Consider the following 265,691-nt stretch of genomic DNA (forward strand, 5'->3'; position numbering starts at 1 on the left):
ATCGGAGCCATCAGTGAGTAATAACTTTGTAAAGCTATGTTCAATGTTAAATATTTTCTGAACATTATGATATGAAATGCTATGTTTTGTATGAATGAATGAATGATTGTCCAAGTTTTTGAAATGTATTTGTAGCATCCTCAGCAACATATGATATGCGTCTCTTTATGGGTCATCGGAATGCCTTACGACTGTCCCTTATGGGTCATCAGAATGCCTTCACGACCAACCTTTCATGGGTTATCGGATTTGTTAACGCTAATAGATGTCCCATGTACTATAATGTGAAATGTATGAACTTTGAATACGAATATGACTATGTATATGTGTGAAGCCCCTGAAATATGTATTCACTTTAAAACCCTAATGATTGAATTATTTTCTTAAAACCCCTCGGTTACTTGGATTAATTAGAATCTTGTCGGTTAGCATTACTATTTTTATTTTATCAAAACAGGAATTACCCTAGCTGGATTAGGTTCCCTAACCTAATTTAATTCTACATAAGTTACATGTATTTAACTCCAAACCCTCACTTTTTATTTAAAATCCAAAACTTACCCAAAAACTAGCACTTGTACCTTGCACCTTGAAGTACCATCAATCTTGTAAGATATATATATACACCTTGAAGAGTGTGCCCTAGGACCAAAACTAATAAAATAATAACTCCATCACACTCCCCCAAGGCCGGCCACCCTAGGAAGAAGAGAGGAGTCAAATTTCAAGATTTTTTATCATAATATTCTAGGAAAACCAAAACCTAGTACCCTAGGCCTAGGATGATGTTCCCTATACTAGTTACCTTTCAACTAAAAATCAACTAAATAATGCCTAATCCTATGATTTAGCACCTTAGTTACTCCTATCCCATTAGACTCCAAGCAAAATCCTAACCTTTCCATCCATTTTCAACTAGTGGGCTTTTAGAACATTTTACATCAAAATTGCCTATATATACCAACCTCCCCTAGCTTGGCAAAGCGCAAACACCACACCCACACACACACATTCGGCTAGAGAGAGGGAGGAGAGCAAGAGAGAGAAGTCTAGAAGAAGAAGAGGAAGAAAGAAGAGAGCTTTCTTGTGCAAAGCTTAGTAGGTAAGCCACAAACACAACCTTCTCTTTCATTTTTCTTTTTTTCAATACATGTTTCTAAAGGTTCTAAATAATGTTTTCAGAACTGATATTACTAAGTTCTTATGTTAAAAATGTTAAGGGTTGAGTATTGATTCCATCTCTCTTGTATTTTTCCCATTTTGGTCCAAAACCATCTTTTTTTTTTTGTACCAATCTCTTAACTTTGCAAAGGCACTCCTTCAAACAAATTTTCTGAGTTAAATATATGATAGTTAGCATATTTTATTCACAAAATAAATGAAACTTTCCCTTGGTAGAATCCTTTTTTCATAAATCTTCTTGTTTTGGGCAAAGTACCCTAGAATCTGTTTTTGCAGCCCACTTTCAGAAATTCTAGAAAAATGTATAAAATTATTCTGGACCTCTATTTTATGTCAAAACCTTCCTTAATGTGTTATCCTTCAACTAAAATTGGTTTCATCGAAAAACATTAAGCGGTTTTCAATAAAATCAAATTTTCGTAACGGTCGACGGATCTGGACAGAATCTGGACAGCGCTGGAGTGTTTTCTAAATAACTTATAATCTAGGAAAGCTATCCCATTTCTGAAATATGTCCTAGAAACTAGATTAAATTCTCTAAGAACCATAGGAAGGCCAAGTCTAGTGGAGGATCTAAAATAGACCTTTCATTTTAATCTTTATGCGATACTAAATCTGGAAATTTTGTTATGTGTGGATGTTTTATACCCTTGAGTTCATGAGATTGCTTATTAGCTTATGATCATATCTTGGCATGATATTATATGTATTGTGGTTATGTTATTTACCTTTCTCATCTTAAGAATGCATGCGTGCATGGATATTATTGTCTTATAAGTTGGACTAACCTTGATTTAAAACATTTAATTCAACGGGAAACCGAATTGGGAGGGTATTGGGTTTTTGAGCACTTGAGTAATGAAAAGATGAGAATATGTGATATATTGATTATTGGGATGCGTTCCCTATTTGAAAGTTAAAGTCTTGCGCAAGTGATTTTCGGAACCCTTGAACGGAGCGGTTGTATTCGGACCCTAGGTGGTTTGGTGTAAGGAGGGATTAGGGCAAGGCCCTATTTTACCGTCTCTTTTGAGGCCCTGCGGTTGGCGCTACGCGGTATATAACCGTTGGTAGGCATCCGAGATTAGTTCTGCAACAAAGCAGTAAAAGAGGGGGCATACCGAATAATCCGCATCCGATTCTTGTGGTTGGGAGGACGAAATCTCTTTGGGGGATTTCTAGTTTGCTAACCTAACTTAACCCTTTATTTATTTATTTGAGTATTATGCTTTATTACTTGATGTTATAATGGTGATTGTGTATTGGACTGGAAAAAAGGAGTAGGGTGTGTGTGTGTTTACTGGGCATTCAAAACTCACGGCGTATCATGCCAAGTGACGAAGCGGAACTCATAGCTGGAGACGACGAGCCCGAAACTTTCGAAGACTTTTGGCTATCCTAGAAAAATTAGAAGTTTCTTTTTGGATGTTTTGTAAAGACTCATTTGAAGACTTAAGCTTTCTTCTGGAATGTAATGTAATGGAACCATCTTTGAGTTATATATATTGTGATTGTTATGTATTTATATTCTATGTAAGAACCTTATCGTTGCTTATGAGACCTTGTGTCAATACCTTTTAAGATCTGTCAAAAGGGCAGTGCGCTGCCTAAGAAAGCTGGACTTAGAAGGGAGGCTAATTTGACTCCTCCGGTGATCTGGGATCTTACTTGGTTATTGACCATAGGACTCATTAGTGACTCTCCCTTGACAACAACCAATAGTGTAGAACTGGGGCATCATAATATGACTTTGTTTCTACTTTGACATCTGATTATGTACAAGACTCTATTTCTGTATGAACATCATTTAGTTAAACCCTTACTCTGTTATTATTCACTGGGTTTCCGCTCACTATTTATGTTATGTATATAGGTGTGTAGGCGCGTGACTAGGCCTAAATTGTTGCTTGGAGAGCTTGGGTCAACCAACCACCGTGCCTTCCAAGGAGGTTCCCTTTTGAGATCTGATCAAGTTTTTGAGAAACAAGTCTTTAGGACTTTTGTACCTTCTTATGTTTATGTTTTGTCAAAACATGTTCTAGAAATATTGTATATGTGGATTTGGTGACGTATGACTAATGTATATATATATATATATATAAACGTCACTCTTACATATTGAAGTTTTAAATTTCTGTTGCATGTATGTTTGCACAGCTTGAAAGACTATGAATATTTCTAGATTTGCTTCCGTAGCCCCTTATTATATGATATTCAGGTTAGAGGCCTTTGGTAATCCTAAGATTACTGGCCGGTTACGACTCTAAACCTACAGGGGTTGGTCTTGGTCGTGACATCAACCGACACACTTAATGAATATATTTTATATTACAATTTTGTTCTAAAATAAAATTACCAAATTAACCTTATCTTTATCATCCAAACCCCTAAATTTCTCATTCTAAACCTTATTGTCACTGGTCATAGTAATAAGCTTTTTCTCCAATCACTCAAACCATTCCCCCCATCTACGACAAATCTTTCCTACATCCGCTAATCCTTATTGTCATAATGTCCAACCCCCACAGCCCTCACCATTTCAATTTCCACCACCATAACCAGGTCATCTACTCTGAGAGCAAGAGAGAGAGAGAGAGAGAGAGAGAGAGAGAAAGTGAGGGTTGTGAAGGTCACGCCAATAGGTGAATGAATGGTTGGAGAAGGGCATTTCAAGAGAGGATGTCGTTGTTAGCGGCTGACGACTAGTGGCTATGGTGGTTTGGGAGTTAGGGTTTGAAATGGAAGATGAGGACATTTTTTAGATAAAAGGTCTACACTCAGTGAAAATTAAAAATTTTAAATTATTTAGTATGTGAACTGAGTGAGGATGTGCATAAAAAGGAATATGTATGTGGAAATAAAAGCTTCCAAATTCAAGGATGCAAAGTGTATACCCTATAAAAAAAGGGACACTTACCAATCTGTCTTATTAACTAAACTTATTTATTTATAGGTCCTAATTGATAAATTTATCACTGTAAATTTATTCATAAAAAAAGATAGACTGCTAAATTTGTCAATAGAACTTAATGAGTAATAAGTCACAAAGGTAAGACCTATTGGTAATTTACCCTAAAAAGGGATAATAGTAATGTATTGATTTATTTCCTCTCCTAATAACCTCTTTACTTTCAAAATAAGAGTTATCAAATAAATAGGTTTCTCTCAATTTCTTTTCATTTTATCTCATTTCTATCTGTGGGTGTTGATTTTTGACCACACAACCAAATAGGAAACTCAACAGGAGAGCATCAGCAGAATAGATTAAGCCCGAACAACCTGTCACAGAAATATATGAATCCGACGCTGGTTCGTCCACGCGGGGGCACTCCGACGATCAAGTCAGTAATTATCTCTCAAAGATAGCCAATTATGCTTAACTCACAAGAAAGAACTTACTGCTTACAGTACATCACACATACCTGAGACCCACGGGGGTGCCTTGCTTTTATAGCCAACACCGACTTGATCCCTGTAGAAGCCTAACCTCAATGGACTCAAGCTCAATATTCATCTTGGAATCCCAGGTAGATAGAGATAAACTTCCTAAGAGCTCTATCTTTATCTAAACCGAGATCCTCCCTAGTTCTAGGACTCTTGTCCCTTATCCACTTACCTCAGATTCCAGTATCTCCGTAGATAACCTTAGCCTAGCCGAGATCACCTCAGTATCAAGACCAGGCCACGTGGCACCTCAGCTAATGCTTCGGCGTCATCTTGGCCACGTGCTGTCAATCAAAAAACATGTCCCCACAACTGCCCCCTAGGTTCTATTACCTCGGCAACCTGAGGTGATGAAACCTACATTGCTTATTCATACATTATATCGGCCAAAATTCATTCTTTCCTTCGAGTGAGATGATGACTCGTCGGCTTCAAGTACCCAATACTTAGCTGTCCATTTTTATCAGGAATTAAGAACCAAGAACCAAATTCTTTAAGTATCTTAACTGAGATTATTCCTCTAGCCGAGGTTTTTGCTTCATTAAATTAAGAACTCCAAGAGTTTTATCTGCTCATGAGCTGCCACGCACGGTTTTCCCAACCGTTTCTGCCACACGCCCTTCTCTCATTAGTTCGTACTTGACACGCGCTATCAAGATGCGTCGCTTCTGGGCACGCCACCTGATAGACACGTCTTCCAAGGCACATAATTATGGTTTGCCGCCTTTTCGCAATTTTGACAAAATTTCTCCCTCTCTCTCCGTCTCTTCACTATTGCAAAAAATAATCTCCCTCGTTTCGTAAATTTTCTCTCTCTAAACTTCCACTCTCGAACCGCCATTACTGTTTCTCTAAAGCTCTGCAAGTATTTCATTCGTCTTCTCCAGCGAACTTTTTACCATCAAGCTTTAGACAATACCATCGTTGGACTCCGGCGAATTTCTTTCCAACCTCGTTTTCTCAGCTTTATTTGGTAAGTTCTCAATTTCTGTCTTTTCAAATCTCAGTCTTCCACTATTCTGAATATGTTTCTTTCATGAACTCGCCATATGCTCTTTTTACTGCATTGTTGTTTGTTGAATCTCGCACTCATTGTTGTATCATGAGTCGATTCCTTGAATCTACTTTATGTTTTGAAGTTTGACATTGTGCCTTTTGATTATCAATCACATTTGTAATTTGCGCGCACTGCCCCCACACACTCACTCATTGTTTTGCGGATTTGGGTTTATATATTTGTGATTCTTGAATTTTGCCTTTGAATCCTTCTTGGCCCTCAACTTCGTTCTGTTTCTGTTTGCTTTGTCAGTCTTTTAGATTCTTGCTCTTATTTTTTGTTTCAATCTTGATTTCTGAATTATATTTCTTGTCTGGTCTTCTTGTTCTGTTTCCAGATTCTGCCTTCGAATTTCTTGTTCACTTGCATAGACCATAGGCTTCGAATTTGCTTAGAAACCAAATACTTAGGAAAAACTAAACCAAAAACCCCTCTTAGAACTGAAAAAACCCTAGCTCCGATACCAATTTAGGGTATAGCTGAGGTATTTGAACCCATACCAAATATTCCTTTATGAAATTTTGCACCAATCTTTACTAAGCCGACATTATGGGAATGTTTAAATGGAGAGTAGACACCCCCGCCAAGCTGGAGTACTTTAGGCAAAAGTTTTCCATTCCAGCCGACGTCCATCTGAGGTTGGCTGGGAAGGATGACTCAAATATGCCTGGCCAAGATTACATGCCATTCTCAGTTGTCTCTATTGTTAAAGGAGCAGATTGGTTTCCCCTAGATATCCTCTTTAGGGAAATCCTCTACTATTATAAACTCAATCTCATGTAATTGGCCGTTAATTCATTTAGAATCATCAATGGTATTGTCGAACTGGCACGTCAGCAAAATGCCAGAATCAGACTCTCTGACATCCAATACTGCTACACCATGTGTAGCTTAAAAACACCCAAAGGTTACACCTACTACCTTAAGCCGAGATCTTCGCAATACAAGCTGATAGCCATATCCCAGATTCTAATAAAGGCGCGACAGATGACTACCTAATTGTCTCGGGCAATTAGAAGTTTGCGCTAGATGATGAACTCCACCTCTTCCCCCTGCGTCGTGAAGTTTTTAGGGATGACAAGGGTAAGGACCTAGTCCCCTCCCAAAGTCCCTCTGTCAGTAGCTTTACTTAACTATCTTTCAGTTTCTAATGTTTTCTTTTGTGTTTTTGCAGCCTTTCCTCAGCCCGAAAAAGGACTTCCGTCAATACTACGTGCCAAGCAAAGATCTGGTGCTCCTTTTTCGCTTGCCCATTGAAGTGCGCAAGGCCCCAGTCCTCCTCAATGTTATTCTGACTACAGGAGTCCACTGCCCGATGTCCCCAAAAAAAGCAAAACTCCACCTTCTTCATCTACTCCTCCAACAGTCTCATCTCCAAGGCCAGATCAGGCCTCCACCTCTGTCCCAGTTGACTAGCCATCCACTTCTGTCCCTTAGTTGATTCCTTCATCCCAAAGCCAACGCTGACGTCGAGCTCCTCTCTCCGCTCCTATAGGAAAAACTCCCAGCTGTCGACGCCGAGAATTTGAAGCATCAGCCTTTGACCAAGCCAATCCTCCCATAGCCCTTCCAACAATCTGTCTTGGTACCAAGGTCACTGTTGCCGCCACTGCCAAAGGGATGGGCCGTGCAAAAATCAGTCCAAACGACCTTCTTGCTGACATCCCAGGCATGGTGTCAGTCCACACCTCCTCTCCTTCCCAATTGCAGCAAACACCCAAGGCAAAGAAGGTTAAAAGGGTCAAGGCCAAGCCTAGGGCCACTGAGGTGGAGTCAGAAGACACAGTGCCAATTTCAAAATTAACTGAAGTATAGAAGTCAGTCGAGAAGAGGCCTGCCGAGGCCGAGGCATTCGACCAACCCCAACCCAAAAAGCCGAGGTCCGGCAGGTCTTCTGAGTCCTCTACATTCCGCGCTCTATCCGTCATGATTAGGGACCCACCTCTACTAGCCGAGGACAGTGCGCTCGGCAGTCTGGAAGTCAGTGCCGCTATTTTCATCGCCGTTCTACTCCCAGCCGACATCAATCGGATGACCGAGCTTTCGGAGTATGAAAACTATGCGATGATAATGCAGCATTGTGTCTTGGTAAGTCTCAACAATTGTAATTTTTTGATCTAATACTCTGGTTTTCATACTTAACGAATTTTCTTTGCATTCTTACAGGCTATCTAGCAGGGTCACTCCCTTGCAATCAAGACTGATGAGTTTAAGAGAGAGCTAACCCAAAAAATAAATGAGGCAGCAAAACTCCTTTCCTCGCTAAACAAAGCCGAGTCCCATATCCGAGGTCTTCTGGATTGGGCCAAGGCTATTGAGTCGGCCTTGAAGAAAGTCGAGGACCGCATCGAGGCAGCTGAAAATGTTGCTGAGGTTGCTCAAGCCTAGGCAAAAGAGGCGAAGGAGAAAGAGGCCCAGGCCCAAACCAAGCTGCAAATAGCGTTGGCTACGAAGGTGGCTGAAATTAAAGTGGCCGATGAGAAGGCCTACGCCAAGGGGGCAGCCGATGTCCGGGATAAATACAAGAAACAAGTCAAACAAGCATGCAACAGAGGTTACACCCTTGGTTGGATGGCTACTTTGAAGGAGCTTGCTATTCTTGACAACTAGCCCCTCAGAGACGAAAGCTAACTCATTTCCCCTATTTGTTGATGGAAGTTCAAACTGTTAAAAAGTAAGGGCATGAGTGGTGCTGTTATCACCAGATGGGCGAATGTTGAAATAGTTTATCCATTTGGGGTTCAAAGCCTCAAACAATAAAGCAGAATATGAGTTACTAATTATAGGGTTGAAGTTAGCAGCAGCAATGGAAGCCGACGAGGTGGTAGTCTTCTGTGACTCCCAACTTATTGTGAACTAGGCAACAGGTGAATATGCAGCCCGAGATGAAAGAATGATAGCCTATGTTAAAGAAGTTGTTAGACTACTAGCCTTATTTTAGGATTGCCGAGTACAACAGGTTAGCCAAGATGACAACAGCCATGCCGATGCCTTGGCTAACCTAGCTAGTGTAATGAAATCAGGGGAGGCAAGGACAATAATGGTTGATTATTTGTCAGGCCCAAGTGTGGAACAACTAATCACAGAATATGAAGCAATGTATGTAGAGATGGGTCCAAGTTGGACGGATGCAATAGTGATACTTCTTAAAGACGACAAGTTACTAGATGATCGCAAAAAAGCACACAATACCAGATTGAAGTCGGCAAGGTTTAGCTTAACAACAAAAGGACATCTCTACAGAAGGTCTTTTATTGGACCCTTTTTGAGGTGTGTGCATCCTTTCCAGGTTCAAGACTTCTTGTATGAAATACATGAAGGGTTATGTGGAAACCATGCTAGGGGCATATCACTTGCTCATAGGGCCATTACTTAGGGGTACTGATAACCCTACATACAGAAGGATGCTGAACCCTACGTCAGAAAGTGCGAGAAGTGTCAGAGGTTTGCATCTTTGATATATCAACCAGCAGCAGATTTGAACCCAATGTCCAACCCTTAGCCATTTGCCTAGTGGGGCATGGACCTTGTTAGACAACTGCCCGAAGTAACTAGGCAAAGGAAGTTTTTGCGGGTAGTAACTGATTATTTCACAAAGTGGGTAAAAGTTGAACCCCTTGCGAAAATTCGAGGTATTGATGTGAAGAACTTCATATGGAACAGCATCGTCACCAAGTTTGGGGTCCCAAGGGCAATAATAGCAAACAATGGTACACAGTTTGATAGTAAGCTAATCAAAAGCTTCTGTGCAAAGTACAAGATCAAGAACTACTACTCTACTCCGAGTTTTCCCTAGAGCAATGGACAAGCAGAAGCATCCAATAAGATTATCTTGAATAGAATCAAAAAGAGGCTGGAAGTAACAAAGGGAAAATGGGTGGAGGAGTTGCCTAATGTACTCTGGGCATATCGGACTATGCCGAGAAGATCAACTGGGGAGTCTCCATTTGCCATGGCTTATGGCACTAAAGCTGTTATCTCACTGGAAGTCGGCATTTCAAGGATCAGAACCCAGGGAAAGGAAAATGGTACTAATGAGGCATTTCTAGCCCGAGATCTAGACCTACTAGGGGAGAAAAGAAAGAGAGCAACAATTCGGCTGGGGGCATACCAGTAACAACTTGTTAGGGCTTACAACAAAAAGGTCAACCCAAGAAAGTTCAAAGTTGGAGACCTGGTACTAAGGAAGGTAGTCGGCAACAAGAAGGATCCTAGGCAGGGCAAGCTTGGCCCAAATTGGGAGGGGCCTTATAGAATCATCTCGGTCGCCGGCAATGGGACATATCGGCTTGAAGACAGTGATGGCAAAGAGTTGCCAAGACCCTAAAACACTTGCAACCTGAAGTTTTTTTATCATTAGATTTTTGTTTTTCGAAGTTTATGACATTAGCCGAAGTAATAATAAAATTTTAGTTTGATTTTTATGAATCTGAAATTTGTGTGATAAGACTGACCAGTCCTATGGCGATGTTTCTGAATAAAACATAACGAATAACTAAGACTTATTACATGGTAGAGTTGAATTATACTTGCATATAATAGAGTTAAACTACGTTGGCGATGTTTCTGAATGAAACATGGCGAATAACTTAGACTTATTATATGGCAGAGTTGAATTATACTTGTATATAATAGAGTCGAACTAAGTTGGCGATGTTTCTGAATGAAACATGACGAATAACTTAGACTTATTATATGGCAGAGTTGAATTATACTTGCATATAATAGAGTTGAACTAAGTTGAAAATGTTTCTGAATGAAACATAGCGAATAAACTTATCATGTGATAAAGTCGAATTGTACTTGCATATGATAGAGTTGAACTAAGATTTGCCATGTCGGCAGAGTTAACCTCCGAATGGAACTAAGTATGCTTTAATCGAATTAACAGAGAAACCCAGGTTGAACACATCAGCTGGTCTTTGTTCGATTCTGACTTCGGCGAAAGGCTATAAGTGCTTAATATGAACTTAAGTAGAACTTAGGTTCACATTAGAGGGCAGAGATGTGGAAAATGATGAATAAAAGTTAAAAGTTTAAGAGCTTGGGAAGACTTGTTGAAATTTTTTAAGAATTTACAAGCTACAATTGGCTTAAACACTTGTTGAACTTTCAGGAAAATTTACAAGTTGAAGTTAGCCGAGGTAATATTGAAAAAAGCATCCGAGATACATACTGGCCGGGATGACCAACCAGGTTATGGAGGTAAACAAGCAATGCTTGACTGAATAACACTTGTAAAAATATTTTGATATTTTTAAAGTATTAACCGAGGTAAGCCAATGGTTGGCCGAGGAAAACTGTCAAGGCTTATATTTGAGGTATAATATCCCGGAGTTATTATACAGTTAAGGTATACTTTGAAGAAATGCAAAAATATTCTAAGTATGAAAGCAATAAAATTGCATGGAAGAAAAGAAGGCATGCATTCAATACTTAGAAGAAAAAATAAGACTTGCATTCAGAAAAGAAACTTTTGTTCATGTACAAAAAGGCACTTTGGCCTGGCATAAGAGATTACTTGTTCATCTACAAAGACAAAAGGGGCACATCGGCCAAATATAAAGCTAACATTGTCCAAAACAAAAGATTACAGCTGTCCAAAAGTAAGAAGGAAAAGTACAAAAATGAGGAAAAACCAAAGTTCATGCATTTTCCACAGTCTGCCCTGCCTTGGCAATTGGCGATGTGTCAGCCTCGGCAGACAGCTAGGCAGACCTTTCAGCTTGGACCTCGACATCGATCTCACGCGATGTGTTATCTAAGCTCTTGTTGGTAGTCTCGACCTCGACCTCAGAAGTGGTCTTTTGAACCTCATCCTCCTCATCCTGAGTCAAGTCAAGGACTTGCTCATTCAGAGTTAGGGATTTGGCCCCAGTAAAACCTTCGCCACCGGTCTTGACCTCGGCTTCTTCGTCCCCCTTAGCCTCATCATCAGATTGGCTTGGAGAGAAAGGGAATTGCGCAACGAGTCGACTTTCGTCCCTAAGGGGCGAGTCGTCAAGAATAGCAAGCTCCTTTAAAGCAACCATCCAACCAAGGGTGTAACCCCTGTTGCATGCCTGTTTGACTTGTTTCTTGTATTCATCGTGGACATCGGCTGGCCCCTCGGCGTAGGCCTTTTCATCGACCGCTTTAATTTCATCTGCCTTTATAGCTAACGCTGTTTGGAGCTCGGTTTGGGCCTGGGCCTCTTTCTCCTTGGCCTCCTTTGCCTCGGCTTGAGCAACCTCAGCAACATTTTCAGCTGCCTCGGCGCGGTCCTTGACTTTCTTCAAGGCCGACTTAATAGCCTTGGCTTGATCTAGAAGACCTTGGATATAGGCCTTGGCTTTGTTTAGCGAGGAAAGGATTTTTGCTGCCTCCTTTGTTTTTTGGGTCAGCTCTTTCTTAAACTCATCGGTCTTGATTACAAGGGAGTGACCCTACTGGATAGCCTGCAAGAATGCAAAGAAAATTCATTAAGCATGAAAATCGGAGTATTAGATCAAAAAATTACAAGTGTTGAGACTTACCAAGACACAATATTGCATCATCATCACGTAGTTTTCATACTCCGAAAGCTCAACAATCCGATTGATGTCACCTGGGAGTAGAACGGCGGTGGAAATAGTTGCACCGACTTCCAGACTATCGAGCATACTGTCCCCGGCTAGCAGAGGTCTGTCCACAACCGTAACGGATGGAGTCCAGAGAGCATCGGCATAAAATCCAGAGTGCTCAGAAAACCCGCCGGACCTCGACTTTTTTTGGTTGAGGTCGGTCAGATGCCTCAACCTCGACAGGCCTCTTCTCAGCTGACTTCTCTATTTCAGCCAATTTTGAAATTGGCACTGTGTCTTCTAACTCTACCTTAGTGGCGCTAGGCATGACCTTGGCCCTTTTAACCCTCTTTGCCTTGGGTTTTTGCTGTGATTAGGAAGGAGAGGAGGTGTGGACTAACACCACGCCTGGGATGTCAGCAAGAAGGTCATCCAAAATGATCTTTGCATGGCCCATCTCTTTGGCAGTGGTGGCAACAATGACCTTGGTACCAAGACGGATTACTGGAAGGGCTATGAGAGAATTGGCTGGGTCAAAAGCTGATGCTTTAGATTCTTGGCATTGGCGGCTACGAGTTCTGCCTGTAGGAGCAAAGAGAGGAGCTCGGTGTCGGCGTTGGCGCTGAGATGGAGGAATCAACTGAGGCGCAGAAGTGGATGGCTGGTTAACTAGGTCGGAGGTGGAGGCTTGATCTAGCCTTGGAGATAAGGCTATTGCAGGAGTAGATGAAGAAGGTGGAGTTTTGGTTTTTTTTGGGACATCAAGTAGTGGACTCCTATACGTCAGAATAAAGTTGAGGAGGACTGGGGCCTTGTGCACTTCAATGGGCAAACGAAAAAGGCGCACTATATCCTTGCTTGGCACGTAGTATTGACGGAAGTCCTTTTCGGTCTGAGGAAGGGCTGCAAAAACACAAAAGAAAACATTAGAAACTGAAAAGATAGTTAAGTAAAGCTACAGACAGAGGGACTTTGGGAGGGGACTAGGTTCTTACCCTTGTCATCCCTAAAAACTTCACGGCGCAGGGGGAAGAGGTAGAGTTTATCATCCGGTGCAAACTCCCAATTGCCCGAGACAATTAGATAGTCATCTGCCGCGCCTTTATTAGAATATGGGATATCGACTATCAGCTTATATTGCGTAGATCTCAGCTTGAGGTAGTAGGTGTAACCTTTGGGCATTTTTAAACTACACATGGTGTAGCAGTATTGGATGTCAGAGAGTGTGATTCTAGCATTTTGCCGACGTGCCAGTTCGGCAATATCATTGATGATCCTAAAGGAATTAATGGCCAGTTGCATGGAATTGAGTTTAATAGTAGAGGATTTCCCTAAAGAGGATATCTAGAGAAAAACCTATCTCCTCCTTCAACAATAGAGACGACTGGGAATGTCACGTAATCTTGGCCAGGCATATTTGAGTCATCCTTCTTGGCTAACCTCAGATGGACGTCGGCTGGAATGGAAAACTCTTGCCTAAAGTACTCCAGCTTGGCGGGGGTGTCTACTCTCCACTTAAACATTCTCATAATGTTGGCTTAGTAAAGATTGGTGCAAAATTTCATAAAGGAATATTTGGTATGGGTTCAAATACCTCGGCTATACCCTAAATTGGTATCGGAGCTAGGGTTTTTTCAGATCTAAGAGGGGTTTTTGGTTCAGTTTTTCCTAAGTATTTGGTTTCTAAGCAAATCCGAAGCCTATGGTCTATGCAAATGAACAAGAAATTCGAAGGCAGAATCTGGAAACAGAATAAGAAGACCAGACATGAAATATAATTCAGAAATCAAGATTGAAACAAAAAACAAGAGCAAGAATCTGAAAGACTGACAAAGCAAACAGAAACAGAACGAAGTTGAGGGCCAAGAAGGATTCAAAGGCAAAATTCAAGAATCACAAATATAGAAACCCAAATCCACAAAACAGTGAGTGAGTGTGTGGGGGCAGTGCGCGCAAATCACAAATGTGATTGATAATCAAAAGGCACAATGACAAACTTCAAAACATAAAGCAGATTCAAGGAATCGACTCATGATACAACAATGAGTGCGAGATTCAATAAACAACAATGTAGTAAAAAGAGCATATGGCGAGTTCATGAAAAAAACATATTCAGAACAGTGGAAGACTGAGATTTGAAAAGACAGAAATTAAGAACTTACCAAATAAAGCCGAGAAAACGAGGCTAGAAAGAAATTCGCTGGAGTCCAACGATGGTATTGTCTAGAGCCTGATGGTAAAAAGTTCGCCGGAGAAGACGAATGAAATGGTTGCAGAGCTTTGGAGAAACAGTAATGGCGGTTCAAGAGTGGAAGTTTAGAGAGAGAAAATTTACGAAACGAGGGAGATTATTTTTTGCAAAAGTGAAGAGATGGAGAGAGAATGAAAAGTTTTGTCAAAATTGCGAAAAGGCAGCAAACCATAATGATGTGCCTTGGACGACGTGTCTATCAAGCGGTGTGCGCAGTAGTGACGCGTCTTGATAGCGCGTGTCAGGTACGAACTAATGAGAGAATGACGCGTGGCGAAAACGATTGGGAAAACCGTGCGTGACAGCTCATAAGCAAATAAAACTCTTGGAGTTCTTGATTTAATGAAGCAAAAACCTCGCCTAAAGGAATGATCTCAGTTAAGATACTTAAAGAACTTGGTTCTTGGTTCTTGATCCTTGATAAAAATGGACAGTTAAGAATTGGGTACTTAAAGCCGACGAGTCATCATCTCGGTTGAAGGAAATAATGAATTTTGGCCGACATAATGTATGAATAAGTAGTGTAAGTTCTATCACCTCAAGTTGCCGAGGTAATAGAACTTAGGGGGCAGTTTTGGGGACATATTTTTTAATTAACAGCACGTGACCAAGGTGACGCCGAAGCATCGGCCGAGGTGCCACGTGGCCTGGTCTTGATGCCAAAGTGATCTCGGCTAGGCCAAGGTTATCTGCGGAGATATCAGAATTCGAGGTAAGCAGATAAGGGATAAGAGTCCTAGAACTGTGGAGGATCTCGGTCTACATAAAGATAGAGCTCTTAAGAAGTTTATCCCTATCTAGATGGGAGTCTAAGATGAATATTGAGCCTGAGTCCATTGAGGTTAGACTTTTACAGGAATCAGGTCAGTGTTGGCTATAAAAGCAAGGCACTCCCGTGGGTTTCGAGCATGTGTGATATACTGTAAGTAGCAAGTTCTTTCTTGTGAGTTAAGCACAATTGGCTATCTTTGAGAGATAATTACTGACTTAATCATCGGAATGCCCCCAGGTGGACGAACCATTGCCGGATTCATATCTTTTTGTGGCAGGTTGTTCAAGCTTAATCTATTCTGTTGATGCTCCCTTGCTGAGTTTCCCTATTTGGTTGTGTGGTCAAAAATCAACGCTCACAATTTTTATTCACACTAGACGGGAAAAAAACATTTAAAAAAAGTAAATAAAAAAAAGGAAGAAGAAGAAAAAGAAAAAGGCAATATCTAAAAGATGGCTTCTCTTGGTAAATATAACTTACATTAAATTACAGGTTGTGCTATGCAAATTATAATATTTATGGGATTGATTTCCACAAGGGTCATAACTAAAAAAAAAAAAGAAAAAAGACTCATAATCAAACAACACATAATTTAAAACGAAATATTTTTTTAATCATAACTAAAATAATACCACAATGAGTTAGTTGGTAATTTGAATAGTTTGAACTAGGAAAATTATTGGAAAGATGATAGATATAGTAAGTGTGATTTATTTTATATAAATTTTAGTTTATATTTTTAAATATTTTGTTCAAAATTTATGGAACTGCCACTGCTTAATTAGAGTATGTATGACCATTCCAGTGTGTGCATACAATTATTTTATCCACAAGGCAACTCATTGTTCATGCCTTGCTTGTGAGTTTACTCTAGGTTTCGGAATACGTTTCAAGTACCGTATTGAACTTGTTCTTATCACCTCTTTTAAAATACGCAAAGAGTTATCAATTGCATGTGTTAGAAATTAGAACAAGATGGTTCAATAAAAGTGGGAACTTGATCTACAATGAAGCCACCTGTCAGTTAATGTGATATACAATAATCTCAAATACCCAAAAAAAAAACCCACAATATGAGACAATAAACCAATCAAATTAGCAGGTCAATGTTTGGGGCGTCAAACAATACAATTTATATCCTAAGAAAACAAAAGGACGAGAAAGAGAGACCGATAACATCAATATATATTCTAGATAGTATCTACACAACCACCAGGGTACGTTGTTGGAAGAAATTATCTGCTGTTCTTTATAGTTAGTTACACAACGCTTGTGATGTAACACAAATTTCAATCACAAAATCAAAGACTTGTCTATGATACTAGACATGTAAAAAAATTGTGATCGATTCTACAAATAAATTTCAGGTACTTAGAATTTTTGATTGGGAAATGTCCTGAGAGCACCAAACGTAATTTGCAAAACGATAATAAGCAAAACTGTCCCACGTAATGTTCGCCTAGTATATGCCTTGCACGTTGTATACCATAAAAATAGGATCGAGAGATTCCAGAGAGTCCCATGCTCCCATCTCCATCTACTTGTCCATACTGGGAATTCTGCATCAACTGCCTGCACACTTTCATACATCTTTTCATACATATATATTATCTAATTTAATAGTCATACACATAGTTATAGATAGCGACAGAGAGTCAATATATATAAGTATGCACACATGTGCCTTATGATGAACACCAACCCACAAATGGAGCTACACTTTTCTTTCAGATTTGTCTTCACTTTCTTTATTTTCTTTCAACCTTGTCTTTCTTCTTCTTCTTACTTTTCTTCTTCATCATCATCATCATCATCCTTGCTTCCAGTGATTATCAACTCTACCCATGAATTCAGAAACTATACTGCAATATCAGAGTTCCGGGTACTAAATAGAAGAGTTTTGGGTCAGTGTCCTGATCCAAACCCATATCTTCAAATAAATGTCAGTTCGAATTCTGACCTTTCTGACGATGAATTTGTTACGGTTACTGTCAGCGGAGTTTTGGTTCCAGGGGACAGTGATTGGGTTGCCATGATCTCACCTTCTACTTCTGAGTAAGAACAACACTAAGCTTTGTTAAATTGCTTTTATATTTCGTTTCCAATGTTTATGGTCCGTTTGTTTATTTGGTTTGTGTTGTGTTACACATGCAGTGTCTCAGACTGTCCTCTTAGCTCCCTTCAATATAAACAGACTGGTGATCTAAGTAGCCTTCCTCTTCTTTGCCATTATCCTGTTAAGGTGAGCACTATACCTATATGGGGATGAACCCAAAGATATGTATGTCCATGATAACATTAAAAAAATAATATATATAATTTTGACATCTCTGAAGTTCAAAAATCTGAACTTGACTGCTATGTTAGGATCCGTCCATCATGAGTCTTATTTTGATAATTTAAATCGTTCATTTTGTAAAGTCATTTGTATGTTTTGTTAATGAAAAAATATACTTATTCTATTCCGATAATTGTAATCATTTTATTTTATCGCATTTGTTTCCAAAAAACGGAACAACAAATATATTTTTAAAAATAAGCTATCTATTTTTTTTAGACAAATGCAATAAAATGAAAATATTATGATTATTGAATCGACTTATTTTTTTTCTCTAAGAATGATATATGTATAAAATCTTACAAAATAAACGATTCAAATTATCGAAACAAGACCCATAGTGAGCCCACAAGTTCTAACATAATCATCAAGTTCAAATTTTGAACATAAAATAATTCTCATACAAAATGACATGCCTTAATTTGAACCTTTTGCTTTGATTTACAAAATTGGCATTGTCATGTCATTTTTAGAGCGTTTTCTGTATATATCCATATTTATTTCTTCATTTATGCAAAACTTGAGATTTTTTCCCCCTACTTAAATACCAAACAAAAAAATCAAAGATGAACAGTGTTTTGACTTTTCTTCTAATGAACTCGGTCATCTAGAAAAATGTGAGAAATGTTAGCATGCAATGCGTAACACTGGATTCGGCGTGCAGATAGATTATTGTATAACAATGATTGTTTTGTAGTTAATATATAACATTTTTGTTACTGTTAAGAAGGCTGCACATCAAAACACTTTGGAGTTATAGTAAATAATTTTTTACACCAGTTCCCAAACAAAATTTTTGTGAAATGCTTTCTTTGAAATGAGCCCAATGCATCTTGATGAGTGTTTGTTTTTGTTTTTATTTTTATTTTCAAGTGATACACACACAAGCCTTTCAGATACGTTATTTCTTTTTGTACATAGTTTTCATTATAACTCAAACATGCAAATGGCAAATGCAGGCACAATACGTGAACAATGATCCAGATTATATTAGTTGCAAGAAGAAGGAATGCAAGGAACACAACAACAAGGGGGAATGTGTAGTGAGCACTTGCAGTGGCTCACTATCGTTTCACGTTATTAACATCCGAACCGACATTGAATTCGTCTTCTTTACTGCTGGATTCGACACACCATGCATTCTCAAAAGATCAGTCCCTTTGAAGTTTGCTAATCCAAAACAACCATTATATGGACATCTCTCCAGCATTGATTCAACCGCAACATCGGTAATATGTCTATATATATCTAAATATTACGTCTGCAATTCCAATAAATTTCTGCCAACTTTGTTGGAATTATTGTAGGTTGTTTTGTTTAATAGCTTGATTAAGGATATTCATTTGGATATGCTTTTTGACTACAAATTAATAAATCATTAGCTAAATACATTAATAACAGTCCGCTTCTTAATTGGGTGCTAGATTTTACTGTATATTTTAACTAATCATATTCGAATTCTCTAAACATCGAATTTTCAGCTGTTGATTTAATAGTATCGTACGTACATATATGTGTGGATGTGAGGGTCACCTTTAAACCATTTATTTTGTCGGTCACTTCATATATATCATAAAAAATAAAATAAAATAAGATCAATCCGATAATTGTAATCTATTTATTATATCACATTTGTCAGACACCCATGCTAAAAAAAAAAGAAGAGAAAATTAGTCTAAAGTTCCTCTTCTAATTTTAGTAATGGAAGAGATCCATAATATTATTTTATGATATCTAAAGTCCCTCAACCTCACAACAATGCATTACAGAGAAATTTGGCATAAGCTTGAAACCTTCACCTCCTTTATCATCATCTTCATCCCCACAATCTTTCCCACTCTCATTTGCACTTTACAATGACCCATTCTGATCAAACTCTTCATTCTTATCAGAACCATCCCTAATCAACTCACTTGAATCACCATCACCCAAACCCTTCTCATCATCTTGTCTCTCATGTTCACAAAAATCTTTCTCAACCTCAACAATCAGAGTTTTGTTTGAAACTTCAACATCACAGACGTCATCATCGTTCAAACCCTCACTAGAAACCCTAACCCCATTTTCATGATCTCGAACAGCAAACCTAGTTCGGACGCAGAGAGAGCTGGTTCGGAAGAGAAATGGGCATTAATCTGAGCTAGGGTTTTTGTTGTATCGATTTTCATATTTGGAAAACATTTTATTTCCAATTCCTCCTCAATTTTCCCGAGATTTTCGGAGTTCATAACTGTAAACAAACACACAAAAAACATAGAGAGGAAAGTGAAAAATCAATCAGAGACTGTTGCTAGGCTTTTTAGCTATCTGCATTATAAAAAGAAGAAGAGATGCATACATCTAAATTTATACACAGTACGTGATAGAATATATATATATATATATATATATATATATATATATATATATATATATATAAAACAAACCCAATTTTCTCTGAAGTAGAGCACTAGAAACCAGAGAATTTATCTGGACCAAATCAGAGAATTTCTCTAGACTAACCCAATTTTCTCTGCACAGCACTAGTTCAACCCAGAGAATTTCTCTGGACCAACCCAATTTTCTCTGAAGCAGAGCACTAGTTTAACTTAGAGAAAATTTAGTCCAAATTAAAGAATTTCTCTGGACCAACCCAATTTTCTCTGAAACAGAGCACTAGTCCTTATTGTTGTTCAGAGAAATTTGAAATTTTCTCTATGATGTGTCCAGAGAAATTTGGAATTTCTCTGTGATTTGTTTAGAGAAATTCTCTGGATCGAATTTTCTTTGGATCGAATTTTTTCTGGATTGATGTTGAGGGACCTTAGACATCATGAAAATATTGAGCGTCCTTTATGCTATAAAATCTTAACATCAGGGACCTTAAAAAAAATTCCCCAAAAAAAAAGAATGGTCTACTTTTAGAAAAATTGTTTTTCTATACAACCTATGATAACATTGTAACTAAGTTTTTAGTTTCTTACAAAAATATATATATATATATATATATATATATATATAATAATGTTTAAATTTATTTATAAAAGATACTGTTACTTATAATTAAAATTCTCAATTTCTCTCTCTTTCCTTGCAAAATTTACTTGTTAAATTAAATTCATACAAGAATATATATTAATTTTTTCAATAATTCTAAGAACACAGATGTATTTCACAAAATGAAACACACCATTTGTCTCACATTTGTATTATATTCTGTGGAACATATCTATGTTCTGCTCTAAATTTTTTCAATTCACTTTCCATAGCCCTTTCACTTTTCACCATTTCTTTCTTTCTAATAAAATAGAGCCTAATAAGTGTATTACAACCCTGTGGCATAGACAAAAGGATGGAAACGAGGGATTGTAAAATTAATTTGTTTTTTATTTTTATTTTTTATAACTCGATATTTGATACATTGAACCGATTAACCGGAGAGACCAACTCTACCGTTCACAAATTAACTTGTCTAATAAGACTGCAGTGGAGTTGACTTCCTTTAATTAAGAATAAGATTGAAAAGAGTCGGAAATATCACTAACAGTCACCTCAAGTGAATCATGAGCTTATCACGCAGAAGAAGAAAAGAATTGGAAGTGAGACCTTAGTGTAGATGTCAACCACTTGATTGACAATAGATAAACTTTTTTCTCAAACAAAATAGTAATCAACTTCGATGTGTTTAGTCTAAATATGAAATGAAAGACTGTCACGTGCTTCACTCTCATGCATCAACAAGTTGATTACTATTTTTGCAGATGAGACTAACATGGGTCAGTGGAGATAAGGAGCCTCAACAAGTTCAATATGGAGGAGGCAAATCACAAACATCACAAGTCACTACATTTTCGCCAGATAATATGTGCAGTGAGTTCCTCAATATTTCCTTAAAATCTTTTTTTCTTGCCACTTGGTCTTAATTTGTCTTTCTTTATTTCTTGTTGTTCACTTTAAAATGTCATGTCTTTGTCATAATTGTCTTAGTGTTCAATATTACTTACAACTATATAAATTTCGTGGTGAAGTAAAATAAAAAAATTGTTTTGGTGGTTCTTGTTTGGTTGTGGGAAATTGACAGGTTCATCAATTCTACCAAGTCCGGCCAAAGATTTTGGGTGGCATGACCCAGGATACATTCATTCAGCTGTGATGACAGGACTTAAGCCTTCAAGCACCTTCTCCTACAGATATGGAAGGTACGAAACAACAATTTTATTATTTTGCAATCCATATATAGTCCATACCCTACAAGAGTTTGGGTTAAAAAACTAACGACTGTTTCTAGATAGTAATCTTTTATGCAAGCTTGTTCTTGTTTACACATGTGGATGGAATTAACAATATGGATTGTGATCTCTCATTGTTATTATAAATAATGTAGTAATTCAGTTGGCTGGAGTGATCAAATCCAATTCACAACTCCAGCCGTTGGGGGATCGGATGAACTCAGATTTCTTGCATTTGGTGACATGGGCAAGGCACCTCGTGATGCTTCTGTTGAACACTACATTCAGGTAACAATAACATGCATACATAATTAAAGATGTATCATTCATGTACTTTATAAATCTAGTAGAAAAATCCATCATTAACAAGCTAGCTAGGTTCTGATTTTGTCTGTGGCACGACATGACATTACATGTATAGCCGGGATCACTCTCAGTGACAAAAGCCATGGCTAGTGAAGTAGCTTCAGGGAATGTGGATTCTATATTCCACATCGGAGACATAAGTTATGCCACGGGATTTCTAGTAGAATGGGACTTCTTCCTTCACCTTATCAGCCCAGTGGCTTCTCAAGTTTCATACATGACTGCAATTGGAAACCATGAGAGGTGTGTTGCCTTAATATTCTCATTACTATGTATGCACATATATATATGTACATATTCTTGAAATATTAATTCACTTTCTTTCATAATGTTAATTGCTTGCCTTAATTAATGGATGACATTTTTCAGGGATTATGTTGATTCTGGATCAGTATACACAACTCCAGACTCAGGTGGGGAATGTGGAGTTCCATATGAGACTTATTTTCCAATGCCAACCCCAGCAAAGGATAAGCCATGGTATTCTATAGAACAAGGTCCTGTACATTTCACTGTCATTTCAACAGAGCATGATTGGTCACAAAACTCCGAGCAGGTAAAATTCATTACAATATATATAATCCAATCCATACATACATACTCACCACTCATCATTCATCAGATCAGACCCAACCCATTACTGCTAGACTAATGATCTGCTTAATTTGTTCTTTACCGGTCTTGCAACAAAAAATAATTCCCAGATTTTTAACATTAAAATTTCGCCATCTTTCTTAATTTACAGTATGACTGGATGAATAAGGACATGGCATCAGTTGATCGATCAAAAACTCCTTGGATAATTTTTGCTGGGTAAGTGGTATCATTGTCATCTGCACTTGATCTAGGCATGCACAAATAGTGAAATAGTAATTCCATTATTGATATCCTAAGTAACTCATATCATTATTAATCTTTGGTTTGGGAAGCATCCTGAATCCAAGGACTCTACAACATGGACAAATGGAAGCAAAAAATGTACCAATTATATATATATATATATATATATATGTATGTATTTTCCTATTGATAATTGGATTGAAATGAAAATTTTTGAATTACAGGCACAGACCCATGTATTCTTCCTCTAGTGGCATTCTTCCAAGTGTTGACAACAATTTTGTTCAAGCTGTGGAGCCATTACTACTGGCCAACAAGGTTAGTAAATCCTCTTAAACCACTCAACTAATGAGCCCTTTCAACTGATTTCAATATATAAGTATATACATATTTTGTATATCATTTTTGTTTATGTACGTACCTATAGCATTACTCTTTGGAGGATTTACCTATATATTTGGAATCATGAATAATTAGGTTGATTTGGTGCTCTTTGGGCATGTTCACAACTATGAGAGAACCTGCGCTGTTTATCAAAATGAATGTAAGGCTATGCCTAAGAAAGATGGACATGGAATCGACACATATGATAATACCAACTACAGTGCCCCAGTTCAGGTAGTTATTGGAATGGCTGGCTTCAATTTGGACAAGTCTCCAGCTAGTGTAAGTTGATTACTTAACCCCCTCACTACACATATCTCTCTCTCTCTCTACACATTCATACAGAGGAGAGAGAAACAAATTATATTCTTAGTTATTGTAAGTTTATCCCTTGTGTCAATTATAATTCTAATCACATCAATTTTACTCCGTTGGCAGGCTGATAGCTGGAGCTTGGCAAGGATTTCTGAATTTGGATACGTAAGAGTACATGCCACAAGGCAAGATTTAACATTCGAGGTCAGTATTCTAGAAAATCTTCCCTCTATTATGTTATGTTTGGTTCTAAAAATTTGAATTTTAAATTTATCAAGGAAAAATAAAAAGTACTTGTACATATTTAATTTTTTTTTGTTACAAAACCTTTCTTCTTCTTTTTTATGGTTAGTGTATTCATTTTCTTCTCATTTTCCTATTTGAATTCATTTTTTTTTTCATATCTTTTTCCTATCACAAATCCAAAATTTTAAATAGCTTTGGATAAATACCAAATGAATAGGTAATTGATGTACATTTTTAACTCTTGAGTTTTACAGACAGAATTTCTAACAAGAATTCACTAGGAATGATATGTGGTAATGGTGTTAACTTATTACTATTCAAGACTGAAAATTATAGTTTCCATTTTTTGTTTAAAAGTTTTTAAATTAGTTATGATTAGATGGGTCACTAGTTTTATGCCTTTATCACCAAATGTATTTCTTAAATATCGAAAGTTTAAAAAATTGATAAATTTAGATTATAATTTTTCAGCTCTTAGACAAAAATTTGTGTACATATAGAGAGAGAATCATATAATTGGTTAGATTAAAATTGTCTCAATGTTCTGTATCATTTTTGCAGTATGTGAATGCAAATACAAGAAAAGTTGAAGATAGCTTCCGAATCACTAAAAGTTGAAGTACACCAGAGAGAGAGAGAGAGAGAGAGAGAGAGAGAGATAACATTTGTATATGTTGTATAATAATAAAAAATGAGAAAGCTATGGCAGAGTGAGTGTCTAGGCCAAGAGACGCTTTTGCATGGTTTGTATAATATGTACCTATGTTGTATCCAAAAATCAAAATTAAAAAATAAATTAATATATTGATATGGTTGTATAAATATGCTTCATAGGTTGCTATATGGATGCACCAACTTCATATAGTGACATTGCTCTCATTATTGAAATTGTTTGTCCACCTGATCCTTTTTATTGCTCAGAAATACTATTCAAATATTTTACTTAGAAATATAAATATGTGATTTAAATTCATTGTATGCATGCATAGACCCCTACAATACATCAATTCATCTCGACCTCGACCTCGACCACACTTTCACATTCAGAGTAAAAATTCTGTGGTGAACTTTAGGGTACCAATTATCTTTTATCTTTATCGCTCATTGCACACTATTCGTTAGTTAGTATGATTATGCATGAGCTTTGGTTAACTCAATGCATTCTACATTCTGGGTTCAACTCCAGTTGGATGTCGTTGTTCATAAAATACAGAATTCAGATTCGACAAGCAAGTGAAACATCCTTTGATCTCATAAAACCCTTCGATCTCAAAAAGTTATGTTCAAGGACAGCATCAGGTCTATAGAAACATCCATACAAAACTATGCACCAAGCATTTTGGGAAATTTTCTCCTGGATCACATTTCTTCAATTAGTCGAGGTGCTTCCCATTTTTGTTTCCAAAATCAGTTACCAGAATACCACATGACATTCTTTGGTTTCCAAGAAACAAGTACAGCTAAAAAAAAAGATCATATAGATTATACCAGAAAATGACAAACTCACAAAACCAGTCTACATGGATGAAGTCTCAGCTTCCCGTTTGGGCCGGTTACGAGTGCGAGGAACTGCAGGTTTTTCCTCCAAAGATAAACCATCATCACCATCGTCCTCTGCTGCTTCCATTATTGCTTCATTAATTGCCATCTAGTCCAATGAACAGATGCAAGTCAATCACAATACCATGAGCAAATAAATATTTGAAGAAAATAACATATTTGCTAACACCAAATTGTGATGCATTCTTCAAATTTTTGTAAATATTCCAATGACATCATCCTCCTCCTCATCAGCCAAGTAATGTGAGAAAGAACAAGTTCACAGAAACATGACGAGATGCTGTGATTAAAGAAACTGTGTTCTGTGAATCAACCAACAGTACACAAGGCACCATATCCAATATAATGGATTTAAAATATAAAAAAAAAACAGTCAACACCAAGTCAATCTGGTTAAGGACATCTCGAGTTGAAGTGTGCTAAATGATATTAGTGCTTCTCACTATAGTGTAAATAATCCCTGAAACATTAAATTATAATATTACCCACAGGATTAATGTCCATAACAAATCCAACAAAGGAATTAAACATTATATAGTGAACACAGAAATAGAACAGAGATCTTAACATACGGGCTTAAGACGCAAGATCTAAGACATGCATCCTAGACTCCTAGACTGTGCAATCGGAAAAAAAATGTCTTAAAGACTGGCGAAACAAACAACTGATTGAATCATTGAAAATTATTTACATTACTGATATAACGTAACAGGCATCCTTTTTAAGATTGATATGGATGGTTAAGCTAGTCGTGCAGCTGGTAGAGATATGAGTTGGGTTCTTTTCACTGTGGCTTCACAACACAAAATTCTGGAACTCCTTGCATGGGATATTGGAAACTTTCACAACGGTTTAGTGTCTATTTTTCTATGTTTGATTATGCAGTTATCCCAGGACCAAATTCCCTTGTTGATATTCTTAAGGGAGATCTTGAGAATCCGTGGATTATACTTTCTATGGCAGATTGCAGCATGCCTCCATAGCACATATGGAGTATTTGTCACCATTATCACAAAGCTAACAAGGTTGCAGGCATTTGGTTGACATGGTTGTGATCAGAGTTCAGAAAGAATTATTTTTCTTGTCTTGGTTACCCTATAAAAATAGGAGTCTTGACAGTATCAGCCTATCAGAGATCTTTATGAGATCAGAATGCTCATTTCCAGTCCAACTGTAAGGTAGCAGAGTCAAATTTTAGTCTAGGAAGGTACAGTGCTTTTCTAGTCTCTTTCACTCCAGTTTCTGTGGCCAAGATACTTATAACCCCCCACCCTGGTCAGCAATAGAAATGTCAACACCCAAAAGAGGAATCTAACATTTTGTAGCCAAGCTATTTTCAAGGGGGCTTGCAGTACCCTTTCATAGTATTTGAAGGCACAAATCTAGCCTTTAGCAGACACTAAAAGCTAAGAATGTAGATATAAATTATTTTCAGTAAGGATTAATTTTTTGGTTACTAATTCAGAACAGCCCAAAACAAAAATTTATAGAACCTCATTTCTTGATGTGCCAAAATGTTGTATGGACTGGAGACAATGAAATAGACAAATTTTGGACCCCTTAGACCATCCTTTAAAAATAAGAAAATGATAACAGTTCCATGCAGCATCCAGATGTGCTCATAGCCATACCAACCAGTGAAAATAACTCCAGAAAAAGGTTAGCAAATATATAATGCTAACTACAAAATTAAAAGGTAATTAAACTTAAACAAGTCCCATATATAATTAAGGGGTTATTTGGGAAGTGCTAGATTAGTACATCTTTTGACTTTTTACGAAAAAACGTGAAATATGGGTTAGGTTTGAAGTGATGTGGTAGAGAGGTGATGTGACTTAAATAAAATAATTGTGACCTAAATAGGATAATGTGCAAAAATAGCATGTACTATTTTAGCACATGCCAAACACCCACTAAGTTAAATTAACTACAATTGAAGTGACTATTACTTTGTCTTGGTTCGATTTCCATTACTTTGTTTCTACCTCTTTTCCCCAAATCCTAGGGTTGTATTCAGTGATGTGGTTGCAACCCTCAATTGATGTGGTGCCATATTGTGAGATGGTCTGGTTGTACTGGTGTCAGGTTTCCATGGATATGGAGTGGGGGTGTGGTCCACCATTGGTACTATTTTTTCGGATGAGAGCTGAATATTTTGGAGCCTGTTCATTGTCTCTCAATTGGAGTGTGTGATAGACTGTGGCCAATTCTGGTACAAATTTACTGAGTTCTTGGGGGTCTATTCTGACTGTGGCCATATTTAGTGTATTGATGCCAGACGCTTCGGATTCGCTTCACTTTCCTCCATTTTGGGTTTTTTGTTCTGGTCGTGGCCAATATTTGGCATGAGGCCCTTCAAAAGAGGTCCTTATCAAGGATGGCATTTAGAGGTGTAATGAGTTACACTATAGAGTTGTAAATACAAGTTGTCTGATGTGGGATGGCTTTGATGGATTTGTGGATGCAGATTTGTCTGGGTGATGAATCTGCTTAATTTTCTATTTTCTTGCTCAACTCCATTGTTTTAGCTATCTTAGCTTGTTTGGCTAATGGTGTGCTATTTTTCACCCAGCCTCTGGGGTTATGAGGTGTAGTGTTTCATTGAAGGATGTGGCTTAGGTGTTAGTAGCTAAAGGATTCCTTCAAGAATATTGAGTCGAACCCATTTAGAGATAGGGGAAACATTTGCCCCAGGTTGCTAAAATGACCACCATTTGTGACATTCTTGCCTTGGCTGCAATCAAAAAGTAGCCCTTATTTCAACTTGACGTGAAGAATGCCTTTGAACAACATAAGGGAAGGAGGGATCTGCAAGAATAAGTTTCCATTCAGCCTCCTCCAACTCCAGGCTTCTCTTGTGTAATATATGAGTTTTTATTTATTTATTATTATTATTATTATTATTATTATTATTATTATTATTATTACTATTTTTGTATAAAACTAACCGTCTATCTACCAAAAAAGAAAAAAAGGCACAAGATTTTATTATACTTGAGAAGAAGAAAAGAAAAGATTTTTATTACATAACTAATAACCAGAAGAACCGTGGTTCAACAGCATAGCGACACTCGTCAATTGACCATTAAATCAACCAAAGTATTCAAAATTTCTTTGAACCAGTTAACAAAAAAACCAAGTAGAACATTCTAATTGTTGAAACAAACACGCAAAAAAAGGGATATGAAATGGGTAGGAGGTGGAAGAAGAAGAAAAAGAATAAAAAACCTCCTGGAGGAAGTCACGGTCGAGCTTATCGGCGATTCGGGAGGCAGTGAAGACAGTGACGGCGAGGAGAGAGAGAGGGAGGACGAATGCAAAGATGTAGGTGCCAGTGCCGGGACCTGCTCGGGTCACCACAGACAAGCCTCTGATCGTCTTCCGAAGCGATATGGGTATGGAGGGAGAGTTGAGTACAAGTCGTCGGAGTGGGGTTGATGTTGATTTGGGGGTTCCAAAATGGAGAGTGGGGGTTGTGGTTGCTGAGTAGTTGCAGAGGATGATGCCCACACTCGCCATGGATGACCAATCTCCACCTTTTATTGTTTTTGTTGGCCCGGAAATATTTAGGCGAAATTATAAAATATATTCCGACGTCAATAAAATCTATCTTTTCATAACTTTTTATGAAAAAATTGGTGATAAATCTAATTTAAAGTGAATATATTTTTTTATTTGTCAGTGACAGGTTTACAATTTGTGAAATAATAATAAATTCAATTTAGAGAGAATTTGAAATGGGAATTGTTTTTAAGATTCTTAATAATAGTAATTTAAAGGATAAAGGATATTAAAAAAAAAAAGGAATGATGCTTAAAGTCTCTCAACTAATAGCGTGCGCTTTTTATTTATTTCTTGAACCAAAATACTCTTCACAATCAACGGAGAATCTGAACTAGATTCCGACAACTCAATTCCAGTCTTAACATTCAACTATCTTTACGAGCAAGAGAAGAACAGAATTAGAATTTCATAATCATCTTTACTATCGACATCAAGGTTTCGTTATCTTCTACGAAAATCTTTTTCATTCCTTCCTCACAAATTTCTCTAACCCGTTTTCACTGTTCATCATCATCTCAATTCATCTTCATCAAAGTGTATCTTTATCTCATGGCATATTGTTTGTAATTAGGGTTTCATCCTCACTCTGATAAGTTTTTCTCTGGAAACACAGTTAATTGCATTTTATATTAGTCTTCCATTAATTAGGGTTTCAATTTCGTAATAAAAGCTACATAAATTTGAAAAATATTTTTTCTCTGCGTTTTGAACTTATTCTTGAAGATTATTGTGTGATTTTGTCTGTAAATTTCTCTGACATTTTGCTTGATCTATATTTATTCTTTGAATTTTCTCTGGCATGTTTATTCCCCATTTGTTTCTGTTTGTTCCCCATTTTCTCTAGCATGGTTAATTTCTCTGTATTTCTCTGTGTAATTTTCAAGTTCAATTCATTCAAATTTCTCTGCTCTATAAATTTTTTTGGCATTTTAATTTTCTCTGAAATGTGTAATTTTCTCAGGTATTTTTATTTTCTGTACTTGCTAAATTTATGTTTATTTTTTGAATTTTCTCTGACTATATTTTACATCTATATATAATTTTACTCTCTTGTCTGTGTCTAAGTTTCTCTAGCATTTATAATTTTCTCTTGCCACATCACTTTTCTCCCTTGTGTGTGTCTGTCGTGTTTAATTTTCTCTAGTTGTGTCTATAAATTTCTCTGGCCTTTTAATATTATGTGGCTTGCTAGATTTATGTTTCTTTTTGGAAAATTTCTCTAGTATATTTATTTTGTTCAATTCTTGGTTTCTCTGTTCTGTAATTTTCTGTTGCTTTGTTTATTTTATCTTGCTAATTATGGAATGTAAATTTTCTCTGGCTTGCCATGTATAGTACTCTGACATTTAATTTTCAGTCTCTAATTTTCTCTAGCCACCTTAGTTTTCTCTCTTATGTGTGATTTTCTCTAGCATATTTAATTTTCTTTGGGATTTAATGTTGGCATCTTTATATTTTCATTGTCTATAAATAATGAAACACAAAAGTAGCAAAACACTAGAATCACCAAGAAAAAAACAAAAACTCCCTGAGTCTTATGATTTTAGACCAAAAAGCAGCAAAACACAACACACTCTTGTCAAAAAACAGAAGTCCAAGGTGATGAAGCAACAAGTATCAAGATGAATACCCCAACTTCAAAAGACTCAAGCTCAAGGGGGAAAAAACTTGTTAAACTCCAAAGAAAGAGAGCTAATTACAGCATTCAACACCAATCAAACATCTCATCTGTTGTCTCCTTTTTTCAAACACTTAAATTCAATTCCAACCAACTTGTAGAGCTTCAAAATGCCCCATTCTGGTATTTGATCCAAACTCTACCCACTGGAAGGATGGATCCAAAGAAGTCTAGGAAATCTAATGATGATGTAGTTGCAGTAATGCAACGTTACAATGAAAAAATGAAAGCATTCGCAATTGGTAAAAAGAACTTGACCTTTACAACTAATGGCATGACCTTGAGATTTGGTTTGGAATGTGGTAAAGGAGCCATGTTATTAAGATACTCAAAAAAACCAAAAACTGCATTCTTAAGGCAAAGATTCCCAAAGGACACAAGGCTCATTAGTCATATTCTTAAGAATGCCTTGGTCAAAGTAATGAAAGTCAAGTAACCAAATGACTTCAAAGATGCAGTAATCATTGTTACCTTGTACTTGTGTCTCACCTTATTTTTTGCAACAAGTGGGAATTCAATAGTGTGGGTTTTTATCAAATACATGAAATCACTTAAATCAATGAAGAAGTATGATTGGCCAGCAGCAATAATAACAACATTGATCGATTCTATAACAGCATTGCACAAAACTCCATAAAAGTTACGAGGTGTGTCATTGCAAAGCTGGTAAGTAGAATTTCCATTCAAATTTACAATTATGATACTTACAAATTTGTGTGTTTAGCAAAATTTAAATACTTCAATTTCCATCACAGTATTGGCTATGCAAATATCATTGACTGGAAAGACAGTAACACAACTGAATTCCCAAGATGTGCCAAGTGGAACCTGCAAAGCTTGACCAAACAATTACAGAAGACACCAATCCACTCTCTTGCATGTCGACAGGTTAGATTTCTATCGCCACTGAAGTCTCAATGAAATTCTAAAATTTCTCTAACCAATGGTTTGTTCTCCTCCTTGTTGCTTGATTGATTGAGATCAATTTTCTCTACGATGCAATATCTTATATAGAATAACTTATGTGCCTTGACTGATTGAGATCAATTTTGTCTGATATTTCAATTTATATTGCTTCTTTGATTACCACTGGTTTATTCCTGCCCTTGTAATAAATTCTCTCTGGAATCCAAATCTCTCTGACCACAATTATAGTAACATTAACTTATATGCCTTGATTGATTTTCTCTGATATCTAAATTATGTTGTTTGTTTTATAATTTTTTCTAGCCCATAAAATTATTTCTCCTTGTGTGTAATTTTTCCTGGCCCATAACTTATGTGTCTTGACTGATTGAAATCAATTTTCTCTGAAATTTCAATTTATGTTGCTTCTTTTATTACCACTAGTTTGTTTCTGCCCTTATAATGAATTTTCTTTGGAATCCAAATTTCTCTGACCACAATTATAGTAACATTAACTTATATGCCTTGATTGATTTTTTCTAATATCTAAATTACGTTGCTTGTTTCATAATTTTCTCTGACCCATAAAATTATTTCTCCTTGATTTATTTTCTCTGACCACTGGCATTTGGTTGATATTATTTGAATTTTTCTCTCAGTGAAATTTTAATATTTCTCTAATAAAAGAGCCTCCTATTACAAATAGATAACAAGGACCTAGTTAAAAACCCATCAGAGGAGTTTTGTCTTGGTAAAAAAAAGAAGAAATAAGCAAAAAAGACATCGGCCAAATTCAAGGAGACATTAGAACATTCATCTGAAGAAGAATGAGGGAATAAAGAAGGAGAAGGAAATGAAGAAGAACAAAAAGCAAGCAATGGAGAAGAAGATCAGACAAGTAGTGCAGAAGAGGAAGCTAGAGAATAAAATGAAAAAGTTGAAGACAAAGAAGAAAATGAACTGAAAGAATAAGAAGACAATGAAGAAGAAAATGAAGGCACTGAATCTAAAGAGGAAGAAGAAAATAATGAGAAAAGGGATGAAGAAGAAAATAATATGAGCCGATGAACTAACATCGTGATAGCATTTGTGGCTCAACAATGCATCAGCCTCAAGAATTTAAGGTATTAAAGGATGCTTAAATTGCTAATCTACATCAAAGACTAAAAACACTTTCTAACTCCAAAATAGAAGAAGAGAAAAATTGGAATCAATTACTCGAAGAAAAGGACATTGCAATAAGAACCTTGACATCAATTAACTCGGAACTTCAAGAAAGAGACAGCACGAACCAAACAAAACTAAGGATGTTGGAGATTCAAAAAGAAGATGATAAAAAAATAATTCAACAGTTGAGGCATTCAATTTCAGAGCTTGAAACTAAAATGCTAGATTGCATGAACAAATTCAAGAACTATCCACCCAACTAGCAACAAAACCTTACAAGTTCAACCCCAAGGTCAGTGAAAATCTTGAACCACAAAAAGTTATGTTCTTGTGTCAAAATAACTCAGAGAAATTTCTATTTACTAAAATTTTATGTCAATGGTAATTTTCTCTGAAATTTAAATTTCTCTGACCACATTAGTTTGGCCAGTTTGATTTCTGCTGCTTATTTTATTTTCTTTGTCTATTTGTTTCCATATGTGTGTAATTTTCTCTAGATTTTGTAACTTCTCTGGCCACATTGATTTTTGGGGCTTGTTTGATTTTCAGATGTAAGTGAAACAACAACTAATAACCCAACAAGAAAAAGTGACACACAAAAAACAACCAAAACAAAAGACAAAAGTCTATGGTAACTAGAAAATATTGAATCAAATAAATTTACATATTGAAATATCATCTGTTACTTTAGAGAAATTTAACTTTTACTGATATTTTTACTGTCTAAAGTGAAAAAAGATCTTACATCAATGATAAAGAATTTAAAGGCACAAGAAATGAAAGAAAAGCAAGATCCAGACTTTCAATATCCTAAAGTTGTGAAAATCAATAGAGGTTCAAAACAAGCTGCAAAGCCAATAGAACAAACCACCAAAGACAAAGAAGTACTTGATGCCGATGAGTATGTCTTTCCTCAACCAACAAGCATCAAAAAAATTTTGGTTTTTCCACAAAGTCTACAGTTGCAAAATTGGTAAAAGAACATGTCAAAGATATCTTGTAGCACATATCAAATGTGTCTGGACTAGAGTAAGTATAACAAATAAAATAGAAGATAACAAACAACAATTTACTAATTTATATAGCATTAGCAACTATTAAATCCCTTCTTTGTCATCTTATAGGGCTTTAATCTGGACAAGTGAGTTGAATCTCATTACTTTTGAAGATATCGAAAACCTAATAAAGGAAAACGAAATTGCCAACAATGTAAACCTTTCATCAAATTTCTCTGCAATGTTCCATCAACCTTTATAAACCAATGTTACAATTATAAATGATATTTTTCAGGTCATTGGGTTATGGAGAGATACTATTTGCTGACCAAAGGAAATGACAACAAGCAACTTCATTTTTTTTCCACATGCATGAGCTTGGTATGTTACTACTATTTTATTTGATTTTCTCTGAAATTTACTTACTATTTTCTCTTGTTAAGATACTTCTTGAAGCCAGTTGTGTCACCTGTCTAATTTTCTCTGACTAGTTATGTGCATTTAAAATTTCTTTGTGTGTATATTTCTGAAATTCCTGTCATTTCAATTTTCTCATAACTATTTTTTGATTTTCTTTGACTGCAAAACTTCATCAAGATGACAGAAAATCAAATTTTTCGAGTCTCATTGTTTGACAAGCATCTTGAAACCGCATGGAGAAACTACAGGTTCCTCTATTTTCCAATAAATAGCGGGGGCAATGAGAAGTCAATTGATGGAAATCACTATACCTTGCTTCTCTTGGATAAAAAAAAAAAAAAAAAAAAAATTTATGGAGGTACTACAACTTACTAAGGCCAAGGAGGGATGATGCACATGACAAATATCTCAAAGATGTAAAACAATTGGTAACGAGTGCAAATTTCTTTGATCCATGATAATGTTTATGTGATGATAATTTTCATAGAATCCCATTAATTTGTGTCTTTGTGTCATTGTGTGTAAATTTCTCTACTATTTAAAAATTAATTTTTTTGCAACAAGATTATGTGGAGAATTTTTTGAAAGCTTGCCTTGAAAGAGAGGCACAATGACAACCCTCTTTCAAATTAATAGACTCATAAAACACAAATTATGACTTTCAATATGTCGACAATGCTCCACAACAAGTCAGTGATTCGTAAGTTTCATACAACATCTATAAATAAGATAATCTAATTTGAATGTTTCTCAAAACTAACTATACCTATAATTTGTATACAGTGTGGATTGTGGCCTCTTTGTATGCTACATAATGAGACAACATATCAACCATGAACCTATTAGCTCGACATTGTCGATACAAGACGTAAGGTTGATGAAAGCAGAAATCATAGAGAGATTTGCTATCGAAATTGGCCGGTTATGGACAGAACCAATTCAAATACCACCAGAAGAAGAACCAAAAGTATAATAGTAAAAGCACACTAGTGAAATGAAGACAATACACATAATGTAATAAGGAATAACCCTTCAAATTATTATTTTTTCATACATTAAAAGAATGATGATGTTTGATATATATGTATATATCTTTTTTTTACTAATGTAAACTTCAAAATTTCATAGCTATCAATGGTTAAATACATATTTTTTTTATAATGCATGCTAAGTGGTGGTTGTTGACACAATCCGCATAGAGAAAATTATGTCTGAAGAAATTTCTCTGATTTGAAGTTACCAGAATTTCACAGAAAAATTTATCTCGTATCATGCCAAGAGTGTGGAAATGTGATCATGTAATTTGTAATGCATTGTGTTGGTACAAAATAATGCACAAAGTAATTCAACCCCATCAAATTCAAAAAACACAATGCACGTAGTAATTTTTTCTGTTATTGGCAAATTTCTCTGGATGAATTTGACTTTACAAAACACAATGCATAGAGTAATTTTCTCTACTAGTGGCAAATTTCTCTGGATTAATTCAATAGGTATTATAAACACATTGCCTATAGTATGTTTCAACAAACACAATGCACATAGCAATTTTCTCTGCTAAAAGAAAATTTCTCCAAATCAATTTGACTGGTATTATAAATGGCACTCCCAAAGTATGCTTCAAAAAACACGATACAAAAAGTAATTTCCCTGCTATTGGAAAATTTCTATGGATGAATTTGATTGGTATTATATACATATTGTCCAAAAGTACATTTCAAAAAACAAAATACACAAAGTAATTTTCTCTGCTAATGACAAATTTCTCTGGATTAATTTGAGTGGTATTATAAACATACTACCCAAAGTATGTTTCAAAAATACAAGTGCATTGATCCAGAAATTACAGAAAAAATTTCAGAGAAAATACTAAACACAACGCACAACAGAGATGTTATTTTTGTAATAAGATCCATATCCATACAAAATTTTCTCTGTTAACCAACATCGAAAAATGTAACATAAATTCCTCTAACATCCTCAAATGTATTATTCAATCAATAAAATGTATTATCCTCAACTATTTAACAAAGGTTCCTTGCATGTCCTCTTATTATGGCAACCAATACTCTCACATTGACTATACTTCATCACCCTTTTAAACTCTCCAACAGAAGCAATTCTGTTCTTCTTTGGCCACCCAGCTGGTCTCTTATTCAATGGTGGTAAAATCATAGCATCATCAATGCTGCACACAGGTTTTTCAACAGTTAGAACTAGGCCAATCGAAAACGAGTATGCTTGACGATATATATCAGCATGAAAAAATGGTTCAACAAATGAATTCAAATTCTTTCCACTTCTAAAAATTGCAGCAATAACATATTGACATGGATACCCATTTCTTTCCCATTTTCGACATGAACAAGTTCTCAACCCAAGATCAACCATAACCGAAGGAAAACAATGCATTTTAAACACATTATCAGACGATAAACTCACATTCTATGTCCTTCCATCCATGAAAGCCTTCTCGAACACACTATCCATACGAGGACATAGAACTTTATTCCATTTATTAGAAAACAACCTCTTATCAGACTGCATATTCATGATTTACAACCATATCATGTCTACAAAATTTGTTATTGGCAAATATCGAGCTTCTTGTATCTATGAATTGAATGACTCAACAACATTTGAATACATTTCACCATAATGTTTTCCCTCAAAATATGGATCACTCCAATTTTCATATAGTAAACTTCTCAAGAAAACATTCACAATGTCTCCCCTCTCACTTTTTAATTCATTTAACTTAAAATGAAATGATGTTATTGTTGGCGCATATGCACATTCTGAAAACTTGGACACAATTGTCTCCCTAACCAAATTTATGTTTCCAGATGATAACCTATCCCTCAAATTTTTCTTTAGATGTTCAAGACAAAATCCATGATAGCAATTAGGGAAAAACTTAGCAATTCCTTCCACTAAACCATAATGTCAATCTGATATGAAACTTATCATCCTCTCCGGTTCCAATAATTCACATAAATGTTCAAGGAACCAACACTAATTGTCTTTATTCTCAGCATCAACAACGACAAAAGTTATAGGAAAAAAACCTACAAAACAAATAGGAACAAACATATTAGATATACACATGCAGAAAAAATTAGAACAATAAACAACCAAAGAAATTTCATATGACGCTCCAATTTCTAGGCCATTAATAAATCAATTCAACCTCAAATTTAAAATTCTAACTAATTAATAACCTTAAAAATATAAAATTGTCTCCAAAATAATTACACAACAGTCTCCAAAATATAACTTATACAAATCTCTAAAAACAATATATAGTAGTGAGACAAAAAAATCTCTAACTCAATAATCCTTTAAATTCTTCAACTCCAACCGCCACTAAATTTGCTCCATACCTAAAAAATAAATTAATTCGGGAAGTATACAATACAACAGGAGTAAGAAAGCTCGGAAAATGAATAATTTCACAGGGATCCAATAATTACACAAACGATTCAATTTGAGATACCAAGCAATTTACCAAATTGCACAAACAAGTCAACTCAACATATGATAATTTATCCAGGACCAAATACCCGGTCCTACTCAGTATATGACTAGTGACCGCCTCACCCCCCTTACCCAAGCACAACCACCTATCCGAGCTATTGGTACAGAGCATATTGGCAAAGTCCACTCGATCCATGTACGGAGCATTTCCACATCATTTAGCCAGACAAATCAACATTTTTAACACAGAATAACTACACAAAGTTCATCAAATGACTAGACTAATCAAATGAATCAACAACGAATAATTCCACAGAATTTATCAAATTATCAAAATCATCAAGAGGATTAAAAATTGAAGGTGATTAAAATAACACTGTTTACAAAGAGATTTAAAGGAAACATATTGTATACCACCTGAATTACCTCAAATCAATCTCCTCCGTCACCAATACTCTAATCTCGATATTTCTCCATGGATCTCCAAAAATAACTCTGATCTTACTTTGATAAAATCTATAACTCTCATCTGCTATATTACCAAGGCGAAACAGAATTTCCAGATTCAAAACCACTTAAGATTAAAATTAAAAGGACCATTTCAGATTTTTGTCGATCCCGGCTTTCCTATGGTTCATAGATAATTTTATCTAGTTTTTAGAAAAAAATTTGAAAATGGAATAGCTATTCTAGATTTTTAGTTATTTTAGAAATACTCCAGCTTTGTCCAGATTCATCGACCGTTACGAAAATCAAATTTTCTTACAAACTGCTCACTCGTTTTCAATGAAACCAATTTTACTTGAAAGATAACTCTTTAAGAAAGATTTTGATGTAAAAATAAGGTCTAGAAGATTTTTCTAAATTTGTCTAGAAGTTTTGAAAGTTGGCTGTAAAATAGATTTTTCTGCACAGTTCTTGAAATAAGAAAGTTAGTGAGAAATGAGGTCCACTAGGGGAAATTTTCACTTCTTTTGTGATGAAAACATGTTAAATAATATGTATCAAATTCAAAATTTTAAGGTGAAGGTGTGCCTTTGGAAATTTTGACAGATTAATATGGAAAAAGGTAGTCTTATACCGATTAAGAGAAATACAAGAAGGGTAGAATTAAGGCTCAACTCCTTTCATTTTTAACACAAGAATACCATCAAAACTCATTTGAAATGAATGTTTAAAACTTTTAAGAGCATGTATTTGAAAGGAAAAATAAGAGCGAGTTGTGTTGTGGCTTACTTGAGGCTTGATTGAATTGCTAGCAAACTTTTTCTTCCTCTCCTCTCTTCACTCTCAGCTGAATATAGTGTGTATGTGTGTGTTCTTGCATGTAAAATGCTATGAGAGGGGTTGTTTTTGTAATGAATTTGGTGCAAAATGTGATAAATGCTCATTGGTTGGAATTGGATACGATAGTTTGGATTTAGTTTGAATTCAATGGAATAGTAGAGGATTAGCGGCCTTAATTAGGTTCCTAAACATGATCTAGTTAGGGTTTTCCTCCTAATCAAACCAACCTAGTTGCATATATATACATATATATATATATATATATATAAGTTTGTACCAAGTCAAAGATATTTTCCTTAAATCATGCAAAATTGTCTCAAAGTACACTCATAGAATCTATATAGGTTATGGTTGGCCATGAATGGTGATTTAAGGGACTTATTTTATTAATTTTTAGGTACAAATGTTGGAAATTGTAAAATATAATGTTTAAAAAAGGTTTTAGGGTACAAGTGTATATATAAATATATAATGGTACTTGTTTGGGGTCAAAATGTGATTTAATAAAAATGTGAGGGCTTGGGATCAATTAAAATATCTATTTCAAGTGTAGAGTTAATAAATTAGTGTTAGAAAAAAAATTTAGTTTGTATTATCTTGCTTTAAATTTAAAGGTGAATAATTGAATGAAAACTGTGAAAATCAGAAGTTAAGGTTTAGAGAGACTAATCTAAAATTTGAGAGTTAAATAATTAATATTAGAGTGTTAGAAATGATTTCTAAGTTAACGAGATCGATTAGGGTTTGTACGGGTTCATCCGTGATACTTTTTCAGCTCTTGGGTTTAATTAGGCAAATAAACAGAGAAGTAAGGGTTTTTATTATAATAACTCAAAATTTAGGAACCTAATAGGTTTTACTAAAGTTAGGAGTCTCACATTTCACACTACCAAAGTCTAAAGAAACTTCACACAATGACTAAATCTAGAGAAAATTCACTCAGTGACCAAATCCAAAGAAAATTCACACAATGCCAACATCCAGCGAAAATTCACACAATGACCAAATCCAAAGAAAATTCACACAGTGGCACATCCACAGAAAATTCAAACAGTGGCCACCTCCAGAAAAAATTCAAAGTGTCAAAGAAAATTCAGAAAACATAACCACAAAAATAGAAAACTCACTAAATTTCCACATGCATAGAAAATTCACATACTTAGAGAAAATTAAATATATTTACAATTACCTTCATTCTTATCTTTTCCCGTTGCAACAAGCATTACTCCTTTATATCGTCCTTTAAAAAATGTTCCATCAAGAAACAGCAATGACCGACAATATTTGAAACCATCAATGCATGCATGAAAAGTCATAAACACTCTTTTGAAACGCTTGTTATCTTCAAAATCTAACTCAAGACGACCATCTGGATTGTTCTTCCATGCCTCATCAAAATACCACCATAATTGATCAAATGACAAACAAGAATCCCCATATGTATTATCTTTTACTTTTTCAACCCCCAACCAACCACAATTATAACTAATTGAGACCCCATACTTGTCTTTCATTTCTTTGACAACATCCACTGGACGAGTTAAAAGTTTTGCACTTGCCTCTTCAAGTATCAGCCCAAAAACTAAGCTGGAAGTCATCCCACCATGTTTACTAGTACGAACCGCCACACCACACGTATGTTCATTGTTCAAAGTTCTTATGTAAAAGAACCCATTTGTTTTTTCAACTGATGCATGTACACGCCACATACATCCCCTTGATTCCTTATAGGCACATTCTACCGTAACCCTCAGCTCGTCATTTTTAACATAAGTAAACTGAAAACCAACCTCAATAGCATATTTGCACTAAACAGTACGGAACTTAACTACACTGCCCTCAAACTTCTGTCCAACACTTCTAATATTATTTCGCCAACTAGCTGATAATAACACCTTTTCTTAGTGAGAACAAAACTTAGAGAGCGAATTCCTTTCAATATCCATGAGTCTATCACATTCACCATGCACAACATCTACCCAATTAGACCTCACTTCATCCTCTTGATCCGAAGTACTACACCTAATAACTGAAACATCAACTATATCAATACCACGTGCACAAACAACCCTCAACATATTCAGAAAATCAATATTATTTCGAACCATACAATTCTGATGACCCACAATAGAATATGAAATATATATCGTCTCAAGGTTCAAAATTCTCCCATATTTTACACAAAATGCCAACCAATTCCTCAAAATTCAATTCGCATGAAACATTAATGATAATGGTATCATTCCCATATTTGCACAACAACAACAATGCACTGTCCATCCAAACTAAAAGAAAAAACACGAAAAATAACTTGTTCAATATAAAAACACTTAAAAAGAACAACATAAAAGTTTGGAGAACTTTGTAATAATTATAATTTTCTTTGGATTATAATAACAAGCTTATAATTTTCTCTGGACCCAAGTAAAAGTCTAGCGAAATTTACAAACTTATAATTCAGCTTCAAGGTAACAAAAATAAAATCACAGAGACAATTAATGAGTCCAGAGAAAACCACAGAAAAAATTAATACTAACTATTAAGCACAATCATAGACAAAAATCACACAAAAGATTTGTTATGAAATTATAATCTTCTCTATGATTTTCACTAGACTATAAGCTTACAATTTTCTTTGTGTGATTGTACAGTATTGGACTCGAATCAAAATCCAAAGAAATTTACAAACTTATATTCACCTTCAAGATAACAAAAACAAAATCATAAAGAAAATTAATGAGTCCATTGAACATCACAAAGAAAATTCATGAGTAAAGAGAAAATCACAGAGAAAATTAATGCTAACTATTAAACACAATCATTGACAAAAATCACAAAGAAGATCTGTTATGAAATTATAATCTTCTTTGTAATTTTTTGTGTGATTTTCGTTGGATTATAATAACAAACATACAATGAAAAGAGCAGAATAAATGAAAAGTGTAAATAAAAAAATAAAAATAAATAAATAAAAATAGAGCACAAAACTTATGAAAGTGTAGAAAAACAGAGTCGGTCTCCAAACACAGAGAACAAAACTTATTATTGATAAACATGTAACTGAGAATGAAAAATCAACTCAAAAAATAAAAATCAACTCCATCGTCAATAACAAAAAATGAAAAATCAACTTCAAAAAATAAAAAGCAACTACGTTAAGCTGGCTTTTCTCTTACATTGATCAAAACTGAAAACAAAAATCTAATTCATAATACACTAGAAAAACTTCTCTGAAATCGGAGTCCTTACATACATATCAAATGAAAAATAAAAAAAACTTACCTGAATCAACTTCATTGGAAATCAAATCAACATGACTTCAACTTCTACATGATCAACGAAAATCCACTTCCACATGACTACAAAATCAACTTTTACGCGATCAACAAAAATCAACTTCTACACAACTACAAAATCAACTTCTGCACGATCATTGAAAATCAACTTCTACACGACTACAAAATCCCTATAAAATCTCTAGGGATGTAATAATGGCTCGGCTCGGCCTATTCAGGTTCGAGCTCGAGCCGGCCCAAGTGGGCCTCACGGGCTTCCGCCTTTTTAGCGGGCCGGCCTAAGCCCAAGCCCACTCATAATAGGGCCGCGGGTCGGGCCTAGTCGGGCTTTTTTATTTTTTATATTAGGAATAAAAAATTTTAAAAAAAATTATACTAGTGTATTTTAGTTATGATTAATGAGATATTTTGTTTGGTTATGTAATGTTTCATAGTGATATTTAAATCTAATTATGTATGACTTATATTTTTTTAATTATGAACTTAAAATTAAAAAAGTATGTAATTATGTAATTTTTTTGTTTCGAAATGAATAATTTTATATATATGAAAATGAAACTTTCAATACTACAATATTAAATTATTTATATAATATTTATTGAATGAATAATTTTTATTTTAAAATAAAATAAAATATTACAAAAATTGATATTATTAAATAAATTAGGTGTAGATTACTGATGATGATAGAGCAATTGCATCATTATAGGTCAAGTACATCCCAACTAGGTTGGCACCTACTAGCCTATCAATTATTTGCATCATACTCCACCTTAATAATCTAATACAAAAAATAATAATAATAATAATAATGAAATGAAATAGTAAAAAATAAATTGTTTATCAATTATCGGAAGAGACAGACATTCAGTCGCATTGTCCGATGATATGTCATTCAAATCATTTTGAATTCGCTCATTTTCACTATAATTTTGTTTTCTTATAAGCGCATGCATATGATCTCTGGATATCATCAGTGCCTCAACCATTTCAGGTGAAAACCTGCTCCGGTAATCGCTCATCACCCGTCCACCAACACTAAAAGTTGTTACCGAAGCAACTGTAGAAATAGGAACGGTTAGTATATCACGGGCCATCTGTGAAACTATAGGGACATAGTTTCATTTTGTTTCTACCATTCCAAAATGTCAAAATCATCGGAATCATCCACTGATGGGTTTTCTAAATAACGTTGTAGTTCAGAACTACTTACACTTGTATGTTGAGATATTCTTCTACTTTTTATTACTGAAAAAATACTTAATCTTCTGTCTTGAAATAAGACTGCTAGTGTAGTGAGTGTAGGTATATTTACAGATGCAGCTGCCCTGTATTCTTCAAATAATCTGTTGCGTGTTTGCATAATAGGGGCAAACAATGTTTGATCAATGAAAAGGCACTCTAAAAATTCTTGTAAACTAATTTCTTTACATCTAGGATCAATTATTATGGTTAAACCTAATAGATGAAGCAAATGATCAAAATATTTATCAAAATTTTCTTTTATTGAAGTAATAATTGTTACATAATATTCAGTACCCATATATTTTACCAAAACTTTAATCATTTCTGTTAGCATATGTAAAACAAATGGTGAAGTATGAATATATATATATATATATACATAAGAAAATAATTTTGTTGAAGTATCGAAAACTTTTTAAAAAATTTATATACAAGGCTACTTGGCGCCAATTAAGTTCTGTGGGAGTCAGTATTCCTTCTATTGATGTTGTTGCAAAAAATAAATCTATTGTTCTTCTTTGTTTACAAACTCAGTTTTGGGCATATTTTAGTGGGTATTTGGTCATATTTTGGCATGTCATGAATCAGTTTTGGGCTGGTTTAGTGACCCCTTAAATGCTTCATACACTTGTAGTGTAAATCTCCTAAACTAGGTTCACATGCTTCATGCTTTGTCATGTCTTGTTAGCTTGTTTGGTTTACATTTCAGCATGTTTTTAGTAATGTTTTTCCATATCATGACCCTATCCATAGTTGGTTTGGTCATCTTTTGCATGCTCCATATAGGTGTAGAACAAATCTTGTTTACTAGCCTCTTGTGCATGATGTTTTGACTCATCATCCTAGCATATTTTGGCTTTACTCTAACATGATTTTATGCTTATTTTGAGCTATCCTAGGACTGTTTTAGGCTGCCATGACCATATCACTCATGCTTTGTATAGCTATAGTGTGAATGCTTAGGCTAGTTTTGGGTTTTGAGGCCCCTACCATGCATATCATGAGTGTTTGCATGCTTCGGAGTCATTTTGGAATCATTTAGCATGCCATTTCAGAGCTTGATATGTATGCCATATGTCCATGTTCATCTTCTTTTAAGTGTGCTTAAAAGTTGTCTCTTTGATGCTTAAGTGTTGGACCATGTTTGCATGCATGTTTGTATGTAAATTTGACCTCATTTCCATAGCATTTGCCACTGATTTTAGACATGGCTGAGGCTTGTCCATATTAGTTTAAGTCCACCTTTTGCATGTTGCTCAAATGTTGTTACATTGCTTCATGTTTGCATGCTTTTGTTGCACGATGTTTTGCATGCTCATTACTTGCATTGTTGACACATGCTTAGCCATATTGCATTTTGTTGCATTGCTTGAGCTATATGACATTTTGTTGCATGCTTAAGTTGTAATGAATTTGGCATGTATTCTCTCTTTTAGCCACTTAACATGTTGTTACATGTTTGTGTGTTGTCCATGTTGCATATTTGCTTTGCTTGCCCTTATGTTCATGGTGCATACTTAGCTTGCATGCCTAGGTTGCATTGCGTTTTGCATGCATGGCTTGCCTCTTGAAATCACCATGATTGAGGTTGGGCCTTATGTGTTTGTTTGGTATGCATTACATTTGACATCAAAATGCACAACTTGGCCTCTTAGGCCATCATGCATCAAAATGCATAATTGATGGCCCGAGGGTCGAGAGCCACGCTCTCTTGAGTCCATTGCATGATAGGGAGTGTGGCCATGCTCATATTTGCTTAAAAATTCCATGCCATACACTGCTTGCCCTCTGTTGCTGTCAACTGCAGGATTCTGCAGGAATAAATAGCCGACTGGCCATTTGTAGTGCCGACCGACCATCAGTGTCCAGCCGATGGCCCAATATTTAGCCGATGAGAATATTCCCATGGCCGGTTATCTTATTCCTTAGCCGGTGGCATTCCACAATGCTCAAGGAGCAGTTCAGAAGCAACCTCAGGATTTTCACAATTTTCAGAGGAGCAGGGCAGTGTAAACAGAGGCAACAGTGGCATGGTACCGGGTTTCCTGGCGAGGCAAATCGAGCATGCATCATCCCATCATTCCGAGGCGGGGCTGCGGCCACCTTCTTTCTGTAATTAATTTGTTGATTAATTAGAAGTTTTGTAATTAATTAGTTAGTTAGTCAGCTAGTTAATTAGTTAAATCTGTATTATTTATTCGGACCCTCCGAGTAAGGGCAATTGTGTATTAAGTGTGCGTGAGTGTGTGTATGTCTTCCAACCCCACGTCTTTCTTCCCTTTTATTTACTAGCTTTCGATGGTTAGTTTAGGGCATGTTTAATTTAGCATACCTTATGTTATGCATGCGTGCATCATTCATCAGTCTTGCACGCACCGGGCTCGGCACATCATGCTAACTGCATAGTATTTTCATTCCAACTTGAATACGTGTATCGAGTTGTCGCATTTCACATGTCATTCTTAGATTAGCCGAGCCCATTCTAGTTACATTCTGTATGTGTTGCATTAGCCATCTTAACATGAACTAGGATCATGCATTTGATTACTAACTAGTTTCTGTTTTGGCTTGGAGTACTAGGTAAGCTCTTACGCTTTAGTATCTTACATGTGTGTAAGTGTTGCCATATTAGCATGCTTACCATGAGGCTATATGCTTATGTGATATATCTGCCTGAATGCCTGTGGGTGAAGGTTGGATTGTTTGAGTTGGAACAACTCGTCGAAATCCATGTTTTAGCCTACTTGCAAGTAGCAAATTTCAAACCGATTTCCAAACAAACGGATATGCGATGCTTTGTCCCAATTCAGGCGACTTAGTCTATATTTGTCATGCTGTGCGCATCACATAGTAAATCTAGGCTAATAACTGGAATAAGAACGCATAATGTTTTCAAAACAAGATATCATGGTTAGTAGAGGTCGATCTTCGAATCGGGCGAGAGGGGGTGCTCATAGCTGACCTTCCCCAATCGTATCTAAGTTCCCGAGCCGAGGCAACTCTGGTGATGACGGACACGTGGCCTTAGGCAAACGAGTCAGGATTTCCTAAATTCCCCCAAAATAAAATATTTAGGTGGCGACTCTGTATCTGGCAAAGCAGTCCATGTTTGGCCCTTCTTTACAAAAATCAGTTTTCCAAAACGATTTGCCGGATTTGGACTCTTTGGTTCAAATTTAGAACCGTGACAATTTGAGAGTTCGAAATGTAGTAAGCCCATACGAACCGAACGGGACTTATCCTCCCGGGGAGTTCGGGGACGTCTACAATAGTGCCCACATTCCACTCCACTCCCACACTCCATTTCTCTCTCTTTCTCTCTTTCTCTTTCTCTTCTCCCTGTTGTTCTTGTGGCTAGGCTAGCCTAGGGGTGGTAGGTAAACTATTACACTATAGACCCCCCATTTTTTACGGCCCTTTCGACTTAGACGTTATCGCTTGCATACCCAATGATGAGTGCATATGCTTGTCAAGTGCTCGAAATCCTCAACGGAATGCCATAACTTTGAGCCTTTCAAACCTTGCACCCCTGTTGCCTTGTCTTTGAACCAAACCCAGAGATCTTCAAGCCTGCAACCTTTGGTGGCCTGCCAGCCATCACTCTTGGTTGCCAGCCACCAGTGATGGCCGGCCAGCCACCAATGTGTTTTGTAGATATTTTGTGACAGTTGTGCCAGGTGTTTGCACAGATGTATGCATCTGCTCCTACATGTATGACTGGATGTCTATGAGGAAAATTCATATTTTCTATATATAGATGACCTCCCTTTCATATTTAGAGGTTAGAAAAATTTTGGAGCAAAAATTTTCCTCTCTCTCTCTCTTACAAATTTCTCAACCTTTGCCTATACACTCTTGACCTGTGCCTATACACTCTTAACCAAACCTTTCCATCTTCAAGTTAAGGTACCTTTGAGCCTTTTGAGCTCTTGAGGGTGTGTGTGCTTTGCTTTATTACTTGAAATTGGATCTTATCTTCAAAAGGTATAAGGCTTTGCCTCTTTACTTGTTATATCTACTCTATTCCTTACTGTTTTCAAACTGTTTTTGGGTTGTAAAGCCTCTGTGTTTTGGGACTGAAACTTGGGTTTTAAGGCCAATAAAGGTTGAGGGGTAGTTCACCCTTCCTTACACCTTGTATTTAAGGCCTTTACCGTTGTGTTTCCCACATTTGCACTATCTTTTTTTGAGCTTTTAAAAACTAATTTTCAGAGCTATTTCAGTGGCCAAAATCATGTTTTGAAGTCCAAAATTGGAGGGGTTAGCCTCCCCTCCTTGTGTTTTACTTACTAGTCTAGCATACTCCATGTTTTAGCTTATTAATCTAGCCATTTTTATCTTCATTCCAACATGTTTCTTTCTAAGTGTTTGTTGCATTTGAGCTTTGCTTTGCATGCTTATAGTGTAATTGTCCTCATGAATTTGATGTTTTAGGCCTTAGACACCATCTTATTTGAGTTGATTATATTTATTTATGGTTTTTCCATACTTGTAATCACTCTTAATCATCTCTGCAACCTCTCTCATTTCTTGGCTTTTGTTTTGCTTTGAAAACGGTTTCAAACTACTTGTTTGTTTAAGCATGAGATTGAGATGTCATGCTTAATGATTTAATTCGTTTGGGGGTTCATTACCAACGGTATGATGTCACTTTCATGCCTAAAGCAACTCTTGGTTTGAGCCCTCTTTCCATTAGAGGATTTAAATTCACTTTTGGACTCAATTGGTTAAAGAATGGTTGGTAATTAAAATGAAGTAATAAAACTTAAACTAAAAATGGAACAAGATAATAATTTGGTTTTGGGTTCAATCGAGCGTTAATTGAACCCTTGAGTCTTGAGTTGTTTTATACTCCTTAGTGATGAAAACGGTTCAAGATTCATTGTCAACTACTTCCGTTGATCTTTTATGATAAGGAGGTGATTTTGAGAGTCTTATTTTATTGCATTCATTAAACTTGCACCCTTTGGTTCATAGGCCATCATGAAATGAAATTGCATTAATTGGTGGTTTGTGAATCAAACTTACTACTCCTTTGAGCTGTTCAAATGATAAGGAAGGGTAAGTTGTGCAAACACACCCCTAAGAATACACTGTCTTTGCTCTATTTGCTCTTTTTTGCAGCAAGGAAGCCCAGTTAGCAGTGGCTGGCAGGCTACCATCAGTAGATGGCAGGCCTTCTGCCGGCCACCAATGCAAAATCAAGCAGTGTCCTTTTGAAATAAAACAGAGTTGGTCTAGAGATGGAAATCAGTGCAAGTGTTCTACTGTGCAACAGAGGCATTCAGTAGCAGACACAGTGGTTTTTTCGGATGGAAACCGCATTCATGCATAAGTCCTCCATCGATCCTCGAGATCCGTATTGTAATACATTGGTGTTGTTAATTAGTTAGAATAACTAATTCGTCTCGTGTTGTAATTATTTTACTTAGCTAGAATTGTTAATTACTTTGGTTTGTAATAATTAGTTAAGTAGTTTAGCTATTTATTCTATTTGTTTTGTAATAGTTAATTAATTAATTTAGCTTTAATTAGTTAGCTAGTTTATTCATTCAGACCCTCTTGTGTGAGGGTGCAATGTCGTAATAATGTGTATGTCTTCCAACCCCACGTCTTTTTTCCTTTTATTTACTAGCTTATGATGGTTACTTTAAGGCATCATGTTTAATGTAGATGATTTGCATTCACTCGTATTGTATACACCGATGCTCGATTCATTATTCTAACTTGCATTATTAGTTATACGTTCTTTAAATACGTGCTTAGATCGCATGCTATCAAATTGATTCATATGCCATATCAGTAGCCGAGCCTATTAATTGTATATCGCATGTGTTGCATTAGTCATATTGCATAAGTTAGGATCATGCATTGTTCTAACTCTCTCATTTCTCTTTTAGCTTGGAGTACTATGTGAGTTTTTACTCGCTTTAGCATAATTGCATGAGTGTGATTGTTGCCATGTTTAGCATGCTTGCTATGAGGCTAATTACTTAAGTGCTGTAATTGTTTGAATGCCCGTGGATGAAAGCTAATTGCTTGAATTGTAATAATTTGAGTAATGTTCATATGCGATCACTTTTTCAAGTGGTACATATTCGAAACAATTTTCAAAACAAACATGAATTGAAATGTTCCAATTCTCGCAAATTAGTCTATACTTGTGTGCGTGCACATCACATAGTAATGCTAGCCTAATAAAGCGGAACAATATCATATAATGTAGATAAAATTCATATCATGATTAGTAGTGGGGGTGCTCAATTCATGACCTTCCCCTCTCGTACCTACGTTCCCGAGCCGAGACAATCTTGGTAATGGGTTTCCTAAATTTCTCCAAATAAAATATTTAGGTGACGACTCTGTATCTGGCAAAGCAGTCCATTTTTGGCAATTTGATTCAAAATTGATTTCCCAAAAGATTTTCCTAATTCGGACTCTTTAGTATTTATCTATTTCACATTGCACTTGTGAAATCAGATTGAAAACCGTGGGAGTCCGATACTGTAGGGCTTATTCGTCTTCTGAAAAAGGGTACGAAAAGCCAAGCTACATAAACTATTATAAACAAAGTGGTGGGTAACTATTATAATGGTGAACTATTATAAATTTTTAAAAAAAAAATTATTAATGTTATTTATTTAATTACATAAATTTTTATTTCAGTTCTTGTAATTCAATTACAGATAATTGTACAAATTATTAACTAATAACTATTATGTTATTTTGTTTTTGTTTTTGTTTTTTTATTTTATTTTTATTTTTACAAGATCAATCTTTTTTTTTTTTTTTTTTTTTTAACCGTTGCAAGTTGTTTTTTATTTTATTTTTCGAAATTTGACCATTGGTAGAGAAAGGGCCAGATTGGTGGGCTGGGTGCGGGCAAAAAAAAAATTTGGACGGGGCCGGGCCGGGCCAAAAATTGAAGGCCCAAGCCAGGCCAAAGGTACTGGACTAAGCTCGGGCTCGGGCCTAACCGGGCTGAAACAGGCCGGGCCCACCTCGGGCCTCAGGCAGGCATCGGGCCGCCTGCAGGCATAGGGCCATTTTTACACTCCTAAAAATCTCCACGAAAATCTGCATTATCAAAATCTCCATCGTCAAGTTCATCCCAATGTAATCTCCTACAAAAATAGCAACACAATCTTCAGTTTCCAAAATTGAAAACCACGTGTATTATAAAGAAAGATAAAATAGGTATTTTATAAACTAAAATAACATTAAGGGACCTTAAGCATCAAAAAATATTATTGTGGATCTCTTTTCATATTAAAAGTTAGACAGGGATCTTAGACTAATTTTCTCTTTAAAATATTAGATACACTGAATATTTTTTTGTTAGTGAAAAGTCCACGCTAAAATAGTTTGGTGATAAGTCATGTAGGACATTTTGTTTCTAATTTTATCCCTTAACTTTTTTTTATTTGTTTGATTTTTTGTTGACAAACTGTTCAAATTTTTCTCCCTATCTGTTCAAATTTTTTACCTTATCTGTTTATAATTTTTTAACCTTTTCCATTCAAATTTCCATTATTTGTTTAAATATTTATCCAAATAAAATTCTATCTGTCCAAATTTTTTTGTCTATCTGTTTAATTTTTCACCTTATTTGAATAGATCTGTTATCTTATATGTTGAAAATCAACTATAACAAATCTATTTAAAACAAATCTATTATATTTGTTCAAAATTTTATTATTTTCCTATATGTTCAAATCTCTCATCTCTCTCTCTTCTATCTGTTACAATCTGTTTCTTTTTGTTAAAATCATTCCACAAACAAATAACAGTTTATTTATATTCAAACATTCTCTCTATCTGTTCCTCTCTACTCATATTTTCTCTCTCTACCTGTTGAATTATTACATCTTTCTCCTCTCTCCTGTTGAATTGTTACACATCTCTTTTATCTTTCTATTGAATTTAATCTGATCAAATTTTATGATATGTTCATTTGAAGAGATCTATCCATTTTTTTAATATGTTGCAATATGTTTATTCTTCATCATCATTAAAAACAATATTTTTCTTCTTCATCAATAACAATCAAAAAAAAAAAAAAAAAAAATCATCATGTGTTACAAGAACTACAAATAAATAAATAAAATGAACAGATCGAGCCCCAACTTTGCTCATCTTTTTCTTCAAATCTTTTTCCTTTTGTTGCCTTGTATTAACCTAGATAAATAGAAACCACACCAAAACTGATCAACAGATAAAATACAAGAATAAATGAATAAATAAACAAGATAAAAAAAAAATTCAACAAAAAAATAATTGTTCTTCCTTCTCTTGGTCCTCATTCATTTCAAGTCTTCCGCCATCCTGTATACATTTGCAAGAAATAAGCAGATAATTAACAGACGTAGAATGTGTATCCAAAATCACATACTTCTTATAGACATAGACATATACATATATATATATATATTATTTCCCAAACATAAAAGCACAAACCATATATACACACAAAAAGTTTCAAGCTCTGCCGTTGATATTGGCTGCAACCACGCTGATTCTTTACCAGCAACATATTTGTGAGTCTAAGCCAATAGTAGATCTAGACAGAGATGGCGTAGGTCTCAATGGAGAAGCTATGGATCTCGATGGTTGACGGGGTAGATCCAAGCCAAAATGAACTCAATCTGACCAGATTTGTAAGGATAGCGATAATGGTTGTCATAACCCAAACTCGCCCCTATAGGTTTAGCGTCGTAACCGGCCAGTAATCCGAGATAACCAAAGGCCTTCCTGTACAAATCAAAATAATTGGGGCTAAAGGAAGCTTAATATAAAAATACATAACAAGTAGTCCAATAAGCTGTGATTGTATATAAAGTAATATAAGCACAAAACGTTAATTTACCCACCATATAGTATGCACATAACATCTTGTACAAAATCATCATTCATATATATATACACATATAAAAACTCAACATCAAGATCACTAACAAGACAACGGTCCTCTGGACCTAGCCTCAACTCAGAGGCACCAAAACTGTAAAAGGCTTCAGGCGGTGGCACGACTAATAGTGCTCATCTAGGCTTGATCTTCATGTTGCCCAACTATACATATATATATATACACAGTAAGCTAAAGCCCAGTGAATAATATTAGAGTAAAGAGGTTAGTGAACGAATTCCAAATATATCATATTTGTAAAATCAATCATATCACAATTTGTAGCTCGACTTTCTGCGTTTCTTTCGGAAGGCGAATAGCCCTAAAGTTCGGACTCCACTTGTGGTTCTGAATTTGATTTCACAATTGCAATGTGAAATAGTGAAAACACAAAAAGAGTCCAAATCCGACAATTCTTTTTGGAAAATCAATGTTTGAATTAAATGCAAAAAATGGACTATATTGCCAGATTACAGAGTCATCACCTAAATATTTTTGGGAAACTTAGGAAACCCTAGACTCATGCCAAAGGCCATTAGTCCGTCATCACCAAAATGTCTCAGCTCGGGAACTTAGGTACGAGAGGGGAAAGTCATGAATTGAGCACTCCACTCGCCAGATTAAAGATTGACCTCTACTAATCATGATGTATTTCTTATTTACATTATATGCTCTTGTTCCAATTTATTAGCTATTTTACTAGGTGATGCGCACACAAGGTATAGACTAGTTTGCAAGAATTGAAACATTTGATTTCATATTTGGTTTTGAAAAGAGTTTTGTGAATATGCCACTTGAAAAAAAGTGAGTTTAAAATGGACATTAATCAAATTATCCCAATTTTCGCATCTAGCCTTCATCCACAAGCATTCAAACAATTATATCATTTAAGCAATTAGCCTTATAGAATTCATGCTTTGGACATGGAAACACAAACATTCAACGCAAGATGCCAAAACATAAATGCTTACCTAGTAATCCGAGCCAAAAAAATGGTGAAAGAGTTAGCAAAAGATGCATGTTCCTAACTTATACGGTTATGGCTAATGCAACACACCCCCCATGCATTTTACAGGCTCGGCTATGAGCATGGCATATGATTTCATTCAAGACATGCGAGGGAGCACGTATTCAATAAATGAATTTGGACATTTGATATCGGGTTAGCATGATGAGCCGAACCTTACATGCATGCAAGACAAATGGATGCAAAACATTAGAATGCTAATGAAACATGATATTCTATACTAACCATCGAAAGCGAATAAATAAAAAGGAAGAAATACGTAGGGTTGGAAGACAAACACATTCAAGAGGGTGCGAATCAATGTCTGAAAGTCTGAATTAACTAACTATTACAAAAATGGGCAAATGAATAATAATTAACTTAACTAAGCTAATTAACTACTTTATTACAAGAATTTAGCTAGCTATACCAATTATCAATAAGCTATGGCTACAACAATACTAATTACAATAAGATTAATTTACAACTATGATAGTTATAATACTAATGAAACAACTAATCACATTCGACAAAGGCGTAAGTGAAGATGGATGAGGGTTGCATGCATAGTGCCTGATAACTACTCTGTCTGTCCAAGCCAACTCTGTTTCACCTTCAGCCACTGCCTCTATTTTCTGCAAAACTGCACTATTGGCCACGCACTGAGGGTTGGCCATGCATCAGTGATGGCTGGTCAGGTCTACAAATGGCCGGTTATGCCTTAATTTGGTGCAAAACTCTGTTTTTGTGTTCTGAGGTGAACCAGTGCAGACAGAGTGTTCTTAAGCTCTGTTTGTCCTATCTTTCCTTCTCTGTCATGAAGGGGGTCGAGAGAATGATGAAGTTGGTCCCAAAACCATCAACGAGCAAGTTGATTGCTTGATGATTCCAGATACAATTTGGACAAAAAAAACCAATGAATGCAATGAATAAGACCACCACACCCTCTTGTCATAGAGTGAGCTCAAAGAAGGAGATTGCAACGCTTCAAGAATCATCAAAATGCCATGAATTAGCATGTGACGACTCTTAACACAAGGAATTTGGCATAACGTCCGGCTAAGTTCAAGCGATCCTAACTATTTTCTTTATATGCGTTGTCCCAAGTTTTAAGCCAATTTTATGAAGCCTTGCCATTCTTCAGTTCATTTGTCCATGGTGATGTTAAAGTCCTTTAACCAAGAAGTAATGTCAAGCGAGAGGTTCTTCTAAAGCATGAGAGAGAGACTACACCGTTGGCAATAAATCTCCAAAAAGATTAAGTCATTACGTAGAAGTCTTTCTTATATATTTTGAGCAACCTCAATCAGTTGAAATCATTCTCAAGAATGAAAAAGATGGATGGTGGATTGATTGTTAAAATGAGACTTTTAGACATGGAAATAAATTGAAGAAAAGCTTAGAACAACATATAACATGTTATGTATGCAAACTTATGAGACAACAAATGAATTAAACAAAGCTTGGACTAATTAAACAACTTAGGACAACCCCCAAATAGCCCTTATTAGATGAAAAACAGAGGCTCAAAGTTAATGAAAAGAGCCTAAAAAGCTAAGCAACAAAGAGATGAATCAAGGCTAGCAAACAAGAACAAGGAGGTATGGCTAACCCTTCCACTTTTGAAACCTCAAAGCATGGTTTTTAGCATTTTTTAGACTCTAAAAATCAGTGTAGATATCAAAGAAAAAGAGTGTAAAAGAAAGGTTTGAGTGTAAATTCTCAAACCTTTTGGTCGCTTTTCAAACCTATATCTTTCTATAGGTAAAGATATAGAAAGAGTGTAAATTCTCTCTACTCTTTTGGTCGCTTTTCAAACCCAATCTTAAACACTTAGAATAGACTCAAAGCAACACAAAATAATAAGAATTAGGTAGGAAATGGAAGATATGAAGGCAAGAAGGAAGATAAAAAGCTTATTCCTTGCAAATTAGTTAGCTTTTGATTATGATCCAAGCTTAGTCTCAACCCACTCTCAAGCTTGAATTATGCTTCTCAAAGATCAATCAAGGCTCAAAGATGGTGAGACAAGGTTGTGTATGGTGTATGGAGATGACACAACGGAGCTAGGTTAGTTCAAAGGTTGCTTACCATGGAAGAAGGAGGAGAGAGGAGCTCTCAAGGTGTATATAGGCTTTCGAGATTTTGTTCAACCCTCAAAACAATAACATAGCTTCATTTTTATAGAATTTGAGCTCAAAAGGTGATAAATATCTTCAAAAATGGACATATGGCGGCCTCCCGCCCAAAACAGTGTTTCTCGTCACCAAGGCCCGGCCAGTCATTCATAGCCACGGCTGGCCATCACAGATGCATGGCCGAGGCTTGATACCCTCCCCTGTTTTTTTGGTTCAAACTCAGCTCAAGGTGGTAAAAGGTCCAAAAATGAGACTGAAAGGTTCAAACAAAGTAAATGTTGAAGATTTGAGGTTATTTCAAGAGCCTGACTGAATCCAAATCGTTATGAATTCAAAACACACAATTTAACTTTCATCATCGAGTATATCGAACCAAGTGCCTAAGTCTTACGGGCGGTCAAAATGGGGTGTCTACACAATTATTTTCATATCGAAACATAATAATGGTACATCCAACAGAACATATTATAACGTTTTCTAATTAGAGTAATTAGTTTTGGATACTGTAGACCGCCCGGAACTCCGCTCCGCGCACGAGGGCGCGAATTGTGGTTCTTAGCTACTACAGTTTGGACTTATGTCACAGTTCTGAATCTAATATCACAAAGTGCAATATAAGACTGATAAATCACCAAAGAGTCCAAATCCGACAAATCTTTTTGGAAAATCGATTTTAATCAAAAAGCGCCAAACATAGACTACTTTGCCAGATTTCAGAGTCGCCACCTAAATATTTTATTTTGGGAAAATTTAGGAAACCCTGACTCGTGCCTAAGGCCACATGTCTGTCATCACCAAAGTTGCCTCAGCTCGGGAACTTGGGTACGAGAGGGGAAGGTCCTGAAATAAGCACCCTCGCTCGCCCGATTAAAGATCGGCCTCTACTAACATGATATGTTATTTTTGAAAACACATGTGTTCTTATTCTGATTTATTAGCTAGCTTACTATGTGATGTGCACAGCATACAAGTATAGACCAGATCGCCTAAATTGGAACAAAACATCTCATGTTTGTTTTTTGAAAATGGTTTGAAGGTGCTACTTGTAAGTAGGTTGAGACGCGGATTTGTCACTCTCAAGTGGGCTTAGAAAACATGGTTTTGCCACCCTCAAGTGGGCTTAAAATGCACAGTTTGATGAATTGTTTCAATTCAAGCAATGAAGCCTTCATCCACAGGCATTCATGCAGTTAAACACATAAGCACATAGCCTCATGGCAAGCATGCTATCATGGCAGTCACTTACACACATGCAAGGATGCTAAAGCGTAAACACTCACAGTGTACTCCGAGCAAAAAAAGAAGCTAGTTAGTAATCATGCATGATCCTAGCTATGTCAACAATGCCTAATGCAACACATGCAAAATGCAATTAAGATAGGCTCGACTATTCTAAGATGTCATGTGAATGCAACTAGATAACACGTATTCAAATTGGTATTGAGATACAATGCAGTTTGTATGATGCGCCGAGCCCGGTGCATGCAAGACGAATGAATGAATGCAAACATGCTAGCATAAGGATGCTAATTGAAACATGCCATAAAACTAACCATCAAAAGTTGGTAAATAAAATGGAGAAATAAATGGGGTTGGAAGACATGCATCACACACACGCACGCTTATTACAACAGTTGTGCCCTCTCGACGGAGGGTCCGAATAAATCAACTAACTAGCTACGCTAAGCTAATTAATTACAAGTGAACTAATTAACTAATACTAGCTAATTAAATATTACAATCCAATTTAAAACAAATAGTTTATGCTAAGCTAATTAAAATATTACAAAACAAATCAAATGACCAGTTTACACGAACTAATCATAAATAATGAAATGGCCTCACGGGCAAGGAAGAGATGCATGCTCGGTCGGCTTCGCTCGGAAATCCACTACTGTGCCTCATGATGCCTCTGTTTGCACTTTTTTGTACTTCTGAAAATTGTGCCAATTTCCAATATGCTTCTAATCCACCTTAGGAACATGCTGAGCGGTGGTCGGCCAAGAGGAATGGCCATCGGCCAAAGTTAATGGTCATCGACCACTTTTGATAGCCGATCGGCAGCCTTTGATGGCCGATCGGCCACTGATTCCTGCAATTTTTCCTTTTTGCTGCAACAGAGCACAAACAGAGGCATAACAGTGTATTTGCAAGAGAATGTGTGTGCAACCACACTCCTTATCATGTCTCAAGCTCAAAGGAGTGTAGTGCTCGGTTCTTAAGCCACCAATCACGCATCTCAATGCATGATGACCAAAGAGCCAAGCTTGCACAATGCTCAATGAATGCACAAAACAAAGACACAAGTCCACTACCTTATCATGAGAGATCAAAGGCAATAGAGACCAAGAAACGCGACATGTTTCATCACTGTGAGTATGAAACGTCTCACATTTCTCGTGTTTGGATTAACGTCCGATCCAAACACATGCAATGCAACACACGTGCTTATCTTGCACAAGTTTTACTTGGTTCCATTCTTGTTTACGCATTTTAGCTTACCAATTAGTCCTTTAACTGGTTAAGTCCAAATGTGAAGGTCCTCTAATGGGAAAGATGGCCTCAGTCACAAGCACCTTAAGCATGGAAGAAGCCTCATGTTTTTGGCTAGTAGAAACCCTTAAGGGAGGATTAAAGCCATTGGGCATGAGAACCTCAATTCTATGCTCAAGCCAACAAGGGCTTAAGACCACTTTCAAGGCCAATGAAAGATTGAAGCATGGAGTGCAATGGCATAATTTTAGCACTGAAATGGCATGCAAAAGACACTAAATCATGCAAGACATGCATGCAAGACATGTTAAAGGCCAAAGGTATTGAAACTAGTGAAGTGTATTACACTAGAGGCATGCAATATCAAACTCAAATGGCCAACCCAACTCTGGACAGAGCTAAATCATGCTAAAACAGAGGCCTAGATATGCTGAAACTTAGGCACAAAAGGCAAGAAAATCATGCTCACGCAATGGCTTGCAAACAAGGCATAAAAGTGTAACTCTCAAGAGCACTTAAAGAGTGAAAAATATGGAAGTGTGACAACATTATATGCTCTGAAATAACATACCAAATGATGCCAAGACATGCAAATACCACGAGCCAAGCATGCAAGATACCTCAAAACTCAAAGCTAGTCAAGGCTATTGCACTATAAGCATGCACAACAAGCATCATACGACCAAGAAGGCTTAAAACAAGCCTAAAGCATGCCAAAACATTATCAAAAATGTGCTGGAATGGAGCCAATACATGCTAAAATAATAGGCTACAACATCAAGCATGCAAGGCTAACAAAGAGGATTTACATTACAAGTGCAACAAGCATGCAAGAGGTGACCAAGACAGCCAAAAATAGAGTTATGCCAGGTCTGAAAAGTCACAGAAAAGAGCCCAAACAAAGCCACAAAAAAGTAAAAACACATGCTCATTTGGTTGGCCATCAACACATGCTAACAAGACAAGAGGAGGGGGGACCACCTACTCCTATTTTGAGCCTCAAAACAAGTTTTCTACCACTGAAATTCCTTTGGAATTCAGTGGCTTTAAGGCCAAAAAGAAATTGTTTGAAAAGCTTGAAAGTTAGCTCAAAAGGCTATACAAGCCAAGGAGCAAAAGGGAGGAAACACCTCCTAGCCAAACAAGGCCTAAACCAATACTTTTAGGATTGAAAAATAAAGGAAAAACAGAGGTTTTTGTAGTTCAACACCACCCCAAAAACAACCCCAAAACAATGGAAAAAGGGTGGTGAAGCAAGTGTGCAAAACAAATACAAAATAGGAGAGTTATACCTGTAGACGTCCCCGAACGTCCTGGGAGGGAATCCCCCCTCCCCCGGTTCTGTTCATATGGGCTCACTACAGTTCGGACTCAAAAGTCACGGTCCTATATCTAATCTCGCAGAGTGCAATGCAAGACCGATGCATCATCAAAGAGTCCAAATCCGGCAAATCATTTTTTTGAAAACAGATTTTTTGAAAAAAGTGCCAAACATGGACTGCTTTGCCAGATACAGAGTCGCCACCTAAATATTTATTTTGGAAAATTTAGGAAACTCTAACTCGTTGCCTAAGGCCACGTGTCCATCATCACCAAAGTTGCCTCGGCTCGGGAACTTGGGTACGATTGGGGAAGGTCACTTCGTGAGCACCCCTACTCGCCCGATCAAAGATCGGCCTCTACTAACCATGATATCTAGTTTTGAAAACATTATGCGTTCTTATTCCGGTTATTAGCCTAGATTTACTACGTGATGCACGCAGCAAAACAAGTATAGACTAGATCGCCTAATTTGGAATAAAGCATTACATATCCGTTTGTTTGGAAATGTTTGAAGTTTGCTACTCGCAAGTAGGCTAAAATGCGGATTTCAATGAATTATCCCAATTCAAGTAATCCAACCTTCACCCAAAGGCATTCAGGCAGGTATATCACATAAGCATATAGTCACATGGTAAGCATGCTGTCATGCTAACATTCACACTCATGCGAGATGCTAAAGCATAAAGACTCACATTGTATTCCAAGCCAAAACAGAGAACTCGTTAGCAATCACGCATGATCCAAGTCCATGTTAAGTGCCTAATGTATCGCATACAGAATGCAGTCTAGAATAGGCTCGGCTAATCCTAGGGCGGCATGTGAAATGCAACAGATAACACGTATTCAAGTTAGATTTGAAATACTATACAGTTAGTATGATGTGCCGAGCCCGGTGCATGCAATACAGATGAATGAATGCACGCATGCATGCATAGCATAAGGTATGCTAACTGAAGTATGCCCTAAATCTAACCATCATAAGCGGGTAAATAAAAGGGAGAAAGAAATGGGGTTAGAAGACATGCACACACGCACCCACACTTATTACAAATTTGCCCTCACTCGGAGGGACCGAATAAATTATACAAGCCGCCTAATTAACTAGCTAACAAGCTACTTAATTATTACAGAACTAAATCGAATAACTAGCTACAACTAATTATTACACAACTTAATTAATTAACGAATCAATTAACTAATTAATGAATGACAACAAGCAGGTAGGGAAAGCAGTAAACGGTGCTATTCCAGCTCTGTTTGAAGAAGGGAGGCATGCATGCTCGCTTCGGTTCTTCGCCTCGAAACGCCTTCCGGTTGCTCTTTAGAGGCTCTGTTTGCAAGGTGTCTTCCAATGCTTGCTGCTGAACCTTACCAAAACACTGCAGGGGAAGTCACCAGTGGCCTATCGGCCATGGAAGGATCACTGCCGGCCAAAGGTGGTCCATTGCCGGCCAAGGGTGGCACACTGCCGACCATCAGTGGCAGGCTGCCGGCCACTGGTGTGCTGTGACACCAAACTGCAACGAAGCACAAAATAGAGAAAATTGAGGGTTTCCCAAGGATATGTACGCACTATGCCACCCCAAATCACCTCAAAACATCAAGGGAGAGGCCTAGTCGGATCCACGACCATCAATCACGCATCCCGATGCATGATGGCCAAAGATCCAACTTATGCCAATCAATATGAAAATGAATGCACAAATAAAGCAAGTAAAGCCTAGAACTCTATCATGAATCATCAAGAGCTTCAGCGACCGAGAATTGAGACACATTCCATCACTTGAAATATGATACGCCCCTCGTTCCTCGTGCTCAGATTAACACTTAATCCAAGCAATGCAACACATAAGCATGGCAAACATGCAACATGACCTAAATGTGCAAACATGCAACTAAACCAAGCATGCAACAAGCATATAAGCATGATGTGAGGTGATGACCTTGGACAACATGACAAAATGCAACATGAACATGTGAGCATGCAAGGAATGCAAAGCTAAACAAGTATGCGACAACATACGAAATGAAACAAGCATGCGACAACATGGTAAGATGGGCTTACACCAAAGATGGACGGCTCTCAACTAGGTCCAAATCAGTAGCCAAAGCGATGAATTACGCCAAACAACACACTCAAGCATGCGAAATACGAAAGGTTCATCAAAGGGGCCTAAAAGGGCAACTCTCAAAAGTGCCTAAGAAGTGACAAATGTGCAAGCGTAACAATACTATATGCACTGAAATGAGATGATAAACGATGCCAAATCATTTAAATAGCTCAAGGATAGCATGCACGAATCACCGAAACACAAAGCTTGCAAGGCCAATTACACTACAGCTATACAAAGCATGAAGGATATGACAAGGGCAATCCAAAACAGTCCTAGTTCATGCTGATATGAGACTAAAACATGCAAGGAAGTAAGCCAAAGCAAGCTAGCATACAATGCTAAAACATAGGACATGCAAGGCTACAAAAGAGGCAATGCACTGCACCTATGAGAACCAATCATGGCATGACTTGGACAACCAAAAACAGAGTTACATCATGGTATATTAGGACCCAAAATGTACTGAAATGATGAGCCAAAGGCTTAGGCTTAATGGCATGCACAAAAGCTCATTCTTGAGGCATAAAGCACAAGCTATACAAAGCATTCAAGGCATGTCAAATGCGAGTGAACAACAATATTTCATGGACTGAAATAGTATGTGGAATGAGGGCAAGGCATGCAAACATCACATGTATGGCATGGTAGGGGCCTCAAAACCTAAGACTAGCCTAAGCATTTACACTATAGCTATGAAAAGCATGAGTGATATGGACATGGCAGCCTAAAACAGTCCTAGAACACTTCAAAATAAACATAAAATCAATTTTGAGCAAAGTCAAAATATGCTAGTATGATGAGTCAAAACATCATGCACAAAGGGCTAGTAAACATGATTTGTTCTACACCTATGTGGAGCATGCAAACAAAGATCAAACCAACTATGGATAAGGTCATAACATGCCAAATGATGACCAAATACATGCTAGAATGTAAACCAAACAAGCTAAAATGACATGGCATGGCATGGAGCATATGAAGCTAGTTTAGGGGATTTACATTACAAGTGCATCATGTAAGCATGGAGTGACAAAACCAACCCAAGATAGGTTTATGGCATGGTAAAAAATCACCAAAAATGGACTGAAATGGACTCAACAAAAGCCAAGCACACATGTTACTTTGATGAGCTATGAATGGAATTACACTACACATACTAGATGCAAGCAAGACATGACCAAACCAGCCTTGGACAGGGCCAAGGCAGGTCCTAAAAGTCACAAAAATAAGCCTGGACCAAGCCTCAAAAAAGCATAGAAGGATGGTCCTTTGGAAGGCCAAAAATGCAAGCAAAAAGGAACACAAAGAGAGGGGACTACCCCCTCTGATTTAGGACCTCAAAACCACACCTCTACCACCAAAATCCCACTGGATTTCAGTGGTAGGAAGGCCAAACTAAGGCTAGCTCGGAGGCCTTAAGATATGGCTTAAAACAAAGCCAAACAAAGCATGCAAGGGAGCTACACACCCCAAACAGCAAAGTGACCTTAACCAAACTTAAAAAGGACTTAAATACAAGACTTTTTTCAGTTATAAGCAAAGCCTAAATCAAAATTCAAAGAGGGCTAAAGCAAGGTGTAAGAAAGTGAAAAAATGGGGGAAATGCTCACCCTTGAAGACCCTCTTCGAAACCAGCAATTTCAGGGGGTGGAAGCTTGCTTTCAGACCTCAAGAAGACCTTTCAAGAAGCTTGGTTCAATGGTGGTGGTGTATATCTATGTGTTGTAGTGTAAAAGTGCAAGGAAATCCCACTTCTAAGCACTAAACTCAAGCAATATAGAGAGAAAGAGAGGTTTTGCCCTTCCAAAACTCAGAACCTCTGGCAAAGAGGGAGCCCTCTTGCTATATAGAGGAATGTAAAGCCAAAGCTTCTTTAAGAAGCTTTACAAGGGCTTCATCCCTCCATATGTGTATGGAGGGGAGCAAACAAAAAACCAGCTGGCTCAAAAGATCTGGAGGAAAACCAGCTGAGACAGGAGGGGTGCCGGCCATCATCAATGGCCGAAAGTGGCTCACTGATGGCCGGCAGCGCTTCACCAGTGGCCGGCAGGATCAAAGCAATGGCCGGCAGTGCACCAAAAGGGTCACTCTGAAAGGACCTAGCCAAGGTCCAAAAATGGGGCCGAAAGGATACAAGGTCAGGGAAGCTCGAACCGGTGACGTTCTGCCGCGACAGTTGAGTACTCGGCGAGCAGTCGAACTAGTTGTTAGGTGTACCTGCAAGCATAACCAAGTCCCGAGGACGGTCAAAAATGGGGTGTCTACAATTGTCCCTCTTTGACAGAACTCAACAGTCACAAAGTGACGGAAGTGAGTGTCAAAGCCCAGAGATGACCCATTTTTGACAAGGCCGAAGACTCAGACAATCAGGCAATATAGGCATGCGGAAATGCGCCCGGAGGTTGGGGCATAGTGCAAATGATATGCAAGATGCAAGAGCATGACTTATAATCATGCAAAGAAAGCTGTAACGAAGCATAACAATGCAACAGTTTTAAGCAAGTAGAAACCAAGCTACATTACAATGCAGAAAGGATGTAAGAGAATTACTGTAATTCTCACTGTGAATACATTGTGCATGTGTGATAGATACACAAAGCAAACATGTGATACATATACAAAGTGAGCATGTGTGGTAGATACACAAAGCGGATGTAGTGTGATGGATGCACAAAAAAGGTGAACACCAAGTGTGATAGATACACTAAGTGAACAAGGTATGATAGATACACAAAGCGAGAGTGTGTGATTGATACACAAAGCGAATGTGGTGAGCATAGTGTGATGGACACAAAAAACGAATATGTGATAGATACACAAAGTGAGCATGTGATAGATACAGTAGCTGAGCGCGTGATAGATACACTAAGCGAGTGTGGTAAGTACTGTGTGATAGGTACAAAGCGAGTGTGTGATAAATACACTATATGAACAAAGTGTGATTGATACACTAAATGAATGAAGTGAGCAAAGTGTGATGGATACACAAAAGGCAAACATAAAGTGTGATAGATGCACTAAGCGAACAAGTGTGATGGATACACAATAGGTGAACACGAAGTGTTATCGATGCACTAAGTGAACAAGTGTGACGGATACACTAAAGGTGAACACAAAGTGTGATAGATGCACTTAGTGAACAAAGTATGATTGATATACTAAATGTGATCACGAAGTGTGATAGATGCACTTAGTGAACAAGTATGATTGATATACTAAATGTGAACACGAAGTGTGATAGATGCACTTAGTGAACAAGTATGATGGATATACTAAAGGTGTACACGAAGTGTGATAGATGCATTTAGTGAACAAGTATGATGGATATACTAAAGATGAACACGAAGTGTGATAGATGCACTTAGTGAACAAGTATGATTGATATACTAAATGTGAACACGAAGTGTGATAGATGCACTTAGTGAACAAAGTATGATAGATATACTAAAGGTGAACACGAAGTGTGATAGATGCACTTAGTGAACAGGTGTGATGGATACACAAAAGATAATGAAGTGAATATGTGCATGATAGATACACAAAATGAAGATGTGTGTGATAAATACAGAAAATGAGAATATGTGTGATAGATACACTAAGCGAAGAGAGTGTGATTGATACACTAAATAAATGAAGTGTGATTGATACACTAAACGAATGAAGAAAGTGTGATTGATACACGAAGGGTGAATGAGGTGTGATTGATACACTAAATAAATGAAGTGTGATTGATACACTAACTGAATGGAGTGTGATAGATACAGAAAATGAGAATGTATGCAATAGATACAGAAAATGAGAATGTGTGTGATAGATACACAAAATGAGAATGTGTGTGATAGATACACAATGAATAAAGTGTGAGAGTGTAATTGATACACTAAGTGAATGATTTTAAACGGAACTTCTTTGAATGAACCGTACATACAATATCGTGCATGAATGAGAAAGAAACTTGATAGGTACAATGCAATACAATGCATGATGTTTAAGGAACGCAATAAACAAGCATAGCGGCGCTTTAGAAAGCACCTCATGGGGTGAGTGGCGATGAACCGCTCTACTCTGATGGGGATCTCCCCTCGTGGTCTTCGAACACTTACCTTTCTTACAGTACAAAGGCTCTGAAATACTGACAAGGGTTCTTCACGTAGAACACTTTGGATGTTGCCTTTCTTCCTGATCATATTCACAACTTTTCCTATTCTCCAACGGGGTGACAAACTAGGTTAGTTCAGTATCCAGAATTGAGGTGCATACATGCTATCTCAACCTATGGGGCTTCCATACAGATTTCAAGCCGAGGACACGCCTCTGGGTATTTAAACCAGACTTTAGTCTCGGAAATCCCGAACCTTTGCGTTCTAGGCAATAGCCATTCGAACTCTAGTTTCCACCGTCGCAGTTGGTCTCTTAGGAACTCATTGCGAACACAGCCAAGATGCCTCTGGCAGGAAATGGTACTTAGGGAGAGCACTTTTGATCGCCATTCTGGCTTAAAGTAGACTTGATCTTGAGCTTGAGGTAGAGACACACTCATACTTCGGAGCATTGGCAAGACTTGAAGAGGTACACACATAATGCAATCTCGGAACTTACTGAAGTTGAAACAAACTCAGATACCCGACATTTTCCCTCTTTTCTTTTGCTTTGCAGTCTGCAACCCATATAGCTTCAGATAAGTCCTGGTTTTACTGTTCACACATGACCTGGGTTGAACCCTGTAGCTTTATGAAAGAACAAATTCTATTTTGCACAAATGTGGAGAATGGCACAGCACTCTGAGCATAAAACGATTTATTTCTAAAATTGAGAAAAGGGGTCTCAACCGAGTGTTGAGCCTACAATTAACCACAGCCAAAACGACTCAAAAACGGAAAACAAAGGTAGAACAGCCTAAACTCAACTCATCAAAGGATAAACAAGATAAAACAACCTAAACACATCTATTGACACTCAAACGACTCAAAACAAGAATTGAGACAAACGAAAACACATAAATACAACATTCAGCTATGTTACAAAAGTAAGAGACCTCTCGGTGCACGAGGAGCCAGTTTCTCCGAGTATTGTTTCCCACCCTTTCTCATTTGTGATTCTCATATCACTCAGCCCTCAGGCTCTGTTTTTCTCTCAAAACCCTTTTCCTCACTTTTTCTCTCAGCGCACATCTCTCTATTCTTCAATCTCTTATTTTTTTATCCCTCCCCTGGGTGGTTGATGGATAAATAAGAAATTGCGGGCTCTTGTCCCTAGCTTGCTACTAGATTCTTTTTGTTCCGCTCACAGCCAGTGAGTTCCTCCCATAGAGGGGTTGCAATGTGACCAGACGCGCAGCAGATCTACGATTGACATTGGTTGACGATGCTCCGCTGGGGAGTTTGGATGTGATTAGATCTGTTCGGATAAGGGAGTGGAATACCTTGCTCCATTCCAGTTCGTGCTTCGCACTTGGCTTGATACCTCGTTGTTTGAAGGATGTGAGAGCTTTCTGCCCTTTTGCCCTTTCTGTGGTGCCCTTTCTGGCGAACAAGTTGCCCTTCTTGGCTTCAGTGGTGCCCTTTCTGGCGAACAAGGTGCCCTTCTTGGCAAGTATGGTGCCCATTCTGGCAAATGCATTGTAAACGGGGAAAAGACAGAACACCTAACTCAACTGTGCCCCTAGTTCATCATTTTGACTAATTTTTTTGTTTTGGTTTTCTACTAAAGCAATTTTGACCGACATGAGAGTTAGATTAACATGCATGTTCGATTTTCTGATTTAAAATCATGCAAGTTAGGTTATAAGCACTGAAAATTTTCCTTTTTGGGTCCAAGAAGCGGTCCAGTTTTGGAAAATGGAATACTTTTCGAGAAAAATAGTCAACCTCAGCAAAAATTTACCCCTTGTTTGAACGACACCGCAGCGCATTGAATGGCAATGGAAAGTTGCCACTAGTTTGAATGGCACCGCAGCGCATTGTAATCAATCCTCAGAGTGACGAACATAACCAAATTCTCGGATACAGAGAAGACAAAGATGACCAGAACCATCACATGGACATAGTCAAATTCGAAGTGTTTGTGGCTGGACTTCAAGATGAACTTGCCTATGTATCCCAAACATGGGAATCAAGCCTTACGTAGTTCGGGGTAAGGTACACTCGTGTATTAACCCTCACCTTTTGCGCTCTAACTTTTGCCAAGGCCGCCCTTTGCGAGCTTTGTTCTTCTTTTCTTTTCAATTCTTTTCTTTTCTTTTTCTTTTTCATCTTTTTTCTTGCTCGAACTTTTACCTGGGTCGCCCTTCTGGGTTTTCGGCCCAGCGAGCCTCTCAAAGGGTAAAAGTGTAACAAGTCCAAGCCAAATGGTTTTAGGGTTTTAAAGCCATCCGTATCCAGGAGAGTGGCCGCTGTTCGCTGATGATGTAGGAGTCCATCCAATGGGGGCTGAATTTGGCCTTAGTGTTGTGGATAGGAACTCAGTTGTCTTTCAGCACAAACTTTCTTCTTTCCTCCCTTCTGGGATTTGGCCTTCCTGCCAGTCTTCATTGATTTGAAGAATGATCCATCTTCGGCTCTTCGAGCGCGTTTGATATTTTTTGCCCCTAGTTCGAGTGGTGCTTTTGATCTAGCTTTGCAAGCTTCTTTTGACGATGTATGACTTTCTTGATCTGACTTCCATGCCTCTTGTTCGAGGGCTGCTTCAAATCTGGCCACATGGGCTTCCTTTGATGGTTGACCATTGAACACTCTGAATTTAAGTCCAAGGTTTGAAAATGAGGGGTCGAGTCTCGAGGCTGAGAGCGATCCTAGGCTGCACAATCTCAAGAGCGATTCCACACAGGTCTTCGCAGGATGGCACAAAACATTTTTTTGAAATCTTTTAAGAAAGCGACCAATCGCTCGCGCTGAAGACAATGTAGAACTAATCTGGATCAAGCCAGGGTCCTTCTCAGTACTCACATTAACAAACATGATTTCATTCATTAAGGGCTTAGCATGCCTCTCTTTTTCTCAATTGATCAAATTTTTGCAAATCCCGAGGAATTCCTTCCTCTTCGTTTTCACTGCAGTGTTCAAAAAGTTTTGAAAAAAACTTAGGTCAATGCAATGACTTCAAGGCACAAGAGAGCAGGTGAAATGCACTGCTGCTTCATTCAAAGAAAAAATTTTGGCACAACTGGTGCAAAGCAGAAGCAAACACAAGGGTGTGGAAATCACTGCTGTTTCATTCAGATCTGTTGGCACAACTGGCTCCCTGGCAGAAACAGACTCAAAAGAAAACAAAAGGACAAACACAAAATAGTGATATCCAAAGTAACACCCCCGGAATCACCCGACTTCTGTACAACAGAACCGACTCGATACAATAAGACAGACCCTTAATAAAAAAGACTGACTCAAAACAAAGAGATAGACTCAAAACAAAACCACAGAACTAACTCAACACCCAAGTCAGAAGCTACAAGAACCAGCATTCGCAAATGCTCAAAACAGTGCGTGCCACACGCTACATCTGGAGTAAACTGAGTGCCGCCCGCAGGTGGTTCATCCCCTGATCACATATTCGCACTATCCCCCAAGTTCACTGATCCAGTGGTGATAGACTTTGCTGAGCTGGTGCGACGATGACCTTGTTGTCAAACAGATCCTGTACATCATGGCGTAGATGAAAGCAACTGTCAGTATCATGACCGGTTTGTTGATGGTAGGCGCAGTACTTAGTCTGGTCATGCTTTGGAGAGAGAGGATCAGGTAGAGGTCGTTATTCCAACGGTTTCAGATATCCTTTCTGGAGTAAGGCCTCTAGAGCCTTTGCTAAAGGCATATAAAGTAGGGTAAAAACCCTCTTGACTCGAGGTAGATATTTGGTTTTTTATAAGCTACTTCCGGACGCACCAGTGAACGGGGTAGCTGTTTTTGATGCGGTGGTGGTAACCATGCCCACTTTAGAAGATCTTGCAGTTGCATCACCACTGGTGGTCGCATTTGAACTGCAGGAAAACGTCTTCCTGGGTTGCTCTTTCTCATGGTCAAGAAGGCCCTGCTTCATAGCATCCTCGATCTGTACCCTCATCTCATGTAAATCTGAAAAGGTAGGGAAAGGGAGAACAATCATTTTCTGTATAAGCTTGGGCTGGAGATTACGCACAATCATCCGAATCTGATCTTTGTCAGTGGGCCTAGTGGTCATCATTGAGGCCTTAGCCCTCCACCAGGTTACGAAGTCAGAAAAACTCTCCTTAAGCTCTTGCCTAGTCGTCTTGAGATCACGGGTTGTGACCTCGATCTGTGTATTATAGGAATACTGAGTGTCAAAAGCCTCGGCCATCTCATCCCAATTCCTCTTAACATCGTCTTTTAATTTTGTGTACCAGATAGCGGCCACACCCAACAGGGTCCGGCCGAATAATGAAAGCTTTTGCAGTCTGGTGAGGCCTATTGGCCGTAGTATATCTGAGAACAACTGGAGATGCACCATGGGATCCCCAGATCCGTCAAAGCAATCGATATGTGGCATTTTAAAGCGGTCTGGCAGCGTTACGGCCGTATCGGTATACCCATCCTCAATGTCTAGGATGGACTTGACGCCCTGAGATTTCTTGAACAGCTTTTCAATCTTGCTCACCTTTAATGCTGTGTGATCCAACTCGGACTTAAAGGGAGAATCCGGCAGGTTGGTGGGTGTTTTGGATAATTGGGGTAGGATTGGGGACGGAGCCGGTCCTGTCGGAATGTCCGTATCTCCCTGGACATTTGGTGCCTCCTCGGGTGCTGGAACTCCTGGTGGGGGAGGGGCTTAGTGCGAAACAGATGCTCCGGTTTGCTGCTGTAGCCGGGTAATTAACTCTGCCTGTTGAGCCATGATTGCAGCCTGCTGTTTGGCAAATTCCATCTGGCGGGCAGCGTCTTGCTGCATGAGTTTCATACTTTCTTGGAGTTGACGCATCATTTCCTCCATCCCTGCCATACTGCCCTGATCTAGTTAAATAATAGGTGTATCTCCCTGAGGTAAAAGTAGATATCTCTACCCAACTGCGCACAGGTGAGATAGATAGTGACCACTGATCCGAAGACTGTTGCACTGATGATCTGTGCCTGACTGGCCTTTTTACCCTGCCTCTGGCAAAGGACTACGGATTGCCCTTGAACTGAATCTCTGGCCTGACAAAGTCTGTCAGCACAACTCCGATGAACCTCGAGGGATATTGGAGCCCTCTGAAGCTATGGTTCCCTGACTGCCCTAGCAAAAGAGAAAACATGCAGCATCTCAGCCCAATTTCGCCAAAACAGATATGAGCATAACAGGATGACTGTGCCCTCTACTGAATTCTGCCCCAAAATTCTGCCTGTAAACTTCTACCCTCAGGTAAAACTGATTCCCCAAATACTGATGCCCTCAGGCCTGATACCCAAACTTGCAAACTGATACATGCATTCTTGTAGAAACACACTCTAAAAGCACATAACAAGCAAGTGAGAGCCAAAACACCCCTATGTTGGGGTAGAGTTTCCCTGTCCTATTTCGTTAAGAGCTAGGGTTTCACTTCAAACAACCTATATCGGGTAAGCAACCTGTCCTAGTTTGGATTAGTCACTATGGATTCTGAATATGCACTAGGTTGAATGGTCAAAAGGGTGCCCCGGTGAAAATCGGAGTTTGTGTTCCGGTCGTGGCAGAGCCCGCAACCGGTCAGCCTTATGGCACGCTTCTCGAAGTGAGCCTCCGGCAAACCGTTCAGGAATAGCATACGGCAAACACGATGTCCTAGGCGCACCAATGCAAATGCAATGCAAAGAAACACATAAGTGTCATCAAAAAAAGATATCATGAGTTCGAGTCAAGTTCTCTAAATCCCCAGTAGAGTCGCCAGAAACTGTAGACGTCCCCGAATGTCCCGGGAAGGAATTCCCCCCCCCCGGTTCTATTCATATGGGCTCACTACAATTCGGACTCAAAAGTCACAGTCCTATATCTAATCTCGCAGAGTGCAATGCAAGACCGATGAATCATCAAAGAGTCCAAATCCGGCAAATTATTTTTTTGAAAACAAATTTTTTGAAAGAAGTGCCAAACATGGACTGCTTTACCAGATACAGAGTCGCTACCTAAATATTTATTTTAGGAAATTTAGGAAACCCTGACTCGTTGCCTAAGGCCACGTGTCCATCATCACCAAAGTTGCCTCGGCTCGGGAACTTGGGTACGATTGGGGAAGGTCACTTCGTGAGCACCCCCACTCGCCCGATCAAAGATCGGCCTCTACTAACCATGATATCTAGTTTTGAAAACATTATGCATTCTTATTCCGGTTATTAGCCTAGATTTACTACGTGATGCGCGCAGCAAAACAAGTATAGACTAGATCGCCTAATTTTGAATAAAGCATTACATATCCGTTTGTTTGGAAATGTTTGAAGTTTGCTACTCGCAAGTAGGCTAAAATGCGGATTTCAATGAATTATCCCAATTCAAGTAATCCAACCTTCACCCACAGGCATTCAGGCAGGTATATCACATAAGCATATAGTCACATGGTAAGCATGTTGTTATGCTAACATTCACACTCATGCGAGATGCTAAAGCATAAAGACTCACATTGTATTCCAAGCCAAAACAGAGAACTCGTTAGCAATCATGCATGATCCAAGTCCATGTTAAGTGCCTAATGTATCGCATACAGAATGCAGTCTAGAATAGGCTCAACTAATCCTAGGGCGGCATGTGAAATGCAACAGATAACACGTATTCAAGTTAGATTTGAAATACTATACAGTTAGTATGATGCGCCGAGCCCGGTGCATGCAATACAGATGAATGAATGCACGCATGCATGCATAGCATAAGGTATGCTAATTGAAGTATGCCCCAAATCTAACCATCATAAGCGGGTAAATAAAAGGGAGAAAGAAATGGGGTTAGAAGACATACACACACGCACCCACACTTATTACAAATTTGCCCTCACTCCGACCGAATAAATAATACAAGCCGCCTAATTAACTAGCTAACAAGCTACTTAATTATTACAGAACTAAATCGAATAACTAGCTACAACTAATTATTACACAACTTAATTAATTAACGAATCAATTAACTAATTAATGAATGACAACAAGCAGGTAGGGAAAGCAGTAAACGGTGCTATTCCAGCTCTGTTTGAAGAAGGGAGGCATGCATGCTCGCTTCGGTTCTTCGCCTCGAAACGCCTTCCGGTTGCTCTTTAGAGGCTCTGTTTGCAAGGTGTCTTCCAGCGCTTGCTGCTGAACCTTACCAAAACAGTATAGGGGAAGTCACCAGTGGCCTATCGGCCATGGAAGGATCACTGCCGGCCAAAGGTGGTCCATTGCCGGCCAAGGGTGGCACACTGCCGACCATCAGTGGCAGGCTGCCGGCCACTGGTGTGCTGTGACACCAAACTGCAACGAAGCACAAAATAGAGAAAATGGAGGGTTTCCCAAGGATATGTACGCACTATGCCACCCCAAATCACCTCAAAACATCAAGGGAGAGGCCTAGTCAGATCCACGACCATCAATCACGCATCCCGATGCATGATGGCCAAAGATCCAACTTATGCCAATCAATATGAAAATGAATGCACAAATAAAGCAAGTAAAGCCTAGAACTCTATCATGAATCATCAAGAGCTTCGGCGACTGAGAATTGAGACACGTTCCATCACTTGAAGTATGATATGCCCCTCGTTCCTCGTGCTCAAATTAACACTTAATCCAAGCAATGCAACACATAAGCATGGCAAACATGCAACATGACCTAAATGTGCAAACATGCAACTAAACCAAGCATGCAACAAGCATATAAGCATGATGTGAGGTGATGACCTTGGACAACATGACAAAATGCAACATGAACATGTGAGCATGCAAGGAATGCAAAGCTAAACAAGTATGCGACAACATATGAAATGAAACAAGCATGCGACAACATGGTAAGATGGGCTTACACCAAAGATGGACGGCTCTCAACTAGGTCCAAATCAGTAGCCAAAGCGATGAATTAAGCCAAACAACACACTCAAGCATGCGAAATGCGAAAGGTTCATCAAAGGGGCCTAAAAGGGCAACTCTCAAAAGTGCCTAAGAAGTGACAAATGTGCAAGCGTAACAATACTATATGCACTTAAATGAGATGATAAACGATGCCAAATCATTTAAATAGCTCAAGGATAGCATGCACGAATCACCGAAATACAAAGCTTGCAAGGCCAATTACACTACAGCTATACAAAGCATGAAGGATATGGCAAGGGCAACCCAAAACAGTCCTAGTTCATGCTGATATGAGACTAAAACATGCAAGGAAGTAAGCCAAAGCAAGCTAGCATACAATGCTAAAACATAGGACATGCAAGGCTACAAAAGAGGCAATGCACTGCACCTATGAGAACCAATCATGGCATGACTTGGACAACCAAAAACAGAGTTACATCATGGTATATTAGGACCCAAAATGTACTGAAATGATGAGCCAAAGGCTTAGGCTTAATGGCATGCACAAAAGCTCATTCTTGAGGCATAAAGCACAAGCTATACAAAGCATTCAAGGCATGTCAAATGCGAGTGAACAACAATATTTCATGGACTGAAATAGTATGTGGAATGAGGGCAAGGCATGCAAACATCACATGTATGGCATGGTAGGGGCCTCAAAACCTAAGACTAGCCTAAGCATTTACACTATAGCTATGAAAAGCATGAGTGATATGGACATGACAGCCTAAAACAGTCCTAGAACACTTCAAAATAAACATAAAATCAATTTTGAGCAAAGTCAAAATATGCTAGTATGATGAGTCAAAACATCATGCACAAAGGGCTAGTAAACATGATTTGTTCTACACCTATGTGGAGCATGCAAACAAAGATCAAACCAACTATGGATAGGGTCATAACATGCCAAATAATGACCAAATACATGCTAGAATTTAAACCAAACAAGCTAAAATGACATGGCATGGCATGGAGCATATGAAGCTAGTTTAGGGGATTTACATTACAAGTGCATCATGTAAGCATGGAGTGACAAAACCAACCCAAGATAGGTTTATGGCATGGTATAAAATCACCAAAAATGGACTGAAATGGACTCAACAAAAGCCAAGCACACATGTTACTTTGATGAGCTATGAATGGAATTACACTACACATACTAGATGCAAGCAAGACATGACCAAACCAGCCTTGGACAGGGCCAAGGCAAGTCCTAAAAGTCACAAAAATAAGCCTGGACCAAGCCTAAAAAATGCATAGAGGGATGGTCCTTTGGAAGGCCAAAAATGCAAGCAAAGAGGAACACAAAGAGAGGGGACTACCCCCTCTGATTTAGGACCTCAAAACCACACCTCTACCACCAAAATCCCACTGGATTTCAGTGATAGGAAGGCCAAACTAAGGCTAGCTCGGAGGCCTCAAGATATGGCTTAAAACAAAGCCAAACAAAGCATGCAAGGGGGCTACACACCCCAAACAATAAAGTAACCTTAACCAAACTTAAAAAGGAATTAAATACAAGACTTTTTTCAGTTATAAGCAAAGCCTAAATCAAAATTCAAAGAGCTCTAAAGCAAGGTGTAAGAAAGTGCAAAAATTGGAGAAATGCTCACCCTTGAAGACCCTCTTCAAAACCAACAATTTCAGGGGGTGGAAGCTTGCTTTCAAACCTCAAGAAGACCTCCCAAGAAGCTTGGTTCAATGGTGGTGGTGTATATCTATGTGTTGTAGTGTAAAAGTGCAAGGAAATCCCACTTCTAAGCACTAAACTCAAGTAATATAGAGAGAAAGAGAGGTTTTGCCCTTCCAAAACTCAGAACCTTTGGCAAAGAGGGAGCCCTCTTGCTTATATAGAGGAATGTAAAGCCAAAGCTTCTTCAAGAAGCTTTACAAGGGCTTCATCCCTCCATACACGTGTATGGAGGGGAGTAAACAAAAAACCAGTTGGCTCAAAAGATCTGGAGGAAAATCAGCTGAGACAGGGGGGTGCCGGCCATCATCAATGGCCGAAAGTGGCTCACTAATGGCCGGTAGGGCTTCACCAGTGGCCGGCAGGATCAAAGCAATGGCTGGCAGTTCCATGCCATGGCCGGCAGTGCACCAAAAGGGTCACTCTGAAAGGACCTAGCCAAGGTCCAAAAATGGGGCAGAAAGGTTACAAGGTCCGGGAAGCTCGAACCGGTGACGTTCCGCCGCGACAGTCGAGTACTCGGCGAGCAGTCGAACTAGTTGTTGGGTATACCTGCAAGCACAACCATGTCCCGAGGACGGTCAAAAATGGGGTGTCTACAATACCTCTTGATGCACAGCAGACAACCAGCCTCTTTATTGGCTCAAATGACCTTCCAATAGCCCAAAAATAAGCTCCAAGGGACCTCAGAACATAGATATGTAACTTTGATGAAGGATGCCTAGGCAAACTAGTAGTATTTCTCTACTTCTATGCACTTCTATGCACTAAAGGGCAAAAGAGAGTGAATTCTAGAGAGAGAGGCAGAGATTAAGCTCTAAAAATTGTAGAGAGAGAGGGAGTTTAGTGAGAGAAGCTCTCAAACTTTTTCAAGAAGGTTCTCCTTTACAAAATGGGAGATATATCTTCATATATAGCAAAAGTAAGAGTTTTGGTCGAAAATATCTAATTTGGGACAGCTGGAAATAGCTAGAGGAGAAATATCTTCAAAAAATATGAATTTGGGTCACTCTTGGCCGATCGGCCATCTTTGGTGCCGATCTGCTCTTGTGATGGCCGATCTGTTACTTTTTTGGCCGACTGTGCACATTTGTGGCCGATAGGACATTCTGCTCTGCAGGTCCAACTTCAAACGAGAATAACTCCTTCATATGGACTCATTTTCAGGTCATTCTTGTGTCCAAATTGAAGCCCCAAAAGTAAGATTCATAATGGTGTTAGCCTTGCATCAAAATTCCAACTTTGCAAAAAGTTATGCCTGCTTTGGTGAAGCCGCTCAGTTTTGGTCCTACCCGAATTCATGCCAAACTTCAACCAACCATATCTCCCTCATCCGGACTCGGCTTTAGGAGATTCTTGAGTGAAAAATGAAGCCCCGGAAGTCTTATTTCTAACAGTGGTGGCCTCATAGCTTAAATCCAAGTGTATAGATAGATAGGCTTGATTTAGCGAGAACCGCTCGACTCTCTCTTAGCGATTCATATCCACCTTCTTCTTCAACTTGGTTTTTTCCCTCTCCTCTAATTTTCTTCAACTCCAAATGCCTAAACAAGGTGTTTTGAAAGATTTTCTGAAGATTTCATCTCTCTTTCATTCATTTTCACTTTGTCCTTGCTCGGTTTATCGAAAAGTGCAACATTTGACAAAATACGAGCCTCAGAACAACGTAGAAACCTCTTTTCAAAAATATTTTTAAAGAGAGGGTTTTAAAGTCTAAAAACCATTCAAAATATTTTTAGTCCAAAAATGGGGTGTGAGGTTAGGATTTGGCTCTCCTCTTGCCGAAGAAATTGAACCTTTGCCCTGCACACCTTTCACCACCAAGTAAACCATCAGTAGTGCCCAAGTCTTAAGGGCGGTCAAAAATGGGGTGTCTATAGATACCGATTAAACACATTGCTACTTTATCAAGTGGCTAACGAGATCTCGTAATCACATATATGTCATAGACCCGCATTAATATGCTATCCCCCATGACTTGGGACCATTTTTTGGATGCCATAATAGATTCAGAAATGAGACATTTGTTCACGAAAGCAAATATCATTCCAAAAACATGACTTATCCAATAGCATTTCAAATAAAATTCATATGAACATATCTTTACAGAAATGTTACTCACAGTGGGCTTCCAGAACCGGCTGCTCGGTCTCTGAGTCTTGACCTACAAACACAAATATTCATAACTCAACAATTTCTTAATCCATATTCGATTTATTTAGTCGATTCTTAAACCTATTCTACTTATTCGTTACTTGTCCATTTGGTTAGTTCAATTCATTCTTCATTTTATTCAATGCTCAAGATATGCATATGAATGTGAAAACCATGCAAATAGAGGCCCGAAAGATAGAAAAAAATGAAATAAAAACGAATCTAAGACCGTCCTGAAAACCGCACGTGCAGGAGCCCTGACCGCACCTGCAGAACCTTCACCGTGCGCCCGCACATGCAATTTTTTCAAAACACAGTTTGGAACAGAGGAAGTTGGGCCACACGTGTGGGGCCTTAGGCCGCACATACGGTCTAGGCAAGAAAGCAGTCCGAAAATCTATACAAGTTATGACACACATCTTTTTCAAAATCTAACTTTAAATCTGTGTATTCTAAAGCCCAAAATTCTTAAAAATATGTTGAAAGAGCAAGTTCTAACTTCAAACAAAACTCACGACTTTAAATCAAACCTCAAGTTCCCATGTAAAAACAAATCAACTCTTGAAGTGAAATATAACTTTAGAAACGTGCAAGTTTAGGCTCCAATTCTCCAAATTCATAGAGTTTCCTTCTCAAATCACAAGAATCATGCAAGAAAACAAATGTAAGTTCAAGAAATCCATGAGAACTTGCCATTCATGTTGCTAAATGAAACTAATTCTAACAATTAATCCCTTTTGAGTTTTTATGAGTTCACATCATCAATTTACACTCGTAAATCCCTAATTATACATGATTTCATCTTTCATTCAACTTAGATTCAAGAGATTAGGGACAGATTCTTACCTTAGATGGCCAATTTGGCGAAGATTTGGCTTAAATTCCCTTCTTTCTATCATTCTTCTTGTTCCTCTTGATTTCTCTAGAACTTTGTTGTTCTTTCTCTCTCTCAGAAGATATTTTGTTGAGCCTATGGCTTAACTAAGGCTCATATATATATATATATATATATAATATTTCATTAAATCCAATTAATTCATTCTAAATTGATTTTTTACAAAACTTCTCAGTAAGTCCTAAAAATCATGCTAATAACAAATATGTCCTCAGTTTTGGTTTCTGACACCTCAAAAACCTTCTATTTTCAATTTAAAGTCATAATTTCAATAGGTTTTTCTACAATCAACAGATATAAATTCAAATCATTCTATTTCACCATTAGACATGCAATTTCACAACAAACACATAATCAAGTAGCATATAAGCATGCAATTAAATGACTAATTAATCAGATGCATGTTCGAGTCATTACAGTGGGGGGAAGGATGGTGGTAGTGGTAGTGACATCGGAGATAAAGAAGAGAGAAAATAGAGGAAAAGATAGAGATTTTGGCGGCAGTGGACATGGTTGAAAGAGAGGGGACTGAGACACCATCGGACTCACCATCGATAGGGGAAAAGAGAAAGGACAATGAGGGAGAGAGAGCATGTGAGAGAGAAGTCGAATGCAGTGATGTCGACTATGAATCCGTTAGAGCAGAGGGTAGAGAAGACACCAAAGAAGGGATGAAACTTTGGAGTGGGGACGAGAAGAGAGAGGGGGTTAGAATTTAGAGATAAAGGGAGATAGAGTGACTGAATTTGTGATGTTGAATACCGTGTATATTGTGACACCCTAAATATTTAATTAATACCACAATCAATCATGATAATAATAACAATAATAATAATAACAGTGGTAGTAATAGTAGAATAAATAATTAATTTTATGATAATATGCGATAAAGTGTAATTTAACTTACATTAGGAGTTATTGTGCAATTATTCTATTGACTAGGGTCAATGTAGAATTAAGCTGATAGTTGTTGTAGATAAAGTTCGGATAAGCTCAAAAAAAAAAAAAACAACGGATAAGGGAGCCGTATGGATAAGTATGCAATTAAGTGAAATTAAGTGAAAGGCCACGTGGTTACTTGGGCAGCAAATGAATTGAATCAAAAGGGCTGGGAAGCACCTATAAAAAGGTGCCTTAGGTAAGAAATGAGGAGGCCAATGGTTATTTAAGTCTCCCAATATATGGGACTCCCCTGGTAGTACTTACCAAAAATAAATATTTTTATAATCATTGTCAAATAATTTCTAAAATTTAAACAATTATATCCAGGGATTTTCAATTTAAGCAAATGGAGTTCAGAAAAATAATTAACGTACTTGAAATCTAAATATAAGTTATAGAATATAATTCGTAAAACATAAATTATAGTAACTCAAAATATACGTAAAATATGTTATGGTAACTCAATGTATAATATAATTCACCTTTATATTAATCCCTTACTTTTACTTTTCTGTTCACCGAAACACCCTCCTTTACTGACTAACTACTCTTTTCTTGCTCCTCATTTCTTACTTGAGGCACCCTTTTGTGGCCCTCTGTTTGTCATGGATCCATTGACCTCTGTTCTGATTGTCACTTCAGTGACCTCTGTTCTGTTTTGTTTTGTTCTGTACCGTGGTTATGGTTATTTGCCTACATAATTTATAGATTTCAGTTTCTGCCACTTAAATAATTTGTTTATTCAAATTAATTATGTATTTCAGTTACCAAACTAACCTCTGTTTAGCCAAATAATTATCCATGGAAATTTTTGTACCCTCATGCTCGCTGTATAATATTTCTCACTTTACCATGTATTTATAGCTGTTAACCACTTTCAGGTAATGTGTCAGGACCAGTACATGGGGTAGGCACAAGACATTTTGTAATTATAATATAGCTCTGGTATTGCAATTGAATAGAAGTTCCAATGTATACGGTGTTGGTATACTTAAATACGGATTTGGGTACCCTTTTATTTTACTCTACTGCACTATTAATTTGTTATGACTTTAGTTATTGTCTTGTTGTGACGCCAAAGACAAAAATGGTATCAGAGAAATAGTTTATTTTTTTAAAAACAAATAAAAAATAATAATTAGAGCATAGGGCACACGTACAATTAAGAAGTAGGATAGGGGGAGATCAGTACCTAAATGTTCCACCTTATTAGTCCCTTTATTTATATTATAGTTGTGTGATTTTGTGTAGTTATACATAAATTGAGATCTGCTTTGTAAAGGTTTTTATTTTTGTCCCGCTTCAATCACTACTTTGCCAAAAGAAAAGAAGAGCTGAGGGGATGATTTTGTTGCTACTGAGCAATTGTCCAAAAGTTGGATCAATAATGTGATTAATGACGGGGCTCATAGTGCACTCGGGAAAACCTTAGTTGTAAGTTATGTCATGGATATAATTTATAAATTAATATAATAATTGACATAACCAGATAACCAATAATTACGATAATTGCCAAAGTTAATAAATTAAGATAATAGGAATCAATCATCTATGACTGATAATTGTTACTCATAGGAGTTAAATAAATTTTGATAAGTTAAGCACTAGTCTACCCATTAATAGGGGTCAAATAATTTATGTTATTATTTAGTTAAGATTGACATACGATCGAAATATGATAAAGTATTATCCAAGTTAAAAGAAACGATTTTGGAAAAAAGTCAACAAAAGAACTAGTACTACGCCCCCAAACAAGGTAAATATGGGCTTAACTAGTTCAAGCAATCAAGGTCCTGCTAACCCTAGAAGTGGCACTATTCCAAATTGCCCTACTTATGGGAAGACTTATTGGGGACGATGCCATTAAGACACGGGGAGCATGCTTTAAATGCGGATATATTGGTCACTTGCTAAGAGTTTGCCCAAAGTTTACCAATCCTATAGCAGACCCCTTTGAACTAGTCCCAAAACCCGTAGTACCTGAAGGAGTGAAAAAGGACCAAAAAGGCCAAGGAAGAGCTTTTGCCTTGGTGCCTGGAAACCCGGACCTTACTAAGAATGTTGTGTCAGGTACACTTTCTGTTTGTGGTCATTTAGCTTATGTCCTCATTGACTCTGGTTCAATTCATTCTGTTATTACACCGCACTTTGCTTCTAAGATAGCATCAACACCTGAACCCTTAGGATATATACTGTCTGTGTCATTTCCTTCTGGAAATTCTGCCCTTGGTATTGACATGTACAAATCTTACATGATATCTTTAAAAGATGAAACCTTATACATAGACCTGATTTCCCTCCACATTGGTAACTTTGATGTGATCTTGGGAATGGATTGGCTGGCTACTAATCACGTTTCTATTGATTGCAAAGACAAAAAAGGTTTCCCTTTGATTACTAGACCAACTAGAACTTGTCTGGAGTGTCCACCCCTCCATGTGTTATAACCTTCATGACAGCCCAACAACTTTTAAGCAAGGGTTGTTGTGGTTATATTTGTTATGCGATTTATACTCAACAAAAGGCCCCTCACACTTAATGAAATCGCTATGGTTAAAGAATTTCCAAATGCCTTTCTTGAAGACCTACCTAGTACCCCAATTGACCTGGAAATCGAATTCACTATTGAAACTCAACCTGGTACATGACTGATCAAAAGCTCCTTATTGCATGTCAATGACGAAATTGAAAGAATTGAAGACCTAACTCCAAGAACTACTGGACAAAGGCTTCATTCGACCAAGTACCTCGCCTTGGGGAGCTCCAGTATTGTTTGTAAAGGCAAAGGATGGTACCATGAGACTGTGTATTGATTATCGAGAATTAAACAAGGTCACCATCAAGAATCGGTACCCCTTGCCACGAATCGATGACTTGTTTGATTAACTTCAAGGCGCTCAAGTATTCTCGAAAATCGATTTGTGTTCCGGCTATCATCAACTAAAAGTCAAAACGATCAAAAAAGTTGTCTTCAGAAATGCTCCACAAATGCTCCAGCAGCCTTTATGGACCTCATGAATCAAGTGTTCAAACTCTATTTTTACGAGTTCGTCATTGTCTTCATCGACGACATTCTCGTATACTTCAAATCACCAAAGGATCATGAACACCACTTGCGAAGAGTTCTACAGACACTGCGTGATCACAAATTTTATGAAGAAACGTGAATTTTGAATCACTAGTGTACACTTCCTTGGTCACATCATTAACAAGAATGGCATTTCGGTTGGCCCCCAAAAACTTATAATAATCATGGATTAGCCACGACCTACTAACGTATCTAAGATTCGAAGCTTCTTAGGTCTAGTCGGCTATTACCAACGCTTCGTGCAAGATTTCTTGAAGATAGCATCACCTTTGACCCAGCTAACTCATAAAAACATACCCTTTGAATGCACTAACAAACAGGAACATTGCTTCCAAGAGTTAAAAAGTAGGCTTGTGTCAACTCCTAACCTAGCACTCCCTATGGGAACGGACATGTTTGTAATTTATAGCGATACCTCATACAATGGTTTGGGTTGCGTTTTTATGCAAAATGGAAAGTCATTTCATATACCTCATGTTAACTAAAGACTCACAAAATAACTACCTGACCCACGATTTGGAATTGGCTACAGCAAGTTTTGCCCTCAAACTCTGGCATCATTATCTCTACAGAGCAACCAGTGAGATTTACATCGATCACGAGAGTCTTAAATATCTGTTTACACAAAATGAACTGAATATGAGGCAACGACAATGTCTAGAATTTATGAAAGACTACGATACAGAAATCCATTCCCATCCAGGCAAAGCCAACATAGTAGCAGACGCATTGAGCTGAAAGATAACTAGAAGTTTGGCATGTACCCTCATTCCCTGCCAGATCAATATATGGCTCGCCAACATAATCATAGAACCCATATTGATAGAAGAAATTAGAACACGCCAATGTAAAGATAAACTTTTGAAGAAAAAGTATGAGGAGCAAAGAAGTATGTCCGATCCTGACTTCATTATAAGCAATGGGATACTAAAATTTCGAAATTGAATTTGCGTACTCGATATTCCGAAACTCAATAAGAAGATTTTGGTGGAAGCTCATAGCTCGAGGTTTGCAGCCCACCATAGTAATACAAAGATGTACCACAACTTGAAGGAACTCTACTGGTGGACAAGAATGAAAAGAGACACAGCAAGTCGTGTCTCCAAATGCCTGTATTGTTAATGGGTTAAAGTAAAACATCAAAGACCTGCAGAAATGCTGCAACCACCCCTTATTCCTGAATGGAAATGGAAACACGTTACTATAGACTTCGTGGTTAGGCTACCATAGTCAGTCTCGAATTATAGTAGACCGATTGATGAAGTCGACACATTTTCTACCAATCAAAATCACGTACTCCCTTAATAAGTTTGCCACTTTATACATCAAGGAAATTATTTGATTGCATGGTACCCCAGTTTCGATTATGTCTGACCGAGATCCTCGATTCGTGTCTCACTTTTGGAACAAACTGCAAGAGGCGTTAGAAACCACACTGAAGTTTAGTACCGCCTATCACCCGCAAATTTATGGATAATCCAAAAAAACAATCCAGACTTTGGAAGATATGTTACGTGTGTGTGTGTTAGACCTCAAGGGTACTTAGGATGAGCACCTACCTTTAGTGGAATTCGCATATAACAACAGTTACCAAGCAAACATTGGAACGCATGGAATGATGTATCGATCACCCCTGTGTTGGGTAGAAGTTGGAGACAGAAAGTTGTTGGGCCCTGAAATCGTGCAAATAGCGAGTGATAAAATTCAACTCGTCTAACAGCGAATTTGCACTGCCTAGGGCCGCCAGAAAAGCTATGCAGATACACAGAAACGGGACTTAGAATTTCAAATAGGAGAACAAGTGTTCCTAAAGATCTTACTAATAATAGGGGTTATTCGATTTAGGAAGCGAATAAAGTTAAACCCACGTTATATCAGGTCATTCGAGATACTAGAAAGGATTGGTCTTGTGACATATCGCATTACACTGCCACCTGAACTGTCCAGTATCCACAATGTGTTTCACATTTCAATGCTTTGATGGTATCTTCGAGATTTAGAGCATGTTGTTGATTATGAAGACCTGGAAGTTCAAGAAGATCTCTCTTATGAAGAACAATCAGTACAGATTTTCGATCATTGTGATCAAGTTCTCTGAAACAATACCATACCTCCGGTACAAGTCTTACGGTGGAATCATTGTGTCGAAGAAGCTACGTGGGAAACGGAGAATCTGATGCGAACCCGATATCCACACCTTTTCGAAAACTAAGGTACGATAAGTTTGAGGACAAACTTCTATTTAGGAGGGGAGAAATGTGACACCCTAAATATTTAATTAATACCACAATCAATTATGACAATAATAACAATAATAATAATAGTGGTAGTAATAGTAGAATAAAATAATTAATTTTATGTAATACATACAATTTATTCTCTCCTTTCTCTATATCAATATATTTTTTACATGGTATCAGAGCAGGTTTAGAACCTAGTATTTTTCGCTTCACCGGCGGGCGGCAACCTCACCTTAGCCGTCCGCCGGACCTCAATCTATTTCGCTTATTTTCTACACATACCTTCCACTCTCCACAGCCGTAACTCTGCAAGAAGAGATCTCTAAGCTCTCTCTCCTTTCTCTCGAGAGCTTGTTTTTACCGCTGCTGTACATTGGATTGATGCAAGAACACTATGTCAGGCAAGGAGGAAGATGTCAAAGAGCATGAAGGTGTGGATGAAGATGTCCCAGAGGACTCTGAAAAGGCCATGCCATCACCCCAACAGGAGGAGGAAGCTGTTAAGAGCAAGTATGGGCCCAAGAAACCACCACTTATTTGTAAGGACCATGAACGTACTTACTTTGACTCTGCTGATTGGGCTCTGGGGAAGCAAGGTGGAGAGAAGCCCAAAGGACCACTCAAGGCACTTCAACCTAAACTGCAGCCAACACAACAGCAAACCCGATACCGGAAATCGCCTTGTGGTCCGTCAGATGGTGAAGGAGAGAACACTCCATCAGAGGATGCAGCTGCAAATGAATGAGAGGCCACTGTTGGTCTTTTGATGTTGTGAGAACAAGTGGTTCGTATTCTAATATCTGAATAGGCGACCACTAAATTTCTGCACTCTCTTTCCACGCAGTTCCCAAACACATCCACTACCTCACCTTTATTTCCATTATTATAAATGACACCCACCAATTTGTCAACTTTCCCACCATTTCGTATGATGACAGGAGGAGACAGCACATGGAGGGGACACACACAGCAGCACATAGTCCAAACCCATTTTCTTTTCTTCTTTTCTTTCTTTATTTATTTCTTTCTTTTCATTCCTTTATTACATCTATACCCATATCCATCATCACCCTCTTTATTTATTTATTTCTTTTAATCACCTTTTGCACCCCACTTTCCTTTTATTTATTTTATTTTATCTTCCTTTTTTCGTAATCAAAAAAAAAAAAAAAAAAAAAAACATCCACCCACATGGCATGTCCCTCAACCTTTTGACAAGTTATTTTTCTTTTTCTTCTTATCCCCGTATTTATCATTTTCGTTTTTTCCTATATATATATATTAAAAATAAAAAAAAAACAAAAAAAACCAACAATACAGATTTGCACAACAACTTTGTTTTATTTATATTAGGGATCAACCCCGATCACAATTTTACACCAAAAAAAAAAAAAAAAAAAAAAAAAAAACAACAACAACAACAAACCAAAACACAACACCAAGACGGCCACCCACCCACCTCACTTCTTCGCCTATTCCGCCGGTCTTTTCTTCTTGCCTCCGTCCTGGGCGGCCATTGACGGTGTTGCCCCCGTGTTTCCCACTCCACTGGGCACGATCACTATTCCCTGCTCCTCCACTGCAGCATATGGCGGACCTCCGAATCGGAACATCACGGTGGCCTTCTCAGCTCCTTGTTTTCTGCCTTCAGCACACTTATCTCTGCTCGCGCATCCTTATACATGCGTTGGAGCAGAGCCAGCTGGGAGTTTAACTGTTGCATCTCATTTGTCCTGCTCTGCAGCCGGTGCGACAAGTTTGTGACCGCAGTCATGGTTTCCACACATGACTTCAGAGTATACTGATTGGCCTCAATATCAGTTTGCACCGCCATTTTATGCTCCACCGACCGCATCGGAAAGTTCAACGGAGCAAACACAGAGGTGTTTGGTTGAGGTTCACTGGCCACCGCACCAGTTCTCTCTCTTGTTGACTCATTGAGGTCGAGAAAGAGAGTGAGTAGACCACGGGATGAAGAGGCCATATTCTGGGTAGCTGAACGGGAAGAAGAGGCCATGTTTTTTGGGTTGCTGAGTGTTTCCGATAAGGGTTGGATACAGAGTATTTACAGATTGTTTCAGAATAACAAGTTCAGAGGTTTCAGTCTGGTTTGGTTTCCTCCGCCTCCGCATTGGTTTATATTGACACAGACGACGCGGCCGACATGCCGCTCTGTCGCTCACGTGCCTCGCCGCGTCTCCGGCTCACCTTTTGATGGCTCGACGCTTTCTGTCGGGCACGACTTTTGATGAAGTGGGCGCGCCTTTTGAGGGCGCAACTTTTGATGGCACGCCTTTTTATGGATTGGGCACGCCTTTTGATGGCACGCCTTTTGAAAGATTGGGCACACCTTTTGAGGGTGCGACTCCTTTATGGGTCCGACAAGACTCTGTAAACTGTCCCGACATTGATTCCGGTTAGCTCCTTCATGGGTCCGACAAGACTCAGTAAACTGTCCCGACATTGATTCCGGTTAGCCCCTTCATGGGTCCGACAAGACTCTGTAAACTGTCCCGACATTGATTCCGGTTAGTTTCTACAAGGGTCCAGCAAGACTCCGTAAACTGTCACAACATTGTCTGCTACAACGGTCCGACATGACCCCATAAACTGTCTTCTACATCGGTCTGACACCGCCATCCAGTGTCCTCTACACCGTTATGACACCACCATACAGTGTCCTCTACAACGTTATGACACCCCCATACAGTGTCATCTACAACGTTATGACACCACCATCCAGTGTCTTCACCAATGGTCTGACACGACCATACAGTGTCTCCTATCCTCTTTTATTTTTATGTATTTTCTTGTTTTGTTACTCTCTCCAAACTCAAGTTGGTTAGTTTCTATCCCCCTTGAGTTTGCGGGGGGCTGTTAAAATCTACCTACTCCACTAAACCTTCACCCACTTAAACCTACTCCACTAAACCTAACCCACTACACCACTACCACCTCACCTACTCCATTAAACCTAACCCACTACACCACTACCACCTCCACTTCACCTACTCCTTACCTACTACACACTCACCCTCTTCTATATATAGGAATCATGAATCATTGTAATGTACATCAATATATATCAATCAATAATACATACAATTTATTCTCTCCTTTCTCTATATCAATATATTTTTTACATGATGGTATGCGATAAAGTGTAATTTAACTTATATTAGGAGTTATTGTGCAATTATTCTATTAACTAGGGTCAATGTAAGCTCAAAGGGGGGGGGAGGGGAGGGGGAAATCAATGGATAAGGGAGCCATATGGATAAGCATGCAATTAAGTGACGAGCCACGTAGTTGCTTGGGCAGCAAATGATTTGAATCAAAAGGGCTGGGAAGCACCTATAAAAGAGTGCCTCGGGTAAGAAATGAGGAGCAAGGAAAGAGTAGTCAGTCAGTAAAGCAAGGTGTTTCGGTGAACGAAAAAGTAAAAGTAAGGGATTAATATAAAGGTGAGTTATGTTATACCTTAAGTTATCATAACATATTTTATATATGTTTTGAATTACCATAATTTATATTTTACAAATTATATTCTATAACTTATATTTAGATTTCAAGTACGTTCATTATTTTTCTGAACTCCATTTGCTTAAATTGAAAATCCATAGATATGATTGTTTAAATTTTAAAAATTATTTGACAATGATTATAAAAATATTTATTTTTGGAAAGTACCACCATGAGAGTCCCATGCCTTGGGGAACTTAAATAATCATTGGCCTTTGATTGGTCACTTTGTGACCCTCTGTTTGTCATGGATCCATTGACCTCTGTTCTGATTGTCACTCTAATAACCTCTGTTCTGTTCTGTTCTATTCTGTACTGTGGTTATGATTATTTATCTACATAATTTCTAGATTTCAGTTTCTGTCACTCAAATAATTTGTTTATTCAAATTAAGTTATGTATTTCAGTTACCAAACTAACTTCTGTTTAGCCAAATAATTATCCATAAAAATTTTTGTACCCTCATGCTCATTGTATAATATTTTTCACTCTGCCATGTGTTTATATGTGTTTACGGCTGTTAACCACTTTTAGGTAATGTATCAAGACCAGTACATAGGGTAGGCACAAAATATTTTGTAGTCATAGTACAACTTTGATATTGCAATTGAATAGAAGCTCCAATGTATACGATGTTGGTATACTTACATAAGGATTTGAATATCCTTTTATTTTACTCCGCTGCACTATTAATTTGCTATAACTTCAGTTATTGCCTTGTTGCGACGTCGAACATTGGATACCGAGTTTGGGTCATAACATATATGATATATATAGGGGTATTTTGGTCATTTTGTCTAAGTTTGTTTTTTTGGACAAAGTGTTTCAGTGCTTGAACCTTTGGTAAAAGAAAATTTAAATTTGAATTTATAGACCGAGTGCCCATTTTTTAATTACTTCTTTTTAATTTAAATTATTTAGCTATTTTTATTATGTAAAATTGCAAAAAAAGGGGGTGTGCTTGATTATTCGGACTGGATAAAGAGGGATTAGAATCCATCGGACTTAAATCCTAGGACTTTGAATCCCCAAAACTATTTAGTTAGACTAGATGTGTATCCCGTATTTGTTTTCTCATGGGAATAGATGTATGGAAATGACTATTTTTAGTGAATATAATGTTTGGTTGGAAGCACTAGATAGGATAAATGAATAAAAGACTATTTTATCATTTTTCAATTGTTTACTAAGTAATAGTAATATTAAACATATCTTTGATATTTTAATTAGTTTTAGCTAGATTAAATAAAAATTTATTTTATTTTATTTTTTACACAACTAAATAAATTTATTTTTTAAAAAATAAAATATCAATAAAAATATATGTTATTTTTTTAATTAAAATTTTAAATAAATTTATTTTAAAAATAAAATAATAAAATAATGAAATTAAATAAAACATCTATTAAAATTTAAATAATGAAATTAAATAAAATATAAGCAAAATTTTAACATAAAATATCAATAAAATATCTATAAAAAATTATTTAAAAAATAAATAAATAAAACATCAATAAAAAGTTAAATAAAATAATTTTATTTTTAAATTGAGACACTTCAATTTTATTAAATTTTACTAAATATAATATATAATTAAATAGTAGAGGGTTAAAATGGTAATTTTACCATCTAATCCCAATAGTAAATAATCCCATGAAAATTGTTTCACACCCTCCCCGAATAGTATAATACCACATATAGGGGATAAGGAGTCCGACCGGACTCCATGTCTGGCGGATTTAAAAAAAAAATCAGATAAAAATCTTCCTCCAAATTACAATCTGAACAATAAATAATTCCTCTAATCAAATGAACCTAAAAGGTGATATTTTAATCATTATACTTCGAGCTATTTGGTAAGGATGGAATTTATTACTACTATTTTTTTTTGACAAAAACCACCACCACCACTACAATTTCAAGTTTTTATTTTTATACAATTCAAAGCAGTTTTGAATATTTATTATAAATATATTTTAAATTTAAAAAATTTGGGAATGGTGTAAAAAGAAAATAGGTGTTAGGAGTTTTTTTTGTGCTGTAAGTAAAATTAGTTGCGATAAAATTGTTATATAAGCGTCCATCAATCTAATAATTTTGTCGCAACTGTTTATATATATATATACTTATTCTTAAAATTTTATAATAAAATAAATTATATTATTTAACTTTATCAATTTAAATACTATTTGTTTAACTTTATCAATTTAAATACTATTTTTTTGATTTCTTTTTAATATAAATCATATGTCTGTGTACGTTAATTAAAAACAACATTAAATGAAAATAATATTATAGGCATTTTATGCATATTTATTGAGCTTAATTATTAAAATATTATTATTATTATTTTGTAATTACTCCTTCTATTTCGATTCCGTCACGGGAGTATCTCAGTCTATTGCTCTTGGCGCCAAATTTCGTCGCTGCAGTCGGTGACTGATCTTCTCTCTTATCAAACCCTAGCTCTTGCTGCATCAGTGCATTGTAGAAATTGGAGTACACAGGAGCATCGCAGAGGCCTCAGATATCTATTCCCAAACCTAAACATCTTATCCGATGGTCGAGCCTCGCCCAAAACGCCCCAAAATCAGCAGGTTCGTAGGTTTCTTTCATGACTTTTTATACGAATCGCCTACAATTGCCTTTACGCTTTGAGTGTCCTTTGCTCTTCATGTTGTCATAACTGTTCAAAAATTAAGATTTACTAATTTGACTGTAATTTATTGGAGAGAACATCAACACAGTTTTTTTTTTTTTTTTTTCCAATTCCTTTTCGGGTTGCCGAGAAAACCAAGTACAAACAAAGGAAAACACAGTTAATAATGAAGTTTTTTGATTTTTGTGTGGCTACTTTAAAGAGAATATGAGTATTTCCTCAACAAATCCAATATTTTAGGTTTGGTTGTAGGGAACTTACGTGTACCCCATAGGGGGACTTACTATCCAATCGGTTCTACGATAATTAATCGTATTTTTCATCAAATATTATTAAAAATGTTACTAATTGTTAATTTTCAGCGACATTTGGAAATTTGTCATAAAAAAATGTCACTAATTATAAGTTTTAGCGATAGTTTTACAAAAATCGTCATAAAAAAGTCACTAACTTTAAATTTGTGGCAGCAATTTATAAAAATCGTGACAAAAAAAGTCAAGAATTGTCAATTTTTAGCGACATATGCAAAAAATTTATCACAAAAAATTATTTTTAATGACAATTTTACTAGAACTTATTTTTAATAGGATTTGGTGGGAATTAAGTTCAATTATTAAGACCTATTGGTAGTTTACCCTTTGTTTTATTGTCATAGTGAAAATGTATCAGATTTTAACATTTTTGAATGCATCTCTCAGCATCTGGGCTGTAGCTTTTTATCTTAATTTAATGTTTTTTTCTTTTTCTTTCTAGAGGGGAAGATGATTATATGCTAGGGAATATTGTTGAGATTGAGCTACATAATTTCATGACCTTCAATAAGTTGACATGCAAGCCGGGCTCACGGCTAAACCTCGTTGTTGGACCGAATGGGTCTGGTAAGAGCTCTCTCGTATGTGCCATTGCGCTTGGGCTTGGTGGTGAGCCTCAGGTTAGTGAGAACAAGAATAGTTACCGAGCTATGTACTTGTGTGTTTTGAACTATAACAGAAATGGCGACTTTTTATTTGTGCAGCTTCTTGGGAGGGCTTCAAGCATTGGAGCATTTGTGAAGCGTGGGGAAGAGCGTGGTTATATTAAGATTTCTCTGAGAGGGAACACTAAGGAGGAGCAACTTACCATTATGCGCAAAATAGATACACGTAACAAATCTGAGTGGCTATTTAATGGTATGTTATTTGTTATATGACTGTGAGTGACAATGAACCGTGCCTAAGTTGCTCATGAAAGGGTCTTTTGAATCATCATTGAGAATTTCTTGATCTGGTAAATGATGAATTTGGGACTTGGAGGATGCTATTCTCTTAATTTGTTTGCATTGCGAAGAGATTACGTGGTTGGTTTTTCTAAATGATATTATGTGGATGGTTTTTCTGAATGACGTTCTCATTTGGAAAATTTTGTTTTATTTGGTTTATATAGCTTGTCTAGAATCCAATGTGCAGAATACTAATTTACTGGTTTGGTTTGAAATGTTCAATGTCCGCTAAACCTAGTTATGATGCCTTAGTAGTTTGAGTTAATGCTTGCTTCATCTCTCTCTCTCTCTATATATATATATATGTATGTATATATATCTTTCTATCTATCTGTTGCATGAATTTAAGATGGGCATCTTTGCAGCTATGACATGTGATATTTTGGTTTCAGGCAAAGTGGTGACAAAAAAGGATGTAATTGAAGTAATTCAGCAATTCAATATCCAAGTTAACAATTTGACTCAAGTGAGTTCTTGGACACTTTCTATTCAATAGTCCAATTTTTACTACATATTGCACAGACATGTGATCAATGCATATCTTCAATTGCTTATCACCTGTGATAAATGCATGTCTTCAATTGCTCATCACACGTGATCAATGCATGTCTTCAATTGCTTATCAAAGATTTATGGCAGCAAATACTGTGGTCTATGGAAAACTTGTAGGTTTATGGCTTTATGATGCAGTACAGAGACTGTAGGCTTTGTGGGTTAGACTACTAATCAAAATGTGTGATTAATTGAAGAATATTTAGATAATTAGTAGTTCAAATTCTCAAATAGAAACTATTGAAGGGTTTGGAGCCTTAAAGTTAAAGGCCAATGGATAAGGAAAGGATTAGGGTTTACTAATTTGGGGTACTTACGTGTAGGTCCTAATAATTGGACTTATTGTCTAATAGGTTCTATGGGAAAAATTTGTCATAAAAAAAGTCGCTAATTATAAATTTTAGCGACAATTTATAAAAATCATGACGAAAAAAAGTTACTAATTGTCAATTTTTAGCGACATATATAAAAATTTGTCACAAAAAAAATTATTTTTAGCAACAATTTTACCAAGACTTGTTTTCAATAGGACTTGATGGGAATTAAGTCTAACTATTAGGACCTATTGGTAGTTTACCCTACTAATTTTTGGCTTTCTTATGAGAGGAAAAAAGGAAAGGAAGAAATAAGGGATGCTTCTGATTATATTTAAAATTTATTGTGGCAAAGGAGAAGAATTTAGGAGCCTTTCCAAGACTTGTTGAGTATTCACAACTTTTACGTTAACTTGGACATCCAAAACACTATTTTCAAATTTTCTGATAAGAGGTATAATGGATTGAAATATAATATAATTGTATAGGGTACTTGATTTTTCTCTTACTTCTATCAGGCCAAGAAACACAAATATGGATTTGGGATATGGACTTGGGATATGGACACAGACACATGCATGACATTTATCTAAAAATTAGGACATAAACATGTTGAACAAAATATATATACATGCATATATATTATTGTTGAGGATATAATATAAATAATAAAGTTTTTACTCTCTCTAATAGCTGAAGCTTTTAGATGAGTTAGTTAGCTATTCAATATGGTATAATAGCAGACAATAGATCACGTGTTTAAAACACTCGAGCATGTTTGGGTGTGAGTGAGGAGGCATGTTGAGGATATAATATAAATAATAAATTTGTCACTCTTGTAGTTTAAGCTTTTAGATGAATTGGTTGTCAACAATTCAATAACTATAAATCCATCTAAAACCAACATTATTTAAATCAAATTATAGATAAAGAACACACATATGAGAATAATATTATCAAGATATCAAAACGATAAAATGACTAAATAAAAATTCAAGAACTAAGCATCCATGGAATTTTTAATGTAATAATTATTCAAAATTCCATAATTGCACCATTTGACACATAAATTATAGTAAAAAGATTGTCCATTCAAGAATTTTCTAAAACTAAACTAAAAATCTACTCACAACCCAAAAAAAGATTGAAACAAATGTGTCAGACATTGATACGCGAGACTAAATCAAGTGTATGTGTTTTGTAGTTAGTATAATAAAGTTCTAGTCGATAATCATAGGTTGCAGTTGGAAGAAAACAAAGGTCATTAGATGTTATGGATGTGGGTATTATGTTGTTATTTGTGGTCATAAAATTCTATATGAACTCATTGCTGGATATATGTATTTGATTTATGAATTCAATTGGGGACTTCATCTTTGAACTCTTTCTTTTCTCTTTTCTTTATGTTCAGTTTTTACCACAAGACAGGGTTTGTGAATTTGCTAAGTTAACACCAATTCAACTTCTAGAAGAGACAGAAAAGGCTGTCGGTGATCCTCAACTTCCAGTCCTGCATCGTGCTCTTGTTGATGAAAGTGGTGAATGGAAGAAGCTTGAACGAGTGTGTTTCTAAAATCATTTTTTTAACATAGTTTTATACTCCTTCTGTCCCATATTGTTGGTCCTTTTATCCAATTTGGGATTTCCCAAAATGTTAGTCCTCTTTGAAATGCCAAAGAATAACATTTTACATTTTTGTAAGACTATCCCTTCTTAGTGTATGAATTTATTTAGAAAGTGGGTATAAAAGGGCAGTATGGGAAACCAATGGCTTTTGATTTGAACTTGGATGCATTAATTGCATGTCCCTTTAAAAATTGAACTCCCAAAAGGGATTAACCTCGTGGGACGGAGGGAGTATATATTATGTCAATAAAACTGTTTACTAACTTGTGAATACTTAATACCTTGTTCATTGTGCTTAGACCATCCAGCGAAACAGGGAATATTTGGATCAGCTAAAGGCACTTAATACTGAGCAAGAAAGAGATGTTGAGCGTGTTCGTCAAAGAGAAGAATACCTGGGAAAGGTTTTCCTTCAGTTTTTTTTGTCATTTAATTAATTTGAAGCAACAATTTTGTTTACTTTTCATCCAATTTGTAGGTTGAGTCTATGAAAAAGAAATTGCCATGGCTGAAGTATGATATGAAGAAGGCTCAATATATGGAAGCTAAAGAGCAGGAAAATGATGCTAAGAAGAAGTTGGATGAAGCTGCCAAAACTTTGAACGAAGCTAGGGAACCTATTGAGTATGTTGACTTCTTTAAGTGATCAAATATAATAAATCAATGTTAGTTGGTTCCAATTAGTAGAAGACAGGAAGATTATGATATTGGCATGTTAGGCACTGTGTGTATCGAGTCACGCGGTGCTGTAGCTAACATGTATCCTTCTTGAAGAGTATGTTCTCAAAATGAAACTCAAAGGAATTGATTTATAAGGGATATCATCGTATCAATTAGTCTAAAACAATGATTTTAAGGTAATCAGTTCTATAGTTGCACAAGTTTCTTGATTTGTTTGGGAACCTGTTACTATTGGTAATTTTTCCAATTGAGCACCCTTTCTATATATCTTCTTTTCTTTTTTTCCCCCATATCTCTTGTTGCTGTTGCTTTAGGTTGTGAGTTTGATTTGTATTACATAAATTGGGTGTAGGAAACAAAAGAAAGAGAAAGCAGCTCAAGATGCTAAATGCAAAAAAGTAAGAAGTCTATTGGATGACAATGCCAAGAAACGTATGCAACTTGTGGAAAAAGAAAACCATTTGGTATGTGCATATCATTGATTTTGTTTGTTATGCTTGTGTTTCTTGTACATTGTTGAATAATTTGTTACCTAAATTCAATTGCTTCCAATTTTCATTCACAAACTTACAGGGAGTGCAAGTTCGTGGTAAATATAATGAAATAGAAGAGTTGAAGAGACAAGAAGAGTCTCGTCAAGAAAGAATTGCAAGGGCAAAAGAGGAGCTTAATGCTGCAGAAGTGGAGCTAGCAAACTTGCCACCGTATGAGCCTCCTAAGGATGAACTTGTAAGTTACACTTTCTTCAAAGGATTCACTACTGACTTTGGGCCATGGCTGAGAAGTTGTGGGTGCAGTATCACAAATATACTTAAGTGGAAGGCTTGGAGAATAATTAATTCCTTGTGGAGCCATTGTCAAAGAGAATGTGGCTTCCTTAACCAGTTTTTGTTACTTTTAGTGCTAACATAGTAATATGATGTATTAAAATAAGTTTTGCCTATTTTTTTGCTGTTAGATGGCTTGATATACATTGTTGGGCCTATTTCCTAATAGTTTAGGCTTTTGGGAAAATTGATAACTTAACATGGTATCAGAGCTCGGGTTAAGAGAGATCTTGGGTTCAAGTCTCTCCGTTAGCATTTGGTAATATGTTCCCGTTTGGTTTCTTCCTCTCTATTTGGTTGTTTGCTTCTTCTTTTGTTTGTCTCTCCATGCACCCTCCCTTACTTGCAACCCCGTCTTGATACTAAAAAAAAAAGAAAGAAGTAAAAACCCCATAGGATTGGCCTGGTGGCAAAGTCTTGGGGGTGTGCTCACTCCAAGGTTCCGAGATTGAAACCTCTTAGGTGCTAACAATTTCTTGGGGCCATTGGATTGGGGGAAAATCCTTGAATTAACCGTGCTGCACTTATGGGAAACTCTTTACTGAGAGCTTGTGCACCCTTGGGGATTAGTTGGGTTTTGATCCGTATACCCCAGTGCCAATAAAAAAAAAGAGAAAAAAGGAAAAAAAAGAAGTAAGAAAGTAAAATTAATAACAATAAATAAATAATCAAGTAAACTTGCATGCATTGTGCCTGTTTGGCAGAAATTATTTACAGTTTATTTCAGCTTTCAACTTAATTTAAGCTATTTTGATGTGTTTGGTTTAGCTTATAGCTTATAGCTTATAGCTTTGTGGAAGTCAGAAATCAGCTTATTCTTTGAGTGGGGCAGGAGATGCTTTAAGAATAAGCTGGAAATCAGCTTAAGCTGAAAGTTATAAGCTATAAGCTGTTTAGGCATAAGCTATAAGTACTTTCCCACAGCTCTACCAAACAGGGCTAATATCTTTGACTAGTGTAAAAGGGAAAAGCACATAGACAAGTTCGTGTGGATAATATTTGTAAAACCTATTAAATTTTTTGAAATAAACTAGCTAATGGCTTATATTTATACCCAATTTTTAAAGATTAGTATTTTACATTATAAAATTATAGTGTAGTTTCTCAATATTCTTGTGTTTGTATGTAACTCACTACTAATAATTTTAAAATTATTTTTTTACAAACATATCCTAGCCGTACTCATATCCTACTTTTATAAGGTTTGTCGTATTGTCGCATCCGTATTGTATCATATCCGTGTCTTGTATCTGTATTTGTGCTTCCTAGTTGCTTATGCATCTATGATTGCGACACCTATCTTAAGGCGATTACTAGGGCCCGACCCACTTCTGACCAAAGTTAGCATGAGAGTATTGGGTGTCTTTTGAAGATCACTGGAGACAGCTTTGAGGTGAGGGGCTTGAGGCATAGGAGAGACATGCTCGGGTAGTGAGTCGCTCGACCTAGCCAAAGGTGCTGATTGTGTCATTACGAGTGGGGAATGCAATGTTCTAGAGTGGAGGGTTGAGCATATTTGGGTAAACGGGCTAGGAAGTGCCTTTGAAGGAGCGACTTGGACTGAGCCTAGTTGGGCTTTCAACCTCTCACCAAATCCTGGGCAAGGTTAACTTAAACTAGGCCACATTTTCAAATCCCTGATCTAGGCCCCAATCTGTAGTCCTAGAATAGGCTAGTCCCTCATGCTTTTATATAATTTTTTCATTTTTTTCTCAAAAAAATTTGGCCGACCCAATATCGGGACTTTGGTCAGCCCAATTAAGCTAGGCCTCAGGCTGGGTCTCTCTTCAAATGCCTCGGCCCAGGCCTTGCTTGAGGGGTATTGGTTTGGGCTTACTTGGCCCTAGGCCAGTCTAGGGTACATGCACAGGTTGGTTTAGGCTGACCCACTACACACATACACACAATACCAATGAGAAAAATCAGGAACTATGACCCTATGACTTATCTTTGTTACCTCTTCATGACCTGATAATTTATATTTATTAAATTTGAGTATCTTATTATTATAGTAATCTGGTGTTTTGGAAGAGACTGCAGTCCTCAAAGCAGTCTCTTCAATAATAATACTCAAAGGTAATCTTATTATTATAGTAAATTTGAGTATTATTATAGCAGTCTCTTCAAATGTTGTTCACTTGATGGTTGATATCTTTACCTGTCATTGAACTAATAATATCCAACAGGAAAGGTTAGGTGGTCAAATTCTGGAGCTGGAAGAGACTGCAGGGGAGAAGAGGCACCTGAAAGCAGAGAAGGAAAGGCTCCTAGCTCAAAACAAAGGAACCTTAAGGCAGTGCATTGATAGGTGAAATTTCATTTTTTTCATGTACCTTCCTGGAAGTAATAAATGCATCTCACAGAATGTCCATCATTAAACCTTCACAGATTGAGGGATATGGAGAATGCAAATAATAAACTTTTACAGGCGTTGCGGAATTCTGGTGCTGAAAAGATATTTGAGGCTTACCGCTGGGTGCAAGAACATCGCCATGAGTTTAATAAGGAGGTGTATGGCCCTGTGTTGCTTGAGGTACATATGTTATTCAGATGGTTATATTTTATTCATGAAATTAACATATGGGTTTTATCGTTTTCCTTTCTAAATTCTCTTGGGACCTCAATTTCAGGTTAAAGTCTCAAATCGAGTTCATGCAGACTACATAGAAGGTCATATCCCTTATTATATCTGGAAGGTATTCTCACAACCTATTGCATTCTTTAGCTTCTATGTACGTACATGTCCACCAAAGTGTCAGATTTTGGGGTATGATGTTGAAAGTTCAGGCTTTCAAAATTGGGGATTTAGTGCGAGGACATATACTTTGTAAAAATAGTACCAAAAGTTAAGTTTTTGTGCCTACTTCACTTTTCCTACCAAGTAGCAACCTGCATAGGCGCAACGAGAATTGGGCGGTGTACTTTTTTGACATATTAATAAGTGAAGGATTATGAATGTTTTTGTTGCTTCATTTGGACTCAGCACTTGCTTCCTTTGTCATGCGTGGTTCGTACCCTTTTTACTGAAAAATGACATTGATTATTGGCATTGAATTTGCACTAAAAAAATTACTATAAAAATCATGGTCATAGAGGCAAGGGCCAACAAATATTTCAACTCTGGCAATTAACATTTGTGTAACAGCATGGCACTAGATGTAATGTTGATTTATCGGATATGGTAGGATTTCTTTTGTTTAGAATGCCCTGCCTTGGTGATGTTTAATCATTGTCTCCACTCCCCCTCCCCCACTGACAACTAGGAGTGTAGGGGTTGAGTCTCTTTTTCTGTCACTCTTCTAACTTTTGCTGGGTTCATCTTTAAAGCTAAAGCTGTATGGGATTTTGTTGTTGGGAAAGTGTGAGATAAGGTTTGGTGTAATAATTGATGTATTATTGATTGATATGTTGATATTTATTACAATGATTCATGATTCCTATATATAGAAGAGGGTGAGTGTGTAGTAGGTGAGGAGTAGGTGAGGAGTAGGTGGAGTAGGTGAGTGTGTAGTAGGTGGTAGTGGTAGGTGTGTAGTAGGTGAATTTTAACAGCCCCCCACAAACTCAAGGGGGATAGAAACTAACCAACTTGAGTTTGGAGAGAGTTACAAAACAAGAAAATACATAAAAATAAAAGAGGATAGGTGACACTGTATGGTCGTGTCAGACCATTGGTGAAGACACTGGATGGTGGTGTCATAACGTTGTAGAGGACACTGTATGGAGGTGTCATAACGTTGTAGAGGACACTGTATGGTGGTGTCATAACGGTGTAGAGGACACTGGATGGCGGTGTCAGACCGATGTAGAAGACAGTTTATGGGGTCATGTCGGACCGTTGTAGCAGACAATGTTGTGACAGTTGTTGTGACAGTTTACAGAGTCTTGCTGGACCCTTGTAGAAACTAACCGGAATCAATGTCGGGACAGTTTACAGAGTCTTGTTGGACCCATGAAGGAGCTAACCGGAATCAATGTCGGGACAGTTTACAGAGTCTTGTCGGACCCATGAAGGAGCTAACCGGAATCAATGTCGGGACAATTTACAGAGTCTTGTCGGACCCCTTAAAAAGTCGCACCCTCAAAAGGTGCGCCCAATTTTTCAAAAGGCGTGCCCAAGCCATAAAAAGGCGTGCCCAATCCATAAAAAGGCGTGCCATCAAAAAGGCGTGCCATCAAAAGGCGCGCCCATGTTGTCGTTGAGCGCCGAGCGGCGCATGATGCGCGCGTCTGCCTCTTCGTCAGGGTCTTTATAAACTGAGGCGGAGGCTGTGCTTGAGGCAGAAGCGAAGACAAAAAAACCTTGTGAAAAAACTTCTGAAAAACTCTTCATTTTCTGAGAGAGATATTCGTTTTCTGAGAGATTGCCTCTAAGAGCTGCAAATCTTGAAACACTCTGTAACCAACCCTTCCGAACATTACCAGTCTGAAATTGCTATTTCGCTGAAACACTTAGCAACCCAAAACATGGCCTCTTCTTCCCGGTCAGCTACCCAGAATATGGCCTCTTCGTCCCGTGGTCTGCTCACTCTCTTTCCCGACCTCAACGAGTCAACAAGAGAGATAACTGGTGCAGGGGCCAGTGAACCTCAACCAAGCGCCCCAGGGTTTGCTCCGTTGAACTTTCCTATGCGGTCGGTGGAGCAAAAAATGGCAGTGCAAACTGATATTGAAGCCAATCAGTATACTTTGAAGTCATGTGTGGAGACCATGACGGCAGTCACAAACTTGTCGCACCGGCTGCAGAGTAGGACAAATGAGGTGCAGCAGTTAAACGCCCAACTGGCTCTGCTCCAACGCATGTATAAGGATGCGCGAGCAGAGATAAGTGTGCTAAAGGCGGAAAATAAGGAGCTGAAGCGGAAGGCTACCGTGATGTTCCGATTTGGAGGTCCTCCATATGCTGCAGTGGAGGAGCAGGGAGTAGTGATCGTGCCCAGTGGAGTGGGAAACAAGGAGGCAACACCGTCAAGGGCCGCCCAGGACGGAGGCAAGAAGAAAAGACCGGCGGAATAGGCGAAGAAGTGAGGTCGGTTGGTGGCCGGCTGCAGAAAAGAAAACAAAGTTGTTGTTGTTGTTGTTGTTGTTGTTGTTGTTTTGTTTTTTTTTTTTTTTTTTTTTTTTGTGTGTGTGTGTGTGTAAAATTGTGATCGGGGTGGATCCCTGAGATGAATAAAATATGGTTTGGTGTGCAAAGCTATATGGTATGAATGGAATTGGAAAAAGATTAAAAATAATGTGAAAGAAAAATAAAGAAAAAATAATAAAAATATATTTGAAATCAAAAATGAGAGATGGGGGAAATAAGGAAAGTGGTTTGGAGAAAATAAAAAAAAATAATGGAGTTGGAAATCAAACGGAGGAGAGATGATGATGTTTTTTTTTTTTTTTTTTTTAATATAATATAATAAAAAGAGATATATATATATATAATAAAGAAAGTGGGGAACAAGAGTGTAATGAAAAGAAAAAGTATAGGTTGGAGAAGCTGAACATCGTGGGTCACATGGGTGAGTAAAAGAAAAAAAATAAAGAAAGGAAAAGAGGGGGACAAAAGTTGGTGTCTGGGTGTGATGATAAATAAATAAGAAAAGAAAAGAAAGTGGAAAGAGAGTGTGAATGTGCTGGTGAGCTCAGCAGATAGAGAATAAGGACATTTCCAACTTGCTTTCAGATTCTCTCTCTCTCTCTCTCTCTCTCTCTCTCTCTGCTTTCATTTGCATTTTCAATAGCCACTGTTGAGGTTACACTGGCAGCAACAGAGAAAACAACGGCCAGAAATTGAAACAACTGAGTTGAGTAAGACCCAGCCAGAAGAGGCAGTGGCAGCACCACCTACCCCAGAGCTAGTGACTGAAAAACCAACTGAGGTGGCAGCAACAACAGAGGAGCCAGCAGCTGCACCGGCAGTTGAAGCCAAGATTAAGGAAGTTGTTGAGGAACCTGAAGTTGCTGCACAAGCTGGAAACCAAGGAAATGTTGTTGAATCTCAAGTTGTATTCGAGCTATGAAGTGTTGTTGAAGAATCTGCCATGAAAGAAGAAATCAAGGAAATTTGGGTTTGTCCGGCGGGCGGCCAAGGCGAGATTGCCGCCCGCCGGTGAAACGAAATTAGTAGGTTCTTAACCTTGCTCTGATACCATGTAATAATTGATGTATTATTGATTGATATGTTGATATTTATTACAATGATTCATGATTCCTATATATAGAAGAGGGTGAGTGTGTAGTAGGTGAGGAGTAGGTGAGGAGTAGGTGGAGAGTAGGTGGAGTAGGTGAGTGTGGAGTAGGTGGTAGTGGTAGGTGTGTAGTAGGTGAATTTTAACATTTGGTAGTACTTGTTGAAAAGTGGTAGAATTACTTTTGTTATAAGTACCCCCCCACTGATGTTTAATTATCAATTTGGGATATATTTTGTTTCCTGATTAAAGAAAAGGAATTGCGTACCAGGAATCATATGTTATTTTGCCAAGATCCTTAGTAAATAGGGTGGGTTGAGGTCGTTGGAAGAGAGGAATATTTATTAAGGAGAGTAGTAGTGAGGTCTACAAGGGTTTAATGTGGTTGACAGTGTTCATTGTGGGGGTACTTGTTGAGTTCCTTGTACTTTTGGTTGACATTAAAATCTTTAGCTTTTTGGCCAAATTTTTGTAAATTTATTGGGAGGTATGTGGGTTTTAAAATTTTTATTAAGTTTGTTTCCTTTTTCCACTACAACCTTGCATGACTTGTGCATTGAAAAATATTGATATTAGAAGTTGGTGATAGCAATCAAGATGGTTTGTTATTATATGTTAAATTCTTGTCATATGTTTTTTTTTTTTTTTTTTTTTTTTTTTTTTTTTTTTTGGGTTTGTTTTACTTAAATTGCAGTCTTTCATAACCCAAGATGCTGGTGATCGTGACTTCTTGGTCAAAAACCTTGGGTCATTAGATGTTCCGGTTATAAATCATGTAGGAGATGAAAGTCGTGTTGAAGAGCCCTTTCATGTGTCTGAGGAGGTATGTTTTGTTATTGCCCCACTGATGTTTACCATTTAGGCTTGTCTGACTATTAATCATGGTTTTGAATCTATTGTTTAAAGCAGATGCGTGCTCTTGGCATCTATTCTAGGCTGGACCAAGTGTTTGATGCGCCAAATGCTGTCAAAGAAGTTTTGATTGGCCAATTTGGGCTGGAAAATTCTGTACACTTTTTACACTTTATCGCTCTTCATCTATCAGTTTATTATTGTCTTTAATTTATTTTAGTTCTTGGGTGTACTTTATGAAGATAAACTTGCTTGTATGATTATTTTAGTTTTCTAATATCTTTGTATTTTACTCAGTATATTGGTTCCAAGGAAACTGATCAGAGGGCTGATGAGGTCCTTAGACTGGGAATTTTGGATTTTTGGACTCCAGAAAATCACTATCGATGGTCTAAGTCCCGTTATGGCGGGCATGTTTCAGCTATGGTAGAACCCACAGATCGTTCTCATCTTCTTTTGTGCAGTATGTTTCTGTAAACCTTCGCTTCTATTACATCAATATTTCATATGAAGTTTCTGTTGTAGAACTTCCAGTGTTTTTCAGATCAGGATATGGGGGAAATTGAGAGGCTTAGGTCCAGGAAAAAGGAACTGGATGAAACTATTACACTTTTAGATGACAATATGAAATCCCTTCAGACTGAGCTAAGACGTGCAGAGGATGAAGCAGCTAAACTTCACAGGCAGCGTGTAAGATACTTGTACCTTAGTTGGTGATAGTTGATACACTTTATGTTCTTGTGTGTGTGATGGAAGACAAGTGTGGAGAAGACTTCCACCAGCTATAATGCCAATATTAATGTATGAAACTGGTTGGTGGCTTTATTTAGGGCTGATTGTGTATATTTATATTTTGTGTGGCCAAAATGTTTGTAAGAATATAGTGATTTAGGGATTCTAATGGTGTAGTTAAGGATTCAGTTTTTGGGTCTTCAATAAAGTGATGAATGACAAAACTTGGGGTGCTTTTCCTGTGCTGTGAAAGTACCTATGAACAATTCTCTTCGCTGATTTTACTTATTTTGTATTCGCTAGTCTTATAATTGGAGGGATTTATTAGGCTTGTCCTAGTATCTTGGCACAAAACAGAGTAGGGGTAGAAGAAAACTCTAGTCATCACACCTAGATTCCCATATTGTCACACCTAATATCAAGGTTGCATCATACAATTGCGGAGAGGACCTTCAAAAGATTATATTGATGTGATTAGGGACATATATGAAGGGGTGGTGACCACTATTAGATCGCTTGCTGGAGAGACAAATGAATTTTCAATTACTGTAGGGTTACACTAAGGATCTACCTTAAGTCTTTATCTTTTTACTTTAGTTATAGATGAGTTGACGAGAAATATTCAAGATGATGTACCATGGTGTATTCTTTTTACAGATGATATCGTGTTAGTGGATGAAACTAGAGGAGTTAACACAAAATTGGAGATTTGGAGAGAACGCTTGAATCTAAAGGATTTCGGATAAGCAGAACTAAGACAGACTACATGGAGTGTAAATTTAGTAACAGTAACAATGAAAGCAGAGGAGAAGTGAAGATTGAAAACCAAGAACTATCTAAGAGTGAACGTCTTCGTTATTTAGGGTCGATTATCACAACGGCGAGGGAGATTGATACGGATGTGATCCATAGAATTAAGGCGGGGTGGCTTAAGTGGAGAACTGCGTCTGGGGTACTGTGTGATAAACAAGTATCCACTAGACTAAAAGGAAAGTTCTATAGAACGGCTATTAGACCATCGATGTTGTATGGGATAGAGTGCTGGGCAAGAAATAACATATCGATAAGATGAGTGTTGCTGAGATGAGGATGTTAAGGTGGATGTGTGGCAAGACTAGAAAAGACAGAATTAGGAATGAGTATATTTGAGAATGGATATAAGGAACACCAATAGAAGATAAGTTGAGAGAGAATAGATTGAGATGATTTGGTCATATTCAACGAGGACTAACAGAGGCAGTAGTGAAAAGATGCGATGAAGTGACGGTAGATAGAAGTGTTAGGGGACGGGGTAGACCTAGATTGACGTTGGCTAACGTAGTAAATAGAGATATGAATCTATTTAATTTGACTAACGAAATGGCTTTTGATAGAGCAGCATGGAGGACAAGGATTCATGTAGCCGACCTCATTTGATGGGACTTAAGGCTTGGCTTGGTTTGGTTTGGTATGGTTCATTAGTAGAATTGCATATCCTTATATAGACTTGAGGACCATATCCCACCCTACCAATGATTTGTGCTCAAAATTTGAAAGCTAAAAGATTTTAAATACAAACCCAATTAAAATCCACCACAAGAGACCTAATTTCATGACTTGATGTATGACTCATGGGAGACTGCTACATCCAATTACAAAAACTGAAATTAAGTAAATGCCCTTGATTTTTGAAACAATGGTAATGCATATTTAAAATCAAAGTAGCAGTTAATCAACTGAAAGAAGCTATTATACAAAATGCTAATTTGACATAAAACACAAATATGTTAGCTCCCAAGTGAGCTTCACATCATTTAATATATGGCAAATCAAGGCTTGGACTTTGAAGCATCTCATTGCTCTTTTTGAACTATGCAAGGGCACTCCCACCCACTCTTCGTCATATTGTCCAATTTTTGAACTTATTATTGCCTTTTACAATTTAAAAGTGGGTGCTCATTCCATTTGATAGGATTATTTATATAGCAGTTACCTATAGGAGAACCAATTGATGATGAACAATGTCATCTATTTTTTTCTTTTGAGCGTATAGCTGGTGGAAGTTCATCCACAACAACATCATGGGTTATGCTACCAGAAAACACTAATACCCTAATGAATTACGTATTGGTACGCACGTTCCAAAATATGGTACACTTACATTTTAAAACGGTAAATTTAGCGATCTGAAACGATTTCAAAAGTTTTTTTCCAATAAATTTCCTTAAATTTTCCTTAGGAGGAAAAAATTAAATATAATGAATTAAAATCTAAGGTAAGTTACGTTTTGGGGGACTTATGTATAAGTCCTAATAGGTAGACTTATGGTCCAATAGGTCCTATGATAATTAATGACGTTTTTCATCAAACACTGTTAAAAAACTTCACTTGTTAATTTTCTGTGATAGTTTGAAAATTTTGTCACAAAAAAATGTCACTAATTATAAGTTTTAGTGACAATATAAAAAAATTGTCGCAAAACAAAAAGGTCACTAATTTTTAACTTTCAACGACAGTTTGAAAATTTTGTCACAAAAAAGTCACTAATTGTAAGTTTTAACGATAATTTATAAAAGTTATGACACAAAAAAGTCAATAATTGTCATTTTTAGTGATATGCAAAAAATCGTCACAAAAAATTATTTTTAGCGTCAATTTTACTAGAACTTATTTTTAATAGGATTTGATGGGAATTAAATCCAACTATTAGGATTTATTGGTAGTTTACCCAAGTTTTGACAAGACAAAACATAAAAAGTGGGTCATAGTACTCATAGAAATGTTTTTCTACATGAAGAAGAAAAACTAAATTTTATTAGATGCCTAATGGTTAAAAGAAAATTACTTTGAAAGTACCTCAAATTCGCAAGTATAATATATATAAGTCTACCCCTATCGTCCCACATTTTAGAGCATGTGACATACCACATCCCCATTCCCATTCCTGTTCCTCGTATCGAAACGATTCACGTTCCAGGTAACATGGATCATGGGGCACAATGTCATCATGATCACAGTATAGACCGAGGCTATGTGTGGTGGCTAGGAAATTGAGAGCTAGAATGGGAATGTTATTTGTATACTACCCAATTCCCATGTTTGGGCACACTATTGTTAATGGGAGTCTTTTTTTATTTTTCTTTTCTTTTCTAACAATAAGATCCTCATTGAGAGTGGTTATTCATTCCTTTATAAGGGGTGGTAGTCAAATTCCTACTCTATGTGGGAGTACTTGAAACATCTAGTTGTTATATTTTTAAACATATACAATGTGTAACTAGTAGAATTGATTGAATGTAAAAAACCTTTATTATATAAAAACATACAACTAATAGCATATTTTCATATTATAATGAAATTATATCTTAATCATGATTATTAATGTAATTAATTATAATTGAAATAAGTAATTTTTTCTAGGACAAAACTCCTGTCTCATCCAAATATTTGATTAGATAATACTAGGAACCATATTATGAGCCATCCTATTCCTGCTAAAGATAATTAAATCCTGATCTTTCATTCATGACATTACTTATGCAAGCATTTTCTGGAAAGTCAAGTATGTGGGCCTTATAATGGATTTTCTTGAGAAGTGGGAACTTTGTATGACCAGTGTATATGAACATGATGTAATTTCAATCCATATTTCGTAGGAGGAGATTATAAGCATTGTACAACTTGAGAAAAGGAAACGGCGTGAAATGGAAAACCGTATTAGTAAGTATCTCCGAGATACTCTTTTTTTTTAATAAAAAAAATAAAAACCTTACACATGGTTTAAGATTTTCATATTAACCCTCCTGTTGCTGATTTTGCTAGATCAAAGAAAGATAAAATTGAAATCGATGGAGCGGGAGGATGACCTGGACACCATCATTGCAAAGCTAGTTGACCATGCTGCAAAACTAAATATTCAACGGTTCCAATGTGCAATTGAAATTAAGGTAAAAGTTTGTTTAGCTTTGAGTTTTAGCATTTTTGTTTCTATGCCATTGTGTTATGGTATTGATAATGTCTGGTATAGTTTTGACTATGATTAACTTATAATTTGCTAGTTGGTGTCTTAAAAAATTACTTATTTACTTCTTTTTTTCCTTTCCCCCTTTTTTACAGAATTTAATCGTTGAAGCTGTTTCTTTCAGAAGAAGCTTTGCTGAAAAAACTATGGCTTCCATAGAACTTGAAGCAAAGGTAGTCAATTAATTTATTTGGTCAATGCTGCCTGGTTATATTTTCTTCAAGCTTCATGACACTTTTCCTTATCTTGACACCTGCCCCAGAATAAATATAAATATTAAATTTAGCATATTGTACCGGATATGAATGTTATCATTTATCATATTTGCAAGAAATAATGTATAGAGAAAGAGAGAGAATAAATTGTATGTATTATTATTGATTGATATATTGATATCTATTACAATGATTCATGATTCCTATATATAGAAGAGAAGAAGGTAGTAGGTGAAGGTAGGTGAAGATGTAGTAGGTGATGGTAGTAGGTAGTGGTAGGTGTAGTAGGTGTGGTAGGTGAAGGTAAATTCTAACAGCCCCCCGCAAACTCAAGGAGGATAGAAACTAACCAACTTGAGTTTGAAGAGAGGAACAAAACAAGAAAATACATAAAAATAAAAAGAGGATAGGTGACACTGTATGGTCGTGTCAGACCATTGGTGAAGACACTGGATGGTGGTGTCATAACGTTGTAGAGGACACTGTATGGGGGTGTCATAACGGTGTAGAAGACAGTTTATGGGGTCATGTCGGACCGTTGGAGAAGACAGTTTATGGGGTCATGTCGGACCGTTGGATGCAGACAATGTTGTGACAGTTTACGGAGTCTTGCTGGACCCTTGTAGAAACTAACCGGAATCAATGTCGGGACAGTTTACAGAGTCTTGTCGGACCCTTGTAGAAACTAACCGGAATCTATGTCGGGACAGTTTATAGAGTCTTGTCGGACCCATAAAGGAGCTAACCGGAATCAATGTCGGGACAGTTTACAGAGTCTTGTCGGACCCTTAAAAAGTCGCACCCTCAAAAGGTGTGCCCAATTCATAAAAAGGCGTGCCATCAAAAGGCGTGCCATCAAAAGGCGTGTCCACTTTATCAAAAGATGTGCCATGAAAAGGCGTGCCAGTTTGTCGGGCGTCAAGAGGCGCGCGATGCGCGTGGCTGCCTTGGCTATATAACCAAGACGAAGGCAGAGGCTGAGGCAGAGAAAAACTGAGAGAAACCTCTGAAAAATCCTTCGTGTTGCTGAGAAAGAGAGTTCCTTGTGCTGAGAGAGATAGTCTGTAACACTTTGTTGCCCAGAAAATGGCCTCGTCTTCCCGTGGACTGCTCACCCTCTTTCCCGACCTCAACGAGTCAACAAGAGAGAGAACTGGAGCGGTGGCACTGGAACCTCAACCGAGTGCCCCGGAGTTTACTCCGCTGAACTTTCCGATGCGATCTGTGGAGCAAAGAATGGCAGTGCAGTCGGATGTGGAAGCCAATCAGTATACATTAAAGTCATGTGTGGAAACCATGACTGCGGTGACAAACTTGTCGAACCGGCTGCAGAGTAGGGCAAATGAGGTGCAGCAGTTAAACTCCCAGCTGGCTCTGCTCCAACGCATGTATAAGGATGCGCGAGCAGAGATAAGTGTGCTAAAGGCGGAAAATAAGGAGCTGAAGCGGAAGGCCACCGTGATGTTCCGATTTGGAGGTCCGCCGTATGCTGCAGTGGAGGAGTATGGGGGAGTGAACTTGCCCGGCGGCGTGGAAAACACGGAGGCCGGACGAGCACGGGACACCCAAGATAAAAGTAAGAAGAAGAGACCTGCAGCTGAGTAGAGAAGGGAAAAGAAAAATCCCACTGGAGGTGTGGTTGTTTTGTTGGTGTGTCTGTTTGTTTGTTTTTTTTTTTTTTTTTTTTTTTTTTGATGTAAAATGGTGAACGGGGTAAACCCCGACATGAATAAAAGGAGTGGTATGCAAGTCGTCTTCGTCTAAAGTTGTTTTGTGTTTTGTGTTTTTTTTTTTTTTTAATAAATAAATAAATAAATAAATAAAATAAAATAAAATAAAATAAAGAAATGGGGCAACGTGGGTGAGAGAAAAAGTAAAGAGAGAGAGAAAAGCTGTAAAGTGTTTGGTGACAGCTATCTTCTGTAGGTTCTGCTCATGGTATACTTTCTTTAATGCCTCGTGATAGCATTTCATTAGCTTCATCCAAGACAAACATTTTGATGTAAACAGGGCGAAGTGATTGTCTCCGCAACATGTCAAACACACGACCAGGAGTACCAACAACAACATGAACCCCACTGGAGAGAATGCGCTGATCTTCGCGCACACTAGTCCCTCCAACACAAGCATGAACCTTCACACTTTGCTGGGCAAGTTCAAGAGTGGGTGGAAGAACCAAAGCTTGGCACTCAACCAAGCTATAATCTAGCTGCTGCAGAATTCCAGAGCAGAATGTTGCGGTGTTTCCAGTTCCAGACTGTCTCGTCATATGAGGTGAAGAATTCTTCTCCATCAGCCTCACACATGACTACAGTTGCACAAATCTTTGTTGATTTTATCAGCGGAATAGGTTGAGGCCCGGCGGACGGCTAAGGTGAGGTTGCCGCCCGCCGGGGAAGCGAAAATACTAGGTTTTAAACCAGCTCTGAACCTAACCCACTACACCACTAAACCTAACCCACTACACCACTACCACCTCACCTACTCCACCAACTCCTTACCTACTACACACTCACCCTCTTCTATATATATCAATCATTGTAAACATCAAAAAAATCTATCAATAATATACATCAATTTATTTTAAAAAAAAATACACCATAAAAAAATAAAAATAAATAAAAATAAATAAAAATAAAAAAACACGGAGGCCGGACGAGCACGGGACACCCAAGATAAAAGTAAGAAGAAGAGACCTGCAGCTGAGTAGAGAAGGGAAAAGAAAAATCCCACTGGAGGTGTGGTTGTTTTGTTGGTGTGTCTGTTTGTTTGTTTTTTTTTTTTTTTTTTTTTTTTTTGATGTAAAATGGTGAACGGGGTAAACCCCGACATGAATAAAAGGAGTGGTATGCAAGTCGTCTTCGTCTAAAGTTGTTTTGTGTTTTGTGTTTTTTTTTTTTTTTAATAAATAAATAAATAAATAAATAAAATAAAATAAAATAAAATAAAGAAATGGGGCAACGTGGGTGAGAGAAAAAGTAAAGAGAGAGAGAAAAGCTGTAAAGTGTTTGGTGACAGCTATCTTCTGTAGGTTCTGCTCATGGTATACTTTCTTTAATGCCTCGTGATAGCATTTCATTAGCTTCATCCAAGACAAACATTTTGATGTAAACAGGGCGAAGTGATTGTCTCCGCAACATGTCAAACACACGACCAGGAGTACCAACAACAACATGAACCCCACTGGAGAGAATGCGCTGATCTTCGCGCACACTAGTCCCTCCAACACAAGCATGAACCTTCACACTTTGCTGGGCAAGTTCAAGAGTGGGTGGAAGAACCAAAGCTTGGCACTCAACCAAGCTATAATCTAGCTGCTGCAGAATTCCAGAGCAGAATGTTGCGGTGTTTCCAGTTCCAGACTGTCTCGTCATATGAGGTGAAGAATTCTTCTCCATCAGCCTCACACATGACTACAGTTGCACAAATCTTTGTTGATTTTATCAGCGGAATAGGTTGAGGCCCGGCGGACGGCTAAGGTGAGGTTGCCGCCCGCCGGGGAAGCGAAAATACTAGGTTTTAAACCAGCTCTGATACCATGCAAGAAATAATGTATAGAGAAAGAGAGAGAATAAATTGTATGTATTATTATTGATTGATATATTGATATCTATTACAATGATTCATGATTCCTATATATAGAAGAGAAGAAGGTAGTAGGTGAAGGTAGGTGAAGATGTAGTAGGTGATGGTAGTAGGTAGTGGTAGGTGTAGTAGGTGTGGTAGGTGAAGGTAAATTCTAACAATATTCGGCACGGTGAGGAAGATCTTTATCACATTTTTTCCGAGAAAACAAACACTGGTAGGGCTAGTGCTCCCATTACCTGCATAGAAACCTTTTCTGGATGCTATTCAGGTTGCTTCTTTGTGATAAGTTGAAGCTAACTGATCATAAATGTGTTCGTATGTAACTGCTGGTGATTGGCTTGTTTCCTTTTTCTTTTTAAACTTCGAACAAATGATTATATGTTAAACATGTGATGCTACACAGAAACCCCAACATAGTTGTGTTGATTAAACTACAAACACTTATTGGTACTCTTAGGTTGAATAGGAGGTACAGTACAGGTGGTTTCCGCTAGGTGGCCAGTGGGTTGGGTAGGGTTTAAACTGTTTAAATAATTATTAAAATATTACTTAATATTGGCTAATTAGACCAATAAAAACTTATAAAAGACCATTAATTGTCTAAGTTTAGACATGCTACCTACTTCTTATAACCCCATATAATTATTTGAATATTAATTAACTTGCCTTAGGCCCATAAAGCTTCACAAGTGGTCCAGTTAAAAAATCTTCGGAACCCACATAAGAGAGACCAATCTATTTTCTCTAGCAAAATTTCACTACTTTTTATACTTTTTTTTGTTTAATATAATATCATGCGTATCAAATCAAGTAAATATTTCTTGTTTATTGCAAGGTTTTTTAACATGTGGTTTACCAATTGTTTTTTAACGTGAGACTAGATTGAGTTTTTGGAGGGCCAGTACATGGGGCATTAAATTTTGAAGGCCAACGCTTGCACAAAGTGGGCAATCCAAAATTTTGAGGGATCAAAATTGAGTTTGGGTCTCCCATTACATAGGGATTTCGGACTAACCCTTATATAAAAGTGGGCCTCAAATTTTTGGAGGGGAAGGTTCCTTTTGAGTTCATCTCATTTGAGAGTCTCATCATATGCTGGTTTCTCTATTTTTCCAAATGCTGAAGTTTTGATCATTTTCTATTATAGGTTTGTTGACTAGAGTGGAAGTCTTATTTGTTTGTTGTTAAAGATCTTTTAACCATTAATAATTGGGCCTTGAATTTCTGTTTTGCAATTTTATTGTTTCTCCTCACATATCGATTTTATGGGTTGTATTTGAGGTGTTGGGTCTATCTTTTGTACTTTTTTGTTTTTGTTTTTGTTTTTGTTTTTGTTTTCGTTTTCGTTTTCTTTCTTTCTTTTCATTTGGTTAAGGGTTAGTACAATTTTTTTTTTTTTTTGCTAATAAAAAAAGGTCATCAGAATGGGATTCTTTTGTGGGTAGATGTCCATACATATGGGATACGTTTCAAGAATTTCAAGATAAATTTGAACCGGACTTTTCAAAGAGTTGTGATCAGTAAATCCAGAAAAAAAAATGACATGATATTATTGCATGCGCTAAGTGCTATTCATGGACATCAACAAGATTTTGTTTAGCTTTGAATTACAAAAGCTGAAACCTTGGACTGTAACAACTTACAAAGCCAATATGAAAGTCAAACGGATGATTGTACAGATGGCAATTCTGATTCATAACTGCCTATGTGACATATGACTTGTTACTACATTGGATATATGTTTTTTTTTTTAAGAATATGAATTCTTTGACCCAGCAATTCAAATACAGTTCAAAGATCTCCAACATTTTGCTTTTTGCTGATGCATAAAATTTTACACTGAGAAAACATTGAATTCATATGGTGGTAAAATTTCATTTTTGACATAAGTTACTGCACTGTCTTTTCAAATTTTAATTCAATGCTCCTCTCAAGGCTCATATTGACTATGTGAAAACTTTTTCTAATTTCTATATTGGGGTGTTGTTAAGTATTAGTGTGTAAGGGTAGTTATGTCATTTGTTCCTTTAGTCTTTTATTTTAAGTATGTGTAAGCCTAATATGTTTTAAAGTGTAAAAATAAACGCAGCAGCAGTTCTCTCTCTCTTTTTTTCTTCTCATTCTTGTCTTTCTTTTATGCAAATTTAACATGGTATCAGAGCTTCATCTTCATCCTTGAAGATTCTTCTCTTGTTCCTTGTTTCATTCGTTCTTCCCTATACACATCAAAAAAAATAAAATAAGATCCTTCATGATCGAAATTTGATGGGTTTTCACCCTAGATTTTTATTTTAATTTTCTTCTTAATTTTTCACCCTAAATATGCGGTGAACCATTGACACTGTACTGTGACAACAAAGCTGCCATTAGTATTGCTTACAATCCTGTTCAGCATGACAGAATAAAGTATATTGAGATCGACAGACATTTCATCAAGGAGAAATTGAATAAGGGTTTAATATGTATGCTTTTTGTGAAGTCTGAAGATCAATTTGGCTGATGCGTTTACTAAAGGTCTTAGTAGTAAGGTTTTCCATCCCATATGCTGCAAGTTGGGCATGAGAGATATCTTTGCACTAACTTGAGGGGGAGTGTTAAGTATTAGTAAGGGTAGTTATGTCATTTGTTCATTTATTCTTTTATTATAAGTATGTGTAACCCTAATATATGTTTTGAAGTGTGAAAATAAACTCAGCAGCAGTTCTCTCTCTCTCTTCTTCTTCTCATTCTTTATTTCTTTTATGCAATTCTAACAGGTGTCATGTGTATTCCTTTTAATTCTTTTGTTTGCTTGGTATGTCATTTATTTAAATGTTAGTATCAAATCATGATTTTGTGGCTCAGATTCGAGAAATGGAAGTCAATGTCAAACAGCAAGAAAAATTTGCCCTGCAAGCATCTTCGCATTTTGAATATTGTAAGTACATTTCAAATGTGATTCAGTTTCTGTCATTTCAAAACGTTTCCTATTTTGCTATGTAGTGGCTCATATTTTGTCTTGTTTTCTGTGTTCTCTCTTTTATAAGAAACAATTATGTATTATTAAAAACAAGGAAATTATTGATAACGGAATACATGGAAAGATGAGGAATCTTTGTAATGGAAATAATCTGACATGAAATAGTAGGCCCTCACTTTGCCAATCTGTATGTTTTCTTAATCTCAACCTGAGATCATGTCAAATCTAATTTCACATATGAACTTAACTAAATGTTGAGATGCAGAATAACATACCTTGGCTTTTGTCACAACACTATTTTTAGAGTATAAATTTTTTAGTCTTGTGATGACACTGAGTTCCAACACTTAGTCTCAGCCAATTTCCAACACACACCACACAATAAGTTAGAACAAGAGAGAAGGCAACACAAAATTTATAGGAATTTCCCAACTTTTATTATTGCACCAACAATACAAAGGAATGCCAATGGAGACTCTCAAAAACACTTGACTGAATTTTCGAGTTCCGTGGCCACGCCTTATATAGGCTTACAGTCAGTTACAAAATACAACCAGCAATACAAGGAAAGTTTGCCAAATGGCATGGCAGTTGACACCCCCAACTGTTTAGAGACTTAGGAAATAATCTGGAGATAACTGCCAGCAACTGCTCCTAACTTCCAGCCTTGTCTCCTGATTTTCAGCCTTGCTTTGTCTTTGCCCCAACAAGGTAACTGCCTCTAACAGACATGCATGTTTGCCAATAACTGCCTTGCAATCTGCCCCATCAAGCCAGCCACGAAATTGGTTGTATTGGCCACTAGACCAAGTCTTGTCCACTGATTGTGTTCAACCCCCAAGTATGCTACAACCCACATTGAGGTCATATTAATGCCTTGCATCTGTGCCATGCTACGCATACTTTGGTCAAGGGTTGAGTGCAGCTGCCACACAGCACTTATCATATTCCCACCTTGCTGTCTTGGCATGCCACCGTCATGTTATGGCCTTGGTTGGACATAGGCGCAAGGTGCCGCCAATGCCAACCACGCAGCTTTCAAGTAGAAGGTGCTAACAGCTATCAACCAGTACCTCAAAATCATAACCAACAACGACACTCCTGAAGAAGTTTTTTCATTGCTTTCCAAAGGAGTTGAACCTTATTTTTTGTAGATGAACCTTATAAAATATTATTGCCACAATGATCTATGAAGATACCTCTAATATTGAGGGGACCAAGGCTCTCTTGTAGTATCCTATTGCAGTTTTTTCATGGCCTAAATCTTTACAGGAGATGCAATATGCTAATATAAGGTATTATGAGTTGATTTTAATTTGCTTGATTAGGTAAGAAGGAGGTGGAGGATTGTCGACAACAGTTATCAGCAGTGAAGAGGCATGCAGAATCAGTTGCCATAATCACTCCAGAACTTGAACAGGCATTTCTTGAGGTTTGGTTATATGAGTCTTGACTTTGCGTTTGAATTCTGTCTTTGCGCTTGAAAACATCATGAAGAGCAATATATATATGCATGCATGTGTATATATTTATTTTGAGTGTGTTTCCGGGTCTGGTGCATTGGCACAAGTACAGTTGTCAAGAGTCAAGTAGTCAGCATAATTTATTTCCGATGTACCCAAAAAAAAAGTGGTCAGCATAATTCTCATTGTTGGATATAACAATTGACGGAAGCTATGTTTGTAAATATGGTTACATATTTAAATCCTATTGAGATAGATAGATGTATATGTACATCATTCTGAAGTGCAAATAACCTACAGCAAACAGCAGTGTAAAACGTTTAAAAAAACTAAATGCTTCCAAAATATTTTGGGTTTTAATGGGCTGGTTATTGTAGGAGTGCAATTAATGAGCCTGAATCTATGCATAACTGATTAGGCCTATGAAAAACTAAATCCTTAGAATTTCAAAGATCGTAAATATATCAAGAAATTATCATCTATGAAGACCTTTTTAAAATGTTTATATCATTTAGTTTCTCTTAAGTCAAACAATATCTATTTGTTTTTCCTCTTTTTATTATTACTATTATTATTATTTATTTTTATTTTTTTTTGTGTGTGCGCCGATAATGAATGGAATGAATGAATAATTGTTAAGTAGCATATGAAATTTCTGTGGACAAGTTGTGTCTGTGTCAGCCATAATTCGAACACCGACAATTGTTAGGGACTAGTTGGATGTCTCCACAATTAAAAACAAATTTTCATAATTTTGGACACTTGGTTGACACCTTCCAAATCCTCTGCCAACACTTGAGGAACATTCTCCTACATTGTTGTAAATAGGATAAAAACATCCTATAGTATCCAATCTTTACATAAATAGTAAAATAATAAGTAAAAAGAAAATTATGACATTTTATATTTGCCCCTACAATTCAAGCATTCAATATATATACTTCCCAATATATGATATGAACACAATTGGAAAGAAGAGAAAAATGATATAAGAAGAAAATAGAAGAATAATGTCATTGTGTATGTCTAGTTTCAACTTGTTCATTATTCAATTATTAATAAATTTTTTAAAAATCAATCCTAAGTGTGTCACATAGGGGTAACCCCTGGTTTAGTGGTTAAAATCTTTGCTTATTAACCTTGTGGTTGTGGGTTCAAGTTTGAGGACAACCACTTTGTGCAGTTACACCAAAGGTTACGTACGTATCCAATCTAATCCCTCCCAAAGACCCATTAATGGGTACTAATTGTGCTTTTTCTTTTTTCCTTTTTTCAATGCTAAGCATGTCATGTGTATGTGTATATATAAGCACATATGTACTTGAAAAATATTAATGTGCATATGCATTAGGCATTTTTATGTTGTCGGGTCTTCTTGTGCCCATGCTATCTTTTTCTAGAACTTACTATGTCAATATATTTGTGTCTTGTTGTGTTTGTGTTCTATGTATGTGTCTACACTACTTAGATTGGGTGTCTTGGGTTATATATATTTTCGCTACATTTATCTATATTAGGTGATTAGTTCCCCCAACAAAAGAGATTGCTTTGCATTTTATAAATTTTCTACTATACTTGTGTTTATACTCTAATTTCCCTTTAATATATATTTAGAGGCATTGAGAATTTTCATCTCCCCGTATTGAGGATCTATCGAGCATAGACAAATAAACAGGACACAAGTATGACATGCCCAGTCAGACATGTTGACACAACAAAATTTAGACAAGTATCATAGGGACATCTCTAGCATAAGGAGATAAGTCTAAGATTTCTAAATAAACTCATATATTCAATTATCATACAATACAATGTTTACATCTGATATATATAGCAATTCTAAATAGGAAAGAAGAATAAACCTAAATCAATCATAAATAGGAAACAATGTTAACATAATATATACTATACTAATAGTATTGTCACACCCTCGCTCAAACTCAAGGTGTTTGGGCAGAAAACACTGAGAGTTTGTCAAAAAAAAACTGAAACCGAGCAGTGATGCGAGTCTTGGTAAAGAAGTCAGCAAACTGCAGAGCCAAAGAGATAAAAGGAAGCGAGATAGAGTCAGACTGCAGATGCTGATGAACAAAGTGATACTCAATCTCAATGTGCTTGGTTTGCTCATGGAAGACAATGTTATGTGCAATCTGAATAGCACTACGGTTGTCAAAATAGAGGGAGGAGAAGACTGAGGAACGCCTAAGTTAGAGAGAAGACAACGAAGCCAGACAACTTCACACGATACTCAGCTTCGGCAGTAGAGCGAGCAATAACAGTTTGTTTCTTGCTTTTCCAAGAGATCAAGGAATCGCCAAGAAACATACAGAAACTAGACGTGGACTTACAATCAGTAACATCACCAGCTCAATCAGAATCAGCATAGGCTACCAAATCCAGAGAGGAAGCAGAGGACAATAGTAAACCCTGAAATATAGTACCTCAGAGATAGCGAAGAATCCTAACCAATGCAGCCCAATGTGGAGCAAGGAGCAGAGACAAACTGGCTAACCAAATGAACAACATAGGCAAGATCAGGACAAGTAATCGTCAGATAGACTAAGCAACCCGCGAGCTCTCGATATAAAGTAGGATCATCCAGAAGAACACTAGTAGTGGTGAGCTTTACATTAAGCTCAATGGGGTTATCAGAAAGTTTAGTGTCAATAAGACCGACACAATGAATAACCTCATTGGTATACTTGGCTTGAGAGAGAAAGTAGCTCTTGAGAGAATAAACTACCTCAATACTAAGAAAATACCACAATGGGCTTAGATCCTTCATTTCAAAGGTGCGGAAAAGATGCTGCTTGACCTCAGATATAGCAGAAGAGTCAGAATCAGTGATGATCATATCATCCACATACAGTAATAACGCAACAAATCCAGCAAAGGTGTGGAGAAGAAATAAAGAAAAGTCTTGGGCACAATAATGAAACCCAAGCTCAGTAACAGCAGTTTGAAAGCGATACCAAGCACGAGGAGATTGCTTCAAAACATATAGAGCACACTGAAAGCGACAAACCTGTCTAGAGGAATAGTGAAGGCCAGGGGGAGGACGCATGTAAACCTCCTTAGTGAGATGGCCATTAAGAAAAGCATTCTTAATATCCATCTAATAAATAGGTTAAGAACGAATAGCAGCGACAAAGATCAAAGTACGGACTCGTGTTTTAAAACGCATGCCTAGCGCTAAGCGAGGCGAGGTGCAAGGGCCGCGCTCAAAGTAGGCGAGCGAGGTGAGTTACGAGAAGTGCAAGAAGGCGCTGAGGCACTCGCCTTTCGATTAGGCTCAAGGCGCACTCTTTGTGCGCTTCGCCATCGACTGATCTGTTTTGTGTTTGTATACTAGCCATCAACTGATCTGAGCTTCGACATCGACTGGACTCGTCTCCTTCAGGTTCGTGTCTACCTCATCTCCTCTCTACTTCTTCTCTTTTGCTTCGTCTTCTCTTCTCTTCTCTTCTCTTCTCTTCTTTCATCGTCTTCTCTCTCGCTTTCTCTCGTGATTGTGATCTCTCTCTCTCTGATCGCGATCGTGATCTCTCTCTCTCTCTCTATCTCTATCTCTCTCTCGCTTTTGTCTCCCTCTTTTATCTTCTTGATTCATATATATAATATATTATATAATACCTATTATATAATATATAATATATAATATACTTATAGATAATATATAAAATATAATATATACTTATACATAGCAATAAAAAAAAATACACATGTATATAAAATAAAATAAAATAAAATAAATTAATTGAAACACATTATTTTATAAATATAATAAATAAATAAAATAATATATATATATTAAAAAAATTAATTATTTTTTTTCTTCTTCTCTTCTCTTTTTATTAAAAAAATTAATAACATACATATTAAATATTTACTTATGTTGAAAATTGTGCAATATTAATATTTTGCTCAACTTCTATAACTTGTGCCTTGTCTTGGTGAGGCGCGCTGAGGCGCGATAGGCTCCAGGTGACCTTGGCGCCTCGATGCGCCTAGAGCTTTTTAAAACACTGGTACAGATAGTAGTCATCTTGGCAATAGGAGCAAAGGTCTCTTCATAATCAATACCATACTCCTGTGAGAAACCTTTGGCAACTAGATGAGCTTTATAGTGCTCAAAAGAACCATCAGGATGATTCTTGACTTTGTAAACCCATTTGCAACCAACCAGATTCTTACCAGCAGGCAAAAAGACCAACTCCCAAATACAAGTTTTCTGCAAAGCAAACAACTCATACTACATAGCTTGAACCAAATAAAGATCCTGACAGGCCTCCTTGTAAGACCGAGGTTCTAAAAAAGAGTGAATAGCAGACACAAAAGTACGATAGGAAGCAGAAAAACATGTATTAGATCAACCCAACCTGTTTGGAGAATGACATGCTCAAGTAGGATATCGGTGTGCAGCAGGATCAGAGTCGTCAAAAGCAAGAGGATCAGCAACAAGGGCAGAGACAACCGGTGGAGAAGGAGCCTTGCGACGAGAATAAACCAAAAATGGAGGAGGAGAAGTAGCCAGAAGTGAAACATAAGGAGAAGATGGAACAAGCTCAGGAGGAACTGCGGAGATGTACTCATCAGATGGGATCTCAGAAGGAAATGGATCAATATGAACCAAATTCTTTTTGGAAATTGGGGTAGTGAGAGGAGGAAGCTGAAAGTGTGGTAGACGTTCGAGAAACGCAACATGGCGGTAAACATAAAGGCGATGTGAAAAAGGGTCATAACAGTGATAACCTTTTTGAGCGAGACTATAACCCAAAAAGACACACAAGACAGACTGGGCACTAAGTTTGGTTCTATCTTTACGAGGTAAAAGGACAAAACAAGCAGACCCAAACACACGAAGAAATGAGTAATTGGGAAGTTGAGAAAACAGAGGCTCATAAGGAGATCGACCAAAGAGAAGGGGAGTAGGCATACGATTGAGAAGGACAGCAGCAGTAAGAATTGCCTCACCCCAAAATGGAGCGAGAACAGAGGCAGAGAGAAGGAGAGACCTAGCTATCTCAAGAAGATGACGGTGTTTACGCTCAGCTCGATCATTTTAGGCAAGTGTGCCAGTACAGGAAGTTTTGTGGATGGTACCCAAATTCGCCAAATACTCACAAAACTCAGTTTTAAAATATTTCCCACCGAAGTCAGATCGTAATACTTTAATAGTAGACCTAAATTGTGTAGTGACCATAGACTGAAAAATACGGTATATCTGGTAGAAATCAGACTTATGAGTCGTAAGATAAATCCAAGTGTAACGGGTGCAATCATCAACAAATGAAACATAGTATGTAGAACCCCATTTAATGAGAACAGGAGAAGGATCACAGACATTAGTATGAACTAAAAAAAATGGTGTATTAGATATAGAAGCACTTTTACGGAAAGGTAAGGCTGTCATTTTGACAAGTTTACACCCCCTACACTTGGTAAGTTGACTAGGACAAACTTCACCCTATATACTTGACTGAGCTAATGATCGTAGGCGGTCAGCAGACAAATGCCATAATCTGGAATGTCACAAATAGAAAAGGCTTGACAGAGAATCTAACTGAAAAAAAAGAAAGACAGTCGAAGAGGTAGTCATAGGCAGATGCAAGCTCTTTACCACATAGAGGTCTTCAACTCTACGGCCAATCCCAATCTGTTGCTTGGACATCCAATCTTGCACAAAACAGATAGAAGAAAAAAAAGATAACATCAAGACCAGAGACATCAAGTTGACTAATAGATAATAAATTGGCAGATAGCTGAGGAACATATGAGATGGATGGAATAGAGACAACAGACATAGGAGACGGTATGACAGACCCAACGGATATAACAGGCGTACCAAACCTATTAGCAACATTAACAGTAATAGAAAAGGGAGGGGGAGTACAATTCTGAAGTAAGGAGAGATAAAGAGTTATATGATGAGAGGTACTAGAGTTAAAAAGCTAGACAGATGAAGAGATACCTGAAGAAGACCCAAGCAAACCTTAGTGAAGAGAGGAGACAACGGAGGCAGGCAAGAATGATTGAGAGGTAGACAAAAATGGTTGGGAGGTAGACAGTATATGCTGAAGTTGACCAATTGAAGCACTCAAAGAAGCCAAGTCAGGATTAAGAGCTGAAACAAGAGCAATATAAGTGGTGGGAGGCTGAAGAGTACTCTGAGGAGGAGCACAGAACTGAGTTTGAGACTGCTGAGAAGACGAGGCAAGCAGACGTCCCTTCTTGGGACAGTTGTTCTTCCAATGACCCCTCTGATGGTAGAAGACACATTCATCTGAAGTTAGTTGCCCTTTCTTGAGCTTTGCAAAAGGCTAAAGCAGATGAATATTCAACGCCATAATGAACCAAAACTAGAGAACCAATTGGGCGAAACAAAAAACTGATGGGTCTAAATGTAATATCCAGAACCTTGTGTGGTCCAAAAAAGAATAAGGGAGAACTATGATCAACCAAAGAAGAACCAGGGCACGAGACTTAGAACAAGAGGGAGAGAGATGTCGCGATGCAATGGGCCCCAACTCTGACAGATGCAACTGATGTTGCAAGTCCAGCAACAAATGAAGACGAAGTCGAAGAACAAATGTCGCATCTCCAACAGATGAAGTCGACCAGAGAAGTTTGAACCAGATGACCACACTAAGTAGGCGAACTAGAGAGGGTTGTGAATCGAAGGTGAGACGACGCGACGATTGGTCACGATGATGCAGTTGATAGGTCGCGATGCAAGGAAAGACGGGTCGCGACACTCAAGAGACCAATTTGCGACAGACAACATTACGATTCCGGCGAGAAAACATGATTCCGATGGTCACCCACAGGCCTTGAATCAGACACGTTTCAAGATCAGAAGAGTTGTAAAGAACCTGACGGGGCAGAGGGTGATCTGATGACTCGAACTTGATTGAATCTAAAGAGCAAAATCAGAGATGATTTCGAACCAGAGGGAACCTTCAAGTTGAAGGAAGAACGTCGAACCAATCAAAGGTAAGAACTACGGTTTCGGACACGACTTTGATACCATGTAAGATTTCTAAATAAACTCATATTCAATTGTCAAACAATACAATGTGTACATTTGATATATATAGTAATTCTATAACTAATCCTAAATAGGAAACAAGAATAAATCTAAACCAATCCTAAATAAGAAACAATATTCACATAATATATACTATGCTAATAGTATTCTCACAATAAGAAAAATACCTTGCCATGTCTCTCCACTTGTTTCATGTCTATCATAACCATTTCTGCTTCAGTTGTGGAAATTATTAGAGAAGCTCCAAAGAAACTTCATGTAGTGATGTACAGAAGTGGTGTTTCAAATATCACTTAGTTGGATGGGATGGCATGTGCTTTCTTTGAAGGTGGGGTGTTTGGTTAGAAGGGAATTAAGGCTGTTCAATCAAGCTTTATTGAGAAAGTTGTGGAGATATGCAAGCAAAAACGATTGTTCATGGAGGAAAGTGGTAGAAATGTGCAGATGAAGTTGTTAGTGAGGTAGGTGGCTGTCTTCAATGAAATTCAGGAGACATACATGTCGCCCAACAATTTGATATTCATCAGTTGTTCAGTATAACATATTCTAGTATTCATATTGGGGTTATTTGTTTGGTTATAGGTTTTTTTCTTTTCATATTCTTGGTTAGGATTAGTTGGAAGCCATTCTAGGAGTTTTGGAAAGTGATGTTGATGGAAAGTTTTAATTTTAGGAGTTTTTATTTTGCTACCAGATCCCCCTATTTAGGAAATTCACTATAAAATGAGATAAGAGTCCTTTCTTAGGTTGCAATCCAGCCTATGGAGCTGATTTTCAAAAAAGTCAATTGGAGCATTGAATGTTTACAAGGGAGGTTCGTTTCCGCCGTGGATGTCAGACCCCTCAAAGCAACCCATAGGAATAAAACCCTATTGGTGTAGGCGTATTGTAGGCAGGTAAGCACTAGATCTATTTGAATAGTTGTCAGATGTGTTGCTATGGAATCCGAAGATCATCTGAGGACAGCCTTCTTGAATAGCTGGGTATGGATTGCTTATCTAAGCTAGCCAATATTTAGGAAAAGAAGGCTGTTAGCCAAGTTTTGCGAAAATGACTCTTCCAGTGTCTTTAGGATCTGTCTTCCTGTTTTTCCTGCTTTGTCTTCAATGGTTATGTAGACTTGCAACAGCTTATGTATCACTCATTGTTTAGTCTTGTTTAAAAACTTCTTATTTTTCCATAATTAGTCTCTTGTGATTTCTATATTGAATGAGGCAATTTTTTGAAAGTTTCTTTGTCTTTACGGTTTCTGGTAGGAGTGGCAGCATTCCTTCAATTTATGAGTGTGGAACTCAGACTTGAATGTGGATGTCAATTAAGCCCTCATGGTGTAGGTTAAGCCTCTCTTTCTTTATATTATTATTTGGTGAATTTATGATAGTCTAAATTTGTTTGTAATACTCTGATAATCAAACCTGAATCTAATGCTTGGACTTCATACTTACAAATCTAACCCGATTAACTTGTTTAAAGATTGAAATCCACCATCTTTCCCCTGCTTTACAGCCCTAGAATACAAGAACTCTAAGCTGTATTGTGTCAACCTTTTGTGGGGTTATCCATCCCAAAAAAAAAAACCTTTTGTGGGTTAATGTTGTGGAAAGGTATCTGGAAGGGGTGGGACCATCGGAGTGGCCTTCATAATTCATTGATGGAAATGATTAGCTTGTGAGCATTGGAATTATTTTTAGTGAGGAGAGGCAGCCTTGAGCAATAGATTTCTGGCCCTTTGCAAGCTTGCTAGGAATTTAGAGCAATAGTGGCGGATTAAGTTTGGGAAGCACACCTTTTTGGTGTACGCAGTCGATGTTAGGAAGTGCAAGAGGATCCTTCTAGGTTGAAAGAGGATAGGAATGTTGTGTTAGTTTGTGTTCAGGGAATCCAGAACTTTGTGGGAAAAGAATTTGGAAAATGAAAATGCCTTCTAAAGTTTCCTTTTTGTTTGGTCGGTGACATTGGAGTCAATGCTGACGGTTGATAGCTTGGAACAACTAGAAAAATTGCTCCTGAGTGGTGTTGCATGTGTAAGGCATTTGAGCGACAAACCATCTTTTATGGCATTTTGTTGTGGCAAGGGACTTCTGTGTCTGCTTTGAGTACATTGGTTCATACCAGGAATGACTAGTGAGTTGCTTGGGAAATGGCAGAGAGTTTATGCTCTTATGCAAGTCATTCTAACTTGGAAATCCCAGCCTTTATTCTTTATTTGAAGTATCTATTTTTATTTTACTATATTTATTTCTATCTAGTTTTATTTATCAACAATTGATTTTGTCTAGATGAAGGTTCAAAAATCATTCTTCAGTGGTCAAGTTGCCTAGCTCTTTATTTTGGAACTTTATCATGTGTCTTCCTTGTCGACCTGTAGATGCCTACCACCATTGAGGAGTTGGAGGCTGCTATTCAAGATACTATTTCTCAAGCTAATTCTATTTTTCTTCTAAACCACAACATTCTAGAAGAATATGAAAGTCGTCAGAAAAAAGTAAATCCTACCTTCTTTTGTTATTTTCATCTGCTTATTCACATGATGTTTGACTCATAATTTGTTCGATTACCAGATAGAGGAACTTTCAAAGAAACAGGAATTAGATGAGAAGGAATGGAAAAGGCAATTTGATAAAATAAATGCTTTAAAGGTGAGGGAAATTTGCTGGCTTTCTTACCTGGCTAGTTTGATTTGGAGCTACTGCTGATACTTCCATTGCTTTTTAAACTCATATTTAAGGGTCTGTTTGCATGTATATTGAACCACCTCCCTGCAAGAAAAAGGGAAAAAATTAATAAATACTATGATATATTTTCTTTCTAGTATATGTGCCCATCCAGTCAGACCACCCCAAGAATATCTGATTTTAGCATTTCTGCAGGAAAGTTGGCTTCCAACATTGAGAAGCCTCGTTTTTCAGATAAATGAGACGTTTAGTCGTAATTTCCAAGAGATGGCCGTTGCAGGAGAAGTTTCATTGGGTACTTGTGCTAGTATCTTAAAAAATATTCTTATTTTTTGGTTTCATCACTTTCTATTTTAATTTGTTGCTTCTTTCAGATGAGCATGATATGGACTTCGATAAATATGGGATACTTATAAAAGTAAAGTTCAGGTAACTGCAATCTTTGAACCTTTTTTCAGTTTTTGTTAGTGAATTTGTTTCATTGTTTGAGGAATATTTGATCTTTTTGAGAAGTATGCCTTTCAACTGAACATGAGGGTGCAAAGCTCTCCATTGCAACCTGGACGCCATAGGTTTGAAACACGAAAATAGCCTCTTTGCATGTGAGGGTAAGGCCACTTACATCTGACTTTTCCTAGACTCCACAGTGGCGGAAGTCTCCCACAATGGGCTACCCTTATTGATGCAGGGAGACCCACCACTGCTCCCAAAAGCCGCAACTAGTGGGAGGAGACAAATCTATTCCTTTATCCTCTAGCCCAGGGTTCCAGTCAATTGGGGCAACACCCACTTCAACCCAGGGTGATGCTCTACACCTAGGATGTTCCTACATCACACACACACACACACACACACACACTGTAAGAGTTACGAATCTGTGACCTCTTTCTCTGATACACTTTGATGACCCAATACTGCTCATCAATCCCTTTAAAAGCATGATAAGCTAATCGAGGCAAATCAACTGGAGGTGGAGGTGGTAACTGTAAATTCAATGTATAAAGAGAGAAATACAGGGAAAATGAATTATGTATTGATTGATATATATTCTGTATTACAAATGAGGGGTTCCTTATATAGATGTAGGTGTAGGGAGTAGGTGGTGGTAGGTGAGTGTAGTAGGTGAGTGTAGTAGGTGAGTGTGTGGTAGGTGATGGTAAGTGTGTGGTAGGTGATGGTAAATTATACAATGTACATTAACAGCCCCCCTCAAACTCAAGGAGGATAGGTACTAGCCAACTTGAGTTTGGAGAGAGTAACAAAACAGAAAAATAAACTGATAAATAAAACAGGATAGGAGACACGGTATGGTCGTGTCAGACCGATGTAGCAGACAGTTTATGGGGTCATGTCGGACCGTTGTAGCAGACACTGTGTGGTCGTGTCAGACCGATGTAGAAGACAGTTTACGGGGTCATGTCGGACCGTTGTAGCAGGACAGTTTACGGGGTCATGTCGGACCGTTGTAGAAGACAGTTTACGGGGTCATGTCGGACCGATGTAGCAGACAGTTTACGGGGTCATGTCGGACCGATGTTTGTAGGTGTAGGGAGTAGGTGGTGGTAGGTGAGTGTAGTAGGTGAGTGTAGTAGGTGAGTGTGTGGTAGGTGATGGTAAGTGTGTGGTAGGTGATGGTAAATTATACAATGTACATTAACAGCCCCCCTCAAACTCAAGGAGGATAGGTACTAGCCAACTTGAGTTTGGAGAGAGTAACAAAACAGAAAAATAAACTGATAAATAAAACAGGATAGGAGACACGGTATGGTCGTGTCAGACCGATGTAGCAGACAGTTTATGGGGTCATGTCGGACCGTTGTAGCAGACACTGTGTGGTCGTGTCAGACCGATGTAGAAGACAGTTTACGGGGTCATGTCGGACCGTTGTAGCAGACAGTTTATGGGGTCATGTCGGACCGTTGTAGAAGACAGTTTACAGGGTCATGTCGGACCGTTGTAGCAGACACTGTGTGGTTGTGTCAGACCGATGTAGAAGACAGTTTATGGGGTCATGTCGGACCGTTGTAGCAGGACAGTTTACGGGGTCATGTCGGACCGTTGTAGAAGACAGTTTATGGGGTCATGTCGGACCGTTGTAGCAGGACAGTTTACGGGGTCATGTCGGACCGTTGTAGAAGACAGTTTACGGGGTCATGTCGGACCGATGTAGCAGACAGTTTACGGGGTCATGTCGGACCGATGTAGCAGACAGTTTACGGGGTCATGTCGGACCGATGTAGCAGACACTGTGTGGTCGTGTCAGACCGTTGTAGATGACAGTTTATGGGGTCATGTCGGACCGTTGTAGCAGAGGTTGTGGTGGTGCACCAAGGGGGCGACTTAGGGAGTGCGCCATGAGCGACTTATACATGATACTGTGTATAACCCCCCCTCAAACTCAAATAGGTGTAAAGAGAGAAACCTATTTGAGGTTGAAACAAAGGGATTGATAAAGCTGACCGGTGTAGAAGACACTGTATGAGTGTGTATATAGGCTGCCCAAAAAATATACATGGATGTAGATATCGAGCCCTCAAAAGTCGTGCCCTCAAAAGGTGTGCCCGCACCCTCAAAAGGCGTGCCATCAAAAGGCGTGCCTGATGCATCAAAAGGCGTGCCAGATATGATGGCGAGGCACGTGAGTGCTTTGGCTGGCGTGCCCGTTTGTCTGGCGTCAAGAGGCGCGCGATGCGCGTGGCTGCCTCTGTGTCATGGGCTTTATAAACCGAAGCGGAGGAGGCAGAAGCTGAGACAGAAAAACTGAGAGAAACCTCTGAAAAATTCTTCGTTTTGCTGAGAAAAAGAGGTCGTTTTGCTGAGAGAGATAGTCTGTAACACTCTGTTGCGAGAGAAAATGGCTTCGTCGTCCCGTGGTCTACTTACTCTCTTTCCCGACCTCAACGAGTCCACAAGAGAGATAGCAGGTGCGGTGTCCCGTGAACCTCAACCAAACACCACTGGGTTTGCTCCGTTGAACTTTCCGATGCAGTCGGTGGAGCAAAAAATGGCTGTGCAGTCGGATGTGGAGGCCAATCAGTATACTCTGAAGGCATGTGTGGAAAGCATGACGGCGGTCACAAACTTGTCGAACCGGCTGCAGAGTAGGACAAATGAGGTGCAGCATTTAAACTCCCAGCTGGCTCTGCTCCAACGCATGTATAAGGATGCGCGAGCAGAGATAAGCGTGCTAAGGGCAGAAAACAAGGAGCTGAAACGGAAGGCCACCGTGATGTTCCGTTTTGGAGGGCCGCCATATGCTGCAGTAGAGGAGTATGGGGGAGTGAACGTGCTCGGTGGACAAGGAAGCACTGAGGCAACACCGTCAAGGGCCGGCCAGGACGGAGGCAAGAAGAAGAGACCTGCAGTAGAGTAGAGAAGAAAAAATCCCGCTGTGGGTGTGGGTGTTTTGTTGTGGTTTGTGTGTGTGTGTTTTTTTTTTTTTTTTTTTTTTTTTTTTTTGTGTGTAAAATGGTGATCGGGGTGGATCCCTGAGAGGAATAAAAGATGGTTTTTTTTTTTTTTTTGTGTGTGTGTTTTTCATGTTATTTTTTTTTTTATTTTTTTTTTTTTAAATATAAAAATAGATATATATATAGATATATAAAATAAAGAAAAGTGGGAACAACATGAATTCTTCGGGGAATTGGAAAGTGAAAAAATGAGAGAGAGAAAGGGGGGAACATGATCAGGAGGATGATAAAAATAAAAAAAATGGGTTGTATATGTTGAAATAAAAAAGAGAGTGGGGGTGTGGGTGGTGCAGGCTCGTGGGTGATATATAAAAAAAAAAGAAAGAAAAGAAAGTAGAAGAGTGTGGGAATATAGTGATGAGGAAAAGTGAAACCAACCCATGTGGGGGGTGGTGTGTGAAGCACTTAATTAAAAAGAAGAGGGAGAGAGAGACAATGCCCGAGAGAGAGAACGTTCAAAGCAGTGGGGTGGGATGGCTTTCTTGATTTCACCGAGAGTGAATGGTGGCTTTGAGTGAGGGGCCCTGTGGGTGGGAATCTGCTGTTCATGTTTGGTTGCTGGGACAGGCATTCGTCCACCAGCACCCATTGTTGTTCAGCCAGTTGTGATCAGGAATGAAGATTGAAGCGAGCCTCTCTCTCTCTCTCTCCTTCTCTGTTATGTGTATGTGTTTCTGAGCTTCTGGTTGGCATTCTTGACAAGAAGCCCAAACTCTGTGGGGTCGACAGCATCGAGTCGGCGACGGGAAGGCGGAGAGAGAAGACGAAGGAGCGCTGACGAAGATCAGGGAACTCAAGGTTGACGCTGACGAAGATCCGACCGTCGGATCCTAAGCCGACGGCGCCGACGTGGTAGGCGGATATGTGCGGGTGTCGGAGGCGTCGCTGGCGGCCTCCGCCTTTGTTGGTGGTTCTTCTGGCGGTGACCGTGGACCCATCTCCGCCACTTCTGATCTGGGTTTGGTGTGTGTTTGCCAGTATACCGTGATGATAAAAGAGATCAGAATGTCTGGAACTCTATGGTGGTTCTGACTGAATCTCTATGCTGGAAGGTAGTGGCAAAAACTTTTGATTCATCTGGTATTGGGATGGTTATATATCAGAAACCTGTTTCATCTTCCAGTCTCTGGGCCAGATACTTTATCTGTTATCTTCGATAGAGGGCTGATTGGGTGTGAAGGAGTCACAGTAGCAGGTGGAGGAGGATCCAGGAGGTGGAAGCTAGTGAACCCACGTAACCCGCCTGGTCGAGAGCGAGTTCGGTGACTTGACTCATCGTTGAAATAACGAGGTCGCATCGAAACCCACATGTGAAGAGGTTGTCACATGGATCGAGAGTGAAGTCCCATGAGCTCAGACACGAACCGGGTCTGACTGAGTTAGGATCGAGTCCGTTCTTGAACTCTCTCAATGCCTCTGTGTCTTGCCAAAAAGTGATAGAATTGGCTTCGAAGAAGGAGTCTTTCGATATGGGTTGCTCAGAATAAAGGTGAATTGAGTGGATGAAGAGAAGAACAGTGTGTTAGAGAGAGAAGAGAGAATGGTGTCTATGTGTGGCTGTGTTGGGTTTGTCCGGCGGGCGGCCAAGGCGAGATTGCCGCCCGCCGGTGGAACGAAAATATTAAGTTCTTAACCTAGCTCTGATACCATGTAAATTCAATGTATAAAGAGAGAAATACAGGGAAAATGAATTATGTATTGATTGATATATATTCTGTATTACAAATGAGGGGTTCCTTATATAGATGTAGGTGTAGGGAGTAGGTGGTGGTAGGTGAGTGTAGTAGGTGAGTGTAGTAGGTGAGTGTGTGGTAGGTGATGGTAAGTGTGTGGTAGGTGATGGTAAATTATACAATGTACATTAACAGTAACAAATGGAAGCAGCAGTTGCCTTGATTAAATTTTTTTGAAACCCATAGTTTTAAGCATGATAAACTACAGTGAAATAAGTTTTATGGATTTTCTTTCCTCAAGTTGTAGTCTGCGCCCATCATTAATTATTTGGAAAGAAATGTAACTTGAATTGGTATGGAAATAAATCTCCCATTATATCAATTCAAATAGATTAGTTAAGGGTGTTAATGATAAGAAAAGAAAATCCATAAATCTCTCGTTGTTAATGATTAGATAAGAAACAAATCTCTCTCTCTCTCTATATATATATACCTTGACCTTTTCTTTTCACCTTTTTTTTTTCCTTCTTTTTTTTCCCTTTTTTTTTTTTACTCACTTCTATTTCTTTCATACACAAATTGGGTATTTGAAGTTTAAGCAACTTAGTAATTTAAACACTTGGTGTTGTTCAGTTGTTCCTATGCTCATGAAAGTTAAATTGAGTTTCATAGAAAAAGTATCTTCTAATTGAGCATCTTTACTTCTATATTTTTTTTGGGCTTTGCCTGATTGTTGTGTTATTCATACACAAATTGGGTATTTACATTTTTTACCCGCCAGATGTCTAGAGAGTTTAATGGTTCATTCCCGGGGGGGGGGGGGGGGGATGGGAATAAAATGTTGTTCTTTACTAAAATGTACTGCAATCTCTTCAGCTGTACAGTCAAATTATGCTCAAGATTATTCTGTCAGCTTGGTTTATGATTTTGTTTGGTTTCACACTGATCATCAGGCAAGCAGGACAACTTAAAGTACTCAGCGCCCACCATCAGTCTGGAGGGGTACTATACTAAACAGAATTATTTGGTTTGCCATCTTGCATTGTGACTGCTATTCTTACTGTACTTCGGAATTACCTTTTTCTAGGAGCGTTCAGTTTCAACCATTCTTTACCTTGTTTCCCTACAAGATCTAACAAACTGCCCCTTTAGGGTGGTTGATGAGATAAATCAAGGTCAGTTAGCATTTGCAATTGTCACAACTCCTTGTAATAATATACAGTGTGTAAGACCTTGTTTATTTTTATTTTTGTCAGGAATGGACCCCATAAATGAAAGAAAGATGTTTCAACAATTAGTCAGAGCTGCCAGCCAGCCCAATACACCACAGTAAGAACAAAAATTCAACAATTTTTGTGTTTTATTTAGGTTTCAAACTTTGTGCATCATTCAGTGGCTGACTCAACAAACTCAGAAGATAGAAAATTGCATTTGACAGTTAAAATCACAATCACCATCATCAATTAGAACAACAGCAACGACAACAATAATACCAGCAGTGGAAACCATAGTATTGTCCTCCATCATGATGATGATGATGATTTTTCCTTATTCATCTTTGCCATACACTTTTATAGTTTGTACAGTCAACTTCTGAATGATACTGAATAAAGAAGGGCATTCAAATCATTTTACCTGAGAAAAATAAATGTTGGGAATCTCCAAGCATTTTATTTAAGATGCTGCCCCTGTCTAATGTGAGTTAAAAAAACTATAGGGCCACATTTTTTTTGCACGTTTTCCAAATGCTAATTTGAACTGGATATTTTAGAACTATAGATGTATTGATGAGGGGTGCATAAGGGTTGCTTATGGGGAGATGGAGACACCCCATTTGAGATGTGGCAAATGTAATATGATGAAATATAAACAGGGATCCTACAACGATAAATAGAATCCCCATAAATATACCACTAGTTCAATCACCACTGATTTTGTATCCGGTTAAAATCTTGGCTAATTGATTGATGTGGGTAGCTCCAGTGGATAGATCCATAGATTATGGAACAAAAAGGATTGTTATCTACGGCTACAATTTTTCAGTGAATGATTGTCAGTAAGTTGACCATCAGTACGGTAATTTGGTTCAATGTGTAAAACTTCACAACAAAAGCTAAGAGCTATTGATGGTGCAACCCTTAATTGGCTAGAGGCTCATTATCCGCATTGGAAGCCTAGGGTGAAGTTTGGTCCATTGTATGGATTGAAGACCTGTTGGTCCAATAATTGTAATTTGTAGATTATTATTATTATTATTTGATTACGATTTAAATAGTTATTAGTAGGATATTTTTTGTTATGTTTCCAAATAATATTAAGGTTAGTTTCCTATTTTAGTTAGGGTTTTTTGTTTATAGATTTTGGGTTTTACTTTGTATTATTCATACTTTGATTTAATTAATACTATGAGATTTATGTTGTGGCTACTTTGTGTGTTCTTTCTTTTCCTATAAAGCACGGTGTAGAAAATTTAATATATAAAGAGAAATAGAGAATTGTATAGATATTGATTGTATTATTGATTGATTGAATGTTGTGTATTACACATGGTGAGTATGTTCTTTATATAGGAGATGTAGTAGGTGAAGTGGGTGGAGTAGGTGTAGTAGGTGGTGGAGTAGGTGAAGTGGGTGGAGTAGGTGTAATGGAGTAGGTGAAGTGGGTGAAGTAGGTGGTAGGTTTTAACAGCCCCCCGCAAACTCAAGGGGGATAGGAACTAACCAACTTGAGTTTGGAGAGAGTAACAAAACAAGAAAATACATAAAAATAAAAGAGGATAGGAGACACTGTATGGTCGTGTCAGACCGATGGTGAAGACACTGTATGGTGGTGTCATAACGTTGTAGAGGACACTGGATGATTGTGTCAGACCGATGTAGAAGACAGTTTATGGGGTCATGTCGGACCGTTGTAGCAGACAATGTTGTGACAGTTGTTGTGACAGTTTACGGAGTCTTGCTGGACCCTTGTAGAAACTAACCGGAATCAATGTCGGGACAGTTTACAGAGTCTTGTCGGACCCATAAAGGAGCTAACCGGAATCAATGTCGGGACAGTTTACAGAGTCTTGTCGGACCCCTGAAGGAGCTAACCGGAATCAATGTCGGGACAGTTTACAGAGTCTTGTCGGACCCATGAAGGAGCTAACCGGAATCAATGTCGGGACAGTTGACAGAGTCTTGTCGGACCCCTAAAAAGTCGCACCCTCAAAAGGTGTGCCCAATCTTTCAAAAGGCGTGCCATCAAAAGGCGTGCCCAATCCATAAAAAGGCGTGCCATCAAAAGACGTGCCATCAAAAGACGCGCCCATGTTGTCGTCGAGCGCCGAGCGGCGCATGATGCGCGTGCCTGCCTCTTTGTCAGGGTCTTTATAAACTGAGGCGGAGGCTGTGCTTGAGGCAGAAGCGAAGACAAAAAAACCTTGTGAAAAAACTTCTGAAAAACTCTTCATTTTCTGAGAGAGATATTCGTTTTCTGAGAGATTGTCTCTAAGAGCTGCAAATCTTGAAACACTCTGTAACACTCGGTTGCCCAGAAAATGGCCTCTTCGTCCCGTAGTCTGCTCACTCTCTTTCCAGACCTCAACGAGTCAACAAGAGAGATAACTGGTGCGGTGGCCCGTGAACCGCAACCAAACACCTCTGATTTTGCTCCGTTGAACTTTCCGATGCGGTCTGTGGAGCAAAAAATGGCAGTGCAAACTGATATTGAGGCCAATCAGTATACTTTGAAGTCATGTGTGGAGACCATGACGGCGGTCACAAACTTGTCGCACCGGCTGCAAAGTAGAACAAATGAGGTGCAGCAGCTAAACGCCCAACTGGCTCTGCTCCAACGCATGTATAAGGATGCGCGAGTAGAGATAAGTGTGCTAAAGGCGGAAAATAAGGAGCTGAAGCGGAAGGCCACCGTGATGTTCCGATTTGGAGGTCCGCCATATGCTGCAGTGGAGGAGCAGGGAGTAGTGATCGTGCCCAGTGGAGTGGGAAACACGGAGGCAGCACCGTCAAGGACTGCCCAGGACGGAGGCAAAAAGAAGAGACCTGCGACAGAGTAGAGAAGGGATAGAAAAATCTCGCCGGTGGGTGTGGTTGTTTGTGTATTTGATTTTTTTTTTTTTTTTGGGTGTGTTTTGTGGTGGAAAATGGTGATCGGGGTGAGCCCCGACATGAATAAAAGGAGTTTGGTGTGCAGTTCTTCTACTGCTGTGTTTTGTTTTTTTTTTTTTGTTGTTGTTGTTGTTGTTTTTTTTTTTTTTTTTTTTTTTTTTTGTTTGTTTTTTTTTTGTGGATAATGAAAAAAAAATAATAATAATAAAAAATAAATAAATAAAATAAAATAAAAGAAAGAAAGTGGAGCAACGTGGGTGAGGTGCAAAAGGTGAAGATTGACTGGGCAAAAGTGGACATGGTGGGAGCTTTAGGTAATATATAAACATATATATATATATATATATATTAAAAGAAAAGAAAGTTGAGTGGGGTTGGTGTTGGTGAAAGCAAAAATAAACATATATATATATATATTAAAAGAAAAGAAAGTTGAGTGATGTGGGGGTAATGAGTTTAGCATATGGATGTCCCGATCTTAGAGCCCTTGATTTGTGTGGATGTGGATGAATCTGTTTGTTTTTTTTTTTTTTTTTTTTTTTTTAATGAAAGAAGAAAGATAAAATAAAATAAATAAAAGGGATAGTGGAATGCGTAATAATGAGTCTGTGGTGTGGTGTGGATGGATGTCTCTTAAAATGGGTGTGTGTATGGCCCTCTCCCTCCCTAACCCGAGAGAGAGAGAATGAGGTGGCAGTGTGTGTGTTTGCAAGTTCCAACTTCTGCAATGCTCTGTGAGAGATAGAGAGAGAGGTTGATGCCGAGAGTGATTGGTTTGATGCCAGGAGAGAGTAAAAGAAATTGAGAGAGAGAGTAGATGTGCCAAGAGAGAGCCAGCCTCCCCTCATGCACACCACCGTGCTCGATGTCCCTTGTGTCTGTTTCGGTTGTCCAATTCGACCACTCACTATAGTGGAAATTATCTGACCTGTTTCTGGTCCATTTCCATTGACAAAAGTGCCTTCCATATCTTTATCATCATGGTTCTCGTCTCTGATTTTCATTTCATGCATCTCTTTGGGAAGTTCATTGTAACCAGATTTTTCAGCTCTACCAATAGAAGATGCATGGGATGAGCTTGCAGCAGTTTCCCTAGATGTGGAAGCCTTATTTTGCTGTACTTCAGCGGCACATCTCTCGAAGGATTGTGATTCAACAGTAACCTTCCGATCTACTTCTTGGTCAACCTTCATCCTCTTTATGCTAGAATCCCCAACAGGATCGGAAACAGAGGAGCGGCCGGAAGCGATGCTCTTGAGGCGACGCATGACATTCATTATGGTTTCTGAAACGAAACCCTAATTTTGTCTCTCTCCCTAAATTTCTTGATCAAGAGAAGAGAGAGAGAAAGAGAAAGCTATGGCTCTCCAATGTGTGAGTGTTGCTGCAAGAGGAAGAGGATGACACCGCAAGACCAGGCGTCGGCCTTTGCGCCGTCGAAGCCGCGGCAGCGGAGGACTTCCGGGGAGGTGTATGCCGGAGTTCCGCAGGTGGTTTGGAGCACTTGCGGTGGAGCTGGTTTTCCGGAGAGGCGGAGAGGCCAAAACAACGGAGATTTTCAAAACTCCGGCGGCGGTAATGAGAAGGTTCTGGGGCTTGTGACATGCATGCTGATCTCAAAACCAAGTATGCTGTGAGTGGGAGCATGGAACATGCAATACGACCCACTAGAGTTGAGGCACTCTCAACTTTCAGACGAAGGAGAGTGTAGAAAATTCCAGCGGGCAGCGAAGGCAAGGTTGCGGCCGGCTGCCCGCCGGTGAGAAAACAAAATACAGGCCTAAATCTTATTGCTCTGATACCATGTAGAAAATTTAATGTATAAAGAGAAATAGAGAATTATATAGATATTGATTGTATTATTGATTGATTGAATGTTGTGTATTACACATGGTGAGTATGTTCTTTATATAGGAGATGTAGTAGGTGAAGTGGGTGGAGTAGGTGTAGTAGGTGGTGGAGTAGGTGAAGTGGGTGGAGTAGGTGTAATGGAGTAGGTGAAGTGGGTGAAGTAGGTGGTAGGTTTTAACACACGGGTACTCCAAAAATGTTGGCGTACAACTACTGGGTACTTACCGAGTGCGGGTACGCATATTGGTACGGCTGTACGCGTATTGGGTATGCGGTATACGTACCAGCTATGCCATATACGGTTGGGTACGCGGTGGGTACTCAATGGGTGCGGGGTGGGTACTCCATGGGTACTCCACAATGGTTTGTTTGTTTTTTTTTCTCCAGAAGTTGGAATTTCATGCAAGTCTATGGCTTTATTTCTCCTTAATCATCTTCAAAAAATTTATGTAATTTGGAACCGCCAACTCTTTACACGGTTATTGAGTAACTTTGCCCTCTTCCACTTATTGTTGTATAATATTGCATTTGTATTGTTAAATATTGATTTATTTTGGCTTTTATGATTTCCCTTTATAGTTATTGTTTTGAACTTTGATTTGTAGGTGAGATGTTTAGCTATAAATTTTAAAAATAAATAAATTAATTAATATTTGACGTACCCTAGCCGTACCCTGTATCTTACTTTTTTTAGATTTTAGCATATCGGCGTATCCGTATCGTTCTTGTATCCGTACAGGCACCCGTGCTTCATAGCTCTTTTCCCATCACGTTCTACATCGATTTTGCATCAGAGCACACAGTGATCCATTGTCAACAACTTATTTTGTATCATCTCTCACCATCAACGATTCGAGCCTACCCATCTCGCCGAAATCATCCATCTTCAGTCCTCCTTCAGTTGCTGCGTAGTCATCCCCTCATTGGCACCATTGTTGATTGTGGTTGCTTTTGTCTATTGTCATCTACCAATTCAGGTTGATTCTCCGTCACCTTTATAGCCTTGTCGTCAACCATTGCAGCCTCCTTCGTCCATCATCTTCTCCAATTGGCCCTCCCTCGCTATTCTGATTTGTGAGCGTCAAAAAGCCTAGGGCTTTGACATTCTTCTCTTGTTAAGAAAACAAATCTGAGTTTAAGTGGTATAACTCTTAACCTGTTTCATTGTAATAAAAGTCATGCTTAGGCATGCTCCTAGTTGCAAAATGCAGCCAAGCACTAGCCCAGCACCTTCCGCGTGGCTAGGCGAGGCAACATAAAGAAGGCCGAGCTTGGTGTGCTTAAGGTTCGCGACTACTTAAGGCAAAGTTAGGCGGAAGGTGCTGTGCCTGAAGGGCTTGCTTGTTATATTTTGCATTGCTTTATTTTTGTTCAAATATCACCAGTGATTTAAGTTAGTATAAGGTGTAACTACCAGGGATTATAGCTCTCAATTATACAAGGCAATACAATGGGTATTCAGCCCCAAAAACCAGTGTTCTGTTTGGTTGTTTACATTGTGCGGTCAGTTTGGTCCATAGAAACAACAAACTGAGAAGTTTGGTTTGGTGTGAAAATCTGCCAAAATCCTAACCGAATCGAACCATGTTCATGTTAAGTTACTAATTTTCCCAAAAGCCTAAGCTGTTAGAAAATTGGCCCAACAACGTATATCAAGCTATCAATCACTCTCCCTCATGTGCAACCCCGTTTTGCACGTAGAGAAACAAACAGAGAACCAAACAGAAGGAGAAGCAGACAACTAAACGGAGAAGGAGAAATCAAACAGGGACCGAATACCAAATTTCAATAGAGAGACTTGAATCCAAGACCTCTTTCAACCAGAGCTTTGATACTATATTAAGTTACCAATTTTCTCAAAAGTCTAAGCTGTTAGGAAGTGGGCCCAACAATGTATATCAAGCTATCTAACACTTCACCCCTATTGCCAACCGCAGACATGGGGTGGCCTAGAATCCCAACTCCCGTGGGATGTCAAGTTGGCAAGCTCTATAATGATGAAGTACACGCCCTAGCACACACAAAGTGATGTTGGTCCTTTAAGCCCATTTAGCATGGATGAACAAGTAGACTGTACACATGGTCCTTGAAGTCGTGTTGGTCTATATGCTGATTTGTAAGGCACATGTAATCACTTGTGTCTATGACATACAGTAGGTTGGAAAGTATCTACAGAAACAAAAAATAGAAACTAACATATGTAAAAGATGCCTGATGGGGTTGACACAACTCATTTTATTGGTGTGTTTCATTGTCTTTTAGTACAATTTAGTAGATATCTGAGAATTTTGATTTTCTGTCTTCCCATCTTGTTTCGTGTTGGGGTCCCATCAAATTGAAACATTTTGGTTGTTTTGGTGGAAAAGAAACGCAATTTTGTTGCTTGGTTGACACTAGAGTCATGCTGTCTTTGCTTGTTCTTTTCCTACTTTCTCATTTTTCTAAAATGTTCTGCATGCTACTAGGTTTGATGGGTGATCTCCATATTGTTTTGGTGTTAAAAGGTTTGTTTGTTAAGCTTTCAAGTGCATAAACCTCTGAAGTAGTAAGAATTTTAATTCAATAGAGACTTGACATATTAACTGAATGCAAAATGTTGCATACATTTGTGTACCCTGTGGAAGGGATATTTGTTTTAGCCATTCTATCCTTCTTTTTAAAAGAATTGTGTTTGACTTCTCTTGCTTCAGATAAAAAAAGGCGGTAGTGCCTCTTTTTGTTCCCAAAATGTTAGAAATGACTCAAAACTGATATTTTTAGCACAATCTCTCAGGTGTTTCTTACTTACGCCAAAGCTGTTGCCAGACTTGGAATATAGGGAGGCATGTAGCATTTTGACCATAATGAATGGCCCTTGGATTGAGCAGCCTTCAAAAGGTTGAATACTATATTCCAAGACCAAACTAATCCTTTTATTCTTATTCTTATTATTATTTTATTTAATTGTTTATTTTTTTGATTGCTCTTCTGCTGTGCCAAATGCAGTGTGGAGTAGCGGAGACAACTGGGGTTCTGTTATGGGGTTATTGGGTGCAAGTCGTTGCTAAAAGATATCTATCTGTGTCTATATCTATCTCATCATGATTGCTATTGTTGAAGGATGCGGTGACATTCTTGGATAATCTATCAAAAGAGAGCTGTGTTTTGTAAATGCGTTCATGCTTGTTAATTTATCCCTTTTGCTCTTTGATATTTATGCTCTGTTTTAAAATACTTTTTAACCTCAATATTGTCTCAAGAAACGTCTATGTAGGAGTAAAACAAGCCAGTAGAGTAACCTTGGACTTTTTGTGTGTACCATGGAATGTTTTTTTATTTGGGTGATTCAATAGCAACTTTAGCCTTGCTGTGCTGAGTTTCACTGTTTAGTTGGAGATGATTGCCAGACTGCTAAATCTTGCTTTTAAAAAAATATAAAATAAATTCCCTTATTAGGATGTCCAGTTCATTATCAATGTTTTTAGGTCATAAAATTGTGTTTTTTTTTGTTTTTTTGTAGTTGTAACTCATAAGAATGTGTTGAGCACAGCGTTTCCTAATTTTAGTAGATGGAGATATATTAGTACTTGTTATTTTTTGTCAGTTAATGCAGGGGGAAAAATATGTTGTATGATCATATTTTTATATATTGGGTGTTTGAAAAGTGGATTTTTATGTAGGTTTTTTTAGTTGTAGGATATTATTGGATAAATTTTTTTGTGTTTGGGAAGATAGTTGGGGTTTTTTATAGTTGAATGTGATGTTTGTGAGAGAAAAAGTGAAATGATTATTGGGTTGGATTTGATATTTTGTTTGGATGTGTTTTTTTCTTATTTTGTAAAAAACTTGTCTTTTTGTGAAAAAAAAAAAACCAAGTTCTAAACTTTCCAAACACCACCGTACAATTATCTTGAGTTAATAGTCATTATTCACTTTTAGTAAAAAAAAAATTTGGCAAAAAGATAAATTCAATAAATATTAAGAAACAGAGAACAGTTGATACATCTTAAACTAGTGGGTTTGGCAAATGGTTATTTAATTAGCGTTTTTGTTGACTTTTTTTAAAATTGTGCTTATTTATTTATTTTTAGGTCTTATTAGAAAGGGAAAGAGAGGGAGAGAGAAGAAAAAGAAACTCACGAAAGATGATAAAATTAAAAAATAAAATGTGATTTTTTTTGCTTTTCTCAACTTTAATGATTCTTTTTATTTTATTTTATTTTTTGTACACATATTGGAGTTTTAAATTTTTTTTTTTTCTTTTTAGATTCTTCTACGTAATCTGAAAAGTAAAAACTTTTTTTTTGTGTATCAAAGGCAATTTTCAATGAAAAAAGGAAAAGAAAAAAACAAAAGGGAATGTGACTGGTCTTGCTGTTGCGAAGGGTGAGCTGGATGTGTAGCCGAACAGAACAAAATTTATTACGCTAGGATGGGATTGTTTGGTGTGTCTTAAATAAGTGTATTTTTTGTCTTATTGGACTAAAAAGTTGAGGAAAAAAATATGGATGTTTGAGTTAATTTTTTGACTTTTTATGAAAAAATGTGTATTAAAAAATTGTATAAATTAGTGTGTGGGAAAAATTAGGATAGAGAGTTGTGCAGCCGTATTTTTTGACTTTTAGTGAATAGTGATAATTTTTTAACTTTTTAAATAATTTTTTGACTTTTTAACTTTTTTTCAATTTGCCAAACTTGACCTAAGTAATCCATTGTCAAACAAAAAGTGAGTTTCTCCAAAAGATGAAACCTTTGACCTTTCTAAATGATACCACTTCTATCACTACACCTCCACACCCCCAAGACCCTCCTTCGTACAGTTCCACTACCGTTATCACCATTTCTCCCTCCATTCACCACTAACACAATCGTTGTTGCCGCCACTCCTCCACAACTACAATTGTTGTCGCCACTCCACCATCACTCCATTGCCACCACTATCATATTGGGAAAAAAAAATTGATGAAATAACCAATTTGATTAGGTTCATTTGATCAATCTGTATCCAATTAAATCCAAATACTTATTAATTGAGTGGGTCTAGATTAGATTATTTTAAATTCATAATCCTTTTTAATCCATCCAAATCAGTCTGTTTGCCACTTCTAATACTAGGCAATAAAATAAGCATTAATGATCCAATGGACCAACCCCATTTTAATCTCCCTGCTTCCTTTCAATTGTTCAAACAAAGATGTGCAGTCAATGTAAACATTAATATGAAATAGATTATTAACTAAGTGACATTTTGCTTAATATTAATATTGAATCCAATTCTTTGATTGGCACTCCAACTATTTTCCAACCGCCATGGTTTCGTCAACCACCTCCAATCCTTTTTCGCTCTCTAACATCGCTCCTTATCCTTTCTTCATCATTTTTCGTCATCACTAATCATTGCAAGTAAAAAGATAAAATCGTTGTAAAGGCTATGAGAATTGACTAGAGGGGAGTGGTAGAATGGATTAGCGGTGGTAGTTAAAGTTGGTAGTAAGAGGTGGATAAGTTAGGAAAATGAAAAAAAAGTTATGGTTTGGAAGGTTAATGATAGAATAAATTAAAACGTCATGGTAAAATATAATATAAAATCATCGTCTACTTTTGGCAACGGAGCCTTCTTACATCCTCTCATCGTTGCCACTTCTCAAAACTTATTGTCCCATTGCCTTCCCTCTCTAACTCCCCTTTATTCCTTGTTGCCCTCTTCCTTTACCCATCGCCTTACTGCCACCCCTTTCCTAACTCCCATTGTTCCTTGATGTCCCCCTTCTGAACCCCACCATGCCTACTACCACCTTCTCTCCAACTCCCTTTCCTTATACATCACTTCTTTCGTTAAACCCAAATGCCACATATCCATTACTAGTACTCATGACCTAGCTACCTCAATCCATCACCCCAACTCTCACCACAATGATCCTCTTTTCAGCCTTTCTTACCCTCATATCAGATCTATGGTTTTATATGACAAGGGAAGAACAAGAACAAAAATATAGTAGGAAAGAGTTTGGAAAAAATGAAGGGTAACAAGTGAAGAAGGTTAGAAAAACAACAAGAAGGGCTAAAAGAGATGAACACGATGACTAGATGGGTTTAATAGAGTAGTGACGATTGCTAAAGTTTGCATCAACTAAATATGATAGCCAATATTGATGTAATTTTTTTTGAGGAAGAAAATGATAATTATAATATCAATTGATATAACACATTTTTTTGTAAATAAAAAAATAGACATATCAAGTAATTATTTAATGGCTTTAGAGTAAATTTAAGTGATGTTTCACATTAATAATTGTCAATTTAAATTAGAAGTCACAATTCTGTCCCTACTTTACTCAAAATCCATTTCATTATTGGGTTATTTATTACTTTTAAAATTTTGCCTTTTTGAAAATTGGGAATAGCGACTTTTTAAATTAGTTGAAAAGCAGTGAATAGTTTCTCCAGCAAGCTGTTGCGTGGCATAATCTAATTGGTAGCATTGACGAAGATCAGCAACACCTGCTATAACAAAGTCCCCTACTCTAATAAAGAAAACGTAACTCTAATGAAGAAAACGTAAAAATGAAAGGGAACTGAAGTAACAGAAAAAGAGAGAAAGAGAGAAAGAGAAGACTCTTCTCTCACGTTCACATTCACATTCACGATCTGTCCATCTCTCTCATCCAATTCTTCCTCAATTTTCAACAACATCTCTCAACCCTAACCCTAATTCCTCATTTCTCCATTTCCCAGATCCCCAATTTCTCTCTATATATATCTGTGTTTGTATCTATAGGTTTTGGTGGTGGTGGTTATGGCGTGTGTGAAGGGGGTTAACAGATCGGCGTCGGTGGCGTTCGCGCCGGACGCCCCATACATGGCGGCGGGGACTATGGCCGGTGCGGTGGATTTATCCTTCAGTTCGTCGGCGAATCTCGAGATCTTCAAGCTCGATTTCCAGTCCGACGATCGTGAGCTCCCCGTTGTCGGCGAGTCCACGAGCTCCGAGCGATTCAACCGGGTCTCTTGGGGGCAGAATCCGTCCCCCTCGGAGGAGTTCTCTCTCGGTCTCATCGCGGGTGGTCTCGTCGACGGTAACATTGCGATTTGGAATCCTCTTTCTCTGATCCGGTACTGCCCTTGTCCTAATTGTGTTTCGATTCAATTTCTCTATTTCATTCTCAAATTTGAATTCTATTATGTAATGCAATTGAATTGAATTGTATCATAGTTTGAGGACTATACTTGCATTATGTCACTGGGACGTAAACAAAGTTCAAACTTGCCATTAAAATGAATCGCATCGATTGAATACTCTTTGGTAGGGTAATTGAATTATGTATTTTTTTTTTTGGGTTCAAGTGTCAAATTTTGTATCTTTTTGTATGCTACAATACATTAACAAAATGGGTCATTTAAATGTGGATAATTTGGGTTTCAAATATTGACGAGTATAGGGCCAGAGACATCTACACTTGTTGAAGTTTTTAATTAATTTATTATTATTATTTTTTAAAAGTTGATTGAAGAAAGGAACAATTTTTAGCATTTTCTGATTCATCTGTTTTGTATGGGAGAGATCCTGGCTATGTTCTTTTGACATGCAAACTGGTTACCATGATAAATTTATGAAATAAACTTCTGTGCTCAGGAATTTTGTCTTTGTATTTGGATGATGCCTTTTATTAGTTTACTTATCAAAACAAAAATGATGCCTTTTATTAAGATATCTATTTGAAATTGGTAGTTGCTGTTATGCTGTCCGGCTCCTTGTTAATAAATCCTCTTCTTTCAATTGGACTTTCCAAATAATTTCCAATAAAACGTAAAGATACGTGTGTCATTAACACGTATCGTCTGGTACCAAAATCGTTTGAAGGATGGACATTAAATTCATAATAATTTGTGTTAATATCAACTGAAGGTATATCAACAAAGAAGGGGAATGTGAATAACTTTTTCATTTTATGATAAAATGAAAAATAATATGGACAATGTAACAAATATATTGTTACACAATTTACAAGTGTACAAATTTTTAAGATGAATATTTAATAATTTTCCGGCAACCAAATCGGAGCAATCTTTCAATTTCTTTCAATTCTGATACACCGGAAGCATAATTCCGGTGAGTGATTCAAGGAGGGTGCTTTGAGGCGGGTTGACACATTGCCTGACGGCCTTAAGGCCCAACGTAGCCTATTAGGGCCTTGAATAAAGTAGGCCCAATAGAACATATTTGGGCTAAGCCCACATTAATTAACACGATGAATAAAATTAAATAAAATGACAAGTCATTAAATTATAATGATTATTTTATTCATAAATCTTCTAAAGAAGCTAGAGTACAGTGTGAACAGAGCAATCCAGTTGCGTACATTGAACTTAGACATATAGAGAGAATATCATTAATATGCTGACGCATATTATGATGTAAGCATTACATAAAGAGCATTAACATGTCGAACATGTAACATACATATCAGCTCTTAACAGAGACACTTTCTTGATGCTCTTCATAACAATAAACAATCGTCCACGATTGTTTAATTGACCTTTCTTCACATATTTACTAATCTTCCTAGGGTCTGTCCCCTGTTACAAAATATAGACCCTTGGATCACCCCTCCACGTGTTGATGATGTAAGGAAAGATGAAATGACACTCCACCTTAATATCTATATAAGGAGATATTGCTCTATTCCTCTCATTTCATCTGTTGTGCTCTCTCTCCCCTCTTGTTGACATCTCTCTCATTTCTCTGAAATATAATTTCCGGTCACCGGAAATGGATCACTGCGAAGATCTTCCTTATGATTTTCAAGTTGATATTAAGAGAAAATATTATCATTCTTATGTGAAGGATGCCTTTGAAGAAGAGATGAAAGTTATCAACAATATATGGAACGAAAAAGATGATATCGCTGTTAGCTACTGCGTTATGTCTGAAGTTGCTAAATGTCTGGTTTTGTTTGAAAAACAAAATATTAAGATCCAGATTATTATTGATCGAGAGGGAATGATTCAGTTTGCCCATGAATATATTTATATTCATTCATGGCACCTGGTTATGGCTCATAGAGTATCTTATGAAGATTACAGAGCTGCTCGTTCTGTTGGTGATCTTGCAGAAGGACGTTACTACATTTACAATGGTGAAGAATGGTGGTGTGTTTCGGATGCTGTCAAGATCCTTGATGAAGATGCTGTGACATTCTTTCTGAATTCTAATGGAGTCTATTGTTTTGATTACGAGACAGTAATAAAAAATGTTAAAGGTTAATCTCATATGTAATGCTTACATCATAATATGCGTCAGCATATTAATGATATTCTCCCTATGTCCAAGTTCAATGTACGCAACTGGGTTGCTTAGTTCAATTTGTACTCTAGCTTTTTTAGAAGCTCTATGAATAAAATAATCATTATAATTTAATGACTTGTCATTTTATTTAATTTTATTCATCGTGTTAATTAATGTGGGCTTAGCCCAAATATGTTCTCTTGGGCCTACTTTATTCAAGGCCCTAATAGGCTACGTTGGGCCTTAAGGCCGTCAGGCAATGTGTCATCCTTGCGCTTGGGGTTATGCTAACCGAGCCCAAAACATAAGAATAAAATAATATACAAAATTTTATAATTTGCACTTTGCCCCAGCTGAGGCGTTTTCATTATGGGACGGACCCTCACACACTAGTATTACATGGGTCTGTCCCCTGTTACAAAATATAGACCCTTGGATCACCCCTCCACGTGTTGATGATCCAAGGAAAGATGAAATGACACTCCACCTTAATATCTATATAAGGAGACACAGGAAGTGTGTGTTATCTTGCTCTGAAAATTTATTCAAATCTTTCAAGGAAGAAACTAAATAAGAGTTGCTATGTTGGGTTAGCAACGATATCTACTGGAAGTGCAACTGGTACTGTTGATGTTGCTATTGGTTATGATCTTTGATAATGCATTGCTTACATCATAATATGCGTCAGCATATTAATGATATTCTCCCTATGTCCAAGTTCAATTGCATTTTAAGGTTGACTAAAAATTTGAGTTAAACCTAAGGAGTGTGATATTGCAATTAAAAAAAATATATATTGGGTTTTGTAAAGTAGAACCGGATTTTAGTAAAAAAAAAAATAGTCTGAATACCCTCTGCTGCTCTATTTTCCAACTGGTGTTTTATCATCTTCTCTATTAGAAATTTATCGGTAGTTCTCTTATTTTTTTGAATCCTTGATTTATCTATTATAATTTCTTCCCCTTCAGCTCTAAGGCAAGTGAGAATGCTCTTGTTTCACAACTTTTGAGGCATAGAGGACCCGTAAGTTTCTACATTTTCCATTTTGTGATTGTTTCTTCTTTTCTTAGGCTTCTGATGATAGAATGACTTGGTTGCTTCTACATCGTATGTCTTTTTCAGGTTCGTGGTCTGGAATTTAATGCTCTTTCCCCTAACCATCTTGCTTCTGGGGCTGATGAAGGTGATATCTGTATATGGGATATAGCAAGTCCGGCAGAACCTACTCATTTTCCTCCTCTCAAGGCATGTACCGATTTCTTTGGCATGTATTGCACATGAACTTACATTCTTTGGCTCTGAACTGAATAAACATGTACAAAAGTAAAGCTTGTTTTGTCACTAATATTTATCATGATGCAAATTATATATTATACTGAGAAAGAAATTATCGGCCTTGAGTTCTTGTCACCAAATTCATATATATATATTTTTAAATCTCTGAATTTCCTCGAAGAACTAAGGGTTGTAATATTAAATAATTCTTTAAACTCAAAGAGAAATCTGTGTCTATCCTTCTCTCTCTGTTTCTCTCTCTCTCTCTCTCTCACACACACACACACACACACACACATGTGAACTCATGCTCGCCTTGTAGATTAGTAAGAAATAATAGCTTAGTTTGATGCTCTTTTTGAAATAAGGATGATGCTTTTGTTGGAAAGGGTCATGTAGGTCCTGAGAATAGTAACTCAGAAATAGTTTTTTGTGAGAAGAAACGAAGAAAATTCAGGGAATTCTACTTACAACTCGGGAATAATTCTCACCTATCGCTGTAAGTTAAAAAGTTCACACATTCTCAAAATTTTGACTCTGATGAATGGAAAGATTGCATTAGATTCATTGGGTCCTGGATTCTTCTAATTTTACAAGGAATGTGATGTCAAAATAGGAAACTGATTGATTTTTGATTAACTAGAATATTTTATATCTAATAAAGGTTATATGAGATCTAGTGTCATTTACTAATCTATGAGACAACCCATGGACCCATTCTGCAGTCTAGTTCACCAAAGTATCGACTCCTAAAATTGAATAAAATATAAACAAATCATTTCAACGGCTTTCTAACTTAAAATAAACATAAATTATGACTCAGATCAGCCCTAATTTTCATTAAAAATGCCATTAACATGTGCCAGTGCAAAATTATTGGTTTTTCTATTTTTTTTCTTCCCATGCTCTACATTGTATGGATTGGGTTGATATTTAATACATGGTTCACTTTGAGCTTCCAAATTCTAGGTTTGTTGAATATTTTTGATGTGATCAATATTTGAGACTGTTTCTGGTGGGAAAGGTGGGTTTGTGCTATGCAAGAATGTAAGGAAAATAGGGTTAAATGAGCCGATTTCTTTAATTTAGCTATATGATTAAGTATTGCCATCAGATTTAGGTTTTAATAATTTTTATTAGTTTCTAAAAAAAAAATTATTTAAGCTAATTTATTAGGGACGTAGCTGCCACTTGTGATTGAGATGGGTGCTTGTAAGCAACTTTTCACCATCATTTGATTAAGGTGGTTGCGTGTAAGTCACTTGTTACTTGCCATCAAGCTGTTCCATATAAGCCACTTACCACTTTGTTGTTATTGTATAGTTGCACTGCTACGTATCACTTTCTTGTTATTGTGTAGTTGCACTGCCACATATTACCTACACAATCTCCAACTTAGATAATGGATGTCTAAGTGGCAAGCCATCTTAGTGCTACTATATCTTTAAAATGAACCATTGGGGTTATGAGCCTAGTCAAAATGGAAGTAGATAAACCATCAAGTGTGGTAATTTGACCAAATAATGTGTTTGACACTTTAGCTTTGAGCCATGGCACTATGGAAACAAGTGAATGTGTAGGGCACCTCGAGGCATGGCCTAACACATCTCTCGGCTAGGCTAAGGCATCTCTGCTTGGCCACCCTAACTTGAGGCATTTCCATCACCACTATAGTTACCAGGGGCTTATACATCTACTTAATTTCTCTTCATACCCATCATACGAATTGAAGTCTTGTATCTTATTGAAAAATAATTGTAATTGTAGGTGTGGAGAGAAATTTAGTGAGTATTTAGCAACTTCTACAGTTACTCAGGTTGGGTGTGGGGACTAGGAAGATTTTTGCTCTTAAGCACTAGAGGTATGTGACTTAGAGGGTAAAGTTGAGGAACATCAAGGTCAATCGGCCCACCTTAGTCTTTGAGAGAGAAACCCTCCATGATGCAGCTCGTAGGTTACCTACCATTGTTGCTTCCATAATATGACCCCCAATGCTTGATCATGGGTAGTAGATGTAGTTGAGATACATCTATACCGTCAAACCAAGGAGGATGCACCACTTACTAGATATAAGTAGGGATGGCAATTTGAACCCGGCCCGACGGGGACCCGACCCCCCATCCTCGATTAGAGTGATTTTTTTCCGAAAAATACCCCCGACGGGCCAGGGCCAGGGACAGGGATCACTTTCACAGCCCCGTCTCCGGCCCCGTTTCTCCCCGAAACAAAATTATCATAATACCCCTCTATCTATTTATATTATATATATAACCCCCCTCCCTCTATTATACCTCTAATCTGTCTCTCTCTCTCTCTCTCTTCTCTTCGCTCACTCTCTCTCTTCTCTCCACAGACGCAGACGGCTCCTCCTCTCGTCGCCTCCTCCTCCTCCAGGCCACCACCGCCTCCTCCTCCTCCTCCTCCTCCAGGCCACTGTCGCCTCCTCCTCCGTCACCTCTCGCGGCCTCCTCCTCCATCGGCTCCTTCTCTGCCAGGCCACCGTCAGATCTGAGAAGATCTAAGAAGATCCCGATTAGAATGGGCAGAACTGATCGCCTCCTCCTCCCTCTGCCATGGCAGATCTGAGAAGATCCCGCCACTGCCACTGCCACTGCCACCGTCGGTTTCCTCCTTCCCGATCTGTCTCTATTTTTTTTTTTGATGCTATTGCCGTTGATGATGTCTTTGTTGATGAAAATGATGATGTTGTTGTTGATGATCGATGATGTTGTTGATGATGATAAGCTAAACAGAGAGAGAGAGAGTTACGAGGATTTTTCGGGGTCAGGGAAACCCGATCCCTGTTGGGGGGTGGGGGTGGGGGAGGGTGATGGGTTCCCTGCCGGGGATCGGGGTCGGGGACGGGGAATTCTGTAGCTTCGGGGATTGGGGACGGGGAGTGATCCCCGGCCCGGCCCGTTGCCATTCCTAGATATAAGTTGGTCTCCATAGTTTGATTTGATCACCTTTTATAAGGATGTTTCCAAGCATTTGTTAAGGTATCTTCAATCATCTTATCTTTCTCCTTCAAAAGTCGAGTCCTCCTTCATTACTATCCTCTGTCTTCCTAAGGTTACCTGGGCTCTCATCTCCAGTGCTCTCCCACCATCTTAGTGCTAGCTGTGTTCTTGGAAGATCCCATCTTGCCACCTCACCTATCCATAACTCTTAAGCGCATTACCATGAAGTAACCTTGCTACTTATGAAGCATCAACACATCCCCAGGGCCTGCATACGAGTGTCGGACACGCTGTGGACATGTGTTCGACACTGTCTTTAATGTGTCCCCTTTTTTTTTGAATTTTTCCAGTCAAACACGCCATGGACACGTCGTAACACTTTCTGGACATGCATGAGGTGGATCGAAGAAGCCCTAACTATTGGAGAGGAGACAGAGAAAGAGAGACGGAGAAAGAAAGAGAGAAAGAGATCGAGGGGGAGAAAGAAGCCCTAACCTGTTCAGAACAATCAAGAAGCCTGAGGTATTCTTCTTTGTCTTTTCTTCATCTTCTCTGTCACCTTCATCTTCTTTGTTGTTCTTCTTCTCCTCCTTTTTCTATTTCACTCTTCCTTTTCGTCTCCGTCTTTGCTGATTTTCTCTCTCCCTTTTCTGATTTCACTCTCTCCCCTCTTTTGTTTGTCTTTTTTTTTTTTTTTTTTGTTCTCTCTTTTTCCTAATTCACCCGTCTCTCTCTCTCTCTCTCCCCTATGTCTCTCTCCTCCTTTACTTTCCTAATTTCTCCCCTACCTTTTTTTCTTTTTTCTTTATCCTTATTTTTGTTAAACCTAAAATTCATAGAATAAATTATTTTTATTTAAAAAACTCATTTTTTATTAAAAAAATTTAAGAAATGTGTTTATTAATTTTATCATTATTGTAATTGTATAAGAATCAATGATTTCCTTTTTATTTTAGACATATAATAAATAAATAAAATTATATTAAACGTGTCCCCAACGTGTCGTGTCCCCCATTTTTTGAAAAATTGTGTGTCCGCGTGGCCGTGTCGTGTCCGTATTGTGTCCCGTGTCCGTGTTCGTGTCTGTGCATCATAGCTTGCTCCCTATATACACTGTTATGAATCCTCTCTTGAGTGGAATTTTCTGGAATTATAAAACTCAAAAAATACTAGGAAATCATTTTCCATATTTCATATGTTGGGAAATGGAGTGAATAGGTAGTCTTATTATATAATTGAAAAAGTTATATTCCCTATTGAATTGAAGTGACACGCCGTGACACTTTTCGGACGCGCGTGAGGTGAATCGAAGAAGCCTAATTGTTGGAGAGGAGATGGAGAAAGAGATCGAGGGATAGAAAGAAGCCCTGACCTATTTAGATCAATCAAAGAAGCCTAGGTATTCTTCTTTGTCTTCCCTCTTCTTCTTCTTCTTCTCCCTTTTTTGTTTCACTCTCCTTTTTCGTCTTCGTCTTCTCTGATTCTCTCTATCCTTTTTCTGATTTCACTCTCTCCCCCTTTTGTTTCTCTTTTTTTATTTTATTTTTGTTATCTCTTTTTCCTGATTCACTCGTCTCTCTCTCTCTCTCTCCTCCTTTATTTTCCTGATTTCTCCCCTCTTTTTTTTTCTTTTTTTTATCCTTATTTTTGTTAAACCTAAAATTCATAGAATAAATTATTTTTATTTAAAAAAACTCATTTTTTATTAAAAAAATTTAAGAAATGTGTTTATTAATTTATTATTATTGTAATTGTATAAGAATTAGTGATTTTCTTTTATTTTAGACATATAATAAATAAATAAAATTATATATATTAAACGTGTTCCCAGCATGTCCGTATCTCATTTTTTGAAAAATTGTGTGTCTATGGCGTGTCCCGTGTCTGTGTTCGTACATCATAGCTTGCTACCTATATACACTCTTATGAACTCTCTTGAGAGGAATTTTCTGGAATTATAAAACTTAAAAAATACTAAGAAATCATTTTTCAGATTTCATATGTTGGGAAATGGAGTGAATAGATAAGTCTTATTATATAATTGAAAAAGTTACATTCCCTATTGAATTGAAAGTTAGTCACAGGTCCGAATTCCAAACTTTTGTTGAGACCCATGTGTTTCATGTGTTTTGACAATAGACACGTGAGCCCCCAATAAGTGATTGGTTTTGAGAAGTTTTAAGATGTTAATAGGACATGTTTGGATGTGTGTCCAACATTGGGGTGTTAGACACTTTGGGGAGTGTTGGTGATTGACATGGACGCATCATCTTAGAAGTGTCCAAAGTGTACATGCTTCTTAGAATTTGAAGCCTTGTTTGGGGCTGGCTTGTTTAGGTGGCTTTTTAGTTTTTTTTTTTTGTTTTGGCTAAAAAAGCTAAACATTTTTGCTTCGCATTTAGCATGGGATTTGTTTAGGTGAAGAAGCTTGGGGTTTTTAGGTCATTTTGCTGATATTATCGTGATGTAATCTGGATTTACCATTTTGCACTCAAGTGTGAAAATATCACCATGCATATAAAAAATGGAAAAGAGGAAATCATAAACCATTGAAGGACACCCTCGTCATTTTGCAATGAAAAGCTGTAAAAGTCAAATCCTAGTAAAAAAAGTGGGTTAAAAATTCTTGCATGTTTTGGCCTTTCTAGGTTATGCCAAACAAGTAGGCCTTTTTAGCCCAAGCTTTTCACTTAGCTTTTTCAGAGGGCTAAAAAAGCCTGCCCCAAACTAGGCTTAATATTGCAGTGTCTATACCTTATCTGCTCCATTTTGACCTATATAGAAGTGTAGTGATACATCTGGTGTTCCATATTTCTTTTCTTTTCTCTTTTTATTTGTTTTCATCACAGCTTAGCTTCTAATACAGCCCTTGTACACTACTGTAGAAGGCACCTATATTTTGAAATCCTGTGAACATGTAAAATATGATCTAGGAGAACCTCTCTCTGAGTGCCTATATAAATCATGTACATGATTATTTGCGTGCATGTACAATTTCCCTGTTCCTGTCTCATCGTACAGGATCTACTCAAAGCAGTTGACTCAGTTTATGAGACCTTTATGCAGGGTAGTGGATCTGCTACTCAAGGTGAAATTTCATTTTTATCTTGGAACAGCAAGGTTCAACATATCTTAGCATCCACTTCATATAATGGGACAACTGGTGAGGAAAGAAACTATCTAATTATCATATTTAGTTACCTAATTTTTTATTTTCAGCTGGGAATGAAACATATTTTCTATGGTTTCAGTGATTTGGGACCTAAAGAAGCAAAAGCCAGTGATTAGGTAAATTGCTTCAATAATGTGAAGTTCGTTGGGCACTGTTGCACGACATAATAATAATGTAATAGCCTAAAATTTCTCTTTCTAGTGACTGACATGACCTTCCAATTGGCAGTTTTTCTGATTCCAATAGAAGGCGATGCTCTGTTTTGCAATGGCATCCTGATGTGGCCACTCAACTTATTGTCGCTTCAGATGATGATAGTTCACCTTCTTTGAGGGTAATGATTCTGCATGTTGATTTTTTCAGTTTATATATATATATTTTACTTCTAGGAGTAATATATGTTGTGTAAAATATGTTCTTGTAATTAACAGTGGTGTTTCCTTGCAGCTTTGGGATATGCGGAATATAATGACACCAGTGAGGGAGTTTGTGGGGCACACTAAAGGTACCTCATTGAAGTATCCACCAAATTGTTGCTGTATCTTGATGATTTGTTTTTTTCAATTTGGACTATCCTATTCTGTGTAGAAATTGAAGTCTTACTGATAATTACTCCTTTTGTGATTAGTGTTTGGGATGGTTTGAGATGATCTAAATAAGTGCACTTTTTGACTTTTTATGAAATATGGGTTGGGTTTGAAGTGATATGGTAGAGAGGTAACGTGACTTAAATAAGATGATGTGATTTAAATAGGACAGTGACTTTTTGGCTTTTTTAGAGTTCCCCAAACAAGGCCTTAGTGTTCTCTCATTTTCTCTGTCTGTCTATCTGGAAGACATGCAGACAATGAATGCTTCTTTGAAATCTGTGTTAGTCAAAAATACAGAAAGAGTTGAAGAGATTTCCCTGCTTAATTATTACAATTACACCTTAACTGAATTCTACTTTGAAATCTGCATTTTGTAACATAAACTTCTTACAAAACATTGTTAATATTTAGTTCTCTCTTGTTATTTAGGACCTTTACTGCACAAATCTCAGTGGTAGATGAAGCTTTTTAGACTTACAAAACTGAACTAGACTGGTAGATTGCCTGACAAGTTAAGTTAAGTCCTGCTGATTGGTCACAGGATAGTGGGGTGGAAATAATTCTTGGAACCAGTATCATGGTTATGGATTCTGTTTTGGTGAGTATTTCATTTTTTGCATTGAGGATATACCAGTGCATGTGCATTTTACTTTCCAAAAAGAATATATATATATAAAGTTAACAAAGAAAGCACTCACTAAACCAAACAACAACAAAAAAAGAAAAAAAGAAGAAGAAGCAAATATCAGAACTTCATTAATGTTCTACAAATCAGACTTTTGGAGTCATCAAAGGCTTAAAGAAGATGTTCGTGTTTATTGATTGGTTGCTATGTAATTTAGTTGGCACATAAATTCGTGTTCTACTGTAGTCCACACCCCATAGGAAATAAAAAGTATTTTGGATAATTTAGGCTGAATGCATCTAAATTGAGCTAGAGCTTTACCTAGCGTGCTGCATTTTCACCAGTACTGTTTTCTTTTTAGTCTTTCCTTGAATGGAATACATTTGATTTTCTTATTTGTTCAAGGTTCAATTTATACGCTTTTGATTTGGCTGTTTTATCTGTTGTTCCTGCATATCTTTCAATAGGTGTAATTGCGATGTCGTGGTGTCCCAGTGACAGCTCCTATTTGCTTACCTGTGCCAAAGATAATCGGACAATTTGCTGGGACATTGTATCTGGAGAGGTAGAGTAAGATGTTAATAGGTTGTTTTTTTCCTTTCTTTCTCCTCTCCCCCTATGGAAAATATGCAAATCGGCTTCAGCGTCTCTCCTTGTAGGGCCACTTTTATTTTGTATATATTCTATTTGTGTTTTGAACTTTTGAGTGGGTGGGCATTTTACTGTCTACCCTTCTTTTTTTTAGGACATGGTGACACTGCTATTGATGTTGAATTTTCTGCAGATTGTCTCTGAATTGCCTGCTGGAACCAACTGGAATTTTGATGTACACTGGTATCCAAAGATACCTGGGGTTATATCGGCATCTTCTTTTGATGGAAAAATTGGCATTTATAATATTGAGGTAAGTTCTTGTACTGGTTTGTTAATTGGTATTTGTACAAGAAATGGCTTTATATTCTTTTCATGACAAACATTGTGATAAATAAACAAAAAAATGAATTTGAGGGGATATTGGTTAACCTCTTTTTCATCATCACACTTTCTTTTACCCTCTTAATTCTACTTTTAATTCAACTTTTGATTTGAGTTGAGACAGTGATTCAGCAAGCTGGGCACTTTTAGAGTCAGAGGAACTCTTCACTCATTTTAGTTAGTGGTTTGTATCTGAATAATTACTTTTGGCCTAAAAGAAATGGAATTACTAGTTAAATAGTACTGAAATAGAATTGAGTGATGCATGATAATGCTGAATAGGGGTACACAGCTTTTTTTATGATGCTGTTAACTAGCTGTGTTATCATCTGGGTCCTTATATATATCTCATAGCCAAATTAAGTCAGAGAAATATATATTACACTATTTCGGCATAGGTCTCCTTTGATGCTGTTCAATTTGCATGGCAATCATGTCTTTAACGTAACACAGTTTTTTTGCCCTTTCTTCTATTTCAACTTTGGAGAACATATTTCTGTCTGGTTTGCCTGATGGTCAAGGAAATGATTTTGTTATATTTTTACAAATTAAACTCCATGGTAATGCTGAACTGGGGTTAATATTTTTTGTTGCAATGACGTAATATCTTCTGGGTTCTTTAGCCAAATTAAGACTGGAGAAATATGTATTCTATCATTTTTGCACAGATCTCCTTGGATGCTGTCCAAGTGCATGCATTATGATAGCATTCTCATTCGTCTTTAATGTAATTATCTTGTTTTTTGTGTTTGTTTGTGTGTGTGTGTGTGTGTCTCTCTCTCTCTCTCTCTCGTTTTCCCTACTTCAACTTTGGACCTCACATTCCTGTCTGTGTTGGTCTAATGGTCAAGGAAATAATGTCTATGTAATCCTGTTTAGAATTAACATTCCCTGTTTTCTCCCCTCCAGGGTTGTAGCCGATTTGGCATTGAGGAGGGTGATTTTGGTGCAGGTAATGTATTTGTAGATCTTGCGACTGTTGTAACTTGCAGTTATATTTGAAAGTTTTGGTGTTTAATCGCAGTTGTTAAGATTAGATGGTTTGCCTTCGGTCATATTTCTTGGCTATATTGGCGCAATCTATTTACTGTTTGGTTTTGTACTCCTGTATTATGTATATTAGAAAGGCAGGGTTTATTTGTTGACATATGCTGCATATAGTTGTATTTTGTTGCCCACATTTCTTTTTTATCAGTTGCCTTTTATTGAAGTGAGCAGTTAATATTTGTAAGAAGAGTTGTAAGTTGTTAATGTTAGCTAAAATTATTAGCTGTATGTGCTTGTAGGTGACAAGCTCTAGTTTTAGTACACAGTTTCATGTTCAAACATGGAGGCTTAGTTGAATTCTTTGGATCACGATTTCTTAGAGTTTTACTACTCAACTTTAAAGTACAATTTTCCATGACACATTTTTCCTTATTCTGGATTCATTGTTGCCATTTCAAGAAATAAGTTGTTCTTAAACAGGTTGGTAAGTACGGAAACCAATAAGGAAAACTAGACATGGCACAAACAATTTGGTCTTCCTTGGGTGACAAAATAAAAAGGGTAAACTACCAATAGATCCTAATAGTTGAACTTAATTTTCATGAAGTCCTATTGAAAATAAATCCTAATAAAATCGTCGCTAAAAATAATTTCTTGTGACGATTTTTTTGTATGTCGCTAAAAATTGATAATTAGTGACCTTTTTTTGTCATGATTTTTATAAATTGTCACTAAAACTTACGATTAGTGACATTTTTCTGTGACGAATTTTTCAAACTGTTGTTGAAAGTTGAAAATTAGTGACCTTTTTTTGTGATGAATTTTTTAAACTGCCTCTAAAAAGTATACTTAGTGACATTTTCTGTGACAATTTTCAAACTATCGCTGAAAGTTAATAATTAGTGACTTTTTAATAGTGTTTGATAAAAAATGCCGCCTATTGAACAATCGGGCTGCTGTTTTCCATCCTTAGTGAATGGTTTTCTGGTTTATTTTCGGTTTTTGTTTACTCACTTTTCATTGTTCGAGGACTCCTTGTTCTCTTTCCATTTTCTTGCTTATGCTTAATAATATTCTTCGCCACTTTTCAAAAAAAAAAAAAAAATCTTTACCTGAGATCTTTGAATATTGTCGAAGGGACATGATGACAGTACAAATAGAAAATTTGAAAATATAAGAAGCCCTTAAAGTTGTCTGATGAAGTAGTCATCTTGTCAATCATTGTCAATCACCCACGTCTTTTAGTTCCTCTTCTTTTTCGTTAGTTTTCAGTTGAAACTTCCCACTGTTTCTCTGTAATACCATGTTAATTGTGTTCTATGGTATTTTCTCCCCCCTCTTGATTTATCTTTGGTTATTTTCTCATAGTTTATCCATTCTGCGCAGCACCATTGAGAGCCCCAAAATGGTATAAACGGAAAGCCGGAGCATCTTTTGGTTTTGGAGGCAAGCTTGTTTCGTTTTTCTCTAATGATGCTTCAGCTGGAGCTTCGGAGGTATTCTTAATTGGTGGTTCTGTGCGACATGGTTCTTTTTCCACGATCTTATATCGTCATTACCTTCACTGTGTTCCAGGTTTATGTGCATGACTTAGTTACAGAACACAGTTTGGTGAGCCGCTCTTCTGAATTTGAAGCTGCAATACATAATGGGGAGAGATATTCACTAAGGCTTTTATGTGATAAAAAATCTGAAGAGTCCGAGTATGTTTTCAGTATGAAGGAAAGATTTTTTTTTTCTTTTTTCATTAATATTCTTAACTAATTTGTTACTTCAATCTTTGGCTTTCACTGAATTGTCTGGGCAGATCTGAAGATGACAGAGAAACATGGGGCTTCTTGAAGGTTATGTTTGAAGATGATGGGACAGCAAGGACGAAGTTGCTTACCCATCTTGGTTTCAGTCTACCTATTGAATCAAAAGACAAGGGGCAAGATGATCTCTCTCAGGATGTAAGTGCTATTGGTCTCGAAGAAAAAGTAGCAGATAAAGGAGGATATGTGGCGGATAAAGAAACCACCACCTTCCTGTCTGATAATGGGGAAGATTTCTTTAACAATCTTCCAAGTCCTAAAGCTGAAACACCTGTGTCTAATTCTGGGGATAACTTTACTGTTGGAGGCTCCGTTCCCAGCGTGGAAGAAATGACACAAGAAATGCATGTACCAGAGGAGAGTGTTGACCCCTCATTTGATGCATCATTTGATGATGATGTTCAACGTGCATTGGTTGTTGGGGACTACAAAGGGGCAGTTGCGCTTTGTATATCTGCAAATAAAATGGCTGATGCTCTAGTTATTGCTCATGTTGGTGGTGCTTCCTTGTGGGACAGCGCACGGGATCAATACCTTAAGACGAGCCATTCTCCTTACTTGAAGGTAGCCAAAACTTTGTGTTCTTTCCTCGGATGTTGTCAAATAATTGATCTATCTTTTCTCATATGTCATGGTATGATTGTACTCGCATGTAATGATTCCCAATCACCAGGGAATTATTGGATACTACATTGTATTTTAGGATTCTATTGATCATTTCATTTCACCATCAGGTTGTTTCTGCAATGGTCAACAATGATCTCATGAGCCTTGTGAACAGCAGGCCCCTGAAATCCTGGAAGGAGACACTTGCCCTACTTTGTACTGTAAGTGCCTCAATTTAGAAGGTTGAAAATATAGCTTATTTGATACTGCACTGTCATTTCAAATTCATCCGTAGATTAGTTCCAAAGTCACTTATTCTTGTATTAAACACAAGGAATGAAATTTTGAAGTGTCCATTTTTTTTGTTGGGTGTATTTTTTATAATTGCAATCCTAACTTTTTTTTAAGTGAGTCAAGAATCCCTCCCCTCCATATGGTTTTGATGGCAATGATGATCCCAAGATTTATTAATGGGAGAAATAAGAAGTGAATTGCAGCACTCGTTTTGATTGCACTGCATTTACTAAAATGTATTGTCATCCATGAACAGTTTGCACAGAGGGAGGAGTGGACTTTGCTCTGTGATACACTTGCTTCTAGGCTCATGGCTGTTGGTAATACACTAGCTGCGACTCTTTGTTATATATGTGCTGGAAATATTGACAAGGCAGTGGAAATTTGGTCACGCAGTCTGACAACAGATCATGAGGGGAAATCTTATGTCGACCTTCTTCAGGTAAGTATGCTACTTTTGAATGTTTATTCAAGAAATATGTTCTAGCTCGAGAGTTGACAATATTATCTTTTTATTTGTTAGGATTTAATGGAAAAGACTATAGTCCTTGCTTTGGCAACTGGGCAGAAGCAATTTAGTGCGTCTTTGTGCAAGCTTGTTGAGAAATATGCTGAAATATTAGCAAGTCAAGGGCTTTTAACTACAGCTATGGAGTACTTAAAACTAATGGGAACTGATGAATTGTCTCCTGAGCTTATGATCTTACGAGATTGTGTTTCACGGTCCACAGAAGTTGGTATGTGCTTTTGGCTTTGTATGTAGCAGTACTGTGTTGTGAGGCTTTTTTTCCTGTCTTGTCTGTTGCTGATGTTGTAATGTGAGCCTTTTTTCTTGGCACTGGGTACACTTGTTTATTTTAGGTCATTTCTTCTCCACATGCTTTGTCTAGAAAGAATTCTATAAACTGGAAGTTTGTCAAATTTTCTGATTACTGTGTAAAGCGTAATATCTATAGAGAAAAATTGAAAGCAACTTGCCTTTTTGCATATACCATGAAGATTTTGATTTGTGATCCCTAAAGTCTGTACTACAGAATATTCAAGCTAGTAATACAAGACATATTGATGCAATCCATAAGAGGCTCAAGGAAAAGCAAATTCAAAGATGCAAAGAGTTATGAATTTGGCTCACATTCAAGACTAAAACCCATGGGAACTTACATAATCTGATTTTGAGTCATTTTACGTCTTATTTATATTTTATGTGAGTTTTATGATGCATATGCTTCTATTAAAACTTGTTTTTTGTGATGTGCCGATGCTTGGCTTTACCTTGTTTAGATAGGTCTCTTGACCCTCCAAGGTGAAGTTTGTGTGTGCCTAAGGGGTTGGCTGAGCGGCAAAGACCTAAGGAGAAGATCCAAGGTCTTGAGTTCAAGTCTCCCAGGGGATCATTGGAGGTTTGCCCGAATGTTAACATTAGGGACTAGGGATTGGTTCTCGATTGTCCATATACGAGGTAAACTGGGCCAAGTTGGTTTGGGCTAGGCGTGAGATACCCTGGATTATAAAAATAAAAAATCCGACTTTCCATATTCATTCTACCTTCCACTGTATAAATGGGAATGCGTTTAAGGATGCTGCATAACAGAGGGTGGATATTAGGGCATGTTTTTGTAGGGCACACATACAGTTAAATAGCTTCATTTTGGTTTTCAAGTTTATGTCTGTAGGAAAGGTTATCTCTGCTCTTTTATGTATTATTTTTTCTGCATAAGATCAATTAATATGCCGCGGAATTAATAAAAAATATGATCAAGAAACATAGGCCTTGTTTGGTTTGTTTTTGAGAAACACATTTTGGAGAAAATTTTCTAAAATTATGTTTGGTTTAGTGATTTTGGAAAAAAATTTCCAAAATCACTTTCTATCTCCTATACATCAATTAATCACTTTTTCTCTCTCCTCTCTTCTTCTCAATCACTTTTTCTCTCGCGCACATCTACTCAACTAAAACAAAATATCAAATCATCCCAAACTCCCACACTCCAAAACTATTTCCAAAATATACAACCAAACAAACCAAAAAAATTTCTATACTCTTTCCCCAAGATTTTTTTTGAAATTTATCTCCCAAAACGAAACCAAACACACCCATATTCTTTCGATGGTGCTCTAGAGGGAATTTGTGAGTTGTCTTTCCCTTGGAAGTGATTTGAGTGTCCCAAGCAGTTTCTTAGGTGGCTTTCTTTCTATGGGCAGCAGCTCATGGAGAGGTTCTCACCTTAGACTACGTAATCCAGAGAATACATATTGTTGTCAATTGGTGTTATATGTGCAGTGCAAGCATGCCAGAAAGTGAAAAAGTATGTCTGCCTTCTACTTAACCATTGTGAGATGGTAAGAGAGCTTTGGTGATGTTTTAGCTAGCTATGTTTGGGGTTTATTAGCAGTTCCTGAGTAATATGACTAACCTTATTCATAGCTGGAGGGGAAAAGATTTTGGATGGCAAGGAAGGTGGGACATTTGGGCTAAGATTTGATGTGGATTATTTGGGGAGAGCACAGTAGAATATCTTTTCAATGAGTTGAGGATCCATTTTATAGATTGAAGAGTAGATTTTTACTCTTTGTATGGGTGGAATTCTGGGAGCAAATTTTGGATTTTGTGGTCTTGACGGTTGACATGTGAGAGTACCGGTCTTTTGGAATTTTTTTTTGTTTTTTGTTTTTTGTTTTTTTGTTTTAAGAAAAAGAAATCTCTTCTGGTGGGATGTATATGGTTGGGTCCTCCCTCTTGTGGTGCCTTCCTTAATGAACAATTTTTTTTTTAAATTTCATTATTTATCTTGTTTTTTTTCATTTATTATATGGTCATCTTGGAGGTTAAGATCAAACAGAAAAATGAAAAATACTAAACTAAAACATTAATGCTTTATTAGTCTCTTACTCAACAAAGAAAACCAGTTATAAACCTTGAAAAATCTACATATAAGTATCACAAATTGAAGCCAATATTTGGGATGTAAATTAATCTTCTCCTCTCCCCCTCATCTTCCCAATTCATAAGAGAACAAAAATTGATCCAAGCTTTCGGATGATTTGCAACTTGCAATTTAGATCTCACTAACAAGATTTATTTATTTGTCAAACAAGTAAATCTGTGTGAGAATGAAAAATCTAGTATCATTGCAGCTAGAAACACTGACAATAAAATTTGGTGGTGCTGAGTCTCATATCTTTGTATTTTTTTCAGGCATTAAAGAGCTTTGAGTTATGATTTAAGCTTAATTTTGTACTTTTTTCTTAGATCCTAGCTAAGATCTGGTTTTTAGAGGGTTTGGATAGGAGAAAACTCATGAAATTGGGCCTAGCACTCTCTTGGACCTAGCAGCAGTTACACAATGGTTGTGGGCTGTAGTTGCTACATCATAGTGGATTTTACTATTCATATAATTTTATCTTATCTTTTTGGGTGCATATTTCCATTTCTACTTCTAGTCTCCTTTATTACATAATTTACATTCATATATGATTTAGAAGATGGTTTATTGATTTCTGATGCTATTCCAAGTTGACTAGTTTTAAATTATGCTTCTTGGTTTAGGTACTCAATTTTTAATATGAAATAAGCTTTTCTACTACCTGTCCCAAACATGGGATGATATACCTTGCTACAACTTTAGTGTCAGCTGATGAATATGTGTCACTGTTGTGGCAGTGAAAGAAGTACCCAAGTCTATGGCTTTTGAAAACCCTCAATCACAAACTGGATCCTTATATGGTGCTGATCAATCCAGTTTTCGTGCAGTTGAGGCTTCTCCAAATTATTATCAGGTACTTAATCGTGTAGCTTTTCAACATGAGATGTATTTCTGTTGCAGCAGCCGTCTATCTATAGAATCTGCTGTTTTGCTTATAGTGATACTTTGTACTGGTTTTTCCTTTATTACATAGGAAGCACCATCACCACTGCAGCAGAGCACTCCAGGCATTCCTTATGGCGAAAATTACCAACAGTCATTTGATTCTTCATATGGGAGAGGAGGATATGGTGCTCCTGCCCCATATCAGCCAGCGCCCCAGCCTCAAATGTTTTTTCCATCCCAAGCACCTCAAGTTCCCCAGGTATTTACATCATTGGGTTCATTCCCACTAGGAAGTAATAATTGTTTCATACTAAATGAATCACACTTGTAATAATTGAGAATATTATTTGCTTGCTAGGCTGGTAGACGTTTGTTCTTTCATTATGTATATTGGTTGCCTAAAAGTGCTTGGTTTGGCTAGATCTTCCAGACAGAAATAGACTTTTCAATCTTATTGTCTGTTTAACTTCTCTAAATGATTTGTTTGAATTTCTGGCTTTTAGGATGGTTATGGCATGAACCTCACGTTCATCAGTTTCACTTGGATAATCAATTCTTGTTATTTGTTTATTTTTTTTGTTTGTATGTTTATTTAATTTACGGTATCTTCTGTCATTTATTACCAAGAATACTGTGCTGCAAACTCCCATTCAAATTGAGATTTCTTGTTCTTTCTTTCTTGTTCTTTTCTTTATTGTTTAAATTTCAGATGAACTTTGCTGCACCTCCTGTTACCACTCAACCTACAGTGAAACCCTTTGTTCCTGCAACCCCTCCTGCATTGAGAAATGCGGGGCAATACCAGCAGCCCACATTGGGTTCTCAGTTGTATCCGGTATGTGTCTTTTTTTTTGGGCTCCCTTATAAATTTATCTCATGAAATGTTTCAATGGGATAATATACCAAAATTTACTGTTCATATTTGTTTCAGGGGATTGGCAACCCTAATTATCAAGCTGGTCCTCCTGGAGGTGGTTCTCTTGGCCCTATTCCTTCTCAAGCTGGTCCAGTTCCTGGGCATAACATGCCCCAGGTTTTGGCTCCAACCGCAGTATCCAGGGGATTTATGCCAATTATGAATTCAGGAGTTCAAAATCCTGGGATGGGTCCAACCCAACCATCCAGTCCTACTCAGCCTGCACAAGTACAACCGGCCGTAACTCCTGCAGCTCCGCCACCTACAGCACAGACTGCTGATACTTCAAATGTACCTGGTAACCTTGTTTCTTTTCTTTTTTATTTTACATTGCATGGTTTTTCAATTATACTCTGGATTCACAGGTTTCAATTCCTTTTTTTTTTTTATCAGTTCTGTCAACATATGATGAGCTGTGAAACTTTTAGATGCCTAGTTTTCTTTCAAATCTGTGAAAGGGAAATGTTACAAACTATGGGTACATGCTAAAAGTATGAAATGAGAAACAACATAATTTCGAGAAAGGGAGACTTGCAACCTTTGTATTTAGGGGGGAAAAAGGAAAAATAATATTAAGATACTACCCCTTTATACAAATTACGAGTTGTGGATCATGACTTTGAAAGACTTTCACTTAGGTAACTAACTATAAGTTGCGAGTTGTAGAGAATGGTGCAACAAGGGATGGATTTATTGTTACGTGTGTTGAAATGGGATTGAAACACATGGTCTTGCTGCTCTTGTGAGTTGATGAAAAATATAGAAGAAACCTTCCTCTTCTGATGCTTGACATTGACGGAGGGGGTTCTAGGATGTAGAAAGAAGAAGAGAAGATGACAAAAGTATGTTATGTTCTGTGAAAGATGATATTGTAGTAACGTCAAGTAGCTGTGCTTGTTGTCTTTGTCCTGTCTCCAGAAAATTGTAACTGAATTGTATCCTCAGAAACTAAGGCAAGGACAAGGACCTTTCCGGTTGCTATTTTTATTTCTTAAAAGTCAATTGCATTATCCTATAAAGCACTAATACTTCAAAACAAGTGCCGTATCCATATCGGACACACGGACATTTCGGGGACACACAGACACTTCGGGGACATGTTTGAGACACATCACATGGTGTTTCCCCTTGTTTAATTAATTTATTTTCAAGGACATGTTGGGGACACTTTAGAGGACACGCTAAGGATATGCCAAGTTGTCTTTTCCCCCATTTTAGTTAGTGCTTTTGATGAATGTTGAATGTTTATTATTATTTTTCTTAGATTTAAATACTTAATAGATCATCCATAAAAAAAAAGATATAAATTATAAGTGTTAATTTAAAATTGTCTTAAAAAAAAAAAGAATTAGAGTTAGTTTTTGTTAATATTGATTGTTTGTGGATGTAATATTAATCTAGATAACAAATAAAAATATATGAAAACATATTTTATTGTCGTGTTTCCGCCGTGTCCGTGCCCCCATTTTTTTGAAATTGCCATGTCCCGTGTTTGCATCCGTGTTCGTGTCTACGTCTACATCCGTATTCGTGTCCGTGCTTCTTAGACATTATCCCTGAAAGATGTTAAAGATCTATGTGGACCATCCTCCATAGTTAAATTTCTGTAAATAGAGAACTGTTGATTGCCCTTGATTTATGTTCATATATACTGTTTTGATTGGGTTTGCATATCTTGATTTTTGAACATCGTTATTGTGCTGTACCTGTGTTTGTGTCAACCTTTTTTGTATTTATTATACAAATTTTACCTGCAGACACTTGTAACCCTTTAAAATAGCTAAAAGATCAAGTTTTGTTCAAAATCAGATCATCAAACGCAATTCCTGGTTTATCTTGCATGGGTCATTAAGTCCCTACTAAGGTTATGCCAGGTCAATTTGGAGTCATACCAGGATGCACTCTTTTCTAATTTCCATTTACAGTGTGAATTGTACAAGATTACTTTGAGTTGATTAGTTTTACCATGAATAAAGGTTGTTTGGCCCTGCTCATTGCACAGGTTCAAGCTGGAACTTGTATTCTTTTGATTGACAAAGCTCAAGAAGTCTGGTTGATTGTTTTGTAAAATTCTCAGGAATAACAAAATTCTTATGAAACCAAGTCTTATCTCCCACCTAAGTGCTAATCATGACTTTGTTAGCAGTATTAATTCTATGTTTAGGTTATTAATCCAGAAATTAAACTTTGGATGCAAATATGATGGTTGATCAATGTTGAGGGATATTTTCTTTTAAAAAGTAATCGATCTCTCTAAAATTTAGCCATTTTACATTGAAAGCGATACAAATTGGATTCGCTTTTACATTGTTTGGTTCTACTAGCAATGTGCATTCCAAAGTATATGGTATCAAATTAAACCAAATCAAACAAAGCCTTGTGTCCCAATTAAGTGTGATTTGTTACATGAATCTATTTTGTTATGTAAAGGGCTATATACTCAATTAAATTAAATAAATTCATCTTTTTCGTTTTCTTTTTTTTTCTTTTTTTCCTTTTAACTATCGTATCCTATGTCAGTTTAGGTCTTCTCCTCCACCTAATATTTCCATTTGTGGTGATCAGATCACTCTTGCTTATTGTTGCATCTATAGGTCTTTGTTGTACATTAACAAACTATCTTAACGTGCCATCTCTCAACTTATTTTAATCGGTGTTACTCTTTACCATCGTGAAATATATTCATTTTTATTTGTCTTTTCTAGTTTTGCCGCGCATCTATCCAAACAGTCTCATCTCAACTACACTCCTCTTATAAATGTTTTGTTTCTTAATTGTCCAATATCCTGTTCTGGTAAAGCATCGCTGGTCTTATAGCTATTCTATAAAAGTTTTTCTCTCAATTTTGTTGGTAGCTAAACCAGAAGAAAAAAAAATCTTTAAAGCCACAAAACCTTGAAGAGATTTTTTTTTTTCCCTTCAATGTTGAAGACATTCGTGTGGGTGTATGTGATCCCGTGGGCATGCCATGGTAATTTTAAGAAACTACCTTCGCTATCAATTGGTAGATACAGTCCCATATTTGAACCAACCCAATTCTAAAGTTTATGTATTCATTGAAATTTGAAGTAAATTGGGTTACAATCGTAATTCCTAAGTAAGAACTATAACTGAGTCTGAAATTTCATAGAAGCAGAGTCTTGGTAAAAAAAGTGTATAGCCGTAAATCCTTTAAACCTGGAACACAAATTGTGTGGGAATGGGAAGGTGGTATGGGTATACACGTGCTCTAAAATGTTGTACGGTAAAGTAGACGTGTATATATCAAGTGATTAGAATTTGAGGTACTTCTAGTGTTTCAAAAATCAGCTGCCATTGTTACGTAGTGGTATCACCACCTGTTTTGGTTGCTATAGCGTTGGGATTGAATTTCCAGCTTTCTTTGGCCCAACAGAGCGGAGATATAAGGTCTACCCCTGCATCCCATGATTGAGACCTCGGAGGCTGTATCGTGGGTGCTACAGAGTTAGATATGATATCTTGGTGAGTGTATCATGGCATGACCTAGGTAGTAGGTCTGAAGGCAGCTACTTTGTGCTATATGCAACATCTAGGATTTTAGGGTATCTAGCTTATTTCAGCTTTTAACTTAATTTAAGCTATTTTGGTAGGGCTTATTTCAGCTTTTAACTTAATTTAAGCTATTTTGATGTGTTTGGTTTAGCTTAATAACACAGCTTATAGTTTTTTGTAAGTCAAAAATCAACTTATTCTTTGAGTGGGGGAGAAGAAGCTTAATTTATAAGTCAAAAATCAGCTTATGTTCACAGTTCTAAGCTATAAGCTGTTAAGGTATAAGCTATAATCACTTTCCCACAGCTCTACCAAACGGGGCCATTATTGTATAGTAACATTTTTTATTTGAAAATCTTAATAGAAGTATTTCACAATTTGTATTTGTTACTCGAAGAAATATATTTTAAATTGCAAATCTTGGGCTGTGTTTGGTGGAGCTCTAAAATGTGCACCCGTTATTTTTTTATATTATAAATAAAAAATATTTTCGAAATTTTTTAAATTTTTTTGTAAGTTTGAATTTTGAGTTGTGTGTTTGGTTATGAATTGTAAGTTTTTGAATCAAATATCATATATCACATCAAAAATTTCAAACTCAATTCAGAACTTATAACCAAACAAATTTTTCACACTCAAATCATAATTCTAAAACTCACAAACTCAAAATACAATTATATTCTCACATCATAATTCCAAAACTCTACCAAACGCTACCTTGGTTTTTTTTTTTTGTTTTCAATAAATTTTTTTGCCTTAAAAGTTTGCTTTGGTAGTTATTATTATTATTTTTGTTTTCAAGTGCAAGCATTTTGTTTTGGTGATGCCTTAAAACTTGTTTGGAAGTCGCCCCATTTAACAAAATGAACCACTACTGCATTGCGGTTCATCTAATATAGCTTGCTTGTTTGTGAATTATGTGCTTCAGCCCAGCAAAGGCCTGTTATCACAACTTTGATGAGACTTTTTAATGAGACATCAGAAGCACTGGGAGGTTCACGTGCAAATCCAGCTAAGAAGCGGGAAATAGAAGACAATTCCAGGAAAATAGGCGCCTTATTTGCCAAACTTAACAGTGGGGACATATCTAAAAATGCTGCTGAAAAGCTTGTTCAGCTCTGCCAGGCTTTGGATAATGGTGATTTTAGTACTGCCCTCCAAATCCAGGTACAATTCTTATTGAGATTGGAATTTTACAGTGCACTTATTTCTTTTTATTTATTTATTTATTTTGGGTGCTAGAGAGTAATGAATTTCTTTTTGATCCTTTTTGGTTCTGCCTCGCTCAGGTGCAACTCACCACTAGTGACTGGGATGAGTGCAATTTCTGGCTTGCAACTCTCAAACGAATGATCAAGACTCGACAGAATGTGAGATGAATTGAAAGGGTAAATTCCACCTCACCCACCCAGCATCCAAACGCCAGTTTGCAATTCTTGAACTTGTGGTGATGTTGTTGGCCACTGATGCCTTTTGTCGTTGTACACAAGAACTCACAACTTCAGATATGTGATGGGCAGGTTTCTGGTTCTTCCATCTTTTTTGCTTCCGAATTTCATGCTGTTTTCAAAAAGCAGTTAGAGAAGATAGTTGTCGGACATTAATAGAAACTGCTGATTGTTTTTCAATTATATCTTGTAGTATTGAGAAATAGAGTTTGGGTTTTGATTTTTATATATGATTTAGTCAATTACAGTCCCCATCCAGTGAGCTGCTTTTGGTGATCAACTTCCGACTTTTTGTCCCCCCTAGGCTTTTGTGAGGCAACTGATTTGTACTTCTAATGAATGAATATTTAATAAGATCGATCAAATTCTAGTTTTGTTTATGATAATATTGTCGTCACATTTTCAAGCCATGCCACATGCTAGCATCTGTTTTCAATTTATGCAGGGTTTTTTCTTACAGCATAGGTAGGTAATGAAGGGTATGTCAGAAAACTGTTTTACAATTTGTATTTACATCCATCTCTTACATAAATTGACTAGCAAATATGGAAGGTGAGGACTATCTTCACGGTTATTAAAGTTGGACTTAGCATTTTCTTTTCTAATTGTAGGTTTTGTTTGGGATTGGCTTTTTTAGAAACTTTTTTATTTTTTTTAGAAATCTAAACAGGTGCAATTATTTAGTGTGAAAAAAATACTATATTATTTTTGTATTTTTAGTCGATCTCATTTGATTAGACTTGAGTCTTGGTTTGGTTATTACGTTTGTATTTTTGCATGGATCAAAACCTCTATCATAGCTTAAGTGAGTGAAGTGGTGAGATATTATGAAATAGAGGTGAGAATGTGTATGAGAGTCTCTGTATCTTTTCTCCTTTTGGTGTTTCGACTTTGGGAAAGAGATTTAAGGTTGGTTTGGTATAAATTAAATAATATAAAAAGTTAAAAAGTCACTATTTTATTTAAGTCACATCATCTTATTTAAATCACATCACCTCTCTAACACATCACATCAAACCTAACCTAAACCTAACCTATATAAGTCAATAAGTCAAAAAGTATACTTTTTTAGAACATTCCAAATCAACTCTTAGCTTCCGTTTGGGAAGTTGGTTTGTAGGCTATTTTGGCTAAAATAGTCACAAAAAACAAAAATAAATTTTTTAGTCAAATAAGATAAAATATCACATCAAATTCATAATCATTATATTATTGTTCTCACAAAAAAGTTAAAAAAATTACAAAAGTCAAAAATCTTTTCTAAATCAAATTTTTTAGTCTCAAGATAAAATATCCAAAGAAATAAAAAAGTCAACTCATTTCTTAAATAGAGGCTTCCATGATCGATCAAAAATTTCACAAATTTCACATGATGGCTGCTAAAGAAGTGCTTGTCAAACTATTGTTTCTTTTTTATTTAATCATATAACCCAATCTAAAAATTTGGAAAGTAAAAATTTCAATTTGGAACATATGGGACATGCATTTAATTTTCCATTAAAAAATAGAAATTTTCAATTTGTTAAACCAAATTAAAAAAAAAAAATGATGGTTTTTTTGTTTTTCTTTTTGTGTGCGCGCGCACTACCAAGGGTGTTTAGGATTTTTTGTGAACTAATCTCTTTTAAAAATTTTGAAACACGACCCACTTCAAGATAGGGACTAATTTTTTAAATAATTTGTTAATTTGTAAAGTGATTTTGTATAAAAATACAGTTCTTAAATATGCATTTGTAAGAACTCTTAAGAATATAATTCTCATCTTCATTATTACATCAAAATGTTGCAGAGAAAACTATCGTCTAGAAATTATTTAATAGAGAGATTTATATCCTATGTGAGTTGCCTTTTAAAGATATGATTGTTTGGATGGATTGAATAAGAAGGAATGGGTTGAATAAGAAGGGATTGTAATTTATTAAATTATTAATCATGGGATACATAGTCTTTAGATTATTTGGTTAAAAATGATGTGTATTATATATTTATTTAGTCATGTTATTAAATGTCAGAAGTGACAATTTTTAAAATTATTTTTTATTTTTATTTTCACGAAACCAATTTTTTATTTAAAAAAAAATTAAAATTAGTTTCTAAAAACTAAACCAAACATGCTTACCAAAAAAAAAAAAAAACTAAACCAAACATGTCCTAAATATTTGGAGGAAAAAATTATCTTTTTATTAGCTAATTTTGAGGAGAGCTTGTCCAGGGATTGTGTATCCCACCTCTCTCTCAGGATAGGATAGTCCCACATATGGGGAACTAACAGTCCAATCGAATTATTAATCCAACCTATAATTTTTCAACCAAACAACGGACTACTCGATATGGTGAACATGGATTTCATGTTTTGGACGAACTAGATAAAAATGAATTATAATCTATCGCACTATTAATCCTGAGATATATAATCCCTGGACTATTTTGTTAAACATGATGTATATCCATATTTGTTTTCTCATGGGATTAGATATCTGAAAATGACTATTCTATTGAATTCAATATTTGATTGGAATATTACGAAGAATGATAAATGCTGAATAGACTATTTTACCATTTTTAAATGTTTACTAAGTAATAGAAATACTAAATCTATCTTTAATATTTTAGATTTTTTTAGGCTAGATTAAATAAAAATTTGTTTTATTTGAATTTTTAAAAATTAAATAAATAAAATATCAATAAAAATTTATATTATTTTTAAAATAAGGGATCCTTCTATATATTTGTGTAAGAGTTGAAGGATAACCACAATTTGTTTAATAGTTAAAATTCTTAAGATTTGAAATTTCATAAAGATACTGTTTGGTTTCTATTTTCATAATTCACTTTTCAAAAAAATTCTACCTTTTCGTTTTCGTATTTTTTTATTTTTACTGAATATTTTTTAATATATTAAGTAATTTTTTTAAAAGTTCCTAAGATTTGAAATTCCATGAAGATAATGTTTGGTTTCCATTTCCAGAATTCACTTTTTAGAAAATTTTATTTTTTCATTTTTTGTATTTTGTTTTTTGTTTCACTAATTTTTTTAATATTTTAAGCAATTTTTAAATTTTTTAGATACATCTAACATAAATACACTTAAAAAGTATAATATTTGTGGTTTTTTTTATAAAAAAAATTCACTAAATATAAAAAATACAAAATAAATAAATAAATGAAGATTCAGCATGTTTTTCATATTTTAGTGTATTTATTAATTTTTAAAAATATTTTTCACAAATATTTTACTCTTTAGATACATCTAAGTAAGGTGCATATAAAAAAGTAAAAAAAAAATTATTTAAAATATTGAAAATATTCACTAAAAGCAAAAAAATACGAAAAATAAAAAACTTTAATTTTCAAAAAATTGAATTTAGAAAATTGAAACCAAACACACTGATTGGTACCATGAATTCTCTCTCTTACTGTAGACCAATTATATTTTGAAATGTGTTTCAAAATTTTAAAATTTAATAATTTTTTATTTGAAACTCCGTATTTTGTAAAATTTATATTTTTGAAATTGTCTCGTCAAGATCTATCAAATAAGATCATGATGAATATAAAATTTTGAAAAGAAAATAAATAAATAAATTTTCACTGAATTTTCTGACTAAAAGTCAAAAAAATTTCACTGAAATTGTTTAATTTTTGAAATTTCTCTAAAAAAACAAAATTACAAAAATTTCTTTGAATAATTTTAAAATTTGTGTGAGAGAAAATAAGTCATTTAAATTTTTTTTTAAATAATTTTGAAATTTCTCTGAACAATTTTATGAGTAAAACTTAAAATTGCAGTCACGTTCAAGTGATTTTAGAGCATTAATTTCTTAAAACTTGTGGCTATCATCGGAGTGTATATAATAATATTTTTTGTCATTTCTTTTTGTATAATGACTTGTCTGTAGGCGAAGTTTTTAGTCACAACGGTAGAAACAACCAACCAAGTTAAAGTTGGTTTGATGTGATGTGATGTGATGGGGTTTTGTTAACCGTTAAAATGCTAACCAAAGCAACAACCAACCGACCAGAGAGCCAAGCCCAGTCAAATGTCGGCGAGGCAACTATCAACCACATTCCGATCTTTGAAGCCCCATCATAACCCTAACCCTAACCCTAACCCCAACCCTAATCATGATCTTAGCTGTAAGCTATCAAAATCTTCTTCGTCATCATCATCATCATCATCATCATCGAAGAGTTCTCAATCCAAGGAGCACTCATGGTCCGTATACCTCATTCTTTCCACCAACATCCCCATCAAAACTTATGTTGGCGTCACCACCAATTTCTCTCGCCGGTATATACTCCTCTCTCCAGAAATCATTAAAATTGACTACTTTGAAATGTGAATTATACGCCAGATGAACATTCTTGTTCACTATTTCTCTGTCTTGATTTATAATGGAATGAATGCTCAAACTTATTATTTTAGTTTGTGCTTTCTCAAATTGATGGTAGGTGGGTAGATACGTTCATGAATAATATGAAACCAGAATATTATTTTAATTTATAATTACACAGTTATATCAAAAAATAATATGAATATTGTAAAAAACTTGGAATTAGGAAATGTGGTGGGGGGTCTCATTTGCTTTCTATGCATAATGTTCTAATTAATTCCTTTAAAATCAAGCTCTTCTCTGTGATTTATATTGTGTCCTATCCTAGCTTAGGGTGGAAAGAACATATCTGCCTATAGGGTGTTTGTGATTTGTCAACTAAGAATGTAGGATGTAGAAGTGAACAGTTTGCCCTGAAAGCACTATGGGGTGCAAGACTATGAGAAGTTGATATGTATTTTGTCAACTGAGTGTGTATAAGATATGTTAGAATTTGTTATTTATCTACAACACAAAAATAAAAGATGAATAATGCTATGGTGAGTAACCAAATTCCGGTACATACAATAGACAAATGCAGCGGTTTAAAGGGTCTCACCTTTCAGGTCTCGTGCCAATTTATTTGTGATATACATCAAATGATATCCAAAATTTGGTACACCTAATTTGATCCAACTGATTTATCAGATTAAATCCAAAATTAATAAACCAATTAAATGAACCAAATGTAATAGAAAGGGAGAGCAGCATGATATAATGTGGAAACCCTAACTCGGGAAAAAAACTATGGATGCAAACAACTCACTAGTAACCCAGATCAAAGACAAAGCTTTCCAAGATCCAACACACGCAGATCCTACTTTGTCTACCCTGAAGTAGTTTCATAGTCCAATTTGCATCCTCACCTGCCCAATGCCACTTGTATGTCTCCGGATCTCCACTAGCCGCACCAAACACATGAACACAGTCGTGCAAGCTTCACCAAGCTTGATTGATGCACGTGCCACTAAGTCTGTATGCGCAAGTCCTAGCAAATCTCTCAAGATTATGAAACAAGAATTCTAGACTATAAAGAAGCGCTCTAGAAATTCTATGTGCTCAATATGTTCTGAATGCCGTGGGGGTAACCCTAACACATTTCATATATACATTTAGAAATCCCAAGTGAGTAAGGAACCAAAAATCACAAGAATTCTAGTCCAGACATGTCACAAAGTTGCATATCAAAGAATATGTGTCTGAACAATATTCACACTGTTATGAAACAAGTGCTTCATTTGTCCAAATAGAAGGCATTGCATTCAAACGAAGCCGTGTTCGAACATTGAGCTCTCTAGAATCCAGTTACTTAAATAAAACTCACTCTTGTTCAAATGATGTGACCTTGCATTCCCCTGCAAGGCTTTGCTGTGACGTGCACATAACATATCTATCCAGAAGCATAGGGCCTAATAAACAAGTCTATGATTGAGTTCTAATGGTAATCCCATTAACAAATCTATAGCACATATTGTCTAAAACTAAATTAATTATGGTCGAGATCTCAACAAAACAAGCCCAATAAGAGTAATATAGATAAAACTCTCCATAGGATGCTAATGCAAAGCAAATGTATGAGTTATCAAAGCTTCAAGTTGAGTCTTCCAAGGAAAATCTTCACTACGGAACATTCTCATAACCCCATATAGCTCAAAAAAAGAAAAAAAGAATAACGGGTGTAACTAGACACGGTTCTTTGCATAACATTATTGAAGAAAGATGTTATAATGTTTAAGTGTGTAGGAAAATGAAACTAAGGATCAGACGGTCCATGCAGGATGGGAACAGATAATAAAACATCACTGATGCTCACTAAGAAGCATCATAAGAGAATCTTAATCTCAATGTTTTTGTTCCCCAGGAAAAAAAAAATGTTCATCTTTTTAAGTTATTATATAATTGGAAGAGATGTAATCCTCGTGATGTGTGATATAGCAGAATTTTACTAAAAGATGGTTATTCTTTTATAGCCTCAGACAACATAATGGTGAGCTGAAAGGTGGTGCAAAAGCTTCCTGTGCAGGAAGGCCATGGGTTTGTGCATGCATCATTCAAGGATTTAAGGATCAAAGTGAAGGTATTTATCTAGTTTAAAGATGTAGATGATGGATTAATAATCAATTCTGCAATGCTATTGGAAACTGCAAATTGTAAAAACTTACATATTAGCTAAAATTGTCTGAGATTTCAATGCCATATATTTAAGGATTTGATATCTACCTCTTTCTACTACCAATCTCCTTGATGTCTATAGAGCTCTCAATTACAGTATTCTTGCTACCTCTTGACATTCATGTTGTCATCGCTCCATTCATTCATTCAGTTGCTTTAACTAAAATTCAGTATATCTGGCAACTACCATGGTTGCCGGAGTTCTTGTTCTACAAGGCTGCTGGATGTCAGATGATCAAACCATTTTCTAGAACCAGTCTATTTCCTGTTTTCAGAATTTTTTTCCAACTATATTGAAGTCTTTGTTACTTTTACACACACACACACAAACATAAATTGATGTCTTTGTTAGTGCTGATGTACTGTTTGATTATATTCTCTTTACTGTTTGATTGTACTCTATGTTAGAACATTCTGTTAGTCTCTATGGAGATCATCCAATTGCCTGTAACATAGCAATATTTAGTTACTGTGCTTTTCTGTGTGGTATTAAATACAATGTATTGCCTTATGTGGCACAGTCTTTAGTTAAATTCATAGACTCTTGGACACTCGAAAACAATTTTGTTTCAGCATATTTTGCTTCTCTTGTTCTGCTACAGTTTCTTATCCAATACTTATCCAACAATTTCGCTGATTTTTCACCTACTAAAGTGACTGCTGAACCAACTGGTTTGAAGATGCTATTATAAGAGAGAATCATGAGACTTCACTTGGTGTTTGCTTTTCAATGTGGAGCTTTGTTGACGTGCTTGCATGGATATTTTTCTATACACTATCCGACCCTGCCATATAATAGTTGTTGAACTACCTCATCCTCCTAGCTTGAAAGCTTTGTAAATTTTGCACAAACAGAAACCAAAATCCCTGTTTGCACTTAAGGAACTCATACAATTGACTAGTGTGATGACACAGTGAAAGAGTGAGTCAAGATAATTTGAATAAAGCAATTGGCTTTTATCAAGAAACTTATATTTTGATGGTCATCGAGGTCATTGATATATTCTATTATAGCCAGTCACCAGGTGCTTTCAGTAATCATTTGGAGAACACTATCTCTGTTAGCAATTACAAAATTTCATACCATTGACCAGTCATGATAATATGAACAATGAAACAGTGACTCCACATAATTTGAATAAAGCCATTGATTTTTTTTATTTTTTTATTTATCAAAAACAAACTAATGTTTTCATGGTCAACTTATTTATGGAATTATCGTAGCTGACTAGGAAGCACGGATACAGATACGGGATACGGATACGATACGATACGGATACGGCGATACGACAAAATTTGAAAAACTAGGATACGGGTACGGCGGGGATACGTTCGTAAAAAATATTATTTTAACAATTTTTAGTAATGCAGTATGCATAAAAATAAAACCTAAAGCAAAAGACAACTTGATAAAGAAGAAAGATTCCTATAAAACTAAGAGTCTTCAAGGTCAATAGCTTCAACTTGTTCCCCTTCATCAGTGAATATCACAAGACCTTAGCTAAAGCCAAAAAATCATTCTTAAATAAAAATTTCAGCAAATAGACTTTTTTAAGTCATCAATGATAGCCTAGGAAGCACGGATACGGATATGGTGATATGGGGATGTGGATATGGCGATATGTCAAAACTTGAAAAAGTATGATACGGGTACAGCGGGGATACATTCGTAAAAAAAAAATTTATAATTTTAAAAAAATTTATAATTTATAATTTCAAACATTCATAAAACATCCAAAATTAAAAGCAAAAGCAAATACAAATTAAACATCATCTTTACATGCCAACATCAAAAAAAGAAAGAGAGCAGAGAGAAGAAACGTGAGAGAGTGAGAAAGCGAGAGAGAAGTGAGAGAGACAACAAGGATACATGAATTTGACAAATTCTATTACTTCAACTCTCACTATATTCCTTTTATCAAAGAACTAAACAAAATATTATAAGTAATATGTAACTTCGAGTATCCGATACTTCAAAATTAAGTATCCGATACTTCAAAATTAATAAAAAATTAATTAAGAAGTATCCGATACGTATCCGCGAGTATCCGAGGAGTATCGGTATCCGATAAGTATCCGATACGGATACGTCACCCTTTTTGAAGTATCCGTGCTTCATAGGTAGCTGAATATTGTCAGCTAACTGTTCTGAGAGTTTTGAAGCTACTGACAATCATATTTATCTATATTACTCTCAATGTATTTCCTGTCTGTTCCACCTTTGTTAGTTTGCTTATGACATATTTTTCTGTTATTGTAAGCTACTGTTTAAGCATGTATTTTGTTTCTTTTCGTCATCTCTTGCTGATGAAATGTATGCACTTTGCTATTTGAATATAAGACAGTCACTGATTAATGTTGTTTTTTTTTGAGGTTTTATTTTATCTAAGATATATTTTTTCATTCATATGCTGTTGCTTAGTCGATGGGGCAACTTATAACTCTCTTCCCTGTAACATAATCTATTGCAGCATGTGAGTTTGAATCAAAATGGAAAAGTTTTTCGCGGAAACTGCCCCGGAAAAGGAAAAATGACGATACGGGTAAACATCTTCTTCTGTTGCAACACAGGCAAGTAGCTCTAAATAGAGTCAAAGATTTAATCAATTGTAGTCACCTAGAAATTGACTGGCAATTGAGTCCTTCCTGATTCATAAATTCCATTTTCTTTATCTTTTTCTTTTTTTGCTTATTGTATTTGTATTATTCCTCGATGTGTTAAGCACTAGAGGCAATGGAAGTGATGTATAACTAGCCTTGAACCCATGCAATGCATGAATAAATATTGGAAAAAAAACTGTTAATAGAATTAATAATTATTATTGTATATCTTTGAACTATTACATAACATGTAAATTAAATATGGTTACAAATTAAATTTTGATTAATAGCCAAAATGTTGACACAAACTTTATTGGTGGCATTATGCTTTGTGTACCAGATTTAGGTTAATAGTGGAAAAATGACAATAGACGTAGTGTGCCATACTTGGGGGATTCTCAGAAATGATTCGTTGCCAGCGCCCAAACTTTCCCATCCCTAGCCAAATATGATTGCGCATATCCTTCAAGAGATCAAACAGTACACTTACTCCAGCAATACTAGCTAGGCCTTGTAAGATTTCTGATTGGGGTGTCCATTATAGGATTTCAACCAGATCATTGTTAAAAGGGCAAATTACACTAACAATCCCTATAATTTAGAGCTTGTGTCACTTTAGTTCCTAACTTTTCAATTATGACATATTTGATTCTGAATTTCGAATCTTGTTCCAAATAAGGACAATTGAACATACTATTGCTTAATGGAGTTTTCTTAAGTGTGCAAGTGCATACCATGTGCCACTTACACAAAAAGTGTAAGTGTAAGGTGTAAGTATAAGTATAAGGTGTAAGTGTAAGGTGTAAGTGTAAGGTGTAAGGTGTAAGTGGGTTGCACATGGTGTGCAACCTCAAAAAAGGTGTAAGTGTAAGGTTTAATTTTTTACAAAAAGGTGTAAGTGTAAGGTGTAAGTGTAAGGTATAAGGTGTAAGGTGTAAGTTGCACACCATAACCAAACCCTTGCTTAATTTCAAGGACAAAATCGTTAATTTGATAAAATATAAACTAATTTGATAAAAATAAATGTCAAAAAAATATTTTAAATTTTTAAAAATTATTTCTACCTACTAAAAATAAAATTATGTAAAATTGATAAAAATTACATGATTAATTTTTAAAAATTAATTTTACATGATCATCATCCAAATACATAATAAAAATTAATTTGGTAAAAAAAAATGTCTAAAAGATTTATTAATTTTATATAATTTTATTTTTAATAGGTAGAAATAATTTTTAAAAATTCAAAAATAATTTTTTGACATTTATTTTTGTCAAATTAATTTATATTTTATTAAATTGGCGATTTTGCCCTTGAAAAATTCAATAGTATTTTCAATTGTCCTTATTTAAAACAATATTCAAAATTCAGAATCAAATATGTCATAATTAAAAAATCAATGACCAAAATGATACAAGCTCTAAACTATATGGACCGTTAATATAATTCACTCTTATTAAAATAAGGTAGGGCTATGACAATATACTCGTGGTTATTGTACTTGCTCGAACTAACTTGATTTAATGTAATTTTTTAAAGTGACAAAATTGTCATGCGCAATAACATTTGCCCTGCCTTAGTCAAAGTAAAAAAATTAAGAGTAAATTATACTGACCTCTTCCAAAGTTTGTTATAATTCTGGAAATCTTCCTTTGGGATTTTTAAAATGACATTGACCTCCCTTTCCTTTCACTTTTATTTTTTATTTTTTTTTTTTTTATTTTTAAATCTCAGTTTCTCCCCTCTATTAGTTGACTAGTGAGGCTAACGGAAGGATAATTCTATTTACACAATAATTCTACCTTATTACACCATTTTTCTAATTACATCTCCCTTAAAAAATAATACCAAAACATCTTTTAAACACATAAATCTTGTATATTATTTATTTGTAATGATTATATATACATTTTAAATATAAAATTTTACTTTTTTTGCTTGTTTGTTGTTATATATATATATTCTGTAAGCTTGATATATTTGGATTTTTAGATTGATGGAGAGAGTGAGATGGGAAAAAGGGTGGCCATGCTTGGTGGAGAGAATGAATGGTTCTTAGGTGGTGTTGGTTGATGGATGAGAAAAGTAGTGGTGGTGGTGGTGGATAATGAAAAGAAAGATGAAATGGTGTGAAGAGAAATATGAAGGGAAGGTTTGAGGCTTTGTCTTTAACAGTAATTTTATAAAAGGATAAAATGGTGTAAAGAGAAATATGGAGGGAAGGTTTGGGAAAATTCTATTTCTACATACTAAGTTTTCTTACTTAACACACTTAATAAATTTTTTAAGAATCACAATTTTATCCTTAAGTGAAGTACCGACAAAATCCTAAATCTACTACACACCAACCACCTCTTTCCTCTCCAGCTGCAGGTGAACCAGTGAATCCTAACTTGGCGTTCTTTCCTTTGTAAGCATTGTTAAAACCCTCTCTCTCTCTCTCTCTCTTCAATTTTGAACTTTCTCTGTTATAACAAAATCTTAAACTGTTTACTTGCTTATACTATTTGCTATCGTGCTTTTTTTCAGTTCAGTTAATGTAATTTTTTTGATAAAAAAGGGCTTGTTAATTTGTAAAAAAGAAAGTAGAGAAAAGTGATATCAATATGTTGTATCAACACCCCTTTATTTATCAGTGGAACAGAGTAAGCAAAGGGGCTCTCTTGAATTTAATATGGATTTCAATTGGCTTTACACACATGGGTTGTGAAGTTCCTCAAAAGCTCGAGTCCTTCCAATCAGGGTTTTGGTGAAAAGTGATGGCAATGCAAAGATTTTTTACCAGGGCATGAAGGTGAACAAGGGTTTTTGTTTGAGTTGATTGAGAGACATTAATGGTTGGTCTGATCTGAGAGTTTAGAATTGGCTTTTGTATCTGGGTTTTCTCTTTATGTGGAAAGTAAGTTTGAGGAAGATGGGCATATTTTTTGAATTTTTGAAAATTAATAGTGTGCATTGAGCAAAAATAAGAAAGTCAAGATTGTGTTTGGTGTCTACTGAGTAAATGGTATATACTAAGAAAATTTGGGAGGTTGAAATAGAATTACCCGTAGGTTTGAGACTTGTCTTTAATAGTAATTTTACAAAAGGATAAAAATGTAATAAAAAAAATAGGGCAAACTTCACTTTACCCTTGTGGTTTGAGCCAGGTGCGGTTTATCCCCTGACATTCAAAAATCACCACATAACCCCCATGTGATTTATGGATCAAAATGCACATTAACTTCTGTTAACAGAAGTTATAAATTGACAATTATACCATTCTTCTCTCTCTCTCTCTCTCTCTCTCTCTCTCTCTTTTCTTCTTTCTCTATACCCACATTTTATACACACATATACATATATACATATGAAACTCACATTTTATTGTCCAAACTTTTTCTTCATCATATCTAGAAGTTGACCCACACGCCATGTATCACACCTCGACATGAAGCTACCATCTCCCTATTCTGGTGACCATGCCGGCTAACTCAAAGGCATGGATCCGCCAACGATGTCTAACACTTTTGTAGCACTCTGATACAAAAGTTGCACACAGAAGCACACAACCCAAACAACAGCGATAACAAGTAAAAACCATTGCCGATTCCACACCCAAAACACATAAAGCAAAAATTGATACCGGACCTGAACTAGCAAAAACTCAGGCTAGTGCCGAAGTAGCTAACAAACTCAAAATCTGAATTATGGTGTGATAAACATCATCAGACCTCTGCAACAACAATAAGGATAGTTGTGAAACCTTTCTTGTTTGAATTCATCTTGTTCCTTCGAAAGTAAAAAGCATATACGATACAAGGACTCCAAGAGGGATGGAGCTTATGGAAACAAATAAATCACCCCATTATGAGCTTGGTCTTTCATATAAAAACAAAAAAAAAAACCAAGCCATCTAACCTTCTCACAAAAGAGAAACAAAAAAAAAATGTGAGGGGAAAAGAAAAAGGAAAAAAATATGAGTAGTAGGGTGGGGAATGTGTACCCCATGAATGAAAGAATAGTTGTAACAAAATATGGTATGGTGGTGATGGTTTGGTGGTGGCTGATGTGCGAAGGTACTAATTTGGATGGAATTGAGGGTTATTTTTCCCAGACAAAACAATCATAGTTCGCTAAAATTATTCAAACCCAATTTTGAATCAGAAATTTAAAATTATATTCTTTGATTTACTGTGCATATATATATATATATATATATATATTCTTCACTATGTATATACATACATACATATATATATATATATATATATATATATATATATATCTTTGATTGTGAAACATCATAAAAAAAAATTAAAAAGAGAGAGAAAGAGAGAGAGAGAGAGAGAGAGAAAGAAGAAGATGAAGATGAAGATGAAGATGAAGATGAGGGTAAAGGAAGAGAAAGTTCACCGTTTATATACATATATACATTCATACATACATGCATACATATATATAGATATATATCTTTGGTTGGGAAACATTATAAAGAATAAAATAAAGAGAGAGAGAGAGAGAGAGAAGAAGAAGAAAAAGATGAAGATGAAGATGAGGGTGAAGGAAAAGAAAGTTCAACAATGGCATTCTTTGGTAAATTTGAAGATGTATAAAGGGCATTTTCATCCTAAAAGTATACATACTCTCTATATAGGTGTGTGACTCACACAGCCCGTTATCTTAGACAGAAAAACTAACGGTTTATTTTGGTCCATAAACCACATGGGAGTTATGTAGTGATTTCCGAATATCAGGGATAATCTGCACTCGGCCCAAATCACGGGGGTAAAGTGAAATTTGCCAAAAAATAAATTAAAATGAGAAGTGTAAGGAGCTAAAAGTGTTGTGCAAGTAGAATTTCCTCTATTTCCTTAAGGAATCTGTTGAGGTCAACAAGTAGGATTCATTTCCCATTTTGTCATTTATTTTGTGCAGAACTAATAATGCCCTCGATATCCACAAGTAAAAGGCTAAAATAGCCTTTAGGGATGGCAATTTGAAATTAACCCGACGGGGATCCCCGATCCCGACCTCGATTTGAGCGGTTTTTCCTCGAAAAATACCCCGACGGAGAGAAGACGGTATTTGAAAATCAATTCCCGATCTAAAGCTCTCATTTGGCTCCTGTCTAGTCGTCTCGAGATCACGAGTTGTGATCTCGATCTGTGTATTATAAGAGTATTGAGCCACGAAGGCCTCAGCCATCTCTTCCCAGTTCTTCTTAACGGAGTCTTCCAATTTTGCATACCAAATAGCCGCTACACCTGACAGGGTCCGGCCAAATAGGGAAAGCTTCTGCAATCTGGAGAGGCCCATCGGCCTTAAGATATCTGAAAACAGCCGTAGGTGCACCATGGGATCCCCAGACCCATCGAAACGGTCTATGTGCGGCACTTTAAATCGGTCCGGCAGAGTCACAGCCAAGTCGGTGAACCCATCCTCAATGTCCAGAATGGACTTCACACCCTGAGATTTCTTGAACAGCTTTTCAAGCTTGCTCACTTTTAGTGCCGTGGGGTCCACCTCGAACTCAAAGGAAGAATCCGGCAGGTTGGTCTGTGCTTTGAGTAGTTGGGGTAGGATCGAGGGCGGAGACGGCCCTGTTGGAACGTTCGTATCATCCTGGACGTGTATTGTCTCCCCAGGTATGGGAACTCTTGGTTGGGGAGGAACCTGGTGTGAAGCAGATGCTTCGGCTTGCTGCCGTAGCCTGGTAATTAACTCTGCCGGTTGGGCCATGACTTCGGCCTGTTGTTTGGCAAATTCTGCTTGACGAGCAGCGTCCTACTGCATGGTTTTCATACTTTCCTGGAGCTGACGCATTTTCTCTTCCATTCCTGTCATACTGCCTTGATCTAACTGAACCACCGGTATATCTGTCTCTGCAGTAGACTCGAAAATCTCAATCTGACTACTCAAGGACCACTGATCTGGCAACCGCGGTATCGATACACTGCGCCTTACTGACCTCCGTCTAGCAACCGGGGGTAAAGAATGGAACACTGGTTGTCCGTCTATTAGATCCTCAGATCGATGGAGTCTACGACCTTTAGTCCAGAGTGCTTGGGGAATATCTGCTTGGTCGGAAGCAATTGTGCTAAACTACCTAGCAAAAAGATAAATAAAGCATAATAAGGAAATAATGAATAGAAAAATGGACAACATAACAACTTAAATAAAGACAACACACAGTTGGCAAACATATGTTGAATGAACCGTTCTCAACCACTGATCACTGTTCCCAAATCACTGCCCCAAATCTGAATTTGATACCCGCGGATATAACTGATTCTTAAAACACTGATGCCCGCAGGCTTGATACCCAAATTTGCAGACTGATACATGCATTCCTGTAGAGACGCACTCTAAAAGCACATAGCAAGCAAGTGAGAGCCAAAACACCCCTATGGAGGGGTAGGGTTTCCCTGTCCTATTTTGTCAGGAGCTAGGGTTTCACTACGCACACAGCAGTTTCAAACAACCTATAATCGGGTAAGCAACCTATCCTAGTTTGGAATAGTCATTACGGATTCTGAATATACACTAGGTCGAATGGTCAAAAAAGGTGCCCCGGTAAAAATCGGGGTTTGTGTTCCCATCGTGGCGGAGCCCGTAATCGGTCAGCCTTATGGCACGCTTCTCAAAGCAAGCCTCTGACAAACCGTTCAGGAATAGCAGATGACAAACACGGTATCCTAGGCGCACCAATGTAAATGCAATGCAAAGAAACACATAAGTATAATAAAAACAAGATATCATGAGTTCGAGTCAAGTTCTCCAAACTCCCCAGTGGAGTCGCCAGAAACTGTAGACGCGCCCGAACGTCCTGGGAAAATCCCGTTTTGTTCATTAGGCTCACTACAGTTCGGACTCAAATGTCACAGTTCTGAATCTAATCTCGCAAAGTGCCATGCAAGACCGATAAATCACCAAAGAGTCCAAATCTGGCAAATCGTATTGAAAAACTGATTTTTAGAAAGAAGCGTCAAACATGGACTGCTTTTCCAGATATAGAGTCGCCACCTAAATGTTTTATTTTGGGGAATTTAGGAAACCCTGACTCGTGTCTAAGGCCACGTGTCCGTCATCACCAAAGTTGCCTCGGCTCGGGAACTTGGGTACGAGAGGGGAAGGTCATGCAATGAGCACCCCCGCTCGCCCGATCAAAGATCGGCCTTTACTAACATGATATCTTTTTTTTGAAAACACATGTGTTCTTATTCCAGTTATTTAACCTAGAATTACTATGTTATGCGCACAGCAAACAAGTATAGACTAGATCACCTAAATTGGAACAAAGCATTACATATCCGTTTGTTTGAACATGGTTTGAGGTTTGCTACTCGCAAGTAGGCTAAATCAAGGATTTCAATGAATTGTCCCAATTCAAGCAATCCAACCTTCACCCACAGGTATTCAGGCAGTTAATCACACAAGCAGTTAGCCTCATGACAAGCATGCTTTCATGGCAATGTTAACACACATGCAGTATGCTAAAGCGTAAACACTCACAGTGTACTCCGAGCCAAAACAGAGAACTAGTTAGAAATCATGCATGATCCTAGTTCATGTTAAGATGGCTAATGCAACACATGCGAAATGCAACTAAGATAGGCTCGGCTATTCTAAAATGGCATGTGAAATGCAACAGTTGATACATGTATTCAACTTGGTATTGAAATACAATGCAGTTAGTATGATGCGCCGAGCCCGGTGCATGCAAGACAGATGAATGAATGCAAACATGCGAAGCATAAGAATACTAATTGAAACATGCCCTAAAACTAACCATCGTAAGCTGGTAAATAAAAGGAAGAAAGAAATGAGGGCTGGAAGACATGCATCACACACACGCACACTCATTACAACAGTTGTGCCCTCTCCACGGAGGGTCCGAATAAATAATACAGAACTGACTAATTAATTAACTATTCTAGCTAATTAATTATTACACAACCAAATTGAAACAAATACATATTCTAAGCTAACAAAAGTACTGAAATGGCCTCGTGACGAGGGATGCATGCATGCTCGAATTGCCTCGCTCGGAAATCCATCGCGATGCCCCGATTTGCCTCTGTTTGCAACTGGTTCCAGAACACTGCACAAAGCTTCAGAATGCTGAAACTCCACCATGGGAACCTGTAGGGATGCTACCGACCAGTTATTGGCATTGGAGACCACCTGCGGACCACTTTTTATGCTGAAAACCATAAAAAGTGGTCGGCCAACCACTTTATCTGGTCGGCCGACCAGTTTTTGCTGCTGGTTTCTGGTTTGCTGCAACAGATAGCAAGAAAGGGGCATGGCAAAGTATTTGCAACACATGTATGCACAACCGCCCTCCCTATCATTACGTAAGCTCAAGGGAGTATGGTTCTCGACCCTCGGGCCACCAATCACGCATCTCGATGCATGATGGCCGAGGAGCCCAAGTTGTACAACTCAATATGAAATGAATGCACACACGAACACATAAAGCCTAAAACTCTATCATGTATAGTCAAGAGTGTCGGCGACCGAGAATTGAAGCACGTTTCATTACTTCGAGTATGAAACGCCCCTCGTTTTCCGTGTTTGGACTAACTCTTATTCCAAACACAATGCAACAAATAACATGTCATGGCATACACAATGCGGCTCAAGCATGCGAACATATAATGCAATGAAACAAGCATGTGAACAAGATGCAAGGGACAAGAATGAAAACATACAATGCAACATGAACAACCTAACAAGGCTAATGGCATGCTCAATGCACATGCATACATACTCAATGCAAGGCAACACAGGCATGCAATCAATGTGAACAACAACTAGCATACACAATGCAAATGGATGTGGCATACACAACGCGATGAGCCACATGGCATACACAATGCTCGACGGACTTAAACCGAAATGGACTGACCTCAATCATGCCCAAATCAGTAGCCATACATGCTAAGATAGAAACTCAAAATACTATACAAACATGCATGCATGTTGGCCCAAGCTCAAGGCACAAAATACAACTCTCCAAAGGCATATGCTCCAGCACTGAAATGGCATGCAAAATGACTTAGAATCATGCAAACAACCCATGTAATGCATGTTGAAAAGCTCAAGCGTCGAAGCTAGTGAAGTGTATTACAATAGAGGCATGCAAGACAATGCTCAAATGGCCAAACCAACCCCAAACAGACCTCATGCAGGCCAAAACAGTAGCAACGATGAGTTGAGATGATGGCTTGAAAGGCACGAAAATGAGGCTCATATAATGGCTCACAAATAGGGCATAAAGGCACAACCCTCAAGAGCACTTAAGGAGTGGAAAATATGGAAGTATAACAACCCTACATGCTCTGATATATCATTCTCAATGATGCCAAAACATGCAAATACCTCAAGTTAAGTATGCAAGAGGCCTCGAAATTCAAAGCTAGTCAAGGCTATTACACTACAAGCATGCATGACAAGCATCATTCGACCAAGAAGCCTCAAAACAGAGCTAGAACAACCCAAAATATGAACAAAAGCATGCTGGAGTATAGCCAAAATATGCTAGAATAATAAGCCAAAACATGATGCAAACAAAGCTAGTAAACAAGAATTGCACTACAAGCATATGAAGCATGCAAGAGGCTACCAAACCAGCCAAAAATAGAGTCATGACATGTCAAATAATGACCAAAAATCTACTGAAATGGAGCCAATACATGCTAGAAAGACATGCTACTTTGATGGGCCATAAATAGGATTACACTACACATATAAGAAGCAAACACAAGGTGACCAAACCAGCCATAGATAGAGCTAAGGCAGGCCCTAAAAGTCACAAAAAAAGTGCCTGAACCAAGCCTTGAAAGTATGAGGATGCATGCTCCTTTGATAGGCCAATAATGCAAGCAAACAAAATAAGAAGAGAGTGGATCACCCCCCTCTGATTTGAGGCCTCAAAATGACATGTCTACTACTGAAAATCCATTGGATTTCAATGGCTAAAAGGCCAAGCAAAGACCAACTCAAAGGCCTTAAGGTATGGCACAAAACAAGACTAAACAAGGCATGCAAGAGGGTAGAAGGCCCTCAACACCAAAAGGGCCTTAAACAAACATGCTAAGGACTGAAAAATAGAGCTTTTGTAGTTCAATGTTAAGCCAAGAGAAGCATGAAAATATGGCTAAGAGAGTGATCAAAACAAAGCTTAAAAGGGAGAAAAGAGGTTACCCTTGAAGCACTGCAATACCAGCAAATTTCTCAGCCAAGAACCAGCTTTTTAACCTCCAAAATGTCCTCCAAGAACCTCAGTTTAATGATGGGGGTGTATGGTTAAGAGTTGTGGTGCAAAAGTGAAGAACAACACACTCTTTAGGCACCAAATATAGAGATATAGAGGGAGTTATATACTTATGCCTTAGGAAAATTTTTGAACCTCTGGAATGGAGAGGGAGGCTCTCTCTTATAGAAAAACAAAAGTTAAAGCTTCTTAGAGAAGCTAAAACTTGGATGCAATCCCTCCATACACGTGTATGGAGGATACTGTCTGTGCCCTCCAGCTGGCACAGCTAGCATCCACACAGTCTGCCAAAATAGGGGGAAAGCTGCCGACCACTTTAAGTGGTCGGCCGACCACCACAAGTGGTCTCTCAGGAAAGAAAGTGGTCGGCAGTGGAAAATGGTGGTCTCCACACTGAAAGAAAGCTAATGGTGTGGTGGGAGACCAGAAAAAGGTGGCCCAAAGACTAAGAAAACCAGTTTCCCGACCAGAAAACTGGCTGGCGAGAAGAAAAGTGGTCTCAAAGGGGAAAAAGTGGTCTCCCACCCTCGTACCACCTTCCAAACAAGGAATATAAGATTTGTACAAAAAACAAACCAAAACGGATGCAAGACGAGAGTTCGGGAGGCAAAGCGCGTAGCCAGGAGCCTCGAAAACTAGCTGTCGAACACCAAAAGTGGTACACGACCACAAAAGTGGTCTCTCGGACCACAGTGTCCCTCTAGGGAGAGGAAGCAAGGTGTGGTTTGAAAACCAAGCCAAATGGAGAACGTTAAGCGGTCCTGAGACAAGGCGCACTGCCGAAGGCTCCAAAACCCGGAAACTAGTCTTCAAACGGGAAAAGTGGCCTACGATCACGAAAAGTAGTCTACGACCACGGAGATTTGGTCTACAAGACCTCTCCCTCCCTCCGGGAAGGGAAAAAAGGCTTTGGTCCGCAAATCGAGCTGAAGCACAAAGAGTTCGAAGACCCGGAGGCAAGGCTTTTAGCCAAAACTCCGAAGCTCGAAACGAGCACAACACGCACTATCACCGAGCGCTCAATCGATAACGTCTAAGTCTTAAGGTTGGTCAAAAATGGGGTGTCTACAATATATATATATATCTTTGGTTGGGAAACATTATAAAGAATAAAGTATAAAGAGAGAGAGGGGGAGAGAGAAAGAGAAGAAGAAGAAAAAGATGAAGATGAAGATGAGGGTGAAGGAAAAGAAAGTTCAACAATGGCATTCTTTGGTAAATTTGAAGATGTATAAAGGGCATTTTCGTCCTAAAAGTATACATACTCTCTATATAGGTGTGTGACTCACACAGCCCGTTATCTTAGACAGAAAAACTAACGGTTTATTTTGGTCCATAAACCACATGAGAGTTATGTAGTGCTTTCCGAATATCAGGGATAATCTGTACTCGGCCCAAATCACGGGGGTAAAGTGAAATTTGCCAAAAAACATATTAAAATGAGAAGTGTAAGGAGCTAAAAGTGTTGTGCAAGTAGAATTTCCTCTATTTCCTTAAGGAATCTGTTGAGGTCAACAAGTAGGATTCATTTCCCATTTTGTCATTTATTTTGTGCAGAGCTAATAATGCCCTCGATATCCACAAGTAAAAGGCTAAAATAGCCTTTAGGGATGGCAATTTGAAATCGACCCGACGGGGATCCCCGATCCCGACCCCGATTTGAGCGGTTTTTTCTCGAAAAATACCCCGACGGGGAGAAGACGGTATTTGAAAATCAATCCTCGATCTGTTTCGGGCTGGGAACGGTGATCAGTGTTCAAGCCCCAGCCCGGCCCTGTCCCCGTCCCCGGCCCCATCCCCGAAGTAAAATTACTTTTATACCCTTTATATATATATATATATATATATATATAATAAACCAAACCCCTTATATTATATGCATATATATATATATATATAATATATCTGTGTTGTGTGATATTTTATATCTCTCACTCTCTAACTCAGATATTTCTCTTTCTGACTCTCATCTCAACTCTCTCTTACACTCTCACTCTTATCTCTCTCGTTCTTCTCTCTGTGTTAACTCTCTCAACTCTCGTAGTCACCGACGGCGACATCACTACCACCGCTGGCCCCGACCCCTTATCTTTCTCCACTTCGTCTCTCTCTATTCCTCATGGCCGCCGCAGAAGGTCTGTCTCTCTATCACCACCACTGAACCCACCGCCACAGCCGCAGAGGTGTACTTAGATCTAACAGATATGTTCTCTCTCTCCCTCTCTCTGTGATCTGATCTGTGTGTAAGGATGTCAATATCTGTGTGTAAGGATGTCAATATCTGTGTGTGTGTGATCTGATCTGTGTATGTGTGTGTGTGTGTGTGTGTGTGTGAGAGAGAGAGAGAGAGAGAGATCTGATCTCTGTGGTGTACTCACATTGATTAATTTTTTTTAAAAAAATTTAAATCTGTATTTGTTGATGATGATGAAACATAGTGATATATATTGTTCTGTTGTTCTTGTGTTGAAGCTTGGGGATTTTTCGGGATCGGGAAACCCGATCCCCGTTAGGGGACGGGGACGGGGACGGGGACGGGGGGGTGATGGGTTCCTCCGCCGGGGATCAGGGGCAGGGGCGGGGGCGGGGACGGGGACAGGGACGGGGATTTTTCAGCCTTCGGGGATTGGGGACGGGGAGTGTAGTCCTCAGCCCCGCCCCGTTGCCATTCCTAATAGCCTTGCTACATTTTCAAACTAAATGCAGAAGCAAATAGAAAGTGAAAAATACGCGCACTATCAATGCCCCACACTTTGTCTGCATTAGAAGTCTGTTGTTGTGAAGTAGGGATGTAAGAAAAATTAAAAAAATCGGCTAAATCTATTGAATCCGATCAAACCGATTATATTTGGTCTGTTTTTTAACAAGAATTGGTTTGTGTTGTTTTTCAATTTGATTTTTTTCGGTTTTCAGTTCGGTATCGGTTTAAGCACCTTGTGCACCAATCTAAATCGAAACTGACCGCTTCAACATATATTGTATTTATAATATATATATATATATATATAATTTAATAATATAATGATATTAATGAGTATAATAAATTATTAATCTTATCATCTTTTATAACCTAAGTTTGTAAACTCTCATTATATATAATCTTAACTCTAACTTATTATTTTTGAAACCTTAGTATTTTTAGACTTTTTTTTGTTTTTATTGTTGTTAATTTAGGAATTGAAAAGTATGTATTAAATGGATAGATTGGATATGTTTGAAATAGTGGACAAATAACTAATTTAATATTTTTATATAGATTAATGATTATATTTAAAAGTGATTCAAGTTTGAAAAGTCCTAAACCGATTAAACTGCACTAAATTGAACCGTTTCAATTGATTCGATTTGGTGCGATTTGATGGGAGAAGCGATTTGTATCGGTGTTCAAAATAATAAAACCAACATTATTGATTCGGTGTAACATTTTACCTAAATACCGACCGTACCGAACCGATTACATCCCTATTGCGAAGGCAATCAAAGTCAAGCACCAATCCATTCATTCTTCACGGTGCGTTCACAGTTCAATTGGGGCATTTTCGTTTGTTCGCATGATCGAATATGTCGAACATGCCACACAGCTGCTAAATGAGACACACACACGATGAAGCCTTCATTGGTGATGTCTTCTCTCTTTCACTTATCTTATCCCAACAACAACACCAATACACCAATCTCCCACCACTAACCATCATTGTCCCCCCCATTCCCAACACCATTGTGCAACCAACTACCTCTTCCACCATTTCGATTATAGATTTTCTGCTCAAAAGATGAAGTTTAATTTGCAGAGAATAGCTTTTCGAGTGATGATGTTATCCTCCTGAGTTGCAGAAAAAAGCCTAATTTGTAGAGAATGTATTTTTACTTGCTTAACAATGTTTCATTGTGTGGAATGAGTTTTGAAAGGAAGGGAATATTAATATTATGATCTTTTAGGACAAAATTATAATTTTTTATGTATTCAAACAGAATGCAATTGAACTTATCCCCTTAAAAATGCATGAACGTTAAAATTATTATTAAAAAAAAAAAAATTGCATTAGCTTTTTTTGCAGAATTATGTTACGAGGAAATTTGAAAGAATAATGCTAGAGATCCCAAACAATTTATCAAACCTCTCATGAGAGTGGATCCACACATGTGGGTTTGTATGGATCCTACACTCATGTAAAAGATTTGGTAAAATATTTGATAGATTATTGAGGGTGTCTAGGATTTTTCAATTTGAAAACTATTTCCAGTTCATAAATCAATAATGGCATACGTCGTTATTGTGACGGTGAAACTTTTAATTTGACATGTAGTGTTCATAGATTAAATATTAAAGATGTTATTATATTTATCAAAGAACCAATTACTTTTCTAACATGTATAATTTATGCTAAGAATAAAATTATATTAAAAAAAAAAATCTAAACTAATGTAGATGATGGTTAAATATTGAAATAAACAAAAATAAATAGATACATTTGAATAGAATAGTGATGACAACATTATTGTTTTATATATATTTCTAACAAAAAAGAGCCTAGTTAACTGTTACGTTTAGTAAATATTTAAAGCAGATTAGTTTAATTATGTCAAAAGTGAAGCTAATTGTATGTTTTTTCAACCCTCACCGGAGGTATGGATAATTTACTCCAAAAATAAAAAAGGGAAGGGGTTAAAAAGACAGGGCTATGCCTGTGAGGGTAATTTTGATATTTAAATGTTAAATATGCTGACATCATAATTTTCTATTAATTGTTTAATAGTAAGATAATAAAAGAGTGGTCCATTAAGGTAAGTGTAATTTTAGGTACTAGAGGAAAGCTCCATATAGTTGTCACAAATTTTAAGGAAAATCAGCGCAATTCGTTAAAAAATAAAATGAAGATTATTGCTTATTAGCTGCATTCAAAATTGCTTTTCTAAATAGGAGAATTTTATAGCACAGTCCAAAAAAGATGTGCATCATATGTTCTAATTATAATTTTTATAATTTTTTATTATGATTTATTGTAGTATTAATTATAAGGGAAAATCGGTCTAAGGTCCCTATCCAACTTTTAGTAATGGATTAGGTCCACAATATGTTCTTTTGTAGTCTAAGGTCCCTTACCCCCGTACCCTTATATTACACCTGCACTCTCATAGCCAGAGAGGATAACCAAGTCAGGAACATAAAGGTCTGAATTTGATTCTCGTTGCTCGAAATCCCGAGAAACTCAAGGAGGTTTCGCAGTCGATCGGAGCCAAATTCGGGAAAATCCAAATCAAGACTGTGGTTGTTGATTTCTCTGGAGATTTGAACGAAGGGGTTAATCGGATTCGTGAAACCATTGAAGGTCTGGACGTTGGAGTTCTGATAAATAATGTTGGAGTTTCGTATCCTTATGCGAGGTTTTTCCATGAGGTGCCTACTCTCTCTCTCTATATCAAGAGACCCAACTTCTTCTTCTTCAAGCACAAAACAGAAGCTGAAGAACAAAGCTGAATAACAAAACATCCAGAGTTCCACGAAATCAGCTAGCTGGTGTGCCTACAGATTCAGCAAGTTCTTCCAGTAGTTCCTGTTGTTCCAGAGCAGCGCAAGACTGAAAGAACATCACAACTTTAAGATTTCTATTTTGCATTACACACACACAGACACACAGTCAACATCCATACACACGTGTACCCACAACATGATAAAAATTAAGATCCACATGTGTAACAACCCTCATACTGTTTACTGATTAGGGACTGATTGATTACCGATAATCACCGATTACTGTTAAACGAAACGGATAATGACTGATAACTGACTGATAATTGAACTGAGTGAATACTGAACTGACTGATTGAAATTGGAATCTGAATTAACTGAGTATATGTTAGTTAATTGCAAAGTTTGCCGTAATTACCTAAATGCCACTTAAGTGGCCCACTACTTGGCTCATCTCATTACACTCATACATAAACATTTCATCAGCCTTTCTCCTTGCTTTGCCGACTTAGAGAGAGAGAGAGTGAGAGTTTGTGTAGTTCTTGGGATTTGGCTTAAACAACTTAGAGAATTGAAGGTTGATTGTTGCTTTGTGGTCCTACACTAGTAATTGAGGCTCTAGGTAAGAGAACTCAACCTTTATTGATGTGTTTGAGCTAGTTCTTGCATGATTCATGTTAATTTGTAGAGCTAAGTCATGATTTGGTCCATAAATGATGGGTTGAAGATCATTTCTTGCATGCATGTTGGTATTGTTGCAATTTGAGGTTGATTACATAGACATTAGTGCATGCATGCTCATATTGTTGTTAAATGAAGCTCAATTCTTGCATGCATGTGTTCTTGGTTGAATTTGGAGTTGAGTCATGGCAAAATGTTACATGCATGTTCACAACTATGTCTAAGTCCATGAGTTCATCTTGTTTTTGAAGGTTTGAGCTCTTTTGAAACAGCATTGAAGCTTTGAAAATGATTTAAGATCATGCATGTCATGTTTGAAGATTGTTCTTGAAAATGATTTGAAATTGGGTTTGAATTAAACACCCTTGGGCTTTGATTTCTCAAATTGAGCTTTGAAACATGATATTCTATGTGTTTATAAATGTTTTCCAGAAAATGGGCCCAAGAGGATTGGTTTTGATGCTTTTGAGCTTGGTTTTGAACCTGGAGCTCGAATCTGGATTTTCCAGATTTCGCACTTCCGCTCGAGCGGAGGAAGTGCCGCTCGAGCGTAGAATTCGAGCAACCAGCATCTCTCTGCACTGTTTGGCAGTCCGCTCGAGCGGAGGATTGGGCGCTCGAGCGGAGTCTTGTCTCAAGCTCGAGCGGGCGTCGAGCGGGGATTTCACCCATCCAGTACTTTTACAGTACGCTCGAGCGGGAAAGTTTACGCTCGAGCGTGTACCTTTGTTTGCCTGTACGCTCGAGCGGGGAAACCTGCGCTCGAGCGGGACTCTGTTTTTCTGAAAATCCTGAAAATGCTTTTAAATGTACATTTTTCCATCCTCATCCCATCCTAGGCATTCTTAGGCCTAGTTTAAGACATTTAGATGAGGATATCGTTGTAGAACACACCAAGGCAAATTAGGGATTAAGTTATAAGATTTCCCAACTGTGTAGCTTAGTGTGTGTTCAACCTGTGAACTGTGTAGGGTTGGCAACTGGGGAGACACGCTCTAGCATACTGTAGCCCAGAACTCTGTGAGTAACAATTGTGTAAAGATATGTTCAACTGATTATCTTCTGAATACTGAACTGAACTGTTTACTGAACTGGTATTATTTACTGAATGAATGTATGTCCTTTATTTCTGAACTGTACTGTGGCATCCTTAGTATCTACGGTTTACTGTTACTGTTACTGTCACAGAGATCTCTGTCGGTTTCCTTGTGGAACCACTACTGTTTACTGACTGATGGCCATCATTACTGTTCGGTCTTTTAAGACCTACTGTTACTGTTATGCTAATGAATGTACCACATATGACTGTTTACTGTACTGAGCAACTGAATTACTGATTGAAATGAACTGTTTTCATTACTGTAAGGACATTCATTCTAAACCCCTTTACGCTTTATGTTATTCACTGGGCTTTAGCTCACTGCTCATATATATATGTAGGTGTACAGGCACCAGAACGGAGCTAGGAGCGTCAGGGTAACTCCAGTTTTGTCAAGCCAGCCTTTGTGCCTCACTGCGAGGTTCCGAGCCTACTGTTAAGGCTTAGGGGTGCTTTAGAATTTCCCCCTTTTTGTACTGTTTCACTGTTTTGTATAGACTGACTGTTTACTGTACTGTTATACAGGGATTAGGTCCCTGTACTGTGTGACTGTTAATTTTGTATACTGTGTTGTACAGACGGAATGTTTTCTGTACCGCTATCTAGGGTTGAGTCCCTAGATTGAATGAATGTCAATATTGTACGTACTGTTTATGTATAAATGTGTGAAAACCCTTTTTGCATACAGACTGTCACAGCTCAATGGACACTATTTATTTACTGTATTGGCTTCCGCCAGGCCCTGTACTCTGTTTTACTGTATTACTGTTCTGCAGGCCTTCGGTAATCTCGGATTACTGGCCGGTTACGGTACTAAACCCATAGGGCCGGGTTTGGGTCGTGACAGAGTGGTATCAGAGCGATACTTAACCACGAGTTATACCGCACACACGTGTCCAAATGAGCTATAGGGTGTCCTAGAAAGTTATTAAGGCATCTCATGAGCATGATAAGTGTGTGGTTATGTTATGACTGAATACATGCTAATGTGGTAAACCGTTAAACAAATGACTGCTTATGTTTAAAACTGTTATAACTGCTTATAGTGAAATGGACAATGCAAATGAACCTGAGTCCTCATCTACTGAGGCAAGAATGGAAAGAATGGAAAGAATGATAGAACTGATAACTGCTAGACTTGAACAACAACAGAACCAACCACCTCCTCCTCCTCCGGTTCAGCCGGAACCTAACGTTAATGTGAATGATGGGGATATTATTGCTCTGACCCAGAAGTTCAGCAAAATGAAACCGCCATCCTTTCAGGGAGGCCTTGAACCATTAAAAGCTGAAGCTTGGGTTCTGGAAACGGAAAAGTTGTTCGAAGTGTTTCCGTGCTCAGAAGCAAACAAAGTATTGTTAGCTACCTTCACCCTACAAGAAGAGGCTAGAAGGTGGTGGATGTTAATCCGTGAAACAAACACTGTTATGACTTGGGCTCAGTTCAAGGAGTCCTTCTTTGAAAAGTACTTCCCTCAGTGTGTTAGGGATAGAAAAGTGACTGAATTTGAACAGCTGAAGCAGGGCACAATGACTGTTGCGGAATATGAGACGAAATTTACTGAGCTTGCTAGATATGCACCGCATATGGTGGATACTGAATATAAGAAGGCCAGGAAATTTGAAGGTGGCCTTAATGTGGCAATACTTGACCGGATAAATGTTTTGAAATTACCGACTTTTGTGGGTGTTCTCGACCGGGCATTGATGGCCGAGTCGAACATTGCAGCAGTGAAACAATCTGAAACACCAACGACTGAATGGCATGGAAAAAGGTAGAGTTTCAAATTCAAGAAAGGCAAGCACAACCCAGCCAACAAGAAACAGAATACGGGGTCGACAACTAGCCCCAGCCAAGGGAGTGGTTTCATACCACCCTGTTCTGAATGTGGCAAGAAGCACAAAGGGGTTTGCTACAGAATATCTGGAGCCTGTTACAGGTGTGGCAAGGTGGGCCACATGGTTAAAGACTGCCCCTCTGCTCCACAAGCCAGTGGTAAAGCTGCACCAAGCGCAGCAGCATCAAATGCTCCACCAAAGCCTAACCCCAGAGTTACGGGGAAAGAGCCTATGAGGCAAGGCCGAGTGTTCGCACTAGTACCGGGAGATGTCCAGAATACCGAGACCGTTGTGTCAGGTATTCTCTCTATCTGTACTCAAAATGCATATGTACTGATTGATTCGGGGTCTACGCATTCTTATGTATCGCATGCTTTCTCACGGAAATTGAATAGACCCTTAGAACCCATGAACTATCTGCTAGCCGTATCATCACCCGTAGGGGGATCCATGACATGTGCTTATATGTACCTCGCATGTGAAATTATTGTTGGGGATATGCATCTGTTTATTGATTTACTGCCATTGAACATTGATCATTTTGACGTAATATTGGGGATGGATTGGTTACAAAAATATCATGCCACTATTGACTGTGTGACCAAGCAAGTTGTTTTCCGTCCACCTGGTTTGCCTGAATTTGTGTTTAATGGGAGTGGAGTAGTACCTCCTCCGTATTTGATTTCGTCAGTAAAAGCTGTTAAATTAATTAGAAAGGGGTGTAAAGGATATCTGTGTTCTGTACTGACTGTGCCTACTGATGGTAGCATTAAAACTGATGTGAATTGTATTCCTATAGTCAGGGAATTTCCAGATGTTTTTCCAGATAATCTTCCAGGAGATTTGACTGACAGGGAGATTGAATTTACTGTTGATGTGATTCCCGGAACACAACCAGTTTCTAAAGCTCCATACCGAATGGCTCCAACTGAATTGAAAGAATTAAAAGTACAACTGCAGGAACTGCTGGATAAGAAGTTTATCAGACCTAGCACTTCGCCATGGGGTGCTCCTGTTTTGTTTGTCAAGAAGAAAGATGGCTCACTGAGACTGTGCATTGACTACCGTGAACTGAATAAGGTAACTGTAAAGAATAAATACCCATTACCGCGCATTGATGATTTATTTGATCAGTTACAGGGTGCACAAGTATTTTCCAAAATTGATCTCAGATCCGGATACCATCAGTTGAAAGTTAAACCAGATGACATTGATAAAACTGCTTTTAGAACAAGGTATGGCCATTATGAATTTTTAGTTATGCCATTCGGAGTCACGAATGCCCCTGCTGCATTTATGGATCTTATGAACAGAATCTTTAAACCGTACCTTGATGACTTCATTGTAGTATTTATCGATGACATATTGATTTACTCCAAAAGTATAGAACAGCATGAACATCATCTGAGACTTGCCCTACAAACCTTAAGAGAACAGAAACTGTATGCTAAACTGTCTAAATGTGAATTTTGGCTTGACCATGTTATGTTTCTGGGGCATGTTGTTAGCAAAAATGGAATTTCTGTTGATCCGCAGAAAATTGAAGCTGTAGTGAACTGGCCTAGACCAACAAATGTGACTGAAGTCCGAAGCTTTTTGGGATTGGCTGGATATTACAGAAGATTTGTCAAAGATTTCTCCAAAATTGCCCTACCATTGACTCAGTTAACTCAAAAGGGGACATCATTTAATTGGACTGATCAAAGAGAATCTGCTTTCCAGGAGTTGAAAACTCGACTTGTGACTGCGCCAGTTTTGACCTTACCATCAGGTACGGATGGTTATACTGTATATAGTGATGCTTCTCATAAGGGTTTGGGATGTGTTTTAATGCAGAATGGGAGAGTAATTGCCTATGCTTCCCCGTCAACTGAGACCGCATGAAAAGAACTACCCGACCCATGACCTGGAACTTGCTGCAGTGGTGTTTGCACTGAAAATTTGGCGTCACTATCTGTACGGGGTGACATGTGAAGTATACACCGACCACAAGAGTTTAAAGTATTTCTTCACACAGAAAGAACTGAATATGAGACAACGGAGATGGCTGGAACTGATTAAAGACTATGATCTACAGATATTGTACCATCCGGGAAAAGCCAATACCGTTGCCGATGCATTGAGCCGGAAATCGATTGGACACTTAGCCTGTTTGCTTACAGGACAGAAAGAATTGCTTTGTGACCTTGAAAAATCTGAAATAGAAATTGTTTTGAGAGAACAAGGTGGAACCTTAGCTGCTATTTCTGCTCAACCGGCACTGGTTGAAGAGATTAAAGAGAAACAGCAACTGGATGACTTCTTGAAGAAGATCATCGAAGAAAGAGAATCTAAACCGAGACCGGGATTCAAATTCGAGAACAATGTACTGAAATTTCATGAAAAACTGTGTGTACCAAATGATACTGAACTGAAAAGAAGAGTTCTGCAAGAGGGCCACAACTCAAGATTGTCTATCCATCCGGGGAATACGAAAATGTATCAAGATTTGAAACAGAATTTCTGGTGGCCGGGAATGAAGAAAGAAATTGCTGATTTTGTATCCAAATGTCTTCATTGCCAACAGGTCAAAGCTGAACATCAACGACCTGCCGGACTATTGCAACCCCTACCCATACCAGAGTGGAAATGGGAGCATATCACGATGGATTTTATCGTTGGATTACCTCGCTCCAGAAAAGGTATGGATTCAATTTGGGTGATTGTTGATAGACTAACCAAATCTGCTCACTTCTTACCTGTCAAGACGATTTATAATGCGGACAAATTGGCTGTTATTTATATTGATGAAATTGTAAGACTGCATGGAGTGCCTGTGTCTATTGTTTCTGACAGGGATTCGAAGTTTACATCGAGGTTTTGGCAAAGTCTACAGACTGCATTGGGTACTGAACTGAGACTGAGTAGTGCCTACCATCCTCAGACAGATGGCCAATCAGAAAGGACCATCCAAACTCTGGAGGATTTACTGAGAATGTGTGTCCTTGATTTTCAGGGAGACTGGGAAAGTCATCTGCCATTAGTTGAATTCGCCTACAACAACAGCTACCATTCGAGTATTGGAATGGCGCCTTTTGAGGCATTGTATGGCAGAAAATGTAGATCTCCAATCTGCTGGGCAGAAGTTGGAGATGGGCCTTTGCTTGGACCCGAGATTGTGTATGAAACAACTGAAAAAGTGAAACTGATACAGCAAAGACTGAAAACTGCACAGAGTAGACAGAAAAGTTATGCCGATGTCAGAAGACGGGACAGAGAGTATGAAGTGGGTGATCACGTTTTTGTGAAAGTGACACCAATGAAAGGCCAGACTCGTTTTGGAGTCAAAGGCAAGCTAGCACCGAGATACGTCGGACCATACGAGATTATTGAGAAAATCAATCCGGTGGCGTATCAAGTTGCGCTTCCTCCTGAAATGGAGCATATGCATAACGTCTTCCACATTTCTATGTTGAGAGACTATCTCCGGGATCCCTTCCATGTAATAGAGCCTACCCACGTAGTGTTGAGTGATGACTACACTTACGAGGAACGGCCTATACAGATTGTAAACCGACGGATCAAGAAACTGAGGAACAAAGAGATCCCGTTAGTGAAAGTTGACTGGCAGAACCATGGTGGCGTGTACGCCACTTGGGAAAGGGAAGATAACATGGCTAAACGATATCCTGAACTGTTTCCACTGAATCCTGTTTTCTTCCAGAATGAAGGTAACTCGAGTTTAGAGGACTAAACTCTTTATAAGGAGGGGAGACTGTAACAACCCTCATACTGTTTACTGATTAGGGACTGATTGATTACCGATAATCACCGATTACTGTTAAACGAAACGGATAATGACTGATAACTGACTGATAATTGAACTGAGTGAATACTGAACTGACTGATTGAAATTGGAATCTGAATTAACTGAGTATATGTTAGTTAATTGCAAAGTTTGCCGTAATTACCTAAATGCCACTTAAGTGGCCCACTACTTGGCTCATCTCATTACACTCATACATAAACATTTCATCAGCCTTTCTCCTTGCTTTGCCGACTTAGAGAGAGAGAGAGTGAGAGTTTGTGTAGTTCTTGGGATTTGGCTTAAACAACTTAGAGAATTGAAGGTTGATTGTTGCTTTGTGGTCCTACACTAGTAATTGAGGCTCTAGGTAAGAGAACTCAACCTTTATTGATGTGTTTGAGCTAGTTCTTGCATGATTCATGTTAATTTGTAGAGCTAAGTCATGATTTGGTCCATAAATGATGGGTTGAAGATCATTTCTTGCATGCATGTTGGTATTGTTGCAATTTGAGGTTGATTACATAGACATTAGTGCATGCATGCTCATATTGTTGTTAAATGAAGCTCAATTCTTGCATGCATGTGTTCTTGGTTGAATTTGGAGTTGAGTCATGGCAAAATGTTACATGCATGTTCACAACTATGTCTAAGTCCATGAGTTCATCTTGTTTTTGAAGGTTTGAGCTCTTTTGAAACAGCATTGAAGCTTTGAAAATGATTTAAGATCATGCATGTCATGTTTGAAGATTGTTCTTGAAAATGATTTGAAATTGGGTTTGAATTAAACACCCTTGGGCTTTGATTTCTCAAATTGAGCTTTGAAACATGATATTCTATGTGTTTATAAATGTTTTCCAGAAAATGGGCCCAAGAGGATTGGTTTTGATGCTTTTGAGCTTGGTTTTGAACCTGGAGCTCGAATCTGGATTTTCCAGATTTCGCACTTCCGCTCGAGCGGAGGAAGTGCCGCTCGAGCGTAGAATTCGAGCAACCAGCATCTCTCTGCACTGTTTGGCAGTCCGCTCGAGCGGAGGATTGGGCGCTCGAGCGGAGTCTTGTCTCAAGCTCGAGCGGGCGTCGAGCGGGGATTTCACCCATCCAGTACTTTTACAGTACGCTCGAGCGGGAAAGTTTACGCTCGAGCGTGTACCTTTGTTTGCCTGTACGCTCGAGCGGGGAAACCTGCGCTCGAGCGGGACTCTGTTTTTCTGAAAATCCTGAAAATGCTTTTAAATGTACATTTTTCCATCCTCATCCCATCCTAGGCATTCTTAGGCCTAGTTTAAGACATTTAGATGAGGATATCGTTGTAGAACACACCAAGGCAAATTAGGGATTAAGTTATAAGATTTCCCAACTGTGTAGCTTAGTGTGTGTTCAACCTGTGAACTGTGTAGGGTTGGCAACTGGGGAGACACGCTCTAGCATACTGTAGCCCAGAACTCTGTGAGTAACAATTGTGTAAAGATATGTTCAACTGATTATCTTCTGAATACTGAACTGAACTGTTTACTGAACTGGTATTATTTACTGAATGAATGTATGTCCTTTATTTCTGAACTGTACTGTGGCATCCTTAGTATCTACGGTTTACTGTTACTGTTACTGTCACAGAGATCTCTGTCGGTTTCCTTGTGGAACCACTACTGTTTACTGACTGATGGCCATCATTACTGTTCGGTCTTTTAAGACCTACTGTTACTGTTATGCTAATGAATGTACCACATATGACTGTTTACTGTACTGAGCAACTGAATTACTGATTGAAATGAACTGTTTTCATTACTGTAAGGACATTCATTCTAAACCCCTTTACGCTTTATGTTATTCACTGGGCTTTAGCTCACTGCTCATATATATATGTAGGTGTACAGGCACCAGAACGGAGCTAGGAGCGTCAGGGTAACTCCAGTTTTGTCAAGCCAGCCTTTGTGCCTCACTGCGAGGTTCCGAGCCTACTGTTAAGGCTTAGGGGTGCTTTAGAATTTCCCCCTTTTTTTACTGTTTCACTGTTTTGTATAGACTGACTGTTTACTGTACTGTTATACAGGGATTAGGTCCCTGTACTGTGTGACTGTTAATTTTGTATACTGTGTTGTACAGACGGAATGTTTTCTGTACCGCTATCTAGGGTTGAGTCCCTAGATTGAATGAATGTCAATATTGTACGTACTGTTTATGTATAAATGTGTGAAAACCCTTTTTGCATACAGACTGTCACAGCTCAATGGACACTATTTATTTACTGTATTGGCTTCCGCCAGGCCCTGTACTCTGTTTTACTGTATTACTGTTCTGCAGGCCTTCGGTAATCTCGGATTACTGGCCGGTTACGGTACTAAACCCATAGGGCCGGGTTTGGGTCGTGACAACATGTACCTGAACTGCTATCTCAATGTCACCATCAAGAAATGAAGTGAGCTCAAAGTTCATCTTTGGATGTTTAAAAAGAAAAAATAAAACATGATACCAAAGATTCAAAAAACATGATTTCCAAACCAGAGAAAATTCACAGAAATTTCTCTGGACAACACTTGAGGAATAGTTCAATCCAAATCAGAGAATTTCTCTGGATCAATCCAGAGAAATTTCAGTTCAAACCATAGAATTTCTCTGGACCAATCTAGAGAAAATTCAGTTTAAACTAGAGAATTTCTCTGGACCAACCCAGAGAAATTTCAGTTCAAACCAGAAAATTTTTCTTGATCAATCCAGATAAATTTCAGTTCAAAGCAGAGAGAGAAGATCATTTCATTGAGTGAATAAGCAACAAAGCAACCTCTATATATATATATTAAAATGGTACGGGTTGTGTTCTATCTGCCATGTTTGAGGCTTTCTCTGAAAGGTCTTTTCATAAAAACATTGCAGTTTTGGAGGAAATGTTGTCAGCTTTGACATTGATGCTTCCAGTTGATGAAAATGCCAAGTTTCATCTAGGCTCATGTGTATCTTTGAATTGCATTGTTTGGAGGAAATGTTGATTTTTATTTGAATGATCTTGAATATATTATCACATTGAACCCAATATATATAGTAGAGGATATCTATATGTTGGACTGTGAGACATTTAGTACTCCTACCCAGAGATAGAATACTGAAAGCAAATTTAGTTTGCCTATCAGAGAAATTTTTAAAATTTCTCTGGAAAGTCCAGAGAAATTCTAAGAATTTTTCTGAACCAAATTTCTCTGTGATATGAATTTTCTCTTGGACTAATTTTTTCTGAACCAATTTTCTCTGGACATAAACTTAAGACAAGGGGGAAAAACTGCAAGAGAGAAAGAGTACTAATCAATACCAAACAAAATCATGGGCATTTTGCATGCTAAAAGTAGCAGCAGATCTGAAAATTTTCTGAGAATAATTAGATTTTCCAGAGAAATTTGGACTGAAATTTCTCTAGACTGAAATTTCTCTGCATCAATTTTCTCTGGACTGAAATTTCTCTTGACCAATTTTCTCTGGACTGAAATTTCTCTAGATCAAGGTTGAGGGACCTTAGACATTATGAAAATATAGTTGATGGACCTTAGACATCATAAAAATATTTGATGTCCTTTATGCTATAAAATCATAATATCAAGGACCTTAAAAAAAAAACCCCTAATTATAACTTATGATGTTTTAGTTATGATCTATTTTTTTTTTAATTATACGTCATGTGATATTAACTTATATATATATATATATATATATATATTTGAAGATGATTTAGTTATAACATTACCCAAATAAATATAGGGAAATTACTCCTCAGTTGTACTATTAAAAAATTATTACAATTCATAAAAAAAATTATAATTATAATTATTAATGTGTATACAGTTTATCATTTATTTATAATTTTTTTTAAAGTGTACACTGTACATGTACTGAAATTTCTCTATAAATATAAATCTATGCTATTATTTATATTATTATTAAAAATGAACAACTCGCTTAGGTGCATAAATCTTTTTTTCCTTTTTTTTGTCAAGGGACCTATGACCATTGTTGACTTAATAAAGAATATTTTCACTACTTAAATAATATAGAAGATACATTTTCAATTTACAATTAAAATTTCTATTTTAAGTACATTTATCTAGTGGTCTCACACCCCTAATATCTATCTATCTATCTTTTATACTATTATTAAGTGAAGGCTTAAATTGGTTTAATGAAACCTTCTTCTTCTCATATCATGTGGCAACTTTATATATGCTAAAATAAAATAAAATAAAAAAATTATTATAAACAGCGTAAGTAAGTTTTGAACTCAAGACCTTAGGTTTCATTAAGAATATACATATTATGACATGCCATGTGGCAACTTTATATATGCTAAAATAAAAATAAACATAAGTAAGTTTTGAACTCAAGACCTTAGGTTTCATTAAGAACATATTTATCTCTTAAGCAACATACATATTATGATATTAAATTTTTTATCTATACTATTATTAAGTGAAGGCCTGAATTGGTTTGGTGAACCCTTCTTCTCCTCATGCCACGTAGCAACTTTATATCTGTTAAAATAAAAAATAAAAATTATTATACAGAGCGTAAGGAAGTTTTGAACCTAAGACCTTAAATTTCATTAAGAACATACTTATTGTTTAAGCAAAATACATATTATGATATTAAAATTTTTATTATTTGTTTTTATTATTACATGTACAGTGTGTCACCCGCTAATATTATATATATATACTATTATATATGCGAACAATTCATTTAGTCTCTTGAAGCCTACTCTCTTCTTTTGCTAAGTGGATTTTTTTATATCAAAGAAGGAAAAAAAAAAAAATTACAAAGTGAAGTGCACAATATTTGAACCTAAGGTCTTGGGTTTGAAAAATAATACCCTTATTACTTGATCAACAAACACTATATATATTTCTAATTCAAAATCAAAATTTATATTTTATAGAGTTAATAGCACATCCATCAGGTGGGCTTACATCCCTGGTATATTATTAAAAGTGAACACTTCATTTGGTGTTCATAAATTTCCATCCTAGTATATTATTAAAAGTGAACATCTCACTTGGTATCCATAAATTTTCTTCTCTCTTTTTGTCTAGTGACATTCTTTTCTTATGCCAAGTGTTAATTTCTTAATCCAAAAAATGAATAAAAAAAAAAATAGTTAAAAGAGGGATACAAGATTTGAATTTAAAACTATTTACTTACCAAAAAACACTTTCATTACTTAAACAATAAAAAAGTATATTATAAATTCAAAATTAAAATTTATATTTTAAACACAAGTCCCCTTAGTATATATATAATATGGGTGTTTGGAAAGTTGTTATTTTGTATGCTATTTTAGTAAGTTAAAATTTTTGTATTTGAAAAGATAGTTAGATTTTTTTTTGTAATTGAATGTAATGTTTATAAGTGAAAAGATGAAATAATTATGAATTTAATGAGACATTTTGTCCGCCTCGTTTGGCATGTGAGTGTTTTAGCCTAAAAGTCAAAAAATTACTAAAAAAATCAAAAAACTTATAACCTATACCAAAAAGTCAAATTCTATTTTCTCTCTACTATTTTGCATACCTTTTCGTAAAAAATAAAAAAATCATTCCAAATATGCTAGTTTTTTTTTATTATATTTTAGTTAAAAAACTAAAAAATTATTAAAATAGTATATTTCCAAACGAGGCATAACCTATTTTATCTTTATATGAATTTTAGCCAAAAAAAAAAAAAAAAAAGACTAAAATTTAACTTGCCAAACACCCCCCAATGTATAATACTGCAAATTAGTCCAATAAGACATGTATGCGCCTTTATTTATTAAAATTCCTTCCAATTTCCAAACAAAATGGTGTGGAAAAACACCAAGGATCCTCTAGAGTGAAATTTTCTTAAAATTTCTTAGAGTGCTACATTGTGTGGTTGAGATTTACTGGCAAGTCACATATTGATGTGACTTGCCAGTAAATCTCAACCACACAATGTAGCACTCTAGGAAACTTTAAGAAAAAATCACGAGGATCCTTGCTCGTGGAAAAAACGACAAATTTATTATTGCTTACTTCAGCCATCGAAACGGAGCCTGATTGAACAGACACCCCACACACCAAGAGAATCGACAACCCAGGCAGCAGGCATCAAGCAGCAAAGCAACATGCCAAGCTTACAACACAACATATACAACAGCTCCTCCTCCACTTTTTAGTGTTCATATCTCTATCAATATATCTATCTATCTATCTATCTATTGTCATAGAATATATATATATATATCACTCATTTACATCAATCCAATCCAATCCACACTTGAATTCTTTCTTTCTTTCTTTCTTTCTTTGTTGATGCCATGTTGGGCTATCTAACTTGTAAAGCTGAATCAGCAATCTCAGTCTCCAATCTCCAATCCCCATCACCACCACCACCACCACCACCCTCCTCCTCCAACTCCATCTCCAACAAGAACAACAAAAAGAAGAAGAAAACCCAATACAACAGTGAAGAAGAAGAAAACCTGCCATTCAAAATCCTCCAACACTTCGAGTACAGCGACCTCGAATCCGCCACCAATGGCTTCTCCTCCCACAAACTTCTCGGCCGAGGCAGCCACGGCCTCGTCTACAAGGCCCTCCTCCCCTCCGGCCTTGTCGTCGCCGTCAAAAAACCCATTCCCCACAATCCCCACAATCCCATTCCCACCGAAGCCGACAACGAAATCGACATCCTCTCCCAACTCCACAGCCCATCCCTCGTCAATTTGTTGGGTTTCACAAGCGACCCCTCCCACCGCCACCGCCTCTTGGTCGTCGAGTTCATGAGTAACGGCACTCTCTACGACCTCCTCCATTCCACTCCTCCTCGCCCTCCTCCCAATTGGGGTCGTAGAATTCGCCTCGCTCTTCAGACTGCTAATGCCATCCACACCCTCCATTCTTCCATCCCTCCTGTCATCCACCGCGACATCAAGTCCGCCAATGTCTTGATCGATCGCCACTTCAATGCCCGCTTGGGCGATTTCGGCTTGGCTTTTCGCTGCCATGTCGATAATTATCATCGACGACTCCTCTCTACTCCGCCCGCAGGTACAATTGGGTATCTTGATCCATGTTATGTCACTCCTGATAATTTGAGTACCAAAATTGATGTTTTTAGCTTTGGTATATTATTGTTGGAGATTCTAAGTGGCAGGAAGGCCATTGATGTTGGCCATTCTCCACCTTCTATTGTGGATTGGGCTGTTCCATTGATAAGGGGAGGGAAGCTTTTGGCTGTATATGATCCCAGGATTGAGCCTCCCAAGGACCCTCTTGTGAGGAAGCAATTGGCTGTCATTGCAGCCAAGTGTGTGAGGTCTTGTAGGGAGAGGAGGCCCTCCATGAAGGAGGTTGTTGAGAGTCTCACTAGGTTGAGTGAATTGGTTCCTCTTCATTCATGGAACGGTTTTAGTAATCCATGCTTGATGGTTGAGACAATGGGACGCCCAGTTGAATCCCAGTTGAATTTGAGGCCCAAGGGTGTTGTAGAAGAGAGTAATTTGAATGCTAAGTGTGATAGGCCGTCGAGGAATTCGCGGAGAGTGTACTCTGATTTGGGTTTCAGGAATAATTTGATGGACCTCATGGCTGGAACTGATGGGGAGTCTGAATTTCAGGGTGGAGTCGATGGTTATTATGATCCTAAATTGAAATCTGCAAATGGAGGAGGCTCTAGTTTTAGAATTGGAAGTGGAAGGTTTGTTGGTAGAGGGAGAAGTCGGCATGGGAGTGACTTTCGCTTGAAGCGACACCAGTCAGTTGGGGATAATAATAACATGATTTCTCAGTTAAGTTTTACTGCTGAGGCAGCTGATTATAGCTAGTTCATTGTGAAGAAGAAGAAGAAGAAGAAGAAGAAGAAGAAGAAGAAGAAGAAGAAGAAACTTTCTTCAGAGATTGATTTAAGGTTTATTGCTGATTTGATTAAGCGAAGCTCAAGCATGTAAGCTTTCATTGCTTGCAAATCACACTGATGTAGACTTCTTATGGTTTTCTTTCAATTGATTTTTTATGTTCTTGAATTTGTTTATCTACTTATGTAGCCAAAGGGTTCATTTGTCCGTGAGATGTTAATCCTTTTCTCCTTTGTTCATTATGCGAAGCTAATGAATTGTAGAATGCTCTTCAATCTTTTCCTTTGCCTTGCCATCACTATTTCTATGTTATACATAACTTGAAGAGAATTTGGTGTTAGACATGGTTTTAAAAAGGTTCTAGTGAGGAAATTATTTTTATGGAAGCAAAAAAGACAATATCCTTGTCTCCTTCAGTTATTTTTTATTTTCTATTTTTGAAAAAAAGAACTTTGAATTAACCCAATTTTTCAATGCTTGCATATGAACTCAACAAAACATATTGATTCTGTTTAACTTGACAAACCTTTCTATTGATTCAAAGAGATTAAATTTTCTTGATTTTGAACATCAATGAAACTTTTTTTCTTATGAGATTTTTTCTGAAGTAAAAAAAAAAAAATGGAGTACTGATTTTACAATATGTAATCAATTCTGTAAACATATTTTCATATTTCATCTCAATTTCAAACAGAAAGTAGAAATTTCTACGCTATCAATCTTGTGGGAAAGATCTATTTCCCCTATTGCATTCTTCGTGGCAACTTATTGACTAGCTACAGTTCAGATTACAGAGATTCTTTGTGCTTGCCTGTTAGTTGCATTGATTTCCTTCAATTAAATGTATAGTAGAAATGCACAAGACTGCCCATCCTATGTGATGAGCTGAGATTCTCCAGCGATGACGTCTTTATCATTTTGTTATCTTCTTTGTCTTGTACAGGTAGGTGCACACTGCGATCTCTGTTCTGCCCACCCTATGTGGGGTTTCTTTAAATAATTTTTTGGAAGCAGTTTGAACAGATAATTTTTATTTTGCAGGTGATTGCATTAAGTTGCTACAATTTTCTGTATTTCTAATTAAGAATCCTCTTTTAGACCCGCTCCAAAGTATATATATGCTTGGTGAGCTTTCAGATATCCTCAATGAATTTACACATTCTCTTTTGTTTTTGTCTCACATTTGGCTTCACTTTTGATTGAAAAATGAAGAGCCTCTGGTCCTTCCTTAATTGTCTGCACTTTGTATGCATTCCTGCGCATTCTGTTCTCCAAGAAAAAGATTACACAGAAACCAAGTGACTGTATTCAGTTAGAGGTATTGTTACAGACAAACACCCTCTTGTAGTACAGACAAATTGGAGTTCAACTACCAATGACAATGAGAGAGAGAGAGAGAGAGAGAGAGAGAGAGAGAGAGATGTGGGTGTGTCTGTAGCAAGCAACAATCAGTGAGAAAACTAATATTCCATCCCTTCCATCAAGGCTTTACAGCTCACATACTTCCATTAGCATGTGCTTCTCCTTTTGACATTACTGATACCTCCCTCATGATGCACCACGGTTACCTTGTGCTCCTGATGTTAATGTATGATTTTTCTTCTAATTTTTTTTACTGTTGTATATATTCCAGACCTAAAATTTTATTTTTCTTTTTTGAACAAAACCTTCATCACATTGATCCTGCCCAATTGGGGCTCTTAAGGGAGGAGGATTGTTATGTAATGGTCCCTTCTTTTACTGTTTTTATAATGACATAAAATATAGTAAGATCCATGTTAGTTAATGCAGGTAGTAAGAAAGTCATATAAAATATAATTTATTTATATATAGCATCTTTTTAAAAAGGAAAAAGCATCAATCATGACCTTTCCATCCACCCTTTTTGGCAGCCCAATCAGTTGATTTTTTGTCGATTGGAATAGGTGAATTTGATTATTGACCTAGGGCTAATTATTATTATTATTTCTTTTACAAACAGAATTATAGGGAAAGTACTACTTTCGATAGTGGAAAAGTAGTAATATCATCATTTGCGAAGAAAATGAGATGGTTCTAGTAGATAGGATAGTGAACATGTCAAAAGCATTCATTTCTCTAACAGCCTGTTCTGTTTTGGTTTTTTTTTTTTTGTTTTGTTTTGTTTTTTGATTTTTGTTTTGTTTTTTTTTGTGTGAACTTTGCTTGGTTATCATTTTTTAAAAATATTTTTTAAAAATATTTTTTAAAAATTATTATTTTCTTATTTTTCGTGTTTTTTTGTTTTTACTGATTTTTTTAATATTTTAAGTAATTTTTTTAATTTTTAGACATACCTAACATAAATATACTTAAAAAGTAAAAAAAAAAATTGAAAAAAAATCTTTTAAAAATTCACCAAATACCAAAAATACAAAAAAAATACGAGAATTCAGTATATATTTTTATATTTTTATGTATTTATTAATTTTTTAAAATATGTTTTCACAAATTTTTTACTTTTTGAAAACATCTAAGTAAGGTGCATCTAAAAAAGTAAAAAATATGCTTAAAATTTTAAAAATATTCACTAAAAACAAAAAAACACAAAAATCAAAAAACTCAGTTTTCAAAAAACTCAATTCAAAAAACTCAAACCAAACACAGTGAGTTTTTATATTACTTAGGGGCATTTTGGCAACATTGGTAAAAAGTTAAGTTGTGTTTGGTAGAATTTTGTAAATATGATTTGAGAGTATGAGTTGTATTTTGAGTTTGTGAGTTGTGGAATTATGATTTGAGTGTAAAAAATTTGTTTAGTTATGATTTTTGAATAGAGTATTGAATTGTGTTTTGAATTGTATGTAGAATTGAGTTTTGAGAGTTTAATGTGACATGTGAATTCAGTATATTTTTATATCCGTATTTTTTATCAACAGTCATAACCAAACAATTTTTAAAATACTCAAATTAAAAAATATTTTTTTTTTCAATTAATTGTTTTTAAGTAATTTTTTTTGTCAAATATTTTTTTTTGTAAATAACTCTTATGTCAATTATTTTGTGTCAATTAATTTTTTTGTGAATTCATTTTTTAGGACTGTGCAAACATTTTGTACAATACATTTTTAATTTTTTTCAAAAAATTTGTTGAAGTCAACAACTTTGGAGAATACATATTGATAACAATTAACATAAATCAGTGTGTTTAATATTTTTAAATACAAATCAAAACGTAAATGTTACCAAATATTTTCACTACTTTTTCATTTATTACATTTTATTAATTTAATAAAAAAACTCGTTTCTTTTTGTGCATACATTATTATACTTTGAATGTCACCCACCCGTGAAGTGAATGTCATATAATTGGGGGGAGTGATATTTGTGTATGAAATTACCAATTCGCCCCTCTTGATTTGAATGGCAGGTTGTTATGTAAGAACAAAATGAAAAGGATAATATTGTAATTTCACTTATCCTATACACCTACCCCTACTATCCTGGGTGTCTGTTCATCACTGTGGAATAAGGGTGAGTAACGGATATACTGATCCGTCAAAACCAACCGAACCGAACCGATCTGCCGCATTTTGGACGAATGCGTGATGACAAGCGAACGGTTGCGGATTGATTTTCTCCAATCCATCAATTTGGCGGACGAATGGTGGATTTGAGATTTCTTTGGCCGCAACCGAACTGCCAAATAGCGAGCACCGCTAGTAATTTATAAGACTTCATATTTTCAATTTGTTTAAATATTATGTTTGTGTTTTCAATTGAAAAAGAGTTTAAATATTCTGTTGAAAAAAAAATTTCAACTTGAATATATTTTTTGAATTGAAAAAATAAACGTATTATTTATCTATATTTTTTGGTTTTTAAATCTAGCTCTAAAAATAATAAATAGAAAATATGATATATGCTGGTTGATTTTTGTTTTAAAAAACGTACGTAGATATAACAATATAAAGACATACAATTTCTATTACTGCTCTGTTTATGGTTTTGGTGGTTTGAATTGTTATTGTATTTTAAGAATCACAGATTGTAATACTTTATATGGATGAATCATGCTGTGATTGTAATATGTGGATGAGGTATGCAGTGATCGTGATATTCTAAAGTTTCAAACTTTCTTTCTTTGGATAAGGCATACAGTGATTGTAATACTTTTTTAAGTTATTGACTGTAACACTTTCTTCTTCTTTTTTTTTTTGAGGAAGTACACAAGTTGAATTATGTTAAAAATTTATAAAATTTTAAACTGCTAAACCGATTCGCATCCATCCGCCAAACCGTCAATCCGCTCAATCCACATCCACCGGATTGGCGGACGGATGCGGATTGATTTTCTTCAATCCGCCAATCTGGCAGATAGATGGCGGATTGGAGGTTCCGTGGCCGCAACCGACCCGCGCCCACCCTTACTATGGAATAAAGGAAAAGAAAAACGATGCCAAAAACCTGCACACATGGTCAGTATACGGATGCAATTAAAAATAAGTAAGGAAAATAAATTAAAAAAAATCAGTAACAAATGAAAAGTAAATAAGAAAAAAAAAACCTTCTGGACCTTCTAAACCTCAGCCTCTATATAAGATCTGAGTCTGCACCATCTTCACTATCTCATTCCAACACACCATCTTCACCATCTCATTCCAACACCTTCAGCAGCTCCATCACACTATAATATTAATTACATTCTGTGTATATATCCATTGAAAGAAGAGAGAAGAGGTTAGTTTGAAGCATAGTTCATATTCTTGATAGCTTGAGAGCTGAGTTGTAGGGAGGCAAATTGCAGGCGAACAACAGCCACCAGGGACAACCGGCCGGTCATCCTGTTGGTCATTTGGTTCAGCCACCTGTTCGCCTTCCGTACCCAGTTTCGCTATCTGTTGCCTATCTGTTCCTTTTTTCGCACCAACATCATACATTTTTCATACATTTTTCTTAACTTCACACCAACATCATACTTTTTACTATACATTTTTCATACTTTTTTCTTAACTTTTGTATACATTTTTCTTAACTTTTGCAGTCATCATGTCGAGAACAAAAAGAGCGAGACCCGAACGTGGCGAAACCTCAACCCTGTACAACGTGAACCACAACAACAACATCATGACTATCCAACTGATGATTTTCTCACATATAATCATGAACAAGCTTATTCAAATTTCACTAATCGACCAATTGTTACGGGGAGAAAGGTAAATCTACCTTCCCAATATAATCCACTGTTGCTTGGTAGATTAGATACAATTGGATGGTTATCCTTAACTAATTTACCACAAAAGGTATATCCCCATCTTGTACATTTATTTTACGTTCACTTGACATCTGCTGAGCAACAAGTGGAACCGTTCAGTCTAACCTTTTATGTGAAGGGAAAAGTAATCACACTCAACCCCCACACTTTGGCACAAATTATTGGAGTTGAAACAGAAGATTTGCAATGCTATTTTCAAACTGACACTCAGTTAGCTACCATTGTTGATGATTTAACTGAGGTTTATACCACAATTTGTGAGAGCCGATTCATCGGCACTAATTTACAAGCCAAACATTTAAAACCTCACCTTCGTATTCTTCATTGATGGATAGTTGAAAATGTCACTCCCAAAATTGCGGTATAAACCTCAGTTAGATCATCAACAATGGTAGCTAACTGAGCCTCAGTTTGAAAATAGCATTGCAAATCTCCTATTTCAACTCCAATAATTTGTGCCAAAGTGCGGGGGTTGAGTGTGATTACTTTTCCCTTCACATAAGAGGTCAGACTGAACGGTTCCACTTGTTGCTCAGCAGATGTCAAGTGAACGTAAAATAAATGTACAAGACGGGGATATACCTTATGTAGTAAATTAGTTAAATGTAACCGTCCCATTGTATCCAATCTTCCAAGCAACAGTGGATTATATTCAGAAGGTAGATTTACCTTTCTCCTCGTAACAATTGATCAATTAGCGAAATTTGAATAGGCTTGTTCATGATTATATGTGAGAAAATCATCAGTTGGATAGTCATGATGTTGTTGCTGTGGTTCACGTTGTACAGGGTTAGAGGTTTCGCCACGTTCGGTCTCGCTCTTTTTGTTCTCGGCATAATGACTGCAAAAGTTAAGAAAAATGTATGCAAAAGTTAAGAAAAATGTATGCAAAATGTATAGTAAAAGTATGATGTTGGTGTGAAGTTAAGAAAAATGTATAATGTTGGTGCGAAAAAAGAAACAGATAGCGAAACTGGGTACAGAAGGCGAACTGGTGGCTGAACCGGATGACTGGCGGCATGATCGGCCGGTTGTCCCTGGTGGCTGTTCTTCACCTACAATTCGCCTCCCTGCAACTTAGCTCTCAAGCTATCAAGAATATGAACTGTGCTTCATACTAACCTCTTCTCTCTTCCTTCAACGAATATATACACTGAATGTACTTAATATTATAGTGTGATGGAGTTGCTGAAGGTGTTGGAATGAGATGGTGAAGATGGTGCAGACTCAGATCTTATATAAAGGCTGAGGTTCAGAAGGTTTTTTTCTTTTCTTTTCTTTTCTTTTCTTATTTACTTTTCATTTGTTACTGATTTTTTTTTAATTTTCCTTACTTATTTTTAATTGCATTCGTATACTGACCATGTGTGCAGGTTTTTGGCATTGTCTTTCTTTTCCTTTATTCCATAGTGACGAAACAGACACCCAGGATAGTAGGGGTAGGTGTATAGGATAAGTGAAATTACAATATTCTCCTTTTCATTTTGTTCTTACATAACAACCTACTATTCAAATCAAGAGGGGCGAATTGGTCATTTCATACACAAATATCACTCCCTCCAATTATATGACCTTCACTTCACGGGTGAGTGACATTCAAAGTACAATAATGCATGCACAAAAAGAAAAGAGTTTTTTTATTAAATTAATAAAATGTAATAAATGAAAAAGTAATGAAAATGTTTGGTAACGTTTACGTTTTGATTTGTATTTAAAAATATTAAACACACTGATTTATGTTAATTGTTATCAATATGTATTCTCCAAAGTTGTTGACTTCAACAAAATTTTTGAAAAAAATTAAAAACGTATTGTACAAAATGTTTGCACAGTCCCAAAAAATAAATTCACAGAAAAATTAATTGATGCAAAATAATTGACATAGAAGTTATTTACAAAAAAAAAAATTATTTGACAAAAAAATTATTCAAAAAAATTACTTAAAAACAATTAATTGAAAATTGAAAAAAAAATTATTTTTTAATTTGAGTATTTTAAAAATAGTTTGGTTATGACTATTGATAAAAAAATACGGATATCGATATATGAGTTGTGTGTTTTATTATCAATTAAAGGTTGAATTAAGTTCTGAAAACTATTTTGAAAACTCATCACCAAACAAATTTTCTTAGTTCACATGTCACATCAAACTCTCAAAACTCAATTCCACATACAATTCAAAGCACAATTCAACACTCTATTCAAAAACCATAATCAAACAAATTTTCTACACTCAAATCATAATTCCACAACTCACAAACTCAAAATGCAACTCATACTCTCAAATCATATTTACAAAATTCTACCAAACACAACCTTAGTTTTTTGACTTTTTAGTTTTTTTAGCCAAAAAAATCAATTTTTTTACCCAAAAGAATCCAGCTTTTTGCCAAAAAATTCAAAAAGTCAACTCTTTACTAACTTCCTAAAACACCACATAGAATTATCTATTATCTATCTATATCTGTCTATACTATCATATATATATATATAAGCAGTAATTGTTTTTCTTTTTTATGTGACACATTCTAAAAACTTATTTTTTTTTAAAAAAAAATTACATTAACATGTCTTTTTCATTTATATATAAAGTTCTATACAAACTGAATTTCAATTATAATAACTAATTTTATATAGAATCTATTTGAGAAATACTTATTTTTCATATATATAATTATAATTTAATTATTATGATATTTGAAAAATAATTATTTCAATATACAAATAAATAAATAAATAAATAAGACAAAATGTGCTTAATTATGTGCATTGCACGGATCAAATTAATTTTCTTTTATATTTTATATGTATTTTTTGTCTATCTTATTGATATCTTAATATTATTTTTTATTTAATATTAAATTATTTATTAAAAAATATTTATATTTAATTTAAATTTTATATACCTATATATGTATGAATAATTCAAAAATAATATTAAAGAAAAAATCAATGCTCTATATAATTAATTTATGTATTTTCTTTCTTAATCCAATCACAAAATATTTATATTTAATCTTTTAAATAAATTTTGTGTGTTCTATTTATACATATTTTTATTTTCCAAATAAATATAAAATTAAAAATAAAATTTTATAATTAGAATCACTTTTAATTTTATATTATTAATTCTCTTTCTAATTTAACTATTATTTTTAATATCAAAATGAGTGTTTATTTTACTATCTTATAATTTAATATATATTATATAACATTATTATATGATAATTACACTTTTATAGCATAATAAAACTAAAATTATCAAAATAAACAAACAATTTAACTAAATTTGTTATATATAAGTATTCAAGTAACACATTTATAAAACAATAAGGTTAAGATTATTAAAATAAATAATTTAAATTAAAATTAGTATTATTCAGTGTGTTTGGTTTTAATTTCTAAATTTAATTTCTAAAAATTGAGTTTTTTATTTTTCGTATTTTTTTGTTTTTGGTGAATATTTTTAAAATTTTAAGCAATTTTTTTATTTTTTTAGATGTACCTAGATGTATCGAAAAAGTAAAATATTTGTAAAAAAAATATTTTAAAAAATCAATAAACACATTAGAATACGAAAAATTTACTGAATTTTTATATTTTTTGAATTTTTTAAATATTTTTTTCACAAATATTATACTTTTTAAGTGTATTTATGTTTCTGAAAAGTGAATCATGAATTTTGTAACACATGGCATAATATAAAATATTATTACATTCATTAAAGTTAACTCCATAATGATTTTATGTTAAACATCATATTTCTATAAGTGATTTACGTACACGTATAGTGTCCAATTTGATATTGATTGATTAAAATAATGGAACTCAATACTTTTTTTTGTTAAGCTTTTAGAAGATAAATTAGCAAATGTCAAATGATAAATAGTGTGAAGTATTATGTTAGAGAATAATAATTTATCGAAAATGATTATATATAATTAAGGCACCTATTGATGTTTCTTGAATAATTTTTAAATAAAAATTTTAAATTTATAGTATTAATGATAATGCACCTTCATGAGCTCTGTCGGAAGAGATATACAAAATAATTTGGCTGGAATAAAAAGTTTGCAGTTATTATAATGCGTCACATAATTAATCAGAACCCCTTTGAAAATTGAAATTATTAAGGTTATAGAGATTTTGTAATTGATTATCTTTGAAGACACTATTTATGATTTGAATTTATAATTTTTTATATATCAATGTAAATAACTCTTGCGATCTTACTGATTTTACCTTTGAGTCAACTCATTTTAAAGTTTAAACACATTTTCGTATAATAAATCATATAAAAGTATTATAATATATCATAATCAAATATCATCTTGCAGTATAATTAAAGATCCGATGCATCACTTTAGACATAATAAAAAATATAAGAAATTAGTAAAGACATTTTCGATTGATAACCAAAATAATACACTTTGAGTTACAACCAAGTCATAATTTGTGTATTATAGCAAGATAAATTATCCGCCTTACCTTGAATTGCAGCCACCACATTTTTAGAATCACCTTCAAAATGAATATGCCCCAACCCCAAATCACATCCCAATTGAAGAGCTTTTATCGCACGCATAGCTTCCACACAATCAACATCCTCCATATACGGGATCCGCTCAACCATAGACGCAATGACTTCCCCATGACAGTCCCGAATAATAATGCCAACACCAGCACTGGCATGGGCCTTCCTAACAGAGCCATCAAAATTCAGTTTGAAGACACCCTCGCGTGGCACAACCCACCTTCGCATCCGCACCTGGGCCGCAGGAAGATGGCCGCGCTTTTGTGCTTGATCATATTCGGATACATAATTCACCGCGAAAGAGACAACTTCCTCCATAGTCCTTGATTTATTGTCAAACAGGATGGAGTTTCTATTATTCCAAAGGCACCAACAAATAGCAGCAAATAATTGCATCGGTTCTGGACCAATTGTGGCCGTGAGTTGATAGACCCACTTAAAACAATTGTTAACAGGAGTAGATTTGATAACCAAATTAAGTGAGCTCGACATCCACACTTTCATGGCAAAACCGCAGTTGTGAAAACAATGGCCTACCATTTCAGCCTCCACTCCACACCCAGGACATAAACCCATATTGACGATATGACGTTGCCGCAAATTGGCCCTTACAGCTAACAACCCAAGACACATTTTCCAACCAAAAATCTTGAGTTTGGTTGGTAAATGAAGCTGCCAGAAACCTCGCCAGAACTGCTTATGCGACTGCCCATTAGTGGAGGTAGCACCTTGGCCATCCAAAGAGGTCATATCCATACACAAATGATATGCCGATCGTACCGAAAACTCACCATTTCGGGAAAAATGCCAGACCAATTTATCCGAAGGTAACGTGGGACAAAAGAGGAATGCATCGGATAGCCTCCACATCCATGCCCAAAAAATTTTGCGTAAGCATCTCATCATACCATGTACCTTTCTCAGAATCAATCAAATCACTAACCCGCGCATCATCCGAAAGAGTCGAAGGTGGCAAAATTACCTTAAAAGAGTGAGGCCGTGGAACCCATTTATCATACCTAACCGAGATGTTCGCACCATTCCCAACACGCCATCGAAGCCCAGCATTTAATAGACTTCGAGATCCGACTGTACTCCTCCAGGTGAAAGATCGATTGCTCCCGACCAAAGCATCGAGAAATGAAGTTTGAGGAAAGTACCTAGCCTTAAAGACCCGCGCAACCAAAGATTGAGGCCGCTGCACTAATCGCCAACACTGTTTGGCCAACAAAGATGAATTGAAATTTGAAGGCACCGAAATCCCATACCACCCTGTAATTTAGACTTACACAATTGTTTCCAGCTAGTCCAATGAATTTTACGGGTTTCCTCTTTTTGTCCCCACCAAAAATTGCACACCATAGACTCAATTTCATGGCACATTCCATCAGGGAGGCGAAAATAGGACATAATATAAGTGGGTATGGCTTGAGCAACAGACTTAATGATTACCTCTCTACCCGCCACCGATAAAAAATTTTCCTTCCAACCATTTACTCGAGTCCATACACGCTCCTTAACAAACCCCAAAATGGCGCGCTTAGAATGCCCCACACAATATGGTAATCCCAAATACTTCCCGTACGGCGCCAATGAGCCCACCCCAAGAATAGATGTCACCACTCGCTGAGTAACCAAGTCCGTATTTTTACTAAAACAAACAGCCGATTTTTGGAAATTAATTTTTTGCCCCGATGTTTGCTCATACTTTTGGAGAATATCTCGCAAAACACCTGCCTCATCTTCCTTAGCAGCCGCAAATAGAAGACTATCATCGGCAAAAAATAAATGCGACAAGTGTGGACTACCCCGGCAAATTGAAATTCCGAACAACCAGTTAGCTGCTGTAACGCCCTCAAAATAATAACATTAAACCCATCAAATAAGACATTCGTTGACATATGAAATAACCACATTCTTTTATTCATCAGAGTTTCATTACATAAGTATTACATGTTAACAACAAAAGCAAAATGCCCTACGGGCTTACAGCTTTCTAAGTTAACACTTGGTTACAACAAAAAGAGTACTAACTCATTTACACATTAAGCCCTTGGCTTGAATTTACATGTAATACATCAAAAACAAAACGACAAAAGTATGTCCGCCTCTAGCCTCCCAAGCTATGTCCTTGGAGGTGGCGTGCTACCTGTACCTGAAAATGATATTCCCATATAGGGTGAGCCACAGCCCAGTAGAAATACACTAAACCAACCATGAACAATAACTAAAAGATTAGCAATTGATAGATGGCCAACACTGATACATTCACATAAATCACATATTTATGTCATACGACTTATGAGTCCAAGTTACTTTTCATTTCTCCCTTTTTCAACAGATAAGCATGTTAGCTCTATCATTATTTCAACAGATATGTATAAAAACTATATCCCACATTCACAGATAAGCATATAAGCTATATCCACATTCTCAACAGATATGTATAACGACAATATCCCACATTCACAGATAAGCATATAAGCTATATCCACATTCTCAACAGATATGTATAACGACAATATCCCACATTCACAGATAAGCATATAAGCTATATCCACATTCTCAACAGATATGTATAACGACAATATCCCACATTCACAGATAAGCATATAAGCTGTATCCATACTTCACAAAGATAAGCATATGAGTTCTATCTTCACTTCTCTAGACAAGCATATGAGCTGTATCTACGGAGTTCATCCCCTATCTTCTCCCAACACTATCCGGTTTAGAGGTACATCCCCCATCTTCCCCTAAACCGCGGAGTACATCCCCCATCTCCTCCTCTACACATAACGTATACAAACACATTGGTTCTATATACAATCACTCAATACATACAGTTAATGTATTCTATCAACCGTCAAATTCCATGACACATTCCATTGATTAGTTTTCGTTTGCCTAATCATCATGCATTGTCTACAACAATCACGACTATCCTCCACCGATAGCCCAAAGCAGTTATCTCTAAACAGAAAATAAATGCACAATAGATATTCAGTCAACATTTCATTTCCTCATTTCTCACAATTAATTATCCCAATTAATTAAACAATGTAATTAGGACATTATCCATAATTGACATTTCAACCCTTAGGTCCCATTTTCACCAATGATTCAACATTTATTCCATTTCTCTATGCCAAACATGCATCTAGGTTTATTATAAATAAAACCCCAACTTTTGTAAAATTACACAAAAGCCCCGAACTTTCACCAAATTAGCAAACCAACCCCAACATCTCAAAATACTAAAATTTAAAGACAAAATCCATAGAGAGGAGTAGGATATCCCTACCTCGAAGTTTGAGCCAAAAAGGAGATGAAGACTCGAAGATCAACGTGCTCCAAATCCAAACTTTTTCAGATTAAGTCGAAGCTCTCAACGCCCTCTATCTTTTTAACAAAGGCCCTAGGCTAGATTCACACTCTAGGGAGATCAAATCTTAGAGAGAGTGTAGGTTTAGAGAGAGAGAGTCTCGGATCTAGGGTTTGAAAGAAAAAGAAAGTGAAAAATTGATGTTCAAAAACGCTACTGTCCGCTGATATAAAACACGCTCGCTCGAGCGAAGACTTTGTCGCTCGAGCGACCAGACACAGAAAACTCTCGCCCGAGCCAAGAAGTTCTCGATCGAGCCAAAAACTCAGAAGTGCGCTCGAGCGAAAGAATGCTCGCTCGAGCTAACAGGTCTGCTACCAGCACGCTCGAGCGACAGACTTCTTGCTCGAGCGAAGAACAAACTAGACCGCTCGAGCGAAGAAAACTCACTCGAGCCAAGAAATGCAACTCTCAGGTCCAGGACCAGACGCAATCGCTCGCTCGAGCGAAGCCACTCTGGCTCGATCCACCAGACACGAACTCAACTCTCGCTCGAGCGACCAACTCCTCGCTCGAGCGAAGGTCCAAAAGTCTGGGCAGCAGCACTAGGCTCCCAAACACAACCAAGCTGTAACAAACCTGCCAAACACATCCTATAACTCAATATACAAAGTAAAGAGGATGCAAACAAGATAATAAACAACTACCAACATCCACGGACACATGTCCGGATCACTGTACAACAAGGGTAAACCCGGGATCGCTATAGCTGCCATAGCATGGGCGAGGAGCGCCGACATTCCTTCTGCACAAATAGTAAACAAATAAGGCGAAAGCGGATCCCCTTGGCGGAGGCCCCTTGTTGGGTAAAACATTCTGGAAGGCTTCCCATTAACAAGCACAGAAAAAGAAACAGTGGACACACAATTCATAAGTAGTTGCACAAACCGTTGCAGAACTCCTAACAGGAGCATCATTTGATTAATAAATGGCCATTCCACTCTGTCATAGGCTTTACTCATGTCAAGTTTCAACGCCAGGCAACCATCCTTTCCGGCCCTCTTATTCTTGAGAAAATGAAACACTTCAAATGCCACCAACGCATTATCAGTAATGAGACGGCCCGAAATAAACGCACTTTGAGTGTCGGAAATTACAGAAGGCAGCACCTCTTTAAGACGATTGGCCAACATTTTTGCAATTATTTTATAGACAACATTACATAAGCTAATTGGCTAAAATTCTGACATGAGCTTGGGATTCTTAATTTTAGGAATCAGCACAATGAAGGTATGATTAATATGTGAATCTCATCAACCCCATTCAACACCCCAAGCACCGCAGAGCTCACACTAGGACCCACCACTGGCCAAAATTTTTGAAAAAATAAAGCAGGTTTACCATCGGGCCCGGGAGCCTTCGTTGGATGCATTTGGAAAAGCGCATGGTGGACCTCAACTTCAGAAAATGGTCTACTCAATTGAGATGCACTGTGATCGGAAACTCTCGCCTGAATCAACTGCAATACTGGGCCCATGTTCAGTCCCTCACCAGCTGAAAATAATTCCTAAAAATAATTCACAAAATTGTCCTCCACCACTCTTTGATCCTCTTGCCAAATTCCATTAGGATCAACAATACCAGCAATTTTCTTCTTCTTATGACGTTGGGTGGCCTTGGAATGAAAAAACGAAGTATTACGGTCCCCATCCTTTAGCCAATTAGCCCGAGCACGTTGATCCCAAAAAATAGATTCCCGTTCTAAAAGCTCATCAATATCACAACGTAGCTTACACATTTCTGCAACATCGTCCGGAAAATTAGAACTTAGCGTAAGCAACCGCTGTAATTGATCGGTTTTCTCCTTCAACTGTCGCTTGACGCATCCAAAAACATTACGATCCCACCGTCGCAACGAAGAACTTACATGTGCAATAGTAGAGACCAAACTTCGAACATCCGCATTAGAAGAAGGCAACCAATTATCAGCAACTACTTGCTCACAACTTGCATGCCGTAGCCACATAGCTTTGAACCGATACATGCGATGACCACTAGCAGGAGATTGACGTTGTTCTTTAGCCCCACAAATGTCAACACAAATAGGTAGGTGATCGGAGGATGTGCACGCCATAAGATAAACCTTTGCATGTGGAAACAAGAGTTGCCAAGCATCATTAGCAAACCCACGGTCCAATCGCTCCTGAACCAAAGTGTTGCCACCGCGGTTATTGGAGCAAGTGAAAATTAGCCCAACAAAACCCAAATCAGCCAGGTGTGCATCTGCGATAACATTATGAAAATGTTCCATTTGGGATGGACTACGCCCCACGACGCCACACTTCTCGCGACAAAACAAAATTTCATTAAAATCACCCGCACAAAGCCAAGGCATTTGGAAGCATGTTGCTAGTCTACGCAATAATGCCCAAGAATTTTTCCGTTGTGCCATTTCCGGGTGTCCGTAAAATCCCGTAAATCTCCAAGGGTGTTCCCCCAATCCAGCGTCCACAAATACATCAATGTGACCAACCGAATAACTTTTCACACTAACCTAGATACCCGCTGGCCATAACAAAGCAAGTCCGCCCGCAAGTCCAACTCGGTTAAAATAAAAACCACCACAAAATCCTAGTTTTTGCCGAATCCCATCCATATGCTTCGAATCAAGCTTGGTCTCCATGAGAAAAACCAGCCCAGGAACTTCCGTTTTCAGTAGAAACTGAAGAGATCGAACTGATCGTGGGTTCCCAAGCCCGCGGCAGTTCCAGCATAACACATTCATTGGGATCGGCGGGGCTGAACATCAGCCTCCACCATTGAAATATTGTTATATGGGTTGATAGCATCACCCCCATGCACACACAAACGTTTCCCAGCCTTCACATCCCAAGTTTCATCACTCAGATTCCCATCATTAACTACCACCTCCTCAAGTACTCTCTTAGTCCCCGTAACAGGGGAGTGAGCAATATTAGGGTCCATATGTTGACGGGCCACCCTCTTCCACTTCTTTTTGGGCAACACTGATTCACTCAGTGGGCTAGCCTCAACCTCCATTAAAAAATTAGGAGCCAGGGGAGAAAATTGGGCCACCAAACCTGACTCAATTGCCGTGGGCTTAGCCCCACCTAGGCCCAAACTGGAATGTTGAGATTGATGCCCCGGCCCTCCTTCTGCAGTAACCTCCCGCCCATTCATAAATTCAAAAGTAGTAGACGTGGGTGAAGATATGGTACTGCCCGAAATTGTAGCCACATGTACCGCGTTTCCTTTATCAACGCCATCAATCACGAGAATCAGAGTTTCTCCACCGTGTGCGTTCCTATCCCGACGCCGGTCAGCTACCACAGCCACCGGAGCACAGAGTGGCGAAACACTCTGTGGTGCCCCCTCCTCCTGATTCACATGTTCAGAAATCATCTGCATCGGTGTCCCCTGACCACCAGGAGGCCTCATCCCTACTCCTCGATCAATCGAACCAGTGCGACGAGGCCCTTTGCTTTTGAAAGTATCCATCCTCAACCATGCCCCATATTGCAACACATCAACCCGAGTGCCATCGGCAGAAGAGAGTTTAGCATCACACTCCCGATCGCTGTGGCCGAGTTTTCCGCAAAAATAGCAATAAATCGGGAGGCGCTCATATTTGAAATCCACCCAGATAGGGTCAGCAGAGGACGAAGCAAGTTTTATCCCCCGTCGTAGGGGCTTCCGAACATCAATGGCCACTCGAATTCGCATTGTTCGGCCCCATGCAATTCCACCGTCTTCAAAATCCATATCAAGAAACTGTCCAACAAAGTTGCCAACTATTTGCCCAACCTCTTTATTCATAAGAATTAGAGGAAGATTGCAAACATGCACCCAGAAGTGCACCGATGTCAATTGAATGTTAGATGGTTGAACATTTGGATCCATCTCGCCCAACATTAGAAGGTGCTTATCAAACGTCCAAGGGCCGTTCAATAATACTCTCCGTTTATCCACAACATGGCCAAACACGAAAACAAACAGGTTGTCACCAATGACTCGTCCTTGCATTCCTTTAGTGGGTTGCCACACCGATAGCAGAGTACTCTTCATGACGTCAACATTAAACGGCCTACGAGTGAGCAACTTGCCGACAAGGCACATATCCGATTTGCCCATCATCAAGCTTGTAGAGTCCCCCCCAAGCCTCACAACTGTGTCCTCCTCCGAAGTGAGAGATAGCGTACGAGTAAGGTCAAGAAAGGAGTCAGCCATCACTTCACTACCACCTCCGCCAACCTTCTATCACAAGAAAAACACTTGCACAAGGCAAGAAAAAAACCTCCACTCAAGAGAGAGAGGACTACCTTTACCTATGATTAATCAGAACCCCTTTGAAAATTGAAATTATTAAGGTTATAGAGATTTTGTAATTGATTATCTTTGAAGACACTATTTATGATTTGAATTTATAATTTTTTATATATCAATGTAAATAACTCTTGCGATCTTACTGATTTTACCTTTGAGTCAACTCACTTTAAAGTTTAAACACATTTTCGTATAATAAAATACTTAAATATTGTCATATAAAAGTATTATAATAGATCATAATCAAATATCATCTTGAAGTATAATTAAAGATCCGATGCATCACTTTAGACATAATAAAAAACATAAGAAATTAGTAAAGTCATTTTCGATTAATAACCAAAATAATACACGTTGAGTTATAACCAAGTCATAATTTGTGTATTATAGAATTTTCAGATGTTTTTATTTCTTTTCAAAAAATATATATATTTTTTGATACAAATGGAATTCATAATTTATGGTAAATTTGATTAACATAAATGAGAATTTGATTTTAGATTGAGAATATAGCTTCTTTTTTTTTTAAATTAAAAAAAAAAAGCTTGGAAAGAAATTATTTTTATGAGCTTTTTACATAGGATCACACACTAAAAAAAAAAAAAATTATCAACCATTAACAAGTCTATTTTTATTTGACTTCAATTGCTAAAATTTTCTACACACAAACAATTAAAACTCAAAATTAATTTTTTATTTTAAAAAGAAATTCTCGTGTATCGCATGATCACTTTACTTTTCAGCATAAGTGAAATTTTAAGGCATTCTCTATCATTTCTTAAAAATTCACCCATAATCTTATGATCACTTTATACAAATAAAGAAAAACATGTTAACTAAGCTTATTTGAGTTCGAGATCGGTTCGTTTACTAAACAAGTCGAATCCTTAATGAGCCCAACCAAATCTGTTCGTAAACAGTTCGATTCATTTGCAGTGTTAGATATAATCTAATTAATATCTTTCAGCATGAATGTGGTAAAAAAAAAATGGAGATATTTTTGGATGGTGATGATGAGTCCATGAGGCTGTCTCGTAAATTATCTTCACCTTTTGAGACTTTTTTATTCGAGGACGAGCATTTCTCATAATTTGGCAGATTATTAGACTTTTTTTTTTATTAATAAAAAAAGTTACAAAATTAGAGCATGAAACAACAAAATTTAATCATAAACATCCTTATTTGGCTGACTACAGCAAGGTTCCATCATTAAATCCATCATTGAATTTAATGATAGATTTTTGTTAAATTATTATTTGGTTATAAATTTAATCATATACATTCTTCTTTGGCTAATAAATTGCAAGGTACTCTTTTCTCTCCTATCTTCTCCTGTCCTGTGTCTTCAATGATAGATTTTAGTACTGTGGCAGGTTTACAAATATGATGATAATGATATGTATTAGCAAGCACAACAATGGGAGAGTCATTAGTCCAATGATCTGGTCCAATCTCCACCCAAACACGGGATTAGAGTAATAATTTATACTGGGTTGATTACATGTATTATATTACTCCAGTCATGCATAATCCTATCTTGCATCCAAACGTGGCCGATTCATCAATACTCAAAAAAGGCCATCAGTCTGTCTACGATTATTTACTATACTCCATTGATAATGAATGATTGGAAACTTACTGATATTTCGATTAATAATCAAGAGAGACATCTATCTATATATGGTGTACATTTCCAGATATACAATTATGGTTCAGGGAAAAAAAAAGGTTACATTATTGAGATTTAATTCTAAAATCTTCAAAGCGGTTTTTGATATAAGAGCTTATCTGACTCCATAGAGAGAATCTGGAGCCAAAGAATCGCACCTTCACTGACCTCCTTGATCCTTCTCTTAAAAATTCCAAATCCCTGGCAATGTCATACTCAACGCCACATTCTGGGTTATCAAGCAGAGGTAATGCAACTGAACCCTGGGACTCCAGGTTTTTGATCCATCCACGTAGTAAAAAGTTCAAAACCTGCATAACAGTGACATGGAGATGCTAAGTATCCAAACCCACCAAAAAAAAAACAAAAAACTGAGCAAGCACAAATTCAAACACCTTATCATTTGAAGTTATTCTTTCTTACAAGTTGCAACATTTAGTACAAGAGAGAACAATTGGACTGTAGGTTGAATGGATGGAAATTGTATCTTACAGAAGAAAATAAACTACCTTTCCCTCTTTATGTTTACTAGAGTGGCAAGAAAGAAGAAATAAATTTTTTTTATCAATACATCATTGACATGTTAAATTAAAGGTGTCACTAAAGGACAAAAATGTAAGCAAGCGAGGGGGGCAGTCCGGGGGAGCTATTTCTGTACCCTCTGACCACTTTTGAGAGGCTTTAGGATTTGAAGGGGATGGGGAAGAAATTCCCCACCTCTCTTCCTTTATCCTTGCTTTTCCTTCTTGCTTCCTTCCGAATGACACAGGCTCCGTGAATCCTTCCCTTTCCTTTCCCCATCATTCCTACCTCCCACTAGCTCCTCCTAACAAATGGACCTTGAGATTCTTTGATTGATTCCTATCAAGGTTATTTTTTATAAATAAGGAAAATTATATTAAAGAAGCACCAAGGGCGTGCAACCTGTGAACAAAAAAAACCAACTATACAAACAAAATCCAAAATTTGGTTCAAGGATGAACTGATCACCCCCGAAAACCAACTATACAAATAAAAGACAATAAACTACTCGTCAATCTAAAAATAGGCTCATCTTTTCTATATAAAAAAATCTTCTATTCATCCACTTCAAAGCCAAGGAAACCAAACACCAAAACTCTCCTCTTCCTCCTCCTCCTCCCAAACTGAGCTCCTATCCAAGAACAAAGAAGCTCACCTACCCTACTCAACGCCAAACAAGAGAAGTGGCAAAGAGTCGAACATAACTCCCGCACCACCTCAGAATGACTAAGGAGATTGCTCATTGGACTTCTTGTCATGCTTACATATGTAACACCAGTTAACATGCATCTGCCTCTTCTTAATCAAATTATCAATAGTAAGGATCTTTCCATGCACCGCATCACACAAAGAAAGCCACCTCAGAAGGGGAGAAAGAATGGAATGGAGAACCATGTATGCAATTTTTTAAATATAAGAGCAAACTGAAGTCAAAATCTGAGGTAATGGAATTCTGCTAGCATATTTTGAGAAATGTAAGAGAAAAATGAAGTCAAAATCTGAAATCAGAGTCTAACCTTAATGACATAGGAAAGACCAACTTTGAATTAATGCAGGTTTTCATGGTGGATTTAGGTTTATGAAAGTTTCAAGATTTAAGGTTCTAATAAATTGTAAGAAAAGGGTAGTAGGTATGTAGATCAAATATGACTGAAATTGGGTTGACTTTGAAACTATCAGGTTGCTGGATTTCAGAGAAAACATAGCTGGAATTCTTTGACAGTAGCTCTTCTTTTGGTTTGTAGAATTGAAGTAGATGACAATTGGTATGGAAATGGATTAAGAAACATTTTGTCTCTATTTATGCAGAGACTGTTTTTGATTGTGGTCAGTTCGTAAATTGGGGTGTCAGACCTCCCTAAACCTTTAATCTTGTGATATAGGCTTATGTATCTAGAAATTGGGTATGGATACGTGGAGTTGTGGACACTCCCTGAACATTTAAATATATTGTCTATTGTATGATATTATGACATAAGATGATGTTATTATTTGGAAATATAGTTGAAATAAAATGGGATTTAGGGGAAAAAGGAGATACCTATCCGCCATTCATGTGAGAGGCTAAAAAATTTTCTTTACTATCAAATGTGAGCTTCTGTTCTGAACATTGTTAATTATTAGAGGATCCAAGTGTCTAAATTTGAGTACAAAGGTTGGACGCATATACCATGCAACGGTGTTGGACCTTAACGGATTCTTCATAATTATTGGACCTATTATACTCTTCCAAAGACTATTATATTTGTTTATCCATTCAATAGCTGTGGCACCACCCAACCTGTTACAAAATTATAAAAATCATCTTTTTCCTAGTGCTTAGCATGAAAATTAATGGTATAACTTTCCTAATAAGGGATTGAAGTAGTACCTGATTGCTCAGTTTTTACTATCTACTTTGCTCACAAATCAAAAGCAACTTGGACTTGCAATTTCTTATAATAGTCTCATATATTGTACTATGAAAGTAAACTTCATGGTCTACCATGTTAATTTCTTGGTACATCATTCATTTTCTTAAAATCAAACCTCAAGATTATCACCAGGTTCAATTAAAGCCTTCAGGACACAGTTCTCACTATAGAAATTTGGGGCTTTACAGCAAAAATATTTTACTCATCTAAAACTTTTCATTTTTGTTAAAATGATGTGGACTTTTAACTAAGTCTTCCTCTTGGGTAGATTCAGCACTTGGATTGCACGGCTCAAACCCCCTCATACACAAACGGAAAAAGTCCTAACAAAATCAACAGCAAAACCAAATTTCTTCATTCAAGATTTCAACTGTAACTATGAACATCTTATAATAAACTCTCACTACAGGGGCATGTCAAAACAAACACTAACTGCAGATGGGCAATCAAATGGATTCCTAATGTAGACAGTGATGAGCTGGGTACCTCAGGAACTTCATCATGAGGGCAGTGACCCGCAGGGCTGATCTCATAATATGGAGCTTCTGGCAGCTGTCTTTTCACCTGAAGACCCCACACAGGCTTCACCCAGGGGTCTTCTTTTCCATACATGAGACAGATTGGTACATCGTTCGCTTGACACCTGTGAATAGAAATGAACTGGTAGTCCATAATTTGGAGCAAGAAAAGGGAAATTTTACATGAATTACCTGCTGGAGTTTAAACTTTAACAACACGTACCTAGATAAAGCCTCCCAGAAAGATAGTTGTCCCCGAGGAGCACACATAATTGAGACAAAGGATGCAGCAGCTGCTGGGTGTTGTGCTGTCTCAAGGATACGGGAAAACACTTTATCAACCTCTGTTGAGTGATCTGCATAAACTTGCTTAAGTACCTCTGCAATACTTCCAGGATCACTTATTTTCTGCCAACTACAATCACATAAATAAAGCACTTGCTTAGTTAACTGCAACAATCAGGCTTCTTGTTTTTTTTTTTCCGAACTAGAATAACTAAATGAAGACCTGTCTTGTGTTTGACCTAAGACTAAGAGTTTGTCAAAATAAATAAAACAAACAAAAACTTATGCCTTTAACTTCCATGCAAAATAAATTCCTTGCTCACAATTCCTAAGAAGATCCATAAATAAAAATAGTCTTTCAGGTAGGGACGGCAGCATGATTTCTATTGTGTTCAAGAATACAGGTTCACAAGTTTGAGATGCCACATGCAAAACGAGGACATCCTATGAACTAATTCATGGACAGAAAGTAAAACTTACACAAATTCTGTGAGCTTTCTGACACTGGCAGGAAGAGGAAATGTCCCAGCCCATGGAAACATTCCTGCTAGTCTAGGTGATCTTTCCGGATTAGGAAGAAATCCCCAAAAAGGTGTTGCATTGAGTAAGGTAACACCCTTCACCAATTGTGGGTTACACGCTGCGAAGTAGAGTGCAACATATCCTCCAAGTGAGTTGCCCACAACATAAACTGGTTCTTTAATGACCTGTAACAGATTAACTGAATTATTTTTATTGCTTACATTACCAATTTGGTGCAATAATTCCTTCAAAACATAGAGAAGCCGTGAAACTAAAAATGCTTCTCCCATAGCAATGTCGATTACTATCGTGGGGCATAATTGGCTATTTTTAAAAGATTGGGAGTGAAGTGCTCTAGGTCCATACCACATGAAAGGTGGAATTTTAGTTTTAACTAAATAAACAAAACAATATACAAACTGCATAGAATTGAGCAAAGTGAAGAACAACCTGCTCAGAATACAATATTTTTAGACAGTTGAATTGCCATCAATGCAATATAAAACAAGTAGAAAAATATGGAAAGTAGCTGACTTTCTGAATACCTCTTCTACGAAATACTGAACTTGGTCCTGCCATAAGTCAATAGAATAAACAAGCTCATTTGCCCAAGGTTCAGTTTTGTCTCCAAAGCCCCATGCAGAATTTTCTCCTGCTGAATTTCCTGCATCCTTAGACTGAGTAGGATCTTCAGATGGCAATGACATGCCCTGCCCAAGAAAATCTATGGCCCAAACTCTAAAATCACGACCCAAGTCCTTCAGTTGCTTCTCATAATGAAAGGAACCAACACCAAAACCAGGAAGAAAGAGCACTGGAGGGGAATTAACATTTTCAGATCCTGATTTTTCATAATGAACATTAAGTTTGGGCTTCCACTCCCAGAAACAACTGCTAATTGGAGCATCACGATCACCATTGGACTCATCTAGTAAACCTGGAATCAACACCTTAGTTACCGGTTTCCCACTTTCACCAACACTTCTCAGACCCTCTTCATCATCAACTACATAAGAATCCGAGCCACTAAAGACCCTCAAATCAGCATTTGGACACCCTTCAGGAGCATTACATGATCGGGAAGCCCCATTTTGATAAAGGTTCTTTGAGAATAAACGGTCTAGATTAGAATATCTCAAATATCCACATTTGGAATTGATCATAACACACGAAATTCCATTTTTCCTTATAGCAGAAATCTTTAATTGGCGTGGACTTAAGGTTTTCTCAAGCAACTTGCCCCTCGATTTTGCAACATGATAGCATGGTACAGAATGGCAGGAGATAATTTCCATTTCCAGAAGATGCTTCCTGTAACGGGTAAAAAAAGGGCATTGATTTAGACCCCCTTAAAACACCCACCCCCACAATCCCCTCACACACATGGAGGTTGGGGATTGGGTGAGAAGAAAAAAAATATAAAAAAAAAAAGGAAAAGTTAACCAATCAAAACTAAAGGGGGTCAAGGGGTGACCCCCAAAGGAGGTCTCAACCTTTATTCGTAAAAAAAATTTAAGTAATTTAGATATCTCATAAAGATAGGGTAAAGAAAATTAAATATTAAATCTTGTTTAATGTCAGTTCACCCAATCTGTATCACCCAGCATTTGTGGGAACAAAATTCGATAATGATCAATATTACGGTCGATTCTCCCTATGTCTTAAAAGTAAATAAATACTCAGATCATCTGTAGGTCCAAAAGTGTTGCCAATTAGAGTCAAGATATTAAAAGTATAAAGCTCAGTCAATTAAATAGCAGCTACACGTACTCCTCCTCAGACCAATGGTTTTACTCTTGGACACTCAAAACCCTAGTTTATTCCCCCCCCCCCCCCCCCCTTCCAACAATTTCTCAGTGACAGTAACCAAAGAGAGCCGAAAAGAAAAATTGAGAAATAATTTGATCGAAAGAGAGCCTACTAGTCCAAAGAAAGTATGAATTAAAATCAAACCCATATCAATTCTTCCCCAGAAATTAAGGGGAGGGGGAAACAGAAAAAACCCAATTGAACAACAAGTATTTTTTTGCAGGAAAATGAGAATCAAATACTAGATCATTATCTATCAGTACAATACTAATAATGTTGAAAATAAGCATATCATCAAGAAAGCGATTTGTTGAGCGATAATTCAAATTAAAAGTGTCAGCGATTGAAGGAAGCATGAATAGTAGATTGATTTATAGTTAGTTACCCGTAATTAGCAGACTGTCGTAAGAGTTGGATGATATTTCTTTCCTCTCAAATTCAGCTTTTTCTACTTGTGATTCAGATAGATATTTGCAGGAAAGTAGACAGAGAGATCGATCTCGAAGATTCGTCAATTGCTTGCTTGTAAGCTTCAGATTCTTTACAAGCCATGAAAAATAAATACCAACCAAATCTTACTTTTCTTTCCTTAAAAACAAAAACAATTAACAAAACCTTGAGTGTTGACAAAATTCCATTATTGGTTGTTTGTTCCAAAAAAGATATTGATCATGGTTGGTGCGGTTTAAAAGATACTTATTTTACTTTTCAGTTTAATTTAAGTTATTTTGATGTGTTTGATTTAATTTATAACTTATAACTTTTTGAAAGTCAAAAATCAGCTTATTCTTTGAGTGAGACAGGAGATGCTTAATTTATATGTCAGAAATCAGCTTATATTCATAGTTATGAGCTATAAGTTATAAGCACTTTCCCACAGCTCTACCAAATAGGACATTAGTGTAAATTACACTTGCACCTCTGATATTTGAATTTAATATATATCACATTTTAATATTTGAAAAATTACATTAATTTTTATCATTTTAATTATTTAGACGGAATAAAAATATTAAATTTATACACCTTTTATTTTTTTACTTTGTTTTACTTCCTCTATTTTTATATTTTTTTTCCTTTCCTTTCCTTTATTTTTTTTTAATGTAATTTTCTCTCTTTTTTATTAGGATTGTTGCCTTTTATATAAGTAGGGAGTTTGTAAAATGAGATTATTAATCACAAGGGTAGGGATATAATTTCCAGAATATAAGGTGATAGGATGTAATTAGACCAAACTTTAGGTGATGTCAATGTAATTTACCTTTATCATTACTAATGAAAACTCGTGCTATACATGACATGTGAAAAAAATTAATAAAATATATTTATATGAAATAATATAAATTGTTAGATTTTTGTATGTAAATTATGAAAATAAAAAAATATTGAAACTTATAATTTAAGTTTTACAAATTTATGACTGAGAGGGAGATTTATAATCTGGCTTTGGATCGTAGAAGAAGTCGGATTGAATAGGGCCGAGCACGTTTGGGCCGAGCTAATTTGGGCATGTTCCGAGTGGGTTTCACTCGGTCGTGGTTCAAGCCCCTGTTTAGGCCGAGCTAACTGGGGCTTCCCTGGAGTTGATCTTGCTCGGTCGAGGCCCAGGCCCGAGGTCCAGGTTCCATGTTTGGACCGAGCTTACTTGGCCGGGATGACCGCCTGCCAACCCTGGTTCCATGGGTCGCACGCATAGCTCGGCGGGAAATGTCTTCTGTTCACCGGCCGACCTGTCTTGAACTCGGCTCTGCCGGAATGCTACCGAGCTCGGCCGTTATAGAGCTCGGCGAGTGGAGCACTTAGGCACGTTACGCAGCACGGGCGTGGAAGGCCGAGGTAATGCCGCTAGGCTGTCGAGTTCCTGCTAATGTTGTCTGACAGTTTGGTTAGGTGGTGTTCGTTGGATTTGTGCTGACAGATGGGAGAGCAGCTCCACGTGTCGAGAGACTAATGGGTGTAGAGTTGAGCGCAGAAAGTATATAAGCATGACTGTGCCTCCCATGCTGGGTATGGAACATCATTTGGTGAGAAACACTCATTGTGATATATCTCTGTCTTCCTCTCTCTCTCCCGGAGTATGTGTGCTAACTTGATCGTCGGAGGGGTTTTCCGGCCACACACCGCCGAGTAGCTCACCGTCGTTGTGCTCACAGGTCGATCGGATAAACAAGGAGCTTAGACGAAAGAAGTACGGACTCCACGAAATATTTGCTCCCCGTACAATTGGCGCCGTCTGTGGGAACTCCCTTCGGCACTTGGATAACTTGTGCCAGTGCCGGAGCCAGCTCGGCTGGGGGCTAATGTGCGGAGAAATCCCACATCGGTCTGTGAGGGACTACTTTCCCATCTTATAAGCAGACTAGCTCCTCTTACCTTGCATAGGCCTTTTTCCCCAAAACCGTGAGGCGAGTTTCGCCAAAGCGGACAATATGTGCAAGGCACGAGGAGTGGTTGCTTCAATTGGCACTGTCTGTGGGAAGCTTGATAGACAAAACCTTATCTTCCAAGCTCATCTGATCGCCTTCCATGGCGAACAACGACGAAATACCGTTGTCCGCCATCGACGGTGTTACCCCGGAGTCAGCCAGATGGAGAGACGGACTCCCCGCCGTTCCAAACATGGCGGACCTGGAGACTTCCCTAGGTGGACATTCAAGAGACGCGCGTGATAAGCGCGCTAGAAGTTTTGGTCACTCACGGAGCCCAGACGAACACCGGCGGTGGAGAGAATCGCGCGCTAGACGTCTGGAGCACAAGTTAAGGGATCAAAACGCCGTCATCCGGAGAATGACGGTGGAGATGGAAGCTCTCAAACAGCATGTCAAAGGGAAGGGTGTTGCTGGAGTGAGAGACCACAGTGAGCGCACCCAACCACGCCGTTCAGGCAGTCAGAGCCAGTGGCACACTCCCTCCCTTTTTATCACCAGAAGTTACAGGGTTGAAGATTCCGACGCGCCTGTAGAGAAGGCTAGCGCGCAAGATAGTACCTATCAACCCTTATATCCGGCGATGACGTCGAGATATTCCTACTCTGTTCGCTCAGAGGACTTGCGGGTAGTCTTGAAGGAGCGGACTCGTCGGCGAGAGACTCAAAGGGTGCCAGCGTTCCAGCGGCTATCTTACGGGGGTCACGCCAGTGAAGAGGTCATAATGCCACCACCCCGCCCAGCCGTGCCTCTCCTTCTAGACACAGATTTGGCGAGGCTGAACTCCATCCCCTTCTTCCTTGAGATAGAAACCACACCGCTCTCTGCGGGCTTTCACCAGCCCAAGTTTACGCTCTACGACGAAAATATTGATCCATGCATACATGTAAGCCACTTCCAGCAAGTCATGGCCGGACATAGGCGCAATGACGCTCTTATGTGCCTTTTCTTCCCTTCGAGTTTGGGTGAGCCGGGCTTGAAATGGTTTGAGAGGCTGCCAGAGGGAAGCATCGAAAGGTGGCAGCAGTTGGCGGAAGCCTTTGTGACACGTTTCAAGACCAACACTAAAACACCAATGGAGGTAGACCACCTTCTCAGTGTCAAAATGGAGTCGAGCGACACACTCAAGGCATACAACTCCAGATACTGGGAAACCTTCAATGAGATTTTAGATTGCCCGATCAACCTGGCAATCACCCAATATAAGTGCTGTCTCCCGGTCAGACATAGGCTGCGGGACTCGCTTACCATGAACCAGCCGACATCCATAGGCCAACTAATGCAGCGCATCAATGAGCACATCCGAGTAGAGGATGATGCAGCGGCGTCCACCATGAAGACAACTCCGGTGGTAACAAACTAGAGGTCAAACCGTCCACCGCAAGGTACACGCGGTCGGACAGGAAACTAACTGTCCAAATGATCGCGCCGCGGAATCTGACTGTGGGTCAAATCATCGAAATCGGGGAATGGGTCGTCGGAATGACTGAGCTGAATACCCCCCAGATGACGTAGCTGATGCTAACAAAAGGTTGAAAGCTCGGACGGGCATCACCACGATCTTTAAGATTCCAATCTATCGCATACTTAGTGAAATCTGTGACGAGGATTACGTCCGGTTTCCTGCTAAGTTAGGCGACGCACAAAATGACTTCAACCCGCGATATCGCTGCACATATCACCGAGAGCGAGGACACCGGACAGAGGACTGTTTGCCTCTGAAGCAATACTTGGAGGAGTTAGTCGTAGCTAGATACTTAGATCTTTACATTGATGGGGGTGTTAAGGCCGCACATCCCATCCCAGCTGATCCGCATGGACCGGATGACTTGGAGGCACCCCCTCAAGGAGTGGTTAATGTGATCCACGGTATAGTGGAGCCGACGCGTGTATGCGAGCTCCGAGGAATGATAAAAAAGGTGGAACACATGAGGAAAGTTTTGTCAGTCCAACCCGCGATCAAAAGGGGGAAGACCGAGGAAAAAGATGTGATTAGTTTCTCCACAAGGGACCTAGAGTGCATTCAAACGCCACACAACGACGCCCTAGTGGTCACCCTCCGCATCAAAGATTTCGATGTCAAGCGCATCTTGATTGACCAGGGAAACTCGGTTGAAATTATGTACTATGATGCATTCCAACAACTCAAACTCCGAGATACAGACTTGGCTCCGACAACTTCGCCACTGGTAGGTTTCAACTCACAATCGGAGTGGCCTTTGGGAAAAATAATTTTACCGGTCAAAGCCGGATCCGTGGTCAAGCAGGTGGAGTTCTGGGTATTGCAGGTGTCGTCTACATACAATCTGATCCTCGGTAGGGGCTGGCTTCACGCTATGCAGGCTGTAGCGTCGACCTACCGCCAGGTTATGAGATTCCCCTCGGCTATGGGGGAAATTGAGGAAATTATGGGCGATCAAGTCATGTCGAAGCAATGCTTCGTGGCAGTGAATGGGAGCTGAGCTACCAAAGGCTTCGTGCAAATGATTGAAGGTCCAGAAGACTAGAGTTTCCTTGATGACGTGGGCACTAGGGCCGAGGACAAAGCTATTGAAGAATTGGTAGAAGTACGGATCGACACGGAAAGTCCAAACAAGTTCTTTTTGCTCAGATCAAGCCTGACCGCTCAAGAAAGGACTGAGATGGTAGAGTTCTTGATGGCAAATATCGAAGTCTTCGCATGGTCGCTCTATGACATCCTTGGCATCGATCCAAGTTTTATTTGCCACCAACTCAATGTTTTCCCTGATGCATGGCCAGTCATTCAAAGAACAAGGAGATCGGCTATTCATCACGCCGAGGTAGTCGCGGAGGAGGTAAGGAACTCACTTGAAGCACGCACTATTCAGGAAGTGCACTACCCTCGGTGGATTTCAAACACGGTCATAGTGCCCAAGAAGAATGGGAAGTGGCGAGTTTACGTCGACTACAAGACCGTCAACTGAGCTTGCCCTAAAGACAGCTTTCCTCTGCCCAGAATAGACCAGCTGGTGGATTTAACGACCAGACATAAAAGGCTCAGTTCCTTGGATGCCTACCGCGGTTATCATCAGATTGCCATGCATGGCCCCAACCGTGAGATAACCTCTTTCACCACTCCAAGGGGACTCTTCTGCTATCGAGTCATGCTTTTTGGTATGAAGAACGCCGGGGCAACTTTCCAAAAGATGGTGACCAAAATGTTCGCCCCTCTGCTAGGCCGGACGATAGAGGCTTACATTGATGACATGGTGGTCAAAAGCGGGCATCAGGCAGACCACTTGTCTGACCTAGCCGAGATGTTCGGCATTCTCAAACAGTTCAAGTTACGCCTGAATGCGTCCAAATGTGCCTTCGGTGTGGGATCCGGGAAATTCCTAGGCTTCCTAGTCACAAACCGAGGCATCGAGGCAGACCCCACACAAATCAAAGCCATACAAGAATTAAAACAACCCAACTCGGCGAAAGACATGTAGCATTTGGCCGGAATGGCCGCCGCGCTTAATCGATTCATAAGACGGTCATCAGATCGCTACCGCCCTTTCTTTCGAGCCCTGAAATCCAAGTTTTTGTGGGACGAGGAATGTGACAAGGCTTTGGCCGAGCTAAAGGCGTATCTGTCTTCTACTCTATTATTGGTGACACCAAAGCCCAGCGAAGAACTCTACCTTTATCTGGCCGTTTCTCAGCATGCAGTTAGCGCAATGCTTGTCCGGTCAGAAAGAATCCAGCATTTTCCCATCTTCTACGTGAGCAAAACCTTGCTACCAGCAGAGTCGAGATACTTGCCGTTGGAAAAACTTGCCTTGGCGTTTATGATGGCCTCTAGGAAATTGGCGCACTATTTTCATGCTCACACAATCATCGTTTTGACCGAGTTCCCACTCAAAACCTTGTTCGAGCGAGCGGATTTCTCCGGTCGAATCCTCAAGTGGCCGGTCGAATTGGGATAATTCGACGTCAAGTTCCAACCCTGAACTACCATAAAAGCACAGACATTGGCCAATTTCCTTACTGAATTCTCACCTGGAATTCATCTAGTATGCCCGGTGGACCTTGCCACGGCAGCCGAGGAGGTGAATGCAGGCTCGCCAGAAATTGCACAGCAGGGCCATGTTGGCAACGCTTAACTTGCGTGCCCTGCCATAGAACCTCCAGTCGCATAGTATTGAAGCCCGGCGATGCGATGTCGGACTTGGGCATAGCAGATCAACCTGTTGGGTCCTGTGCTGCATCGCCGAGAGGAGATGAAATGGAACTGAACAGCAGCGAACCAGAAATCGAACAGCCGAGAGACCGCGATCCCATCAACTTTCAAGCCTCCCAGGACCCCTCAGAGTCTTGGAAGCTCTTTGTCGGTGAAATGTGGAAACTTTTTGTAGATAGAGCCTCAAATCATCATGGTGCCGGGCTAGGCATAGTTTTGATCTCCCCAGATGGTCTGACCATCGAACACTCTACCACATTCGGATTCCCTGTGTCAAACAATGAGGCTGAGTACGAGGCACTGCTGGCCAGTCTTAAGAGCGCGCTCCAGTTGCGCGCATCTGAGCTGATGGTTTACATCGATTCCTAACTTGTTGTCAACCAAGTGTCTGGAGTCTATGAAGCTAAAGATCACGGAATGGCAAAGTACCAAGCTCTGGTAAGAGACCACATCAAGCGATTCCAGGCAATAAGGGTCTAACAAATTGGACGGGAAGAAAACGGCTGTGCGGATGAGTTAGCCGGTCTGGCTTCCATGGTCGACAGAACATCTCCCAGCCCTCTCCTGATTGAGTTTCTTCTAAGGCCTAGTATTGAGGAACCTAAGTAGACAGAAGTACTCTGCACCGAGCTTGGCCCTTCTTGGATGGACCCTATTATCCTCTTTCTAAAAGAGCGGAGCCTTCTGACCGATAAAAAGGAAGCGCATAAAGTCCGGGTGAAGTCAGAGCGGTTTTGGCTCTCTCTATCTGGCGCTTTATACAAAAAGTCTTTCACCGGTCTTTACCTCAAGTGTGTACACCCAACAGCGTGGAAGCTTTCCTGTACGAGATTCATGAAGGCATATGCGGCAGTCACATCGGGGAAGATCTTTGGCCTACCGTGCTATCTCACAAGGATATTGGTGGCCGTGCATGCAAGTGAACGCTCAGAAATATGTTCGCAAATGTGAGAAATGCTAGAAGTTCACCCACCAAATTCACCAGCCGGCCAGAGAACTTCTTCCCTTCATAAGCCCTTGGCCTTTTGCAATGTGGGGGCTGGACATAGTGGGACCACTCCCAACGGCACCAGGCAATCGGAAGTTCTTTATCGCGGCTACGGACTACTTCACCAAATGGGTTGAAGCTGAGCCCTTAGCAACTATCAAGGAGAAAGACGTCAAACGGTTTGTCTGGCAGAATGTGGTAATGTGGTTTGGCGTCCCCAAGATTCTGATTTCTGATAATGGCACCCAATTTGACGGGCGCTTATTCAGAGGATTTTGTGAGGAATTGAAAATTGAATTCTACAACTCCACCTTACCCGCAGTCTAACGACCAAGCCGAAGCATCAAACAAGACCATTGTTGATGGGTTGAAGAAAAAACTTGAGAAAGCCAAAGGAAAATGGGCCGAGGAACTCCCAAGTGTCCTTTGGGCATATCGAACGACCCCGCGATCTACTAGGGAAACTCCTTTTGCCCTGGCGTACGGCATGGAGGCGGTTATCTCATTGGAAATCGACATGCCCACCATCCGCAGTGAAAATTTTGAGCCTGAGTTGAATTCTGAAGCAGTCGCCCTGAAATTGGACCTAGCTGAAGAGCGCCGAGAAAAAGTTTTGATCCACGTGGCCATATACCAACAAGAATTATCCAGGAAATACAACAAAACCGTGCACCCCAGACCGTTCAAAGTGGGCGACTGGGTTCTAAGGAAGGTTATGGGCAACACACTGGTGCGGGGCAAAGGCAAGCTAGGGGCAAATTGGAAAGGGCCTTACATGATAACCGGTCTGGCGGGCAAAGGGGCATACCACTTGGAAGATTTGGAAGAAAGAGGCATACCCCGGCCATGGAATGCGGCTAACCTTTAACTGTACTATTTTTTATTTTCATAGTTTTTATGTGGTTCTTTTGAGGAAGAACTTATTTGCCTTACACTTCTGAATGTAATACTCTTTTTGTCAACATAATAGAAGTGACTTATCTTCGCTGAAGCATTCTGTTGTTTTCGATGCTTACTTTGAGGTGATAAATGAGATGTTTTACTCCGGTTGAATAAGTTAATGATTTACTCAACTTTGAGATTCCAACCGAGATGTTTTATTCCGGTTCAATGAGTCGATGATTTACTCAACTTTGTAATTTCAACCGAGATGTGTTTATTCCGGATGAACGAGTTGATGATTTACTCAACTTTGAGATTCCAACCGAGATGTTTTACTCTGGTTGAATAAGTTGATGATTTACTTAACATTGAGATTCCAACCGAGATGTTTCACTCCGGTTAAATGAGTTGGTGATTTGCTCAACTTTGTGATTTCAATCGAGATGTTTTACTCTGGTTAAATGAGTTGATGGTTTACTCAACTGTGGTTTCAACCGAGATGTTTTACTCCGGTTAAATGAGTTGATGATTTGCTCAACTCTGTGATTTCAACCGAGATGTTTTACTCCGGTTAAATGAGTTGATGGTTTACTCAACTATGGTTTCAATTGAGATGATTTACCTCAGCTAGATGAGTTGATGATTTCCTCAGGGCTTTTGCCGAGATGTTTTGTTCCGGCTAATGGGGTTGATGATTTGCACAACTCAAAAGGTTTAGCCGAGGTGCTTTACCTCGGCTAAAATAGTTGACGTTTTGTTAAAGGTTTTTGCCGAGATGATGAAACAAAGTGCAACATGCAGTACAACAGTTAACGAAATCAGAACTTTTCATTGATGTGAAACAGAATTACATACGGTGGGACTGGCAGCCCGGTTACATTCTTAAAAACAAAAAAGAAAACTAAACTAAGGGAGATAGGTCGGCGAAGTCATCCCCGGTTGCAGTTGCCTCCAGGTCGACCGTGGTTGTGGTTTCTTGGACGCCGGTCTCAACTTGGCCGACCCATTTTGGGCGGTTATCTCCCTCGGTATTTTCCTCGGCTTCCTCCGCGCCTTCTTCCTCGGCCTCAGCCTGCAATACACTGAAGACATCGTTGGCGTATGGCACCATGTACGTCGGCAAGAAGGCAGCTGGAGGAGAGGCAAACACGTCAGTTCCACATCCTTGGCCGAGCTGTTCGCAAGCAGCCTTCCAGCCGGCCTTAAAGAAAATATCCTGGGTGGCATGAACTTGCTTGGTGTAGTTTTCCTCGGCCTCCTTGAAACTTTCGTTGTTTGCCTCATCAAGCTCATCCTTCCTTGCTTGTTTCAACACTTCCAGTTCGGCCCGAAGAGCGTCTCTTTCTTGCTCGGCAGCTCCAAGTTGGCCGAGCAATTTGGAGTTGTCTGAGTTCGCAATCTCCAAAGAAGCTTTTGACCGCCCCAACTCGGTCTGAAGGTGCTCAACCTGGCTGGCAGCGTCCGTCGCCTTCTGCCGAAGTCTATGAATCCGCTCCATCACCAGATGTTGTTTCTGGATGGCCTGCAAAAAGAGAGTTTGATTAGAGAAAGAAAACCGAGCAAACACTTGGAAAAATTTGAATAAAGCATGCGAAATTCTTACCCGGGTGTAGACACCCCATTTTTGACCGTCCTTAAGACTTGGACGTTATCGTTTAAACACTCGATGATCATCCATGCTCGTGTTCGTTTTGAGTTCCCGAAGGTCTCGGCTGCGTGCCTTGCCTTAGGATCTCTCAACTTGACTGTTTTGTGCTTAGTTGTGGACCAAGGACTTGTGGTTTTTGCACCTGAGGGTTTTGCACCTGAGGGTAGGAAGTGGCTTGTTGGCCATCCCCTTAACCCACCGGCCTTATTTTCTTGCTATCGGCTAAGAGTGTTGGCCGATCAGCACTGTATTTGGCCAGCCGGCCATTGTTTTGGTCAATCGGCCACATTTTCTGGCAGAGGCCTTTTCTTTGCCTTTTTCAAGCATTGTGCATGCCAGCTGTGCCAGTTGGTGAGCACAAACTCTGCCCTCCATACACGTGTATGGAGGGATTTGAAACAACACTTAGCTTCTCTTGGAAGCTTTGAATTGTGTAGACGCGCCCGTGCGCCCCACGCTACAGTTCAGACTCCATTTTAGTCACGGTTCTTAATCTGAACCAAAGAGTCCAAATCCGGCAAATCGTTTTGAGAAAACAGATTTTTAGAAAAGAAGTGCCAAACATGGATTGTTTTGCCAGATATAGAGTCGCCACCTAAATATTTTATTTTGGGGGAATTTAGAAAACCCTGACTCGTTTGCCTAAGGCCACGTGTCCGTCATCACCAAAGTTACCTCGACTCGGGAACTTGGGTACGATTAGGGAAGGTCAGCTATGAGCACCCCCGCTCGCCCGATCCGAAAATCGGCCTCTACTAACCACGATATCTTGTTTTGAAAATATTATGAGCTCTTATTCCGGTTATGAGCCTAGATTTACTATGTGATGCGCACAGCACACAAGTATAGACTGAATCGCCTGAATTAGAACAAAACATTTCATGTTTGTTTTGAAAACGGTCTGTTACTCGTAAGTAGGCTAAAATGCAGGTTTTGCCACCTTCGGGTGGGCTTAGAAAACATGGTTTTGCCACTATCTAGTGGGCTTAAAACTCACAGTTTTAATGCATTATTCCAATTCAGGTAATTCAACCTCCACCCACAGGCATTCAAGCAGTTATATCATATAAGCAAATAGCCTCATGGTAAGCATGCTGTTATGGAAACACTCACACGCATGCAAGGATGCTAAAACGAAAATACTTACAGAGTACTCCAAGCCAAAACAAAAGCTATGTTAGAAATCCATGCATGGTCCTAATTATACAGAAATGCCTAATGTAACACATGCAGGAATGCAACCACAATAGGCTCGGTTATTCTAAAATGACATGTGAAATGCTACAGCTAACACGTATTCAATTTGGGATTGAAATACAAATGCAGTTAGTATGATGCGCTGAGCCCGGTGCATACAAAACGAATGAATGTATGCAAACATGCTATCATAAGTATGCTAATTGAAACATGCCCTAAACTAACCATCGAAAGCTAGTAAATAAAAGGAAAGAAAGACGTGGGGTTGGAAGACATACACACACTCACGCACATTTACTACACAATTGCCCTCGCTCGGAGGGTCCGAATAAATATTACAAAACAAATAAATAATTAACTCTTCTAACTAATTAAATATTACATATCTAAACAAATTAAATGCAGAAAGAGGATGGCCGTAGCCCCGCCTCGGAATGCTAGGATGATGCATGCTCGACTCGCCATGTCCAGAAACCCGTGCCATGCCACTGTTGCCTTTGTTTACACTGCCTTGCTCCTCTGAAAATTCTAAAAGTCCCCAGACCCATTTTGAATCACCTTCTGAGTGCTCTAGGGTGTCACCGGCCACAATTCAAGTTCACCGGCCATGGGGATGGGCTTATCGGCCAAAAGTTACACCACCGGCTGGACATTGATGGTCGGTCGGCACTGTATCTGGCCAGCCGACCATTTCTTCTTGCAGAAACCTGTTTTTGACAGCAGCAGAGGGTAGACAGTGCATGGCAAGGAAATTCAAAGCAATGTATGCATGGCCACTCTCCCAATCATGCTATGGACTCATGGGAGTGTGACCCTCGATACTCGGGCCACCAATCACACATTTCGATGAATGATGGCCTAAGACACCAAGTTTGCAACTTAATGTAGATGCATGCATAAAAGAGATAAATGCCTTATGCCCTATCATGTTGGCGTCAAGGGCATTGGCGACTGAGGGTTGAGGCGTGTTTCGTCACTTTGAGTACGAACGCACCTCATTCCTCATGTTTGGTTCGACACCCCATACCAAACATAATGCAATGCATGTACGCAAAATGCAATACGAAAACATGTAATTAATGCAATGCAACATGAGCAATGTAACATATCATGCAAACACCACGGCAATATGACAAGTATGCAACACTACAATGCAACCTAGATAGGCAATTATGCAAAGTGATAGGCATGCAATAATGCACTAACTACAAGGATGCAACAACAATGCAATGTAATGAGCATACAACAAAATGCAAATGCATGACCCATGGTCTTACACTATAGGTGGACAGACCTCAGCCTTGTCCATAACAGTGGCCAAAATGATGCAACAAGAGTACAAATCGCATATGCAAGCATGCATTCCCCAAGGCCCATCACCTAAGGCATGAAAGAGGCAACTCTAAGCATACATAAAAGAGACAAACATGGGCATTAGACCAACAAAAATCAGAGCTATGGCATGTTAGAATAAGCCCCAAAACCCACATAAATGGCATCCCAAATGACTTAAACAAAGAGACATACACCAAAGCCCAAACATGGAGCATAAGACCACAACTCTTCAAGGCATTAAAAGGGTAACAAATGCAAGCATGTAGGCATAAAACATGAACTGAAATGGCATGATAAATGATTCCAAATCACTGAAATAGACCAAATGAGGCATGCTAACGACTCACACACCCGAAGCCAACAAACTAGAATACAAAGAGGCTATATAAAGCATGGCAAGCATGGCTCCAAAGACTCAAGACAGACCTTAAGCATGTTAAAACATGACCAAAAACTTCACAAAGTTAAGCCAAAGCATGCAAGCATGATGGTCCAAAGGCAAGATGTATTTCTAGACAAAATGGAGGAATACGAGGCAAGTGTATTATGCATGCAAGGGGTCAACAAACCAGCATGGGACAGAGGTAAAACATGCTAAATAAACACCAAATAACCTCTGAAATGAAGCCAAACAAAGCTAGGCATACATGCTACCCTTATGAACCAAAACACAAACAAATGAGACAATAAAGGGAGAGGGGTGTCCCTCCCCTATACAAGACTTCAAAATCCCTTCTTCACCACTGAAAATCCACTAGATTTCAGTGGTGAGAAGGCCAATACACAAAAGTCCCCAAAGCTTATCAAAAAGAGCACAAAAAGGGCCAAACAAGGCCTAAGAGGGGGAGGTCGACCCCCAACACCAAAATGACCTTAATGAAAGATCTTAAGCATGCAAATACAAGACTTTTTTCAGTTATACACAAAGCTTAAATCAGTATGCAAGATAGGTTAAAGACTAGTGCAAGATTGGAAAATATAAAGTAAATAGTGTTACCCTTGAAGAACACTTCAAGAACAGCAAGCTCAGCCCTCTTCTTCTGATCAAAACCGATCCAAAGCTCCAAGAACAAACCCTCAAGACCTCCAAAGTCAAAGTATGGTGTAATAGTAGGTGACTTAGTACAAAACTAAGAACTAAATACACTTTTAGGCCCTCAAACACACACAAATGAAGAGAGAGAGGGAGATATAGAGAGAGAAGATGTATATAGCAGAATATATATGTTTTAGTTCTAATTTTGCTGAACTCCTTCAAAGGCGAGGGAAGGTCTCCTTATATAGACAAGGCAATGGTGCTAAGCTTCTTAGAGAAGCTAATATAAAAGGGTCAAGGGGGTCAAGCTTCTTGAGAAAGCTAAGACAAAGGGTCAAGCTTCCTCAAGAAGCTAGACCAAAAGAGGTCAAGCTTCCATGAGAAGCTTGAGTAAAAGGGTGCAAAGGTTCAAAACAGCCACACACGTGTATAGGGGGGAGGGTCCGTGCACTCCAGCTGGCACAGTTGGCTTGCACCATGCCTGAAAAAGGAAAAAAGGAGGTACCGGCCAAAAAAGGAGACAATCGGCCAAATAAATGGTCGGCCTGCTATTTTGCTAACCGGCCGACTAAATTGGTGGCCGGTACATGGATTCCAAGGCCAAAAAGTGGTCGGTGGATGTTTAGATTGAAGCCCCAGAAGTTAGCTTTCCAATGGCGCAAACCTTGTATTAAAACTCCTCATGTGCAAAAAGTTATGCCCATTTTGGTGAAGCCACGCAGATTTGATCCAATCGGATTGATCCCCTACTTCAACCAACCATATCTCCCCCACCCGGACTTGGCTTTAGGAGATTCTTGAGTGCAAAATGAAGCCTCGAAAGTAAGATTTCCAATGGTGGTGGCCTCATATCTAAAATCCAAGTATGCAAATGAATAAGCCCGATTCAGCGAGGGTTGTTCGACTCTCTCTCCTACTCGGATCCTTGCCGAACTTCTTCTCCAACTTGGTTTCTCCCCTCTTCTCCTCTTTTCTTCAATTTCAAACCCCTAAGCAAGGTGTTTTGAAAGACTTTTCAAAGATTTCATCTCTCTTTCATTCTTTTCCACTTTGTCCTTGCTCGGTTTACCGAAAAGCGCAATATTTACCAAAATGCGAGTCTCAGAACATCGCAAAAACTTTATTTCAAAAATGTTTTGAAAGAGAGGGTTTTAAGGTCTAAAAACCATTCAAAATAGTTTTGGTCCAAAAGGGGTGTGAAGTTGGGATTTGGCTCTCTCCTTGCCGAAGAGATTGAACTTTTGCCCTGCACATCTTTCATCACCAAGCAAACCATCAGTAGCGCCCAAGTCTTAAGGGCGGTCAAAAATGGGGTGTCTACAGTTGCCCCTCTTTGACAGAACTCGGAAGTCAAGAAATGACGTGAGTGAATGCCAAAGCCCAAAGACGACTCATTTTTGACAAGGCCGAAGACTTGGACAAGCAAACAAAATATTGATAAATAAATGGTTGTGCCCGCAGGCTGCCTACGTATCCCTTTGCAAGGAATTAAACCAGCGTAGTTCAAGGGCAGGATGCAAATGATATGTAGGAAGACTTTGATAATTGGACTTATACGCTACGCGAAGCCGGTTTGAAAATTGGACTTATACGCTGCGCGAAGCCGGTTTGATAATTGGACTTATACGCTACGCGAAGCCGGTTTGATTGAAAATTCGATTTATACAAAAAAGGAATCACACCTTTAGAGGATTTAAGGTCTTCTAGACCCGAGAGTGCAGAAGACAATGCGAGTGATACAAAACACAGTGTGCACAAGACAATGTGATGCACAAAACAATGCTAAGAAGATGCACAAAACAGTGCGATACAGGTTAGAATGCACAAGACAGTGCTAACAAGATGCACAAAATAGTGCAATGCAAGAGTGAATGCACAAAATAATGCTATACAGGTGCTCAAGAGAGTGCTATACAGGTGCACAAGATAGTGCGATGTGGCTAAAGGTGTACAAAACAGTACGAGCAGGGTGAATGCACAAAGCAGTGTGATACAGGTGAGGTGCGCAAGATAGCGCGATGCAATGCACTAACAAGTGCAGGTAAGGTACGCAAGATAGCGCGATAAAATGCATGCACAATGCAAGTAAGGTGCACAAAATAGTGTGATGTGCAAAATAGCGTGAATGAAATGGAATGCACTAACAAGTGCAGGTGGGATGCGCAAGATAGCGTGAATGATACAATGTAATGCATAAAATAGTGCGATGTGCAAGAAAGCGCGAAAGTAAATTGCACAAAACAGTGCGATACGCTAAACAACGCAAGTGTAAACTGCACAAAATAGTGCGATATGCAAGAAAATGAGAGTGATTACAAATGCAAAAGTGCACAAGACAGTGCGATGCGCAAAATAGCGCGAACCTGAACCTGCACAAAACAGTGCGATGCACAAAACAGCGCGAATGATAACCTGCAAAAAACAGTGTGATGCGCAAAACAGCGCGAATGAGTTGAAATGCACTAAACAGTGCGATACACTAAACAGCGCGAGTGATTCGAAATGCACTAAACAGTGCGATATGCTAAACCGCGCGATTGATTTGAAATGCACTAAACAGTGCGATACGCTAAACAACGTAATTGATTTGAAATGCACAAGATAGTGCGATACGCTAAACAGTGCGAGTGATTTGAAATGCACAAGATAGTGCGATAAAATGCACCTTCTATGCAAGTATGGAGGCATTTTCCATGCGAAAGATACGAGCATTTTCTATGCAAGTATGGGGGCATTTTCCATGTATGAAACAGGAGCATATTCTATACAATATTGAAAGTAAGCATATTCTATGCAGAATCGAAAGCAAGCATATTCCATGCAGGAATCATAACGGTACGCGGCACGCATGCAACAAAAGTATATATGAAAGTTCATATTCTATGCAATAGAGGAGCATCAAATATGTACTCTGGTGCCTCTGGTTTACCTCTTAGAGGACTTTGCAACACACTCAGCTCGAAAAGGGGACACCCTGTTTATATTGGCAAGAGGTAGCATCTGCATGTGAAACCCTCGGGTGCTGCTTGGACTGCCATTCTAACTTGAAGCAGGCTTACACTTGGGGTCGAGATACACTCATACTCCAGAGAAATGACGAGGCCTGAGAAGGTGCACTTGGAATGCAGTCTCGGAATTTGCTGAAGTTGAAACACACTAAGATGCTCCAAATTTTCCTCTTTTTTTTTTTTTTTTTTGCTTTTCTTTTGCTTTGCAGTCCAGAACCTATATAGCTTCAAATAGGTCCTTGTTCTACTGTTCTCACATGACCTGGGTTGAACCCTGCGGTTTATGAAAGAAAGAATCTTGTTTTGCATAGATGTGGAGAATGGCACAGCACTCTGAGCACAAAACGATTTTATTTTTGAATTTGAAATTAAGAAACAAGTTCTTAAGCGGGTATTGAGCTGACAACTGGCCACAACCAAAACGACTTGACAAAGGAAAAACGAAGGTAAAACAACCTAAACACATCCATTGATACTCAAAACGACTCAAAACAAGAATCGAGACAAACAAAGACACAAACACAACACTCGGATGTGTATCACCAATGGCAAGAGACCTTTCAGTTCACGAGGAGCCAGTTTTTTCGGGTATTGTTTCCCACCCTTTCTCATTTGTGATTCTCACATCACTCTGGCACTCAATCTCTATTTTTTTGAAAAAGTCATTTTCTCACTTTTTCTCTCATCGCACATCTCTTTATTCTTCAATCTCTTATTTTTCATCCCTTCCCTGGGTGGTTGATGGATGAACAGGAAGTTGCGGGCTCATACCCCTAGCATTCTGCTAGATTCTCTTTCTTCTGCCCTCAACAGTGAACTTTCTCACAGTCGGGGGCTGCGCTACAACTGGGCGGGTAGCAAATCTGCAGCTGACATCGGTTGACGATGCTCTGCTGGGGAGTTTGGACATGATCAGATCTGTCCAGATAATGGAGTGGAATATCCTGATCCATTCCAATTTGTGCTTCGCACTTGGTTTGATACCTTGTTGCTTGGAGGATGAGAGAGCTTTTTGGCCCTTTTGTGGTTAGCTTCAGTGGTGCCCTTTTCTAGCGAATACGGTGCCCTTTCCGGCAAGTATGGTACCCTTTCTGGCAAATGCATTGACAACGGGGGAAAGACAGGAAGCCTGACTCAACTGTGCCCTTAGTTCATCATTTTGACCAAAATTTTTTTGTTTTTGGCTTTCTACTAAAATAATTTTGACCAAAATGAGAGTTAGATTAACATGCTTTTTTAATTTTCTGATTTAAAATCATGCAAGTCAGGTTATATGCATTGAAAATTTTCCTTTTTTGGGTCCAAGAAAATAGTCCAGCTTTGAAAAATGGAATACTTTTCGAGAAAATCAGTCAACCTCAGTAAAATTTCTCAAAAACTATTTTTTCAAACGGCCAGTGCTCAACGAGCACGGAACCTACTCTCAAGATGCACAACCTCGGATTTGGAAGCAATGGAAAATTGCCCCTTGCTTGAAGAGAGCTGCATGGCAACGCAAAGTTGCCCCTTGTTTGAATGACACCGCAGTGCATTGTAATCAATCCTCAGAGCAATGATCACAACCGAACTCTCAGATATAGAGAAGACAAAGATGACCAGAACCATCACATGGACACAGTCAAATTTGAAGTGTTTTACGGATGGACTTCAGAATGAAGTTGCCTACGTATCCCAAAGACGGGAATCAAGCCTTACGTAGTTCGGGGTAAGGTACACTCGGGTATTAACCTCTCCTTTTGCGCTCTAACTTTTGCCAAGGCCACCCTTCCGAGTTTTCAACCTTGCGAGCTCTGTTTTTCTTTTCTTTTCAATTTTTTTATTTCTTTTCTTTTTTTTTCCAATTTTTTTATTTTTCTTCATTTCTTTTTTGTTCTTTGCATTTTTCTCTTTTTTTTGTTCTTTTTCTTTTTTTCTTGCTCTAACTTTTGCCTGGGTCGCCCTTCCGGGTTTTCGGCCCAGCGAGCCTCTCAAGGGTAAAAGTGTAGCTTTGTCCATGTCAAATGGTTTTGAGATCTTGAAGCCATCTGAATCCAAGAGAATGGCTGTTCCCTGATGATGTAGAAGTCCATCCAATGAGGGGGGCTGAATCTACCCCTAGTGTTGTAGATAGGAACTCGGTTGTCCTTCAGCAATACCTTCGTCTTTCCTTCCTTCTGGGATTTGGCATTCTTGCGGATCTTTGTTGATTTGCAGAATGATCTATCTTCGGCTCTTCGAGCACAATCTGACATCTTTCGCCCTCTAGGAGTGTTCCTGATCTAGCTTCGCAAGCTCACTTTGATCACATCTGACATTCTCGCCCCTAGTTCATGGGCTGCTTCTGATCTGGCCACACGGGCCTTACATTGTGGTTGACCGTTGAACATTCTGAATGCAAGTTCAAGGTTTGAAAGCAAAGGGGTTGAGTCTTGAGGCTGGGAGCGATCCTAAGCTGGATAATCTCAAGAGCAATTCCGCATAGGTCTTCGCAGGACGGCACAAAACAGTTTTTTAAAATCTTTTAAGAAAGCGACTAATCGCTCGTACTGAAGATAGTATAGAGCCAATCTGGATCAAGCCAGGATCCTTCTCAGTACTCACACTAACAAGCATGATCTCAATCATTAAGGGCTTAGCATGCCTTTCTTTCTCTCAATTGATCAAGTTTTTGCAAATCCCGAGGAATTCCTTCCTCTTCGTTTTCATCACAATGTTCAAAAACAGTTTTGAAAAAAACTTAGGTCAACACAATGACTTAAAAGCACAGAAAAGCAGGTGAAATGCACTATCGTTCTATTCAACTTTCTGGCACAACTGGCACAAGGCAGAAGCAAGCACAAAAAGCATGAAAAACCACTACTCTTTCATTCATAACTGTTGGTCTAAACGGCTCCATGGCAGAAACAGACTCAAAAGAAAGTGAAAAGACAAACACAAAACAAAATAGTGATGCCCAAGGTAACACCCCCGGAATCACCTGACTCTAACAAAACAGGACTGACTCGATACAACAAGACAGACCCGAAACAAAAAGACTGACTCAAAACAAAGAGACAAATTCAAAACAACACAACAAAACTAACCTAAATACCCAAGTCAGAAACTAGTATTCGCAAATGCTCAAAACAGTGCGTGCCATACGCCACATCTGGAGTAAATCGAGCGCCGCCCACAGGTGGTTCATCCTCCGATCAAATAGTCACATTATCCCCCACAAGTTCACTGATCCAGTGCCGATAGACTTTGCGGGACCTGGCGCGACGATGACCTTGTTGTCAATCAGATCTTGTATTTCATGGCGAAGACAGTAACAACTATCAGTGCCATGGCCGACTTGTTGATGGAAGGCACAGTACTTGGCCGGATCATAGGAGGGGGGGAGTTTATCTGGCAGTGGCCGCAGCTCCAGGGGTTTCAGATCCCCCTTTCTAATCAGGACCCTCATGGCCTCTGATAGAGACATGTACAGTGGGGTGAACACCCTCTTGCCCTAAGGTGGGTGTTTGAGGTTTGTGGAGTTTTGCTGGACGTGCCAACAAAGGGATTGACAGGTGTTGACTGGGTTTGCTGATCTCTTCCAAGCACGGGATTAGAGCTGAAAGGGACATTCCTGGTGCAACGACCCTTCTCCCGACTTGCCCCTTGATTTGAACTGCTTTCATTCTGAATGGCGAAAGTGTCATCCACAATTTTTGCAACAACTGTGAGTACTTGTTGTTTATTCAGCCCTTCGACTTTCAAAGCCTCAATATCCCACTGAAGGTGTTCACGGGGACCAATGCCTGCCCCTACCTTGTTCTTACCACTTGCCTCCACTTTGCCAAGGGAGTGGCCTTCTTCCAATGCAGCTCGTCCCAAGGTTGAGGAGCCTTTAGACATGAACTCCCTGGTACGTGATGTGGTCGATGATGGGGTCAAAACCCCAAAGGCTAAATCCGCCATAGTTCTCTGAAGATCTTCGATCATTCTCATTAGCCCAGAAGTAGTGGGCTCATGGGTTTGAGATGATTGGAGTGTAGGTGCATTCATCATGCATAAGTCCATGCTGACTGGAATGAACACCTCCGGTTTGGGTAAATGGGCTGGGGTGATGTATACGCTTGGGTCGTAAGGGACGGCTAGTGTGTGGATTAGGTTGAGATGTGGATGAGGTACTTGGTCATTAGGGGTTGAAGGTGGAGCTATCGTCCAGTTGTCGATGAGATTTTGGACCTCATGACGAAGGCGGTAGCAACGGTCGGTGCCATGACCGCGCTGCTGATGGTACATACAGTACTTAGAGGGGTTATGTCTGGCTGGGAGTAGGTCAGGAAGAGGTTGAGGATCGAGGGGTTTGAGATGTCCTCTTTCCATCAAGACTTTTAGTGTGCTAGTCAGGCTCATATAGAGGAGGGTGAAAGTTCTGCCTTGAGCTCGGGCTGGGCCGGCGGTTTGTAGGCTTAGATTGGCAAAAGGGTCGGCTATGGCGACTGTATTGATTTCGGTGGGTTTGGAAATAGTGCCACTACCAGCATTGGTGCTTCCTGCAATCGCCCTCCTTGTCGGTTCATGTCACGACCCAAACCCGGCCCTATGGGTTTAACACCGTAACTGGCCAGTAATCCGAGATTACCGAAGGCCTGCAGAACAGTAAAACAGAGTACAGGGCCTGGCGGAAGCCAAAACAGTAAATAAACAATGTCCAATGAGCCGTGATAGTCTACATGCAAAAAGACTTCTCATACATTTATACATAAACAGTATAGAACAGTATACACACTATTTACAATCATTCAGACTAGGGACTCAATCCCTACATAACAGTACAGTAAACATTCGGTCTATACAAAATAGTAAGACAGTACAGAAGGGGGAATTGTAAAACACCCCTAAGCCTTAACAGGATAGGCTCGGAACCTCGCAGTGAGGCACATAGGCTGGCTTGACAAAACTGGAGTAACCCTAACGCTCCTAGCCGCGGTCTGGTGCCTGAACACCTACATATATATATGAGCAGTGAGCTAAAGCCTAGTGAATAACATAATGCGTAAAGAGGTTAAGAATGAATGTCCTTACAGTATGAAAACAGTTCAATTAAACATTATTTCAGTTGTTCAGTCAGTACAGTCATATGTGGTACACCCATTAGTATAACAGTACAGTAAGCAGTAGGTCTTTAAAGACCGAACAGTAATGATGGCCATCAGTCAGTAAACAGTAGTGGTTCCAATAAGGGAACCGACAGAGATTTCTGTCACAGTAACAGTAAGCAGTAGGTGCTAAGGATTCCACAATACAGTTCAGAATATAGGACATACATTCATTCAGTTAACAGTAATCAGTTCAGAAAATAGTATAGTTCAGTTGTTCAGAAGATAATCATTCATAAATATATCTTTACACAATCGTTACTCACAGAGTTCTGGGCTACAGTATGCTAGAGCGTGCCTCCCTAGTCGCCAACCCTACACAGTTAACAGATTGAACACACTAAGCTACACAGCTGGGAAAGATAATACCTTAATCCCTAAATGTCTCGGTGTGTTCTACATCTATATCCTCAGTAAGATGCCTTAAACTAGGCCTAAGAATGCCTAGGATGAGATGAGGATGCAAAGATGTGATCAGAAAACAGTTTCAGAAGTTTCAGAAAAACAGAGTCCCGCTCGAGCGCAGGTTTACCCGCTCGAACGGAAATGCAACAAAGGTACACGCTCGAGCGTCAACTTTCCCGCTCGAGCGTACTGTAAAAGTATTGGATGGGAAAAATCTCCGCTCGACGGACGCTCGACGCCTGCTCGATCGTGAGACACATGCCTCCGCTCGAGCGCCCAATCCTCCGCTCGAGCGGACTGTAAAACAGTGCAGAGAAATACTGGATGCTCGGATTCCACGCTCGAGCGCCAATTTCCCCGCTCGAGCGGAAGTGCAAAATCTGGGAATTCCAGATTGCACCTCCAAGCCAAAACCAGGTTCAAATGCATCAAAACCAATCCTCTTGGGCCCATTTTTCTGGAAAACCTTTATAAACACATAGAATAACATGGTTCAAAGCTCAATTTGAGAAATCAAAGCCCAAGGGTGTTTAATTCAAACTCAATTTCAAATCAATATCAAGAACAATAAGAACATGCAAACATGCATGAATTTTAAACAACTTCAAAGTTCAATTTGATGCTCTAAAGGAGCCGATTGATCCAAAAACAAGTTGAAAACATGGACCATTACAAGGTTATGGACATGCATGTACCATTTTACCATGAAATCAACTCACAACTCAACAATTCAACATGCATGCATGAAATGAGCTTCAATTCACCATGTATGAACTAAAACATGACTTAGCTCTACAATTAATCATGAACCATGCAAGAATTAGCTCAAACACAAGAATGAGAAGATGAAATCCTTACCTAAGTCTTGGAGTTAGAAGACTAGGAGCTCAAATATGTAATCTATACTTCAATTACTAAGCAATTCTTCAAGTTCCCAAGCAATTCAAGATGAACAATTCAATCTCTCACTCCCTCTCTTCTCTCTAAGTCGGCAAAGCAAGGAGAAAGGCTGATGAAATTATGTTGTTGTTTAAGTACAAGGCTCTCAAAGGTGTTGAGCTAGTGGCCCACTAGGGTTAGTTTGGTAATTAAGTTCAAAACTTGCAATCCATCAATATTTAATCTAATTTAATCATACCTAATCAGTTTTCAGATAAATACACAATAAGATCACATTAATTATGAGGATCATAAAACATCAATCAATTCCCGGTTCGGCCGCCGATAAGGCCTTCAATTAGCAGTTTAAACATAAAACGTGAACAGATCAAGTAAACAATCTAATAGATAGAATACAGATTAACACACATACTCAGTCAATTCAGTTCCAGTTTTCAATCAGTCAGTTCAGTACTTTAATCAGTTCAATTATCAGTCATAATCAGTTCAGTTTGACGGTAATCAATGTTTTATCAGTAAGCAGTGATGAGGGTTATTACAGTTCACTTGTTCTGGGAATAATCCCGCTGTTAAACGCATTCTCGACCTGAACCCCCAGTTCATGCAAACTTTTGAAAGTGAATAGTGGAGCGACTATCAACTTTTGCAACATATCATACTCGAGGTTTCGCACCATCATCTGCACTTGATCCCTCTCAGAAGGGCAATCTGTCATCTGTGTTGCCTTTGCCCTCCACCTTGTAACAAATTCCACAAAAGGCTCTGTTGGGTTCTGGCAGGTTGTTTCAAGCTCTTGCATAGTCATTTGAACTTGGGTATTGTAAGAATACTGATCGACAAAGGCCTCAACCAATTCTTTCCAGTCTTGCTTCACTTTGTCCTCCAACTTAGCGTACCAAGTGGCAGCTACACCCGACAGGGTTCTTCCATACAAAGAGAGTTTCTGTGGCTTGGTCAGACCCATCGGCTTCAGGACATCCAAGAAAAGTCGGATATGTACCATTGGATCTCCAAACCCGTCGAAATGGTCAATATATGGCATTTTGAATCTGTCTGGGAGCCGTACAGCAGACTCAATGTACCCATCCTCAATGTCAGGAATGGAGTTAAGGCCCTGTGCCTTTTTGAATTGCTTCTTAAGGTTCGCAATCTTCACTACAGTTGGATTGAGCTCATTAACATCAAGGAAATAAAGCCTCTCATTAGGCTGCACCAGGGGTCTGAGCACCTGAGCTTGAGTCAACCTTTCTCGAGGATTCGGACACTGTAAATCTTCAACTGGCGGAAGTGGGTCAAAGTTCGGCTAGGGTCCCAAAGCTGGATGTGAGGCAAATGCCCCAGATAGACGCTGTGTTTCAATACTGGTCTCAGCCTGCATGGCAGTTCCCTGATTTAACGCTGCTATCACGGCCACAAATTCTTATAAACCCTGTGCCATCACAGTCTGCTGAGTCCGAACAAAGGTGATGTGACTGGCGACTGACGGATCAGATGAACCGATGAGCCCTGACTGGCCTTTCTTTGCCTTGCCTCAGCGAAAGAACACTGGTTGCCCTTGAATTGAATTTCTGACCTAACAAAGTCTATCAGCACTAGTCCAATGTACCCGGAGGATATCAGAGCCTTCTGAAGTTATGGTTCCCAGACTACCTAGCAAAAAAGAAAACAGACAGCATCTCAGCCCAATTTCGCTAGAATGGACATGAGCATAGCTGAATGGCTGTACTCTTTACTGAATTCTACCCCAAAATTCTGCCCTATAAATTGATACCCTCAGGTAAAACTGATTGCCCCAAAATACTGATGCCCGCAGGCCTGATACCCAGACTTGCAAACTGATACATGAATTCCTGTTGAGACGCACTCCAAAAGCACATAGCAAACAAGTGAGAGCCAAAAACACCCCTATGTTGGGGTAGGGTTTCCCTGTCCTATTTTGTCAAGAGCTAGGGTTTCACTATGCACGCAGCGGTTTCAAACAACCTATGATCGGGTAAGCAACATGTCCTAACTTGGAATGGTCACTATGGATTCCGAATATGCACTAGGTCGAATGGTCAAAAGGGTGCCCCGGTAAAATCAGAGTTTGTGTTCTCATACTGGCAGAGCCTGCAACCGGTCAGCCTTATGGCACGCTTCTCAAAGCGAGCCTCCGACAAACCGCTTAGGAATAGCAGATGGCCAACACGGTGTCCTAGGGGCACCAATGCACATGCAATGCAAAGAAACACATAAGTATAGTCAAAACAAGATATCATGAGTTCGAGTCAAGTTCTCTAAATCCCCAGCAGAGTCGCCAGAAACTGTGGACGTGCCCTCAGGCTTTATGGTGTCACAGTTCGGACTCCCTTTTGTGTCACGGTTCTTAATCTGAACCAAAGAGTCCAAATCCGGAAAATCGTTTTGAGAAAACAGATTTTTAGAAAAGAAGTGCCAAACATGGATTGTTTTGCCAGATACAGAGTCGCCACCTGAATATTTTATTTTGGGGGAATTTAGGAAACCCTAACTCATTTGCCTAAGGCCACGTGTCCGTCATCACCAAAGTTGCCTCGGCTCGGGAACTTGGGTACGCTTGGGGAAGGTCAGCTATGAGCACCCCCGCTCGCCCGATCCGAAGATCGACATCTACTAACCACGATATCTTGTTTTGAAAATATTATGAGCTCTTATTCCGGTTATTAGCCTAGATTTACTATGTGATGTGCACAGCACACAAGTATAGACTGGATCGCCTGAATTAGAACAAAACATTTCATGTTTGTTTTGAAAACGGTCTGCTACTCGTAAGTAGGCTAAAATGCAGGTTTTGCCACCTTCGGGTGGGCTTAGAAAACATGGTTTTGCCACTAACTAGTGGGCTTAAAACTCACAGTTTTAATGCATTATTCCAATTCAGGTAATTCAACCTCCACCCACAGGCATTCAAGCAGTTATATCATATAAGCAAATAGTCTCATGGTAAGCATGTTGTCATGGTAACACTCACACGCATGCAAGGATGCTAAAACGAAAAGACTTACAAAGTACTCCAAGCTAAAACAAAAGCTATGTTAGAAATCCATGCATGGTCCTAATTATACAGAAATGCCTAATGTAACACATGCAGGAATGCAACCACAATAGGCTCGGCTATTCTAAAATGACATGTGAAATGCTACAGCTAACACGTATTCAATTTGGGATTGAAATACAAATGCAGTTAGTATGATGCGCCAAGCCTGGTGCATGCAAAACGAATGAATGTATGCAAACATGCTATCATAAGTATGCTAATTGAAACATGCCCTAAACTAACCATCGAAAGCTAGTAAATAAAAAGGGAAAAAAGACGTGGGGTTGGAAGACATACACACACTCACACACACTTACTACACAATTGCCCTCGCTCGGAGGGTCCGAATAAATATTACAAAACAAATAAATAATTAACTCTTCTAACTAATTAAATATTACATATCTTCTATTTAATTAACAAATTAAATGCAGAAAGAGGATGGCCGCAGCCCCGCCTCGGAATGCTAGGATGATGCATGCTCGACTCGCCCCGCCTGGAAACCCGTGCCATGCCACTGTTGCCTCTGTTTACACTGCCTTGCTCCTCTGAAAATTCTGAAAGTCCCCAGACCCATTTTGAATCACCCTCTGAGTGCTCTGGGGTGTCACCGGCCACAATTCAAGTTCACCGGCCATGGGGATGGGCTTATCAGCCAAAAGTTACACCACCGGCTGGACATTGATGGTCTGTCGGCACTGTATGTGGCGGGCCAGCCATTTCTTCCTGCAGAAACTTGTTTTTGACAACAGCAGAGGGCAGACAGTGCATGGCAAGGAAATTCAAAGCAATGCATGCATGGCCACTCTCCCAATCATGCTATGGACTCATGGGAGTGTGACCCTCGATACTCGGGCCACCAATCACGCATTTCGATGCATGATGGCCTAAGACACCAAGTTTATAACTTAATGTAGATACATCCATAAAAGAGATGAATGCCTTATGCCCTATCATGTTAGGGTCAAGGGCATTGGTGACCGAGGGTTGAGGCGTGTTTCGTCACTTTAAGTACGAACGCACCTCATTCCTCATGTTTGGTTTGACACCCCAAACCAAACATAATGCAATGCATGTACGCAAAATGCAATGCGAAAACATGTAATTAATGCAATGCAACATAAGCAATGTAACATATCATGCAAACACCACGGCAATATGACAAGTATGCAACACTACAATGCAACCTAGATAGGCAATTATGCAAAGTGATAGGCATGCAACAATGCACTAACCACAAGGATACAACAACCATGCAATGTAATGAGCATACAACAAAATGCAAATGCATGACCCATGGTCTTACACTATAGGTGGACAGACCTCAGCCTTGTCCATAACAGTGGCCAAAATGATGCAACACGAGTACAAATCACATATGCAAGCATACATGCCCCAAGGCCCATCACCTAAGGCATGAAAGAGGCAACTCTAAGCATCCATAAAAGAGACAAACATGGACATTAGACCAACAAAAATCAGAGCTATGGCATGTTAGAATAAGCCCCAAAACCCACATAAATGGCATCCCAAATGACTTAAACAAAGAGACATACACCAAAGCCCAAACATGGAGCATAAAACCACAACTCTTCAAGGCATTAAAAGGGTAACAAATGCAAGCATGTAGGCATAAAACATGAACTGAAATGGCATGATAAATGATTCCAAATCACTGAAATAGACCAAATGATGCATGCTAACGACTCACACACCCGAAGCCAACAAATTAGAATACAAAGAGGCTATATAAAGCATGGCAAGCATGGCTCCAAAGACTCAAGACAGACCTTCAGCATGTTAAAACATGACCAAAAACTTCACAAAGCTAAGCCAAAGCATGCAAGCATGATGGTCCAAAGGCAAGATGTATTTCTAGGCAAAATGGAGGAATACAAGGCAAGTGTATTATGCATGCAAGGGGTCAACAAACCAACATGGGACAGAGGTAAAACATGCTAAATAAACACCAAATAACCTCTGAAATGAAGCCAAACAAAGCTAGGCGTACATGCTACCCTTATGAGCCAAAACACAAGCAAATGAGACAATAAAGGGAGAGAGGTGTCCCTCCCCTATACAAGACTTCAAAATCCTTTCTTCACCACTGAAAATCCACTAGATTTCAGTGGTGAGAAGGCCAATACACAAAAGTGCCCAAAGCTTATCAAAGAGAGCACAAAAAGGGTCAAACAAGGCCTAAGAGGGGGAGGTCGACCCCCAACACCAAAATGACCTTAATGAAAGATCTTAAGCATGCAAATACAAGACTTTTTTCAGTTATACACAAAGCTTAAATCAGTATGCAAGATAGGTTAAAGAATAGTGTAAGATTGAGGAATATAAAGTAAATAGTGTTACCCTTGAAGAACACTTAAAGAACAGCAAGCTCAGCCCTCTTCTTCTAATCAAAACTGACCCAAAGCTCCAAGAACAAACCCTCAAGACCTCCAAATTTGAAGTATGGTGTAATAGTAGGTGACTTAGTACAAAACTAAGAACTAAATACACTTTTAGGCCCTCAAGTACACACAAATGAAGAGAGAGAGGGAGATATAGAGAGAGAAGATGTATATATCAGAATATATATGTTTTAGGTATGATTTTGCTGAACTCCTTCAAAGGAGAGGGAAGGTCTCCTTATATAGACAAGGCAATGGTGCTAAGTTTCTTAGAGAAGCTAATATAAAAGAGTCAAGGGGGTCAAGCTTCCAAGGGAAGCTAACCCAAAGGTCCAAGCTTCTTGAGGAAGCTAAGACAAAGGGTCAAGCTTCCTCAAGAAGCTAGACCAAAAGAGGTCAAGCTTCCATGAGAAGCTTCAGTAAAAGAGTGTAAAGGTTCAAAACAGCCACACACGTGTATGGGGGGAGGGTCCGTGCATTCCAGCTGGCACAGCTGGCTTGCACCATGCCTAAAAAAGGCAAAAAGGAGGTACCGGCTAGAAAAGGAGACAATCGGCCAAATAAATGGTCGGCTGGCTACTATAAATGGTTGGCCTGCTATTTTGCTAGCCAGCCGGCTAAATTGGTGTCCGGTACATGGCTTCCAAGGCCAAAAAGTGGTCGATGGATGTCCAAATTGAAGCCCCAGAAGTTATCTTTCCAATGGCACAAACCTTGCATTAAAATTCCTCCTGTGCAAAAAGTTATGCCCGTTTTGGTGAAGCCGCGCAGATTCGATCCAACCGGATTGATCCCCTACTTCAACCAACCATATCTCCCCCACCCGGACTTGGCTTTAGGAGATTCTTGAGTGCAAAATGAAGCCTCGAAAGTAAGATTTCCAATGGTGGTGGCCTCATAGCTAAAATCCAAGTATGCAAATGAATAAGCCCGATTCAGCGAGGGCTGTTCGACTCTCTCTCCTACCAAGATCCTTGCCGAACTTCTTCTCCAACTTGGTTTCTCCCCTCTTCTCCTCTTTTTTTCAATTTCAAACCCCTAAGCAAGGTGTTTTGAAAGACTTTTCAAAGATTTCATCTCTCTTTCATTCATTTCCACTTTGTCCTTGCTCGGTTTACCGAAAAGCGCAATATTTGCCAAAAGGCGAGCCTCGGAACATCACAGAAACTTTATTTCAAAAATGTTTTGAAAGAGAGGGTTTTAAGGTCTAAAAACCATTCAAAATAGTTTTGGTCCAAAAGGGGTGTGAAGTTGGGATTTGGCTCTCTCCTTGCCGAAGAGATTGAACTTTTGCCCTGCACATCTTTCATCACAGAGCAAACCATCATTAGCCCAAGTCTTAAGGGTGGTAAAAAATGGGGTGTCTACAAATTGGACTTCCTATAAGAAGAGGGCCTCCCCTCCCTTTCCAGAGGTTCAGCCAACTGATATAGAAGATATATATCACTCTCTCTCTATAGTTGTGTGTGTAACAGTGTTCTAAAGGGTGTTTTTGTTCATATTTTTGCACTCAAGCACCTAGTGGTACACTATCCCTTAGTTACTGAGGTGCTAAAGAGTTGATTTCAGAGTTTTTGAGTTGGTTTTGATCAGAAGGAGGTGCTGGAGTTGGTGTTCTTGAAGTGTTCTTCAAGGGTGAGAAACTACTCTTTTATTCCCCATTTTTGCTTAAGCTTTTAGCAATACTTGCGTACTGTTTTAAGCTTAGTGTCCAACTAAAAAAAGTTCTATTTTTATATACTAAATATGTTTGTTTAAGGTTACTTTTGGGTTGGGGGTTGTCTACCCCCTCTTAGGCCTTGTTTGGCCTTATTTTGTGACCTTCTTTTTGAGCTTTTTTGTTTTGACCTTCTTACCACTGAAATCCAGAGGATTTTCAGTAGTGGAGAAGTGGTTTTGAAGTCTTGAATAGGGAAGGGACACCCCTCCTCCCTTTGTGTCTCATTTGCTTGCATTATTGGCTCACCATAATAGCATGTTTGCTTAGCATGTTTTGGCCCTATTTCAGCAAGTATTTGGTGTTATCTTGGCATGATATACCTCTCTTTTAAGTTGGTTTGTTGATCTCTTGCTTGCACCATATACTTACCTTGTAATCCCTTCTATTGCCTTAACATGTATCTTGCGTTTGGATCATCATGCTTGCATATTTTGGCTCAACTCCAAGGAACTTTTAGTCATGTTTCACCATGTTTAAGCTCAGTTTGGTGTTGATTTGATCATATATGCATTGCTTTGTATAGCCTTAGTTCATCTTAGCTTATTAAGCTTTGTGCACCAAGTTGCTAGCATGCATTGTTTTGACTATTCTCATGATTTGACATCATTTGAAGTCACATTTTAGTCCATGTAGTGTAGCCACACACTTATGTTTGCCATCTTTTCAATGCTTTGAAGAGTTATTGTTTTGTGCCTTAAGATTGGGTCATTGTGTATGTCTCCATGATTAGGTCTTTGGGATGCCATCTCATTGGGTTTTGGGGCTTATTTTGACATATTATAACTCTATTTTTCATTGCATAATTCATGCCATGTTTGGTTATGATAGGCGTAGTATAATGCTCCCTTTGTAGCCTTGCATGCCCCTTGTTTGTGCCCGTCTTTTTAGCATATTTTGGCCTCATTCCGTGCATGTTCTAGCCTTGTTTTGGCCTGCCCTAGGACTGTCTTAGGTCACTTTGGCCCTTTGGGGCTTGGTTGATATGGCCATGGTGAGAGCCCTTTGACTAGCTTTGGGCATTGAGCCCATTAGCATGCTATGCTTCACTTGTGTACATGATTTGGCATCATTCTTCACATGATTTCAGAGCCCATTGCATTGTCATGTTCTCATGTTTATCCCATTTTGCTCATGGTTGAGGGTTGTGCATCATTGCCTAGCTTAAGGATCCATGTATGTGCTTGCATGTCTCCCTTTTTTTGGTACCTTAATTGGGTGTTTTGGCTATTATTTTTGGTACAGCTGAGGTCTATCCATCTTTAGTGTAAGTCCATGGATTATGCATTTGTGTATTGTTGTATGCCTATCGCATTACATGTTGTTGCATCCTTATGGTTGGTGTCATTGTTGCATGCCTATCACTTTGTGTATTTCCATATCTAGATCACATTGTAGTATTGCATACTTGTTGCATTGCCATGTTGTTTGCACGTTAGGTTTCATCACATTGCACTTGGCATGCTCATATTACATTGCCTTACATTCCCATGTTGCATTGTACTTGATTGCGTGCATTGCATTGTGTTTGGTTTGGGGTGTCAAACCAAACACGAGGATCA

The 265,691-nt window shown here is 37.9% G+C and overlaps 11 protein-coding genes and 1 long non-coding RNA gene across 15 annotated transcripts; 8 read left to right on the forward strand and 4 right to left on the reverse strand.

Moving 5' to 3' along the window:
* The first annotated feature begins 16,743 nt into the window (after positions 1-16,743).
* On the forward strand, positions 16,744-24,767 carry LOC114290004 (putative inactive purple acid phosphatase 27). Its single transcript, XM_028233870.2, has 13 exons — positions 16,744-17,303; positions 17,403-17,490; positions 18,546-18,815; positions 21,327-21,435; positions 21,647-21,764; positions 21,950-22,082; positions 22,216-22,403; positions 22,530-22,716; positions 22,906-22,973; positions 23,225-23,318; positions 23,478-23,666; positions 23,823-23,903; positions 24,507-24,767. Exons 1-13 carry the CDS (start codon positions 16,927-16,929, stop codon positions 24,561-24,563), a joined length of 1,959 nt encoding a protein of 652 aa, XP_028089671.2. The 5' UTR covers positions 16,744-16,926; the 3' UTR covers positions 24,564-24,767.
* A 399-nt stretch (positions 24,768-25,166) lies between these two features.
* On the reverse strand, positions 25,167-29,191 carry HCF153 (high chlorophyll fluorescence 153). The gene is made up of 2 exons (XM_028233871.2): positions 28,734-29,191; positions 25,167-25,593 (listed from the first exon to the last, which is right to left on the reverse strand). Exons 1-2 carry the CDS (start codon positions 29,022-29,024, stop codon positions 25,462-25,464), a joined length of 423 nt encoding a protein of 140 aa, XP_028089672.2. The 5' UTR covers positions 29,025-29,191; the 3' UTR covers positions 25,167-25,461.
* Positions 29,192-81,031: 51,840 nt separating this feature from the next.
* Positions 81,032-81,844, forward strand: LOC145791717 (uncharacterized). The gene is made up of 2 exons (XM_082872139.1): positions 81,032-81,578; positions 81,672-81,844. Exons 1-2 carry the CDS (start codon positions 81,032-81,034, stop codon positions 81,842-81,844), a joined length of 720 nt encoding a protein of 239 aa, XP_082728265.1.
* A 2,939-nt stretch (positions 81,845-84,783) lies between these two features.
* Positions 84,784-85,345, forward strand: LOC145790010 (uncharacterized). Its single transcript, XM_082867808.1, has one exon. The coding sequence runs from the start codon at positions 84,919-84,921 to the stop codon at positions 85,267-85,269; it is 351 nt and encodes a 116-aa protein (XP_082723934.1). The 5' UTR covers positions 84,784-84,918; the 3' UTR covers positions 85,270-85,345.
* Positions 85,346-90,322: 4,977 nt separating this feature from the next.
* Positions 90,323-140,145, forward strand: SMC5 (structural maintenance of chromosomes 5). Its single transcript, XM_028233873.2, has 30 exons — positions 90,323-90,643; positions 91,459-91,636; positions 91,721-91,874; positions 92,356-92,429; positions 94,241-94,390; positions 94,755-94,859; positions 94,934-95,079; positions 95,489-95,600; positions 95,710-95,865; positions 98,150-98,271; positions 98,352-98,496; positions 98,594-98,659; positions 102,837-102,965; positions 103,052-103,150; positions 103,292-103,457; positions 103,539-103,684; positions 107,362-107,425; positions 107,528-107,652; positions 107,822-107,899; positions 114,374-114,446; positions 115,817-115,920; positions 125,368-125,484; positions 125,561-125,638; positions 125,870-125,969; positions 126,049-126,103; positions 131,771-131,819; positions 131,905-131,992; positions 132,074-132,146; positions 139,551-139,654; positions 139,763-140,145. Exons 1-30 carry the CDS (start codon positions 90,606-90,608, stop codon positions 139,822-139,824), a joined length of 3,156 nt encoding a protein of 1,051 aa, XP_028089674.2. The 5' UTR covers positions 90,323-90,605; the 3' UTR covers positions 139,825-140,145.
* Positions 140,146-143,255: 3,110 nt separating this feature from the next.
* Positions 143,256-169,406, forward strand: LOC114290008 (protein transport protein SEC31 homolog B). Of its 2 annotated transcripts, none has more exons than XR_014328564.1 (22): positions 143,256-143,869; positions 147,011-147,065; positions 147,165-147,287; positions 153,344-153,440; positions 153,529-153,565; positions 153,678-153,783; positions 153,897-153,954; positions 155,132-155,229; positions 155,449-155,568; positions 156,549-156,591; positions 158,013-158,122; positions 158,202-158,329; positions 158,434-159,004; positions 159,175-159,267; positions 159,597-159,782; positions 159,864-160,077; positions 163,002-163,117; positions 163,238-163,408; positions 163,859-163,984; positions 164,081-164,356; positions 168,507-168,745; positions 168,868-169,406. XR_014328564.1 is itself a non-coding variant. In XM_028233874.2 (22 exons), the coding sequence occupies exons 1-22, from the start codon at positions 143,553-143,555 to the stop codon at positions 168,955-168,957; spliced, it is 3,381 nt and encodes a 1,126-aa protein (XP_028089675.2). In that variant the 5' UTR covers positions 143,256-143,552; the 3' UTR covers positions 168,958-169,406. The 2 variants fall into 2 exon arrangements, 1 of the variants encoding a protein (XP_028089675.2); XM_028233874.2 differs by having other exon boundaries at positions 164,081-164,363.
* A 3,440-nt stretch (positions 169,407-172,846) lies between these two features.
* LOC114290010 (Excinuclease ABC, C subunit, N-terminal) lies at positions 172,847-178,398 on the forward strand. The gene is made up of 3 exons (XM_028233877.2): positions 172,847-173,317; positions 175,370-175,476; positions 178,043-178,398. The coding sequence occupies exons 1-3, from the start codon at positions 173,067-173,069 to the stop codon at positions 178,219-178,221; spliced, it is 537 nt and encodes a 178-aa protein (XP_028089678.2). The 5' UTR covers positions 172,847-173,066; the 3' UTR covers positions 178,222-178,398.
* Positions 178,399-179,565: 1,167 nt separating this feature from the next.
* Positions 179,566-210,809, forward strand: LOC145790011 (uncharacterized). Of its 2 annotated transcripts, none has more exons than XR_014328566.1 (2): positions 179,566-180,583; positions 210,106-210,809. It is a non-coding gene; the product is annotated as an uncharacterized LOC145790011 (long non-coding RNA). The 2 variants fall into 2 exon arrangements; XR_014328565.1 differs by lacking the exon at positions 210,106-210,809 and adding an exon at positions 180,810-180,867.
* Positions 207,335-209,439, forward strand: LOC114290012 (serine/threonine-protein kinase-like protein At3g51990). The gene has a single exon (XM_028233878.2). It carries the CDS (start codon positions 207,624-207,626, stop codon positions 209,130-209,132), a length of 1,509 nt encoding a protein of 502 aa, XP_028089679.2. The 5' UTR covers positions 207,335-207,623; the 3' UTR covers positions 209,133-209,439.
* An 8,937-nt stretch (positions 210,810-219,746) lies between the features above and the next one.
* LOC145791718 (uncharacterized) lies at positions 219,747-223,447 on the reverse strand. Its single transcript, XM_082872140.1, has 2 exons — positions 223,009-223,447; positions 219,747-220,201 (listed from the first exon to the last, which is right to left on the reverse strand). Exons 1-2 carry the CDS (start codon positions 223,445-223,447, stop codon positions 219,747-219,749), a joined length of 894 nt encoding a protein of 297 aa, XP_082728266.1.
* Positions 223,448-223,821: 374 nt separating this feature from the next.
* Positions 223,822-224,706, reverse strand: LOC145791719 (uncharacterized). Its single transcript, XM_082872141.1, has one exon. It carries the CDS (start codon positions 224,704-224,706, stop codon positions 223,822-223,824), a length of 885 nt encoding a protein of 294 aa, XP_082728267.1.
* Positions 224,707-228,222: 3,516 nt separating this feature from the next.
* Positions 228,223-234,491, reverse strand: LOC114290013 (pheophytinase, chloroplastic-like). Of its 2 annotated transcripts, none has more exons than XM_082867809.1 (6): positions 234,222-234,491; positions 232,573-233,338; positions 231,986-232,212; positions 231,444-231,635; positions 231,189-231,345; positions 228,223-228,578 (listed from the first exon to the last, which is right to left on the reverse strand). In XM_082867809.1, exons 2-6 carry the CDS (start codon positions 233,320-233,322, stop codon positions 228,333-228,335), a joined length of 1,572 nt encoding a protein of 523 aa, XP_082723935.1. In that variant the 5' UTR covers positions 233,323-233,338; positions 234,222-234,491; the 3' UTR covers positions 228,223-228,332. The 2 variants fall into 2 exon arrangements, with proteins under 2 accessions (XP_082723935.1, XP_082723936.1); XM_082867810.1 differs by lacking the exon at positions 228,223-228,578 and adding an exon at positions 228,640-229,128 and having other exon boundaries at positions 234,222-234,458.
* Between the last annotated feature and the right edge of the window lie 31,200 nt (positions 234,492-265,691).

This window comes from Camellia sinensis, chromosome 5, assembly GCF_055761805.1.
Source record: "Camellia sinensis isolate YWXY chromosome 5, ASM5576180v1, whole genome shotgun sequence".
Classification (NCBI taxonomy): domain Eukaryota; kingdom Viridiplantae; phylum Streptophyta; class Magnoliopsida; order Ericales; family Theaceae; genus Camellia; species Camellia sinensis.

Excerpts from the sequence above, each read along its gene's own strand:
- LOC114290004 (XM_028233870.2), top strand. The coding sequence starts at position 16,927 with ATGTGCCTTATGATGAACACCAACCCACAAATGGAGCTACACTTTTCT. Across the intron at positions 17,304-17,402 it reads ATCTCACCTTCTACTTCTGA|TGTCTCAGACTGTCCTCTTA; the intron begins GTAAGAACAACA and ends TTACACATGCAG. Across the intron at positions 22,404-22,529 it reads GCAATTGGAAACCATGAGAG|GGATTATGTTGATTCTGGAT; the intron begins GTGTGTTGCCTT and ends GACATTTTTCAG.
- HCF153 (XM_028233871.2), bottom strand. The coding sequence starts at position 29,024 with ATGGCGAGTGTGGGCATCATCCTCTGCAACTACTCAGCAACCACAACC. Across the intron at positions 25,594-28,733 it reads ACCGTGACTTCCTCCAGGAG|ATGGCAATTAATGAAGCAAT; the intron begins GTTTTTTATTCT and ends TCATTGGACTAG.
- LOC145791717 (XM_082872139.1), top strand. The coding sequence starts at position 81,032 with ATGGGAAGACTTATTGGGGACGATGCCATTAAGACACGGGGAGCATGC. Across the intron at positions 81,579-81,671 it reads TGATTGCAAAGACAAAAAAG|CAAGGGTTGTTGTGGTTATA; the intron begins GTTTCCCTTTGA and ends ACAACTTTTAAG.
- LOC145790010 (XM_082867808.1), top strand. The coding sequence starts at position 84,919 with ATGTCAGGCAAGGAGGAAGATGTCAAAGAGCATGAAGGTGTGGATGAA.
- SMC5 (XM_028233873.2), top strand. The coding sequence starts at position 90,606 with ATGGTCGAGCCTCGCCCAAAACGCCCCAAAATCAGCAG. Across the intron at positions 92,430-94,240 it reads AAGTTAACAATTTGACTCAA|TTTTTACCACAAGACAGGGT; the intron begins GTGAGTTCTTGG and ends CTTTATGTTCAG. Across the intron at positions 131,993-132,073 it reads GGTTGATGAGATAAATCAAG|GAATGGACCCCATAAATGAA; the intron begins GTCAGTTAGCAT and ends TATTTTTGTCAG.
- LOC114290008 (XM_028233874.2), top strand. The coding sequence starts at position 143,553 with ATGGCGTGTGTGAAGGGGGTTAACAGATCGGCGTCGGTGGCGTTCGCG. Across the intron at positions 143,870-147,010 it reads AATCCTCTTTCTCTGATCCG|CTCTAAGGCAAGTGAGAATG; the intron begins GTACTGCCCTTG and ends CTTCCCCTTCAG. Across the intron at positions 155,230-155,448 it reads GGGACATTGTATCTGGAGAG|ATTGTCTCTGAATTGCCTGC; the intron begins GTAGAGTAAGAT and ends AATTTTCTGCAG.
- LOC114290010 (XM_028233877.2), top strand. The coding sequence starts at position 173,067 with ATGTCGGCGAGGCAACTATCAACCACATTCCGATCTTTGAAGCCCCAT. Across the intron at positions 173,318-175,369 it reads ACCACCAATTTCTCTCGCCG|CCTCAGACAACATAATGGTG; the intron begins GTATATACTCCT and ends ATTCTTTTATAG. Across the intron at positions 175,477-178,042 it reads ATTTAAGGATCAAAGTGAAG|CATGTGAGTTTGAATCAAAA; the intron begins GTATTTATCTAG and ends AATCTATTGCAG.
- LOC114290012 (XM_028233878.2), top strand. The coding sequence starts at position 207,624 with ATGTTGGGCTATCTAACTTGTAAAGCTGAATCAGCAATCTCAGTCTCC.
- LOC145791718 (XM_082872140.1), bottom strand. The coding sequence starts at position 223,447 with ATGTTGGCCAATCGTCTTAAAGAGGTGCTGCCTTCTGTAATTTCCGAC. Across the intron at positions 220,202-223,008 it reads GGCAGCTATAGCGATCCCGG|GGTGGTATGGGATTTCGGTG; the intron begins GTTTACCCTTGT and ends TCTAAATTACAG.
- LOC145791719 (XM_082872141.1), bottom strand. The coding sequence starts at position 224,706 with ATGGCACAACGGAAAAATTCTTGGGCATTATTGCGTAGACTAGCAACA.
- LOC114290013 (XM_082867809.1), bottom strand. The coding sequence starts at position 233,322 with ATGGAAATTATCTCCTGCCATTCTGTACCATGCTATCATGTTGCAAAA. Across the intron at positions 232,213-232,572 it reads TTCAGTATTTCGTAGAAGAG|GTCATTAAAGAACCAGTTTA; the intron begins GTATTCAGAAAG and ends AATCTGTTACAG. Across the intron at positions 231,636-231,985 it reads AGAAAGCTCACAGAATTTGT|TTGGCAGAAAATAAGTGATC; the intron begins GTAAGTTTTACT and ends ATGTGATTGTAG.